This window comes from Hermetia illucens, chromosome 2 (assembly GCF_905115235.1).
Source record: "Hermetia illucens chromosome 2, iHerIll2.2.curated.20191125, whole genome shotgun sequence".
Classification (NCBI taxonomy): Eukaryota; Metazoa; Arthropoda; class Insecta; order Diptera; family Stratiomyidae; genus Hermetia; species Hermetia illucens.
Genome location: NC_051850.1, coordinates 126,529,365 through 126,749,355, shown reverse-complemented (window position 1 = coordinate 126,749,355; position 219,991 = coordinate 126,529,365). Strand labels below are relative to the sequence as shown.

General features: G+C 40.9%; 2 protein-coding genes across 9 annotated transcripts; both read right to left on the bottom strand.

The window, feature by feature from the left end:
- Nucleotides 1-14,813: 14,813 nt before the first annotated feature.
- Nucleotides 14,814-27,039, bottom strand: LOC119648373 (brachyurin-like). Its single transcript, XM_038050101.1, has 4 exons — nucleotides 26,626-27,039; nucleotides 19,392-19,558; nucleotides 15,379-15,474; nucleotides 14,814-15,321 (listed from the first exon to the last, which is right to left on the bottom strand). Exons 1-4 carry the CDS (start codon nucleotides 26,952-26,954, stop codon nucleotides 15,026-15,028), a joined length of 888 nt encoding a protein of 295 aa, XP_037906029.1. The 5' UTR covers nucleotides 26,955-27,039; the 3' UTR covers nucleotides 14,814-15,025.
- An 8,177-nt stretch (nucleotides 27,040-35,216) lies between these two features.
- Nucleotides 35,217-211,368, bottom strand: LOC119647424 (E3 ubiquitin-protein ligase Nedd-4). 8 transcript variants are annotated; one of them, XM_038048327.1, is made up of 22 exons: nucleotides 210,778-210,962; nucleotides 188,474-188,525; nucleotides 151,198-151,277; nucleotides 151,057-151,138; nucleotides 150,945-150,983; nucleotides 142,738-142,907; nucleotides 142,193-142,340; nucleotides 142,013-142,140; nucleotides 141,856-141,952; nucleotides 141,089-141,168; nucleotides 140,927-141,022; nucleotides 140,762-140,849; nucleotides 46,319-46,423; nucleotides 42,997-43,237; nucleotides 42,810-42,934; nucleotides 42,612-42,753; nucleotides 42,380-42,536; nucleotides 37,267-37,319; nucleotides 36,961-37,201; nucleotides 36,669-36,897; nucleotides 36,436-36,605; nucleotides 35,217-36,327 (listed from the first exon to the last, which is right to left on the bottom strand). In XM_038048327.1, the coding sequence occupies exons 1-22, from the start codon at nucleotides 210,810-210,812 to the stop codon at nucleotides 36,225-36,227; spliced, it is 2,661 nt and encodes an 886-aa protein (XP_037904255.1). In that variant the 5' UTR covers nucleotides 210,813-210,962; the 3' UTR covers nucleotides 35,217-36,224. The 8 variants fall into 8 exon arrangements, with proteins under 8 accessions (XP_037904255.1, XP_037904252.1, XP_037904251.1 ...); XM_038048324.1 differs by lacking the exon at nucleotides 188,474-188,525 and having other exon boundaries at nucleotides 142,747-142,907; nucleotides 210,778-211,368; XM_038048323.1 differs by lacking the exon at nucleotides 188,474-188,525 and having other exon boundaries at nucleotides 210,778-211,367.
- Nucleotides 211,369-219,991: the final 8,623 nt, after the last annotated feature.

Genomic DNA, 219,991 nt, shown 5'->3' with positions numbered 1-219,991 from the left:
GGTTCAGAATACAATCGATGAAAGATTATGGATAATCTGAGCCACCTAGAAGAGTATATACATATTCTACGCCTGAACTTCACACTTTGTATGTCAATTACAATCTTTTCACACACAGGTATCAATAAATTGAACTATTCAACTTTAGTAGCATACCAAACTCTTGTTAGAATGCAACTAACCCACATTGGGCGCTTTTCAGCACAAATTAATGCACGGTTGATAATTCAGTTTGGGGTATAATGTTTTACAATATTATGGTAAGCAGAGCGTTGATCCAAGAAAATATGTGCTTTCTCAATAATGGTACTCTATCTGCGAACTGGGAAAATCAAATGCAGCTGCTGACAACAGTACACCTTTTGCCGTAATGCTGGTCTCCATGCCTAACATCCAGGGCGGCTATGGCATGGCGCACCATACTGGTAGTAATCAAACAAGTGCACGACTAAAAAAAACGAACTACAACTAAACAAGCGGGACTCCGTACCGTACACAAACTAGCCAACCAGACGCAGACACATCTACCAAATTCTGAGGGCCAGGTGATTACACTCAAAGAGGGGGACGTCAAGGCAGGAATCAGGAAGCCCACCATTAGCTATGCTAGTGCGGTCAATGGTAATCGACTGGTCATACTGCCCAAAACGTTTCCCGAGTAAATACTCACCCATGAGGAGCAGGAAACTATCGAAGACCTTGTCGTTAGGCAGATGTGCACGGGATAGACAACAAAGCTTGTGTTCAATGCGATACGCTTTCGAATATATCATATCACATACTGGTGGACTGCCCGACGGAAGACACTTTGGAGTGGCTTAGGACTATGGTTCCTAAATTTCCAGGCTGGAAAAGAGCAGAACTGTCGACATATGTTGATGATCAACAGGAGCACACACGGTGAACATGTTCCTTCCTAAAGCCGCAGCAATAAAACGGAAGATCCCATAGGCCTCCTGATCGCTCAGAATTTCCGTACGCGACCATGGGGCTTCTTCAGAAGTAAGGTGGACGACAAGGGTAGACTCCTCCCGATCGGGATGGATATCCCAACCCTTGAGGGAATCAAACGTTGGATCAAATCAACTATAGATTTGGCAACATACCTATGCACGTGCACAGGGAAAAGCCGAGGAAGGACACTTCGGAAGAGATATCAGGTGGAAAAGGAATCTTGGAGGTCATTTAGGCGGGAAAGAATGGATCAAGCAAGAAAGTAGATGTGCTACTCAGTGAAGAACAGAAACTGGTTGACCTAGACCTGGATCTTCTAAGACTTCTAACACCAAACAACAGAGCAACCAATGGCCAGCATTAAGATTGCCCTGATAAACTTCCACCATGCGAAGGCTACATCTGTGGTAATTGCAAGGGCAAGTTGGAAGGATAACATTGGCAGATCCGCGGTATGCAATGGGGGAACATGCTGGTCATTTGGGACTACTCTTGCAAAAAGCCATGAGCTTACATCATTGTTAAGAGTAATTTGAAATCTATATGTCTTTTAGAGTTCCTGACCGGAGACCGGGGCGAGTACTCGTGAGGCTGTCGCGACATTAGGCTACTTACCAGGAAACGACATCCAGATCCCACCGAAATTATTCGCTTGACTGGTGAAGTATTTTGATGGGAGAGCGCTACCGCTTCTCTTCGGCTGCGATATCAACGCCCATCACAAAGTTTGGGGAAGCAGCGACACTAATCGAAGAGGTGACTATCTGCTTGAATTTATTATTAGCAATTAGGTAGAGATATAGTACATTTGGAACACCCAATATAACTCTAGGGAATATTCTAATGAACGAGCTGGTCAGAAATTGTAAAGTGTCGGATGAGCCCTCTATGTTGGATAACAGAATAATTAGATTAGACATTGAGAGCGACTACAAAATATAAAGAATAATACAAAATCCTAGGAGAACAGATTGGGATTCTCATGCAACGCACCTGAGCAACAACATGGCTCACCTTCAAAGGGTGGTGATATCAGGAGCGAACTGGAATTAGGAACAATGGTAGAATACCTCAACAAAGTCGCCAGCTCTCCGGCTAAAGCAATCAAGTGATGAAGTGATGTAGCCTGGTGGAATGTGAATCTAGCCAGAATGACAATGGAGGTACGAAAACTATTCAACCGGAAACTGACAGAGGTACAAAAATGCACTGACTGCGTATAGCAACGCAATCAGGGAAGCAAAATAGAACAGCTTCAGGAAATTCTGTGAAGGGATCGAACAATCCACAAAAGCAATCAGGCTATGCAAAGATGTAGCGAAAGATAGGACAATATCTTCTGTCTGTCTGATGAAGGAATATGGGAAATCTACCGCAAATGAGGTGGGCAGAGTACAGCTGATGGATGTATTACAGGATACCATAGAAGCAAAAGGAATAGCACCGTGTGTGTTTTTAGGTATCAATGGAGCATTCGATAATATATCGCACAAAGATAGATACAAGATGCAGTCATCTACAAGAGAGTGAGAAACACCCAGGCATTCTTGATGGGCAGAATACTAAAGAGTAGGAAAATACAAGTACAGATTCTATTGTCATAAATTCTACTCAAGGTTGTGTACAGGAACTCCTGACAGCATTTTTTTAATCTGTAGGGGCATATATGAGGATACTCCATGGGAAAGAATCTAAACTGGATTAAGGGTTACTAGTGCCTGGTGCAGGAAGACGGAGCTGCATTTCAATCCAGTCAAATGCACCATAGTACCATTCACTAGGAAGCGTGAGTTTGACCACATAAGAGCCATGAGGTAACATGGCATGGAGATGAAACGAGAAACAGAGGTCAAATATTTGAGAACTATACTAGACCAAAAATGACTCTGGAAGACGCTTATCGGAAACACTGCTCCGAAAGTTACAAGCATTCTGGTGACTTGCAGGTCCATAGAAGGATAAAAATGTGGTTGCACACCGAAGATATACCTTTGGTATACACTGCCATAGTCAGGCTAATGATTGCCTCTGGGGCGGTAAGAACTGAACTCCGCACCCATGCCAGGGAGTTACACAAACTCCAATGACTGACCTGCAAGTTTATCAGTGAAGCAGTAAGGATATACCCAACGGCATCCCCGGAGGTCCCTCTGGGATTAACCCTTCTCCATCTGTACATCCAGATGCAGGTAAGGAGGGCAATCTTCAGGCTGACCGGGAGTAACAGTGAAGCGGGGAGCTGCCTAAATCGAAGGAAGTTTGATATTCTGTCTAGGCGGTACTCCGAATTATTGATACCGAGGGATAACATGACAACGAAGTTGCATTTTGATAAGAAGTTTGAAACACTTTGGAGTAACAAAACAAATTGGGAGAGCGTGGTAGTAATATACGGTTTAAACCAGCAGCTGATCACTTGGTACACTGGCAGATACCTCACAGCAGAGGAAGCGGGTACCGCAGTCATTAATTAAAAAAATTAACTTTGAACTAATGAATAAACACACAAGCATATTCCAGGCGGAAATATACACCATAGGCTGATGTACCTCCTTTAATGTCCAAATGAGCCAGCATTGCTACTCAGACTGACTGGCAAGCCCCGATCAAAACACTTTGGCCCACCCAGATCCCTATAATCTATGAATTAGTGGCAGCACCCACTCTTCAGGGACCGCAGGGACTGCAAGGAAAATTTTCCCGGGAATCCATCAAGGTCGTCGGCTTTACATTGCTTGATGGATGGATTAAACGTATTTCCCGTTCCTCACTTCGTTTTGGCAGTACTCAGTCATGTTAGTTCAACCAAAAAACTTACTGCTTAACAGTTTCGCTTACTGAATTACCATGATGTTAATTTTTCTTTATTTACCAGCTCAGTAAGCACTCCAAGTTTCGAATAGGGAACGAACATTTGGAGGTTACAAATTGATGATCAAAGGAGGGAAAGCTGGGATTAACGCATCACCAATGCCTGAAGGAAGATGTAATGAAAAAAGTGGTGAGTGGCTTAAACGACGATGTCACAAGCATTAAGAAAGCTCAGAAAGAAGAACTCTTCCTAGAGCTCAAGAAGACGAGGGTGAAATCAACGCTGCTTTCTAGGGCTTTCATCAAAAGAAAACCAAGCAACCAATGCCTTGCCATGTTCGGGATGGTTTTACCCCTTTGAAAAAATGCAGCCACCATCACGCGGCTTAACTACTAGAATTCAAGATCGGCTACTTAACATATTCTATCGATCTATCAATAATAATGAGATCCACGCAAAAACCCCACCGGCCTTCGAACGCCTATGCAGGCTTATCGAACAGTCCTTTGGAACCACCAGAAAGGTATTCCGTGAGTTTGAGGAACAGGGCATGGTTCATCCATCGTCAAGCCAGTAGTCCGTTTGAGTATACCTCAAAGGCAGATGGCACGTGGCAAATTAATATTGCATAACCCGCTCCCGCTTATTGAAGCCTTGCTGTAAAAGGTTAGCCGGGTGGTTTTTTCTGTTTATTACAAAGATTGTTACCTAATGCCGATCTCAAAAAAAGACACCAAAGAGACGACGATTTCAACACCATTGTCACCCAGTCCGTTCATGCGGTGCCTCTTGGCCGACTTATGCGTGGCTTCAGACGACCACGATTGATGACTTTTTCAAATGCATTCTGCGCAGAAGCCAAATACAATACCTCGGCAACAATGTCTCTTTAGAGGGTGTCGCTCATCCGATACAATAAAAACAACAACGAGAAACTTATAGGAGCGAAGACTAGATTTCATTATGGAACTTTGAGAAAAACTTATTGAAAAATATGCAGTCTCACATGTAAGACCAATTGTTTAGATCCCCAGGCCGTTTGAGCTTGTTAGATTGCCCCATGCCACACCCCGATATAATTCGGCAGACTGAAAAACAAAATCCTGCGAAGCTCTCCTTTGAGAGAGGAGAATAAAAAACGAAGGGAATCCAGATATTGAATCAAAAGCTCTAAATATCACGCTCAAGCTGGAAGTTGTAAATAAGAGGATGTTGATATTAAATTTATTTTCTTTTATTTTTATCAGGAATACAATGGAGAGGATAACTTTACTTTTTAGAAAAACATAAGAGCATGTACCACGGAAGACTACAGAAGTATTTTCAAGGGTCTACCTATTCAGTTATAACATGTACTTATAACTGTCGTCAAAATTGTTCATTCCAATTTGCACTATTTGTTCAATGTAATAGTCGTAATGTACAACATAATCCAAACGACCGCTCCTGTGTCAATGTTGGCAGCTTCATTTTTCCTATCTAAAGGGTTTTAGTTTAAGATAGTCGCTTCTTACAAAATCCAATGTTCCAATTCTCCAAATTTCCAGGCCCGCTGAAAATGATAAAAAAGAGTCAATACTGCCGCTGGGAATGCCCCATCATGACATAGAACAGATTCCTAAACAAGCTGAACTATGTTCCTGTTCTCAGAAAGAAATAACCTCGTCTGCCCCTTAACTAGTTTCATGACCCTCGTATGAAAAATATAGTTAATATATTGATTGCTATTTGACGAATATCTTCGAGCGTTTAGTTTTTACTTTGTTTATGTAATCTGAGTATATCGTGGTAACTGATAAAATTAATTAAATCCATCCACTTTATCCCAATGCTGAAACCAGTAGCTAAACTATTGATAAGAGTAACAATAACAGCAGCGAGACCTCCTATAACGGTGATAGGGGCGGGCTTAGCTTCAGGATCAGGTCCAGGTTCGGGTTCAGGTGCAGGGGCCGCAGTTACTCCATATATGAAAATCACCAACGCAGTCAGTACTAGCGTAAATTTCATAGCGGAAACCTTGATAAGACTTATGTACAACTTTCCGTGTAAGCGCGCGGCTTAAATAGATAGAGATATTGAATAGTATAGCACGTGAGACCGTTTATCACCACGGTATGTCATTAGGAGGTTTTATTGTCAAGTTTGAACGTGCAAACCGTGATTTGCAGTTTGTATAATATTATACAGGGTGCGGCAGCATAACTCCCTTTTTTTAAATCTCAATAAAAACTATTGTATGCATCGGAAAATATTTATTTATTTAGGTAAGTAGGTACATGTCTAAAGTTTTTATTTACATTGTTTTGAAGAATAAATCTGTTAGGTGACGTCCTCCATTCTCCATACATTGCGTAAACCGATTTCTGGCGTTTGTCATGACTCTTATTAGCATAGCAGGTGTTATGTTGGCAATTTCTTCTTGGATGTTGGTCTTCAAATCTTGTAGGGTTCTTGGACAGGTCACATAAACACGGGATTTCAAGAAACCCCATAGAAAAAAATCACAAGGGGACAGATCGGGAGAGCGTGCCGGCCATTCCAAATCGCCTCTAATTGAGATAAGGCGCTCTGGAAAGTGTTCCCTCGAAACAGCCATCGATGCTCTTGAAGTGTGTGCTGTTGCACCGTCTTGTTGGAACCAAGTGTCACCCAAATGCAAATTTTCTAGCCGTGGGAAAAAAAAATTTTGTAGCATGTTTACATACCGGTCCGAATTCATTGTCACTGTAACCTCATTTTCCTCAAAAAACCAGGGACCAATAATTCCAGCTGAGGAAATTGCACACCACACTGTGACTTTGGGTGAATGCACAGGCTTTTGATGCAATTCTCCAGGGTTGGTGTCAGCCCAGTAGCGCATGTTTTGTTTGTTAACCGACCCACACAAATGAAAATGGGATTCATCGCTGAAAAAACAATAGCACCCTCGGGAACGACATCAAGAAGAAGCTCACACGCGTTCATCCGAGAATTGAAGTCACGTTCTGAAAGTTCCTGCACTATCGCCATCTTATAGGGATGAAAATGAAGATCATCACGAAGAATTCTTATCACAGAACGATCGGATAGTCCAAGGGCAGATGCGTGTTTGCGCGCAGAACGCCGTGGCGATCGCAACATTGACGCTCTCACTGCTTCAACGTTCTCAGGTGATCTAACGGGCGGAGGGACTCCAGTTCTTCCTTTTGTCGTACTTGCAGTTTGTCTGAATGTAGTGACCCATGTAACAATTGATTTGCGGTCTGGGACGAGCGGGGGCGATTCCGAAATGCACGCTGTGTTGCAGTAACCGAACATCCGCTTGAAAAGTAAACCTCAACGGCAAAGGCACGCTCCTCACTATTCCAACGCATGATGACGACTGAACCATGTCGGGACAAAACTTTACAGTATCCCCTCTTGAACGAGACCACTAGCGCTCCGCTATGACATAAGCTAACTGAGTGGCGCGCATTTTAAGAAAGGAAGTTATGCTGCCGCACCCTGTAGAATTGAAATGCTATTATGAGAAGAAGAGTGTCAACTGGTGTACGTCATTGAACAAAGCTATATGATGCGTAAACAAAACACTTTAATTCGATAAATGAAACAGAATTACTTGTTCGAACAATTTATCGACTACACGAATAACACAAGAACAAAACAAAAATGACCCAGTTGATTGCTTTCATCACCGCTCCACCAATTCATTCCGCTTCTTTTTCCCTTGACCTCCTGCAATGACATTTTCAATCCCAGTCGAAACAGGCAGAATAGAAGGAGAGAAAAAATTACTTTGAACGCTTTTTCCAAGAAAAACTTACTAAAATTACCGAGGCACTCAGTTAACTGACTCACTCTCTAAGGTAGCAATGAAGTTTCATTTTGATAGGAAATTTGAAACACGTTGGAAAAAGAGGGCAAATTTGAAAACGTGTCAGGGACTTATGGCTTAAACTAGCCACTGATTACCTGGTACACTAGTGGATCGCTCAGAGCAGAGGAAACGGGTCTATGTGTCATTGGTCCAAGAAAGACATATGTACATACTGCGAACTAATGAATAACCACTCCAGTATATTTCAGGCCGAAATATATGCCATTGGTAGGTGTGCCTACTTTGATGTACAGAAGAACTATAAGGAGTAGAATATTGTGACGGTTACCGCGAATCAGGCAACTATTGGGGCTCTTGTGTCCAACCAGGTGAACTCCAAACTTGTACGAGATTAACTTAATTTTAATAGACTTGGCCCGCATAATAGGATCTCGGTACCCTCGGTTTTATATTGGATTAGAAGAAAATGAGACAACAGATGAGCTGAAACTAAATACGCTTCGAGAAAAAACTGACTTTCCAGTTATAACTTTCGGAAGTGTGCTTGGTGGCCAACAATAAGACTGAAACCTCAAGATCTTGAAAAAACTCCAGTAACAATCTGTTGGATATTTTGAAATTGGGCGAGGCAAAAAGAAATTGATCTTTGGTAAACCTTCTGAGAACAATTGTAAAAGATAAGTGGATTGCCCAAACATACTTCGCATACTACGCATAAACCAGATGTCGCACTATTGTAGGGTGTACTGCCTTGCATAAACATTGCGTAATTTCCATTTACCTTGTTGATCTAAGTAGAGAAGATCATCGTTTAACATTTTTAAATAAGGCTGCTGGTTCTTGGTACCTTCAAGGGAGTGCAAGGATTCAGGACTTTTGCTTACTACCACTCCTCAAGCCATCACTGAAGGAGGCTGTTTACAGGTACTTAAACGCAGGAAGCGTGGTACTTTCGTCCTGATCGAATAGCGAATGTTTTGTAATTACTTTTAATCCAAGTCCTAGCTTTTCCCAATCAACTGCAGTGAATGTTTTTCATGGTCTCTAATGTATCTTCGCCTTTTTGTGGGACCATTTTACACCAGCTTCAGTACATCGACGCTTCAATGTACGAACGGACGAAAAGACCCCATCGGTCTCTGCGCTTTTCCAACAATTTTCGAACCACAATCCGGTTCATTCTCTGCGCGGTTTTGTGTTTGACCTTCCAGTTCGATCGGAGACTTAGTTGGTCGCTCTTTCCAACGTGGATATTTTTAGCATATATAGAAACTCTACTCATACTTGCTCCTTCTAATTGAGCATTTCTCGGTAATTATGCCGTGTACCACGGGTGACAGCGAAAATGGCTCTTTTTTCCTGCTGGAATATCAGTTTTTCTATTCATACTGTAAATTACAGGATTTTACTACAAAATGCACAGTTTTTAAGCTGCTTACTTTTAAGGCTATTAAAATATATTGATTTAATAATTGATTTTAATAATGTCAAACGTTTTGCACAAATTTCACAATAAAAATCATTTGTTTTACCAAGGTAGGATAATGCTTCAAACCAAGTCACGCAATGATACTCTTAAGGGAAATATAACGTTATATACTCGTAGTGTCAGCAGGGAGCACAGAAGTTGGCAAATAACAGAAAGTTGATTCTTATTAAAAAAGTATACATAAAACTATCGTAATACACTAAATTTCATTGTTGGTGGTGTTCATAATTCGCTAGCACTGCACTATACGTTGAGAATACCTGATATGCAATTCGATGTTATATTGACATTTTATCTCCTGGGGAGTTGTGATATGACGCGGAAGGGCTAACTTTGGCATACGATAGCTTTGTTAAAAATAGTAGTCCTATTAAAGTGTCTCTCATTACAAAATTTTACGGGTTGAACTTAAGGGGGTTACCAGTAAATTTTCAAAATATTCTATATTATATTTATTTGGGCAGAAATCGTAGCGGGGCGATTTTTTTCGGATTTTCCGGTTGGGTTGCGTTCTGAGAATAGGTTGTGAAAGAATTTACCATTTTACAGTTTCCGCTTTCCCCCTTATGCATTAAATTTCAAAGTTGGGATCTGAAAAGTACTAATCAAGACCTTTCATTTGATATCCCACATAATTATATTCGGTGAAAAAAATGAACACCCCCTTTGCATGCCCCCCTTAAAATTCACGTAACTCACTGTATGCATGGGCGTTCACAGTTCCTACCTTCCCTTCAAATTTGGTGTCGACCGGTGGTATAACTGTTCTGAGAAAAATGCGTGTAGCCGATAGATAGACAGTAAACCTATTTTAATAAGATTTTGTTTTACACAAAACGTTCAAAATTGATCCTGGGGATCCACGCTAACAACATCCAGAGGCAGAGCGTTACTTAAAGCGGGACAACGATAAAAGTGCAGTTTCCACTTGATTGGCAAGCCTATATACTGGCCGACTGATGTGACAAAATTACCTGGTGTCATTGATTTTTACGTAATTAAGAGAATCTATGAAACGCATATCAATGCTGTAAATAATGAAAACATAATGTCCGACTACTTCCCTCTGTGGGTCAGTGAAAAAAATGAGAGTAAGAATGGTTGGAGGGAATTTTGAGGCCTAGGTACCATGAAGGGGTAGATCCGTGATTTACTTCCAGATTTTTGGGCTGGGTATTCTGGTTCTGAGAATGCATCAATAAAAAAAACGATCAGTTTCCTCCACACTCCATCCTCTTGCATTAATTGACACAACTGATTGAGTTTTTAAAAGTACCCGTCGAGACCTTATATTTGATACCACATGACCACATTTGGTGAAAAAAAAGCTTTTAAACCAACACGAAAGAAGTGAGAAGGGGTAAAGTTACGATGCAGGGGCTCGGAAACATAGTGCCAGAGGGAAATGAGATTTATTCAACATCAAAGACGCAAAACTCTGGAAAGCACATTAAACGATAAGTAGTGATGGAGTGTTTGAAAAAGATGATCCGTATGACAACAAGGAACCATCTTTCATGCGGCTTGGAACAAAAATAGTTGAGCTGTCCGAGTTAGTTTATCAAGGACAAGCACAACGTGTACCAAGCTATCAGAAACATGGTGAGAGCCATTAGAGTACTCTGTGATAAGTCACACCAGTAGGAAGGAGCCGTCAAAATAATATCTCACGCAAGCCAGGTGACACCTAAGTGATGGTGATCCTCTAGGGAATCAGTAGGTGCCTCAGCAGAAAAAAAGCACAATAGTAGTTCCGATGCTAAAAGTATGGAAAGAAAAAAAACCTAAGGCAACCACAAATAGTGGACGAACCAAGGTCACTTACAAGAAGGCGAAGAAGAAATCGAAATTGCGAATTCGTTATCGCCAAGGAGGATAATCTGTCATACGTGCAGATACCAGAAAAGGGCTAAAAGATCTAGGCGAGAATGCCAGCAAAATCCGCAGGATCCAGAAAAGAAATCTTATGTTTGAGCGGAAAAAATCCAGCTTGGACAAAACTGATGGCTTTCGTCACCAATTTAAGAATTCACTTTGGGGAGAATGCCAGGATACGGTTCCAAAAATACGAGATCTATATACAGTGCAAGGATCTCTACGAAGAAGAGGAGAAATTTACACTGTGTTAAGGGAGCAGTTTAAGTTGGAAGAACTAGGTGAACCATTGTGAGTCTAAGAAAAGCCTATGGTAGTACTCAAAACATAATAATATGATTACGAAAAGTTCAAATCAGATGGGTTATTTGCCGTCTGAAAGAGCAAATTTGATTAAAAAGGTGCTTCAAGCGTCTCTTGTTTGAACCCTTCGAGAAGACATGCACCAATCCGATCGATGCAGAAATTTCGAGGAGAAAGGCCATATTGCCAAGGCATGTAATAGTGACCCAGCAAGCCTATTCTACGAAGAAAAGAAAAAACGGGGGCATATTACCTGGAGTATCAAATCATGACAGGATCACCCATTACTTGAGGGTAGTCTACCCACTGGTCGAAGATGGAGGCTGCATTGTAAGTGAACCATACAAGCAGCGTCTCGGGAGCGTATGGATCATCTACGTGTACAGCTGCTATGCCAAACCCAGCCTCACGTTGTCTAAGTTTAAAGACATCCTGGACAACTTTGCCCATGACGCAAGGGGACGAAGTTCGGTGATTTTAATGCGCGGTGCCTGAAATGAGGAAGCAGAGAGAATAGCGCAAAGGACCGAAGCCTATTAAGGCTTTTGCCCAGTTAGATATGGTTCTAGCCAGCGAAGGGAGGTAGGAGAGTCTGCTTCAATTGTAGACCTGACCTTCCACAGTCCTGCGCTAATGCATTGAATGACCAGGACCAGTGCGACGCGTCCACGTCTAAGAGATACACATTTCCCATAGGAAGACCCAACTGCTGGTGGAATAATGTAGTGGCCAGTCTGCCACAGAGCCACGAACGACCCAGAAGGCGGTAAGTAGGGTCGATCAGGTGCAAAAAAAAGGACGCATAAAAGCAAGCCCGCAACAATCTCAAGTTTGTCATCCAGCAGAGCAAAAGGAAATGTTATAAGGAGCTCTGCATTGAGGCGAATGTAATTCCGTGGAGAACCGGCTATAGAATTATGATGGGACGATTCAGGGGCCGGCCACCTATGGAGATCACATGTCCTACCCTCTTGTTGAAAATCATCCAGGAGTTATTCCCCCAGTACGAGAATCGCACTGATACCATCCAGAGGACTCTGGATGTGGCGGCAATTAACCACAGGCGAGCTGTTGAAAATATAAAACAGAATAGAATAGATACAAAACTCCGGGCACGGAGGGACTAGCGAATAGCTACGCAACTTGTTCGCCGAATTGTTCGAAGCGGTCATGGATATTTCCTACATTATGGAAACGGCAGAAGTTGCCTAAGGCTGGCAAACCACCAGATTAAGCATCCTCCCATAGACTCATATGTCTTTTAGATACTATGGGGAGAGTGCTTGAGCGGGTAATCTGTAATAGATTTAGATTTTTAGATTTGAGAATCAAGGAAACATCTTAGATCGAAAGTATAGGTTTTTTAATACCAGACCAACCATTAATGCCCTCAAATTGGTCACTGTCTTGACCGGAAAGGGTAGTAGCAACGAATATTGCGAGATTTAATGGCCCTACACCGAAGTCTCTAGCGACGATTGGTTTTCCCATTGTCTTTCCAACTATCCAATGAAACGAGATTAGATATTTGAAAGGACTTTACTCTGAGGCGCCCATAAACGTGGAAAATAATTCCAGGGTCGGTTTCCACCGTCTACTCTCATACTGCAAATATGTCAGCCATGACGACTTCTACAAATCTCTGGAAACGTCATCTATTCCCCCGGTAACTAAAGGCAAGCTGCTTGAAACCTACAATAGGGTGGAGGACAATAAAAATTTGGGTCTAAATGACATTCCCATAAGGTACTTAAGATGTGAAGCGACAACGGCTGAAGACTTCTTAAAGCCAAGATATTATTCTACACAGCTTCAGTTTTGGGGGTGCTAAATAAACTGAGTGTATATATAGAAGTACAGAACGAAAGGTGTTTTCCATCTTCCTGACGGCCCTAACTAAAGTAAGTTAGCTCTGACTCGTGATAAGGAACTTCTTCCACGGGGTATGGTTTGAGTGAAAAATCCGCTAGACTAACTTGTTTAAGCATTCTGAAGATCTCCACCTTGTTGAAAAATTCGTTACAATTATAAATCATATTATGGGATATTTAACGTTTTCCCTTGGAACGACCGAAATCATCATTGTAATTTACTTTCAATCATCAACATTCAACTCAACACTATCTTGGTGACAGTAACGATAATGATAAAAAGTTTGTGGATTTCTTCAGCTTCCGCCACCTTACATTGGGATCAGTAGTAAATTTAGGAGTTATCTTCTTCATGTGCGTAACAACAGGGGCGCCGACGACTCTTTGCTCAAGGGCAACTAAAGCCATATCCTGAAGGTGCACCAGAGTACCTGACATAGAACTCTAATCATTTCTGCTTCAAGCGAAACAAATCCCTTGATGGGTTGCTTGCTGCTTTTAAACCCACTAGCCTTCATAAATATGGGGCATGATGTGGTGAAAATATGTACTGGAAAAACTTCATTGTTTGCTTTAAGGAAAGCTTAGCTGGAGATAAATAGCATGGTGATGGCTTACTCATTCTTCTCTTATGCGAAAAAATACCCGAAAAGCAATTCCCATATATGGATTACAAATGCGGTAGACGGACCCATATGATCCACCTCACCGGAAAAAACGGGAGGACATTTTCATAGTTCATCTGATCATGGAAGAGGATTCTCGAGCAAAAAAGAATCAGCATTAGTTTCTTTACAAAGATTAGGGAAATTATCTCGACCCCGCGTAACACTCCATATCTGGAAACCCTTCGGTAAAGCTTGATGGTAAAAAGTCACTTACCTCCCACAATTTCTGATAATTTCTCCTATCTAGGGTCGAAAATCACAACCGATAATAGCTACGATGATCAAATCCGCGCACGGTTGCTGTCAGCCAACAGAGCCTATTTCAGCTTACAAAAACTGTTCCGCTCGAAACGTCTCACCATAGGGTCAAAGCTCTTACTGTACAAGACAATGATCTTACCAGTCCTCATGTATTCCTCGGAGACTTGGGTTCTTAGCAAGAAGAATTGCGAACTCTTGGCCGCGTTCGAGAGAAGAATCCTTCGAAGAATTTTTGGCCCCTACATGACAATGAACGATTCCGTAGCCTACATAACGACGAAATCTATGATCGATACCATGACCGTCCGGTTGTGGATAAAATCCGGATCAATAGTTTACGGTGGGCGGGTCACTTAATCCGTATGGATGAGGATGATCCATCCCGGAAAGTCTATCTATGTTAGAAAAAGAAGACGAGGCAGACCCTGCCTAAGATGGAGCGATGGACGAGCGAGGACACCAGACAGCTTTTAAAGATATCGAATTGGTGGACCTCGGCGCAAAACTGGGATGTCTCGAGTTCCTTATTAAGGCAGGCCAAGACCAGATACCGGTTGTTACGCCGTTGATGATGATGATGACTTACCTCCCATCATTACCGCTAATGTTTGACTCTCGATTAGTCAGGCATGAGCTCTGAAGACGATAACAGTCTCCGGACAATGTGCTGTATTAATCCTTAGCATTGTTCCAAGAATGAACTAAATTTAAAGTTACAAGCAGAATAATCAAGCCAAAATCAGTAGCAAACGACTCCAAATTTGTTGAGCAACTAACTTCTATATTCGTTAATAACAATATGAATATATTAGACCTAGACTAACAGCAGATTTACTGTGCCATAAACTTTAATGAAAGTAAATTTACAATACGTAGCATGAAATTCATTCCCATGTTTTTTTCGAATTTTTGATTTTATTATATATAAATGGGTAAATCGTGGGCATTAATTAAGTGGATAATTTCTAGGATTTAATAAACGCCAGTTTTTGCTGATATCCAGTCAATATATAAAGTTACGTCTGTAAATACAGCTAAACCTCCAAGTAAGCAACCTTCTCGTTGCCCGTATGAATATAGACCCAGAAGCTTTGGTAGCTCATTTTCATACACTAATAAAGGTTCCCCTGTATCACCTTGATAGTTGCTTTGGGCTTGCGTGCAAATGTTTTCCTTATGGATGTTAACGTCGGAAGCTTCCTGGCAAATTTGTTTACTGACAATTTGTAACTCAGCACGCTGAAGAAGTCCGAAAGTTGCTTCCACGGCTGGAAAATTGAAAAATAAATTTAAATTATCTACGAGAGCAAATGATTTAAACTTACAACTGGAACACTGACTCCACCCTGTAACAACAGCACTACCTCGAAGAGTTTCAACCCCTGTGATTTGAGATGGAAATCGAACGGGTTGAATTTTTTCTGGAAATAAAAGAAACAGTATAAATTTATAAATTTTTTGCAGTTATTATCCACCCAATTTAAAAACAAGCTGAAACTCGGAATTTTGGGGCAAAATCCTCAAGCTTCCCATCCACTGGAACAAAAGGGAATGGTTTGACGAGTTCTGCTTAGAGACGGACGTGGGTTAGGGTCTATAGATCGTGATAGGAGGGTTCAGAGGCTGCTTATCTCCGCAGATCACGTACGTTAGTCTCTCGTTGAAAAACAGAGGTTATTCTCCCATCAAGAGTGGGGTACCGAAAAATTACAGCGATCTCTGAATGTGACGGCAATTCCAGCAATGACCGTAGAGAGCTACTGAAGATCTGTGGTACAATAGGCGACAGTAAAGCCCCCGGCCAGGACGGAATGCCGAATAAGGCTCCTAACATTGCTGTGAAATCGAGGCCAGACATGTTCCTTGAGTTCCTCGAAGTGTTCATATCCGGGTGGATATTTCTTACAGCATGAAAGCGGCAAAAGTTGGTACTACTGCCTAAGGCTGGTGATTCCTCGAGTGTACCATTCTCTAACAGACTCATATCTCTTTTGGACACTATGGGAAAAAGGCTAGAGCGGGTTATATACAATAGATTGCTACCCGCTGTCGAGAGCCAAGAAGGAGGGGTTCCGTAGCGTCAGATCAACCATTGATGCCATCACATTAGTTACTGGCTTCGCCGAAGATGCAATTCATAAAAACATGAGTACTAGCAGATATTGCGTGGTGGTGACCCTGGGCATGAGAAATGCATTTAATTCGGCCAATTGTAACCTAATACGGAAATGCATGGCAAAAAATTGGTATTCCCGCCTAACTCGCCGCTGTTGTCGATAGTTATTCACAAGAAAGGTGGCTCTGGAGTACGTTGTCTCCACTGCTGTGGAACATAATGTACAACGATGTGATGTGATGTACGTCCCAGTACTGGAGAAAGCAACCGTGGTGGGTTATGCCGATGACATAGCGCTGTCCGTGGTTACAAAGCACCTCGATGATACTGAGTTATATTAATGCGAAGCAATCACGTTAAGAGTTGGCTCGAGAGGTCTTATAATAATAATAATCGTTGGCGCAATAATTCATATTGGATCAGGGCCTTGAAGTGTGTTAGAGCACTTCATTCGAGACCGTAACGGTACACTACAGTACACTGTAGGAGGCAATATGGTCAGCATTGCGCTCGCCCGAGATTATTGCCCTGATTTGACTCAGGTACTCATTCACAGCTGAGTCGACTGTTATCCAACGTCAAATCACGACACAAATCCCACTGCCGCCAGCGAGATTTGAACCGCGACCTTCCGTACGACAGCCATGTGCTCTAAAAACTCAGCTATCCGGACGGAGAGAGTTCTTGCAGAAGAAAAAACGGAAGTGTTCTTCATGACCAGGCGCCGTCAAAAAATTATGCCCGCATTCGAATTGGGGATTATATCATTACTTCCAAGCCGGCCATCCAGTACTTGGGAGCGATAATAGATGCAAAACTGAGTTATAGGCAACACGTTTAGTACGTTGGCGATAAAGCTCCGCTCCATCTATGGACCTGACAAGAATAATTCCGAACGTGGGTGGGCCACGGTATACTTCTAAGTTATTTATAACCAGGGTGATGAGCTCGATCTTGCTCTACGCAGTCCCAGTTTGAGAATAACTATTGCAGATCTCAGCTAACGCGCAGTCTACAAGAGGACAGCCCTAAGAGTGTGCTCTGCCTTTGGGACTGCCTTAAATGACACAGCGTTTATCACCTCGAAAATGATGCCGATTGACATATGGCGAACATATACAATGCGAAGCCTATCTCTTCTTTATCGTAAATGAAGAACGCCGAAAGGGAGTGATCTGTGCAAAAATGACAAAAGCGCTGGAAACGCTCGTGAAAGGGTCGATCAACACATAGGTTCATCGCTGCCATGGTTGGAGTGACAGAACGATGAGATTAATTATAATCTTACTCAGTTTCTCACGGGGCAAGGAGGATGTCGCCAGTACCTCTACAAGTTTAAAATTTTAAACATTTTCGTCATGATTTGTTCACATTTTTCGGTTGGGTGGTTTCTGAGAATGGGTCAGTTAAAGATCTCATCATTTTCCCTCCGCACTCCCCGCCTTTCAAATAAATATCAAATCTAAGACTTTTTTTTATTATTATTTCACATAATTAATTGTTGGAAACACCGCATAATTACACTCAGAACTAAGACTTTTTTCGAAAAGTACTAATCGAGACCTTTCACTTGATACCCAACGTCACTATATTTGGTGGGAAAAAAAATGTACACTTCCTTTTGCATGTATGACTACCCCCGATGTAGAAAGATGTAACCTATTGCATGTGTGGGCGTTCACAGTTCCCATTTTCACACCAAATTTCGTGTCAATCAACTTAGCCGTTTCTGAAAAAAGTGCGTGTGACACGCAGACAGACATTGATCTAATTTTAATAAGATTTTCTTTTACAAACAAAACCTTTAAAAAGTTGTTATTTGTTTTTGGACACAGTAGTACACGCAAGAAAAGACGCAAGGACTAGTTAATCTTTAGGAATTATGAGTCTGGTATTGGAGGACCAAATTGCAGTCGCCGGCACACTGTAGTTACAGGAAGACGAGATTGCCCTAGCTATTGAACCTCATATCCCTCCTCGGAGATGCTGAAGTCGAAGTCGACGTAAAATGGCGTCAGTTGCTGCATGTAAAGGGAACGGCAGATCACATACTCCTACTAATTTTCGTGACAATCGGTTCAGCCGTTTCCGAATAAATCGGCTGTGACAGACAAACAGGCAGACAGACGGACAGACAGACAGACAGACAGACAGACGGACAGACAGACATCGAATCGATTCTAATAAGGTTACCCTAAAATAGGAAACTACAACTTTGAGACCGTTGATAATTTCTCCTATCTAGAGTCGAAAATCACAACCTATAACAGCTACGATGATGAAATCTGCGTACAGTTGTTGTCAGCCAACAGAGCCTATTTCAGCTTACAAAAACTGTTGCGCTACAAACGTCTCACCATAGGATCAAAGTTCTTACTGCACAAAACAATGACTTGGGTTCTTGGCAAGAAAAATTGCGAATTCTTAGCCGCGTTCGAGAGAAGAATCCTCTGAAGAATTTTTGGCCACCAACATGAGGATGGACGATTCCGTAGCCTACATAACGACGAAATCTATGGGCGATACCATGACCGTGGGCGGGTCACTTAATTCATATGGATGAGGATGAGCCAGCCCTGCAAGCCTATAAGGGTCAATATCTATGGTAGAAAAAGAAGACGAGGCAGACTTTGCCTAAGATGGAGCGATGGCGTAGGTCAGGACGCCAGACAGCTTTTAGGGATATCGAATTGGTGGACCTCGTCACTAAACCGAAATGTCTGGAATTCCTTATTAAGGCAGGCCTAGACTGGATACCGGTTGTTGCGCCGTTGATGTTGTTGATGATGATGAAGAATCATTGAAGCTTGCCATAGTGAGCCCCTTATCAATGTTATCTATATACACCAAGAAGGAGTTCTTTTTCTAGGCAAACAAACATAAAAAACTGTGCGAACATCATTGGTTTCACGTATGTTGACGTAGAAAATGGTTTCTTAATCTTCGTAGAATCAGTGAATAAATTTACCTCCCTCTTTTTTCATATGAACTCTCTCTTATAAACTCATTATAATGAATAATATTGCTACTTAATGTAGACAACAAAGTACTTTTTTATCAATATTAGCGTCAAGAGCTGAGAAACTTGTTAGGAAATATTGCTCATAGATCGAAGTAAACAAGCTTATCAGTAATCGCACAATTGTTCAAAATAGTTCCATCTACCCCTAATTTATTGTCAATTACATAAATACCTCAGATAGATAAACGGAAAAAACTCACCTGTAAATTTAACGACAATGGGAAGTTTAATTAAAGCTATATCATTCAACATATCTTCTGAATTCCAATCTTCGTGAATAATAAAGTTTTCATTGGACACGAATGTGACAACCTCGGATTGGGATTGAATATTGCTTACTCCAAGAAAGATAGCTCCTTTATCCACTCTAAAAATAAAAACAAAACAGACATGTTACAGATAAACTGTCATTATGTCAATAATATAATAGTTACAGTTTTATCAGAAAAACTAATAACAAGGTTCGCATCTTTGTTTTTGATAAACTTAAATTTGGTGGGGTTCCTCGGAAACAGATTGTTTTTTAAATTGAAATGTTAAGTGTAACCCGAAAAATGTCCGTTTTTTTTGCAGGAAATTGGAAAATATAATCTTGGGATATCCCCTGCCATGTAGCGTTATCTTGGTGTTGTACTAGATATTAGCATTGCTTATACGATGAAAAGTTAGTTATCTACGAGTTGGAAGTTGGAAATATTCTGTGTTCTATGTGCATACCATATTAACTCAACGAATTAATAACGAAGTCACATGAAAGATAGAAGGAAACACCAGTCTTCGTTAATTCCTTCTAGAAAATGATGCACACAACCCATCAAATAACTTTTGGGCAGGACTGATCTGCTGAGTGGCTGATCTGCGACATCGACTGATGAGCAAACATATATAGATGAGTGGTTGGATCACGATGCCTTCAGAGGGAGCATTCCATATTACGGAGCGCATCGTGAAGACAAGCAATTGAACTATTGCCGATACGTTATACTTTCCCATCAGAAAGCGTAACTGCTGGTGAAACAGTGAACTACCTGAGCGGAACATAGGCAGTAGGATTTTCCACGAGATGAAGAAGCGTGTCTACACGGAAACTCCAAGAAACCTTAAGCTACGAGTTGTCTCAAAACGAACTAAGAGAGACTGCTTTAAATAAATGCAGAGACGGATGTAAACCACGGGGAAGCGCCTACAAGATTGTAATGGGGAGATTCAATGGTGAGGCTGCGCCGCAAGTTATATACTCTCCTACTTAAACTTATTTAAAATTTGTTTCCTTAAGAGGGCACCAGGGATGACGATCTGTAGATACCTTTAGTCGAAACTGTAATACTTCCGGCAGTAGATTCAAACAAGGCGGCTCACCAAACTGTCTCAAGTGTGAACGGTATTCCATTGATTCGAAGAAGAAAAATTGGATCTAGAAGAGAAGCACAGTAGCCCCGGAAAGTTTACAATAATCGGAAATATACTTCAACAGCGGGCTTGGAACCAAACGAATCTTATAAGGCAAAGCACCCACAAATTATATCCTCATTTCCACGGCAGATTTCCACCAAAAACTTGTCACGATATCAACAATACATAGTGGCAGCAACTTGACAGGCTTCCCCATTGCTGGGGGGTTCAGGAAAACATGGTCGACAAAAATCTAACAGCTGATAAGGAGCAAACAAAATCTGAGGCAGGAATGGCAGTAACTTTGATCCTTGAGACTAAAACAGGAGCCAGTAAAAGTTACCAAGAAGCAAAGAAATGCTCTGAAAGCAGAAACAGAAAGTAACTCCGAGCACTTCAGGAGCAGTCTCAGTCTCTATCACAGCAACTACTCTCTATGGAGGGCAACCAAAAAGGTGAAGCGACCTGTTCAGACTATCATTAAAACTTACTAATCAAAACAAGGCAAGTAGCGCTGCCCATAAAGAGCAGTGTTTGCCACTTATCTGCAAAGTGTTTTTTAACCAACGCCTTCTTTCAGTGAACCACTTTTACCCAGATTACCGCTTGCTAGGCCAGTAAGCGGGTTTTGCATAACAACGAAAGACATCCTCAATTGCGTACTGCAGAAAGTCCATCCAAGGTTTACCACCTACCACTATTAAGATTCTCACCCAGTTATTCAATTCAGCTCGGTTACTTCTCACAAAACCAGAAAACATCGTTGATTACAATGATCCCCAAGGCTGGCAAGGATTTAACGCAAGGAAGCGCATATCGACCAATCAGTTTCAGTCCGTAGTGTCAAAGCTTCCCGCCAATGTTCACCACATTCTTGAATTCTATCTAATTGGATGGAAGTTGAGAATTCGGCACAAAAGTTCTATCGCGCGTAACCACAATGCTGGTGTACCGCAAGCGAACGCAATAGGACCGATACACATCAGATATGCCAAATAGCAATAATATAGTCACATCTACATTTGCGGATGATATTTCGCTTCTGGTCACCCATGTCGAATCTCACTTAGCATCTTGCGTCCTATAGCGACATTTAAATTGAATCGAGGAATCGCTGATCACTTGAAAGATCAGCGTCATTGAATCGAGATGCACTCATGTATCATTCACGTTCCACCGGGAAACCTGCCCTCCGATCAACTTAAACAGAACCCAAGTTTCCCAGCCTAATAGTTCCAAAATGGCTTCACTCCAGGCAAATCAGCAAAAAACTGTTGGAATATGGGCATCAGTTGCACCATCTTTTCAACGTCTTTAAAGCCGCCTATGACAACATAGTCAAGGTAAAATTGACCCTAACCAATGTGAGAGGGCAAATAAAAGCTGCAGGATCACTCTGGGGATCGTTCGACATCAATAACGGTCTAAGACGAGGGCATGCCCTATCATGCGTCCGCTTTAAGCTGGCCCTGGAAAAAGTGATCCGTCATACTGAGGTAAATGCAAGGGCATCAATGAAGGCAAGACAAAATATATCGTGACAACGTCAGCACTGAAAATCAATCATCCAACAACATCAAACTGCACTGGTCAAACGGGAAGAATAAAGATAGGAGAATACACCTTTGAGACCGTTGATAATTTCTCCTATCTAGGGTCGAAAATTAAAACCGATAACAACTACGACGATGAAATCTGCGCACGGCTGTTGGCTGCCAACAGAGCCTATTTCAGCTTACAAAAACTGTTCCGCTCGAAACGTCTCACCATAGGGTCAAAGCTCTCACTGATCTCACCAGTCCTCATGTATTCCTCGGAGACTTAGATTCTTAGCAAGAAAAATTGCGAACTCTTGGCCGCGTTCAAGAGAAGAATCTTGCGAAAAATGATTTGCCCCCTACATGAGGATGGACGATTTCGTAGCCTACATAAGGACGAAATCTATTAGCGATACCATGACCGTCAGGCTGTGGTTAAAATCCGGCTCAATAGGTTACGGTGGGCCGGTCACTTAATCCGTATGGATGAGGATGATCCAGCCAGGCAAGTCTATAAAGGCAATATCTATGGTATGAAAAAAAAGACGAGGCAGACTCTCCTGAGGTGGAGCGATGCCGTAGGTCAGTACGCTAGACAGTTTTTAGGGATATCGAAGTGGTGGACCTTGGCTCAAAACCAGGGTGTCTGGATTTCCTTATTAAGGCAGGCCTAGACCGGATACTCGATTCCCCCGTCTAACGGAATATCCCGGATTCGTTTATGTATCGCAGAATTTCTTTAGTAAATATGATGGTACCCGCTGCAATTGTGGCACATCAGCACCAAAAATCTAATGTCTGATGCGTCCAAAAGCAGGGCACTCACGTAGAAAATGTTCCGTGGACTCCGCTTCCTCATTACAGTATGAACACATATCATCTTGCACAATTCCTATTCTGAACATATACCTAGCTGGTGAAATATGGCCAGTCAAAATCCACAATACTTCTGCAAGTCTTTCTGCTTTTTGACAGGATAATCTTTACAGTGTGTTTGTGCGGTTCTGACAAGACAAGTTCGGTGTGTTTAGCAGTATTAAAGCTCAGCCGCCTGTCATTATAGGAAGCTTGTTCCCAGTTTTTGATAACAGCATTAGCCAATGCTACTGACACGCCAATTGCTGGTTCCAGTCCGGACATGGGGGAAATTAAATCCTATTTTGCTAAAGCATCCAAGATTTAATCTCCCTCTATAGCACAATGACCTCATAAGCTTCAGAGTGTACTGGCAGATTTGTTAATTCCTAAAGCAATGGGTCGATCAACATACTCAACAGAAAAGCCGATAGGCCCCAGGAAAAGATCAACACATGCTTCAGCACGCAGCAGTCTCCTCACTAGTACCATAGCCTCCAGTACCACTACAAAAGTTTTTGGAAAGACGCACTGTCAATCCGCCACATACTCTTATTTCAGAGTTGGGTCTTCAATCGTTGAAACCAAGGAATACTGAGTAGATTCACAGGATTTTTCACACTGGTAAACATGTTGGTTTTCATTTAGTGAGCGCCACTTTAGCACCTTCTAGCTTTACCTCCCTCTCCAGAAATTTCACTGACAATAATTTTAAGTTGATGTTCCTATCATCTTTTCGAGGGTGTAAAGACTACCTTCACCTTTCTGCAAGGGGTAGGTAAGTAGCCCAAAGGATTAAGAAGTTCGCTCTAGGTGCCGCTCCTTTAGCAACGCTGGAGAGATGCCGTTCATCGCAGTTGCTTTGAGTTGCTCAAAATACAGAATAGCAGCTCTCACTTTTTCACTGGTAACCACTGCTACGTTGCAAGAGCAACATTCCACTTCAAACGCTTTCGTATTGAAAAATGTATAGAAACCGCCAACTAGCTCCCCCTCACTTCTGTCATATAAACTCCCGGGTTGTATACTTTCGAGGAGTGTTTTACTGACTGAGCAGTAAAAGTATTCGAGTCAGATTTTCCAATTGGGTTCCTTTCTCTAAGGGAGCCTTACTTCTCCTCAAAATATGGTTGCTGTTCACCTCTTGGTGGGGTATAGCACGCCAACAATACTAACACTCCATCATCCCCACTCGGCCGCACTCCTTCTCTACTGTTCTCCGCCAAGTGCTCTTGGGGTGACTCACTCATAGACCATCTTGTGAGAGTCGGTCCGACTGCATAGCGTAGCTACTAATGGAATTGTCGCCCCTCTTTAATGTGTTTTCCATCTACTGTCAGCTCTGCCTTCCGCTTACACCGCCCAAATTTGATTGACCGGTGTGCTGGCCAATTACTTCGTTCGAAATAGTGTCAGGCTAGAGTGCTCCTATAATACGTTGGAGACAAGTGTTCATGAATGCTGGGCGATTTAGGGTGGGAGTCGCTTTTCATGTACTACTCCCATATAGTAAACCAGAAGAAAAGACACGTGCCCACCAATGCACATCGGGAAAGTGCGATGACTCGTCAAACTGACAACCTCGGTTTTGTTGCCTTGCTTCTCCCTTCCATTTTTCCAAATTCAGAGCTCGAGGTATACGAACAAGAAAACGTCATCAGCGTAGTCGAGGTGTTTCAGACAAGATTTAATGGTACGTTGAACTCCTCCATCTCCTCCCCGCGTGCTCTTCCTTGTAATATTAAAGATAATTTCCTTTCTCCACTCTCAGGGAAGGATCTCGGATTCCCTGCAGAAATTGTAGCGATAAATAACTCTGCGGGAAGACCGTCGAGCTCGGCGACTCCCTTTGAAAGTATTGACGGCCAGGTGATTTCTTTTCTACTTGGAGGAACAGTCCTTATCCGCTTGTTAGAGCGTCTAGGCATTTGATCCTCAAGAGGCGGGACTTCACCGAATGTTATATGGTTAAGAACTGTAGTGAAGTGTTCTTTCCACCGCTTCAGTCATTGAATTTCGCCCAATCCATTTTCCTAGGATTGCGTCTTTACCTTGCGTCTTACGCCTGCAATAGTAGGACTAAATTCTAAGTAATGGTGGTCTGACAGCGAGACTTCCTCTAGCACCCGCCAGCCTTTAATCAACTCTACCATTTTTGAAATACGAATTCACTCTGAAGATGGAAAAAAGACCGACTACCATTCGGAGACCTGTTATTGAGAAGAAAACCAAAAACAGCACTCCTGGATATCTACAGGAAACCAAATAAATCATCGTCATCAGACCACTACCATCAGCACAAGGCATTTTTTCTACCACATGATCCACGGACTGTTAGCTCTTTCCATATCCTAGGAAGGGGTGGTGAAAGAGACCGAGCACCTTCTTTTTTGTCACCAGACTAAATGGATACACCGATCAGACCATCAGTATTTTGATCAACAAATGGATAAGGACCCTTCGAGAGCAAGAGCTTACCAAGCTGACTGCGGACAACGGCCCAAAAGGAAAATAATTTTAGGATGAAACCTCCCTCTCGCTGAAAAGAGATCTCAGGAAACGCAGTTTGGACGTTGTTTTCAGTAGCAGTAACAGACAACTATAAACTTAAAACACAAAACTGTTCTGGGATCAACTGAGGACCTAATTGATCAAATATCAAATCAGCGATATATGAAATTCCTTGCGCAAATTGAAATAAAGTATTCATCGGATGGGCAACAAGGAATGTGGAAACACGTTGTGAAGAGCACCTGAAGGAGGAGAAAGGAAAAAGGGGGTATCAAAGGTAACGGAACACGTCAGAAGAAGAATCAGGCCGTTTCTAAGCAGAGCTTGAGATTGTGAAATGCATAAGGGATGCAAGGAAGTTAGACGTGACCAAAGTTTGGAGATTTATAGACCTAATGACCCACTTCTTAACGGAGATCAACGCAGCAGATACTCCTGCTTTTTCAAATTAGTCAAGAGGCGGGCGGTGGAATGAGTAATCAGAGGGAAAAATGAATGAAGATTTAATTACCCTTCTCATACGCATGTGACAGGGAATATGAATGGAATAATTGTGGGATTTTTTATTCGAAACCAAGTACTGAGGAAAACGAAAAGTACTCACACAAATATGCATGTCTATAAGGGCAATATCTATGGTAGAAACAGAAGACGAGGCAGACCCTGCCTAAGATGGAGCCATAGCGTAGGTCAGAACGCCAGACAGCTTTTAGGGATATCAAACTGGTGGACCTCGGCGCAAAACCGGGATGCCTGCAGTTCCTTATTAAGGCAGGTCTATACCGGATACCGGTTGTTGCGCCGTTGATGATGATTGTTTTTACGCAATCGGCATCCTGTCGGAAGCCAACACGACGACTTTACACTATTCCCTGTGATTTGGTATACCGACTATTATAAAACCAACTTCAAGGAGTAATTTTTATAGAGGACGAAAATTTGGTTCACGGACCATTTTTTTTGGAAGAAGTACCAGTTTTTTAAAGTCCCCGGAAAGATGATAACCACAAACCATCGAACCGCAAAGAATTTATCAACAAAGCCGTTTCTGGAGAACTCCTAATGTTCGTACTAAATGATTAAGCCTCTTCTTTATCTACAGTCCTTTGGATACTATACTTTACAGTATTATACTTACCCATTCAAACAGTGAGCGGCAGTTACAACAAATTTATCCGAAATCAACACTCCACTACACCACTTTGTTTTGGATGATTTGGTCAAAGCTATTCCAACTTGATATGGTGTCTTCCCACTTTTTTGTTCTGATGTTGGCGGAGTGAATTTTAATTCAATACCAATTTCACGTAGATAATCATCTAAGTCACTTGGAACTAAATATCCTATCTTAACTTTTGACCAATCAATAGATCTTCCACCCACAATATCACCATCGATAGGTTTGAGAGGGTTCGCTTGCACCATGAGCACTGTACAAACTATCAGAAAAATAACTACCGCCGACATTTCAAATCAGTTAATTTAGGAGCTTAAATTTAAGTCAGATTCACATCAACAGACTAACGACAATAAAATCATCATTCAATCAAGAGTTTTATTTATACTAGAAATCTAGTTAAGCGCGTCAAAATGTATCAAGATAGAGCCAAAATTGATTTTCAATATCCGTCTGTGATTTCACTGATAAAAGCGTTACACAGCAAATAGGTTATTCCTATCTGCTTATAGCGGAGATAAGAAATTAGAATTAATTAGGAAGTGAACATAATTTCTTGTTAATAAACACATACATGTAAATGTTTCAAGAAAGAGTCTTTGTTTACCAAAGGTAACCATGCAATATATGCAAGACTTTGATTTCAAAAGACAATTGTTATTTTTTATCTAATCAGCATCCTTTTCCGCTTGCTTCGAACTTAAATGTACAAAATAAAATAAATTTATTCATCAAGAAAACGACCTAAATTCTGGAACGTCACATCCGTAACACCTCCAAAATTATCAATCTGATGGGAGCTAACAAGTAAACATCCTTATACTGTACTAAAAGTATTTGTTAAAAGGCAAATTCGCATATTTCGGTAACTACTTGTCGCCTTCTTCACTGCTTAACCTAAGTAGTTTTAGCTGTATCCTTCATTTTGGTTTATAATCGCCTTGAAGCAACCACAACTTTTTCCCAGTCCACGTATCTGCGTTAATATTGAGGTTTTGGGGAAAAGTAGGTTAATTCGTGATTACTAGTGTGGAGGAGAATTAGACCTGCCAAATGGTATCTAAGTTGCGGGACAAAAGTGCTGGGAAAATGGAGAAATCTTTCGAAAAACTTGAAAGGCAGGTATCTCCGTTAATATTGAGAATTTCGAGAAAACGATCACTAGTGTAGAGGAGAATTACATCTGTCAAATTGTATACAGATTGGGGTGGGCTACGTAGGTACTGGGAAGATGTTCGGAAAATGGAGGAATCTTTTAAAAAAAAATCGTATTTTCGTTATTATTAGGAATTTTGAGAAAAGGAGCTTAATTCGTGATCGCTAGTGTAGAAGGGAATTAGACCTGTCAAGGCTGGAGAGTCTAGGTGCTGGGAAAATTGAAAATTCATCTGAAAAATTCTAAACGCTCGTATCTCCGTTAGAGAATTTAGAGAAAAGGAGCTTACTTCGTGATCGCTAATGTAGAGGAGAATTAGAATGTTATATAGGTTTGTAGGTGATCTAGGTGCTGGCAAGATGGTTGGAAAATGGGGGAATCTTTTGAACAACTTTAAAGACTCATATCTCCGTTAGTATTGATAATTTCGAGAAATCGAGCTTAATTCGTGATCACTAGCGAGAACGAGAATTAGACCTATCAAATAGTATAATCAAATGTCAATAATTAGTTATAATGAAACAGCAAAAATTAAGATGCTGTTTGATAACCATAGAGATGCCAGCATTCCAAAATGCGCTAACAGCGATGATAAGTATCATCAGTGACAGCCTTAATGTGAAAATAGAACCCTAGTGCATACCGCCGATAAGCTCAGGTGGGAAAACAAGACAATGAAAGCAAACCTTCATCAGATATTTAAGATGATGCCAACCCCACTCAAACAGGACTTTTAGTTGAGAATCGAGGGAATGCTAAGTCCGCCATCCACTTGATGGCAGACTGAACCAGTTAGAAACAACATACTTCCACGATTGTGGTCCACGGATCCCTCATTGTTGAGGAAGCACCCAAGTTGTAAAAAGTATATGCCTTGCGGTTTCATCCAGGGCAGAGGCAACTCATCAGGTGTTGCTTCGTGAAACCCTAGACAAAACGGCGGAAAGGATTAACTGACGAGAAAATACTGGTGGAGATTTTAGGTGATGAGTCCGAAGAAGAATATGGCAGCGAGGGTAAAGATGTTCACTCGACGTGTCGGTAATCCGCAATAATATTGAGAGGCATATATCGGGCAGTGATGATGCTATTGTAGACGTCGAGTGACATATTGCAAAAATCGATTCATTTATTCTAATGATTTATTTGGATTGAAAAGGTTTAAACATTTTTGGATTTCAGAAAGTACTTCGCGAAAGGATTAGCCTAGCGATGATAAGGTAGAAGAAGAAGCTGGCCCGCCTCGTATTAGGCGCAGAGATACACGATCACGACAGCGCACATAGGGGTATTTTATTAATTTAGCCGGCTAAAACCGCTTTTAGTGTTAATTAGCTTTAATTATGTTGCCAAAAGTGATTTTAAGCCAGCTTTGTTTTACACAAAACCTTATTAAAATCGATTCTCTATCTCTCTACCTGTCTATCTGTCACACGCACTTTTCTCCGAAACAGCTAAACCGATCCGAACGAAATTTGGTAGACAAATGGAAACTACGAAATCCCGTGCGAGTGACACAAATTTTGGTGGAGTTTAAAGGGCTCCCCATACATATAAAGGGGGGATGTAAAAAAAATTTTCGCCGGATATAGTCGTGTAGGGTATCAAATGAAACGCCTCCATCAGTACTTTCCGAAACTGACATTAGTTTTGGGGTGAATTGCAAAGGGCGCGAGCAAGGAGTCAAAATGTGCGCACTCAAAGTGACACAGGACTCATTTTCGGAAACTATTCAAACCAAAAATCCGAAAAAAAATCAGGATAGTGCGCTTAGATGAGAGATGCCGTTAGTAGATCTTTATATAACAGTGTGCTGTTTCACTGGCATGAACAGAGCATTTTCCTGTGTTAACCTTATGTCTACTAGGCAATACTTCCAGGATTACTTCGAGGCGGTAGACGAAATTAAGCCCCCACTGTCAAATTCGGGGGGTATTCTATCCTTTTGTCCGTGGCCCGTCTATGTATATGATACATAACCGGATCACCGACAGAATCAATAATTAGACCATTCCTGTCAAGATACACGAACGCTTCGGGAGGAATGAAGCCTGTCGTGAGAGTTTTCTCGAAATACCCATCATTTAGGTAGAACGGCTGCGAAACCCAAGGGTTCTCACCATGCAAAGCAGATCGCAATATATGATTCCGAATCAATCTGACGATAACTGTGTCGATTCTTGGCACAGCAGCAGCTGCATGCATCACTTCATTAGTTGCATAGTGCTCATAGTTTGACGAAGCAGTCCTATTAAGCCCCGTGCAAGCACGCAGATATTTCCTTTCAAAGATCCTTATTTTCTCCATTTGGCTAGCACTCAAATTAAACCAGATAGCACATCCGTAGGTGAGCACCGGTCTAACCAAAGTAAGATATGAAATAATCTTAACCTTCCGGCTAAGATGTGGAGCAAAAAAGCGTCTTCGAAGAGACATGAATGCCCTGCGAGCGCTTTCTAGCGCGTGCTCGTTAAATTGGAGACGCTCGTCAAGACGCACACCTAGGTATCTAACGCACTTCTTATGAGGAATGCGCTCAGAACTATCCTCGTTCGCGACAATGTAGAAAACTCTCCAATTCCTTTTCAAGTTCCTACTGGCATACGCCAAGGAATTTCGAAACAGAATCGTTTCACATTTTTGCGCATTGATTTTCATCCGCCAACTGTTCGTGAAGAACTTAATATCATTGAACATCTTCTGAAGTCCAACTTACACCTCAGTTACCTTCTTCTGTGCCGTGTAGGCTATCAGATCGTCAGCAAAAGCAACCTACGACCTTTTAGGAGATTTAATAAAATCGAAAGAGTTTAGTAATTCGCCGGCAAATACCGCAAAAAGTGTCGACGCAGTCCAATTTCTGTAACCCATTCAGAACATGAAATTCTGTGTTAGTAGTAAGATTTTCGTCCGTAATGGCAAAGCACTTGCCATACAGCATACTACACATCATCGCTACATGTTGGCTGGGAAATTCATTCTTCAGGAGCCTGAAAATCAGTCCATCCAACCAGACGGTATCAAAGGCTTTCTCCATGTCTATAAGGCAAGCGCCTACGCACGCACCATTGTTAATCCGCCAGCAAATATCAGACGTTACCTTCGTTATTGCATGTATTGTCGAATGTCCAGATCGAAATCCGAATTGCGCGTTCGGCAATAATGCCTTCTTCTTGATATGCCCGTTCAAGGCTTTCAATACCAAAACCTCAAACACCTTGCTGATGTTAGGCAGCAAACTGATTGGGCGGTAGCTTTGAGGGCTGGATGAATCCTTCCCTCTCTTTAAAATCGGGAATACTCGGGCTTTCTTCCATTGTCCTGGAAAGAAGGAATTGTTCAATAAATTATTGAACAAAATGCATTAAATACGAATGGCAATGTCTGGTTAATGCCTGAGGACCACGTTGGGAATGCCATCCATACCAGATGATCTCTTATTGTTTACTCTTCTAAATATGGAAGTTAACTCTACACATGAGACAAAGTAATCAAGCAGATTATCGCTCGGTATGAGATGAGCCTGCAACGCAGGGCTAAACTGGAGAACTGTGGTGCCATTCAGGACATCTCGTTCTACAATTTCCGAAAGTCGCGTTGGCTCTAATTCCGTTCTGGGCCGATGCACCGATTCAAAGTGCTCCCCTATAAGTTCGAGCTTCAGAGCATCATCCATCACGATGCAATTGCCTTGTGCATCAGCAGTTACACTATTGGTGTCTATATCTGAGTCAATAAGGTGTTGTATCTCGCTGCCACCGATTTTAATTCTCGGCGCATTTACTCGTAACTTCTTCCGGAATAACGTATTTATCTTAGTAAACATGGAATCTGAATCGCTTGGTGAAATACCCTTTAACTTCTCCCACCATTGGGAGTTCACTTCATTTACGTAATGTTGACGGATAAGATCCCGCGCGATCTTTAGAAGTGATTTGAACTCAACCAATATGGGATGATGATAGTCCCCATATCTCCGATAGATTTTGTTGACGCAAAAGGGGGATGTACATTTTACCGAATGTAGTCATCTGTGGAATCAAATGAAACGTCTCGATTAGTAATTTTGGAAATTGATATTAATTTTGACATTTATTGCGAAGGGGAGGAGCGCGGCGGTCCAAAAAGGGTCAGTTAATTCACGGACCCGTTCTCAGAAACTAGAACTCAGAAACAGAATATCTGGAAAGAAATACCGATACCTGTTTGAATAAAGCTAATAATATTATTTTTTTGTGGATAAAATCCGGCTCAATAGGTTACGGTCGGCGGGTCACTTAATCCGTATGGATGAGGATGATCCAGCCCGGAAAGTCTATAAGGGCAATATCTATGGTAGAAAAAGTACACGAGGCAGACCTTGCCTAAGATGGAGCGATGGCGTAGGTCCGGACACCAGACAGCTTTTAGGGATATCGAATTGGTGGACCTCGGCGCAAAACCGGGATGTCTGGAGTTCCTTTTTAAGGCGGGCCTAGACCGGATACCGGTTGTTACGCCGTTGATGATGATGAATAATAATACATTACCATGTATATGTATAAGTATATTTTCTAAAATTGACTTAAATTTAACCTAGAATTGTCAACTTTTGCAGTAGTATAGGATATACTAGAGAGCATGATACTACCAAGTGTGGTGGGAATCGCACTATCATGATCTTCGAGTTTCCCCCTGATCAGTTCTGCCTTATTTTGAATTTAAAAGTTTTCTTTATAACGTCGTGAACAGTGAAGTGGCTTCGACCAACAAATTTTCCGACGTTTCGGACAGTTTTAAACTCTCCATGCAGCTTTATTATTATGTGACGTATTTCCTGAGTGGTTTGTTTTGATGTGGGGGCTATCGCATCCACATTATTTTCCTTTCGAAGAAAGCTTGAATATTGCTTTTAAATTTCAACTCATGCAAACTTGTACAAATAATTCCAAAAAAAAAATAAAGTTATATAGCCAAATTCTGCTAATTTGTCTGCATGTCCGATTATTCGCTTGAAGTGAATTTGTGCCTATTTCTTGTTGTTCTGATTTTTCATAATAATGTTGAATAAAAATGCATTGTGTCATATACATATATCTATTGAAAGGTAACTTTATTGTCTAAAATAAATTTTGAGAAAATCATTCAACACAAATAAAGAATACATGGAGCACTCTTTTCCGATTATGCTTTTGACCCACTGTATATTAAAGTGATTTATGTTCTGTCTTCATTTTCCCAAAAATAAGTGTCAAAAAAGCACTATATTTTCGAGCTCTAAAGGGACTTCGCCCTTAAGGCAAAGTCATCATATAATCAGCCCCATCATCAATATTGGAACTTAGTGAAGCAATTCAATCAACGTTAACAATTCAGTTAATATCGCTTAAGTCATCCCGTGTGTCGGGTTGGAGAAATCGATTTTTCTTTGCATGAATTGTATCTATATATAGTGGAGAATATGTGAGCAAAGGGATTTTCCGATATTCCGAGTCGTTCAGAAATTACAGTGTTAAACAGGTAAGGAGTTTGCAGCCGCGGCTAGAGTACTCGATGAGAAAGAGCATCGAATCTTTTTTTACCTGAGCCTTATAAATTCGAACACAGGTATAAATATAAAAAGATGGAAAACCAATCAATTGTCTAAACTTATTTTCTGTTTGGAATAAAAAGAATAATCCAGTCTAGAGTGAACAATGAAAGGCTTTCAAGCTATACTCAGTTATATTTTGTTGTAAGTATTGTGTTGTTTGTGTGTTCAGTGATTTTTTTAAATGAATCGTACAAAGGGAGATCACTTTAACGTTCAACGTCATGCTCCCACTAAAAAACGAGTATTTCATGGGAATCGATACTTATCAGAGAAGAAAAAGGACTTTGCATCAACATCAGTAAAGAAACTTTTAGTAAGCATGAACAACAGTAAGCAACAAGTTTTGTATATTGTATATTGGATTTTGCTGGAGTTTTCTCCTGCATTTCTGCAAATAATAAAATATACGTAGTAGTAAAAAGACATGTCGAGAAAAGAATGGGAACGCGGCTTAGAAATGCAAAATAGAATCACAAAGGCATTGGTGGAAAAGGGGCTGGAAAACTTACTGATAAGGTTATTAACGACCTCACTACATTTTTTGCGCTAGCTATTCGTCGACACGCAAATTCGATAGAAGGGATGAAGCAAAAAATTTGGGCAACTTTCTTCCATAAATGTTCTACAGACGAAAATCCTCAGCATCAAAATTGTCCAGCAGGCGAGGACAGTTGGTGCAAATGGCGTTCTGGGGCCAAGGTCGCAGAAATAGCCAATTTTCTGGCTGTAATTATTTTCAATGAAGGATCAATGGCATTCTCAAAATCCTAGTGACAATGGGATTTCAGGTTGGTCACATATGTCAGGTTTATGTCGCTCGCCGTAATGAAGCGCGAATTTGGCAGTCTGAACGACGATCGACTGACCCCGCTAAAAGAGCTAGAATTGAAACCAGAGAGCAACAATCGGCCGTACAAGACTTTTTTGAAGAAACGGAGGATGCTCTCTATGAACCAGGTATAACAGATTACTGTTGATAATCACACGTTTTTATCGAAACTGCATCTTGAAAACCGGCTGCCACCATAGCTCAAAATCTATCCAACCAAATTCTTTGAAATTTTCACAACTTCTTTAATACATATTTCTAAGGTCCGCAAACTAGAATAATTGCAATCGGACGGGTCGGTTTTTTTTATTCATAAAAAAAAGCCGTAAAAAACACCAAAATCCAAAAAATTAAGTTTAAAAGCCCATCAAAAATTTACCTTTTAATATTTTCTAATTATCCTAGTTTGCGGACCGTGGAATACCCACATTAAAATGCCGTTTAGTTTTTTTTCATCGGATGAACACAGCGCCCTCCAGCGTGGCAGCAGAAAAACACAATTTTTGGGAGGCGGGTGCATAAATTGACACGTATTCCGAAAACTAGCCACGATTATCAAGCTGAAAAATTTATCACATATACTTGAGGTATCAATAAACATATGGTGAAAAAATCACGTTTCTATCTTTATCCAAAGTAATTTTTCAAAAAAAGGCAAAAAAATGGCCTTCACACCGGATGACCCCCTTAATAGCATCATCTTCCACAAAATTTGTTAACAGACGTCTATCAATTCACTGTCGGCTGCTGAGCATTAGGTACCATGATCGGCATCATCATCATAAGATAGCTCCCACAGCGACAACCCTCAGAACACCGCCTTCTTAATCTCCCCGCTATACTAACCACCAAGACGAATGAACTTCCGGCCTCGGAGAACTGATACAGAAGGAATAAATCAAACGACATGTTACAAAAAGAATCAAACAGAATGAAGATACACACCTAAGAACTGAAGATTTATCTGCGGATCAGGGAACTACTGAAAACACTGGTTAAGAATGACAATAATTCTCTTTATTTATAATAATATAGGGCTATATTTACGATTTTTTTTTTGGAAAAATATATACTCTTTTCTCATCACTTCCTACTTTAATATACAATTTTCCTTACAATTTCAAAAATGAAAAGTTCATACCAGAAATAATGAAAAGAGTGGAACAATACAATCAGATATACATATGCTGGTCTCCTTCTTCTATATTAATAAGGTTTATGTTATAAAAACGTAATACAATTGATATATACCATAATTGAAATGAATAATAATAAAAATAGAGCAATCATACAATTACGTGTTCACTTAAAGGGGAATTCTCTAATTATAAATAAATAACAGTTTACAATTTCAGCCAATGTATATCTAATATTCGTGTAAGAAAACTAAATTCAAAATTTCCTAGCCAAAAACGTTTCCTTTTGTTCTTTTCCTAGCACATTTGATATCGCTCAAGTCTTCTGTGTTTTTATGTACATTGTACTGAAATAGTGAAATATGTGAAAGACCTAAAGTTAGTTTTTACATATAAATAGAAAATGGGGTTTTGCATTACGAACAACTGTGAATGCGTTCATAATTCTTGCTACTACTTTGAAATTATAACTTAGGGCATCCAAGGAGCTGTTATTAAATTCTTAAAAGTTGAATCCACTTGTTTTAATTATTATTAAAATTGTTTTAAAATGGCTTTAACTATTTAACATAGTGGAATGTAACAAACAACAAGGGCAGGGCCAATGCTCGCAAAAACGTTATCACTTGTGACTGATCGTACAGCAATCTTCTTTCTCTGGGGTCTCGGGGTTATAAAATTCCGTATATTGATAGGATTTGTCTGAGAAGTCGCGTTCGAATAGAAAATATATTTACTTCGCGTTAGTCGAAATACGTTATGATTTATATGATTCTCTCTATAAACACACTTCGCAGTAAGTACTTTCGAAGAAAAGCTGCAGATATCGATGGATGAATGGCTTTGATCATTCTTGGGGTACAGGTTTTAATCGACTCCGGCAAAGCCTTGACTACCTTCGATGGCTTTGATTAATTTATCCTTGAGTTGCATGTAGCTTTCATAGGGTGGCAAGTCTAATCTATTAAAGCTATAGAAAAAATGAGAAGAAATTCAAAATTACATCGAGGGAATATACAAAGGAAAGTGTTTTGAGCACACTAAAAATATATTTAAAAATGCAATAATTATTGCTTACCATGTATGAGCCCTCGGGTAGTTGTCAGGTGTTCCCCACTTCTCGATAGTGAACATTTGCGGTCCACTTGAGCCATATAACTCCTTGAAACCATTCATAGGCACCCTAGATGTGCCCGTTACAAACTGAAGCAAACGTGAGCGCATTTCATTCGAAAATGACAATACAGCCTAAGAAAAATAAAAATAGCATCACGAAATCTTCAAAAACAAACGTGCAAAATATTATCTCACCCGCCATAGCCATTGTATAACGATGTGATTTCTATGATAGTCCCCTTTGTATAGGGTGTTATCCCGCCAATCTTTCACATCAATGTTCTGAATGCCACACATAAGCAATTCCAATTCATTTGCGTCGAATATCTTTAGTAAGTTAAGAGGAATTATGGAACCAAATCCTTCTAGGAAGGCGGACATTTGGTCTTTAACCCGTGATACAAAACGCCATTCGATGACTAGTCTGTTAGGATAAGAAACGAATGATTAGCTTTTGCGAGGACTCTATAAGTCCAGAAATAATTACTTAATATATTCGTCTTTATTCTCGTTTGTTACTTCAATATTAGCACCATTCGGTTTCAGTTCTCTTTGGCTTGTATGACCAAAAGTCTCTTCGTCTACACAAAACGTTAACATTAGTTCACTTGGATCATTTTCACGAATCCACAAAAGTGAATTGTAGTATTCAGTATCAACAGCCTCCATGTCCTTTAAATCAATTGGCTTTTGCAACATCATTTTGTAGAATGGACGAATAAAGAAAGCTGAGGAATACACATTTCAATGGTGTAATTATAAACGTGTGAGGGAATGAACTAATTTAGCTTACCGTCTAGTAGTTTGCCGTGATAAACAGCCATGCCGGCTACGCGACCTATAAACCTGAAAAAGAAAATTTTTCCTATATATGGTTTTGCTATTTCGCTTAATATGAGAAATATTTGAAATATTTCCGCTCTATAAATTGGGGCCTAAAAATACAATCAAAGTCTGCCCTGCTTGTCATAATAGGCGTCTAAAAGCGGTAAATTTTGAAACTTTATTGCTATCGAAATGTCAACAACGCCTCGAATAGGGACTGATCTTTGGCTATGGAAAGCGGACATTGATTGGTTTCTGGAATGTGACAACAGTAGCGAGGGTTCTCAGAACACTCGCTTTCTCAAACTTGAGCGGGAATTCCAGCAATATAAGCTGAACATTCCCAGCCTGAACGAAGTGAGATGATGGGGCTCTTCACCTGGGGGCCAGTTTCTAACACACTTCTAACTGTGTGGCGGAACGAACAACTTACGTGTTAGCTAGGAATTTTTCGAGGAAAATTTACCCGTAAATAATTAAAGTTTTGAAGAAAGGTGCAGTTCTCATGCCTATATCCAATTAAGAACCTGCACCGCAATCAGAGTCCGCGCAAGCACAATCGATCGGTAAGCAACCGCGACAGCCAACGAACGTTTTCTTGGCGCTTCGTAATCGCGGATATCAGTATACCAGTCTTAAGCGAGGATTTCCTGTACCACTATGGTTTGCTAGTGGATATTCATAACAAGTCCCACAACTTCTCTTAGGTTATGAGGAAAAATCTCATCCTGCTCACCTACCACTCTTACCATTGTTTTTGAAGGCGTTGCTGACGTACGTATTCATATACTTCTTCAAAAATACCGAAACATCATCACCGGCCGTAGTCTCTGAGCTGGTTAAGCATGATGTTCAGCACCACATACATCAACACTACCGGCTCTCCATTTTTCTCTAAGGTGCGTCCATTATCACCGCAGAAGCTGCCAGTTGCGCGGAAAAAAATCGAAGAACTTCTTAAGCAGGATATTCTCTGACCTTCACGCAGTTGTTGGTCTTCGCCAGTTCACATCGTCCCTAAACCCAATGGCGAATGGAGACCTTGCAGCAACTACAGACATCTGAATCCGCAGACCATTCCAAACCGCTACCCCACACCACTCATCCACGACTTTGCGCGCTCTATCGCAAGCTGCCGTATTTTCTTGGCCTTGGACTTAGCCAAGGCATACCGTCAAATCCCTGTAGCTCCCGAAAACATTCCGAAAAGGGCAATATGCACACCTTTCGGACTCTTCAAGTTCACTACGATGACTTTTGAACTGCGCAACGCGGCGCAAACCTTTCGAAACTTCATCCACTCTGCGCTACGAAAGCTCAACTTCTGTTTAGTATATTTGGATAATGTTCTAGTCGCGTCTTCCTCTGAGTCCGAGCATTTAGAGCACCTCGAGTGCATTTTTCAACGTCGCTTTGAGGCCGGTCTAGTTATTAACATTGAGAAATGCAAATTTCTATAATCGCAGGTGAGATTCTTCGACCACCTGATTATCCCTGAAGGCATCCAACTGGACACAGTCAAGGTGTAAGCGATTTCGAGCTTCCCGTTTCCGAAAACTGTTAAGGATCTGAGAAGGTTCTTGGGCATGCTAAACTTCTATCGTCGTTTCTTGCCCAAGGTCGCCCACGATCAATCGATCCTTAACGCCTTCTTGTCTGCGCCGAAAACCAAAGACTCCCGTCTGATTGTGTGGTTTCCAGATGGATGGTACACTTCTGACATTCCTTCAGCAAGATGCACCTCTAGCCGTATTCGTCGATGCCTCAGACATTGTCTTAGGTGTTGCTCTTCACCAAAAAGTAAATCAAATCTGGCAGCTGTTGAACTTTTTCCCCAAACAGCTCAATCCTGCTCAACGAAACTACAGAATTTATGATCATGAGTACTCGCCACGTACCTTGCAATTAAATACTTCCCGTATTCTCTTGAAGGCAGGCCGTTCACATTATTCACGGACCATAACATATTCACTTTTGCTTTAAAACAAAAGCCCGACAAACCGTCCCCTCACCAACTTCAACACTTGAGCTTTATCAACCAGTTCACTTCTGACATTCAACACGTGTCTGGCAAAGATAACGTGGTTGCAGACGCTTTGTCACATGTTGCAGAGGTCAAGACCGCCGCCACCGTCGATTTTCCGGCAATCATCGAGACGCAGAAGGACGACACAATTCTTCAGAGCTTGAATAACCAACTCCACATATACACTCAAGGAGTTTCCTATCTTCGGCTCCACATCTAGTGTATACTGCAAGATCTCAGACAAGGGACCAAAGCCATATAGTTTGACCAATTTCCGAGAGGAAGTAATTCACGCCGTTCACGATCTAGCACACCCAGACATTCGGACAAGGAATCGGTTAGTCACCCCAAAATATTTCTGGCCGTCCATGAACAAGGACATTAATTTTTGATACATGTGAGGAAAGAGGTAGGAGGCTTCCCTCGGTCTACCAAGCGTTTCCACACGATTCACCTCGACATCATTGACCCTTTGCGAGACACGCACGGTTTCAGGTATTGCCTCACAATCATCGATAGATTCACGCGATGGCCTGAGGCAATACCTCTATCGAGAATGGATTCCACACTTTGGAGGGCCGGCAATTGTAACCACCGACCAGGGAATGCAGTTTGAGTCCTCCTTTTTCTCAGATTTGGGCAAACTCCTCGGCTTTAAGCGCCACCAGACAACCGGTTACCACCCGTGGTCCAATGGGATGTTCAAAAGGTGGTACAGGACACTGAAGGCCACTATAATGGCTCAAGACGAGGCCTCTTGGTCGCAGGTCCTACTAGTCGTTCTTTTTGGCCTTCGAACAGCCAATCGCAAAGAATTTGGTGGAAGTCCCGCGGAGTTGGTATACGGAAAGAATTTGAGACTCCCCAGCGACCTTGTTCTCGACATACTCAACCATACTGGTATGTTGCGCCTGCTCAAGGACGCAATGCCAAAACTGAAGTCGCCACGCTTAAACCGCGACTAACGTGCCCCCACCACAAAAACCTTGACTCGACTAAAGCCCGTTCTCCAGCAAGAAAACACGACCAGAGCGAGAGGCGCGCGACGTATCCGCTTTGACTTGCGACAGCGGATTGAGGGGGCCGTGCGTCTGGTTCCTCGCTGAAACCGCCCTTGCTGGGGGTGGAGTATTGTGGCGGAACGAGCAACTTAAGTGTCACACGCACTTAAGTGGGAACCAAGTTGGCCACGACATCGAAAAACAATTTTTGACAGCGAAAATTGTTTTTCGAGGTCAGTCCGCCGAGTAATATTAAGAATAATAAATATGTTCAATAATTTAATAATAAATTTAAATTTTATAATATATTTTATAAGTAATTTTAATTACCTATAATTTATTACATTCTTCTTTTTCTTCAGCCTTTGTACCGTTCACAAGCAGGGTCGGCTCGATGACTCAATACGACCATTATGTTTGTAAAGACATTGTATGCATTTTCTTGGTTGGCCTGTCGTGGGACCTGTCGCCAAGAGGGCTCAGGTAGGATTTAGCATAGTGGAATAACTCCAACTAAACTCTATTTATCTCATTTTTGTTTTACTGAGGATAGTACAGAGTACGTTGCTTCAAACCCTCCTCCATTACCTGGGCTTGAGACATTATAGTCCAAATTAAGAAGCATCACAATTGTACAATTCTACGCACCAACGGAGACTTCCATGTAGTGGAGAAGGATGCTCTCTACCAACAATTAAGGGCAGTTCAGAGGAGGCTTCCTAAAGGTGACATGGTGATCGTGATGATGGGTGATCTGAAAGCTATGGTGGGGCTCTGACAACTCCAAGCTCGAACATGTAATGGGGAAGCATGGTCTTGGCGACCATAACGATAACGGTGAGAGGTTTGTGGATTTCTCCAGTTTCCACCGCCTCGTCATTTGTGGCACATTGTTCGATCACAAAGGCTGCTATAAGGTCAACTGACCGACACCGTACGAGCAACCAGATTGACCACTTTGCGATCAGCACTATATTTAAGAATTGTCTCTTGGATGTGCGTAACAACAGAGGCGTTGACAACGGCCACAAAAGCTTTCACCATCTATAATCTTCGCTTAAGTGCACTTGCGTCCGCTACTTCTCTCAGGGTTGGAGAGCTGCGTCACCCCAAGATTAATAACGGATACTTGAATGATCCAACTGTCGATCAACAAAAGAGATACTACCTTGCTGATCGGACAGCATGAGCATTGGGCTATCATTAAAAATGCTCTTTTCTCGGGGGCCATGTAGATCGTCAGCCACGTATCGAATTGGCGTCAGAATACCTGATTGACTGCGGAGTCGTGAAGCGGATCAATCAACGGAAGGCGTTGAAAGCTTAATTGACCGCTGCGAGCGATGACGAACGTGATGCGCTCGAATTCTGATACCGCGCGAAATCTCGGGAAGTTCAATGAAGTGTGCGATGTGACAAAAGGGAATTGGCTACTACGATGGTCAGGAAAGAAGTGTATACCATATCACGAAAGTAGTTGTATGTGGTAACAAATTTTTCGATGGTCTTGTAAAGGACGTTGACGGTCGACTTCTCATCTATGATGACGAGCAACTGAAGAGGTGTAAAGGACACTTCACTACGATTCTTAACCCTATCACATCCGGTGACGTTCCGATCTTGTGGAAGAAATGGCTAGTCACCGGAACATGCGGATACAGACTTCCTCCAAGCAGAAGAGAACATTTCGATCACCAATGCACTGAAACGTAGTAAAGCCGTTGGACTTGATGGCCTCCCCGCAAAGTTATTTATCGCTGCACCTGCAGTTGTCTCTGCCGATGGTGGCACCGAACTGAATGACGCTTGACACATCTACAGCGCTAGATCCGCTATCGCTGCCTTATCCAAAATCTGGAATCTCAGGAAAGTGTGAAGGGAGCTGAAGGGCATTTCAGTTAACCGCAACCGATGGCGCGTAGCTGTGGTTATATTTTTCCTTACTTGATACTAGAGTGTAACAGGCGTACGAATCCTTCAACATCACGAATAAAGCAAATCAACCGTCTTAAGCAAAACAGGAATATATAAAATAAATACCAAATCAAACTTACTTGAAATAGCTAAGATGCTCTTCATTGCATAAGCCGCTGAACGGATTTATCTGTAGTGTATAATTATCCATCGCTGAATACTCAAATAGACCATAGTATGGATTGAACATTTCTTTGGAGAGAAGGAAAAACCATTCTCTGGCAAGGCCACCATAATCTGTAAGAATCAAATTAAGTGGAAACAGCCATTAATAGCAATCCGCAATATTGAATAACATTTGAAAATATTTACCTAAACCAGTTTCACCCTCGAACTCTATCCACAACTTTGTCTTCAACAAATCAGTTTTCGTGACTGAATTTATTATTCTATAAGAATCTTCAAGAATAGATACTCGTCGAACCTTAATTTCGAATTTATTAGGTACATTTGTCTGAAAATATCGGAACATAAGTTAATCAAGTCTGTTAGAAGTGCAGTGTCACCTACTGGCTTTCTAAGCTGACTCTTAAAATATTCGTATTTTTGTTTATAGTCTCTAGAATAAGGTACTGCTTGACCGGCAATATTAGGATTTGATAATCTAGGATCTTCCCATTGAGTTGTTCTAGTATCTAAAATTTTATAACTTTAGTAAATTCTCTAAAAAAATATATGCATTTCTGGTAAAACATACTATGGTCTATGTAAAAAACTCTGCCATCTGTATGAACACGTTCTTCCCATCCTTCAGGCAAGGGTCCCAAATCATCTTCTACTCCACGTTTTATTTGATTTGGCATTGGACTGGCGCGTCCCGTACGTGGATCTACCCATGAAGTTTTCCGTTCGTTATGGTCTATGAAGAAAGTTCGGCCATTTGGTGCTACCTGCATTGACCAGCCAGGCGGTAAACCAACTTCTGGATTGCTTCCGGACTGAATTTAGACAAAAACGAATAGAAATTATTAGTATTTTCAATTATTTATAAAATTAGAAATGTTTATTCAATAATAACGTGATATAGATTAAGTATCTTTTGAATCGTTGAAATTAAATGCAAAGTATTTTACTATGGTACTGGTTACTCATGGAGAAACACCGTGAGAAGCATCGTCCTCTTTACATTGCCTTTCTGGATCTAGAGAAAGCGTTTGACCGTGTACTACACAAACTCATCTGGTATGCTTTACGACAACACTTCGTGCCAGACGAACTCGTGCGCTGGGTTCAATTGCTCTAACACGATCCGAACAGTAAAGTTCGAAGTATGGCGGGTGTATCAAAACCGCTTCGTTCTCTGTTGGTGTTCATCAAGGAAGCACCCTCTCACCACTCCTCTTTGTTCTTGTTATGGACACCGTCACACGAGATATCCAACATCCAGCGCCGTACACACTGCAGATGATGTTTTCCTAGCATCTGATAGCAAAAATGATCTCGAGCAACTTGTTCAAAAATGAAATGATCGTCTCATGCAACAGATTGAACTTAAACAAAACTGAATTTTTAATGACCGATCCCCATGAAACAGGCACAATCACTGTCAGCGGCAGTGATCTGCCCAGAACTGAGCGATTTAAATACCTCAAATCAACGCTATCAGCCAATGGAGAACTGCGTTATGAAATTGCTTCACGCATTAACGCAACCTGGATGAAGTGGCTTTCCACAACTGGTGTTCTTTGTGATCGACGTATCAACGAAAGTCTCAAATCTAAAATTTACCGCAATGTCGTCCGTCCAGTCGCTCTCTATGGTTCTGAATGTGGCCAACTATAAAAGACAATGAACGGCGTCTTGCGGTAATGGAGACGAAGATGCTACGTTGGACTAGTGACGTCACACGTTTAGATCACATCCGAAATGAGGATATTCGCGATCGTTATGGGGTTGCATCAATCGTGGAAAAGTTGCGAGAGAGGCGTCTTCGATGGTATGGTCACGCAATTCGTGCAAACGAGAATTCTCTTACCAAGATTGGTCTGGACATTGAAGTCGATGGTAAACGACCAAAAGGCAGACCTAAACAACGATGGCTTGATACGCTAGATGGGGATTTGAAAGCCTCGAGATTGCACCCAGATCAGGCATTCGATAGAGCCAAATTGCGAAACCGATCACGACGAGGCGACCCCGCTTGTGAATGAGACAAAGGCTGAAGAAAAAGAAGAAAACAGAAATACAAATAATTCTCAAATGTGGAGCCACTTTCAGTCATGTTATTCCGAGGACAGAGGTGACACAACGTCTGATAAGTTGTCTCTGTACTGGACAAAATTGCATGTTATTATTTGGGTGCTTAGCCCAAAACGACAGGTCCATATACCAAAAAAAGTGGTACTCGATTCTCAAAATTGCTATAGGAATACAATCTAAAAACGAATAATTTTCAGTAATGATTGGTAAAATCTGTATGGATAATAAAACGGTTTTCACGAGAACCCATCAATAAATCGCCCTGTAAGTTTATTTCATTCGAACAAGGAAGATGTTAGAATTCACCTAAAGAATCGAAAATAAGCGATCTCTTTTAACCGATTTAAAGCGATTAACGTCCAACTACGAGTTCGTTGAAAATAAGTCTTTCGACTTCATTGCTCCGAATTCGGATTGGTCATAGATGGTTGTGTTTGGCGTTGTGCTATCCCACTTCTGTAGGCTCAACACTTGAACAGTGTTAGGGAAAAAGAGATTTTGCGGATAAACTATTCTCCACAAAGGAGTATGTTAAACATGAGACATACTTTTTTTATATTTCACAAATTTGAAATAAATAGGGTCTTTTTTCAACATTCTGTCGATACCAGTGCTTTTGCTTATAACATAACCTTTCAATAATAAAACAAGTCGGAATACCGGAAGCTCGCGCTTCGGGTATAAAGGTTTTGTGTTCATCTTATGTAAGAGACGCACATTTCTCTGTCCGTATATAGCCACAAATCCAACATAATCCTTCATATTTTTCCAAACTACGAGACATACGTACATATTAGAGCCATAGATATCACGCTCACCCTAAACAAACAAACTGCCTAATACCTGCTGTACACATATATGCACGTATCTAAATTTATCGTACCCATATTTCCGATTTACGTCTTATATCTATCTGAATTAGGCACTAGCCGCAAAGTTCATTAGCACGCATACATTATATACCTACATATACACATGTGTGGTTGACAAATAACTAAAAAACTAAAACAAAATAATTGTCTGCGACCCAATTCATAAGAATTCATTTCGTTGTGGTATTGACGAATTGATATGTGATGATGACGTCATGCGGGTTGTAGAGTGCATGAAATTCACAAAAAATTGTAAAGTTTCACCCCCAATAACTTTGTTAATAATAGTTGGATTTTCTTCAAACTTGTCCAAACTGTGCATTATATTCTTCGTTACACTCATGCCAAATTTTGTATTTCTGGGATGAACATAAGGAGGGGTGCCGGGTAAATTTCTAAAATGTGGAAATATACTATTATTAACTTTATTTGTGCAGATATCGGAACCGGATATATTTTGAGGCCTAGATTTCGTAGAGATGCACCACTGTGATTTTTCCCAGATTTTTCGGTTGGATAGGTTCTGAGAACGAGACCTGTTACACTTTTTGTGGGTCATATTTTCAACCCTTACTCCCCTATGTTTCACCTAATATCAAATATTGAACCAGATTCGAAAAGTACTAATTGAGACCTTTCATTTGATACCCTACTTGGCTATATTCTGTGAAAAAAAAAATTGCACCCTCCATTCACATGTACGGAGAGCCCCCCCTTAAACTTAACGCAAGATGGCGCCACTTACTGCATGTAAAGGGATCACCAGATTACATACTCTCACCAATTTTCGTGACAATCGGTCTAGCCGTTTCCGAATAAATCGGGTGTGACAGACAGACAGACAGACAGACAGACAGACAGACAGACAGACAGACAGACAGACGGACAGACAGACACCGTCACCATTCTAATAAGGTTTTGTTTCACACAAAACCTTAAAAATATTACCTGTCCAACAGCCGCATTATCCTCTATGGAATTACGCCGAGTTGAAGGGGATGAAGCATCAGATCTACTGCGGTTACCACTATCTGCCTGGTCCGTATCTTCAGTCTGCAGGAAATTAGAAAGTATTACTATCGAATTTCACATTCCAAACTTTTCTTTCTATTATATAAAAAAAAGTACTACATCTAGATCTAAATATATTAAGCTTCGTGTGTGATAATTGAGAATATGAGCTGATGCGTTACAAGGCCAGTGATCTATCTTATCCAACAACAAAAATATAATCGTCAACAACATTTAGGACACATGAAAATAAAATATGAAACATCTAGTGTGCTCCTAACTAACATTTTTAGTATGCCCAACCCATATTTTCTGTTGCTTGTGGAGAGACAATATATTTCTTACACAAATGGATACTGACGCAAACAGAGAAATAACAATTTTCTATGGAAGATAACATTTATTTGATAACTATACAAAAGCAATAAAATCCTTGCATCCAGAATACAATATACTTCTATTTATGAAATACTTTGATAAAATGGAGATATTTATATTCCACGTGTTTCATCCTAAAAGTGACATAAGTAATTGCTGAAGTTGCTTCAACAGCGCAACTAGGAGGTCCTGTAGATTGCCGGGACCACCTGAATCGCCGCTATCGCCATCAGAACCACCGCCGCCTCCACCGCCACCCCCTCCACTACCACCGTCACCACCACCACCGCCAGAACTGCTACTACTGGAGCTACTGCTAGAAGTCGAACCACCAAGCATACCAGGTAGGAATAGACTAACTGACGATTTGACGGAGCTTCCCATACTAGTCTCCGCCAAATAACATAGCGAAATAATTATGAACAAAGGGACAATCTTCATTGTGCTTTCTTGCTCGAAGCCTTAAGGAAAATATTTGGTTGTTTGGAATATTTTCAATTTAAATAGTAAAGAAAGTCGTCTAGTCAATTACGAAATGGTATTTTGAGGCAGTGATATAACAGTGGCACGATAAATCGTGAAAGGTGGATATTATAAGCTTTTACATGCATTATCGTGACAAAATTTGTGGATAATTGCTTTTAACAACCAGATATAAATGTTTTGCAGAATGTTGACCTTCCCGGATTACATAATACATCAATAAACAAGTTGAAACGATCACAATTGAACCCAATAAAACAACTTTTTTAAATTGCTGGAAACAAAAACAAGTGAGAAACAAAAAGTTTGCGTTCCAAGTATGAAAGTTTTTACGCTTTTTAAGGTTTTATGTAAACACAAAACCTTATTAAAATCGGTAGACTGTCTGTTTGTCTGTCCGTCACACGCATTTTTCTCGGAGAGTGTTGTAGCGGTTGTAGGTTGTACCAAATTTGGTAGAAAGGTGGGAACTGTGAACGCTCGCGCATATAGTGAGTTACATCCTTTTACGTTGAAGTTAAGGGGGCGTCCCCATACATGCAAAAGGGGAGTGTAAATTTTCTTTTCACCAAATATAGCCATGTGGTTATCAAATAAAAGGTCTCGTTTAGTACTTTTCGAAGCTGGTCTTAGTTTTGACATTTGTTGGAAAGGTGGGGAGTGAGGGAAGTTGAAAGTGATCATTTCTTTAACGATCCCATTCTCAGAAACTACTTAACCGAAAAATCTGAAAAAAGTCGAGAGGCTGCCACTGTATGGTGCCTAAGCGCCGAAATACCTTCCATACCGATACCTGTTCAAATAAAGTTAATAATAGTACATTACTATAATTTTTAGTAATTGACAGGAAAATACCCTTAAGTTCCTCCTAGAATCACGAAATTGCAGCAATGCAGGCTATAGCATAGAGCATGATACTACCAAATTTGATGAAAATCGCACTATTAATAACAACTTTATAATAGGTCAAAAACTGGCGCTTCTGTGCAAATTCAAGACTTTGAATGTCAATATCACTTGAAAGTGGATATTTTTACATAATATATGCAACATTATGTGCTACATACTAATGGGACGAATACACACTCAAATCTCTTTATAAAAGAAAAATATACAAAACGTTTCATGCCTGAAGCGCCTAGCTTCCGATTTCCCCTTGTTTTTATGTAAAAATATTTTGGTGCACGATGATTCAATGAGATGCTGACATTTTTCTAAGAGGCATACTGATATTTTATATCCTAGAGGCAGTAATATCAAAGTCAAAGCAGGCCTTCGACCTATTATAACTTTGTTAATATTAGTAGGATTTCCACCAACTTTCCAGTATGTTATAACCTGCAGTAATTTTAGAAAATATACAGACATTCTATTATTAACTTTATTTCTTCAGATATCAAGATGCAGAGTAGTTTGAGGCCTACATATCATACACAGATGTTTTCTTGGTACCTCATAACGAAGCTAGTCCCAAGTAACTTGCCCAAAAATGGACTGGATAAAACAGAGTCTTAACGATCAACCTCAATGAAAGAGGCACTATCACACGCCAGGGACAACAAACTTGCCACAACTAAACAATTTAAGTATCTCAATATAGACTAACGATGAACTACACTATGAAATTGCGTCACGCAACAACGCAACTTGTATAAAGTGGTGGTTTGTTTGTGATCGACGCATTAACGAACGTTTCAAATTCAAACTTTACCCCAGTGCAAAACGCCCTGTTATTCTCTAAGGTTCCGAGTGCTGACCAACTATCAAAGGCAACAAACAGCACCTCGGGATAATGAAAACGATGATGTTGCGTGGGATTAGTCGGGTAACATACTATGATCACATTCAAAATGAGAACATCCACAATCGGTATGGCGCCTTAGATGGTATAGTCGTGTAATTCACGATAGTTAGAGCTCATTAGGTTAAATTCGTCCAAACATTGAGGTCAATGGAAACAACCAAAAGGCTGACCGAAGCAACAATGGCTTAATATGCTATATGGTGAATTGAAACCCTCTCAACTCCATAAGGGCCAGACCTATGATCGAGAAAAGTGGGAACAGAAATTCTGACCAGCTGAGTCCACCACCACCAATTATCATATACATTTCACAAAAATATTTTTTCTAATTTTCTGGCGCGGTAGTTTTTGAGAATGGGAACCTAAAATGAGCGAGCGCTTTTTATCTTCCTATTCCCCCTGCCCCCTCCGCAACTGTTATCGAAATTAAAATCTGCTTCGGAGCGTTCGTATTGAGCCCTTTTATAGTTTCCCCTTTGAAGGCATCGTAGAACGATGTCCTTTACTATGTGCGTTTGAGTTCACAAGCTTTAATCATTTCACCAAATTTTCTATTTATATTTCTGAGAAAAGTGAGTGCATTAGACAGACGGATAGACAGTAGGAGCGACAACCAGGCGACAGAAAAACAGAGGAGCAGGCAGACAAACAGACATTAAACCAATTTTAATAAGGTTTTGTTTGTAAAACAAGACCTTAAAAAAGTAGATCCAAAGAAACTGTTTAAACGCAAAACCAACAGCCGTTGACAAGCTTATTGTTCCAATATAAGGCTGATATCACAGCGTTACAAGAGAAGCGCTGGAGGGAGACCGATTTTCTAGAGAAGAGCTAACACACCATTTATTATAGTGGCCGGAGTTAATATCACGAACTTCGTCGAGTGGAGCTGCACGCAGACTGAAAAAGAAAGGATAGGAGAACCACTGCCTGTAAGCGTGGAAGTTTTACCAATAAGTCAGCAGGATGCAGTTATCCTGTAGAGACAAGAAAATCTGCTGGTTTTGACGCTCTCGAGAAGGCAACTTCTACTTAAAGGATAAAGAGTGTACAAACAACCGAAAAAGTTTGAAAACGACGACACCCGACAAATCGCAAGAAATCACTAGATTCGCTCAGCACCAAAACCCAATTGTTTCCCCCAAAGGCGATGCTGTACATCTGGCGGAATCGACGAGGGTGGTGGAGAAGTAAGAGCTGCTGAATCCCAGTCAGAAAATCAGCAGTAACTCGTCAACTTGACTCATGTGCTAATTGAAAAAAGGCCAGAATGAGCGCGAAGGCAAAGCGAAGTCATTTCACCATACGCCTGAATCGAAGCGATTGAGCGAATAATCTCTACTTAGAGATGCGTCAGAAACCAAAACGGATCAGAAGACATTTTTGCCAACGTGATTTAGGATTTGAAGAGCACTTTTCGGCTGAATTCCTCAGCAATCGTCGAGCAATGAACTAACTCCGAGTGTTACTCTCAACGGCTGGACATAATAAAAGTTACATACCTAAACAAGTCGGAAATCGGAAGCTCGAAAATTCAGGTTGATGTTCTTTAGTGTAAGATTATTTGGGTACACAATGGATCCGATATTTAATTCGATGTGGTACTGACATTTTATCTATTAGAGAGCAGTAATTTGACGGGAAAGAGACAACTTTGACCTACTATAAGTTTGTTAATAGTAGCAGGATTTCCACCAAACTCCAGTATGATGTTTCATACTGAAACCTATATTACTGCAAAATTTTACGAATCTAGGGTGAACCTAAGGGGGATTCACAGCAAATGTCCAAAAAATAATATACTATTATTAACTTCATTTAAGCAGATATTGCAATAGAGAGTATTTTTAGACAAGATACCCTGTGCATGGACCACCATATTTTTTTTCAAATTTTTCGGTTGAGTAGTTTCTGAGAACGACTTAAAGTAATTGACTCCTTTCTGACTCCTCACTCCTCCCCGCTGCATCCAATATCAAAGTTAATATTTGTGTCGAAATGTACTAATAGATACCTTTCATTTGATACCCCACATGCCTAATTCGGTGAAAACAAAACGTTCACCCAGCTTTTACTTGTAAGGGATCCCCCCCTTAAGTTGCATGTGGAAGAATAATATAAATCACCACATGGGCGAGGGCTCGTGTAACCGTTTTTGAGAGAAGTGCGTATGACAGACAGACAGACAGACGAACAGACTGACAGACAATGAACCGACCACCAAATTGGCATTAGAAGTATTTGTTTACATTTCATTTTTCTGAGGTGGGATGGCCTCTTATGCTATTATACTATCATTACGATCAACTGAATGTACTTTCATACATTAGATAGCTATGTATTTAGAAGCACAATTTTCGTAATAATATGTTTTCCATGGACGGGTGAAAATCACTAGCTGATCATGCGAGAGGGCGCCGATCAGCTGACTGGTTGGCAAGAGCAGCTGCGATCAACAGTTCATCTACTTCCAGTGTTTTTCTATTGATTTTAATTTTATCAGTAAAGTTCTGAGTCTAGTTTGAACGATGAATCGATACCGGTAAAAATAATTACGAAGATAGTGCTAAAAACTACTGACACAATTTGGTTGTTTGACTATTCCTCCATTTATGGTTTAGAAGTTATTCTGGATTCCAGAGCTAGATAGATCGTGCGAAGGTAGGTTTCGTTAAAAAAAACTTTCAGAGTTGAGGACGGCATGTAGACAAACTGGCCGACCATCCAACTTCAGGAGGTTTATACCACTGCTGGGGGAAATACTGTGAAATCCGGTTCGACTTGGGAGCATTGATCAAATTGAGGTAAAAGCGAAAAATCTACCGCTGACACAATTAAAAACATCGGGGAATTACTACGAGCCGCAACTTCTCTCTTCGGAACCTTAATTAATTATCTCGAAGAAACATCTGCTTTCTTCACCAGAAACAACTTTAGGGGGGGACGTGGTTAATTCAACGCAAATTGCAGACATTTTTAAGGACAGTAGCAAACATTTTTAAGGACAATAACAATGTAAGGTTTCAAAGAAAATCTGGAAGGGTTTCAAGTGTTGATTTCAACAATTATAAATAACCATATCTAAGATTTTGTATTTTCTTTATTATTCTTACTTATCAAGTACTGGTTCGTCCAATAGCCTGTTACACGTATTTCGATATTTTCTATATATTTTTATTTACTATTTTCGACCCAGTACCCCACCCAATAAATCCTGCAGTTGCCGCAGAACTGCCACTAAGAGATCTTGCAGATTTCCTGGACCTCCACCACCAGAACCACCATCATCGCCATCACCACCTCCTCCTCCACCGCCGCCGCCTCCACCACCTCCTCCGCCACCACCGCCAAGTTTACCAGGTAGCAAACTTCCCAAATGGCCGGCTGATCGCTTATAACGTTCTGCGTTCGTACCGTAGAAACAGCATATCGATAAGATGACAAGTAGTATGACAAATTTCATTATATTTCCTGACTGACTGAAAAATTCGAAACGACTATTGCAACCTTCAAAGTATCCCTTATTTAAATACTGAGCCACTTAGGTCTCAAGGTAATTGATTTTAATGGCTTATGTTTATAATGTAATCACGTTGGATTGTGCAACTGCATATTTGCAATGAAAGCTTTTTCGTGTCAATAATTTTTGTTATTGCTCAAGTTGTTTATTTGCAACGAAGCAGATCTAACACTGTATAGTATATCACTTACTTCCTTAAGGCACTGAACAAGCGAAACGCCCTTATTGAATAAGAAAGAGGGAATAGGTTGCTACCTGACGACATGGAGAAATCTTGGATATAAAGCAGACGGTTTAGGTCAGCTGCTATTTACTAAAAAAAATCGTTGTGGAGCGGGATGTTCTAAGGTACTCGAATTGTTAGCGTGAGATATACCGAGGCCTGCCATTCATATCTCTTGCAATTCTGCTCATAACTTTCGAGTTTCACGCACTTTTGATCAAGGTCGGCATTGCACCCCTGAGCTCGATATCTCAAGCTGTCATTTTTCTCTTGTGTCTCTCATAGTTACATTATGCGCTTCTGCACATGAGCCCCGAAAAGCACAACTTTATCGTCAAAATACACGTCCAGGCTGGAATTGTCCAATGGAAAGCGCGGTCGTAAACGCAGGAGATCGACATAATCGTGTATCGCACTTCTCAGCGTACAATAGACTCCCCGCCTTATTTTCACTAATGACGGAAATAACTTCTATATTGCAATCTAACAAAACTCTCAAAGAAATTCTTTGAAAAAAACTGTAACTTTGAAATTATCACCATTTTGAATTTCCACCAAATTCAAACAAACTGAAAAGTCTGCGCCATTTTGTGTGACGTAACCCGGCAACTGGCAATTACTCATAAAAATAAAAAACTGTCAAAATTAATTTCCCACGTGAAATGCTAAGGTGGACGATGAAATATTGTTTGGTACCTTGGGGCACAAATAACTCCACAAAAACCCCCCAGAAAGTTGTTTGCTGTTCTGAAAGGAGATTTTCGGATGAAGTGGATCGCGATCGTCCAAATCCAATTTCTTTGGAGTCAAGTTTAAATTGTGAGGATCATTTCAATGTGAGTTAAGATTTTTTAAACTTTAACTCCAATCTCAATTGATAATATACGACTGCGTTAGAATTTTGTGTCACTATTATTCATGAGGATGGACGATTCCGTAGCCTACATAACGACGAAATCTATGAGCGATACCAAGATCGTCCGGTTGTGGATAAAATCCGGCTCAATAGGTTAGGGTGGGCGGGTCACGTAATCCGTATGGATGAGGATGATTCAGCCCGGAAAGTCTATAAGGGAAATATCTATGGTAGAAAAAGAAGACGAGGCAGACCCTGTCTAAGATGGAGCGATGGGGTAGGTCAGGACGCCTGACAGCTTTTATGGATATCGAATTGGTGGACCTCGGCGCAAAACCGGGATGTCTGGAGTTCCTTATTAAGGCAGGCCTAGACCGGATACCGGTTGTTGCGCCGTTGATGATGATTATTCAAATTCAAATCACAAGAGAAGAGACACCGCATAGTGCAAATCCATTTTTTTTTGTGGCCTGTAAATCTTTCAGAAACGTACGTTTTATTGCCGTTCAGGTAAAAATGTCAGAATTTGGTATATAGTTTGCTACCATTACTGCCGAAACGTAAAGTAACTTGAAGGATTGGCCATTCAGGCATCAATTCCCCACGTTCCTGGTAAAAACTAATTGATTTATTGAAAACTAACAAGTAAAAAACGCGAAATAGGATGCCTTAACGTAGATAAGATTCAAATTGCTCGCTCGATGACGTTTCTTTCTTATCAAGTTTAAAACTATTATAATTAACAAATGAACGTTCCGAATTGGTTTTTCTAATGGATATGGTAATTTGGCAGATGAAACTAATATTTCGGCGTAAAAAACATATAGTCATTTTCTAATGCGGCGAGTCTATTGGATATTGTCAATAGTCTATCGACCCACTTTTGCGCTTCGAAGTGAGGAGTCTATAACGTGGTGTAAGTGTGAATAATACTACAGTGTTCCAATGACTCTTTGAAAGTGACAAAGTTAAACTGGACCTTCAAAACATCTACTCCCACTGGCCTACACGGTGCTGTGCGTGTTCAGCTTCACATCCGTTTGGCGAAACTCTGATTGAATAATAAGCCACTTGAGTAAGCTTTCTGACATATAAGATATAAAACGATTCTCCTTGCATCAGGACTGCCCCTATGCCAGGTTGAATGGTATCACAGTCGATGGCGAAAACCAACGAATCAGGGCTGTGCAAAATTGGCCTCGAGAGGGATCACTATCTAATAATCATTTGCCTTTGCATCCATGTTGCGACCGCCACTTCTCGTAGAATTGAACAGCTATGATTCTCCAAGGTTAACACCGACCGCCTAAATGACCCAGGTGTCGCTCGACTGTGGGAAAACTATTTTGTTAATCGGACAGAAAATATCCTTAAAAAAAACCCACTGAGGGTAGCCGTCAAAAGTGCTCTTCTCTCGTATGCTGCTCAAGTCATCGATCACATCCCGAAGATCACAAGATCTGGCTTAGTGCGAGATCATAAAAGGGGATCGATGAACGAAAGGAATTGGAAACTCCATTGATCACTGCGAGCGACGAGCGTGACGCGCTAGAACTTCGATGCAGTACGAAATCCCGGGAAGTCCAATGTATGTGCTCAGTAATAATAGGAAATTTCTTAGTACGCTGGTCGGGGAAGCGAAAGCTCCTGAAAATAACAATGATCACATCAGGAAAGAACTTACATGTGATTGTAAATCTTTCGATGGTCCTGTGGGAGACGCTATCGGTCGACAATGACGAACAGCTAAAGACTTGGAGGAAACACTTCACCACGGTTCTTACTGTATCACATTCAGGGAAGGACATTCCGAAGAAACTAATAGCTATCACGTACTAAACCGAAGTAAAATATCAGAGGCTTTTGAGGTCCAAGGTCCGTTTTGTTCGGAGGAAGTGAGCGGCTTATACGTTCATGACATCTGTGTACTCTCGCACAGAGTGTACCTTGGCCAAATGGCACTGTATTTATAAAGAAAAGATAGAGATTGCTTTGACCTGGGGTCTGTTCAGGTGATTGCTCCATGTTCGCAATCTAGCTTTATTCCTAGAAAATTGACATCTAATGATAGTGCAATGATAGTACAGTTCACAGTGGGTGATTGAATGTTTTTTTCCTCAGATTTATGAAGGAAACTGCGACCATTGACCATATTCAATTCTTTTCTACGTACAGTGTAATGTCCGATATTTACTGGCAGTTTCCTATGGTAACCTTCTCCTATTCAGCCCATTCATTCAAAGGAGACAAAAAAGATAACTTGTGGTGATTTGATAACATGAAATGAATGAAATCTATTTATTTCAATTTGAAATATTTTTTCTAAAACAAATATAACGTTTTTATATTTATTACTTATTACAGTAAGCTTAGGAAATATTTCATTTCGTTCCTTTCTTTCTACAAACTTTTTTACAATATTTTGATACGCACTTAATACGTTTCAACCCTTCAATTCCCTTCATGCTAGCACTGGAATTAAAAAAAGGACCAGCTTCGATAATTCCAATACCAAGGTCTCTCACAACTATAAGAAGTGTAGAAATAGGTCTAAATTGCGGCTCAGGTAGACGTTCCCCGGTTCAGGGACAGGTTCAAGCCCAAGCTCTGGTGCAAATATTGCACTTACTTCGCATAGGCAAACAGTTAAAAATAGTAGTACCAGTGCGAATTTCATGACGAAAACTTTCATGAAACTTATTGGAAAACTCCAATGTTGGAACTTAAATAGGTAGAAACATTATCAGACAGATAACGGCGTTGTTTAATATCGTCACGTTATATCATAAATAAGTTGTTAATGACTTGATTACTACTTGATCATAACTTTATTGTAATTGCGTGTGCAACCAAATAGTCCAACTCCAAAAATAGTCCAAAAACAAAACTACAAGTAAAAAGACAAACAAGTCAGAAACCGGAAACCGGATACTTCAGATATGAAAGGTTTTGTGTATTTCTTGTATAAAAACATTTGAATGGATATTTGCCCCCACTAGTAACTAGCACGAAATATATGCGTATATAATGTGAGAATATCTACTTTCGCGTGATACTAACATTGAAAGTCCTGAATTTGCACAGAAGCGATATTTTGGGCCTATTATAACTTTGTTAGTAATAGTTCTATTTCCACCAAACTTGGTAGGAGTATGATCTTATCCTAGATATGTATAGCCTACATTACTGCAAAATTGCCTGATTCCAGGATGAACATAATGGAGGTTTTGTATTCAATTACTAAAAACTATAATAATATACTATTATTAACTTTATTTCAACAGATATCGGCCTGAAGAGTGTTTAAAAGCCTAGGCACCATATAATGGCAGCCTCTTGTTTTTTTTTCAGATTTCTCGGTTGGGTAGTTTCTAAGAATGAGTCCCTGCACTCCCCAAAACTAAATCTAACTCCTCAAAACTAAAATCGAATTCAGAAAACCTTAACCGAGACCATTCATTTCATACCCTACATGATTATATTTGGTGAAAAAAATGTTTACAAATGGGAACTATTTTATCGAAAAGCACCAAATCTAGACAACAAATTCAACACCGAACTAAGCAAGATGTGCAGTGACTCACAAGATGGATCACATTCGTATTGGTTACGCTTTTTATCTTAATTTTACTTCAATGTATGCAAATCTACAAATAGCATTTCATATTTTTGTTGCTTAGTGGTTGAACTTTCATTATCAATATATGCCTGAGTTAAGCCAGACTTAACGGTCTAATAATTTTGAATTGTGTAACTGACAGCTGTATTCGCTTTGTGAAACGCGTCAAATTAAAAATACGCCTACGGGGTGGAATTTTCTTTTTTGAAATAACCACAGAAATCACAAGACAAGTAGTAATTTTCGGCTTATTCATGATCCAACATGTCGCTTTTTTCATGGAAAAAAATCATGTTTTTCAATGGTTTTTCGAAAATTACTGGAAAACCATTCATTTCAGGTCGAAATGATAGAGCCCGTAATATACAGTAGTGGTCAAAACTTTGGAAACTTCTTTGTAAAGAGAATCAAATGTTTGTAAAATTTTTATTTTTTGATGTATTTTAAAATCTTTTTTTTTTCGTATTGAAGCTTTCTGTATATTTTTTCACATGGATATTATTGCTGTGAATTCGAATTTTTAAAAAACAAAAAAAAATCCACAAAAATTGAAATCGTAAAATTTTTAACTCGCCAAAACTTTGGAAACTTTTTAACGTTGGATATTACAGTTTTTAAAAGATGCCTCCTACTGAAAGATTTTCAAATCAGATAAAGGAAATGACAAAGGCAAATGGTAATACTTTATAAGAAGTCAAGAGTGCTTTTTGGTGTCACAAAACCTGCGCTATGGAGAGTCCATAAAAAAAAAACGGAAGGAAAGAAGTACGGTAGATCGTTCAAAAGGAGGTGGATGCCTAACTAACTTAACGAAATCAATGCGCAGATCCTTGGATAATGTTGCGCGAGACAATCTGCATAAAAATAGTACACATGTTTGATAAAAACTGATGAATTTTACAGTGTTCAAATATTGACACCAGCCGCTCAACGTCTTTTGCGGTTGTGAAACAATTGATTTTTACTAATATGGCCTAATTATAATAACTTTTAGTAAAAATGTACTAATAGGATAAAGGCCATCAAAAAATCCTTGGATTTCAAAAAAACGTGAAAGATAGATAAAAAATTTGCGGAAACTTATAAATATTGATCAGTTGCTGATTAGGGTCGCGTTTTGTGGAGCAACGAAAGCAAGCTTAATCTGTTTGGTACTGATTGAATTAGATATGTTCGCCATCCAGGTGGAGCCTGCAACGATCCCAAGTACCAATTACCCATTAAGAAGCATAGGAATGGAAGCATAATGAACTGGAGTTGATATCAGTTTTGTGTGAAATTTTCAGCACTAACAACATTTATCATAGGGTGCCTTTCTTGTGATGGTGTTGGTCCATTATTTCAAGTTGAATTAGTTATGAGCTCGCCATTGTATTGTGACGTTTTGGGAAAGCACATGTTTACTCGTTGAAGCATGCGATTTATGTGCAGTCAGTTGTATTTTATGACAAGGTATAACTCTCGCAATAACTGTTCTTTGAAATGTTCAGTTCATTTTAGAAGTTCGTGGGTTGTGCAGCCCAAACCTAAACGATCAAGGTATAGAACGCTAACTTTAGCAGAGAAGGCAGCTGCGATTCGCCCGGTCGGCGGAGGGAAAAGTAAGTCTGATGTAGTTAAAACCTTTGGAGTTGCTGCCAATAGAAAAGTAGACCATGTACTTTTCTTAAAAATAAGGAATCAATATTGCGTAATGGAGATAACGATAAAGATTTACAAATCCTGACGTTGATGAATGTGTCCTAAAGTGGTTTAAACAGTCGTCAATAAGTAGGCCCTTGCTGCTAACGAAAGTAGAATTGCTTCGAAATTAGGTAAAAGTGATTTCAAAACTAGTACGGGTTCGCGTGAAAGTTTTGAGAGCAGAAACCAACAAAGTATATGCAGTAGGAAAACGAAATTGTCGGTATTGATGAAGGACATAAATCCCAAAAACATTTTTGATCTGGGTGAAACCAGATTATTCTACAAACGTACATCCAACAAAACTTTTGCTTTTATAGGAGAGGATTGTAGTAGTGGTAAACGCAGTAAGGAGATCCATAGAACGCATATAGAACGCTCTAACCGTTGAAATTTTCACGAAATAGCTTTTGAAGTTGAACAATTTAGAAAGAAGGAACGAAATATACTGCTCTTTATCGACAACTGTACAACTCACAATTCCATCCCTGAAATGAAAAATGTAAAAGTCGAATTTTCCCCCGCAAACATAACGTCCAATGTCCAACTAATGCATCAAGGGATCATTACAAACTAATTGAAGGGGGTAACTTTGTGGAAGATTCATCATCATCACCAACGGCGCAACAACCGGTATCCGGTCTAGGCCTGCCTTAGTAAGAAACTCCAGACATCCCGGTTAGCGCCGAGGTCCACCAATTCGATATCCTTAAAAGCTGTGTGGCGTCCTGACCTACGCCATCACTCCATCTTAGGCAAAGTCTGCCTCCTCTTCTTTTTCTACCATAGATATTGCCCTTATCCACTTGCCGGATTAAGTGACCCGCCCACCGTAGCCTATTGAGCCGGATTTTATCCACAACCGGATGGTATCGCTCATAGATTTCCAGCCCAACTCTCTTGCCATACTAAAAGAGCAGGTTATTATAATTGTACAACATAAATAAACGTAGTAGTGAATAAAAACTGTTGACCTTAATTTCAAATGTCCTTTTTTTATTGTGCACTTCTTTGCGAGGTTTCCCGCCTTTTACTTATTATAGTATGATCGGTAGCCAACTGGATTTAAATTTCATCCTAACAGTGAACCCACTACGGCAGGGGGAAGTTGCGGTTCTGGATTAGGTCCGGCATACGTTTCTAGTAGGGGTAACGCTTCAGGAAGAGGTGCCGGTTTAGGTACAGGTTCGGGCTCGGGTCCCGGTACTGCACTTACTGCATATAGGCAAATGATAGAACAAATTAGTACAGTAGCATTTATAATAAAGTATTACGTCATTAGTTACATTATCTATTACAAGTTTATATTTATAATATGGGAACTCATCATGTTTTCTTTAAGTACCTTCTCCTGACTTCGGTAATTTGAATTTTAGACAATTCGAATTTTGGTTAATTTGGAATTTTTCTCTGGTCCCGTCCACTTCGGATTAACCAAGTTCGATTGTAGATCTTCTAAACAACACACCTACCCGTACTTGCCTCGTGCGTCGACACAGCACTCCAGTCGCGACAGTGTCGGGCCAGACTACACCGATAGCATGGAGGAGAAAGGTGTTAACGATGGATTGGGGGTTTCAAGTAGCAGTTGCAGTTGCTTTTACTATGCTGCTACCTGCCTCTTAATACACATAGGACGAAGGACCCATCAGATTGTGAACTTAGGTTTTGCTGGTGTTAATTTTCACTTCGACTCTACTTTTCTACAGCCATTTCCAGCCATTTAATCAAGGTCGATAATCCGGTGAAAGGTCAAAATGAGATTATCAGCATCCACTGAAACCCTGCACGTGACCGTGCAATGCTGCCGTGTCAGACGATCATCAACATCAATAAAAAATAATATTGGCGAGACAATGCAACCTTGTCCTCTCTATCGCTGTTAAAGGCAACTAACAGCGACAAGCAGGGAATTACCTTGAGTGAGTTCGGAGCGGAGTCACTACCTATACAGGGCGTGTATGGTGGGGGAGAAGCTACAGCTTCTGAGCACTCAGGCCGTGTTGGCCCATTGTACTCACCTACAGGGCAATATAATACTATTAGTCTGGGTGGAGTTCACCCCGTCCACTTCCTGAGACGCGGCTATTCAGACTATAATGACCCTTCCCTCCTTCTCTCTCAAACGGACTTGGAACCATCTATGGCGGAATTATATTCCGAACAAATCCACCTAATTCAACCATGAGTAAGCGTCATTTCAAATTCGGAAGAAGAAAATGTATGGATTAGGATTAAAAGAGCTGGTATTTTAGGATCGACTGCAAAAGTAGAATCCCGGAAACAGTATTTTCAAATGAACCAAAACTTACAATCTAACTTTTGGGAAAGATAAGACCACAAAATATATACAACCTTTGATGCAAGTTACACCGTTTTTGGTGATTGAGTGTGCGTGCAAGTTAAATCAGCGAGCGTGAGATCGGCATACTATTACCAGATTCACTTGAGCAATTCTCTTGGATTTAGGTAATCTAAGCAGCTTATTATAATTATACAATAAAAATAAACCCAGTAGTGAATAAAAGCTGTTGACTTCAATTTGAAATGTCCTTATTATTAATGTGCTAAGATGTTGAAAAATGTTAATACAATTCGTTATTGCGTACTGACAATTAGTAGACCTAAAAATTAATCCAGTTCTTTTCGAAGTTTCCACAATTTTCAATCAATTTTCATCCAACCAATGAAGCTAATAAGAGAGGGTTAAGTTGCGCTTCTGGATTAGGTCCGGAAAACGTTTCAAATAGAGGTGCAGCTTTAGGAAGAGGTGCCGGTTCAGGTGCTGGTGCAGGCTCGGGTGCCGGTAATGCACTTACTGCATATAGGCAAACGATCGAACAAATTAGTACTAGAGCGAATTTCATATTGAAAACTTTGATGTGACTTATAACAAAGCTTCAATGTTCGAACTTATATAGGTCGAAACATTGTAGGAAAGATAATAAAATAAAATGGAACTGGTAAATATTGTCATATTTTATAGGTAGAAACATTGTTGGGAAGATAATAAAATAGAATGGTACTGTACACGTTTCATTGGTACCAATTGGTACCTAAAACCAAAGCCATTGTGGTAGAACGCGCCTCAGCCAGAATTGGAAATGTGCCTTTTTCAAAAAATAGGTTGCAAGTGAAACTAACACAGTAAAATTACACTCTAATAACAAAGCCTTGCTGGACATTTTTTTTTTTTAATAATAAAAGGGAGAGGAGAAGAAACTCATTAAATTGTACAATATAATAAACTGCAGAAGATTATTTAAAATTCAAACAAATTCGTTAGTGACCACATTTTTTTCACTGAATATAGCCGTGTGTGGCGTCTCTATTAGCACTTTTCCAAGTGAAAGTTAGTATTGATATTGGTTGCAAAATAGGGGAAGTGCGGGGGTCAACTACTTTAAGAATTCGTTCTCAGGAACTATCCACCCGAAAAATCTGAAAAAAATTACAATGGTCCATGTACATGATATCTAGGCCCGAAAATACTCTCCGTTATATCTGCTTAAACAAAGTTAGTAATAGTAATTAAAATTCACTGGGAACTGGGTTTTCCTTAGATCCGTGCAGTAATAAAGTATGAAGCATTATACTAAAGTTTAGTTGAAATCCTGTTATTAGTAACAAAATTACAGTGAGTCGAAATTATCTCTTTTACGTCAAATCACTACTCTCTTAGAGATAACATGTCAGTACCGCATCGAATTGAATATCGGGTGTCGTCAACGCATATAGACTACTTGCTATATATGAATGGAACCATCGCACATACGTTGATTTGCCCGATTTAGGCGACCAAAATTATTTTAGAATGTATTTTGATTTATGTGAAATTAATATTAGTCTTTGTAAAAATTGACTGTTTCTAGCAAAAAAACAGAATCACACCTTAAAATTAAATTAAAACAAGTCGGGAAACCGGTGGTCACTTCAAGGTCTCAAATGTTTTGTTTGCTTCTTCTGTGAGTATATTTGAGTGAAGAACTATCCCATTTGTACGTAGCCCGTTATGTATATGCATTTAACATGTCTGACTACCCACTTTAGTGTGGTAATGATATTCAGCGGCAGTAAATTTACACGGTAAAGTCAACTTTGAGCTAATGTAACTTTGTTACCAAGAGTATGATTTTGATCAAACTTGGTGATAATATGCTCCATATTATATTTTATACTACTACCAACTTTTATAACTCTGGGATAAACTTAAGGGGCGTTTTACTCGATTCCCCCAAAAATTTGGTAATATACTATTATTAATTTGAACGGATATCGATATGGAGAGTATTTTGAGGCCTGGGCACCATATAGAGGCAGCTTTATGATTTTTTTCAGATTTTTCCGTTGAGTAGTTTCTGAGAATGGATCCGTTAAAGAAATCGTCACTTTCCACCGGCCTCGGAAAGTACTAATCGAGACCTTTCATTTATACCCCACATGACTATATTCAGTGAAAAAAAATTTTACATCCCCCTTCTACATTTATGGGGACCCCCCCCCCTAAATATCAACGTAGAAGGATATCGGTCACTACATGTCGGGGTGTCCACAGTTCCCACCTTTGCACCAAATTTCGTGTCAATCGGTATAGCCGTTCCTGAGAAAAGTGCTTGTGACAGACAGACAGACAGACATACAGACGGACAGACAGACAGACAGACATTGAACTGATTTTAATAAGGTTTTGTTTTGCAAACAAAACCTTAAAAATGATTACAATTTTAAGGAAAAATATATACACGTACAAAATTTGACGGAGCTTTATTATTTCGGTTTTTGGGTCAGCTGATAGTAACATTTTGATTGTTTCAAGGCAAAATGATCTTAAGTTGATTCTTTTCGTTCTTTGGTTCATCTTCAAGTATCTGAACTTCATCATAGTGCATTATATATATAAAGAATGCGCGTAGTTTTTGCGGTATAAACGAAAATGCTTATTTCTAGCTTCTGCTGCTTCTTTTGATAATTGTCCAATGGACAATAAGATACTTTCAATAATTGTAGTGATGGTGATTTGAGATAAGATTTCCAGTAAAACATTCAATTTCTATGCTAAATTAAAATTAAGTTTTATTATGTCGATAGCTAATTGAGGATTTTCCAGGAATGTTCGGTTAATATTACCATCATTGATGTTATCAAAGTTTTAGCCATGTCGACTAGCATTTCAGTTTCTTTTCGAAATCTTTCCTGGATATGTATTTTTGTAAGGACTTCTATTTTCGTTTTTTTTCCATCCATTCTATTTTCTCCGTACTTTTTACTAATAACTTATGCGCCAAATGTAAAACGCTTTCAAAAATTATAATCCTAGCGTGAAATTCAGATAGTCTAAATTGAATAGGCGTAACACTTATATTTACTTTTTGTTAAGGTTTTTAGACACTGGTCCGCATATATAACAACGGGTTGTTGATTTCGTGGCGATTGCAACATTGGGGGGATATCGGCATGCAGCTGGGTTTGGAAAAATGTCTCTTAAAAACAATTGTTCCGGGAAAACACACCGACAACGAAGAATACAGTCAAAATAACATCCGAATTGAGGGTATGGATTCGGACGACGTCTACAAATACCTTGGCATATTGCAAGCAACAGCACCTGCTGTGGCAATAATTAAATCTAAGTTGCTGGGGGAATTTGAACGGCGTCTGGATCTTGTCCTTAAAACTGAATTGTGCGGGAAAAATAAAATCATGGCAATCAATCCCTTCGCTATTCCCGTCCTTCTATACACTTTCGGTGTGATACAGTGGAGTAATACTAATTTAGAATCTGTCAATAGACGGGTAAGGGTAGTTCTTGCAAACAACAACATGCACAATACAGCTGCCGAAAAATTGAGGATCACTATCCCACGTCATCAGGGAGGAAGGGGGGTACTTGATTTAAAAACGTTGCACTACAATCAAGTGCATTCTCTTCGTGAGTTTGTTTATGAGAAACAATCCTCTAGCCAAATATACCAGGCTACCGTCATGGCAGATAACAAATTATCTCCTTTGAACTTGAGAAACAGAGAATGGGATCCCATGTCGAATGTTACTTCAGTCCAACAGAAGATCGGCATATGGAAAGAGAAACCCATTCACGGAGGTCATATAAAAAATTTGTCATTGTCAGGCATTGACATCGAAGCCTCCAACAAATGGTTGACTAATGGTGTACTTTTCTATGAGACCGAAGCATTCCTAACTTCAATTCAGGATGCTTTGCTCCCAACAAAAAATTATAATCGGTACATCCTTCACGACTCCTCAATCACCAACTCCAGTTGTAGGTTATGCAACTGTGAAGAGGAGACCATCCAGCACATAACACCCTCGTGCAGGATGTTGAGCAGTACCGAGTGCACCAATTGTCATAACTCCGTCTGCAAGATTCTCCATCAAAACCTTGCGTTGAAGTATAACTTAGTGGCAACCTACCATCCTTACTATAAGTATACTTCGCAGATAATCTTGGAAAATGATCGGGTCAAACTACTGTGGGATCACACTATCGCCACCGACCACAGTGTTAATCAGAACAGACTCGATCTAGTTCTGCTTCTGAAGGAAGAACGAGCGTGCTTTATAATCGATGTAGCTGTACCGTTGGACCGGAACACTGTTGAAAAACAGCACAAAAAAATCCGGAACTACGGCCCCTTGGCAGACGATATGAAGCAGACCTGGAGACTACAAAAGATCGAAGTAGTCCCAGTAGTAATTTCAGCAACGGGATTAGTCCCGCAGAACTTACATAAAGCGCTGAAAACGCTCGATCTTAGGGCTGGACTATACATGGAGATGCAGAAAGCGGTTATCCTTGCAACCTGTGCTATAGTCCGAAGAGTCCTGTCCGGTAACAATCTGACCTAATGGGTTTCAGTCTTGATCCGCACTGTCTTCGATATAAGATCCATGTTTCTGTAGTGTAGAACCTCCGCGTCATTGGCTGAAGTGTTTGCGACAATCGGGATGTAGTAATACATTTTCGCATGGTCGCACACACTTTGCGTTAGAACGCATCATCGCTGTGATGCGGGCCTTTGGATGTTGCCTTCAGGCCATCCTTAGGTTGGTCGCCCCTCGGTCCGGTTGGGCGGGAAGAGGGTCCGTGGGCTTTTTTAACTATATGCATAGTCATGCGGTAATAGCTAATGTTTGTTTAGTTAGGATGAGCACAGGTTTTATTTCGTTGATATGCATGCACATATGTGTATCTTGGAGTTTAACGGAAATTTTGTATTCTTAGCTATGTACGAATGGAAAATTGTGCATAGAGCGTTCCTCACATAAGATGCACACAAAACCTTTATACCCGAAGCGCCCAGCTTCCGGTATCCGACTTGTTGAAGTTTTATGAATAGTATTAAAAACGTTAAACATTATTTAAATATATTAGGAAATATTGATTGTTGCCTAAATTATCAAAATCTATCCCAATCATTTTAAAATATCAGGTAGATAACTCAAAATTTCACTTTGTTTTAATGTTCATACTAAGAGGGTTGACAACAAAACATCAATTTTGATGGATGTTGTATTATTGTTACTGAGCCTTGGCCTTTACCTCAGTAATTTTTATAGCATTTCTACGGACACTTTCTGAAATTTGACTCTTGGCCATTTATACCGCCGCTAAGTCTTTCAAATCAACCTATGTGCATTGTATACCCAAATACTCTTACACAAAGGATCACCAAAACCTGAAACGCCCAACTTCTGATTTCCGACTTGTTTAATTTGTTGTGGGTTTGTTGGCGTTGGAGGGCAAAAGTCAAAGCAATCTGATAAGTATTGGCAGATCAAAAACTCGGTTTTCAAATAATTCGGGCAAAATTTATTTACTTTCACATATAATGTTGTCCTTTTTATAAGTATAATTTTGCATCTAATTCCCTTTTATAAGTAATCTTACAAATTTTCTGCATTTCTGTCAAAACCATCATTTTCATTACAAATTCACTTATTTCATCAATTGATCTGCCAATAAGTCAAATTGATGCAACTGGTAAACGAATGCGCCCCCCCCCTCTCTCAAGTACGTAAACATAACAGAAAATGTCGCCATTTTCTACATGTAAGGGAATTCACACAAACGGGTTTGGGATCATTCAGAGCGATGTTATATTCCAGAGAAAACCCACCTAATTCAGCTCTAAGCCGATTTAAAAGTTGAATGAGCGATAAGTCCGCATCCTTTCTTTTGAAATCGAAGCGGACTAATTACGGAAAATCCTAGGCTAAAGCTAGATTATTGTGAGGGATATGGATGTGGACTTAGGATCCCTCATATTCCTAACAATAATTACAACCTAATTTTCGGGAAAATTAAGACTTCACAATACACACGAGTTTTGATGCTAGGTACACCGTTTCTCGTAATTGAATGTGGGTGCAAATAAAATCGGTGAACGTGAGATCTATATACTATCACCAAATTCACTTGAGCAATTCTCTTAGAATACTGAAAGGGCAGCTTATTATAATGATCCAATATAAAGAAACCCAGAAGTGAATAAAAACTGTGAACTTCAATTTGAAATATCCTTTTAAAAAAAACCATTCGATATTAGGTGATAATGATTAGTAACCCTAGAAATTAATCCACGTCTTTTCTAGGTTTCCTGCATTTTCTTTATTACAGTATGATCGGTAACCGACTGGATTCAATTTTCATCCTGCCAGTGAAACCAATACGACAGGGTTAACTTGCGGTTCTGGATTAGGTCCGGAAAACGTTTCAAGTAGAGGTGCCGCTTCAGCAAGGGGTGCCGGTTCAGGTACTGGTACAGGCTCGGGTGCCGGTACTGCATTCACTGCATATAAACAAATCATCGAGCAAATTAGTATTAGAGCGAATTTCATATTGAAAATGTTGATGCGACTTATCACTAACCTTCAACGCTCCAACTTAAATAGGTAGTAAAATTGTGGGAAGATAATAAAATAGAATAGAACTGTTTAATGTTGTCACGGCTTATCATAAACAAAGAGGTTACAGCTCAACTGGTAACAAACCGAAGGTCTTTTATGGTAGTAGCACGCGCCCCAGGTTTGATTGGAAATAAATAATAAGTTGCAAGTGAACCTAACACAAATTGAAGAAATATGACAAGCATAGAATGATATCAACGTTACCGTTTAGTATAGATTTGAAATTTTACCTTAGAATGGAAAAAACGTTCTAATAAAATTGCACTCTAATAGTGGCCTATCTATTTTGAGGAACAAATCTGTAATTTTGTTCATCTTTGGAGATTGCTAGCCCATAGCTGTTTGGAGTTAAAACAGTCTTCATTTTAAATAAGTATTTAATATGAAATAACGGTCGAAAAGTCGAGGGCATTTCTTTACGAAAAATCTCCCTGTGCAATTGTCTTCAAACTATCTTAATTCTCGCGATCAAGTAAATTTAATGATTTCCTTCCATTTGTATTGGAACTATAATGGTGTATATTTCGCTTTATAACCCTTCTCAATTGAGCAGTATTACGAGCTGTTTACAGGCCAAGACAGTGACTTAGCCCCTGATAAATGCACCAAGAGACATAATTCATCGTACGACATTTGAAAACGTTATAAACTGCATTTATTTGAATAAACTCAGAATAAAAAGAAGTACAAATAGAGAAAAATAACAAATAGACAGCTCAAGTAAACATTATATTCATTTACAGTTCCTTACTGTTTTTGCAAAAATTAAGGCGGTCATCCCGTGTGTCGGATCCAAGGAATCGATTTTTTTTTTTGACATCAATTGTATCTAGATATAGTGTAGAATATATGGGCGAAGTGAGTCGTTCGGAAATTATAGTGTTAAACACGTGATACGTCACATGTCAGATTTATGTCGATCGCCGTAATAAAGGTCGTATTTATCAATCCGAATGACGTTCAAATGACTTCGCTAAAAGGACAAGAATTGAAACCAAGGCTGTACATGTGTTTCTTGAAGAAACCTAAGCTGTATGGGTTAGGTATAGCAGATTAATAGTCAGTAAATTTTTTATGGCTAAAAATCGGATTCTACTTTTTAAATGCGTTTTTCTCAAAACTGCATCGGCTGTCACCATAGCCCAAAATCTATCCAACCAAATTCTTTGAAATTTTTATGACTTTCAGAACATATTTCTACGGTCCACAAACTTGGATAATTGCGATTCATTCAGTAGTTTTTTTTTATTCATTGAAAAAGCCGTGAAAAAACACCAAAATTCACAAAAAAAAAAAGTTTAGCACGGTTCCAAAAATTTAGCTTTTAATATTTTTTAATAATCCTAGTTTGCGAACTGTAGTTAAGTCTGCACGTTAAAGTGTCGTTTACTTTTTTTCTTTAAGATGATCGTAGCGCTCTCTATCGTGGCAGCAGAAAAACACCTTTTTTCGAGATGGGTGTATAAATTGCTCTGTATTTCAATAACGAACTATGCGATCGGGCTGGAAAAATTACTATGAATACTCAAGATATTAATAAATCTATAGCTGAGCTCTTACTGTACAAGACTATGATCTTGCCAGTCCTCATGTATTCCTCGGAAACTTGGGTTCTTAGCAAAAAAAATTGCAAACTCTTGGCCGCGTTCGAGAGAAGAATCCTCCGAAGAATTTTTGGCCCCCTACATGAGGATGGACGATTCCGTAGCCTACACAATGACGAAATCTATGAGCGATACCATGACCGACAGGTTGTGAATAAAATCCGGTTCAATAGATTACGGTTGGCGGGTCACGTAATCCGTATGGATGAGGATGATCCAGCCCGGAAAGTCTATAAGGGCAATATCTATGGTAGGAAAAGAAGACGAGGCAGACCCTGCCTAAGATGGAGCGATGGCGTGGGCCAGGACACAAGACAGCTTTTAGGGATATCGAATTGGTGGACCTCGGCGCAAAACCGGGATGTCTGGAGTTCCTTATTAAGGCAGGCCTAGACCGGATACCGGTTGTTGCGCCGTTGATGATGATGATGATGAAAAGTTTGCATTTGTATCTACATTCAATTCTTCACAAAAAATTTCTAAAAAAGCCCAAAAAACGGCCTTCACACAGGATGACCCCCTTAATAAAATAATAAAAAAAACATAATTCTAAACGACAAAAGTGATCGTACGATTATTATTATTCGGAGATATTTATCTATTAGTTAAATATCAACACTTGGTTGGCCCTCCTTTGGCTTCCAGGACTGCTCGCATTCGCGATGTCATAGATGACACAAGTTTCTGCATAATACTACTATTCCATTCATCCTGTGGGGCCTTCTTTAGAGAACTGTTTGAAGGAATATGGTGTTTGTGTAACTACTTTTCGTGGTAATCTCACGAATGCTCGTTTGGAGCTATATCTCGACTCTGCTTTGGCGAACGCAGCTGCTTTGGAGTATTATACAGTAGCCACTCACATACCATACGAGCTGTATGGGGTCATTTTCCTACTATAAAATAAAATCCGGACTCAAGCTCTCACTGATTTTATTGACAGATTCCTGTAAATTGTTTTCCAAAATATTGAGGAATACATGCTGGTCCATTTTGCCATTAATAAAAAGATTACTGACCCCTGACCAATTCAATACCCCCAAACAAGCACAGGAAGTAACTCCGCCGTGTTTCACGGTGCTCTGTAAATTGTTTGTCTCTTATGCAGTACCCTTTTTCCGCCAAAGTTTTTGTGGGCCGTCGTGACCAATTATCTTGTACTGACTTTCATCTGTAAACACCAACTTGTTTCCAGAATGATATATTCTCGTCTTTGTGCAGAAAAGCAGCTAACGTCTACATTACGCTTTTGTAATAGTTCTTCTCTTAGTTTTACACTACTTGTTCTCGGGTTTTTGCGTATTTCACTATCACTCTTTTTCCTTTGTTTAAATTTCATATTTGAAGTAATTTGTTTATGAAAACTGCATCAAAATATCCATGTAAGAAAATATCCACGTTATTCTCATCAATTTCGATCAATGGTACGATGCAAAATCATCCTGAAAATCCCCTTTAGTAAGAGAGTTATAATACGTCAATATTGTCACTTTTGTGCAAATTTATTGCATTCCAAGACTTTGAATATCAATATCATACTAAAGTGAATGGTTTGACAAACTAAATGCATAAACATTACGAACTGCATACAAACAGGACAACAGGAGGGTTGTCCCGATACATGCACCCAGTGAACCCCTATTAATAATAATAATCGTTGGCGCAACAATCCATATTGGATCAGGGCCTTGAAGTGTGTTAGAGCACTTCATTCAAGACCGTAACGGTACACTAGGAGGCAATGTGGTCAGCATTGCGCTCGCCCGAGATTATTACCCTGGTTTGACTCAGGTACTCATTCACAGCTGAGTCGACTGGTATCCGACGTCAAATCACGATGCAAATTCCACTGCCACCAGTGAGATTTGAACCGCGACCTTCCGTATGACAGCCTAGTGCTCTAACCACTGAGCTATCCGGACACTACCTGACCTATTGGTCAGTGTTTAAACTTCCAGTATCGACATATTCCTGACGGACGGGTGAATGACAACTGTGTTCGCTTTGTAAAAACGTGTCAAATTAAAAATATTACATAAATATAAAGATAAAATGTACAAAGTTATTCAAAATTAAATGTAAGTAGATGCGGAGAAGAGCTTATGACCTTAACTCACAACTCAGTCATTCCTCCTCTCTCAAACGGGCTTGGGAACCAATAGCAGAGTAATATTCAGGACAAAACCCACATAATTTAGCCCGAAGCCCGTTTAGGAATAGAAGGAGTCATGGGCAAGCATCTTCTTGAAGTCGGGACCAGACCAATTGAAGAAAATCTATCTGCTAGTTCCACCTATCTTTCCGTTTCAAGTTCTGCGGAAGAAAATGATGAATCAAAAGAGCTGGTATTTCAATTCTACTGGAACAATGCTTGTTGAAAGTAGATTTAATGTGGAAAGTCCCCTTAACCGTATTTTCAAATGGGCGCAAACACAAACAGCCTAATTTTCGGGAGAAATAAGACCACCAAAATACAGGCGTTGATGCTAGGTGCATCGTTTTTGGTGATTAAGGGTGGACCAATATACAGATGGAATTACAGCCGAATTGGTTAAATATGCAGGCGACCAGTTACACCAAGTGGTTCATCAACTTGTGCCCAAGGTATGGGACAGCGAATCAATGCCTGACGATTGGCAACGAGGCATTATCTGTCTCATACATAAAAAGGGAGATATCACACAGTGCAGCAATTATAGAGGTATCATGTTGCTGAGTACCGCTATCTTGTTAGGCCGGATAGCCCCATGCGCCCAGAACATCATTGGCGCATTCCAAAGAGGCTTTACTCCGGGCAAATCAGCAACAGATCAGATTTTCTTTCTACGGCAAGCGATGCGTTGAAATATGGACAACAGTTGCACCATCTATTCATCGACTTTAAAGCCGCCTATGATAGCATAGCCAGGGTAAAACTGTACACAGCCATGAGGGAATTCGGTATCCCGACGAAATTAATAAGACTGACAAGGCTGACCCTGACCAACGTGCGAGGCCAGATAAAAGCAGCAGGATCACTTTCAAAACCATTCGACATCAAGAACGGTCTACGACAAGGGGATGCCCTATCATGCGTCCTCTTTTACCTGGCCCTCGAGAAAATGATCCGGGATGCTGAGGTAAATGCAAGAGGTACGATCCTCTTTAAGTCCACCCAACTACTGGTCTATGCTGACGATATCGACATCATGGGAAGAACGACCCGAGAGGTACAAACTACCTTCATCCGGATCGAGCAGGCGGCGCGAGATCTTTGACTGTACATCAATGAAGGCAAGACAAAATATATTGTGGCAACGTCAGCACCGAAGACCAACCAACCAACCAACAACATCAAACCGCACTGGTCAAACACAAACACGAACAAGAATAAGGATAGGAGAATACAACTTTGAGACCGTTGATAATTTCTCCTATTTAGGGTCGAAAATCACAACCGATAACAGCTACGATGAGGAAATCCGCGCACGGTTGTTGTCAGCCAACACAGCCTATTTCAGCTTACGAAAACTGTTCCGCTCCAAACGTCTCATCATAGGGTCAAAGCTCTTACTGTACAAGACAATGATCCTGCCAGCCCTCATGTATTCCTCGGAGACTTGGGTTCTTAGCAAGAAGAAAGAAGAAAAAAACTCTTGGCCGCGTTCGAGAGAAGAATCCTCCGAACAATTTTTGGCCCCCCTACGGTTGTGTAGCCTACATAACAACGAAATCTATGAGCGATACCATGACCGTCCGATTGGGGATAAAATCCGGCTCAATAGGTTACGGTGGGCAGATCACTTAATCCGTAAGGAAGAGGATGATCCCGCCCGGAAAGTCTATAAGGGCAATATCTATGGTAGAAAAAGAAAACGAAGCAGACCCTGCCTAAGATGGAGCGATGGCGTAGACCAGGACGCCAGACAGCTTTTGGGGATATCGAATTGGTGGACCTCGGCGCAAAACCGGGATGTCTGGAGTTCCTCATTAAGGCAGGCCTAGGACGGATACCGGTTGTTGCGCCGTTGATGATGATGATGAATATACTATCAGCAAATTTACTTAATCAGTTCTCTTAGAATACTAAAAGAGCAGGTTATTATAATTGTACAACATAAATAAACGTAGTAGTAAATAAAAACTGTTGACCTCAACTTGAAATGTCCTGTTTTTATTGTGCATATTTGATTAAAAGCTTCTTTGCTAGGTTTTCTGCATTTTCCTAATTACAGTACGATCAGTAGCCAACTGGATTCAAATTTCATCCTAACAGTGAACCCACTACGGCAGGGGGAAGTTGCGGTTCTGGATTAGGTCCGGCATACGTTTCTAGTAGGGGTAACGCTTCAGGGAGAGGTGCCGGTTCAGGTACAGGTTCGGGCTCGGGTCCCGGTACTGCACTCACTGCATATAGACAAACGATCGAACAAATTAGTACTAGAGCGAATTTCATCTTGAAAACTTTGATGCGACTTATAACAAACCTTCAATGCTCCAACTTATATAGGCAGAAACATTGTAACAAAGATAATAAAAAAGAACGGAACTGTGTAAATTGTCACGTTTTACCATAAAATATAAGTTACTAACGGCGCAAATGGTAACTAAACAAACGTCTGACATAGTAGTGGCACACACCCCAGGTTGAATTGGAAATATGCCTTTTTAGAAAATAAATTGCTAGTAAAACTAACACAAGCCACAGAGATACGCACGTTTCCGTTTAGCATAGATTTGTACTTTTACCCTAAAATGGAAAAGCAATTTTAAAGGTTGCAATAAAACTGTACTTTAATGATTAATCCCCACCTGAGTTGCAAATACAGAGGTACACGCGACCAAGCACGTGTCATCAGTTGCCAACGTTTCCATTTATGTTTGCCTTCCCTAACCTATTTTTCCTGTTTTGAGAAGTAAAAAAAAAATCGTAATCCTTCCCTCCAAATACTTTCCCTACCTTTGGAGCCATGGGGCATTGCAACATTGGCGTTCTGTTGCAAAAATTAAACAGTCAGCTACTACTCATAGAAATAAAAATCAGGACAGCGCTTTAAACACTTTCATTGGAACCCCAGGGACACAGTATTCAATATGGTTGAGAGTCGCTCAACAACACCAGAGCGGCTCTTCGTTCTTGGATGTTTTGGCGATTATGCCGTCAACCACCAGAGAGGAAGACCTAGGCACCGCTTTGTAACTAAACGAATTGTGATAGTGAAAAATAATCGAATTGCCCTTCCAACTAAGCAACAAATTTTCTACGAAGTTTCACTTGCGCTCCGTGTGGAATCTTCAACAAACCGGACTAACCAAACGGACAACTGGAATACTCTATCCTTAAGGCACACTAGGAATCCAATAATCAGAAGAAGCTTCATAACTGAGGTTTTAACCGCATTCCACGTCGCATCCACAGAATATGCCGAGATTCTCCCAGACGCTGGACCTTGGGATTTACTTCGGTAGCTAACAACATCATTGTCGAAGTTGACAGAATTTTCAGTGATCGTTTGAGTAACGAGATTACTGCGACATCTATGATCTATGTTGCAACTGCCACGGTTATTCGTTTTCACAATCAACATCTTGGAGCGAATAACAGAAGTATGCGCAAGAGGACTTGACCGTTCTGGGTGTTTCGACTCAACAAAAAAATTGAAAAGTTGATAAAGAAGATTGGTCGCGTCACGCAAGCACCTCTTGCGAATCCATTACCAAAAAGGCACAAATGCTTTACGGACATCATTGGAAACTATCATCCCTCTAGTAATATGCCAATCGCAGAAATCTTCGGGGTGCTGAAACGGAACTCGCGCATCCGTAGGTATCAAAAGAGCTTTCAACGGAGGACAGACAACACCTTAATCTTCCAAAGCCAAAGAAGATTTTATAAAAATGTCACTAACTCAGGTCGGGAAAGTGACTTCCATCTGGATCAGCTAAAAGACTTCTGAAGAAATGTTTGGAACCTATCCACTCTTTGCAAATTAGTAAATTAGAAGTAGCATGGCTCCCACATCTTATACGTTCATACGAGATCCTCCTCGAAATGATGATGCCTGCCATGACTAAAGTTGATATTGGAATAGTCCTTGAAAAGGTAAGTAATTGGAAGGCACCAGGAATTGACAAGATTCACAGTTATTGGCTAAAGCGGTTTAAGAGCATTCACAGAATATTGGCAAATCATTCTAATCAGATAATTGCCAATCCGAAAGTAGTTCCACCATTTTTCACCAGGGGGATAACTAATCGCGTCCCCAAGGAACAAGATGCCTCCAGCCTTTCAAAACATTGACCAATTACTTGTCTTCTTACCATTTACAAGGTTTTCATTTCAGTTCTCTGCGCGAACATATCAACACATTTTGATGCGCAAAAGGCTCCTGAGGCTGTAAAAAACAGCTTATAATCGATACGGTAACTATAAAGTAGACAACCCATCAAAAACGAAATATCTCGACAGCTTATATCGATTATAAATCAATTTTTGACTCGATATCACATTCCTGGTTACTACAAGTGTAACGCGTGTACAAAATCAACCCGAATGTCCTTCTTCTCTGAAGAATTGGAGCACGATGCTATCGGATACCAATCAGGATCAGAGGATTTCACGCTCCTAGGCGACTCGCTAAGCTCGCTGTAGTTTTTGGTTTTGGCTGTTGTTTGGCTTTGAATCCGTTATCCAATCTTTTGAATGAAAGCAAATACAGGTTCTAAGTTAAACAGGGTACACTGTCGAAATGTACATTGACCCATTTAACGTATATTGACAACATTCTGGCCATTTTATGCTCGTCTATAACAGAGGATTTTCACTGCAATTCGACGCACTTAAGATACTTTGCTTCTGCGATACTATGTTATTTCCAGCATATTTACTCATAATATCAGTGCCTACTTTGGCCGCGATTTGTCGTGTGGTTAGTGTACAGTTAGATGCTAATGGAATAAATTTCCGTTCGAACCGGTGACTTACAATCCTAGGTATTTCTTTTAACCTTTTCTTGCGGTAATTTTCAGGTTCTCGAACAAAGTTTCGGACCACACATCTGCTCCACAACACAATTAGAGCAATTTCCCTTATAACGGTGGCCTGATACGCTGGATGGTGATTTGAAAGCCTCGCGGCTGTTTCCAGGTCAAGCCTTTGACAGAAAAAACTGGCGGAACCGATCAAGGCGAGCCGACCTCGCTTCCCAACGGGACAAAGAGCGGTACGTTCTTAAGAGTTGGAAAGGACAGATGTCAGAAATAGTTCGACCAGATTTCAATGGAAGAATTTACTGATCCACCACTTCCGCATCGTCCACATTTGGGATAGTTCCAAATGTCAACGGGGCAGAAATTAAAAAGACAAACATTCAAAAAAACGGAAAAACCAATGTGGTAAATTGTCGAAATTTTCTTAATTAACACAAAATTCGAAAAACTTAAAAATTAAACCATTTCTCTTCAAGGTTTCTAACATTTTTCTATAACATGACCGTAGGCACACAATTAGATCCAGTTTCATCCTAACAGTGAAGTTAATAAGAAACCCAAAGCTTTGACAATTGTTACAAGAAGAGTTCCAAGAGATCCAAGCAATTGGGGTTCTGGATTAGGTCCAGCGAACGCTTCAGGTAGAGGTGCCGCTTCAGGAAGAGGTGCCGGTTCAGGCACAGGTACAGGTTCGGGTGCCGGTAATGCACTTACTGCATATAGGCAAACGATCGAACAAATTAGTACTACTGTGAATTTCATATCGAAAACTGTACTGCGACTTACCACTAACCGTCAATGCTCCAACTTAAATAGGTAAAAAAATTGTAGGAAAGATAATAAAATAGAATGCAATTGTTTGATATCGTCACGTTTTGTAATAAATAAATATTAACGGCTTAACTGGCACCTAATCAAGAGTTTAATGTTGCATATTGAAGAAGTATGACTCGAATGGAACGGTATTAACATTATGTTTACCATGAATTTGTATTTTTACCCTAAAATTCACCCCTTGGTGGGGCACCTTAGTTTTGTTGGTGTTTATCTTCAGTCCAACTCTACCTACCTCACTTTTCAAATCCAGAGCCATTTCGCCAAAGTCCGCGACTCCGATATCATCAGTGTAGTCGAAGTGTTTGGAAAAAACTGTTAGAGTCAATCGAACTCCTCCACGTCTTCTGGACAAGAAGATCATCGATAACAAAAAGAAATAATATCGATGATAACATGCAACCTGGCGGACTCCGTAAATTCCACCTAGATTTTACCTCGATTTTTCGCCACCATATAGCTAGTAGTTTCTTCCGAACCCCCTCCTGCGTAGAGCACTTCAGAGACACTTTCTCTTCACTGTCGCAAGCTTTCTCGAAATCCATCAAATGTAGATGAAGCGAAGATTTTAACTTCGCTCACTGTTCCAAAATGACCCGCAAGCTGTTAATGTGGTTAATGCAAGAGGATTCCGAACAGAAACCAGCCACCTCCCACTCAATCAAATTTGTGAGATGTCGTTTGATGCATTCCAAGATTATTTTAACTATTATATTTGCTATAGCAGGTAGAACGCAGATACCTCTCCAATTGTCACACTCAAGACGGGTGCCCTTCTTTGGAATCTTAACGATCATCGCCTTCTTCCACTCTCCGGAAAAGGCCGCGGATTGCCAGGGTTTCCATGTAGTGGAAGTAGTATATCTACAGAAACAGCAATGAATAACTCTGCGGAGAGACCGTCAAGCCGAGATAATCTCTCTTCTAATCGAAAGAGCAGTGTGCGTCCGCATGTTACGTTGGACTGAAGTTACTGCGGTCGATACAGCCTTCAATCCCACCCGTTCTTCAATCCGGTACCACAATTCCGCGGTCAGCCAGATATTCTGATGCCCTTCGAGTCGATGTCAACGCCCTCCTTTTACGCATATCCAGAAGACAACTCCTAAATTTAAATCTGATTGCTCGTAGGGTGTCGGTCGGTTGAAACCCAACTGACCTTATGGCAAATTACGTGCTCGAACAATGTGCCGCCAACTATAAGGCAGAAGTTATAGAAATCCACAAACCTTAGACCATTATCGTTCCAACAAATGAAACAAAGGAAAGCAACAGGGTCTAATGACATTGTAGCTGAGCAGAAGCAGATTATCTTTTTATAACTACATACTTAAATGCAGGAATGAATGAAAATTGTTGATCTTATTTTGAAATGTGCTTTTTATTAACGTGCTAACGTGCTAATTTTTAAATTAATTTGAAATTAGGTAAGCTTAAGAACTAATCCTTTTCTTTTCAAGGTTTCTAGCATTTGCCTTATAATATCATGGTAGCCACCCAACTAGATTCCATTTCATCCTAATAGCGAACCCAATAACCAACCCAAAGCTTTGATAACTGTTACAAGCAGAGTTCCAAGAGATCCAAGAAGCAATTGGGGTTCTGGATTAGGTCCAGCTTCCGGTTCAGGTAGAGCTGCCGCTTCAGGAAGAGGTTCAGGCACTGGTACAGGTTCGGGTGCCGGTAATGCACTTACTGCATATAGGCAAACGATCGAACAAATTAGTACTAGAGCGAATTTCATATTGAAAACTTTGATGCGACTTACCACTAACCTTCAATGCTCCAACTTAAATATATAGGAAAGTTGTAGGAAAGATAATAAAATAGAATGCAGTTGTTTAATATCGTCACGTTTTATCATAAATAAATATAAACGACTTAACTGCCACCAACATCAAGAGTTTAATGTTGTATATTACATTCAACAAAAAAGTTGCAAGTGAAACAAAGAGAAGTATGCCTCTCATGGAACGAGGATGACGTACTCGTCGGTCATCTTGAGACAATGGGATCCACAGCAATGGAATTGTCACCCTTCCTTAATATATCTATCACAACGCCGCCTTCCACCAAGATCTTTGTTCGAAATAACATCAGCCCAGCGTACTTCGAGGATACAACGCACACATGTGTATACGAAGGCTTCGAGCTTTTGAGTAACAGTAGAAGTCAATTTCCATGTGGTACTCCCATGTAGTAATACGGAAAAAAACATTAGCACGGAACAGTCTCAACTTGAGATAACTGCTTTTCCAAATTTTAGTCAAAGCAACGAAAGCCGATCAAGCGTTGTTAATGTGTCGGGCAACATCCAGTTCGGTGGCACCGTCGGTAAAAAACAAACTTCCTAGATATATAAATCAACATCTTTGATGCTCTGCCGAATAATCCAAACAGAGAGAGTGCAGTCTCAGGCTGAAAACCTTAGTTTTGTTGGTGTTTATCTTCAGTTCAACTCTATCTGTCTCACTTTCCAAATCCAGAGCTATTTCGCCAAGGTCAACAACTACGTTAGAGATCAAACAGATGTCACCAGCGTAGTCGAGATATTTGGAAAAAGCTGTCGTGGTCCATTGTCTCCTCCTCGCCCTCTAGACAAACCAGCACGAAGATCATCACCGATAACAAGAAGAAGTAATACCCACGACAAGGTGCAACCCAAACGGACTCCGCTTTGGACCTTATATTTCACTGACATTATGCGCACCACATAGCTGTTCATCCCTCCGGAATGCCCTAAGGTTATTTGCGACAGCAGGTACCCCTCCAATTGTCACACTCAAGACGGGTGCCCTTCTTTGGAATTTTAACGATCATCCCCTTCTTCCACTCTCTGGAAAAGGTCCCGGATTCCCAGAGTTTCCATGAAGTGGAAGAAACAGATTTACAGAACCTACATTTGTAGCAGTGATTAGAGGAGCAGTCTCCGTCCGCATGTAATGTTGACTATCAATTTCATACACAAGAAGCGGAACTTCGACGGTTGTGACACGATTAAGAGCCGTGATGAAGTGTTCCTTACACCTTTTCAGCTGCTCGATGAGAATTTGACCGTTAACCCCCGTCACAATACCATCGAAAGATTTGCGACCACATTCAGGTTCATTGGTGATACGGTATACACTTCTGAAATCATTGCGATCGGCGGCATATTCTGCTTCCCTGGCCAGCGCAATAATAAATTCCCTTTTGTCACGGCGCAACCTACATGGAAATTCCCGGGGCTTCGCACGGTATCGGAGCTCGAGCGCATCATGTCCGCCATCGCTCGCTGCGGTCAATAAAGCCTTCAAACCCTTCCATTCATCGATCCGGATCCGCAATTTAGTAATCGCGATCCGATTTAGTAATAACCGACCATCAGATGAAAACCAACCAACCAACAACAACATCAAATGCGCACTGGTCAAACAGGAAGAATAAGGATAGGAAAATACAACTTTGAGACCGTTGATAATTTCTCCTATCTGGGGTCGAAAATCACAACCAATAACAGCTATGATGAGGAAATCCGCGAACGGTTGTTGTCAGCCAACGCTTCAGCTTACAAAAACTATTCCGCTCGAAACGTCTCACCAAGCGTCAAAGCTCTTACTGCACAAGACAATGATCTTGCCAGTGCTCATATATTCCTCGGAGACGGGTTCTTAGCAAGAAGAATTGGGAACTCTTGGCCGCGTTCGAGAGAAGAATCCTCCGAAAATTTTTTGGCATCCTCCATGAGGATAGACGATTCCGTAGCCTACATAACAACGAAATCTATGAGCGATACCATAACCGTCAGGTTGTGGATAAAATCCGGCTCAATAGGTTACGGTGGGCGGGTCACTTAATCCGTATGGATAAGGATGATCCAGCGCGGAAAATCTATAAGGGCAATATCTATGGTAGAAAAAGAAGACGAGGCAAAACCCGCCTAAGATGGAGCGATGGCGTAGGTCAAGACGCCAGACAGATTTTAGGGATTTCGAATTGGTGGACTTCGGCGCAAAACTGGGATGTCTGGAGTTCCTTATTAAGGCAGGCCTAGAACGGATACCGATTGTTGCGCCGTTGATGATGATGATCAAATGATGACCACTTTCGAGATCGATGTCACCTTGCCTCTTTTGCTACGCACATCCAAAAGACAACTCCTAAATCTACTGTTGATCATGAAGTGGTCGATCTGATGGCTCGTATATTGTCGGTCAGTTGAAACTCAACTGGCCTTATGGTAAACTATGTGCTCGAACAATGTGCCATCAATGAAAGGCAGTGGAAGCTACATTATAGCTGAGCAGAAGCAGATTGTCTTTTTATAGCTACATAATTAAATGCAGGAGTGAATGAAAATTGTTGATCTTATTTTGAAGTGTGCTTTTTATTAACGTGTTAATTTGTTGAATATTTTTAAATTAATTCGAAACTCGGTAAGTTTAAGAACTAATCCTTTTCTTTTCAAGATATCTAGCATTTTCCTTATAATATCATGGTAGGGACCCAACTGGATTCCATTTCATCCTAATAGCGAACCCAATAACCAACCCAAAGCTTTGATAACTGTTACAAGGAGAGTTCCAAGAGATCCAAGAAGCAATTGGGGTTCTGCATTAGGTCCGGCTTCCGGTTCAGGTAGAGCTGCTGCTTCAGGAAGAGGGTCAGGTACTGGTACAGGCTCGGGTGCCGGTAATGCACTTACTGCATATAGGCAAACGATCGAACAAATTAGTACTAGAGCGAATTTCATATTGAAAACTTTGATGCGACTTGTAGCAAACCTTGAATGCTCCAACTTAAATAGGTAGGAAAATTGAATGAAAGATAATAAAATAGAATGTAGCTGTTAAAAATCGTCACGTTATATCATAAAACTTACTAACGGGTTAATTGGTACCTAACTAAGGGTTTATTATGGTATGGTTTGATAGTTTCCAATAAACTTGCTCCCCGATGGATAATTCTCTGTTTTTGTCAACGGGAAAGATGAGCCTAAAGCAAATTGAGTGATGAAATAGAAGACCCGAGCGCGATTCAATTCTGTAGTTTCATTGATCTTTGAAGATCGATATTTCTAAGCTATTTTTAGTTAAATCAGCATAGTATCAAAAGTAGACATCGCTGGTCCTCTTTCATATGTGTGGGGAACCCCCCTTAAACTCAACAGAAAACGGTGCCAAAATGGAGGCGAAAAATGATGGGTTGAAAGGAAGTCGGTAACCGACTAAGGCGATTTCAACACTCACCGCAGATATCCAACAAGGACAGAAGATACTCTAAGAGCAAAGAATTAGCCCATTCAGGAGAAACTCCTCAATTCTTCGATGACGGCAAAGATGACGAAAATGAGAGGAAAGCACATTAAATGCTATGAGCGAAGGAATAATCCGGTCAAGGATCATAGAGAGAAGAACCTTGACAGGGTGGATCTACCCTTCATGCAGTTTTGAGTAAAAATAGCTGAGCCGTCCAAGTTTATCAAGGATGAATACAACATGCACCAAACTATCAAAAACATGATGAGAGCCATTAATTAGGGTCCTCTATACTAGGTCACAGAAGACCCTACTGCCACTTAACCGTAATGTCGTCCGCCCAGCCACAAAACAAAAAAGTGCGGCAAAAAATGATGATCCTCTAGAGGATCAGCAGGCTCCTAAAAGAAACAAGTCGGGAAACCGGAAATTGAATGCTCCAGGAATGAACGGTTTTGTATATTTCTTATATAGAAATATTTGAGTGGATATTTGTCCCATTTGTACCTAGCAAGTAATGTATATGCATATATTATTTTGGAATACTCACTTTAGCGTGAAAGTGACATTCAAAGTCTTACAATTTTACACCGAAGTGTCAATAATAGTCTGATTTCTGGCTTATACTCTATCCTATATTGCCCAAAATTTTATGATTCTAAGATGAATTTAAGGGGGTTTTACTGTTAATTACTAGAAATTATAGTAATATATTATTAACTTCATTGGAATAGTTTCCGATACGAAGGGTATTTCGGAACCTAGGCACCGTATAGTAGCAGCTACGTGATTTTTTTCCAGTTTTCCGATTTGGTAAGTTCTGAAAATGGGTCTGTGAAAAAAATGACCACTTGGAATTAGATGTCAGAATTGAGGCCAGCATTGGAAAGTACTAATTGAAACCTTTCAATTGATACCCCACATGACTAAATTTCGCGAAAAAAAATCTACAGCTCCTTTCAGCATATGTCGAAACCCCCCTTAAGTTCCACATAGAATGATATAGGTCACTACATGCTAGGGCGATTGCCATCTTCACTAAATTTGGTGTCAATCGGTACAACCGTTTCTAAGAAAAGTACGTGAAACAAACAGACAGACAAACCGGTTTTAATAAGGTTTTGTTTTGCATATTAGCAATTCCGAAGTACGGAAGTAAAAATACGTCAGGAAGGAAGGCTATACCCCAAGTGCTAGCGTCGGCAACCGAGGCGAAATCTAAGGGAAATGTAAATGGTAGATAGACCAAGGTCGGTAACGAAAAGGCGCAAAAGCGCAAATTCGCTCAAAGGCGATTGTTATGTCCAGCTAGAACAATCTGTCGTACACGGCGATATTGAAAAAGATTAAAGCTGGCCTAAACGATCTAAGTCGAAATGTCAGCAAGAGTCGAACTATCGACGGTTGAGCTGAAAAAATACAGCTTGGGCAAAACTAGCGGCGAAAAGATGAGATCCATATACAATCCAAGACCTCGACGAAGTAACATCCAGAGAAATTTGCACTGCGTTAAAAGAACAATTAAAGTTGAAGAAAAGCCTAGCCTAAGGTAGTACCCAAACGGCCACAATTCTATTACCAGTGGAGGCGAAGCAGAAATTGTTGTCGACCGGAAAAGTTCGAATCCGATGGAGTGAACGCAGATTCCATTAAAGAGATGCTTCAAGTACCTCGTGTTTGGACACTTCGCGATGGCATACACAAGCGGCACTAGTCAGACCGATCGGTACAGAAGGTGTGAAGAGGAGTGCAATAGGGATCGGAAATACATTGTACAAAGGGAAGAATAGATATGATAACCGACATACTATCGGAAGTGTAAATGCCTGTAAATTAGGAAGACTTTGACTGCAATGAAAAAATGAAACTTATACAAATAAACATCAATTATTGCACGGCTGAGGGTCTACTTGAGCAGAAAACCCAAAGATTTTAGATGTAAATTGCTATAAGCGAATCAGAGGGCAGTAGGTTGGATCGATCAGGTGCAAAAGGAGCATGCATATAAGGAAGCCCGCAAAAACCTCAAAGTGGCTTTCCAGCGGTACAAAAGGTAATGTTTTAAGGAGCTCTTTTCTGAGGCAAATGTAAATCCACGAGGGAGCGCCTATAGAATTATGCTGGGACGATTCAGAAGTCAGGCATTACGTTCTCTATCCTCATCATACAGAGGGTTTTCAGCCACATGAGGGAGATTGACACCTTTCGAAAATCCTTGAATGTGGCGGCAATTCCAGCAATAACTAGTTGGATATTTGCAGCAGAATAGGTGGCAATATAGCTCTAGACCTTTAAGAAATACCAAATAAAGCCCTGAAGCTCGCCATGAAATCGAGATCAGACGTGTTAAATTCTTCGAAGCGTACATCTCCTGGGGAATATTTCATAAAGAATAGAAGCGGCAGAAATTGGTTCTGCTGCGTAAGGCAAATCTCTAGGTGAGCCATCCTCCTATAGATCCATATGTCTTCCAGATGTTATGCCAAGAACATACCAAGATGTATTCATACGAAGCAATCAGTACAGTTAAGGTGCAGAAGTGGTCCTCATAATCAAGTATACTAATGATCGTTGGCGCAACAATCCAATTGGATCAGTGCCTTGAATTGTGTTAGAGCACTTCATTCAAGGTCGTAACGGTACACTATAGTACACTATAGGAGGCAATGTTATCAGCGTTACGCTCGCCCGAGATTATTACCCTGATTTGATTTAGGTACTGATTCACAGCTGAGTCAACTGGTATCCGACGTCAAATCACGATACAAACCCACTGCCACCAGTGAGATTTGAACGGTGACCTTCCGTACGACAACCTTGTGCTCCAACCACTCAGCTATCCGGACATCATCAAGTGCTATAAGAGAAATCACGATCGAATTAGAATTAAGAATGATATCATCACTTTCACTGCTTCAAAATGATGATAGATGCACACCTCAATCCTAATCAACACATAGAGAATGCTTACGAAAAAGGATGCTGCCGAATGTAGAAAGGTCGCAGCATTTGAAGGCTGCTTATAACCAGGATGATGAATTTCATCTTGTTTTATCCAGTCCCAGTTTGTGTATAACGCACATAAACAAAATTCGATTTACAGAAGAACAGCCCTAAGGGTATAGTCGGCTTCAGGAACACCTCATATGATGCGGCGTTCGCCATCTCGGGAATGTTACCGACTGACATCTTGCCAGACGACCCGGCAAACATATGTATATAACGTCAAGTCCATCTCTCCTATATCGCAGATCTATAAGTAGGTGGTAACAATGAAGGGATCACTCAAAAAGGGATCAGGTTGGCTCCTAGCATCGGAGAGTGGCTGGAGAGAAATCACGGTGAAATCAACTTTAACTTCACCCATGGACGATGGAAGAAAGGAGGAACTTAGGAGATACTCTAGATGAAATGCTATCACCAGAAATTTTTGTCCGGAAAATGGTAGCATTCCAGGAGGATGGGATGCGACTAAGTCTACGATCGCAACGATCTAGGGTAAACTTCGAAAAGTGGAAGAGACCAGAACGACTCATAGAAGAAATGAGACCTAGCCACAATAAACTAACTCCGCCACATGATGTGATGCAAAATAGGCAGCATGGAAGCAGCGTTATAGCTATAAAATAATACAAAAGTGAAAGAAAACTCTTCGCTTCAATTTGAAATGCGCTTTTTATTAATGTGCAACATTGTTGAAAATTTTTAAATCACTTCAATTTTCCTTTTATTTTTATTACTAGGCGGTAACGATCGGTATCTAGTTCCAACTGGATTCCCTTTCAGCCTAATAGCGAACCCAATAACCAACCCAAAGCTTTGATAACTGTTACAAGGAGAGTTCCGAGAGATCCAAGAAGCAATTGGGGTTCTGGATTAGGTTCGGCAACCGGTTCAGGTAGAGCTGCCGCTTCAGGAAGAGGTGCCGGTTCAGGCACAGGTGCAGGTTCGGGTGCCGGTAATGCACTTACTGCATATAGGCAAATAATCGAAAAAATGAGTACTAGTGAGAACTTCATATTGAAAACTGCAATGCGACTTATAACAAACCTTCAATGCTCCAACTTAAATAGGTAAAAAAAATTGTAGGAAAAATAATAAAATAGAATGCAGTTGTTTGATATCGTCACGTTTTATCATAAACACGTAAGTTACTAACGGCTTAGTTTATACCTGACCAAAGGTTTATTATAGTGCCACGCGCACCAGGATCAATTGAAAAGATGCCCTTTAAAAAAAAAACAAAAAGTTGCAATTGAAACTAACCGATTACCTTAGGTAACGGAAGAAAAAGAATTATGCCTCGCATCGTTCTTATGTCTTAAAATGAAAAAACAGTATGAAGTTGGCAGTATGAACAGTATGAAAATGGAATCTGAACCACTGTAAGGCATCGCAGCATCTCAGGGCATAAGTATCACCACACCTGGCAGTTCCCTATAAAATGCAAATCCATTAGATTCCGAGAAAGGAAATCTACGGTCTGGTACGGTCGTCTGACTTGGTGCCTAGGTGGAGCTGGAAATGAAATGAGGAAGTCGCAAACAAACTTGCCACGGAAACAGACGGAATGGCTAACAGTAACACTAAGTGCTCTGGGGCTCGGAAAACAGAGAGGACCCCATCGGACGGATTGGCGAGAATTTTAAGGAAATAATAAACGACGAGATACAAGTATCCTCCGAAGTGAAAGCTACGTTCCCCAGCATCCCTGCAGAAGAGGTTCTGTGCTATCTGGAAGAACTGACGAGAGAAAGTTCGCCTGAGTGCATGAGAGAAACTCATTTGACTTTCAGAAGGAGATTCTACCGGACAACATCAGGAGCCGCAATAGAGAACCCCTATTGACATTCAAAGTCCTAAATTTGCACAGAAACGACAAATATGTCCTGTTATAACTTTGTTAGTAATAGTGCAATTTCCTTCATACTTGGTAGGATCGTGCTCTATACTGTAGCCTACATTGGATTGGATGAGCTTAAAGCGATGTACAGTCAATTACTTAAAAGTAATAGTAATAAACTATTATTAACTTTATTTGAAGAGATATCAGCATTTCGGAGCTTAGGCACCATATAGTGGCAGTCTCTTGATTCTTTTCAGATTTTTCGGTTGGGTAGTTTCTGAGAATAGGTCCGTTAACAAATTATCACACACTCGAACCCCCGCACTCCCCAACTTTACATTACCAATAAATGTCAAAAATACGACTTCGGAAAGCACTAATCAAAACCTTTTATTTGATATCCCACATGAATATATTTGGTGAAAAAGAAGTATAGCACCCTTTTGCATATTTGGGGACCCTCCCTTAAATTCAACATAGAAAGATGTAATTCATTGTATGCGTGAGCGTCCACAGTTCCCACTTTTCCACCAAATTCGGCGTCAATCGCTACAGCCGTCTCCGTCTGCGTGTGACAGACAGATAAGATTTTATTTTACACAAAACCACCGTCACCACCGCGAAAATGAACGACTATAAAACAAAAACAGTAGAACATCTGATGAGCAGCAGGTTTGTCCCAAATTAAAAAAACAAGTTGGAATACGAAAGCTGGACGTTCAGGTATACATCTTGTGGGAGAAAATTCCTGTGCACGTTTTGTCATTCCTAAATAGTTAAAAATTCAAAATATCACTTTATATGACGCCATACACGGCTTAGATAGCGATAAATTCGCGTGAAATACACAATTTTGACTTTATATAACTTCGTTAATAATAGTTGAATTTCGTCCAAACTTCCCGCAATTGTGTATTATATTATTTCTTGTAATGGTACGATGTACTTGCAGAATGAACTTAAAGAAATTCACGCGAAATTTCTAAATTAATAAAAGATAACTTCCGATGAGGCTTCGTGACAAGAGCCACTTCAGATGAGTCCCATTGTAGACTCCTTCTCGAGAATTTCGAGGAGAAAAGTTCTTAAAAAATTATTAAAAGATATCAGATTGTCTCCTCAAAGCCAGATTAAATAATGGACGAAGAATAATGCCAAAGTTATAATAAAGCCGGGGAATAACTGAAAGAATGTCTAACTGCAAAGATGAACCAGGTAACGAAAACAGACTACCGATTTTCGCATGTTTTGATGGAATGTGCGTTCTCTGTACAGATCGAATCCTGCCCAGCAATCAGCCCTGTCCCAGCATAAGGCTTAACAGCGTTGCAAGAGATGAGTTGGACAAGGTCCGGTTTCCTGGGGAAAAGCTAGTACATCATATATTATAGTGGCCGTCCAGTAAACCATTTGTCCGGAGGAGGTTTCCTAGGCAGCCAAAAAACTAAACCCACTTTTATCGGCTTTGAAAACATAAGCGAAAAACTATGCACTCTTCCCTTGCGAGACATATTTCAAAATAAAAACCTCAGTAATGTTCACCCTCCTACAGACGAGATTGCAGAGTTAGAGAAGGATACCTTTTATGAGACAGTAGAACGAACCTTCGAAGCTTACCTGGATGTGCTATGAAAATGATACAATAGGTTTGTGAACTCAAAAAGGAGCAACCTGACCGGGAGCGAGAGTTTTACCAACAAGTCAGCAGGATGAAACCTTATACATCTCGATGCTTATCCTGCCAAGATGAAGAGAGAAATCTATGTCCGATCAAACGGTCGGACATATTGAAGCGATGGCTTGAATATTTTGATGACCTACTCAACAACCTAAATATCGGAGAGTTGGAGGTCCCGCCAAGTAAAGACGGACAAATACTGCCACCACCAACCTTAGCAGAAACAGTCCTTGCAATTCAAACTGACAGTATACATGACAGAATTCGATATCCCGACTAATCCCGCCACACAGCTTTTAGGCATATCGAATTAGTGGACCTCACCGAAAAACGTGGATGTCTGGAGTTCTTTATTAAGGCAGGCCTAGATCGGATATCCATTGTCGCGCCGTAGATGATTATGATATTCAGAGTGAAATTATGCGGTGTTTCCAACGATTAATTAAATGAAGTAATAAAAACTTGTTGTTTCTTTTTCGTTGGTGTGGGTATTTATTCTTGCAAATACCCTTCATCAGTGCTAACAAGTTGAACTTGTTAGCACTGATGAAGGGAACAAGTGGTTCCCAAAATATCGGTATTTGCAAGAATAAATACCCACACCAACGAAAAAGAAACAACAAGTTTTTATTACTTCATTTGATTATGATATGTTTCCAGGATTTCGAAAATTCCTTCGTCGTCTGTCCGTACTGCGTGGCCTACTCACTAGAGCTTCGAAATTTCAATGAAGGTAGTGACTTTTGGTTTTTCATATAAAAAGACACAGATCCCTATCGTATTGATTTCAACACCAAGATCAATTTGAGTCTGTTCTGTGCTAATGTTCTCTCTAAATTGTTCTATGAAAGTAGCACACGGAAAATGACCACCAAAGTCACTTGGAAGCTCCAAACCTTGTCCATGTGGTATCATCTGACACGTTGGTCTGATCCAATTTCTAATCAAGAACTTCACCGTAGCACAGGCCTCCTTTGATACCTCCATACGAACTTAATAAGGACCCAGAAACTTTTGTAACTTCTATGAGAAGCATTCCGACAATTTCAGAAAGCATTTCAAAGTTTATTTTAGGTCCGACGACTAGTTCAAATAGAGATGATGGTTTAAGTAGATGGGCCGGTTCAGATACAGGAGGAGCGTTATATCTCTAAAATAATGCAAGAATGAAAGAAAGCTATCCACCTCAGTTTGTAATGCGCTTTTTATTAATGTGCAAAATTATTGAAAATTTTTAAATCAGTTCAATTTTTCTTTTATTTTTATTACTAGGCGGTAACGATCGATAAATTTAAGAATTAATTAAATTCTTTTCTAGCTCCGACTGGACTCCCTTTCATCCTAGTAGCGAACCCAATAACCAGCCCAAAGCTTTGATAACTGTTACAAGAAAAATTCCGAGAGATCCAAGCAATTGGGGTTCAGGATCGGCATTCGGTTCAGGTAGAGGTTCTGGTTCCGGTATAGGAGCAGGTTCAGGTGCAGGATCAGGTACAGGCACTGCACTTACTGCACATAGGCAAACAACTAAAAGAAATTGTACTAGTGCGATTTTCATAATGGAAGCTTTGTTGGGACTTATCAACAAATCCTAAATGCTCGAACTTAAATAAGTACAAAAATTTAGGGGTAGATAATAAAACACCTTGGTGGGGCTTTTTAATATCGTCACGTTCCATCGCATTCGAACCTTATTTTATTTTGGAATATCGAATTCGTGACGAATAATAAAATTGTGTTATATTTATGTTATTAGATATAGAGTTCAGTTGCCTCGAAGCTAAATTATTGCCTTGAACTAGAAATATGGGATAGTCGAAAACATCAATCACCATCCATTTACACTCCACCTACAAACTACCATCAACTCGATCAAATGGAATAAAGCCGCAAGTATTAGCGATGTCCCACAGAACTTTTCCATGCAACCCCTGCAGTCTCTAGAGGAAAGGGTTTCTAACAATCAAGTTCTGCAAATTCATCTATCAAACGATTTGGTGGAACAACAAAACGATTCATATTTCTGATGATGATATGACATTGGGATCAAGCAGTTTTCACTTCCTAGATACCGACAATGTTCAACCGATTGGGATGATTTTCTCCAATAACCATGGCTGCAAAACCAATAATGCAGGAAATTTGGACAACTAGGATTGGTTGATTCAAACAAATAGAGCGAAATCCTGCGACACTTCCAAAAAGGAGTTCTGCGACGAGAAGAGATTGTCGTCAGTAAAGTATGTCCGCCTCGTTGATTTTCTTCAGGCAATGAAGTCTGGGCTGTTATATGCTAATACAAAGGCAACAGAAACTTAAGTTGATCCTTCCGCGTGTTCAACCACGTAGAGCACTATTACTTGCTCAAGTACTGCAGTTCTGTGACAAAAGTGCCAGAAATTGCAAACGCCCAGTTCAAAGGATTCAGAAACTTAGGAGTCGAATATAGCCGACAGAATATCCAGGCTTCATAAACTGGTTGCAACGACGAACCCAACTAAATTAATGCCGAACAGTCTCTAGTGGGGTACATCAAAAGACAGTGGGCTCTACACAAGATTGAAATTCCGGAAAAGCTAATTGCCATTATCAGAGCGACATATGATGGCGCGCGTGCTGCACCGAGAAAGGATTTTAAGGTGCAAAGCAAAATCTGTCAGGGTTACATTTTGCCACTGATATTATTTGGTCTTGTTATCGGTGGCATTTTTCAGGCTGCCTTGTCCGGAGGACGTAGAGTGCTTCAATGGACAATGATATCTTTTCTCAAACACCTCGACTACGAAGATGACATCTATTTGCTCTCTTCGAGTCTTGGACCTTGGATGGAGAGGCAGGTAGTATCAGACTGACAATAAAAACCAATAAATCTAAGATATCAGCCTAAATGGTCATCGCACTCTTCCTATCCGCATTCATGGGCAAATGATCGAAGCGTGGACCATTTTATGTACCTAGTAAGCGCCGTTCCTACCAAAAATGTCACCAACCTTAATGTCGCTTGAAGTATTGACAGTGCTAAATCTGCCTTCGCTGCCTTGACCAAAAGCTGGATATACTGTTATCTCAAGATTATGTGCTAATGCTCTTTCTGTGTTTCCATATGGGAGTAGCACAAACTAACCACCAAACCTTCGTCAACACTTATCTGCCAGTCACTCATGGACGTTGACACTGATAGGTCATACATTAAGAAAGGGTCACAATTCCAAGTAGGTTGCCCCTGGAACACCTAGCGCAGAATTCTGGGAAAGAAGTCCGAAGTCCTAGAAGGAACTGAAGCACATTTCAGCAAACCGTGAATGATGCTGCGTAAGCTTATCCCTATAAAGAGATAAACGGCAACCAAATATATTTGTTGGGACAGACCACAACGGTTAGAAAACAATAATAGTTGGCCATCTGAAAACATTCAACGGAACGTAAGCCATAACCCTAAATCGATTCTCCGGCCTCTCAGGGCAATCCGGGCTAGTTGAATCTGCGCTTTGCCACGAATTAAATGAAGGTAATCAACATTCCTTTCCTCGCCCATTCAATCCGTTCATCCCCATCATCGTAGCAATAACTTATAAAGAAACCTGAAACTTTAGTAACTTCTAAGAGCATTCTGACAACTACAAAAAGCATTTCGGGTTCATATCAGATGCGAAACATCTATTCAAAGGAATAATAAAATAAAAGCTATTGATCTCAATATGAATTCAATTTATCTTTATTTTTATTACTACACGATAACGGTCAATAAATTTAAAATTTAATCCATTTCTTTTCTAGCATTTTCCTTATAACGTGAATGTAGGCACCCAACTAGATTCCTTTTCATCCTAACAGCGAAGTCAATAGCCAGCCCAAAGCTTTGATAACTGTTACAAGGAGAACTCCAAGAGATCCAAGTAATTGGGGTTCTGGATTAGGTCCGGCCACTGGTTCAGGTAGAGGTTCTGGTTCCGGTACAGGAGCAGGTTCAGGTGCAGGAATAGGATCAGGTGCAGGTAATGCACTTACTGTATATAGGCAAGCAACCAAGAAGAATAGTACTAGAGCGAATTTCATAGTGAAAACTTTGTTGGGACTTATCAACAAAGCCTGAATGTTCGACCTTAAATATGTAGAAAAATTTAGGAGTAGATAATAAAGACTTTGGTGGGGCTTTTTAATATCGTCACGTTTTATCGCATTCCAACGATATTTTCACCTTACAACGTCTAGTTCGTGACAGATAGTAAAATGTTGCATTATTGTAGTTAGATTATGAGTTCAGTGCATTGCCTTGAACTATCATAGAAATTTGTGAGAAGCCAACCTCGGAAACATTCGTAATCCATGCAAGTCTAAGCAGAAGGAGAAGGGAATTATCGTTTAGATTCCGAAGAAGAACTGCAATCTTAAATGTGACAATTGGATGGCGAAAATCATCCTGCACTGCATTAAGGACTTGATTTGTAGAGAGCAAGTAAAATTCTGCTCTGGATCGTCCTGTAAATCATAGGGGTAGCGTGTCGTTGACGAGCCTTGATCCACATATTATAACAAACATATATACACTTCCCGATACATGCATAGAAGCAGTATATTTTTGGATGATTTCTTCAAAGGTATGCAGCATAAAAGGAAATAATCGAGAGAAATAATGAGAATTACAAATACCTTTCAAAAGTCAGGTTACAGATAATGTGGCCCTTGCTTAAATTTTTAAGGATCCTATCATAGCGAGGTGTTTATTTGAACTGCGATATTTGAAGATAACCAATACCCATTATAAACTTTTCGGCGACAACCTTTAAGCAATATAAGGGTTTTAGAGAAACATTCCAAAGTTCTTAACAAATTTATTTTTGGTAAATTAGAAAGAAAAGGATATTATGACAACTAATTAAGAATTACAGACGATATTTAACCAATTGTAGAACAAGATTGGTCTGGCAAGTAATGGACAGTTTAAAATGCAGTTATCAACTATAAGCCATATCTCGTAAAGGGAAAATTGACGACATTTTTGTTACCGCCATCCTCGGCAGTTCCTCGATGAGCGTAGTCGTCGTCCCGCTATCTGGGGTGGCATCTACTCGCACTACTGAACAGTCAGATGGTGAAAGTTCATCACCTGTGCCAAGTCCAGAAGGGTTTGACCCTCTTATAACAAGACTCGATCGCTTTTGGGCCAGAACCGTGCAAATGCTTTTAGAATTGCGGAAAAAAGGAAGGAACCCTTTGGAACGTCCTTTAGAGTTGCCTCTTTGTATCTACAGTCAGGCTCCGGACACTAAGTAAACAATTCTTTGGGGGCCTCAAAGAAACCTCTGCTTACAGGGTGGCGAGCTCAACTGAACTGCCCTTTCTGTAGCAAACATGTTCTTCAGAATTGTTGCATTCAAACGGCGCACCACAGCGCTAATTGGCTTCCCCGGAACGGCCTTCCTCATTACTAATGACAAAGGAATTACGGAAAAACGGACTTTTTACTTCAAAGAATTCATCAATTCAACACTTGACTCGAAAATGTCGGAGCCAATAGCAATGTTCGACGACTACGATGAACCTCCATTCGAACCTTTATTTTTGGAACAAATCAAAGGTGTCATGATGTATTATATAAAAAACACAAATGATGAGTATTTTCTCCTAAGGCGATATTAACTTGAAACACTCACTTCGAACATCACCTTAACCTGGTTGGATAGCCTGTAGTAGTTCACTACTACAATAAGTGTGTCCCAAAACATGAAGATGGAATTTAATGATTTATACTTTTTACAGTCGCAGACTTCGAATCCCCTCGCCACTGTCAGTATCTACTGGTGATGTGGACGCAACTGATCTAGTGCCAGATCCATGCTGACCGGAAACCGTGCACCTGAAAAGGTTTATAGCCGGCGGCAGAGAGAGACAATATGGAAAAGGCGAAAGTCATTGGAACTGAGAATATTGCCGTTGTTGTTGCTGTTCAACGAAATTGGATGCAAAGAAGGTGAACTTCAGTGGAAGGTGGGATCAGGCTGGTAATCCCGTTGTGATTCATACTGGTAGCATCATATCTTTCGCACTGCGGCGCTTTTATTATCATATATTATTTGGCATATTATAAACGATAACGATAAATGAGGTACGATCCTTTTTTAAGTCCACCCAACTACTGGTCTATGCTGACGATATCGACATCATGGGAAGAACCATCCGAGACGTACGAACTGCCTTCATCCAGGTCAAGCAAGCGGCGCGAGATCTTGGGCTGCACATCAATGAAGGCAAGACAAAGTATATGGTGACAACGTCAGCACCGAAAACCAACCAACCAACAACATCAAACCGCACTGGTCAAACAGGAAGAATAAGGATAGGAGAATACAACTTTGACACCGTTGATAATTTCTCCTATCTGGGGTCGAAAATCACAACCGATAACAGCTATGATGATCAAACCCGCGCACGGTTCTTGCAAGCCAACAGAGTCTATTTCAGTTTAGAAAAACTGTTCCGCTCGCAACGCCTCACCATAGGATCAAAGCTCTTACTGTACAAGACTATGATCTTGCCAGTCCTCATGTATTCCTCGGAGACTTTGGTTCCTAGCAAGAAGAATTGCGAACTCTTGGCAACGTTCGAGAGAAGAATCCTCCGAACAATTTTTGGCCCCCTACATGAGGATAGACGATTCCGTAGCCTACACAATGACGAAATCTATGAGCGATACCATGATCGTCCGGTTGTGGATAAAATCCGGCTGAATACGTTACGGTGGGCGGGTCATTTAATCAGTATGGATGAGAATGATCCCACCCGGAAAGTCTATAAGGACAATATCTATAGTAGAAAAAGAAGACGAAGCAGACGCTGCCTAAGATGGAAATCGGAGGACTGCCCTTAAATCTTTCTAATACAAAACCATGGGTTCGGTTTAGCAAAATTTGGGGTGTTGGTTCAATAAAGGAACTGGAATGAAAGGATCAAAGATTCGCAAAATCGAGAGTCTGTCACCCTGATATCAAATTTGTTAGAAGCAACCATGCTACCGTAATTGAGTATCCAGGACCCAGCTGCAGTCATAGTTGCCTCTATGTACCTACCCTATGATTCTCTCTAGTAAAGCAGAATCAAGTGGTCTTGAACTCTTCTGAGATTATGATGCGAACGCTAAATGTATTTGCTGGAAAAGTAGGAAGTGGAGTCTTAGAGCAGAGAGGAAAACATGAAGTAAATTGTTAATTTGTATTTCAAAAATAGCAAAGGTTATATAAGGGTTCACTGTCAAACCAATGGTACACACAATTTGTTTTGAATATTATGGGCGAGCAGACAGTAGTAGCCAGCCAAAATCCAAGGAAAACTCTCAGAAAATCAATCAAACGAATTCTGAATAGCGCTTGAATGAATTAATTAATGACCGGTTAAATTAAAGGAACTCCTAGAGAGCATAGGGTAGGTGGTAGTTCAGTTGAGTGGATCTATGTTTTGCTAATGTCAAAATTGCCGTGTACGGAAGCAGATGTTGACAGCTACATGACAACAAGGCACACGAAAGACGAAGGAAGTGTGCCATGGACACTTCTACGGAATGCCCAGGACCACGTTCAAGTATACGGTTTGGAGAAGTATAAAACGCACCGTTTATTTGATTGATCGTTAAGGGGGTCATCCCGTGTGTCGGATCCGTGGAATCAATTTTTTTGTTTGCCATCAATTGCATCTGGATATAGCGTAGAATATATGGGTAAAGTGATTTTTCGATATTCGGAGTCGTTTGGAAATTATAGTGTTGAACACGTGATAAGTCACATGCCAGATTTATGTCGATCGCCGTAATAAATCTTGTATTTACCGGTCCGAATGACGTTCGAATGACGTCGCTAAAAGGACAAGAATTGAAGCTAAGGCTATACATGTATTTCTTCAAGAAACCTAAGGTTTGTAGATTAGGTGTAGCAGATTAATAGTCAGCTAAAGTTTTATGACTAAAAATCGCATTCTATTTTTTAAATGCGTTTTTCTCGAAACCGCATGTTGAAAATCGGCTACCACCATAGCCCAAAATCTACCCAACAAAATTCTTTGAAATTTTCAGGACTTATTCAGAACATATTTTTACGGCCCGCAAACTAGGATAATTGCGATTTATTCGGTAGTTTTTTTTTTATTATGATAATTGAAAAAGCCGTCAAAAAACACCAAAATTCGCAAAAAAAAATTTAACACCGCACCAAAAATTTAGCTTTTAATATTTTTTAATAATCCTAATTTGCGGACTGTAGTGAAGTCTCTACATTAAAATGCCTTTTACTTTTTTTTTCTTTAAGATGATCACAGCGCCCTCTAGTGTGGCAGCAGAAAACACCTTTTTTGGAGATGGATGTATAAATTACTTTGTATTTCAATAACGAACTTTGCGATCGGGCTGGAAAAGTTACTATGCATGCTCAAGACATTAGTAAATCTACGGTGAAAAATTCGTATTTGTATCTTTATCTAGTTTTTCACAAACAATTTTTAAAAAAAGCCAAAAAAAACGGCCTTTACACGGGATGACCCCCTTAATGCCTCAAGCATGAGCTTTCAGAAAACTAAATATAGCCACGATCGTATTATTTACAAAATGAAAGAAATGAAAAAGTCTGAATGAAACTTCAACTTTCATAAGAAATCAATTAACTGGGAATTACTTTGATTAAAAAGCTTCATTGGAACATGAAGCGACTTCTCACTGCCCATGGGCTATGCATGTGAACCTTTGTCTTCACGTGAAGGTTTAGGCTTCATATGATAATGTAGATATATCTAGGCATTACTAGTGCCACCAGCGTAGCTCTGGATGCACTACCCAAATTACCACCTTTACCATACATTCAGAGTACTACAACGAGACCAGATTAAAAACTAATTCGCTTAGATCAGCAGACGCAGGGATCTCACAGCGTTGAAATGCCTTCTCATGCATCTATTTAGTAGGAGATATATAGTTAGCCTTCTGAATTGAATAGCATAGACACCTGATCTGACCTATACCTAAATTCAAATGAAAATAAATCTTTTCTCATCGATACCAAAATGATTCAAATAAAACTGTAATCCATCTTAAGTTCGAACAAGGATGTGTCAAAGCACACGATTTCATTCGAATCTTCTATCATGTTATCAATGACACTTCAAGTAAGCAGCAAATCATAAGATTAATTTTATACCCACTGACCCCTAATCCCAGCTAAAGGCAGTCTAGATTCAGAAGGTCTTCCTTGCACTTCTCAGCATGTGTAGTTAGCAAATGCTAATTAAGTAATAGCATTCCAGTGGCTTCAATTGTTTTAAAATTGGAAATATTGAAAAGCCGTCGAACAGCAGGCAGTGAATAAGAAGAAAAGAAAATTATTTATATGAAAAATTCCTAATCTCACGTTAGTGGTAGATAAAAAAGACGAAGCAGACCCTGCCTGAAATGGAACGATGGCGTAGGCCAGGACGCCAGGCAGCTTTTAGGGATATCGAATTGATAGACCTCGGCGCAAAACCGGGATGCCTGGAGTTTCTTACTAAGGCAGGCCTAGAGCGGATAGCGCTTGTTGCGCCGTTGATGATGATGAATCTCAGATTAAACTCAATAAGATGGGTCACCAACTCGACTATAGTAGTTGAACCACATAATCTAAGCGTCCGTAAAAACTTCCTTTGATTTTCTACTTGCCTACAAATAACGGCAACCTGCATAAACTTTCATAACTTTCAAGTGTCCATATCTAATAAAATTCTTATGCCATGAATACTTTTCACGAATTAGACTTGAAATATGAAAAGTAAACGTTTTTACGACATAACGTGATAATATTAAACAGTACAATCGAAAAAGTTCTACCGAGTCTACCTCCAGTTTCTCCATTTATTCAGTTCGCGAACGTCCAGAGAAGTTGAGCGTCATATCAACATTTTCATGATGAAATTTTCTCTCGTACTAATATTTTTGACCATGTGTGTATACGGAATTAGTGCTGCACCTATCCTTATACCTACAATACGAACTTCTATTATTTCTACACTCCTTGCCGATCTCGGAATTCAAATTACAAAACTTGTCAATACTTCGATTTTGCTGGTGAATGCGATACAAGGATGAAATAGACGAAAAACTTCAATTGATCCACCACGGCATGTTATTAAGCTTCGGTCAACCAGATAACGACATTAAAATTCATCCATTATTGTTGTGTTAATAAATATATCATAATTGATGCAATGCCTTCATTATTTCACATTGCTAAAAAGAAAGCTGAAAAGTGTTGTTATGGAACAAAAAAATTAGAAAAACTAAATGGAACTCACACTAACACCGCGGGGTTCTTTGTTAATTTCAACTTGTGTAAAGAGCGTTCACTTCTACCAATTGCGAAAGTTTTGTTGCAAAGAGAAATCATATAGCAGAGATTCGATAGAACTTGGGGGCATGGATGGGTCTTAAAGTCACCCATTGTCTCTAGTCACACAAGCTTGCCTGAAATATTGGATACTGTTTTAACAGGTTACGCTGTAGACTGGACGGTTCCCGTGACATTTTGGTTAAACTAAGATAAGCCTTTTAAATGGTTTGGATAACTTCGCGGTAGATTTGACGATGTGAGCCCCACGGGTTCTGCGATGCAACGGGGTCTGCATACGCCACAGGTGTCAACACCAAGGTTACCCGACTAGATGACACTAAAGCCCACGGTGTCATTCCTCTGTGCTTCAACCCGGTAAAACATTAAAACACAAAGTTCTCATTTCCAAGACTAAAGCTTAACTGTGTAATGTTGTTGGTCGTAGTAATAATCATGGTAAGGTCCACTCTACAACTAGACAAAATACCTTGTCTCCTCAACTACCGTAACTTCATTTCTCTCCCCAATTCCAACTTTGATGGTATCAAATTCGACCTTCGGCGGATTCTATTTAGAAATAGATACTCTCTATAGTCCTCTCATTTCATTGAAGAAATTTGCAACCTTTACAGGTGAATCCACTAACGAATTTGAACCCTATGTTCCGATTCCCTTCACAAACGGAACGTTTAGGAGAATCAAACAAATTTTCCCCCGCCTGAACAAAATAACCCAACAAACCTCCAACCAGGCTAACTTTCTTCAAATTTTGACCCCAATAACTGCAGGCGTATCTTCATCCTTTCTTCCTCTGGCAAAACCTTCGAGCGGAGCATTAAGCCTATTATCAACAAGCACTATGGGCTAGCATTCTAGTTGGGTGGAAATCCCAAATCAACATCCGACAACCCCTTTCAACCTTTCAACCATATGCCCAGCAGGCATCCTCCTAGGTTCAGTCCTTTCCAAAACGAATCTTGGTCCTAATCCCATTCAAATTTTACAATACGCGAATGGCCTGATCCTATACACATCCACTAAAAACATTTTTCCCGGCGAAATTCGTCTCAACTCTTATTTGGACGAGCTATACCGGTACATTACCTGTAGGAAATTATCCCTCAATGCCTAATAGTGTAAAACAATTGTGTTTCGTAGCAACATGAAGATCGCAGGTCCTGATCCTATTGGATTGTTGCGCTAATGATTATTATTATATTATTCTTAGTATTAATCCGTAGCTCCGAATCCCCAACCCTCCCCTGTATATATCCCATTCCACACTGTCCCCAATATAATAGATTCGACCCGTTGAAACGCCAATTAAGTTTCCAAAACTCATTCGAATGGTGGCATATTTTACCCGATTTTCCTGGCAATAGAAGGGACCGATTACCGTTTCCGAGTAGACATATTAAAATACGATGAGGCGCCTAAAAACTGCCAACTAGCGAGAAAATTGAGGGAATTACACCCATCCATTAATCAACCAGCTCGTAGAAGATCATAACCAACCGATTCCACTATCTGAAGGTCATTACGTTACCCATTTGATTATTCGAGAAGGACACACAAATTTTCTCCATGGAAGCACCACAACAGTCCGTAATCTCATGAAAGTCACCTACTGGATTATAAGTGAAAAGGATAATAGTGAATGCTCCATTGATATATCCGGTAATGTATACGGCGCATTGTACACAACAGTTGATTTGTGGTCTGACCACAGTCGGGTCGACCGACCTTTCTTGCATTGCAAACACGGATGTCTGCATATTCATTCGTATGGTGACCAAACCACCAGACTTAGAGCTTTTAAGAGACTTTCAACAAGGAGAAGATTCAGCGACAAAGAAAGTCGCAACGATATAAGTAATAGTAATCTGACATTCAATTCCTGTCGCTACACTGCATTTTGGTGGCCTATTGAAGGCGGTCGTGAAATCAGCAAAACGTTATTTAAAATGCGTTTTCGACGAAACACGAATAGTACCGACATTTGAAAAATTTACTACAGTATATTATTATGCCAGGGTGGCATCTTAAGCCTGTGTCCCTTGCCGGCTTAACTACCAAGACCCTCAAGAAGGTGAAAATGATTGGCGAAAAAGGCAAAAAGAAGAGCGACGAACAGCTTGCTGTATGGTACCAGCAGCCCAACAATTAGTTCAATCATCTACAATGGAAAGAGGCACGAGGTGACTCTTGAGGATATTGTATTAATCTAAGTCAGCGACAAGTGCACTATCCAAGTAAATGGCAGGTACCTTCCCTGAACTATCTCGTTAACATGAAGGGTGGTAGAAGCATTTACCGGTATATTCAGCCTATCAAATTTAAGTCAACGATACCCCCTGATGACCACCATCATAAGTCCAGCATTATAATTAGTTTGGCCCTGAGTGCAATAGTCATCCTGCTGGCTATTCTGATAATTGATACGAGATTATTATCGGCACGAAAGCTTGCAGTGCAGGGGATGCTTTAGAGGTAGTGAAGAGAAGAAATTTCCACCTGTGTAACTGCGAAAACCTGGGAAGAAGCTCTAATTATCCTTCGTTTTGCATGCCAGTAATCACACATCCTACCCTAGAAAAGTTTACCTAATACATAGGTTTCCTTGATTGCATTCCAAAATGGGGCGATCAGCTACTCCAATATATATATAAAACATAGTAGAGTACAAAACTATGCATCAAGGAGAAGAACAATAACGTAACGGATTGAATCAAGGAGAGCTGTGACAATCGCTATTTACACCAATATAAATTGGGGACATTTAGCTGCGATAAGGACTATTTTTTTATACATGCACAATTATACAAAAATTAAATATAAAAATAAATATATCAAATAAATTTGAAGCATTTATTAGACGTTCATAATTTAACGATACTCAGTACAACGAAGGAATCACTAATATCGACTTAACTCCCCAACTTTCTTCATCCCAGTATTGTAATTAATAATCCGGCCAAAGACTTTATAATCACTATAAGAATATTGCGAAGGCCGTTGAGAAGCCCAAGGAGTGGTTCAGGTTCGGGTGCAGGGCCAGCATCGGCTTCTGGTTCAGGTAGAGCAAAAGGCTCAGGTTCAGGTCCAGGTGCAGGATCTGCACTTATTCCATATAAGCAAACGACCAAAAATAATAGCACTAGTGAGAATTTCATGTTGAAAACTTCGAGATACTTTGCCATATTACTTCAAACTTAGCGGCTTAAATAGGTGGAAACATTATAAAGTAAGCAATAAAATTAATTAGTGGAAAGGGGTTGATATTGTCACGCTACCTCGTAATGAAATTTTATTTTTCAATTTTAATCATCTAGTTCGTGACAAGAAAATACGATATTGAAACATAAAAATGTTAAGTTCTCCATTTGGTGAACTTTAGATTGTTGATCGTAGATATTTATGCTAAGAAAATGTTAGCAAATATTCTCCTATACCATTATAAACTTCCGTCCAGGTCAAAGTCTGATGAATTCCAGGCGGGATTTTATTTACCGAATTCAATTTGAGAAACTTTAAGCCTCGCCTTATCAAACTTGCATCAAAACTTGTGCATCAAAATCTATCCTCAATTCATCCCGTGAATTTTTGAAAGTCCATTTAAAGTAAGATACCACCATTTTCAAATAAGAGCAGTTCGGAACATCTCATAACCTGGAAACCTATTCATGGCAGGACTGCAAAATTCCGGTCCGAAATGAGGAATATCCCATATATCCAATGTAAAGGATACGATCCAAGAGAGACTTCCAAACGTAACATTGCGACCGTGATAAGACATCTGAATATCGTGGTTGACTCTAATAGCATCTTGCTCCGACATACTAAGGGGAATGGTGTGAGGTTCGTAGTTTATTGCAACCACCGCCACGGATTATTCGAATACACAGTCTGCCATAGCACATTTAATCAAATCGAACGGAATAATCACAATTCGCCGGAGAATATTGACGAAAATTGGGCTACCATCAAAAGTCCTCTTACGAACGGGCGCCATAAGATCTAGCTGTCTGCCGACATTTGAAAGCAGTTCGACGAGGGTAGCGGACTGAAGGCTCGTATTTCCGCTTCGAGCGAGGGCAAAAGTGATGCTGTTATATTCCGGTATAATGACTTCAGGAAATGCAACGTTGAGTACACCTCAACTAACTCGTGATGGCACTGATCATAGCTGTATTCCCGCTGCCGCACGGTTTTGCTACCATACACTACATCACAAAAAAACTTGCAGTTGAAAGGAAAACTCTTGGTGATCCTGTGAGGGACGTTAACGGCCGAAACCTAGTTCAAGATGACGAGCAGGTCAGGTAAGAGGTGGAGGAACATTTCATTGTGGATGATATAGCAAGCCACCGCAAAGTGAGGATACAGATTATCCTTCCAAAAAGAAGTGAAATTATTTTTATGGTTTATTCACTGAAGCGCGATAGTTCCTTGTAACGCCTGAAGTCTATGCAAAACTGTTCCTTCTATTTATTCGTAAATCCGGGGAATCCGAGATCCTTGCCAGTGAATTGAAGAAGTGATGATTGTCAAGACTACATTAAAGGGCTTAATTGACAGAGATCAGGTTGCTTTCTGCTCTCCCCATGCCGAAGAATTGAATCCACTATTCCAGAGTGAACAAAAACATGGCTCAGGACAGTAGAGGAATGTAAGCTTTCCGAGGAAGCCCAGATAAGAGAAGCACATTTCGGCAAACCGAGAACGGTGGGGTGTAAGGATGTTTATGTCTTGTTTAGGGGATATTTTTTGTTCATTTGCCTTTCTGTGAATTGTCATTAAAATAAAATAAACAAGTCGGAATACCGGAAGCTCGCGCTTCGGGTATAAAGGTTTTGTGTTCATCTTATGTAAGAGACGCACATTTTTCTCTCCGTATATAGCTACAAATCCAACATAATCCTTCATATTTTTCCAAACTACGAGACATACGTACATATTAGAGCCATAGATATCACGCTCACCCTAAACAAACAAACTGCCTATTACCTACTGTACACATATATGCACGTATCTAAACTTATCGTACCCATATTTCCGATTTACGTCTTATATCTAACTGAATTAGGCACTGCCCGCAAAGTTCATTAGCACGCATATACTATATACCTACATGCACACATGTCTGGTTGACAAATAACTAAAAAACTAAAACAAAATAATTGTCTGCGACCCAAATCATAAGAACTCATTTCGTTGTGATATTGACGAATTGATATGTGATGATGACGTCATGCGGGTTGTAGAGTGAACGAAATTCACAAAAAATTGTAAAGTTTCACCCCCTATAACTTTGTTAATAATAGTTGGATTTTCTTCAAACTGACCAAACTGTGCATTATATTCTTCATTACACGCATGCCAAATTTTGTACTTCTGGGATGAACATAAGAGGGGATGCCGGGTAAATTTCTAAAATGTGGAAATATACTATTATTAACTTTATTTGTGCAGATATCGGAACCGGATATATTTTGAGGCCTAGATTTCGTAGAGATGCACCACTGTGATTTTTTTCAGATTTTTCGGTTGGATAAGTTCTGAGAACGAGACCTGTTACACTTTTTGTGGGTCATATTTTGAACCCTCACTCCCCTATGTTTCATCTAATATCAAATATTGAACCAGGTTCGAAAAGTACTAATTGAGACCTTTCATTTGAAACCCTACATGGCTACATTCTGCGAAAAAAAAATTTGCACCCTCCATTCACATGTATGGAGAGCCCCCCTTAAACTTAACACAAGATGGCGCCACTTACTGCATGTAAAGGGATCACCAGATTACATACCCTCACCAATTTTCGTGACAATCGGTCCAGCCGTTTCCGAATAAATTGGGTGTGACAGACAGGCAGACAGACAGACAGACAGACAGACGGACAGACAGACAGACAGACGGACAGACGGACAGACGGACAGATGGACAGACAGACACCGTCTCGATTCTAATAAGGTTTTGTTTCACACAAAACCTTAAAAAGAATTAAATAAATTCAAACAATATTATAAACATTTTTTGTTGGTCACTCCTGGCCTTTAGAACGGCAGGTATTATTTGCGTTATACTCGCACATTCCTCCGGAAGTCGGGTGTTCCATCCTTGAATTAAAACGTTTTTAAGCACTTTTTCATAGGTAATCCTAAGTGTCCCCTACTTTGTGCTTTAGAATACATCAAAGATAATCGGGGAGAATCCAGGTCAGTCTAGCAAGGCAAGCTATTGTCTTCAAACCAACGCATTGCTGTCGCTTGCTCGAATTTAATCTCATCCAAGACAACGGTACCGAATATACGCGTGAATGGAGACATCACATTTTCAACACATTTATATATTATTCTGTGTTCATTCATTCAGTGTTCATCAACTTCACTTGCACCCATACATTTCCAGAGCACAATATTGTTTAGTTTGTGCCTAACAGCAGACACTACGCTATTCGGATGATATTCTTCAACGATATGGCGTGCCACAAAGGTTACATCCGGAATATCCCGGATTCGTTTATGTATCGAAGGATTTCCGTTAATGGATATGATGATACCCGCTGCAGTTGTAACACATCCGCCCCCAAAATCTTATGTGTGATGCGATCATAGGAGGGGTACTCACATAGAAAATGTTCCTTGGATTCCGCTTCCTCATTACAGGATGGACACGTATCATCTTGGAGAATTCCTATTCTAAACAGTCCAGCTACTTCTACAAGTCTTCCTGCTTTCGGCAGGATAAATTTTGCAGTATGTTTGTTTGGTTCTGACAGGAAAAGTTTGGTGTGTTTAGCAGCACTAAAGGTCCGCAGCTTGTCATGGTTGGAAGCCTGTTCCCAGTTCTTGACAGTAGCATTAGCTAATGCTACTGACATGAGCGAAATTGAACCCTCTTGTGCTGTAGCACCACAATGATTGACCGGGTACCCAGAGTAGTTCCACCGTATTGAATCTAGAAACAGAGTTCAATCGATTTCGACATTCGATGCAAAATTTTTGAAATGATCAAAACACTGCTCAACGCCCTCAATTCAGTTTTACTATAGCTACGGATTGTAACGCGCCTACCCTTCAGCTGCTCGTCAATCATCCAAGTTTCCGCCCTTAGGATCGCATACACTTCAGCCTGAAAGACCGTTGTATATCGTCCCATGGAATAGCCCATCTTTCGTTTTTATTCGAGAGGTAGACTCCTGCCCAAGAACCCTATTCTGTTTTTGAGCCACCGGTGTAGAAGACATCAGTATATCCTGACACGCATTCTTCTGGTTCATCCCAGTTTTTTCTTCGTTTCAAGATAACTTCATATCTTCTACCAAACACATGTATGGAGAATTAGTCCATGAGCTGCTCTCATCGCAGTGCTCTGAATAAACAAATCCATAGGGCTGTGACCTTTCGTTCAAATGATCATTTGAAAAAAAAAAATTACAAAAGTATGATTACCATAAAACTATCACGTCAAATATAGCACGTCAATTTCCCCTACGCACTATCATTAATGGTTTTCGAATATTCCTAAAAACTTGCACTCTTCCACTGTTTTTTCACATGTGGCTTTAGAGTATTCTACTTGTGAACCACTCTGAGTCAGTGGATTCTAATGCATCAATGGCTCAGAATAAAGTTCCTCCTTTTCTTAGCATATGACCTACACACTGCCACTTTCGCCTCTGTGTCAATACTTCCACGAGTATCTCGCCCATATGCCGACGAAGTTCTTCATTTCATATTGGCATAATAATTCATCAGTGACGAATTTGTCACCATAATTCAAAATAAAGGAAGGCATTACAGGACACGTTTTCGCGGTCGAACGGTACGACATAGCGACAAACCAACGTGAAAAGTTGCTGTGAAAATATTTATGCGATGAGAAGAAGTTTTCATCTGTGTTAGTGCAGGAATTTGGGAAGTCGAAGCAATTTTCTTCTGTTTTACAGGGTAGAGATCAGAAAACAAACGATCACCTGATGCACATGTTTTCATGACTGCTTTCCGAAATCCGGCAATCAGTCGTACCCAGATTTATACGGAATGAAGAATTGAACTATACGTAAAGCGGCAAATATCAAGGGCCTAAAGGAAATGTTTACGTTAAAACCATAATTTAAGGCTTTTAGTCAGGAAAACTTTGAATAACGCTGATTAAGGTATTTGTTCACAATTCGAAATTTTTACTTTCCTCTATTTCGTATTCAAAAAAAATTGTTTGGGGATTGAGGAGTCCTAAGTCCGCACCCATTTGATGTCGGACCGGACCGAATGGAGAGCAACCTACCTTCACTCTTTTTGGTCCACAGAATCCTCGTTTTTGGGTTTATCATCCAAGGTTTAAAAATTAAAAGGGGACGAAGACGGCTTAAGGTTTTGTACCAGGGCAGAAGCAACTTATCAGACGCTGCCTCACCTCAGCCCCCTAAACAACAATTTTTTTGTAGCTCCGGTCAAGCCTTGGTCTCCTTACGAATTATAAGGAGCGTATAACACCTGCGAACCGCTTTGCACACGCTGCTCCCAGAGCAGAGGTGAGGCAGCGTCTGATGAGTTGCCTCATCCCTAGTACGAAACCGTAAGCCGTTTTCGCGTCCTTTTAATCTCATATCAGTTTAATGATTTGTTGTTCAAACATAAAATTCAAAAAAAAATAGAATTCATCCCAGGAAAGGTACACTTAGCGTGCTATACAAAATATCTCATTTGCGTTGGAATTCGCAAAGCTACGAGCGCAGCTCAACTTAAACGTCAGCTCAAAGGAAGAAAGAATAAATATATTAATTTCTATGCATTTATTAGACAATAATAATCCACAAACAATCTAAAATCTTCCATTTGTTTTTTTTTTTCGTTTAGTTAACCATCCTCAGTTCATCGTGGAAATTGCTACACTAGACCCAAGATTGAAATTAATACTCCAGCCACAGCCTTAATAATCAGAATAAGAAGATCGCGGAGTCCATTAATAATCCCAAGGAGTGGTTCAGGTGCAGGTCCAGCTAGAGCTTCTGGTTCGGGTAGAGGCTCCGGTTCAGGTGCAGGCGCTGCACTTATTCCGTATAGAGAAACGACCAAAAATAGTAGTACTAGTGAGGATTTCATATTGGAAACTTCGATGTTATTTGTGATATTTGCTCCACCATTCGCGGTTTAAATAGGTGGAGACATAGGGTAAGCAATAAAATTAATTAGTAGAGAGGGATTGATATTGTCACGAAATATCGTAAAGAGATTTTATTTTTCAATTTTAGTTCGTGACAAATATGCTATTGAAGCATGGGAATACTAATAATTAGTACATACAGTGTATTAATCCCAAGAGTGTGTTAAGTATTGACAGTTGTTCTTTAACCTAGGAAACTATAATATTAAATACAAATTCAGGCGAAGCAGGATTTCAATTGCCGAATTGAATTTGCCAAATTTTTAGTGTCTCCAAAACCGAACACATGGTCTTGCTTGCATCAACTCTTTATTCGTCAATGCATCATCACAGGATAATAGCCCAAAAATAAATCCATTTCGAATAATGCCACTCATTTTTTGATTGAGAGAAAATGTTCACTTGTATCTACTCAATCAGGAGTACGGATCTAACTGGACCCAAATCTAGGCTATGGATTAATTGGAAAATTGGTAGAATTTTGCACACCCATTTTTCGTGTATGCCTCGCTGGAAGCGTGGAGGTGTGTTTTCTAGTGCTCTACGTGGTCTGTGCAAGTGCGTGTGCTCGCGAAACATCACATCGACAAAAGCGCAGAAGTTTGATGTGCAGAACAATTGTGCTCGAAGAAAAGGAAACCACGGTTCATCCATCAGGACCCAGCGGTGATTGATGGTAAGGACTTGGATGAGATCGCCAAAAAAAGCGGAAATCTTTAATTCAGGTTACATATGATACCTGAACCCAAACTAATAAGACTGAGTAATGCATATGGTAATATTCAGAAGGCCCCACTAGCCCTTCCGATCGTTACGCAAAGCCTCACACTAGATAAATTATATTGATGGTGGAAAGACTAATTTCCGAAGCAATTTGCCTTAGAAAACTACAAGAGGTTTGGACATATGGAAACCTCAATACACAAATATTCGAGGAAGTATTATTTCAAACTACGACTTCGCTACATGGAAACTTTTGGTAATGTTTGAAAATAGCAATAATGAACTAAACATTTTGATATCAATCGTTATTTAAAAAAAACCATGCATCCTCTCTCAAATGACACTTTCATCTAATAATGTTCTAAAATGACGTAAACTCACAAAGAAGATACAGTTGTGAATTTCAATAATTTTGATAATAATAAGACGAGCTGCATCAAACTTTTTAAAATTATTACTCACAAAACATTTCATATTTCTTTTTTTTACGATACTGAGATGAACCTGAAACGTGATTTCCAAGTGAATTTTCTAAAATCTGCTAAAGTAATATTATATTTTCCATTATACAATTTAGTGGAATAGCTTCGGGCAACACTAGATGCGACATGGACATGGGTGGAATTGTTTTTAGGACTTAGCCTCTATTATTTGTAGCGTAACTCAGTTGAGCAAATTGATTTCTTTTCTCATTGTTTCCTTCAATTCTTCTAGATTGCGGGACTTGTTTCAGTAGAAACCATGAAACCGAACCCGACGGCCGAAGGACCATGAAACACCATCAAATTTAGATACAAAATGATGGAGAAGACCCCAAAGAAAACCCATTGACGTTTTGGTGGTAATAAAATACTATAGCTGATATAATTCACATTACTCTCTCTTTCTCTTTTTCTCAATGGTAATTTACTGTTTCAGGAATAAATTATTTCGTGTAATTAATAAATCTTTTTTTCAGTGAGGCAAACACAACTACCGGGCCTAATGCAAAGCAGACACCAAAAACGTCGCCCAATAGGTATACGGCACATACTCTAAGCCTGCCATCGTCGAATGTGAAAATGGAAGCCTTGTGTGTCATAAAATTTGCTATATATGTGATCCAATACGCTGCCCAGGAGATCTCACGTCGCTTTTACTGCAAGCAACACTCCAACAGTCAACAAATACGAATCCTGGAACAACGAATATTGTAGAATCTGCCGAGCCTGCACTAAAATGTTTTTCCAAGGCAAAACATCTGTAAGGGAAGAATCCTTCCAATCGAAGGGGCATTTCCTAGTGAAAATTATTTCAGTTTTGCCAAAGTTCAATAATTGCTGTTTCTCCTTTACCCCGGCAGCGCACAACGATCACCCTCGGCCTCAGGTCACAACGACCATTCTCGTGGAAATTCGATATCACGGATGCCAAACAGTCAATAATCGGCGTCGATCTGCTGCAACATTTTGATCTCTTAGTGTTTCTGGGATAAAAGAAATTAATCAATGGAGATAAGAACTTATCCTTCATTGAGAAATTCTACGGGACTACATTTTTGGTATAATGACTTCCAAATCGAGTGATCAGGACCATCATCTACTCAAGAAATTCGTAGATATGATTCTGCCCGACACGACAGAGAGTCATCACTCATAGCGTCTAAGATCATTTTCTGACGAGAGAACGATTAAACGCCGAAAGAACAAGAGGGCGAACGCCTAAAAAATCCGTGAAAAGCTGAAACCGGGTTTGATTACATGAATCAGAAAGGAATATGCCAACCCTTGAGTGGCCCATGGGCAAGCTCATTACATTTTGTGCAGAAGAAGGCCAAATAATGCCATCATGCAGAGATTATCTACGTCTTAAAGTCTGACAAAGCTCCCACAAACTGACTGCATGTCAAATATTCTCAACGATCAATTTAATCAAAAAGCAAGCAACCTACAGCGCTGTCAAATTGTTTCGTTACATAATTGAAGGACATTCGTTAGTTATAGAAACGGATCACAAACCAAGAACGTTTGCCTTTAACTTGAGAACCGATAAAGCGAGTTCGAGACAATTACGACAATTAAATTACACCGGACAATTGTCAACGAATATTGTTAACATCGCTGGCGACGAAAATGTAACATCAGAGGCATTATCACGTGTTAGTACCCTTACGATGCCAACTGCGATAACTTCGGAAGAACTGGTATTAGCACAGACAAACAACGATGAACTTCAGCAACTACTTCGCTCCGAGATACCACTGATCCTGAAGAAGAGTTGACAACAGCGATACCATATGGTATTGTAACGTATCGATATTCAAAATACGACCCTTAGTTAATGTTTCCTATTCATTCCTTAGTGGGCTATAGGGCATACACACAGCCACCCTGTGCTTCAGTTTCACTAGCATCACACTTAACGCTATCCAGCAGCGAACGAATACGACCTTCACATCTCAAAAATTTCCTGGAAGAGAATTTTTGACATCAAACAAAAAGGCTGATATCTTGCAAACATATTTGGTCCGGCATGTCCAAAGACATTCTTGAGTAGACTAGTACCTATTTTCCGCACCAACGGAGTGTTGCAGGCCATGCAAAATTTTGACACAGCCAAACCAGACAGACATACCAGATTGGTTGGATCGTTGACACAATCAAAGAGTTTCCCGCGTGTTTTAACAATGACTGATAGATTTACCAGATGGCCAGATGGTATTGACGCAACAGCTACAAATGTTGTTTATGAAACTTCACTTCGAATGAATTGAGGATTATTTCTTCTGAAATTTCAGAAACATATGAAAAGTGTTAGTGCAGCACACACAATCATGCCCAGAAGGTTCTGAGAAAGAATCCTTTTCCACTTTTTAGGCACACGCTTTGAGCCGTTACTCTCCTATGTTCTCCCAATATCAGAAATAAGAGCAGTTTTGAAAAGATCTAATGGAACCTTTCCATTCGATATCCCATATTCTGAAAAAAATGTGCACCTCTCTTTCGCATGGTTGGAGAACCCCCTAAAATCAATGGAAAATGATGCCATTTGCTATATGTAAATGGATTCACACACTACAGCCTATTCACCAGATTTCCTGGCAATAAGTTTAGCAGTTCCTGAGTAAATTGGGTAAAACAGCCAGACAGACAGAACAGGAGGAATTGAAGTCATTGCGGGAGAAACTATCCTTAAACGCAAGCCGCTAAAATCCCAAAATAATAACCGGTGACTTCACTGCATAGGCAGAAAAATGAAGTAGCATGATGTGACTAAATGTGGTACTTGCGAACTCTGGAGCAGTCAACACTTTCCGGAGAGGAGAATTACAACCGGTAGTATGCTAGTTAAAGACACATGAGTCTATCATCTTCCAAATCTGGCAAGCGAGAAGCGCACTAGAAAAAGTTTCACAGATCGTGGATAAATTGCAGCGGACATGCGGAATAGAGCTCTCCGAAGACGAAATCCAAATTTCTGATTCAAAAATCGAGGAATCCCGATAAAACTGGTTCAAAATTAGTAGGGGCTTCCAACTTAGATCTGAATCAGAGGAGAAATAAAATAAAATTGCAAGTAGTGTGTACCGAAGCTGACTCTCGCCCATGCGGAGACACACAGAGCTAGGTGAAGTCATCACTAACAGACAACCTCTCCCCACCGATTACTTGTCCTAAGTTGCTGCAGCATATAATGAATACTCTCTTCCAGGAAGATGTGATTCAGACAAGATTTCCGGCAGTGCATGTAAATCCCACTGAAGTTCCTGTGGTGGTAGGTGAAACGGTTCTAAGGATAGCAAAGACACTGTTTGGAATTGAATTGAAATTGACCCCAGAGTGAGGTGAAATTCCAAATCTTGCAGCCACAACAATAGACTACTCTCTACTGTAGAAAAGGAAGGAGGCCGTGCTGACAATTCAGACATCGTGAGGCGAAATTAACTGTTGGCGAAATCAATATAGTGACTGGCCTAGCTCAGGCCAGAATCGAAGAAAGCAAATGCTGTATAGTAATAACCTTAGATGTAAAAAATGTGTTCAACTCTACAAAATGAGAAAAATCGTCGAGGCCCTAGTCAGATTACAGGTGGACCAAAACAAAGCCGTCGTCAACTGTACTAGAAAATAAGATAAACTGCAGTAAACTGGGAATGGCGTATCGGATAAGTGTACTCCGAACATGCTGTGGTTATCGAACAACACCTAGAAAAGCAGCATGCATATTGGCAGGATGCTCCCTATAGAAATCCTGGCGTACGATAAAACGTATGCAATCGGGGAATTTAGCCCATTTCGACGCCAGCGGACACGATGGGAATCTATCACAGAATGATAAAAGATGGCAAGAATCACAAACTGATCGTTGGACATACCGCATAATTCCGGGTATTCCATGGATTTAACGAAACCATAGGGAATCAAACTGTGAAGAAACGCAATACTTAAAAGGACATGGAAGTTATCGTGCAAGCGGGCCCAAGATGCGTTAATAGGGAGCATGTTGGATTTGATTGCCCTGATCGCAGATTGGCGCTTAATATTTGAAAATATTGTGTTCATGCTGGTGTCGACAGAGATTTGGAGTCCAATTGCAAATGTGTTAAAAGCTATTCATGAACAGCTTAGACTGGACGGTTTCCGAAGAAGAAAAAAGGGGAAAACTACAACGAGCCGCAGTTAAGAACTGATCCATCCCCGGGACGCAATGCGGAAATGGAGAGTGGAAGATTTTAATAAGTAAGAGTATCACATAACTGGATGGCAGGAGCCAGCGGTAGATTTCAAACCTGACCACTTTCCAATGATGAAGAAAAAAGGCAACAGATAAATATTGAACCGATTTGAAAAAGATAACCTTAAAAGCAAACAAAAAAAACTGATACCATTCACATTATACTCACTCTTTTCCCATGATGCTTTGTTGTTTCAACAACTAAATGCTTAATGTTGTTAATAAATGACTTTTATACAAGACTACTTTTATTTCTAGTGTTTTCCACATATCGACAATTTTCTTTGTATTTCCATTATTTTATTATTTATTATTATCTTTATTTGTTGAAAGATTTTATGTAGAGACACTTTCATGATTTTTTTCATATTTTTTAGTTGTGTAAATGACTTCTGCCTTACTTTAAATCTGTTCTTTTTAACGCGTCAATCCCCTACTTTGCAACCTATGTCAAATCTGAAATCTGTTTCGTAGAGTACTAGTCCAAATGAGAGGTTATTTTATTGTATTCGAACAAAAAAAATGTGCAATTCATTATCGCTAATGTGGGGAGCCAGCAACATTCTTGAAGAATATTAAGCGGTTATAATGACAATATCGACAAAAAGCGTCCCCTTATCTATACATTTTGATACAACTAAAGTTTAAATGATTTCTGATATTTCAAGGAAGCAAAGAAATCAAGATTTTCAAAAAATTCTTACATAGTTTCCATATTTTGTGTATCCTGAACCTTTGAGGAAATTACTAAAAAATCTTTTCACCTCGCAAATGATAGTGATATAGAATGGTTTGAATTGTGCGAAGACCGAATTGATTAGGGGTTTTCATCTTGTTTACGTTGTTGTCGGTTTGCCTACAATGGACCATTAATGAAAAAGACGAGAAGGAAAAGGTCAATAGAAACGTATAAATGAAGTTTTATCAATCCAAACTTCAATCAACTTTTTCTTGTTCTCATCATCCCAAAAAGTTGAAAATGGATGTCTTGAAACATACACATCGAATTGTTACAATCTTAAGATTTATTACAACAATGTAATTAACAGTACATGAAATTGTCTATTTGTTTTCTTTGTTTATTCATATAAACTATTTACGAAGAATTCACTAATTTTGACTGAACTCTTCCGCCTTCTTCATCCCACAACTGTAATTATTAATGAAGCCAAAGCCTTGATAACTGCTATAAGAAGATTGGTGATAGTGTTAATCAAACCAAGAAGCGGTTCAGGTGTAGGTGCAGGCTCAGGCACGGGTGATGGTTCGGCTGCAGGTCCAGCACTTATTTCGTATAGGGAAATGGCCAAAAACAATAGTACTAATGCGAATTTCATGTTGAAAACTTTAATGTCAATTATAATATTACTTGGACACTCGCGGCTTAAATAGATGGGAAAGTTATAAAATAGTAGCTGGTGGGGCTTTTTATGTGGCCTTATCTTGCACGGGACCTCAACTTAAATGTTTAGTTCGTGACAAACAATTGCAATATAGAGGCACACGAATGCTGTTTTTAATTTATTGCAATCAAAAGACTATAGACTGAGCCCACCGTAACTTAGATTGGAAAAATATAAAAGTTTGTGGCATCTTATACTTAATCTGACAAATTTTCTAAACAGGAAAGGACTCCTATTCCAATTCATCTACAGACTATTCCTCAAAAATTCAGTTCCACCAAATGAGGTATACTTCACTCCTTCAATAAATGCTTTATTCCCCAATAGTTTATTAATCCAATCCAGTTGAAATGCAAAAAGAATATGTAAATATATGAGTGATTAATACGATTCTAAAGTATAGTACCTTTGATATCCAAAGTGACAAGGTATTATTTATTGTAATATATTCTGATTTAGTAAAAACAACCAAATCGGAACTAGTAGATTAATATCTGAAGGGGTTAGGATTGTTTTTGAACGGTTGGCTGAGTTGGTTATGCATCAGCCTCTGCCACCCGTTCGAATCCCGATTCGTCATGGTTGTTTGTGTTCATCTCCCTACTACCTTGCTACTGCAGGCTTATCAGTTGCATAGCATTAGGTATAATGGTAAAGGAACTTACTGTGAGTTCAACTACACCCGAACATCATTGAAAATGAAGAGGGTATGCATTAACTGGTCAAGGTTCTAATTTCACAATGGAGCTACCAGAACCGACTTATGACCTCATGTCACTCATGCGACATTTTGAACTCGTACTAGCAAGCGAACAACTCTGTCAGGAAATCAGATAAAATGCCATTCCTACTATTCCTGAAACAAGTCGGAATACCGGAAGTTCGCGCTTCGGGTATAAAGGTTTTGTGTTCATCTTATCTAAGAAATTTCAACGCACATTTTTCTATCTGTATATAGTTACAAATCCAACATACTCCTTCATATTTTTTCAAACTACGAGACATACGTCCATATTACAGCCGTAGATATTACGCTCACCCTAAACAAACAAACTGCCTATTTCCGAATACTTTACACATATATGCACGCATATCAATTGATCATACCCATCTTTCCGATTTACTTCTTATATCTATCTGAATTAGGTACTACCCGCAAAGTTCATTAGCACGCATATACTATATACCTATATACACACATATCTTGTTGGAGTAATTGATATTCATATACAAATGACTAAAAACTAAAACAAAATAATTCTTTCCGCCCCCATCCATAAGAACTCATTTCGTTGTGGTATTGACGAATTGACATGTGATGATGACGTCATGCAGTCCAACCTGCAGTCAGTGCACGAAATTCACAAAAAATTGTAAAGTTTCACCCCCTATAACTTTGTTAATAATAGTCGGATTTTCTTCAAACTTGACCAAATTGTGCACCATGTTCTTCGTTACACCTATGCTAAATTTTGTACTTCTGCAATGAACATAAGGGGGGTGCCGGGTAAATTTCTAAAATATGGAAATATACTATTATTAACTTTATTTGTGAAGATATCGGAACCGGATATATTTTGAGGCCTAGATTTCATAGAGGTGCACTACTACGATTTTTTTCGGATTTTTCGGTTGGATAGGTTCTGAGAACGAGACCTGTTACACTTTTTGGGGGTCACATTTTGAGCCCTCACTCCCCTATGTTTCACCCAATATCAAATATTGAACGAGTTTCGAAAAGTACTAATTGAGACCTTTCATTTGGTACCCCACATGGCTACATTCTGTGAAAAAAAAATTTGCAGCCTCCTTTCACCTGTATGGGGAGCCCCCCTTAAACTTAACACAAAATGGCGCCAGTTGCTGCATGTAAAGGGAACGGCAGATCACATACTCTTACCAATTTTCGTCATAATCGGTCCAGCCGTTTCCGAATAAATCGGGTGTGACAGACAGACAGACAGACAGACAGACAGACAGACAGACAGACAGATGCGAATTCGCCCGGAGGCAATTGTAATCTCCAGCAAAGGACATCTATCGTATGCGGAGATACTAAAGAAGGTGAAATCTGACCCCGACCTAAAAGACCTAGGCGGAAATGTCAGCAAAATCCGGAGGACCCAGAAAGGGGATCTCATGTTTGAACTGAAAAAATCCAGCGTGGGGAAAACTGACGGCTTTCGTAACCAAGTTTTAAACTCACTTGGGGAAAATGTCGCGGTTCGTTCCCAAACACATGAGATCTATATCCAGTGCAAGGATCTCGATGAGGTAACATCCAGAGAAGAGATCTGCACTGCCTTGAAGGAACAATTCAAGTTGGAGGAATTTGGGGAAGCATCTATCGTGAGCCTAAGAAAAGCTTATGGCGGTACTCAAACGGCCACACTGCGACTGCCAGTAGAGTCAGCGCAGAAGTTGTTGGCCGTGGGGAAGGTTCGGATTGGATGGGTTGTTTGCCGACTAAGGGAACAGATCTCTTTAAAAAGGTGCTTCAAATGCCTAATGTTTGGACACTTCGCGAAGGCATGCACTACCGGCATCGATCGGTCCGATCGATGTCGACGGTGTGGGGAAAAAGGACATATTGCCAAGGAGTGCAATAGAGACCCCAAATGCATTCTGTGCGAAGAAAAGGAGGGAAGGGATAACCGGCATATTGCCGGAAGTGGTAAATGCCCAGAATTTAGGAAGGCGTTAACTGCAGTGAAAAAATGAGGTTAATACAAATAAACCTTAATCATTGCAGGGTCGCACAAGATTTGCTTGCGCAGACCACTTACGAATCCGCGATGGAGGTTGCTATCATTAGTGAACCGTACAGAAATCTTGACGGTGGTGTATGGGTCACAGATGCGAGTGGTGGAGCGGCGATATGGGCGTGCGGTCGTCAAGCCATACAATATAGTATGCGTCAGGCGGCTAGTGGCTTTGTGTGGGCGAAAATAAGCGGTATATTCGTATACAGCTGCTACGCTCCACCGAGCCTCACACTTCCTGAGTTTGAAGAATTGTTAGATGATCTTGTTCATGACGCAAGGGGACGAGGTCCAAAGGTGATAGCCGGTGACTTTAATGCGTGGGCTATCGAGTGGGGCAGCAAAGAGACTAACGCAAGGGGGCGGTGCTTATTAGAAGCATTTGCCCAGTTAGATGTAGTTCTGGCCAACGAAGGCAATTTAAACACTTATCGGAAAGGGGGAACTGGTTCAATTGTAGATCTGACTTTTGTCAGCCCTGCGCTGGCACGTGGCATGTCCTGGCAAGTTAGCGAGGACTTCACGTACAGCGACCACCAGGCGATCACCTTTGAACTAAGGACCGAACCACAAGGCAGGAGACCCGCACCCCGTAAGCCGAAATCCAGAGGAACACCAGGATGGTCTGCAAAAGCGATGGATGAGCCAACATTCATGGAAGTGTGGCTAGACCTGCCTAGCAAAGCCGGCACGTCCACGGATAGAGCTCTCCATGTTACACAAAGCGTCTCCAAGGCATGTGACGCGTCGATGCCTAGGAGATGCTCATTCTACACTAGAAGACCCAATTATTGGTGGAATAGTGAACTTGCCAGTCTTCGATCGATTTGCCACAGAGCCAGACGAACGGCTCAGAGGGCAATAGGTAGGATCGATCAAAGGCAAAAGGAGTATGCCTATAGGGAAGCCCGCAAGAACCTCAAGCTCGCCATCCAGCGGAGTAAGAGGGAATGTTTCAAGGAGCTCTGTTTAGAAGCGGACATAAATCCGTGGGGTAGCGCCTATAAAATCGTGACAGGGCGATTCAGAGGCCGATCATCACCGCAGATCACCTGCCCTATGCTCTTGTTGAAAATAATCCAGGGGTTATTTCCCCAGCAAGAGCGGGGTACTAACACTTTCCAGCGTCCCCTGAATGTGACGCCGTTTCCACCAGTCACCAGGGAAGAGCTGCTGGAGATCTGCAGTCGAATAGGCGACAGCAAAGCCCCGGGTCTGGACGGCATACCGAATAAGGCGCTCAAACTTGCCGTCAAATGTAGACCGGATATGTTCGCGGAGCTGTTCGAAGCGTGCATGTCCGAGGGTATCTTTCCAGCGACGTGGAAGCGGCAGAAGCTGGTGTTGCTGCCTAAGGCTGGCAAACCGCCAGGGGAACCGTCCTCCTATAGACCCATATGTCTTCTAGACACTATGGGGAAAATGTTGGAGCGGGTTATTTATAATAGACTACTCCCAGTCGTCGAGAGCCAAGGCGGCCTTTCAGATAGGCAGTATGGGTTCCGCAAAGCCAGATCAACCATTGATGCCATCAAAATGGTTACTGGCTTGGCCGAAAATGCAATTCACGGAAGGGGTTCTACCAGCAAATATTGTGTGGTGGTCACCCTGGATGTGAGGAATGCTTTTAACTCGGCCAATTGGAACCTTATACGAAAGTCTCTGGCGACGATTGGTGTTCCCACCTACCTTGCCACTATCATAGATAGCTATTTGCACGAGCGAACATTGTGGTATAATACCGATGATGGACCCAAGGAGTACATTGTCTCCGCGGGTGTCCCACAGGGCTCTGTACTTGGCCCACTACTGTGGAACATCATGTACAATGATGTGCTTAACCTTCCGGTTCCGGAGGAGGCCACGGTGGTGGGTTACGCCGATGACATAGCACTGGTTGTGGTCGCAAAGCATCTCGAGGATGCTGAGTTGTACTCAAGCGAAGCAATCAGTGCTGTTAAGGCTTGGCTGGAAAGTGCTGGACTGGCACTCGCGGAGGAAAAGACGGAAGCGGTCCTCATCACTAAGCGCCGCAAAAGAAATTACGCCTGCGTCAGAATCGGGGATCGTATCATCACTTCCAAGCCGGCCATCAAATACTTGGGGGTGATGATAGACGGGAAACTCAATTTTAAGCAGCACATAGAGCATACTTGTAAAAAAGCATCCACCACGAGTATGGCTCTCGCAAGGATGATGCCGAACGTCGGAGGACCGCGGCATACTTGCAGGCTGCTCATAGCCAAGGTGGTGAGTTCTATCATGCTGTATGCAGTCCCAGTTTGGGGAAACGCGCTGCAGGTTTTAGGAAATGCATATAAACTGAGTAGGGTTTACAGAAGAACAGCCTTAAGGGTGTGTTCTGCCTTCAGGACCGTCTCAGACGATGCAGCGTTCATCATCTCGGGAATGATGCCAATTGACATCCTGGCAACCGAAATGATGAACATTTATAACACCAGGTCCATCTCTCCCTTATCGCAGGTGAAAAAAGCCGAAAGAGAGAGATCCATAAGCAGGTGGCAACAGCGATGGAACCAGTCAGAAAAAGGTCGTTGGACTTACAGGTTGATCCCTTCCATCAGGGAGTGGCTGGAGAGAAAGCATGGGGAGATCAATTATAATCTCACCCAGTTTCTCACCGGCCATGGAGGATACCGTCAATACCTGTACAGGTTTAAATTGGACACCTCGCCTAATTGTCCAAACTGCGACGGGGTCCCGGAGGACCCAGCGCACGTATTCTTCCAATGTCCTAGGTTCGTGGAAGAAAGGAGGAACCTAGAGGAAACTCTAGGTGAAGTGCTATCACCGGAAAATTTTGTCCGGAGAATGGTAGCTTCCCAGGAAGACTGGGATGCGATCAATTTCATGATCGCAGTGATCCAGGAGAAACTGCGAAAAGCAGAAGAAGTGAGGAAGGCGCGGTTACGGACCCCGCGGGAAGACGGAAGGAGACCTAGCTAAAGTAAGCTAACTCCGCCCCGTGATGTAATACCTAAAGGTGGTTCCACGGGGTAGGGGGGGAGTCGGGGGTGGTTTTAGTGGGTAAAAATCCCACACGCTGGTGTGTCCAGACCAGTGTCTTTTGAAGATTTCCACCTCCTCAAAAAAAAAAAAAAAAAAAAAAAAAAAAAAAAAAAAAAAAAAAGACAGACAGACAGACAGACAGACAGACAGACAGACAGACATCGAATCGATTCTAATAAGGTTTTGTTTCACACAAAACCTTAAAAAGAATCAGCCATGAGGACTTATTGGTCAAATGACGCATTACTGAAATAAAAAAAAAATGCTGACATCAGGGAAAGAGATAATTAAAGTTACTTCACTATAATAAATCTGAACTTCCTCTTTTGGTGATAGGTACCGTAACAGGTCGACCGAGAAAACACAATCAAAGTGGTTATAAAAAGATAATCATACCATTTAAGAAGATTCGGAAAAACACTAGGAAACAGTATGTGTCGAAAAGGAAGGGCGTCAAGACGTAAGTGATTCAGTCCAATATGGGTTCAATATGGATCACATTACTGATAAGACAGAAGACCTCGCAAGAGCTCTTTGGAAAAGCTGCAATATCGCGTCCTAAGTTCTACGCTGCAAATGGCTACAAACTTGTGTACTTAGCAGCAATCAGTACAATAAGGATACACGCTCTGATACACCTAATGAGAGTAGTGAGTATGTTGTCGACTTTGCAGACACTCACAGGCATGTACTCGTCAATACATAGCTTGCTTTACTATCTTATCTACCCATATTTTATAGTGAGAACAATATCATCAAATCGACAATATCATCATAAGATGCCGACATTTTCTCACCGTCACTGACTGCAAAGAATTTCCCTACGAGACTATCGTACCTGAACATCGGCCGTTCATTGCTGTCTTGCAAATCAAGACACCGTTGGAACACCATAAGGAATGCAGTGGCCCGCCGTGAAGAACCATAGAAGCAAGTTAAAAATGATCCCCAAAGCAGCCCTCAGGGTCACTACGCCTGGCAAGCGGTTCATCAACTGAGATACTTGAATTTGGAATGACGATGTCCAAATGTAGGTTCGTGAAAAGAAAAGGTTCTATCATAGTTAAGTTATATAATAATAATAATCATTGTCCCGGCAATCCAATTGGATTAGTGTCTGGATGTGTGTTAAAGCATTTCATTCAGGACCGCAACGGTACACTTCGGCATTATAGAACCCTGTAGGAGGCAATGTTGCCAGCATTGCGCTCACAGCGGCGTCGACGAAAGCACAAAGATTTCTATGATAAACTAGACTCTCGGGACGGCAAGCTCAGCAGATTGTGCGAATTATCGTCTAATTCGATTGTTATCTCATATCATGAACATTTTTGGAAGCATTCTTGACAGCCGTATTCGCGGCTTTGTTCAAATTTGTGTAAAGAAAGCCATTGTGAATACCATCGCTTTTTCTAGATTGAATTCCTGGATCTAGATAAAGAGTTTTGATTGTGTCCTATACAAATTCAGCCGGTTATCTCTCTCACCACTCCTCTTTGTTGTTGTCTTAGACAGTGCCATGTGGGATATCCCACGTCCACCACCCTATACACTGCTCTATGCAGATAATAAGTTCCTAGTATTGCACAACAAAGCACTGCCGGTAGAATGCGGGGGAGCTTAAAAATCCAGTCTAAAAGAGATAAAACCGGCAAACAGCCGTTAATTTGTAGGACTATATACATTTGAAAATTCTCAAAAAATGCAGATTGAAAAATAGATTGATTGATTCTTCCTTTGTTTGGAGAGGTATTGAAGTAGCTTGAGTTTTGAGTTTCCTGGATAATTTCCTGCAAATTTTTCTGCTTTACAGAATCAAAGAGCCTAAGAAAAATACTTAAGGTGGTAGCAGTATCTACTGGCCTTAAGGCCAAATGGCATTGCGACTAAAAATAAATGCTCCTATAGGGGAGTAGCGCATGGGAAATGATCGCCTCTATAACTTTAGAACCTCAAATTCTCGTATAATCGTGTATGTCATGTATTATCTGCGAATTTATTATTAATTTATTATTAAGGAACGAACTAGAAACGAAAATAACAGTATGTGACCCCCACATTAAAAAAGATTGTCAATTCTATCGCTGTTCTAACCATGCAGTGTAGCACCGAAGCGAACAATAAAAAACTATGCATTTCGCAGAACGCTTGAAAAAGAAGAATAAGAAATATCCACGATATGAGAGAACTGAAAAATTAACCCCTTACCAAATATATGATAGTAATGGTAATTTAGTTAATAAAAGAAGAAAGTGAAAAATCCATTCGGTTCTACAGAAACTGTAAGGCAGTGAGACCAACCCTTAAGGATGAATCCAAGTACAAATAATAAAACAGGCTATTATATATTATTTACATTTATTACAACACTATAAGGATTAATTGGCTATGCCAAATAATTCAATTGCTTCGTCCATTCCTGCAACCGACAAATGTTGCAAAGACCGAAAATTCGATCAAACTGCACCATTTTCTTTTTATCCCAATACCGTAATCACTAGTGTCGATAAGGCCTTGACAACTGCTTTAAGAAGATTGGTGAGACTGCCAATAAGTCCTGTGGCTACGGGTTCAGGTACTGGTTCAGCTGCTGGTTCGGGAGCAGCTTCAGGTGCAGGAGCCGCACTTATTGCGTATAGACAAATAAGCAAAAATGTTAGTACCAAGGCCAATTTCATGATGAAAGCGTTGATGCGACTAAGAACATTCCTTGAATACTCGCGGTATAAATAGGTAGTGGAATTATTAGGTAGGGCTATTTTATTTGGTCACGGTACGCCTATTTCGTGACAAACATTTATGAGATAATGGCACTGATATTTTATTAGAAATGTATATCGAAGACCGCTAACGAATATCTATAAAGTTTTGCGTCACTAGTCTTAAGCTTTCTTTGGAAGAGTCGTTCTTAAGGGGGTCATCCTGTGTGAAGGTCGTTTTTTTCGCCGTTTTTAGAAATTTTTTGTGACGAGCTGGATAGAGGTACAAAAACGAATTTTTCACCATATATTTACTAATGTCTTGAGCATGTGATAGCATAGTTCATTATTGCAATATGGTATCCCGTCTAAGCCTGCCTTAGTAAGGAACTCCAGACATCCCGGTTTTGCACCGAGGTCGACTAATTCGATATCTCTAAAAGCTGTCTGGCGTCCTGGCCTACGCCATCGCTCCATCTTAGGCAGAGTCTGCCTCGTCTTCTTTTTCTACCATAGATATTGCCCTTATAGACTTTCCGGGTGGGATCATCCTCATCCATACGGATTAAGTGACCCGCCCACCGTAACCTATTGAGCCGGAGTTTATCCACAACCGGACGGTCACGGCATCGCTCATAGATTTCATCCTCATGTAGGGAGCCAAAAATTCTTCGGAGGATTCTTCTCTCGAACGCGGCCAAGAGTTCGCAATAGAGAGACTACTACTTCAGAAAAAGACAGATCTGGACATGGCACAGCCATTCACGAAAAAGTCCTCATCAAAGATTTCATTATGCGACACGTCAAAAGTTTATTTTTGGCAAGAAATCGCTCACAAACCTAGTTAGGCTTCTTATTAAAGTAAAACGGGGAATTCAAACTAAACAGCACTGAAATCTATTAATCGTATGGTATAACCGAGACAGTACCTAGGAATTCCGCAAAGTACCCATGCCCGATTTGGTGATTTGAAGGATACTCTGCTGTCCGAAGTGTGAAGCTGATACTGACACGGCATCTCTGGGAGGAAAATAAAATAAGCGCACTGAATGTGTTGGTTATCTCTTGATTGGTATATATTACTCTTTCTAAGAGATCAGTTTTCAGTTTGAATCGCGCGGGTAAGACAGACATCACGATTTTTTTTCTTTAAGTTGACAAGGTTGTGACAAACACTTTTCGTTTTTTGCTTGGTTTTGTACGACACTAAAAGTACATTCGACAATTTTTGCAATGTTTAATTATATTGAGTAAAGAAGAAGAGTACAGAAACGGTCAGGAAGACACAGAAAGCCTTCGGAGACCATGCTTTGTCGGAAAGGAATATTAGAATGCATTATTATTATAATTAAAGGTCACGGAAGTATTGAAAATGAAGAGCGTCCCAGACGACCATCAACCTCTACCGATGAACAACACGTCAAGACAATCGAAAATCTTGTGCATGTCAATTATCGAATGACTGTTAAAGACCTTGCCGATGGCATTTTGAAAACATCTGTCAATACCATTTTGAAAGATATTTTAGGCCATTCACGTCACGTGCCAAAACAAACATTTCACCGTGGAACGGATGAACCTGCCTCGCGATGTTGTAGGCAGGGATATCGTTAACATTGCGGCACGTCGTCATCGCCAAATCGATTGTATACACGATATGAACCGTAAGGCAATACTCGAAAATTCTGATAATGGCATGCATTGGGAACCGCAAGTTTTAATTGATCGCAACATTCCACAAAAGCCCGTTTTTTGACAAGACGGTCGCTTCATGCTTATTATAACACCATTGAACGAATGTACGCGGGGAAGAAGATGAACTATGGCCCACTGGTAGTTGTATTTCCCATACTAGTCTCGGATATAGGTGATGTACCTAGATTTCTCCCGGCTTGCCAAGAACCAACCACCGCCACGAAAGCCCCTCTCTATCTTTAAGTAGGTAGGATCTTACGATCCTAAATGCTCGGCCCTTAGCGCTAGGGTTAGATAAAACTCGCCATCTACCGAAACTGTGGAAACTCGGATACGGGCATTTCCAGATTGAGGACACAAGTGAAACAGAATATCATCTCCACCCTACTCGAAACACAAATTCGCCCTTAACAAATTAAAAACAATAAAACAGGTTTTACTTAATATCTATTTATTATATGGCAATGAAAATCAGTAAGAACCGATCATTCTCTTTATTTCATCCCACTACTGAAATCAATAATGAGGATAAGGCCTTTATAAGTGCGTTAAAAAGATTGGTGAGACTGCCAACAAGTCCAAAGACAGGAGTAGGTTCAGGTTCAGCTACTGGTTCAGGATCAGCCTCAGGCACAGGAGCTGCACTTATTGTGTATAGGGAAATAAGCAAAATTGTTAGCACCAGTGTGAATTTCATGATGAGAACTATGATATGACTTCTAGCATTCCGAAAACACCTGCGGTTTAAATAGGTAATGGAATCACTAAGTGTAGCTGGTTAATATAGGTCACGTTAGGCAATAAGGAAGTTTCATATCATTTTAAACTACTATTTCGTGACAAGTATTGCATTTGTGGAATTATGGCATTTAACTCTATTAAGAATGAAATTCAAAGCTCGTTACTGAAAATCTGCAATTTCTCTGCGATTAATACTTCTTCAAGAAAAACTGTTGGAATATGGACAATAGTTGCACCATCTATTCATCGACTTTAAAGCCGCCTATGATAGCATAGACAGGGTAAAACTGTACACGGCCATGAAAGAATTCGGTATCCCGAGGAAATTAATAAGACTGACTAGGCTGACCCTGACTAATGTGCGAGGCCACATAAAAGCAGCAGGATCACTCTCAAGACCATTCGACATCAACAACGGTCTACGACAAGGGGATGTCCTATCATGCGTCCTCTTTAACCTAGCCCTAGAGAAAGTGATCCGTGATGCTGAGGTAAATGCAAGAGATACGGTCCTCTTTAAGTCCACCCAACTACTGGCATATACTGACGATATCGACATCATGGGAAGAACCATCCGAGACGTACAAACTGCCTTCATCCAGATCGAGCAGGCGGCGCGAGATCTTGGGCTGCACATCAATGAAGGCAAGACAAAATATATGGTGGCAACGTCAGCACCGAAGACCAATCAACCAACAACATCAAACCGCACTGGTCAAACACGAAGAAGGATAAGGATAATTGATAATTTCTCCTATCTAGGGTCGAAAATTACAATCGATAATAGCTATGACGATGAAATCCGCGCACGATTGTTGTCAGCCAACAGAGCCTATTTCAGCTTACAAAAACTGTTCCGCTCGGAACGTCTCATCATAGGGTCAAAGCTCTTACTCTACAAGACAATGATCTTGCCAGTCCTCATGTATTCCTCGGAGACTTGGGTTCTTAGCAAGAAGAATTGCGAACTCTTGGCAGCGTTCGAGAGAAGAATCCTCCGAACAATTTTTGGCCCCCTACATGAGGATGGGCGATTCCGTAGCCTACATAACGACGAAATCTATGAGCGATACCATGATCGTCCGGTTGTGGATAAAATCCGGCTCAATAGGTTACGGTGGGCGGGTCACTTAATCGGTATGGATGAGGATGATCCCACCCAGAAAGTCTATAAGGGCAATATCTATGGTAGAAAAAGAAGACGAGGTAGACCCTGCCTTAGATGGAGCCATGGCGTAGGTCAGGACGCAATGATGAAGAATTTTCACCTCATGTCACTAGAGCTATTCTCGTTTTGTTCTCGGATTATATTATAGTTACCCCAAGCAGCAGACAGGGATCGAAATGGAACTTGGCATAGCATCAAGATTGCTCCAATTTACAACAGTGATAAGATAGTACCTTTAAAACTGATCGGTTTATATTGATTGCGACACTTGGATCCGTAGATATCGAGGGCTAAATATCATTGATCGGTGGTGTTAAGGTGTAGCCACTTCGTGGTTCAGCTTAGAAAAGAAGTAACTGCTAATTCAGAAGTTGGAGACATCATTGGGTGAACTTTAACCAATTACAATTGATTTGGAATCTTATTCAGCCAAATCTAGTGACTGCATTGGAAAAAATTCTGTAATCTCAATCAGTATTAGACCAAGAAAAAATCCTGCCTTAATACTGAGAAACTATCTGCGAAGATTTATTATAAGAGCTAGGATTTAGAATTCCGAGTTCTCAGGTAACCGAATTGGAAGGGCGAGATTCTCAAGCATCTGCACATCTGTCAAATTCTTCGTCGAATGCAAGAAATTTCGACCTTGGATAAGTCCTCAGACCTTACACAAATGGCATTGAAAACGGATAAATTGGCCAATTGAATAAAGTAGACATTAACGAAACGGCAAATGGTATATTAAAAAAGCTATTCACGCAGAACGAGCGAATCTGTTTTTATCACAAGGAATTTAAAGCGGAAGCTCAAAAGTGCGTCATTTGGACCCTTGAAGCCATCGAGAAACGCAAGCAGCACAAATTTTAGCTCGATGTTAAAGCTAATCATACAGCATCGAGAGTTTATCCAAGCGAATGTTTTTGATTGACATGGGCCCTAAAGTTTTTGTCATATCTCGCTCAATTCTGGTGGACGTAGGAGAAAACACACAACATTACGGGTTTAGGGACGCGGAGAATGGTGTTAGGAGAATTTAAAAGTTTAGCGATAAATAACAAATTTCAATGCAGAGTTAATGAGCATAAAGACCTTAGTAGAACCAACAACCGTATCCAAAAGAATCTTATTATGCAACACCACTGATCCGTAGACCTCCTGTTCCTTAATTTTGTTAATGGAACATTCAAGTAGAAAATACATCAAAATTGTTTCTTTCATTCTAGATCTGCCAATTGAATCCAATAAAACCCACCTTTTAAAAATGCATCTAAACACGAATAATAAATCAAATTGTTGCCTTATGAATATTTATTACGTCGCCATAAAAATCGATCAATTATTCAAGATTGCTGACGAACTTCACCAGAATCCAACGTCTAATTTATCCCACTACGGTAACAATTACTGTGGACAAGGCTTTGACAATTGCGATAAGAAGATTACTGAGGCTGCCAAGAAGTCCAAAAATGGGAGTAGGTTCAGGTGCAGATACGGGTACTGGATCAGCTGCAGGTACCGGGCCAGCTGCAGGTCCAGGAGCTGCACTTATTGCATATAGAGAAACAAGCAAAAGTGTTAGCACTAGTGTGAATTTCATGATGAAAACTTTAATGCGATTTGTGACATTCCTTAAACATCCGCTGTTTAAATAGGCAATGGAATTTCTAAATGGGGCCATTTAATATGGTCACGGCATGCCGTACGAGAATTTCATTTGACTCTGAACGTCCAATTCGTGACACACACTTACATTTATTAGAAAGCCTCCTGCACATTCAATTAATCCATTCAATGGATTCAATGATTTGACAAAAAATTAATTCCCTGAAATGGTTGTTAGGGGAATTTTGAAGGCTACGACCAAAATAATGGCAGTGTGGGAAAAGCAATCCATTCTTCGAAAAAACTCATATAGTCCCTTTCGGGAATAGTCTAAGGATCTGAATCAGATGAAATATTCGCCGTTGCAAAGTTTGCGTTTGGCTTTTAAACATCTTCAACTTCTGGGGTATTTTGCACTTGGTATTGAATGTTGATGGTTATCCGCTCATGACTTTTCTTTCTTTACCCGTCATCATATGGAGTCAGTATAGGGTGTTTTCTCCTCGATCAAAACGCCTACCATGTACCTTCAATAACCATGAACTTTGCCTGTTGGCCAATGCAACCAGACACACTTGTGTACGCTTTTCCTTAAACAGCGTCAGAAAATATGCCGCATAAAAGCAATAGATTCTGCTAAAACACCCATTTATCTACTCAAGCTCATAACAATATCTCCTATTAGGAAAATTCTGCGAGCGAATCCTCGAAAACGGATTCTCTCTCAACGATAATCAACTGACTCGAATCTAACTTTTGTCACTCAAGAACTAGAAGCCAAATCAGAGGGCGAATCAACCCCTGAAGGCGTTCATCTTCTGTACCTAGGAGACATTACTACCACCGAAACCTTCGCTTTGCGTCTGAAACTACCCTTCGAATAAGAAGCGAGAAAACCAGAGAAGCAAGTACGAGCTTAAACGATCAGGGGTGATGCTAAAAAGAAATACTTGAATCTCAAGGAGTACGCTAACTCAAACCAAGAACCAATATCCTTGCACGTTTCACCTACAACGGTAAACGTATTGAAACCGTTGATCAAATGTTTCCTGCAATCGACATATATTTTTGACGCTGCCTTTCCGAGACGTTTATCAGTGCAAACCTAGCCGCACTGATCCTTGGAGCAAACTTCATTTCCCATTTTAAAATCCTCAGGCAATCAGATTCCCGTCCATCGCAATATCATTTCTAGAAGCCTGCCTACAATTTCTTCAATCGATAGATCTTCTTACCGATATTACACATCCATCGTAGCTTTCCAAAGTCAAAAAACGTGGTGTGTACGATCACATTCTCGCATAACCGGGGTCTAAAGCAATCAAAACAGTTGAAATATAACCAAGGCTTACATTGACAACGACTTTCACCAGCTTTCAAGCAGTCCTTTTCCCGATGCACTACACTGAACTCCAAATAACAACGAAGAACTTCCACCATGCGGGGATTACCGAGCTTTCGGAGGCAGGGTTCCATAACTATATTTGACGGTTATACGATTTGACAGTTACGAGGCTGTGCAATGTTTTCCAATATACAATTGCGTCGAACATTTCACCAAAGTCCAACCGCACCAGTAGACTTTCCAAAAACCACAAGCCTTTTAGACTTACAATTTCAAAATGTTTGAAATTCGCAACAATGTCCAAATTTCCCAACACATGCTTGCGAGGACTCGACTTCGTTTTCAAAAATCGACGACACACTGATTTTCTCAGGAAGAATATGAGTAGGGTCTGGTAACTTTACTCCAACGTTTACACGGCAAAGTCCATCTTTGGAGCTCATGAAATCAACTATTAGAAGAATTGTCAGTCGAAAAAGAATCGAACCACTTGCGGAATACCAGCGCTAATCTTTGACAGTTTCTCGACACGATCCTTGTTCAAGCAAATAACCAATTCCCTGGACCCGGAAACGAAGAAAGAGCTCAAGATCAAGCTGAAACCTCTTCGTAATGCCAAATCGTCCTTGAAGCTTGCTAAATCGATACCAAATGATTCTAATGTGTCAGTCTACTGCGATGTCTCGACAGATGCGCATCGTCACCACATTCCTTATCGACTAATACATATTCCATATCATCCACCGTATATCGACCCTGGCGGAAGAGCTATGATCTCTACCAAATAAATCTGCCCACACATAGGAGGACATGGAGGGACGGAATTGCCAGCGTTGTCAACACACCAAAATTTCTCGGCACTGCACACCTCTAACAGGAACATGTGATGTTCCAAATCCCCATTTCAAGCACATTCAATCGACATATTCGGATCGCTTCCTAAATCGCGCGGATATACTTATCTGCTTATCTACAATTGACCATTTCACCCACTGGCCTCAAGTCAATCTTCATGATGATGATCTGGCTGCTAAACCGTGAAATCTTCATCACCATAAAAATGTTGGTAACTGTGTTTACGTCAATTGTATTGAAAGGAGTAGGTGAAATGATCAACGTAAGTAAGCAAATAAGCATATCTCATATTTCGAAAGCTAAATCTTCCAGTCTCTCCAGTCCAAACGACATAATCGAGCGTCGTTGGCAGCATTTACTCAAATCTTCTCTCACGACGAAACGAACGATTGGATCGCAAAACTTCTCATCGTTCTCCTCGGAATACAAATTATTTTGAAAGTTGCCAGTTACTTCAGCAAATATATTTTTGGAGAATTTTTCTTCGACGCCATCAAATTAAGTCCTTTTCTCGACAAAAACCGAAAGAAAATGCATGCGAATCAGGCTACTCCTACAGCTCATCAAAAGTTTCCACGAGAGTACCCACGTTTTCGTCAGTATGGAAAGGGTTAAAGTGCCTTTCCAGCCTACATAGAAGAGGCCTTATTCCGTCATCGCTTGTTCTAACAACGAAGATTATCTACTCGGCACCAATCAGAAGTAGGAGTCGTAGAATCTAAGTCACCTAATACCTGCAACCAATGACTAGCAAATCTACAACCTTCAACATCAGTAAAAGAGTCTTAAAAACTAATAGAGACCTCTGATTAGAGGAACTTAAAAAAAAATCTTTACAGTTTTGTAGTGATAGACTCTGCTATCCTCCGCTATTAAATTGCCTTGAAACTGAAGGCAAATAGAGCCGAGACTAAGATGATCTAACGAGCAGAATGTGGAAAGCGTGCTTGTATACACAGGTAGCGGCATTGTTTCCGTTGATTTCAACACCGAACTCCATATCATTCGTTGAGAGATAAATTTCTAAAATAATCGTCATTTTTCTTTAAGGCTTAAGTACCAGCTACATGATTATATCGCCCCGGACCTCTTAATTTAGGGTTGATTCTCTCTTTTAATATGAAAGTTTTCAAAAACATTCTTAGCACTTTCTAATAAAAATACGAAATCAAGTTTTAGGTATTTATTACGACATCATAATGATCGGCAAACTATAACGGGCCATTTACTTCCTTCCTTAATACAGCATTTCTCAAATTCTCACTCACTCGACCATTTTATACTTCATCCCACTACTGCAGTCAATAATGTGGATAAAGCTTTGACAAGTGCTACCAGAAGATTGCTGAGACTACCAAGAAGTCCAAAGACGGGGGTAGGTTCAGGTCCAGCTGCTGGTTCAGGTACAGGTTCAGGAACAGGTTCTGGCCCAGGAGCTGCACTTATCACGTATAGAGAAATGAGCAAAAATGTTAGCACTAGTGTGAACTTCATGGTGAGACCTTTAATGCGACTCAGAACATACCTTGAATACTCACGGTTTAAATAGTCGAACTGAGGTATTTAATATGATCATGGTATGACGTAGGGAAATTCCACTTTGAACGTCTAGTTCGTGACAGACATGTGTAGAATTATAGCACTAAAACTTTATTAAAAATGCAATGTTGGGTCATTGAGTAAAGAGCTCGGACCTGCAAAAATCACATGCCTCTAATATTATTGACCAATTTTAATTCGATGAATAAAAGGAGTAAAACAAACGATCCCAACAATCTCCTTCAAGTTTCATGAAAGAAATTTAAAGATCTATTTATAGAAAGTGCAAACAACCGATTAAAAACTTATTTTTTATAGGTGCTATATGAAAGGATGAAAACTGAAAGAAGGTCACTTACCGAGGAGGAGCATGAGAAACCCTTTCAGAGAACTTCGTCCACTGGGTGTACTGGGTGCTATAATAACATCCATCCTACAAGAAGCACTGCACAATGTTAACTGTGCTTTGAATTAATCCAAAAAAGCGAAAGTAAGGTAATCGGTCCTATCTTTTTCGGTCAGCACTAAGAAGATGGTGACTGAACAGTCTAATTTCAGTTTAATATATTAGAGCACTTCATTTCTAGACCGTAATGATAATCTAGGAGGCAATGTGTTCAAAATTGCACTCGCCAATGATTATTAGTCCGATTTGAAGCAGATACTCATTGGCAGCTATATCAGCTGATGCCCAGCAAGCAACCTACGATATAGATTCTTCTGCCATCAGTGATATTTGTAGCGCAATCTTCTGTTGCACTATCCGAGCACCATCGTTCAAGCTATAAATGCTATATTTCACTCATCTCTGCAGTCGATACCATGACACTAATTGATCTTGTTATTCAAACAACGGTTATCCTTCCACCCCTCCGAAGAGCTAACTTTACTCAATCCAACACGCCTAAATTACCGTACACCACAGTGGAAGATACCAGGAACGCCAAGATAAGTTGCCCTACCTTCATAAACTAATGCAAATGCTTTAACTCCGCCCCTAGATATGGCCATTTCTAAAGAACCAATAGACCTTGTTGTATAAAATTTTCAAAATTGTCGACATATCTAATAACAAGTATCCTTACAGAAAATCAGATTTGCTTGGCAAAAAACTATTTTCCTCCAAGATAACTTCATATCATTTTATTAACTTGTCTAATTCTGTCCAAATAACCCTGAAAAACTTCATTCATTTTGGTCCATTAATTTCTTACAAATGACCACAAATAGGAGTTAAAACATTTGCAGAAATGTAGCACTAAAAATATACAGCATTCAGCCAACAAACACGTGATCAACGGGCCGAGGCACAGTCAGAGACCAACAAATTTATTTTGTTTTGTTTTAGCATTTCACGCCCTACAAGCAGTGATATTTCAATATTTTCACCACATGAATTGTGCATGTCCTCTAAAACTTGCAATAAAAATCGTTAGACCTTGATCAAGGTTGTTCCGATAAAGTTACGTTATACCTTAGCACTTTATCACTACCAGACTCTCGTGACAATGAGCTTGCATATTGCAGTTTGGTTAGCTTCGAGGTGCACGGGAAAATGACTTTCACTTTAACTTAACAGAGGAACTTAGGGGTTTTATATGCAGCACATGTTTGACATTCCATAATAAAAATACTTAATAGTAGTACCACAAACCTAAATGTTAGCTATTAACCCAAAGACCTACTAAATATGGAATTGGAACAGTTTATATAGTTCAATAGTTCGATTGCGAATGTGATACGCAGTGACAGGGTAGTTATGGATTTGCATCCTTAGTTCATTTTCAACAAAAATTCGGCAAGTGTTCCAAGCATCGTTTGAATAACGAATATCTCACTTTTGTGCGCGATTTTGTTAGTGGAGTGAAGTTACTCATACAAGAGTGTACTAATGTGAAAATTTGTTCTTTTTTTTTTGCTAGGGTCACTGAGCAAATTTCAAAATAATTTTAAAAAAATATTTTACTTGTGTTGGTGTTTGTACTCTTTATTTACGGCCAAGAAGACTATACACAGGAGGTGAAACTTGTCAAAAACAATAGAACAAAAAATTAATCATCCGGTTTCAGACCGACTCAAGATCGCAGTGCGTTCTGCGGAAACGTTAAGGGGGTCATCCCGTGTGTCAGATCTGCGGAATCGATTTTTTTTTTGCATCAATATAGTATTCGTTCGGAAGTTAAACACGTGATAAGTCACATGCCAGATTTATGTCGATCGCCGTAATAAAGCTGGTATTTATCGGTTCGAATGACGTCGCTAAATGGACAAGAATTGAAGTCAAGGCCGTACATGTGTTTCTTCAAGAAACCTAAGTTTTATGGACTAGGTATAGCAGATTAATGGTCAGTTAAGGTTTTGTGGCTAAAAATCGCGTTCTACTTTTTAAATGGGTTTTTCTCGAAACCATCATCATCATCAACGGCGCAACAACCGGTATCCGGTCTAGGCCTGCCTTAATAAGGAACTCCAGACATCCCGGTTTTGCGCCGAGGTCCACCAATTCGATATCCCTAAAAGCTGTCTGGCGTCCTGGCCCACGCCATCGCTCCATCTTAGGCACCGAACCGCATGTTGAAAATCGGCTGCCACCGTAGCCCAAAATCTATCCAACGGAATTCTTTGAAATTTTCACGACTTATTCAGAACATATTGCTACGGTCCGCAAATTAGGATAATTGCAATTCATTCAGTAGTTTTTTTTATTCATTGAAGAAACCGTGAAAAAACCCCAAAATTCACAAAAAAAAAGTTTAAAGCGGCACGAAAAATTTAGTTTTTAATAATCCTAGTTTGCGGACAGTAGTTAAGGAGAAAAACATCCTTTTTTTGGAGATGGGTCTATAAATTGCTCTGTATTTCAATAATGAACTATGCCATCGATCTGGAAAAATTACTATGTACGCTCAAGATATCAATAAATCTATGGTGAAAAATTCGTATTTGTATCTTTATCCAGTTCTTCACAAAAAAATTCTAAAAAAAGGCAAAAAAAGGCCTTCACACGGGATGACCCGCTTAATGTATTGTGTATCGTGTTTCTATGGCACTTCTGTGAGTGCGAATCTATGTAAATAAGCAACCAGCTATAGTGTCATTGCAATACTATTGGGGTCGCCGCCTCCTACGACTGGTTCTGGCATCAAGCTGGAACATTTCTATATCAAACGCGGCCAGATGCACTAAAACTATCACACAAATGTGAATCAATATCAATGATGATGCGCAGAACGCAACTGCGATCCTAACTTAAAGTCCTGCCCACCGGAGGTTATATTTTTTGTCCAGCAAAACTTCAAGGCTTGTCTAGGTAGTTTCACCTCATGATCTTCTTGTTCACGGCGTTAAGCTGAAGTGATAAAAGTGATATCCAATTATATAACTTTTTCCATTACAGGCACAAATTTTGGGCTTTGGGCTTCAACAAGAAAAATATTGAAAATTCCACCCTAATCCATGCAATGCGGATGGCTCAACAGTTGAACCAAATCGGGGGTCTAGTAAGGGACGGGAAATTTCGCAAAAAAAAATCCACTCCTCCATGATGTTTTCAGACTTCAGTCCCGCGTTAAATGACTTCACGCCAAGGTATGTATAAATAATCGGCATCACTATTGGAATGCCACAACGATTACCGAAAAGTCGACTACGGCTGGGATGTTGATCTCAGAGACCCGAGACAAAGCACCAACGACTAAGTTATCTTTACCGGACACATGCTGAACGTCCGATGTAAATTAGCTGATGTAGGCTAAGTGCCGAAATTGGCGAGGGGAGCCTTTATCGGGCTTCTGCCTTAAGGCAAAAGTTAGAGGCTTATGACCTGGGAACAGGGTTTAAGGGAGAAACGAAAGTACTTGATGGTCAGATACGCGGCTAGTAATTTGCGATCATGGGCGCTGAACGGAAAAGCCGGATTCAACTGGTTTGAGAAGAAACCCAACGATTACCAGCTTTGGGTCAGCATTTGGTGAAGAGCAGAGCCTACTGCGATGTCGGAGGCATCGAGAACGCGACTAGGAATTATACCCTGTTAAGGGAATGCTAGAAGTGTAGCCTGTACCAGCTGTTACTTAGTGGTTCCTGAGACCACACAATCTGCCGCGATTCTTTGGTCTTAAGGCCAGACAGGAAAGCGTTAACTAATGCCTGCTGGTGAGCGAGTGGATAGGAGGCGACGTTAGAAGTTTACCATACATAACAACCTTCTAAGGTCTTTTTTCCATTTTTAACAGCGAAAACCTCGTGATCGCTTGCACCTTGTCTGAGCACGGTTGTATGCAGTCAGGTGTGATGGAATGGCTTAGAAATTTCACCTACTGCTGGAGAAATTTGCACTTTTCAACATTAAGGATTAGGCTATTGTCAAGAAGACGTTGAAAAATGCACACACTGCACCAAATGCTCGGACTCGAAGATGGCAAATGCGGTCAGAATGTCATCCAAGTAGATGAAATAAAAGTCTAAGTTTCGTAGTATCGCGTTAATGAATCTCTTGAAGGTTTGCACGGGATTGCACGGGCCGAAATTCATCCATGTGAACTCGAAGAATCCGAAAATTGTACAAATTGCTGTTTTCGGAATATCTTCGGAAGCTACAGGGATTTGATGATAAGCCATGGCGAAATCTAAGGTCGAGAAAACACGACAGATTGCTAAATAATGCCCAGTCTTGGGTGGATGGAATGAAATGCCGGTCCGAAATCGTCTGAGCATTCTGGCGTCTATAATCTCCACACGGTCGCCATTCGCCGTTGGGTTTTGGGACCAGATGGAGTATAAATGAACAACTATGGTTGCAAGGTCTGCATATACTCTGCTTAAGTAGCTGTCCAAACCCTTTCCGCACAACGGCGAGCATCTGAGGCAGTCAAGGACCCACCTTCCATTGGAATTTGGGAGCCAGTAATACTGATGTGCTGCTGAACATCATGCTTAATTGGCTCAAAGGGACTTCGCTCGGTAGTGACGTTACGGTATTTTTGCAGAAGTACACGAATACGTTGGGTCGACAACGTTTTCAAAAAAGATAGAAAAGAGTGCTGATTGAGCAAGTTGAAATTTTCCCTGGCGTCCTAAGTAAGGTTGTGGGGTCTATCAGGGACCTATGCTGCATATGCACCAGCAGCCCATAGTGATACAAGAAGTCTGCGCCTTATATAAGAATACTGATGTCAGCCAAAATCAGGCGCTACGAAAAAGATCCTACGCAAGCCAAGGCTCAAGTCTACTTGCCTGTTGCCGTAAGTTGTGATGGACGTGGAGTTTTCTGCCGCTAATTTCAGCTGCTGAGGAAAAAGCTTATTGGGTCTGGAGACAATTGCGTCTACTAAGGGGATCAAACACTGTAAGGCGACGTATTGCAGCACTTAGCGAACTCAGTTTTTTCAGTTCGCGAGAAAGGTGCATGGGCTGGTACATTTAGTGACTTCTTCTTCTTCTTCTTTACGATCATACCAACACACGCCTGAGCTCCATGCAGACCGACACGTGGCTACCTTAACTCCTATTTCTTAAGACGGACCTCGAACGTGTTCGCGGTCTCTCGAACGCAAAGCATTCATCATCGCCGTCAGTGCGGCCACAAACTCAAAGATGCACTTAACACATTCAGAAACAACAAAGGGCCGAGTGTGGATACAATAACTGTGGAGCTACTAAGAACAAGGAAGTATGAGGATGCCGTCCAAGTTTTATAAGCATGATAAAACTATGCCAGATGCTTGGCGCAAAAGTGCCATTTATAAAAAAGAAGACAGCTTCTGCAGCAAAAACTGTAAGACAGATACTGGAGAAATGTCGGAAATATAACGTGGATGTTGTCGTTACCTTCAAACGAGTAAACGAGGTGACAGGCTAGCCCAAATTCTATTCAACAAAGTTTTGAAGTATATAATTACACAGATACCAGTTGATGTAAATAATAAACTACTGTACAAACCATTTCAGATAATGGCCTATAAGGATGATATAAATATCTTGAGACGATCGAAGGAGAGCGCGGAAGAAACGCTGGTAAAACTTGACGGTGAAGGTATTTGGCTCAAAATGTAAAAGAGAACACTAAAATCATGACACAAACTAAAAGAAAAACGTCCCTCATTCAAAATCCAGAAACTAAACACATACAACTTCCAAGCAAGCCATGTTGTGTACTTAGGCGCAATTCTAGCAAATGACAAAGAAATAGACGAAATCTACAAGAGAATCAACAACAAAGAACCAGATGCCGCCATTAATATTAAAGCTCCAATAGGTAGGTCATTTAGCCCATATGGACAGCAAAGCAACTTCTAAGCGCCTGCTGAAAGGCAAGGAAAACCCCGAAAAGAAACACAAATTACACACTGCTCGAATTCTAAAATTGGAACGCGCGATCGTTCGACGGAGAGAATGGGGACGAAGCTTTCGGCAAGCCAAGGAAGGACTTTGAAGTGTAGAACCATTGAAGGAAAAAAATTATAACAATGAACATCTAATATCAAAAAGCTTATCAAATACACTAACATTTATTTTCCTATAATCTGAAGAAACGCTTGCTACTTAACATGTTCGCTATATATTATTGTAACTAACGTTAATAATCTGCCTGATCTACAGAATTTTTAGCATGGAATATTGCTGAAGATATATCTTGAATTTTCTTTTGTATCATTTGTGGAAAATTGATCAAATTCTTAGTCTCGAAATTACCAAAGAATGACTATTACGGATCTCATTCTTGTCAACAAACATAGCACGTGAGCAGTCCCTTCTTACATGTGTAGACATCCTGTCAAACTGAACAGAAAATCATGTCACCAACTTCGCACTTTCATCAAATTTTCATAGAATACAATTTTCAAAGAAATTGTATTGAATCGCTTTTGATAAGTTATTCTTTTATTTTTTTTTTTTTAATTTTAAAACATCTGCGCAAACCCCAAATACGAAAATTGTCATGGAAATGCTGCAAAATTGTTTTAAAATGTGCAAAACACAGCCCCATGTCCCTTTTTACTTGTTTCGATCAATGCGAGCGTAATTACAACTTAGCATTAAAACATATCACTATGATCGCCCCATTCAACTCCCACAGAAAGAGGAGAATGCGAACAATTAAGGAGGAACATCAATCTAAGCTTCTCTTGAGTCGAAGCGGGTCCTTCAATCCCGAGTGTAAGGCCTTGCCCCCATGAAGCTTCTGGTAATTGCTGATTACTAACAGTAACAGCAGCAACATTTCACGGGGCAAACAACGCTGATCCGACGAATTTTCCATGCAACCATACCGCATTTGGTAGAAAAGTAAAGAGGTTTGCAGCCAACATATTCAAATTTGAGATTTACCGAATTGGAACAGTACATATTTTTGAGTCGTTTGTGTTTATATGTAAGCGTTGCTTATAAAAAGTTTCTATCACTAAATATACTTACCGTCGGTCTTGGGTTGTTTATATTTATTTTTTGTCAATAATTTACTTAATTTATATAGCGCATAATCAAATAGGTTAGATTTTAGTACGAAACACAGTTTGCAAGCATTATGTTATCAATAATTAGCGATGTCTAACTGTTGCAGATACAAACACAATGAAAACTTGAAGAAGCTCCATTTATAAGATATGAAGTAAGGTTAAAGGAAAATTGCATATCTCATAACATGATCAGCCTCTTAACGATTAAGAAACTGCACATACTCCATTTGATTGTCAGTTAACACATGTAAAATACTTCAAGGACGCACATATCTCTCCCAACTTTTCATATATCAAAATTACCAAACTATATGAAATTTAATTGAAAAATTGGCCCCTCTTTGAAAATAGGTCAGTTATGAGATATTAAAGACTTATCATCAATTAGAAGTGAACACAGAATGCCACACGAAAGTGAATAACTCCCTCAACCGCTGACTTTTAAGAACAACACAAAAGAGTAAGGTAAATTTCGTACCTCATTAGGAGTCTGGTCCTCAATTGCGCGGCTGGTGTTTACGTGAGCATTTGTGGCGGAAGCCAAGCCCCTATTTCGCATAAAAGACCTGATTGTAGAGAATTTGACGAAAATAACTTAGCTCGGAGGGCACATTTCCATTGATTCCAAAAACAAAAAACAAACCTATTCAATTCTGCATGCAGATCCCTACGAAGATTTAGCCCTGATGAAAGTGAACCCGTGAAATTTCTTGGGACCGGTGGAGCAGGTCGGACAGGTCTAGTTTATATGCAAAGTATAAATGTATTAGATACGTTAGAACCTGTATTCATTTTAGATAGAAACCTTAGTACATCCCCATTGTTTGTATTCAAAGCTGTCATCGAAACAGAATGGTGTAAGTTTCCCGAAGTGAAGGAGTTGTCCTATTAGGAAAATGACAGTGTCATGAATTATTGTATGAAACTGTTGCTAGCATATTATTTTATGAATTACTTTATGACTCTATACTTTGACGACTTTCTATATATTAACACCGCAATTTCTAATTATATCGAATATTTTCTTGAGATCTCGACTGCGATGATTATATCAATATGTATTGACAAAAATAACTCCTTTGAGTGACCTGCCCAGTATAGGAATCGAGTAATAATTCTACTTATTCCAGCACCCCAATACATAATGTAAAATGACACCAAAATACAATGACTGAAAACAAATGACTCCGCAAAACCTAGCTTTTCAATTCGCCAATTCAACAGTGAACATCAACTACTTCGGTCTATTGTTAATTATTACAAAAATTATCTGAGGAGTGGCAAATCCATTTGCCTCATGCCCGCTATCATCACTTTCTTCAGCGGAATCACTTTCCGTCGATGATGAACATTCAAAAGAAGAAGTGGCGACGTAATGAGCTCGACGTATATCAATGGCATTGTTGACAATAGACCCATCGTCTGAACAAGGAGACGCGGCCCTCTAATTTATGTGTGCATGTGAGTTTAATAGAATTCGTTTCAAAATAAGAATTTTTCACAACATTTTTTTGTAAGCGGAAAACAGCATGCATGGATAAAAATTTTTCAAGGCCGTCTAAGCTAACTTACCTGGTTTGGTTGATTTTCTGAATCATCAGCACTAATATGAAACCTCCTGTGGAAATCTGTTGCAAGTATGTCAACATCAGATCGTCCTTGATCACTTCTGAAATTGTAAAGGAAACGATCATTTGTAAGTTTTATTCAAATGAAAGAAAGTGCTTACAATGTCGGTCGTTCCCATTGTGTTGTTCTAGCTATGTGATTCAAGAAGTAAGTTCTACCGTTAGCATCTTGCCGTTCTTCCCAGCCCGGAGGCAAAGGCTCTACTGCAGGATTTGATGCAAAAGAGTTCTATAAAAGAAAATCTATATGTAAGCTTTAAATTAACGAACATATCTCGTACCGTAGTACTCACTGCAACATTAGTTTGCGTTACACCATTCTCTACTACTTCCCATTCATTCTCATTGAGCGATGAAGCTGCCGAATCCGGAGTATCTTTAACAAATGCATGATAGATCTCTAATGTTCCCTTTATTCTCGACTTGGCACTAAAATTTCGGGGAAAATGCAAATTATTGAATAGTAAAGTTATTTGTAAAGTAAAAAAGTCAGTCCATCATGTGGAAAGCAAATTGCTAAAAAAAACTATGAAACAATTTTAAATATAATCTCCAATATTTTTGAAAGGAAAATTATCACTAAAAATTCCACATATGATGAACGTAATTTTGTATGAGTAACACTAATAATCTAACATAAAAATACATTCAAAAAATTAGCATAATCGAATATCAACCGTTGAGGCATACAGAGCGCCCGAAAATTCGAACCTATAACCTCATACATATTAACTTAAAAATAGCCAAACTGAAATGAAAAAAATCAAAACTGCAACACATCAGTAAATAATAGATAAAATAAATGAAATTCATATCATAGACATACCCAACTGACCTTCTGGGTCTCAAAGGATAACTTTTAGGCGATATTACACGGCCATCCTGCTCCTTCGGTAAATTCACAAGTGTCAATTCAACCATTCCAAGAAAATCATCACGTGTTAAACGATTTTCATCGAATACTTGAAAAACTAATTTGTGTTCAGTTGGTTTCACCTGTAAAAGAGACCAGCAAAATTTCGTGATTTTAGAATGAATTTTAGGAGGGTTTTACAGTCAATTACTAAAAATTATAGTAATATATATATAATGTAGTAACATACTATTATTAAGTTTATTTGAACAGACATCGGTATGGAGGGTATTCCGGAGCCTAGGCGACTGACTTTTCAGATTGTGTGACTTTTTCAGATTTTTAGTTTCTGAGAATGGGTCCGTGAAAGAAATTATCAATTTCGACCACCGCACTCCCCATCTTTCCAACAAATGTTAAAACTAGGACCGGTTTTGTAAAAGTACTAACCGGATTTGCTTTACACAAAACCTTAAAAAGGGCTTACTTAATAGCTGGAAAGGGTAAAAGAGCTGTGGAGAAGTAATTTCTTCATATATGGGACTTTAATATTTCACTGAAATGTCAATTATTCTTCTATTATTTGCATGGTTTCAGATGCAGTAAATTCGCGCGAAAGTGTTAAGTTTGAACTGCTATAACTTTGACACTAATGGCCGCGTATGTGGGACATTGTCCTCTAAGCTGGTGCTCCTAGGATAACTTAAGGGGGTTTCTAAAAGTTTGTAATATATTATTAGTAAGTTTATATGAGCAGATATCGGTAGTTTCAGAAAATGAGTTCTGTCTCACTTTAAGAGACTCCTTACTCGCGTACTCTACAATTCACATCAAAACTAGTATAAGATTCGGAAAGTAACATACTAATCGAGAATATACCCCACATGACTATAATCGATGAAAAAAATTTACATCCCCCCTTTGCATGTAGCCCCCTTTAAATTCCATGTAAATTTATGCCACCCACTGTATGTGTGGTATTTCATAATTCCCATATGTCCACCAAATTTGATTCGGATCGGTTTAGCCGTTTTGGAGAAAAGTGCGTGTGACAGACAGACAGACAATGAATCGATTTTAATAAGATTTTGTTTTACACAAAACCTAAAAACATAAAATTCAAAAACTTCACAGTAAATATATATGTGTGCAGAAACCATCTTTATGTCTTTTTGGCTTTTTTTATGAAATTTTTTCAACGCAAAATATAGTTCAATGGGAAGTATAATCTCTTTTGTTAGAAATCCCTTTTCCTAGCCTATATGGCATTGAATTACTAATTACTAATTTTAGGAGATTGTCATCAATTTTCCGTCATTCATCCTGCAGAGCGACTTTTAAATCCTTAATGGAAACTGACCTCCATTTTTGAAAATTGATGCCAATAGTACACTCCATCAATTTTTGATTAGATTTAAGTCTAGACTTTTGGCTGATTACTCCAGTACGAGTATATTTTTGAATTTCGAAGAATCGATGATGACTTTCGCTTTATAAATTACAGCATGACAGCGGCCACCCAAATTAGACTTTTTTATCACTAAATACAACTTGATGGAATTCCTGCCTCTAAAATTGATGTCTTTCGGCAAATCGCAATCAGGCTCTTTTATGAATTAATTTGAACATAGGCCTCGCTATCCGCGAAACATATTGAACGATTCGATCTTCATACAATATTTGGCAAATCCTATTCCTGGTCATATTAAATTTCAATGCTGCCTTTATTTCCACAAAACTCCTTTTCTTATTCACTGATAAACGTCGAATACCCCAATGGAGCCGGTTATCAATCGGCGACGGCACTCTATTACACCATAATAATCTAGATCTAACAGAAAGTTGCTTAGTACCATCTATCAGATTTCCGCTATCTTGCTAGGCCGGATAGCCCCATACGCCCAGAACATCATTGGCCCACACCAAAGAAGCTTCCCTCCAGGCAAATCAGATTTTCTTTCTGCGGCAAGTGATGGATAAACTGTTGGAATATGCAGGTCAGTTGCACCATAATTTCATCGACTTTAAAGCCGCATATGATATCATAGCCAGGGTAAAACTGTACACGGCCATGAGAGAATTCGGTATCCAGACGAAATTAATAAGACTGACTAGGCTGACCCTGACCAATGAGCAAGGCCAGATAAAAGCAGCAGGAGCATTCGACCAACGGTCTACGACAAGGGGATGCCCTATCATGCGTCCTCTTTAACCTGGCCCTAGAGAAAGTGAACCGTGATGCTGAGGTAAATGCAAGGGGTACGATCCTCTTTAAGTCCACCCAACTACTGGCCGATGCTGACGATATCGACATCATGGCAAGAACCACCTGAAACGCACAAACTGCTTTCATCCAGATCGAGCAGGCTGCGCGAGATCCTGGGCTGTACATTAATGAAGGCAAGACAAAGTATATGGAGCCAACGTCAACACCGAAAACCATTCAACCAACAACATTAAACCGCACTGCTCAAACGGGAAAAATAAAGATAGGAGAATACAACTTTGAGACCGTTGATAATTTCTTCTAAGATCGAAAATCACAACCGATAACAGCTACGATGATGAAATCCGCGCACGGTTGTTGTCAGCCAACAGAGCCTATTTCAGTTTACAAAAACTGTTGCGCTCGCAACGCCTCACCATAGGATCAAAGCTCTTACTGTACAAGACTATGATCTTGCCAGTCCTCATGTATTTCTCGGAGACTTGGGTTCTTAGCAGGAAGAATTGCGAACTCTTAGCCGCGTTCGAGAGAAGAATCCTCCGAACAATTTTTGGCCCCCTACATGAGGATGGACGATTCCGAAGCCTACATAACGACGAAATCTATGAGCGATACCATGACCGACAGGTTGTGAATAAAATCCAGCTCAATAGGTTACGGTGGGCGGGTCACGTAATCCGTATGGATGAGGATGATCCAGCCCGGAAAGTCTATAAGGGCAATATTTATGGTAGAAAAAGAAGACGAGGCAGACCCTGCCTAAGATGGAGCGATAGCGTAGGCCAGGATGCGAGACAGCTTTTAGGGATATCGAATTGGTGGACCTCGGCGCAAAACGCCTAGACCGGATACCGGTTGTTGCGCCGTTGATGATGAATAGAAAGTTCGCAGCGGCATTTTGATGAAATTAAATCTTGCTGTCATTTCAATAATTTTCTCACCTTCCTCTCTTAATCCTGTGATCCATCCACGTTTCTCTTCTGATAAGTGCACAGCACGTGGCATTTTTATCAAAAAATGAAATTTATATGAAAGCCCAGCTTCAAACCCAGCCGAAAAACTATTTACTGCCTTGTTCGCGGAGCAGTCACAGAGAACGAGGCCGAGATTAAATAGCTGATGCCTCAACCACTTCGGCCATCATACCGACGGATAAGAGTTTTGTTGTCACTAATAGCAAGATGAGCTACCAATAAGAACTGATGCGCACTATACTGTCCAGTACCCCAGGACATAGCATCCGAATCAGCAGATCAATTTTGTAGTTGTAGTTTAATTTGTAGATTCTGTAGTTGATGAAAGATTCAAACAGTTGGTATTTTACTCGAAACTCTTGGACGAGCCTATATCTGTCAACTTCATCAAACGTGCAAACTTTGGGGCATTTAGCTCATTAGCTAACACACCAACAGAAAATACTGGAACCACTGTTAAAGACAAACGCAGGCAAGCCTCGTTCCTCCTCTTTCATATGAAGAAGGATATCTCGATTTGAAACGAAATTTTTAGAATCACGTTTTCATTTTTCAAGTTCTGAATAGCAAAAAACATCCACAGAAATGGATAGCAACTCCCCGAATAACGCAGACTAAGACTATACTATGGTGAAACATCAAGGAACCTCTTCATCGAAGAATAACGGAATGGCGGGGGCGATTCTAGCTTGGCCACGGTGTCTCGAAGCAAGCGCAAAATCCCAGTGGTGGAAAGGGCTGACCTAGTATCGAACACAAGGTCGCCAACCAGTCTCAAATTCTTCCCGTATACTAGCTCGGCGGAGCTGGCGACAAACTCTTCACGATGGACTGTACGTAGACCGAGTAGTACAAAAACCAGGACTTGCGACCACGAAGAGTCATCGTGTGCCATTATAGTGGGCTCCAGCATACCAGCATCCCATTGGATTGCGGGTGGTACACCTAGTATCTAGGTACCTAGGAATTTACCTAACTCAGAGAACAAGGTACATTCGAACTGCATCCAAAGCGTGAGATTCATTTCCGACAAAAAACCTCGCGCACGATTGTACGGAAATGTCGGCCAAAGGTATTGCCTCAAGCCACCGCGTGCACCGATCGATGATTGTGAGGCAATACTAGAAGTCATGCGAGTGTCGCAAGGGGGCAATCAGGCGGGAATGAGTTTACTTCTTTCTGGACGTACTTGGTGAGTTTACAATTCTGGCAGGCAATGCACTGTCTGGGCCAGGTGTTAGCATCCTTATTCATTAAAGGCCAGAAATATTTGCTAGTGACAAGCCGGCGATCGCCGAAAAATCGATCGTTGCAGGGATTATCATCTCTGAAATACGTGACAAAACGTCAGCAAGTACATTGTCCTCGCCGGACACGTGCTGGATGCCCGAAGTAAACTAGCTCATGAAGTTCAGATGTTAAAGTTGCCGAGGGGATGCTTTGTCGGGCTTCTGCTTAAAAGCGAAGATAAGAGGCTTGTGGTCTGTGTCTAAGAAGTATCGAAAGTACGCGGCTAATAGCTCACGATCGTAGGTGCTGTAGTTCCATTAAGCTGTATTCAATTTCTTGGAAAAGAAGCCAATCGACTGCCCTATTTGGTTTATCCTGTGGTGAAGGTCAACATCTACTACAATGCGGAAGCATCGACGAATACGGCTAGGGGTGCATCTGGTTGACGGATACAAGGGTCGTTTGAAAAGCCCATGCAAAGTCATCTGTCATCTGTCTGACACTACTGGTGCGTATCGAGGTCATGTTTAGTTAGTAGTACATCTTGGAAGAACACATACGTAGTTTCTGTCAGATCGGTCTATTTCTTTGTGTTTGGCATTCGTTTGAATCGTGGAAGTCGAGCGATTTTAAAAAAAATGGACGAAAAAGTTTGGTGATAAAACATTACTTTATAAAAAGCAACACGCCTCAGGAGACTAAAGAGAAGCTAGATAAACAGTTTATAAATGTTTCGAAATTTTTGGATTGGTCATATGAGCACAAGTGACGTTGAACGTTCTGGACGCCCTGTTGAGGTTACTATTCAAAAAATCATTGATACAATCCATGATATGGTGATGGATGACAGAAAATTGAAGGTGAATGAGATTGCTAGTGATCCGAATCCGAAGACAGTTCCTTCGGCCGGAAAGATTATAGCGACAGTTTTTTAAAATTCGCAAGGAATAATCCTCATCGACTATCTGGAAAAGGGTACAACTATTACATTATTAAAGCTAGCTGCAAGAAAAACGCCTACGATTGGCCTTTTCCATCACGCCAACGCACTAGCTCACGCCTCAGCAGCTGTAGTCGCAAAATTAATGGAAATTAATGAAACTCGTTTCACACCCCCTATTCTCCAGACTTGGTTCCCTTGGACTACTATTTGTCCCCCAATTTAAAGAAATGGCTGGCGGGGAAAAGATTTTATTCAAACAAGGAGCCGATTGCAGAAACGAATGGCTATTTTTCAGTCTCGTATATAAGCCTAAAGGAGACTATATCGAAAAAGGAGAGTATGTCGAGAAATAAAAAATGTTTACCCCAGCCAATTAACAAGTTTTCATTTTTGCACGGCCTTTTCAAATGGCCCTCGTAGCGTCGGCCAACTATCGTTTGGCTAACTCAAATGCCTGGACCGCGCAAGCACCCGTGAGCTTTTGGTCTTGGGCCCATATAAATAGGCGTTGAGGATGGCTTTATGTTATGCGGTTTTGGACAAGAAACAACGATAGAAGTTTAACATGCCCAAAAACCTTTGCAGATCCGGGACTGTTTTAGGTTGTGAGAAGTCTGTGATGGCCGGAACCTTATCTGGATCCAAGTGGATTTCCTCAGTGGTCCAAAAACTTCACCTGCTATTGAAGTAACTTGCATTTTTCAACGTTAAGTTTAAGACAGACCTTAAGGAGACGTTAAAAAATGCATTCGAGATGTTCCAAATGCTCAGCCTCAGAGGAAGAAACGACCAAAAAATCATCGAAGCACACGAAGCGAAAATTAAAATTTCGCAGGATAGAGTGGATGAACCTTTGAAAAGTTTACGCCTCATTGCATAGACCAAAAGGCATCCATGTGAACTCGAAGAGTCCGAAGGATGTGCATATTGCCGTTTTCAGAATGTCTTCTGGAGCTACAGAGATTTGAGGGTACGCCTTGGCTAAATCCAAGGTAGTGAAAACACGACAGTTAGCGAGGTTGTGCGCAGTCTTGGATATGTAGTATAGGGTAGCGGTCTGGAATGGTCTTAGACGCCTGTAATCGTCACACGGTCTCCATTCGCCGTTTAGCTTTGAAACCATGTGGAGTGGAGCAGATCAGCAGCTATTTGATGGTCTGCAAATACTCTGCTTTAGAAGCATGGCAAACACTTTCTTAGCAACAGCGAGCTTCTGGGGCTGGTAATGGACGCACATTCGAGAAGATATGGGAGCCAGTAGTACGGATGGGTTGCTGTATATCATGCTTAGCTGGCTGCGAGAGACTACTTTCTGTAGTTATGTTGTCGTATTTTTGAAGAAGCGCGCGGATGAGAGTGTTGGTTTTTTTCTTCAAAAATGATAGGCGGTTGAGCAGGTAGCAAGTTGAGACCTGAGTGAGGGCGCGGGGTCTATAAGAAACTGTTCTGCAGATCTACCAGCAATCCATAGTCGCCTAGGATGTCTGCGCCTAATATGGGACTGCTGATGTCCGTTATGTCAAAACGCCATTTAAAAAGTTTCGCCGATGTTAGATGATTAAGCAGCGCAAAGCTGCGTTTTGGACAGCCGCCGCCGAAGCTCCCAAAGAGTTAGTTTTTTGGTGCTGTGAACGTGCACGGGCTGGTACACCTCTTTGCCTTGTCAGCGAAGATGCGATGATACCAGCAAACAGCAGAATTGCTTGAGGTCCCCGAGGAGCGACTATTCGACCGCTCATTTCGATTGGCGGGCCGCGAACAGATTCGGGACGTACCTCCCGAATACAAAGCTCCCACTTTCCCCGCTAGCATAGAGACGGTAGCCACGAGGGTAGCCACTGTCTGATGAAGCTCGTCAATTTAGATCGTGGCCTCCCGCGACACTACACTAACCACATATTTGCTAATACTTCCAAAGACCCGGAGTCCGCACAGGCCAAGATGGTTTAGGTACTTTCCGGGAATCACATAGTGACTTCAGAAGCTCCTTGTCCCCACCCAACTGCTTCTTCTCGCGCAGCAGTTGGCTCGGGGGGCGGACGCCTAAGATGAGCTCCGTGAGCTAGTGACTCAGCTTTGGTGACTCACTTACCCACAATCGCTTGATGAGGGTGCCCTTTAATTTTGACTAAGAGCACTCTTCGAGTACGTCTGCGACGAGCCCAATCGAGTCCTCGTCCAGGCCGACGAGCGCGTGAGTATATCATGTGACATCAGTAGTGATGACCGCGAGCGCGAACTACGCCTCCAATTGGCGTGGTGTTCCAGATAACTTGGATATTTCATCATTATATTCCAGTATTTCCAATGACGAACCAGCTATGCGGAGTACGCTGTACTTTGCATAGAACACTCAAAAGAATATACACTGTAGCGCCTCCTAATGAATTTATTAATAATAATAATCGTTAGCGCAACAATCCATATTGGATCAGGGCCTTGAAGTGTGTTAGAGCAATTCATTCAAGGCCGTAACGGTACACTGCACGATTACAGTGCCCTATAGGAAGCAATGTGGTTAGCATTGCGCTCGGCCGAGATTATTACGCTGATTTTACTCAGGTACTCATTCACAGCTGAGTCGACTGGTATCCGACGTCAAATCACGATACAAATTCCACTATCACCAGTTAGATTTGAGCCGCGACTTTTCGAACGACAGCCTTGTTCTCAAACCACTGAGCTATCCGGACCCGTTGAATTTATTAGAAACATAGTTAAACGCTAGTAACTTTGGCAAACCCTCTTATAAATAATTCAAACTTATATTAACATTACAACCATGAAATTGTACAATTTTACTCACCATAAAAAGGAACTCCTCATTCCAAACAGGATTTAGTGTCTATTCATTCGACGTATTCATTAAAGGAAATATGATTAATTATAAGACCTTTCTAAATGTAACTATCGATTACCTTCTTTTTTGTTTTGGTTAGTACTGAATCAATATTTATATCGCCATTTATTGTATTCAAATCAATGCGTACATAAGGATCACTGAAAATTTATTTAATTACAATTTTGTTGACAACTTTTTAAACAAAGAGAAATTTTACCTTGCTCCAAAAATGTCCTTTTTTGCTAAACTTTTCCCAGCAAGGACTTTTATTCGTATCTGACTTACGCCTTCGTCATTCTGGAAAAAAGGTAAAACAACAACATTAGTGTTTCATGCCTGAAATTGCGGTTGCATGTATGTATCTTTGAATTTGAAAAATTAACGATTGCTTCGAGGAGAGGAATAGATGCATAACAACAGAGTTTTACTGTAAATGTGTAGACTTTCGTGGACAATAGTATAAATATGCAACCAAGTCATGAAATATGCGAACGCTATCGATTGCTTTGAGTTTCTGTTTCTGACAAATCAATGAGGGGAAAAGAGTTAAGACGAACAATTTAAATAATTAGTGCGCCCTTGCAAAGAAAGATTCAATGAATAACTAGGCCATAAAAAAAAGTCTTTCACCCGTGCCCATTACTCCTTGTTTAATGAAGTAGACCTCCTGCATATAAAACGAAGTCGGCAAATTTTCTTCGTTCATTCAGGAACACTTGATTGCTATCGGGTCCCAAAAGAATTAATTACTCCTGTCATACGGATTATGCAAAAGAATAATCACATCTACTATCAATATATAACAGTATCTTCGTAATTGTGAAATTCAATAAAATACTGTGGTTTATGACAGTTTGCTAAAGTTGAGTCACTGATAAACGGCGTTAGCGGTAATATTCGAAGATTAGCTTTAGCCATAGACTAAGACTAAGGTTTCAAACAAGCTCGGCTTATTGATTGCAATCGCATGTTGTTCATTGTACTAAATGATTCCATATAATTTTTGTAAGATATTTTCTACGTCGCTTTTTATATTTGTATCAAAGAATTGGAAAGAATTGGTGTCATGCACCTTTGACTAATGAATATGATAATGAACACAAATATGAAAGATATACTGCTTTTGAATAGTGGATAAACAGGAAAAAAATACACAAATGGAATTTGAATAAGAAATATAGATGCAAGCGGAATATAGATACCTTGATAATATATATTGTAACTATGATAAAAATTTGGAAAAATAGAACTTTTCTATATAAAATTGGAAAAAAATCCAAATAAAAACAATCACGTAATTCTGCATGTGTTCATTTGTTCACTTAGCGCTCGATAAACTCTGCATATTTTAGATCTGTTATCAAATTGCATTGCAGTTACTGCAAGAGAATGGTAAAGATTAAAAAAGACATTTCAATCTTTCTGTCGGCTTTGAACCTGCATCCTTTTCTGGTTCGTTTGATACAAAGAATCTCAACTAATTCATTTTTATCAAGGCAACTGCTGTGGCTCCAAGAAGATTCCTATTGACTTAAACTGTTATCTTCTTCGTACTGAAAAAATTTTTGGGATGCGAGCGCTGACCTAGAATCTCAAATGAAAACGAAAAACACGAAATTAATGACGTCTACAAAATATGATTCGTTCTAATTTCAGATGCTTTTTAATTTTATTAGATTTTGCGTTGGTAGTTAATTACTTTCCGCGAAAATATTTATATGTAAAACGATTTTGTATTTAATGGGCCTGAAAAAGTATGGTAACGATGTTGGTCAGTGTTGCTTAATTGATTAAATACAGTGAAATGGACTCCAATGTTGATTTTTAGCCGAATTATTATATAGCGAGCAGTAATTACAATCAATGCAAAGCTTCTTCAAGGTCAATATTTATAAATTGTAGATATAAAATTCGTGTGACTATTCTTTTGCCATTTTTCAAATATTTTTTATGAAATGATCATCAATTAATGCCAGAGACGGTTCCAAGTCCGTTTGGACGCGGAAGAGGGAAGAATCATCATTGTGTGAATGACCGTGTAACACCTAAGCGTCTCAGGGAATAGGTAAAGTGAACTCCATCCGGACTAATCAGAATTTAATCAGAGCATTCCTTGTTTGTCAAACGGGTACAAAGTCTCGGAATCGGGCTAATTTTTCGGCTACAAACTTTTTCCTTCGTCAACGGTTTATGATTGGATGCTGGATTGTACGAACGCATATTGACGACGACACTACTACGTTGTGCTATTGTACTCTAGCAAGCGCGCCGGAAGAAAGCGTGAATCCGATATCGGTTATTGCATTCGCTAGACGCCCCCACATGTCCTGAGAACCGATATCAGACAGAATATTAACTACGAGATTTCGGTCCAAAATGCGAACCCCTCAATAGTGCAGAACTAAGCACCAATCAAGAACTCCTAATGAAGGGAGAATGAGGCTTTCTATTATCAACTCAATGCAGACCAAGACCTCTAAAGGTGGCATTGCATGTGAGCTCTGGTAACATCTTGTTCAGATTGGTAATGCGGAAACATGGTGAGACGTTTGCGACTTTCTGCAACTTCCACTGTTTCATCATTGGTGGGATACTCTTTGAAGACAAATTCTGCCATGAGGCAGTTGCGGTTCAATTGACCGGCAACGTATTATTCAGTAGTTGTCTTCTACATGTGCAAGCCATGAGTGGTTCTGACATCGGCGTCGAACGAAATCATCACTTAATGGATTATCCGTATCTTCTTCCAGTAGTAGGAAGCCTCGACTCCCGGAGTTCAATACGGTCCGCCTTCGGAACCCAGCTCTCGTTCAGTAATAGGAGAACTCTCTTGCTGACCAGAGAATATTAATGAGCATTGAGCCGCAATCGGAAGCGGTCTTTTCTCTGGCGAAAGTTATTACGCTCATGAGGGAGGCAGAAGCTGCCACAAATATTGTAATCATTTTGCTACCGCGTAGCGCATCACGAAAGAACTTGCAGTTGATCGCAAGTTTTTTTGATTGCTCTCTGTTGTCGACCCCTTATCCACGATGACGACCAACCGTGTAACAGCTGGCGAACCGTCTCGAGGATGAAATCCAACGAAGAATACCGAGAGCCGCTCCAAACAAAAATTAAATCATCTCGCCAACTCAAACGAAGCAAGGCCGATAGGCTTGGTGTTCCTCCATTCAGAACTCTCTATATCGATCTTTGCCACTGGGAGAAGGGATCCGTTTTGAATGTGACAATTAAAGAGAGATATTTTCATGATGTATGTCGTCGCATAGATTATCATATTATCTATGCGGACATAGCACTTTCCATATTTTCTGGACATAGCACCTCCCCACGGTCAAGGGTAGAGCGTAGGTCCCGAATCCGTTTGGCGTCCGCCAACTGAAAGGGACGACCGAGTAATCGCGCGTTGAGGACCTCAGCGGATCCTGAAGTTTGCTAGTACCATCGCATCTTCGCTGGCAAGACAAAAAGTGTACCAGCTCGTCCATATTAACTGCTGCCTCATTTGCGCGTTCCTTCAAAAACACAGCAACACAACTACCGAAAGAAGTCTATTGCAGCCAGCTAAGCATGATATACAGCACCACAGGCTACTCTATCTTTTCGAAGATGTGTCCAGTATCACCCCAGAAGCTCGCTGTTACTAAGAAAAAATTTGACATACCTTTAAAATAGAGTATTTGCAGACCATCACATAGCTGCTGGTCTTCTCCACTACACATGGTTCTAAACCCCAACGGCGGATGGAGACCATGTGGGGATTACAGATGTCTGAATGCTCAGATCATTCCAGACCGCTACCCGATTTCTACGTCTAACTGAATATCCGGAATTTGTTTGTGTATCGCAAAATTTCCGTTTCTATATTCCTGAACGTGATCGAAGGACTGCTCAACGCCCTCAATGCAACTGGATTATCCCTACAGATTTCAGTGCGCCTGCTCTTCACGTTCAGTAATCACTCAGATTGCTGCCCTTAAGACCGCATACCCTTCAGCCTGAAAGACCATTGCACATTGTTCCAAGGAAAACGCCCACGTCTCGTTTTTATTCAAGAGGTAGACTCCTGCTTCAGAATGCTATCCCGTTTTTGAAGTGTAGAAAACGCATGTATATTCTAACACCCATTCTCCTGATTCGTCCCAGTTTTTGCTACGTTTCAAAATAACTTAATATCTTCCACCCCTCCCCTCCAACGCCCTGTGCCCCTCACCTTTTAAGGATGCTGCACAGCCTGGAAATCTCTGTTTCTCCTGCCAGGTTCTTACAGTATGCTCTAAATAAATCTTGTTTCGAACGTTTTACGAGACTCTAATGTTCACGCTGTGTCTTCCAGAAGTTTAATCAGTCTTTATTCTTATTGCTTTTACAAGCACGATTGAGAAGTCGTCTGGTTGATTTCCTGAGTCTTTGCAGTTTTCGGTTCCACCATGGAGCCAGGAGGTAGTCGCTTTATACCTTTACGTAATCTTGTTACCCTATTTTTTGGCATCAGACTCCTCTACGAGTACAATTGTATTTGTTTTAACTGTATTTTGTTTGTAATTAAGAGTGAGAAAAGTCTTCAAATCCCAAAGGCAATATTTTAAACAATTTTTTTTAAACGCATTTTTCAAAATGATTTTTTTCACCTTTGCGGGAATTCTAGCTCAAAAAGTAAGGAAGGAAAAGAAGTAAGGAATTACTGAAAAAAATGGTGAAAATTGAAATATTTTTTTAACAGCTGCGAAATATTTACTTTTAATTATTTTCATCTGCACATTCTTAGAAAATAAGTTTGTAATGTAAAATTAAAACTTTTTTGGAGTCACTGCACGTCCCGTAGTTGGAGAACGCTAGTTACGACCTTCAGCGAACTAATGCCACGAAAATTTGATATTTTTGACTAAAAATATTTTTAAAAAACCCTCAGAAGTTGTTAAAAATATAACTAATATAATGTCCAAATTTGATTGAATTCTACTAAAAAAAAATTGAAAAAGCTACGTGATAATAAGCCTTCTAATGTAATTAATTCTTTAGGGGTTGTGGGCCCTTTTTATGCCATTGCATAAATTTGTCTTTACAGTTAGGTTCATAATTTTATCGTTGTTCGTTGTTGTTTCTGATTCGGAGTGAGCTTTTTTGATAGACACTTTGTGCAGACCTCAGACATGCTAAAATAGTCTCACTAGTTGTAAGTAATACTTCAATCATTGCTGCAAGCTAGCTTTCTTTACACGGGCACCTTGAAATATTAAGTTCTTAACTTCTTCAATATTTTTTGCTATAGCAATGCCCACGGGACGCTCCGGTCTGGGGTCATCTTCCAACTCTGTCTTGCTTGCAAGATTTGTACCACTTGTCAACCGTCGTCCCTGAGCAAAAGTCGAATTCCTTGCTTAATGTGTGTTATTGTTCTCTGAGTTGCCACTTTTAGATGAAGTGCTGATTAAAGTAGAATCCGTATTGCGGGGTATAACTCGGACTTGAATCGAATGCCTATCATGAAAAGAAGATGTTAACTCCATTTTATCGACACTCAATTGATTGTAGTTTCATTTCTGATTAAAACTCCAGTACTTTAAAGACAAAGAGAATGTTTCCTTAGCTTGTATTCTTTAGCATGATAATGTATGGCCTTTGGTTAGTCAGGCTACTCACTTCAATGTGATACTAATATTCTACGATGGCTTACGTCGCAGCAAGTTTACACGGAATAAAAACTTTGTTAATAATATGATGACTTGCACCAAACTTCTAGTATCTTTGAAGTCTCTATCTTGGTTTCCCTCATTGCTATCTGTTACAATTGATGTCGAAAATAAGACTTTCATTTGATACCCCACACAGTTATATTCTGTTTAAGCGGCAGGTACGAACAAAATGTACACCTCCTTATTATAGACTCAATATTATATTGTTTTCAATTTTACACTGATAAGTTTTGTAATGTTTGTGTAATATAGTTCATTTTAAGTAAAACTGTTAAAAGGAAAAGCTTTCCAGTTTAACTATAGATTTTATTTATTTAAAGATAGCAGACACGTGTTTCGGACACATGTGTCCTTTTTCAGTGCTGAAGAAGGACACATGTTGTTTCCGGAACACGTGTCTACTATCTTTAAATAGATAAAATCTGTAGTTAAACTGGAAAACTTCTCCTTTTAATAGTTTTAATTTACACTGATGTTTCACAGGTACTTACAACACAAAAATACTACATATGATCAGGGTTACATAAATTAGTTTACCAACATGAGTCACATAAATCACTCTACAGTGACTCCTTTATATGTTCAAATAAATGAAGTTCAAGGACAAATTTCCATTAACATACACTCTGCTGTAGGAAACTTTCTCCTTAATATATATCCGCCCATCCCTTGCGACCACAGCAAGAGGATTCGATGATCATTTTACCCAGTCATTCATAACTTACTAGCACTTACCACCTGTAATACCTCATATATGGCATCAGTCAAGGTTATAACGGAGAATTATGAATTATCTACTTGACAACATGCGTTCTGACTCGAAAAATAGAAAGTTTAGACTGGCTACATCATTTCATAAGTAATTATGAGAAAATAGAAAGTGTGTTCTGTAAAAAATCAATTCCCCCATATATTATTCATGATAATTGACCGAACTATTCTACTTATAAAAGTTGGATGTTAGACAGCCCTTGAATTTATCCACAAAACGGTAGTTAAGTTGGAGATATACATAATAGAACATTGTTTTCTGATTAGTTCAATTTACTAAAAAAGTGTTGAGGTGAGTTCTGCTATAATGGCTTTCATCAGAAGTTGTCTAATGAACTTTTCCATATCGGTGTAACTCAATAAACGAATACATTATGTACGAAAAAAATATGTAAACACTATATGCGATAAATTGTTCATTTGACACTACATTATCAATCAATCATTTGCGTCTAGACGATCATAGGGAATTACCGGCGAAAATTTATATAATAGTGAAAAGCAAATGCAGTTTCTACATCAACCGCGCAAAAATCACTATTATATCAATTGACCGCACGACTAATTTTTTCGCCCCCTACACGGTATACGATGCGGCTCAATAAAAAGATCTGTTATATGCCCATCGCAGCTGACATATTGCCTATTGTGGGTGACCTCTACGATCATGAGGGTGAGCGTAACATGCCTCAGTAAAAAAGATCCTTTAGGGAGCTGAAACTACGGTAATCGAGAACCTCAACCCAAGGTATGACTACCGTGCCAAGGGGTGACCAGTTTCAACTAGCTTAGTGTGAAGAAGAAGGCGCTCTGCCGAGATCGGTTTTCTTTCCCTGATAAAACAAAGGTCATGGCAACAAACTATGAAAAATCTTAAGACATAAAACAACAACACAAAATAAATTTCGATCGTGACGATCCAACCCTGAGTGAGGGGGTAAACCCTGAGTTCATCTCCATTCAATTGACGGCCAACCCAAACGGAGGAACCTTCAGTCAGCACCCCTGACCCTGACCTCCAATCGACGTCACTTGCTGAAACCAAAGCGTTACCCACGGATAAGCCGCCTTCTGGCAAAACCATGCCTCCGGACAAACCACAACTTCTGGGTTGTGCCAAATTTAGGAGAAAAGGATCGTCCGGGGCATCAGCGACTAGCGGCAGCAGCTTTCTGACCATCCGAACTCCTCAGCCCAAAGGGCTAGCAACGGCTAAGTCTGCCTTGCGGCCAAAGCTATTGAAACCGATGGATGGGTCTTGTAGGACTTGGCTCTTGTCAAGTACCAGTAGCAGCTGGTACAAACAATCAAGTCTTTAGGAATACATCTCGACTTCAAGCTAACATGGAAGCACCATATCAAGAAACATCAGAGATCATAAAAAGTTTGATCTGGTAATGCAGAACCGCGATGGGTAAGACCTGGCCCCCACTCGAAACTATCCTAAATTTACCCCTCATTAATTTAGAGGTGAAACGAAAAGTAGCTAGCGGCACATATAGGTGTGATACAATTGACGCGTGGAAGGATAGTAAATCAAACGATCCTGCGTCCATCTGAAAATTCCTTGGAAAACATCACGTGGCTTTTATACCCGCCGATCATATGGTTTCGAAATAATAATAATTCGAAATTTGAAAGGACATAATCTGTATCACCAAGAAAGAAAAATGCTCGATAAATGGCCACGAGCCTTTTGGGATTACAAACCTAATAATCTTCACCGACGGGTCAGTCATGGAAGGCGGATCAGGTGCAGGAATGTTTTCGGAAAATCCAATCACGGATCAATCTCTCGAAAAAATGACGGCCATATTCAAAGCGGAGATACACCTATGCAATTTTAAAGGCAGCAAAAGAATGTTTGTGATAAAAATGGCAGGGTCGCACCCTCATCAGCACTAAATAGCAACAAATATCAAGCCAGGTGGTATGCAGCTGCCACTTATTCCTGCTGAAAATTGGCTGACTGAATGAAACATTCCTGATATAGGTGCCAGGGCACTCGAACATCGCTGGTAATGAAGAAGTTGACAGGCTGGCTCGCCAAGGGTCTGGATCCACAATGTTAGCATCCACTGCCACTCTAAAGGGTAAAATTGAACACCTGCCGGCCGGCAAAAATCTTGAGTGGAATATGAAAACCCTAATAGGGCCTTCAACGGGACACTGCTCGTTACAATAGCCAATATGAGGAAGAAGAGGAGACGGCCCTGCACTTCATAGGCAGCTGCCTGGACTCCTCAGATCTTAGAAAAAGATACCTCGATAAATTCAATGAAGAATCTGCGCACTTTCTGCCTTTGGAGGATCTTGTCAGATTCACAAAATAGTGCCAACGGTGCATCAGGGAGACTATTGAAAAGACGGTTTTAGGAGATGGTATAATGGGCCTAACAAAGGGCCTGAGTGCTTGAAGCTGTGGCTCCCTCAACTTAACTAAATAAATTGAACTTAAATTGCCTAATAGACAGCGGTACCTCCTCGAATATTATCTTCCGCATTGCCTCCCGGAACATATGTGTTGTAGGCACTTTTGAAGCACCCTTTTTGGAACTCGACAGTTACTTTCACTCCCTAATCCTGCGCTGTTCCGGCATGCCGGTTCTACAACGACCTACAGCTTGGTTCCTTTGACTACATCTCTTTTCTTAGTTTTAAGCATAGATTTTATTTTAGGTAAGGTAGGTGAATGCATTTGCCATCGGACTAGCAAACAAGCACCTCCCCAACGTTAGAGAACTAACGAGGGACCAGCACTCCTATCTTAGGGAGCACAACCGCCTTTCCAAAGCACACAGTCAGGAGATCGGCTCTTCCCAAACCTCCATTCCCACTTAGAAGCTGGTTAAGAAAATAGTTAGTCTCATCATACTTTTGATTCAACCACGCACATTGCCAAAACCAATAATTTAGTGTACGTTGCCGTTTTCCACAAGAAACCACCGCCCTTGCGCTTGTATATGGCTTTACGCTCCACTGCAAGAAGGGCTACGGGAATCACTTTTGCGATTATCATCACGGCCGATTCAGGGACAGTGCAATAAGTAGACGCCACCCGCAAGGTCCCAATCTTGGTACTTGCGCAAGACGTTCACGATATACCTCGCGTCGAAAAGCAGAACAGACCGCGTTGCACTCATTAGAAGACGTCGTCTGTTAGAGGCAGTGCGCCCAATGTTTACCATTAGTCGGCTTACGGCCGAAACTCCAGGTGCAGCCTTGACCGCTAATGTGATTTGCTCGAAAAAGCTCATCTTGAAATTGAGCGTCAATCCAAGGTACTTAGCCGTTGGTCTTGACTCGATTATCCACTCGTTGATCGATATGAGTCGCAAGTTCGGAATTCTCGTTTTAGTCAGAATGACCACCTAGGTTTTTTCTAGCGCTATGTTGGAACCATGAGCAGTCGCCTATCCGCGATTTAATAATGCGTCCGGCGACAAGTACCTCAACATAATCTGCATAACCGACCAGGCACGACTCTTCTGGCATGTCGCTTTTCAAAGGCCGGGCTCCAGAATGGATTCCTGCGCTACCCCTCGACGTGACCTCCATCCTCCTCTGACCCTCTAGCGTCTCACAGAGCAAGTTAATCCCTCAATATTCGTAAAAGATAATACGTAAAATGAATTATCTGGTGTGATTGGAATATCTTTTCATCTTACTTAATTAAAGGCATTTCTGACATCAAGTGTTACGGAGAGCACCACCCGTTGAACTCGGCGGCTGTAAGCCTCTGTTCGAGAAACCGACTTGCATGAGAGCATCCGTCATGGATTTTTCTGCTTTTAAACATAACTGTCTTGGGGATAGACCTTCGGCAGCACGTACCGCTGCACCATGTCTACTTGTGATGAGCTTTTCGAGCACTTTCCCGGTTGTGTCAAGCATACAAAGTGGTTACCTTTCATAGAGGGGACTGTCTCTTCCAGCTCTCTCATAGAGAAAAGTAGGCAATCCTCCGTACCTTCCGCACTGCTGTCATCAACCGTACGGTATGTGCAAAGAGTAGTGCCCATACAATACGGCCCACTTGTTCGACCTTAAGTGAACTGGGTTTCCACACAGCCACGATTTTTCGGGTTACCAATTTATAAACGAGTCCCTACGGGTCCCCATTCAGTTCATCAACTAGGTCCTGCCAACTGCGAGTTTTGCTCCTGCGTTCCAGAGTATCATTTGGCTGATCTGTACTCTGTCGCTTTACTATACGCCCCCTCTTGGTCGTCAATTCCCTTAGGAGCTCAGCAACTTCGCAATCCATCAATACATAGAAGGTTTACTACGCCTCATCATTATGAGGCTCATAACTGAACTTACAATAGTGTCATATCCCCGGAATGGTGGTCGCTGACCGAGACGTCCCCCAGAACTCGCCACCCGTCCACCAACGACGTCATTGATTCCGAAGCGAAGGTTACGTCAGGAAAGTTTTCTTTGGCTATGTGACAGAACGTTTGCGTGGATTCAGTGTTTCAGACTAACAAGCATCAAACCTGCGTCAAAATTCCGACACCGTCACGCTGAACAATGTTACCTCTAAACACCGAATCCAAGCAAATGCTTGTCCGCGGCTTTGGGCAAAAACTCTAAGGCGAATGCCTTTCTGAACCCAGATGGCAGCGATATCTGATAAGTCGGGGTGACATGCTCAACAAAAACTGCGCCAGCAACTCATGAGAGTCTTTCAAGTTCTGCTCTGAAGACTGGACACCGCCCCGAGCCCGCTCTCATCAGACGCGCCTTGCAGAGAACTCAACCCTCCTTTTCATTACAGATATTTACTTTATGACTTAGTTGGCTGCATATGTGGCATGATAGCCTCCTGTCAGGTCCCTAGCAGATTGTAGTCGTCTCTAACTTAGATTAAGCTACTTACTTATTCCGCGCTGATGACAAACGTAATTAAAAATATACATTGTTCCTTAAATTAAATAAATAGCAATGGCCCTGATCGCCCTGATTTAAAAGAGTAAAGATATATTAAATAGATCTTGACGCCATGAAACACTAGTACCAAATTACAACCGATGAATCAGAGAGTCGTTCATACTTTGTAATGTAACTATTGGCGCATTAGTTTCACAAGGAGGATTAATTCAACTGACGAAGACAAAAGCAAATTTAGTGTTTTTTTAGCCTTTTGAATGCAAACAGTTTCCTTCGCATTCAATGGAAGAAAATTCCGATAAAAAAGTCGCAAACTGTTTCGCTCATATCTGACGCTTGAAAAACCACAAGTCTGATAAATTTTATGCAAAAAAGGACGTGGCAATTGCTGAGTTGCTGAGACAAAATAGAACTTAAAGTAGAGTCCAGTGAGTAAATTCGAGTTGACCGCAATCTTATTAGCACTAAACAACTAACCGATAAGCAAATTTTGTCAAGTGTGTTACGGGCACAAACAAACGGCGACGGGGAGGATTTCATGGAATTTTATGAAATAATATATACGGATCTGTCGATTGTTAGTGTAATTCACAAAGTGACCCATATTTGCGAATTTTTCCCAACTACGAAATTCGCCAATCAACGCAACGAATTGAGTCACGCATAGATAAAACATATTAGGCTTCAAAAAGTAAACAATTCACAATTTTGAATCTTTCTTCGAAGAATACTTCCAGGATAATGTATGTATTTTGGTATGACTCACGAACTCCGAATATAACCAACCAAACCAACCGACCCCTTTAGGTTCATTATATACGAACTGTACAGTATTTATAATATGAAATACTTTAGATGCAAACAATAAATATCAAGAAAAAAAAAAAGGCCTGCGAAAATCTGGCAATCTTTTGTAACATTAAAAAACATAGGATATAAACTTCAATTTTAGATAAATTCTGAAGTACATCTGGGAAAACAGACTACATGTAGATACAAGATACAGATTTTATTTCGAAAGAACACGCTGATGTCGATTTCCATAATTGTAAACAAACATATATGTGTACTTGACATATGTGTCAACAAACATTACTTTCTTGTATCTAAATTGGCCAAAATCATTTTGGCAACGGCAAACTTATTTTAGAAACGACAAAATTGTCTACCGTAGGATTCGGCCAGTAACCAGACACAAATATGTGTATTTCAATTCACTGCTTTAATCAGAACACTAAACTGACGAGGGCGAAAAATAACAAACAGAAGTGCTAATTTTTTTGTTCATAAACTGCAACAAATATTCCAAATTCGTTCTGAGAAAGGTCCCCGGTAGCTATATTTATTCATAGAGCAGATGCTGGGATCTTGGTAAAAAATGCATTTAGCACGTGTGCAAACAAGTGGAAAGCTTTCTTAGCTTACTATATATTTCACCGGCGTAATACCAACGATAATTATTTTGAAAATGTCAATTAATTACGAGCAATATAAGCCACTACAGGTATGAGACCTAATCTTCTCCACAAATACCTTTTCGCATAACTATCAAGTTACCTAACAGATAATCCCTACTTTCTGCTAACCTGGACACATTAGGCTGAAAGTGTTAATTATATGGATATCAGTGAAAATATTCACTTGACTGTTAATTCGCGCATATTGTCACATATCATACGGCAATCAAAGTCCTTATTAGATTTGAACAATTGGAAAAGCAGAGCAATAAAAAATCAATCTAATCTGGTCATTTTCTCTGTTCAATTTCACCTGAATTCAATATTCGTTAGGAGCAGTTCGAAGGGTTACATTATTAGCGTTACATAGAGGCAGGGATCGATTTTTGCTCAAGGTCGAGCATAGAAAGTTGTACTCCACTATTAACCCGTAGTCTGGCATATTACCGTTGAGTAAATATTGACAGGGGGAAAAGCAGATGTAGATAAGCTAAGCACCAGCCATGTAATATTGATGCATTTCGAAGCGTCATTTACGACCAACTGAAAATAGAACATTTTATTGTATTATTGAGAACGATTCGGTGCGAAAATGTATCATTTGGTGGGTGGGGTTGGAAACGTATCTCATGTTACGTTCGGCTAAGTGTATTATAGTGTTTCTAGGGAAAGCAAAAAGCAAATATTCATTATCTTAGGACACCTTTATAATGCTCGATAAATCATTATTTAACAATGAACATTCTAATGACGGCAGAAGGGAATGTGATGTGGGCCAGCAACCCTTCCTGCCACAATCCTATTGGCACGCAATCTAAAAAAGGTCGTTATATTGACTTGGAATAGGAACAATACATTAAGTAAAGACAACCCACATAATTAAACTGAAATTAGATAAATTACCTATCATTGAAACTACCCAAATTGCCGAAATTAGATGACATGATCAAGAAAAATTAATTGAAAATATTAAAATATGTAACCATTTACAGAAACGAAACGAAGGCGATTAATTAGAATGGCGGTGAATGTTACTTGGCAGCTAAAATTTCCACCGCTACAATGTTGTAGAAGCTCTTACCAGATGGTCTTCATGTAGAATAAACCTTTCGCATCATAAATATGTGTTTATGCCACTGAAAAAATATTCTTTAGTTTTCTCCTGAAAATATATGACTTGCGGTTTCGTCCAGGGCAGAGGCCACTCATCAGACGCTGCCTCATCTCTGCCCTGGGAGCAGCATGACCAAAATCGCAAGTCATATTTTGCAACTTGAGTGCTTGCCCAAGAATGATGTTCCGTGGACCACAACCAAGAAAGTATCATCATTATCAACGGCGCAACAACCGGCATCCGATCTAGGCTTGCCTTAATAAGGAACTCCAGATATCCAGGCTTTGCGCCGAGGTCCACCAATTCGATATCCCTAAAAGCTGTCTGGCGTAATGAACTACGCTACCGCTCTATCTCAGACAGGGTCTGCCTCGTCTTCTTTTTCTACCATAGATGTTGCCCTTATAAGACTTTTCGGGTGGGATCATCCTCATCCATACAGATTAAGTGACCCACCGTAACCTATTGAGCCGGATTTTATCCACAACCTGATGGGAATCGTCCATCCTCATGTAGGGGGCCAAAAATTCTTCGGAGGATTCTTCTCTCGAAGAAGCGAATGGCGGACTTAGGAATCCGTCGATTCTTAAAAAAAATTCCTGGAAATAGTTTTCTACTTTCCTAGCGATTGTGGATTCCTAAGTCCGTATCCACTTGATGCCGGACCGGACCAAATGTAGAGCAACTTATTCCCACTCTTGATGGTCCACGGACTCCTCTTTTTGAGTTTAACAGCCATTTTTCCAAAATTAAAAGAGGGACCAAGGCTACGGTTTCTTACCAGGGCAGAAGCAACTCTCTGCAGATGCCGTAGCCATCTTCGTTTCTCTTTTAATTTTGGAAACTTGGGTGTTAAACCCAAAAAGAAGAGTCCATGGACCATCAAGAGTGGACCAAGTTGCTCTCCATTTGGTCCGGTCCGGTATCAAGTGAATGCGGACTTAGGACTCCCTAATCCCTAAGAAAGTTGTCTAGCTCCGGCCAAGCTTTAGCCTGAACTCTAGGCGGATTTACGTTGATTATAATTCGTACCCTTGTCGTATTTTGCGAATAATAAATGGGAGCGTATAACATCTGCGAGCCGCTTCGGTCGCGCTGCTCCCAGGGCAGAGGTGAGGCAACGTCTGAAGAGTTGCCTCTGCCCTGGTAAGAAACGGTAGCCGTCTTCCTCCCTCTTTTAGTTTTCTACTCTCGTCGGAAGCCAGACGCTTGAGGTATGAAAAGTTTTATGTAACTAAGTACATTTGAGTGCAGAACTATAGCATTTGTACGCAGCCCATAATGAAGGTGTATTTAGCATGTTAAACTACTCATACTGTTGTTGCAGTAAATTGACACGGAAAACTAACAAACTGTAACTTTATTAGTAACAAAACGATTCTGAACAAACTGCGGATATCATGATTCATACTATAGTCTATATTATTGCAAATTTTTGTAACACTAGGATAAACTTAAGCGGGATTCCTAGTCAATTTCCCCAAAAAAATAGTAATATACCATTATTAACTTAATTTGAGAAGGTATCGATATGGAGAATATTTTGAAGTCTGGACATCGTACAAAGGGAGCTTCATGATTTTTTCAGATTAAAGAAATCATCAATTTCGACTCTTCGCACTCCCCGCTTTAAAAACAAATTGTCAAAACTACGACTGACTTCGAAAAGTACTAATTACAATCTTTCGTTTGATAGCCCACATGACTAAACTCTCTTTACTCGACTCCCCCCCCCCCCCCTCCCTCAGTTATCTCCTGGCTTTCCTCCTATCTCTCACACCGTTCCTGCAAAGTTTCTTTTCATGGTTACTAATCTGGTTCTTTCTCTCCTTCCTCTGGTGTCCTCCAAGGCTCTATACTTGGCCCGCTACTCTTCCTGCTTTTTATCAATGACCTCGCCTACATCCCCATCTGCTCGCATTTGATTTACGCAGACGACCTTAAATTACTTGCGTCTGTTTCGTTTCCGCTGGACTGTGTTCTCTTACAGTCCAACCTCGGTAATTTTATCCGTTGGCGTTCGATCAACGAGCTAACACTGAGCAAATGCCACTAGATGTGCTATTCGCTTAAACCCTCCCCAACATCTTTTTCTTATTCTCTAAGTGGATAACCCCTTTCACTTCTGACCTCCTTCCAAGACGTAGGTGTGATATTCGTTCAATTCCCACATCGTTGACATCATGAAGAAAGCTTCCAAAAAATCTCGTTTTATCCTACGTTCCTTAATTCTCTTCAATTACCTTATCAGAAACATCCTTGAATAGTGCCATGTATTCTGTTCCCCCTTCCGCCATTCGTGACGGCCGCACTCTTGATGTTGTACAACGCAAATTCACCCGGGCCCTCTTTTATAAAAGGAACCTTCCACGGGTTGACTATCCGTCACGACTCCGCACGATCAATCTCCCTTCTCTACAGCAACGCCGTATCTTCTTCTATCTTTTAAAACTCTGCGATTGTCTGATGGATTTCTCTGCCAACTCGGATATTACCTTCCGCATCGCCTCTCGTAACACACGTAGTGCGAACATTTTTAATGTACCCTTCGCGGAGCTGGAAATTTACTACTCTCCGATCCCGAGGCTATGCCGGTCCTACAACGCCCTACAGATTGAGTCCTTTGACTCTGTCTCCTTCTCTAGTTTTAAGCGTAAAGTAAGCCATTTGCTTGCTCCTTTGAGGACAATATGTAATAAGGAATTTGTTTTCTGTGCATTGTCCTCATTAAAAAAATAAACATATACGATGGAAAAAAAATTGTACACCCCCATTTTGTATGCATGAGGACCTCCCTCAAACTCAATATAGAAGGATGCAACTTACTGAATGTGTGGGCGTTTACAGTTCCCACCTTCTCACCAAATTAGCCATTTCTGAGGAAAGTGCGTGTGACAGCCAGACAGACATAGATTGAACTGATTTTAATAAGGTTTTGTTTTACAAACAAAACAGGGAGAAAGTCACTTGGCACCAGATTGTAGTATGGGTGACCTACTTCTGCATTCTTCGGAATCCGAGTGGTGCGATCAGGCACATTGAGTGGCAGAAACAGCACTCCGTGTGCCAACTTGCCACGTCTCTTCTGTACAACTGCCTCACGTACCCGATCCAGTACGTTAGCGTAATGTTGGGAATTCTTGTGGTCCCCTAACCCATGTAAATACTCAATAAGTTTCCCTCGCTATTCCAGATAATGGTAGATATAATATTCGACGACTGCTTTTTGAATTTTTAGAATTTTTTTATTGGACTTTCTCGTTGTTTTATCCACTGCGTCGACTCATGCTTGAACTCTGGATCATACTGACGAACCTAAGTTTCATCAACGAGCACAACGCGCTTGCCAATTTCATCCAAGTTACTCTGACACAATTCCAATAATTTGTTACAGATCTCCAATCGGTATTGTCTGTTAAGCGATGTAAGCATTCGCGCTACCCAGTCACGCCTTTATTGAAGTGCAAACGTTTAGTTAAAATCTCTACAATTGGTTCTTTGCTAATCTGTGGTTCTGCTGCCATCTACCACAATTTAATCCGTTGTTCGGCCTGTACTAATTTTTCGACTTTTTGGACATTTTCTTCTGTTATTATCACCACTAGGCGGGGATCGTCTTCATCGGCCTTTTTTCCTTGTCGAAATAGGTGTTCAGAGGTGGCGGCGAGGAAGACGGCGGCAATCCTGTCGGCCATGTGGGCGAGGAGAACCTCCATAGTGGTGGCACCGGGAGACGCTGTACTCACTTCGGCTTGCCGGCCGTGATGCAGTAGGCGAATGCTCCAAAGGCCTAATCAGGGCGATTAGACCTGAGTCTGCACGGGGACTCATCTGAAGTGGCAAATTGGTCACGAAATCTCACCAGGGGTATACTGGTACCATGGGAATCGAGATAGCTCTTGGACTCTCATACTTCGGGTGAACTCCCGTTGTATGTGAGTACAGCTCGGGTTCCGTACTCCTTAGTTCGGTAGAGATTTAGGTAGGTCTTGCATCCACCAGTATGAATGCTAAGCCTTGCACTTGGTATAGACTGGTACCGTTGTTGCTTGCCTCAGCGGGGCTCTGATTGTGGTTACAAAATCAATCCTTGCCTTAAGAAGACCGTGGGATTAAGTCATCCAGAGAGGTGCTCACGTTAAACCCTCAAGGACTTAACTGTCGAAATAGCCGGCACCCTCAAACACCGATGACATGACTTCAAAAATTTATTTCGTCGAATTTTCTTTTTTAACAAGAAAGTTAATCAGGGGGCGGTGCTCCCAATTGCGAGAATTTGTAATTTCTCCAAAAGGGTGTTGTTGCTTGTTCCAGGGATAACTAGAACAAGTAGAAAAGGACTGCTATTTGTACGACCAATGTGTCACGCAATTCATGTTATCAGTAACGAGATGATGTCTCATCGCTAAGTATCTTATGTTGCAAACTTATCAGCCACCACGCGTTCATCCAAGTATAGAATAGGTATTTTTGAAAAAACAAGTAGGAAACCGGAAGCTCAGCGCTTCAGGTATGAAAAGTATTTCAGTTTTTTCAAATAATTAGGTCCGTGATGGTTTCATTTATATACAGCTCATAGTGTACATACGTTGAATACACCCGATATTCCATTTAATGAGGTGTCGACATTTTATGTCTTGGGGAAAAGTAATTTAATGCAAAAGAAGCAACCTTGGAATTTTGTTAATAATAGTAGAATTTCCACCAAACTTTGTAGCATGTTGTTTTATATTAAAACCTACATTACTGTAAAATCTTGCGCAACAAATTGAACTTAAGGGGGTTTTGCAATATATTTTCAAAATACAAAAATATGTTATTCTTAATTTTATCTGAGCAGATATCATAACAGAGAGTATTTTGAGACCTAGATACCATACGCATGCACCACTATATTTTTTTCAGATTGTTCGTTTGTGTGTTTCTAAAAATAGATGCTTAAATTATTGAACCTTTTCAGACCCCCGCACTCTTCGGCTTTGCCTCAAATGTCAAAACTAACATCTGCTTCGAAAAATATCAATTGAGACCTTTCGTTTGACATCCCGCATAGCTAAAAAAAAGTTTGCACCCCCTTTAAAAGTGATTGTCTACTCCCTAAAGTTCAACATGGAACGATATATTTAAAATTTTGTGTCAACAGGTGTAAGGAAAGCACATTAAATGTTTAGAATTAAGGAGCTCTTAAAAGGAGTAATCCGCTCAGGGTTGATAGAAAACAGAGTCCTGACTCGGACCAAGTACCCTCCATGCAGATTGGAGTAAAAATAGTTGAACTGTCCAAGTTAAAGAAGGACAACAACAGTGTGTACCAGCTATGGTGGGAAACATTAAGGTGCTCTATAATAGGTCGCAGAAAGTGGAAAGAGGTCGCAAAGAAAAGCCGACACCTGCCGTCCCAACAGTGTCACCGACGACCTAAAAGACACCTAACGGTAGTGTATTCAACCTGTCACCAAACAAAAAAGGGCTAAAAAAAGATGGGAATCCAGTAAAGAATCAACAAACGTTTGAGTGGAAAAAAACACACGAGCTGTTCGGATGAACGGAACTAAAAGTACGGAAAAACATGATAGACTAAGGTCGTTAACAAAAAAGCAAAGAAGAAACCAAAAGCGCAAATTCGTTCAGAATCAATTGTTATCTCCAGTCAGGGCAATTTGTCCTACGCGAACAGATGATCATGTCAATATGATCTGAAGGATCCAGAAAGGGGATCTAATATTTGATCTGAAAAAATCCAGTTTGGGCAAAATCGAAAGCTTTCGTAACCAAGTTAAGAAATCACTTGACGCGAATACCATAGTACGGGCCCAAAACATTAACATCGATGTACAGTGCAAGAATCTCGATAAAGCGACATCTAGAGGAGAAATTTGCACTGCCTTGTAAGAACAATTTAAGTTGGAGGAACTAGGAGAAGAATTCATTGTGAGAAAAGCCTATGGCAGTACCCAAACGGCAACAATGCAATTAACAGCAGCGCGGGCGGAAAAGTTCGTCGTCTGAGAGAGTAGATTTCATTAAAGGGGTGCCTCATGTTTGGGCACTGGGCGAAGACGCACTGGCGACGTTGGTCGGTCCGATCAACGTAGAGAGTATGAGAAGAAAGGCTATATTGCCAGGGAGTACAACAGGGACCCAAATGCCTACTATGCAAAAGGGATAACCGGCGTATTTCGGGAAGAGGTAAATGCTCGGAATTAAAAAGGCATTGATTGCAATGAGGAAATGAAATTTGTTTAAATAAACCTCAATCGTTGTAGAGTCGCCCAGAATCTGGTGTATATCTGTACATCTACTTCGCCCCAGCAAGTCTGACACTGTTTGAATTGGAGGTAATGCTCGACAATCTCTATTCGACGCGGCGGTGTTTGCTAGTGCCTTCAACACTTGGGCCTCGATTGAGATAGCAGAGAAGCAAATGCAAGAGGACCCAGTCTATTAAAAGTTTTGTGCAGTTAAATATTCTGTCCAACAAAGATAATGTAAACACCTTTCAGAAAGGGGAGTCTAGCCGGATTGTACGCCTGACTTTTGTTAGCCCAGCTAGAAGCCATGCAGGAATTATTCCCCCACCAAAAGGGTGGCAGCTTCCAATGACCTCTGAATTTGACGGCAATTTCGGAAGTCACCAGGGACGAGCTGCTTTTAAATGCTTTAAATTTGTTCGGTGAATTTTTCGGAACGTGCATGTCTGAGGGATATTTCCTAAATCATTGAAGAGGCAGAAGCTGATACTACTGGTAAACCTGCAGGTGAGCCGTACTCCTACAGCCCCATGTACCTTCTGGACCCTACAGAGAAAATATTAGAACGATTAAAGCAGAATAGATTCCTCCCCATTAGTGAGAGCCAGACTTTTGAGGTCGACAGCCTGGCTTCCGTAGAAGCAGATCAACCACTGATGCCGCCGAGGTCGATGATGGAAATCACGCAAAGTTTTCAGGTTTCAATTCCAGCAAAGGTAGTTACAACCCTGGACGTAAGAAATGCATTCAGATCAGGCGATTGGAACCTTTTACGGAAATCACTGACGAAAATTTATATTTCCCCAAATCTTGCTGCTATTTTCAATAGCTATGAAACCGATGACGAACCCCAGGATTTCATTCTCTACGGGTGTCCCACAGAGCTCCATACCGGGCCCAGTATTATCGAACACCATATACAACAGTGTAATTAATGTGTCGTCTCTGGAAGAACCACGATGATAGATTGCGCTGACGATATAGTTGTAGTCGAAAATGCTGAGTTACACTCACGTGAAGCAATCGGTACTTTTTTGCCAAATATAGTACTATAGTACTTTCCAACTTTTCAACTCAGTTCTGACATTTAATGCCTAAGGGGGAGGACTGAGAAGTGATCATTTCTTCCACGGACCCATTCTCAGTACCTACCCAACCAAAAAATCTGAAAGAAAATCACGAAGCTGCCACTATACGGTGCCTAGCCTCCATACTGATATCTTTTCAAATAAAGTTAATAATAGTATGTTACTTTAATTTTAGTAATTGACTGTAGACGCAGAACACAAATGACCTTTTGTTGGATTGGCCAGCTTACGAATAAAGTCATCTAAGTGTGGAATCATCACTCAGAAATATAGCAATTTTGAGACTCTTATAATGACAAAAGCCGGCTCACCAAAATATTCATCAAGACGTGTTACGCCACTAGTCCAACGCAGCATCTTCGTCCCCATAATCGTAAGAAATCGTTCATTTTTTTATAGTCGGCCGACACTCACAACCACAAAGGGCGACAGGGCAGACGGGGTTGAATTTTACATTTGAGACGTTCATTGATATTTCGATCGCAAGGAACAGCAGTTGTGGAACGCCATTTCGTCCAAGTTGTGCTAATGCGTGAAGCAATGTTATAGCGCAGCTCTCCATTGGGGGATAGCATTGAACCGAGACATCTAAATCGCTTAGTTCTGGGCTGGTCACTGACAGTGATAGTGCCTGTTTCATGAGGATCGGGCGCAAGACAAACCTTCCTAGATGCTCTGCCTATTATCGCAAAAAGAAAGACTGCGACTGCTAGCGGCAACCAAACAGACTGAGACCTTGGGATTTTTTTCTTCTGAAATTTTACCACGAAGCGGCTTATACATGGTTTTTTTGCAACTATTTGTTGGAAAGTCCCTTCTGCGTAGAGCATAACAGATGCAGTCCCTGTTGACGCTTTCCCCTAATCAATGTTTAGCAGGTAAAGCAGTGGTTTAAACAAAGCACGCTGTTCCAGTCCCAGTTCAATTTTCACCATCATGAATGGCGCAAGAACCGATATCCGGTCTAGACCTGCCTTAACCCGAAACATCCCCGTTTTGTCTATGATATCGCCTCATCTGAGGCAGGGTCTGCAACATCTTATTTTTATATTCTCGATACAGCCCTGCAGATGTTCTAGGCTAGATCATTCTCATGCATACCGATCAAACGAGCCGCCAACGGCAACACATTGAGCCGAATTTTATCCACAACTAAACCATCGTGACATCACTCGGTTTTGTGTAAAACTAAACTTAAAATCGGGTTATCGCCTGCCTGCCCGTCTGTCTGTCGTAATCATTTTTCTCGGAAAAGGTTGTAGCGATTGATACCAAATTTGGTGGAAAGGTGGAAAGTTCTTCGGAGGATTGTCTTCTGGACCGCGGCTAAGAGTACGTAATTTTGCTAAGAACCCAAGTCTTTCAGGAATACATGAGGATTAGCAAGATCATTGCCTTGAACAGTAGGAGCAATCTTAAGGGGAGACGTTTAGAGAACAATTGTAAGCTGCAATGGGCCCCGTCGAAAATTTTCAGTCAGATGAGAAACTAAAGATCTTTTTTAAGTGCTATGGTTGAGCATTTATCGCTCCGCTCAGACGAATAAAACATCTATGAACAGTTAAACGTTCTTCTTATAGACAACATGATAATGCACCCCACATTCACCTTTAGCTCTTGTTATATTACGAAACCTGAACTGCTAACTCCTTCTAAACTAATTCATATTGAAGGAAATGTAAAATCAATCCTTATTGGTGCCAAAAAGTCCCGATTAAATTGTCATGAAAATTTGTTTGATTAATAAGATACAAAGATAAACGATGAAACAGATAAGCAAAGCTTTGTTTGAACCGGAAGCCAGAATCTACATTTCGACATATTTTCCCCAGTGACTCACAATGACTCGAACCTGGAGCGTAAGCGCAAGTGGAGTAACTACGTTATAGACGGTGAAAACTTGATATTATCTTACTGCCATGCACTAAAAAGTATCTCAGAAGTCCCACAAGAACGGGAAGTAGCCTATAGAGGAAAGAGGCCCTCGTTTCCACCTACACTCCTCGACGCACTTTAATACGATTAACCGTTCTACGACGAATTATTTAGAGGTGCAAAGTCGTAAGTATGTATAGGCGATGAAAGATTGACCAGAAGGTCACCAAAACCTGGCACTAAACACCATTCCAGCGGGTATCCCGCTAAGCCAAATCTGTGTAACCTGCATACACCTTGCACTACTTCAAGGTAAACAAAAAAATGTTGAGATGCCAACTCGCATTGGTACGAGAATCCCACCACAAGTAGGTGACTGTGTGAAATGTCAAAATCGGGCCATCACACGTTGCTTGGCAAGCGGATCCTTCTGCTGCTAATTCAATAATCTGATTGGAGTGCTCGGTCGTAATGCAACCTGGAAGCAACCGTGTCGGCCCAATGCCACCAGGACAGTTACAGAAACCCGCAGGCACTCGGGAACACTCACATAATCCGCATCGGAGCCAGGAACAAATCCATAAACTGAAGTAGAACCTTCGCCGCCCTCAGCCATTGAATTCTCTTCTATTTCCTCGCTTTGTACACACTAATTTCACCAAATTGGGTAAATTCAATAAATGACTCAATATCACTATCGAATTATCAACAAAACACTGGTCGTCGATACATTGGGACCACTAGAACGCAAAAATCACGGGAAAATTCTTGGGAGCGAATTACGCGACGGACACGACCCTAGAACGAAGAATTTTCAGCTGCGACGGCGACAGACTGTCGGATTTCGTTTGGAATTTCGGGACGGCGAGGAGGAGCACAAAGCGCGGCCACGGCACGTTGGTTGCACTCTGCTTCCAACAAACAATTCTGAGGAACCGAAGAATGCGGGTTGACAGCGAGTACGTTCGCCCAAATCCGCGAATGCGCAGTGCAACCAAAACATCACCATCCGTCGTCTGTTCACAATGACTAGTAGTGGGTGCCAATAGGTTTGCGGCTTTGATAAAACCTGGCCGAGAGGAGCAGACGTCTGGGTGCTCAGGCTGACTCATAACAGTCTGTCGAGAAAAAAAAAACAATAGAAATTGATAAAGTGAAATACGTATTTCCCAAGTGTAACGATCAACCACGATAGTTTACTAGAACCTGATTAAATTATTTCAATCTTGGATGTACCTTTTAATAACGAGAATATCCTTGTCGTCCGAATAATCAGTAGCGGATAGAGAATGACTGAAGAATAATGCGTAAACAAATTGCAGAATCGAAAGCGAGCAGAAGGCATGTCAGCGTTTAGCGACGAATTATGAAAGTCAAGACTGTTGGAATATGTGCTACTCCTCAGAAAAAAATGTCGAATTTCCCCACAGCAACTGGAAATTTCGAATGGAAATATTCCTGGTAGATCTGGAATTCGATAAATATTTACGCACGGTATGTTTCCACATTATTAAAGTAGATTTCTGATCGCGAAGGACGCCGGAGGAGTGAGATTTTGTCCGACTGAATATAGAAGCATGGATGGAAATTGACGAGCACAGGGCTCTGATGATTGCTCCAAATGGAGCTTCGATACCGTGGCAAAGTACCAGGAATGCAGCGAGCTCTTTGAAACGGAAAATCCAGAAACTGCTGCAACTTCTTTTTCTTCAGCCTTTGTCCCGTTCACAGGCGGAATCGGCTCGTCTGATCGATTGCACCATTTTGTTCCATCAAAGGCCTGATCTGGATGTAGTCGCGAGGCTTTCAAATCCCCATCCACTGTATCAAGCCACTGCTGTTTCGGCTGGCCTTTTGGTCGCTTACCATCGATCACAATGTTCAGACCAACATTGGCGAGTGAATTCTCGTTGACGCAAATTGCATGACCATACTATCGAAGACGACTATCTCGAAATGCGCCCACTTGTGGATAAAAATGGCTATGGGAAGTATACCCAAAACGGAAACCCACAATTCGTTGGTATGTGAAAACTGGGTGCCTCCTAGACACATGCCCACGCACCAGCTGCTGACGCAACCTGGTACACTAACTAGTTGTATCGCATCACTTTGTTAGCGGACTTCCTGCCCGCACGTGTCAGTAGGACGCCCATGTACTTCTCCGTGTAGGCGAAACGGCGAACCGGGTAAGATTGTGACTGGTTGGTTGAGGTAAACGTTTCCTTCAGGTTTCGGAACGGGTGAACCGCGATTTAGTAGATGTGGCACGCCCTAAACTAGAGGAAACACCTGAGTTAGTCCAGCTAACTCAGTCGAGGCAATTGCCACGGTTGTGATGTGCGAGCCTGTGCCTAAATTTGGGACAAATATCAAAACAAAACTATGCATGAAAGAAACGAAACACCATTAGCATTAAATGACAAACGCGCACATTGATGCAACAAGTGATGAGGAGGTAATGAAACTGAATCCCTTTAAGCGAAGTTTTAATGCAACGCTCTCCACCCAGGTTAGTGAAGACGGATGGGTGAACATGTATTGATAGTCGCAAAGGCTATACCGGGCACAGCAAGGAAGAAGCGGTGCATGCCAACGACGAGTGAGGAAAATATCCTGCCCTAAGCACGCTCAACGAATTCAAGTGGTTGTTCGAAACCTTAAAGACACCTGCGACATGGCGAATACAGGACAGTTACAAACTCCTACGGTGACACTAATAAAATCCCAGAAGGTGGAAGCAAATGTTTGGACAACTGTGAAGGCAAGGAAACAGATAAAATGAAGCGAGCACCGTCCGAAAGCAGAGATGACCTCTATTACTCTGAGATTCTCCGGAAGGTCAAGGGAGATCAGACGCTAAACGGCCTGGGAGACAATGTCACACTGATCAAAAGAACGCAGAAGGGAGAACTGCTCCTGGAACTTCGCAAGACGCAGGACGAACTTGGTTGGTAGATCCAAGGATACGGTGAGGCAATTGATCCACAAAATAACTGTGGAGTGCAGCTATCTTGACGAAATCACGGCGGAAGACGACATATGGAGAGAATCGGTGCGACTATTTCCAGGCGGTAATATGGATGCAATAAAGAAATTGCGGAAAGCATACGGCGACACGCAAACGGCAATCATCAGTTGGCCAGCAGTTTGAGCAAAGAAGTTGCTCGAAGCTGGCCAAGTCAAAACCGAATGAGGTTTCTGTAGGATTCGAAAGAAAGTAACTTCTGCCATACGATATAAATGTCCGGAGTTCGGTTGTACAGCCAGAACTTGCACAAGGAAGCACGATAAGTCTAACTGATGCAGGTGATGTGGTGAAAAAGGACATTTGGCCCGAAATTGTGGGAAAGACGCTGAATGCATGTTATGTAAAGATGCAAGTTTTGATGATAGGAGCCACGCCATAGGAAGCGAAAAATGCCCGCTGTTTAGGAGCGAACCAAAAGCAAAGAGTAATTGAGGTTTATTCAGCAGCAATTATTAGCGAACCTTACAGAGGAAAGATAACGCGGTATGGGTGACCGAAAAAGTGGAAAGTTAGCAATTTGAAGGACAGGACCATACCCATTCGAAAAAAATAACCGCAACGCTTGGTAACGGATTCGTAAGTTAAAATTAACGGTGTTAAGTCTATAGTTGCTACGTTCCGCCAAGCGCAACAAGCGTGGAATATGGGCGAATGTTACATGAAATAGCGTTAGACGCAAGTCTACGATCTCCCATTGTCATCACGGGAGACTTCAACGCATGGTCTACCGAGTGAGGAAGGAAGGTTTCTAATAACAGGGGGCTGATGCTGTAAGCTTTTCCTTCGCTGGACATTGTTCTTGCTAATATCGAAAGTATCGACACCTTCCGAAAAGGGAGAATAAGTTCAGTGATAGATATTACTTTTGTAAGCAGTGCGTGGATCGGGGACATTACCTGGCGAGTTAGTAAACACTATACGCATAGCGACTATCAAGCTAGTGTAATGGAGAGCAGGAGAATGGGGCGTCCGAGAGACGTAAGATCATACCGGATGAAGTAGGAGAGTTCAAAAATGTTTGATGTGGAAATTATCGCTGAGATATTTAAGGATAGTTTCACACCAGCAGCGAGAGAAAAATTTTAGCAAATTGTCAGAAACGTGTTCGCAGCCTGTGATACATCTATGCCAAAGCGCAAAGATAACGCTCACAAATAATCGAAAACGTGAGAGAATGACGAAATATAATAAGGCGATTGCGTGCCATATGTCTCCAAGCAAGAAAAAATTACCAACGCACGAGGTAGAAAACTAGTCGGAGAGAGCTGCAGAAGGAAAGGAAGCAGGGCCCGAAGATCAAGTGCCTAGTTTTATTGCAAAGAATAGTGACCACTCTATTTCCACAACAAAGCAAATGCGCTAATGCGGTTGAAGGAGAGCATCTAGAAAAAGATATTCCAAGCATAACGCAGGATGAGTTTACCATTGACCACGAAAAAATGGAGGCTAAAATAACGCCCACGGCTGGACGGATACCGAACGTGGCTTTGAAGGCGGCGATAGAAGCAAGACCGGTGTGGTCCATTTCCACTTTGAATACCCGCTTGGAAGAGGGCATCTCAGCGACTCAGTGGAAAAGGCAATTGCTGGTTCTGCTACAAAAAATTGGTAAATCACCTGGCGACTCCCAATTGAAGAGGAAGCAGGAGGCATGTCTACAAAACAATACGGTGTTCGTGCTGGCCGGTCAATAGTGGATGCTATCAACGCAACTATCAATCTGGCAGAAAAATTAATAGCACGTATAAGGTGGCAAAGCGATACTAAAAAATATTTTACTTCACCCTCGATGTAAGCAGTGTTTCCAACCCCTTAAGCAAGCCGAATGTGCCCACGTATATTCAGCTAATTATCAGGGACTATTTCGTGTATAGAAAGCTCCTCTATGATACCGACGTAGGCCCAGTTAAATATTTAGTAACCGACGGATTGCCCCAAGGATCAGTGCGTGACCATGTGCTGTGCATCAAACTTCTGCGACAAGCTACCCTATTGACTATGCAGACGACATTGCAATTGTTGTAGTAGACAAACACCTAAAGAATGTTATCTGGGCATGCGAGACATCACTAGGCTGATCAAGAATTGGCTGATATCACATAGATTATAGTTGGCGGAACACAAAACTGAGACTAAGGATGTACTAGTCGGCAGCTTCAAATTGAGAAAAATTCTACAGTTTGAGCGTGTGATAAAAGTCTAAGCCTCAGTGTTATGCTGGATCATCGATTGACCTTCAAAGAACACTTAAGCTACACGGCCGAGGAACCAGGGAAAGTTGTAGCTGCATTAACTGGCATGATGCCCCCAAGACCCAAACCATCGTTCTGTCTGTTGCTAGCCAGAGTCTGTTCATCCATTTTGCTTTACGGAGCATCATTTTCGACAAAAGCCCTTAATGTTCAGGCGTATAGGAGAAAATTATCTTCAGTATATCGTCTGAGCACGTTAAAAGTCGCTATTGCATTCCAAATGCCAGACGAAACAATTTTCGTATTCGCGGGAATTGGTCCTGTTGATATTTTGGCTGAGGAGATGCGACGATTAAACAACTGAAAAGCACACAGTGACCATAATGCCGAAGATCGACGGCGGGAACGAATAACGCGCACAATCAACGTGTGGCAGGAATGTTGGAATAATTCCCACAAGAGGAGAGGTGGATGCATAGGTTAATTCCAAACATCCACCTTTGGATTATGCGCAGACATGGAGATGTCCACTACCACTTGGCTCAGTTTCTGACTGGGCATGGTGGATACCGTAGATATTAACATCGTTATGGACATGACGATTCTCGATTCTGTCCCGAATGTCTTAATGAATACGAGGACCCGGAGTCAAATTTACAAATGAGAGAGAACACCTTGAACTTCTCTTGACGAGACCCTTACGAGTGGAGACGATCATTCCGCAAATGCTCGAATTCCAAGAACTGTGAAATATAGTTAGTGGCACCATAAACTGTATTCTGGAGGAGATTCGTAGGTTGGGGTGCTTACGAAAAGCGGCAGGGAGGGAACAATTCTCACCGTAGTAGAAGGCCGGAAGTGGTTTAACCCACCTCACGATGTAATGTCTCTAGATAGTCCCGTGGGGCATAGCGGGTAAGGAGGGGTGGATTTTAGTAGGTTAAAATCCCACACTGCGACTTTCCATGTTTTTCACCTCTATAACAAAAGAAACAGACACAAAAAACCTTTAAAGTGGCAGTGAAGCTCTTATACAGAGCCTACGCCCCAAAAAAAACCACTAATGCAAATATCTAGACAAATTAAATGAATAGTATTACATTATTCCCCCCCCCCCCCCCCCCCTTCCTACCTACCTGACTGGCGCAAGAGCGTGGTTTGTCCTATACACAAACAAGTTGGAATACTGGAAGCTGGACACTTCGGGTATAAGGTTTTGTGTTCATTTTCTGTGAGAAATTTCCTATGCGTGTCTTAGATTACCATAAATTCACGTGAAATAGACAAATTTGACCTTCTATAACTTTGTTAATAATAGTTGGATTTTTTTTTCAAACTTCCCATCGTGTATTACATTATTACTGATGACGGTACCTAATTTTGTACTTCTATGATGAACTTAAGGGGGGTTTTTAGGTAAATTTCTAAAATACGGTAATATGCAACTTTATTTAAGCAGATATCGAAATGGCATGTATTTTCATGCCCCGGTTTTTGTTCAGATTTGTTCAGATTTTTCGGCTGGATAGGTTCTCAGAACAAAACCTGTTACACTTTTCGGGCACAAATTTTGAGCCCTATGTTTCACCCAGTAACAGAAATAAGATCAGTTTCGAAAACTACTAATTGAGCCCCACATGCCCATAATCTACCAAAAAAAATGACACCCCGCTTTCACATATATGTGGAATCCTCCCCCTTAAACTTAACACAAAATGACGCCACTTGCTATATGTAAAGGGATTCACAAAATTTCATGACAATAGCCTTAGCTGTTTCCGACCAAAAAAGGGGTCTTACAGACGAAAACATCGAATCAATTCTAATAGGGTTTTTTTTTGACAGAAAACCTTAAAAAAGAAACAAACTTACCTATGACAAGTACAGAAGCATTTCATTGCTGTGCATGTCCTACAAGATGCTGACGAAAATATTCCAAGCTAGGTTAAAGCCATATACAGACAAATTAATTGGTGAATACCAATGTGGCTCTCAAAAAAGACGATCCACGATGCCCTAAATTTTCACGGTGCATCAACTCTCGTCGTCGACTTTCTTCAAGCGTATGATAGCATAAAACGAGAAACACAATATCGTATCATGCGCAGGTTCCGCTTGCCTTAAAGACTAGTATGAATGACGGAACTGACGATAGCTGAAACTGGATTCTATGTAAAGGTGCTTGGCAAGCTAACGCAATGCTTCGAAACGAATACGAATTAAAGCAAGGAAATACACTCGCCCCATCCTTTTTAACCTACCCCTTGAATATGTTATCCGCAAAGTGGAATTAGGTCCCACGGGAACATTGCTCTAAAAATTTTCGCAAATAGTGGAATTCACTGACGACATAAACATTATGGCGTTCAATTCCAGTCACCAAGGAAGTATTCCTACAACTGAATGGAGCAGGGCAAGAAGTCGACCTAAGAATTAATGACAAGGAAACAAAATTCATGGCCCAATCAAGAAGAGAGGCGCCAATACGACAAAACCTGACAATGGGCGACTTTAATTTGGAGAACGTGAACAACTTTGTGTGCCTAGGAGAAGATGGTAATGAAAAAGACGAAGTTCACGGACGAATAATGATGGCCAACAAATCATACTACTCAGTCCTACGGATAATGAAAAGTAAAAGGGTGCACAGGAAATATAAGCTCCGAATTTACAAACCATAATACGACCTGTGCTACTGTACGGCTGTGAAGTGTGGACTCTAACGCAGGCGTTAGTGAAATTCAATGTCACATTCGAACGTAAAGTCCTACGTCGAATACTTGAACCGGTAAAAGATGGAGCTGACTGGCGAATTACGAGTAGATACAACCATGAGCTCAGTAGCATCGGTGGTGGTAAAACTACGAAAATTTCAATGGGCCGGTCACGTAGAACGGATGGATGACAAGCGAATACCTACAAGGATATTCAAAGGCATACTCGAAGGACACAGCCCAGTGGGAAAACCACGCAAATGGTGGGAGGACTTAGTGGACGAGGCCAGTAAAAACTACTGGATTTTTCCAACGAGTGCACGCGATCGAAGGATCAAGATGGCTTGAGGAAGTCTATGCCGCACTTTTTCATTTCACCTATTTCCTAATTCATTTTAAACTGGTTTTTAATCCTCTCTTCTATGAGTCCGATTTTCCAATTGTCCGACCTCTCATATAATTCTGTTGCTTATTATTAATCACTAACTATAAAAAGATAAATGATTAGCACATTCTAAATTACTTAATTGCACAACTTGGATTACATTACAACAATTTCTCTATCAAACTGTAAACTGCAAAATCATCTGATAAAATATTATCCAGTTTGAGCCGAACAGCTGACTATCATAAATTTTCAGTATTTTCAGGGCAAAAGCGGAAATGGCTGATTATGAACTTGTAACGAAACATTCAGAAGATTACCTACGAAATCGAGATAACTTTCTGATTATTCTGGCGTCCATACTAAATCATAGTTACAAATAGTTGGTTTCTTCCATTTACTCCGCCAATCCCATGAATTTGGTTCGTCTTTGCATAAACAACTTGCACTTATAATCCACGCCATTATCATTTTCGTGAAAAGAATAGATTTACAAACAAGTGTAAGGTCAATAATTACACTCGAAAGCATGCGTAGTTTCTGAATTCAATAATTCAAACATTTTATTGGTGTTCGCTGGTTTTTATCTTTCCACAAGTTTAATTTATATAGATAAGGCCTATTCAATGAAGCCGATAAACATGTGTACATATCGTGACGGTAGTTACCTCACCCCCACACATCTCGTAAGGAATCGATAACATGTTCTTGAAGTTGCATGAAATCGCATGAATATTCTGGAATATTACTACGAAATTGCACCTTACAACACATTTTTTTAAGGTAGACATTCCACATATCTTCCCGAGCTTCTGTGCCATTGTTACTTGGCAACTACATGGCCAAAGGGCGTGACACCAAATTCAAATTCATCAAATCATTAACTCAAATGGGGCACAGCAAATTGAACTGCCCCGTCAATACGCCGCCTGACCTTTGGAGGAAGAAACCTTATCATCTTTGAATGGTAGCAACGTCAATGTTCAGATCTAGATATCGCACCAACACACCGAATATACATATTAAGTGAAACAATTAGCCGAAAAGTGAAAAATGAATTAAGTTTGTACTGAATGAATGCATATTTACGCAAGCACGCGCCAATTTGCTGGAATTTTCAGTTGGCGCTTACCGTGTTAACATTTCAGCAAGATTTTTATTAGCTGATCAAACTATAGATTGGTAGGCACCTAAAAACCTCTGATATTTACACATCAAGTACCTATGCTGCAGGCTTGACCGTGATCAATTTTCATTGATCAAGACATCAAGCATTAAAAGCTACTCCATGCACAAATAACCTGCAGCCGATAAATAGAACGAACTCGGTAATACATAATAGATAAAAAAGCGATAAATCCCCAAAAATATATTGAAGCAGGAAGACCATCACGCCTGTAATTGGATAGTAAGTGGGCTTTAAGCAAGAAAAGCTTCCAAGATAAGATTTTGCGTTCACAACATCTCAAAGTACAAGAGCGACTGCCGGATCGGCAATCGACCGAATATGCCTCTAAGAGATCCCCTGTTTGAAGGACACCTACTACTATTATGCTTCAGGCTAAGATTGGATACTTGCGCAAGTCCTCTCCCGACCTTTCCAGGGTGGAGAGTGGAAGCTGCCTTCAGACGGTCAAGAGTTTGCAGGGTCGGGCTGAGAGTAGATTTATCCATCCGACGAAGAACAGTTTGCCTGCTGTCCATGTTTTAGGAGCAGTTCTATCTGGCGGAGGATGGGCCTTAACAACAGCCCGCAAGAGGACTCCAGACATTTTTTTGGGTTTATTCGCCTTACACAGATTCTCAATCGAAAAATAAACATTTGACGATAGAAGAAGAGATGTTAATGCCAGCCATAGCTGGAATGTAGCCAAAAGACAATAGCTATCGAGGGTAATACAATCAATGCCAGTCGTGGCACCTCTGAGCTGGAACCAACAGCAGGGACCTCCGGGAGCGAGACGGCTGACGAACAAGTGGTTTCCAGCATACTCCTACCTCGAACGAGATTGAAGTCGGGGATCACCTAAAGAACAAGCATTGACAAAAATTCCGCCTGCTGGAATCGTACTCGAGAGCCAGTATCAAAAGGCCATCTATATTCTAAACAAAATTGCGAAGAATAAGGAAGCCGGTACTGTCGATGAAAGCGACGAAAAATATCTCGCTAGATGCCGGGCTGTTGTCGAGGAATATAACAGCAAATGCTTAGAAAACCTAAAGTAGTTCCACGTATTGAATCTAGAAACAAAGTTTAATCGGTTTCTACATTCCTGAACGATTTTCGAAATGATCAAGGGAATACGCAACGTCCTCAGTGCAACCTAGCTATCGCTGCAGATTGCGACGCACCTGCCATTCAACCGCTCGTCAATCATACAGGATAACATATACTTCAGCTTGAACAATCGTTACATATTGTCCTAAAGGAAAAACCCACTTCTCGTTTTTATTCGAGAGATAGGCTCCGGCTGGAAATCCTCTTCTGTTTTAGAGCCATCGGAAGACTCCCCTATATCCCACCACGCATTCCTCAGAAACTTCCCAGCCTTCTATACGTTAATGTCATATCTGCTACCAAACAGATGTATGGGGACCCAAAAATCGGAAGGCATTGTAAGAACTGGATCCAGTTCAGCCAGTATCTCTTCCAAAGCTCTGTGCTCTGAGCTGCTCTTATTGCAATGCCTCGAATAAATATATCCGAGAGCTGGAAACTGAGTAATGCATTTAAAGTTGCACCGCATGTTGTGCTAATGGCACCGGTAATACCCAGGCACACAGTTCTTTGCAATGCCGCTAGTTTACGATGAAAAGTCTTTTATTTTACCTTAACCCACCACACTACGAATATATAAACGAACATACAGTACGTTTCAACTTTACCTCTACATTTTTGTTCGAAAGAAGCTTTTTAGACTAGAGCGACTCCCGGATATTTCACTTCTTCGGAGATTTGAAGAGTTGTACTCCTCATCTCTGGGAGGCAAAGTCCACCCAGTTTCCTCCTTTTTGTAAATAATACCAACATGGTTTTATCTGGATTTACTGTTGTATGTTTCTACACACCGTTCCGAGATCTCCATCAACAGCACGTCATCAGCATAAAGTCGTTGCTTCGCTGTAGGCAGCGATCGACATCCCCTTAAGCACATAGCAGAACGTAGATCCACTGAATTAAAGTGTCATCGATACCATGATGCTCTGGCGACATCACAAAGTTTTCGGAAAGACGTACAGTCAAACGCACCTTCAAGGTCCACGAATACTCCATCGCGTACCCACCATTCAAAGTTGCACCCTCTATGACGAGCAGACTCACAGGACTTTCCACGTTGGTAAGCATATTGGTTTTCATTTAGTGGATGCGACCTTAGCGCCTTCCCACGAATATGACACTCAACTCTCCAAATCTTTCAGCAAGAATAAGTTAAGCTGATTTGCCTAAAGTTCTTTGGATTTGCCAGGCTTCAGTATGAAGACTACCTTAACCTTCTGCCAAGAGGTAGACATGTAGTCCAAAGCTAGAAAAATATTTCTTAGCAGTCGCTCTAAGTGTTCTTTACCCTCCCTTAACATTGCCGAATAAATGCCATTCAAGCCATGTGCCTTGAAATGCTCAACGGACAGTATGACTGGTGTGCCTTCTTCATTGGTAATAACCGCTCTCACAGTGCTCCAATCCACCTTGGAATACTTTCGTGTTGGAGGGATTGCAGGAGCCGCCAATTCTCCCCCTTCCATTGCAATCACCACTTCTTCGGATTGATTCCAGACTGGAGTCCGCGAAGGCACTATCACACTTTAACCAACTTCTTCATTCTTATTGGTGTAGTTAGTTGATTTCCAGAGTTTTTGCAGTTCGCGGCCCAATTAAGCGAGGGTTTTACCGGTTTTGCCCCAGGAAATAGGATAAACCTCTTCAAAGCACTCTAAAAGTGTACTCGATTAGGAATTTGTGTTCCAATTAGGAAAGCTTCCAAGAATATTCCGTCTTGATTTCGAAATCGACTTTGGACATTTGGAAGCGAATCCAAAGTTATAAAGGTTCACAAAGGTGTTTTCGGTACCAAATTCTCTCTTGGAGTTGCTTCAACTTTCGGATACTTTATTTTTCGAAATTATACACTGCACACAAAAAGAGTTTAAGGTTTTCAGCGCATTGAAAAGGGACGAAAAACCGTAGCTATGAAGTTAGGAATTCAAAGAGAGGCAGCAGCGTGGAAAATGAGCTTAAGAAGTGCATAATCCCCGTACAAATTTCAGCGGCAGCCGCTATCTGCTGTGAAACAGGTTGGGAAAATTCAGCTCAAATGTAGTTCATTGTTGAAACAAAATTTAATGTATTATTGGTTTATTTTAAAAAATAATAGTAAAACGAAAACGCCACAAGAGACGACACACAAGTCTTTTCCTCGGCTTTCCAGTCCCTCGTTCGACTTGAGTGTTGCTTGCCGCTGCAGGTTGCGTCGCTCCCAAAAAATAAAATGTCCGCAGACAAAACCGAGGCAGAGCGGATGTCACCGTTTTGGCATAGGAATCAAAGGAATGAAAGACAAATTATAAAATCCTTCAGCTCTAAGCGTTCATTGATTAGTGAGTTATCGCGTGATACATCAAACCAGATAGCCCAGCTGCAGCAGGCGATGGCAGAGTTAAAAGCCACCGTTTCTAAATAAAACGATCGACAGTCTCCCAACGCAAGCTGAGGATAAAAATAATCGTTAGCGTAATAATCCACAGTGGATCAGGGCCTTAAACTATGTCAGAGCCCTTCATTTAAAACCATAGCGATACACTACAGTACACTGTAGGAGACAATGTGATCAGAGAGACTACTACCCTGCTTTGACTGGTATCCGACATCCAATCACGATAACAATTCCCTCTGCCACCATTAAGATTTGAACGACGACTTTCCGCTACGACAGCCCAGCGCTCTAACCACTTGAGCCATCCGGACACGGCTGAATATGACGCAGATAAATCTACAGCACTCGAAGTGCTCCTCAGTTAACCTTTGGTCTTCCCCGGGAAGAGATATATCGTTTGATCAGAGACCCTTCTTGCAACACAATTGGATACCTACTAGAACCCCAGGGTTGCCTAGAGAAAGTTTGATCCAATCATCAAACACAAAATCTCCTGCTAGCATTGGCACGGCAAAGGAACTGCACGTCGACGCTATGCAGTGGCCATTTGAAATCGCCTCATGCCTTGAAAAAACATTGATCTGTCCAAACTCAGGAAGCTGGTCAGGAAGATCTTCTACATTTACCAAGGGCGCAAATACGCCGAGGGATACGAAGACAACTTCAGCTGCAGGACTACTAGCAAGCGACCCTAGCTGGATTACTGTTAAAAAAACATCGAAAGCATCAGCAACCAGCAGCGATTCTTGTATGATTGCCAGCTTTCACTAGGCCCAAGCTGCGGACACTAGGCAAATAATTCTTTGGCGACCGTTAAGGGATCTCTGCTTGTAGAGTGGGATAGCTGGTATCCTTCGTATCTATCGCTGCAGACTGACTGAAAATCTAAGTCGACTGGATTCTGCTTCCTTTACCCTTCCCACAGCAGTTTTGGGGTCAAGAATTTATTGCATCAAAACCGCGCACCTACCTACCTTGGTCACATACCCCGACTTCGAATCCCACTTTTTCATTGACATTTGGATTTGTCATAAAGAAATGGACGGAAAACATAAAAGCAAAAAATATTAGTTTCCCAAAAACAATGGGTGCATCCATGGTTAGAGACCGATCAGAACATGGCCCTGGAACCCCTCTACCAGCTATTCTAACAACAATTTTCAATTTAAAAATATACGAAACATATATACAAGCTACTTTCAAAAAACATATATGTATGTACATTTCATTCAATCATTTTGATATGTGCAATAAGGTATGCAGTAAATGATTTTATATAGTCAAAAATAGGGGCATAGTCGGATTCGTCTAGCAAATGTAACACCAATTTATACATCTCATCTACACGTTGGAGGGGGTGTTTGTACTCACACTTTGAACAGGATTCATTTTGATTTTAGGTTGACAGTTAGATTTCAAATTCCTAAAATTAAATAGAAAAATTAAATATAGAATAAACTAATCTTTAAGAAGAGTAGTCCTTCTATTTAATTAGCTATCAAAATAAATATGAATATTTCTTATATTTTTACACGCTTAGCAATAAAAAACTCAAAGTGGTAAGCAAATTCTTTTATAGATTGACTGAAGCAAAAATAATAAAGAACAAGCGGGTTACATTCTATCAGCCGCCGAATTGCAATAGTAGAAGTTTGAAGAGGGGAGGGGTGGGAAGAAGGCGATTGCCCTCTAACCCGGAATTTTCTCTGGAGCCAGAAGCAGAAACCTTAGCAATAGCAGATACATATTCCAGCAATAGAGAGGGGCCCCTATTCACTTCGCTGATTTTCTCTCTACAGTTCAGTTCACCTATGAATACTTCGCGAAGGCATGTCCCAAGACCAAAACATGTATGAGGTAGCTTTGTGTTACCTAGGGTAACGTGTACGTGTAAGGCTACTAGGCTCCTCTATCCTTATTTTAAAAGAATTGGAGAACATGCTTTGGCAGCTGGTTTTCCATCGTCCATGATTGCTGACGTCAAACAATTTTAGATTTTGAACTAATCTCTAGATGTGACCGCATTTCCTGCGGCCACCAAAGACTATCTGCTAGAGACCTACAATAGAACAGGCGACAACAAAGCTCCGGGTCTAGACAGGGTACCGAATAAAACCCATATATATGGTCGCTGAGCTGTCCGAGCAGTGCATGTCCGAGAGGAAATTGCCCACATTACGGAAGCGGCAGAGGCAGGTGCTGCTGCCAATATCTGATAAACCCCCAGCTGAGCCATCCTCCTATAGAGCCATATGCCTTTAAGACGCTATGAGAGTACTGTTAAAGAGGGTAATCTACAACACATTCTTTCCTTTTGTTGAAAGCCAAGGTGCCCTTCCAGATCGGCAGTATGGGTTCCGGAAAGTCAGATCAACGACTGAAGCCATCAAATTAGGTACTAGTTTACCCGAGAATACGATTCATGGAGGATAAAAACAGCAAACATTGCGTGTTGGTAACCCCGAACGTAAAAAATGCATTTAATTCAGCCAATTGCAACCTTATCCGGAAGTTCATGGCGACAATTGGCATTCCCACCTATCTCGCTGCTATTGTCGAAGCCTACTTGTAAGAACGAAAACCCTGATATGACACTGAGGATGAACCCAAAAGAATACCTTATGTCCATGAGTATCCTGCAAGGATACACAACACAGCCGGTTGCTGTAAAATATCAGGTACAATGACATACGTAATTTTCCGATCCCGGAGGAAGCCACGGTCGTCGGTTACGCTGACTATACAGCACTGATCTCAAGGATACTAAGTTATACTCATGTAAAACAATCGGTATTGTTAAGGCGTGGCAAGAGAATTCTGGACTAACGCTGGTGAAGAAAAAAATGCAAATGGTCCTCATTACCAAGCACCGTAAGAGAAATTACGATCATATCAGAATTCTAGTCCAAGACTATCAAGTACTTGGGAGTGATGATAGACATCAGACTCAGTTTTAAATAACACATGCAGTATGCTCGCGACAAAGCATCCACGGCGAACGTGGCTCTGGCAATGATGATGCCAAGAGTACGAGGGCCGCCGTATAATTGTAGGCTGCTTATATCTAGGGTAGTGAGTTCCATTTTACTCTATGAAGCCCCAGATAGGGGCGTAGCATATATCATGGAGCGCTATTTGCGTAACTCCACCATGTTATGTAAATATCATGTTGGTCCAAATCCCAAGTAAAGGAGGCGGATTTGAGGCAACGTATTTAATACAATCCTCAATAAAAAAACAAGCGATCTGCGAAAGTAAAAAAAATAGAGGTAGACTCAGCTTAGAATAATCACACTCTTTCGTCAAAGCGGTCTCCTAGTTCATTTTACCTGGTCCTCCAGGTTGGGAGCGCCAAACCGACATCCACCAAAAAACCAAACATCATGTGCAGAAACAGGATGAACAACCTGAGACAGGATTAATACCACGGAGCTATTAAGAGAGCTATCTTGCTAATCGGACAGCAGATACCTTGAATAACCTCCTGAGAATATTGGTAAGCATTGGGTAACCATTAAAAATGTTATTTTCTCGGGTGCTACGTCCCGAAGGGGCGCCACAAGATCTGGCTGACTGCGGAATCCTGGAAAAGGATCGATGAATGGAAAGGATGGAAGGCTCTATAGATCGCCGCGCCGCAGATGCGAACGATATAAACATCATGGCACGATCTTTCACATTAGCAAAAGAGATTTTTTCAACCCCGTCAACGAATTAACGAAAAGAAGACGCAAATTATAATGCAAACGAGAAAAATGACGTTGAGCAGACAAAATATAACGATTGATGAACGCAACTTAGAAAATGTAGACGTCTTTATATACTTAGGTGTACAAGTACAACTGACGAAAAATGGAACTGAACTTGACAAAATAAAACGGCGAATTCAGCTCACAAAATAGAGCCTTGTACTTGGTCCTACCAATTTTTAAAATCGGCTGCACACAGAAAAGCAAAGCTGCGGATGTGAAACATAGACCATAATACAAACTTCCCAAAAACTCATCAATAACTTCGAGAGGGAGGGAGGGTCCTGAGGACAATAATAGGAACTAAACGAGAGGACGACCAATGGTGAATCAGATAGAGTTGTAAATATTTCACTATCCTTAAGTCTCCAAATTAATAAAACTTCAGAAGTTACCACGCGCTGGTCATGTTCAGCATATGGACGACACTCGAATACCTAAAGTTATTCGAAGGGAAGACAGAAGGAAGTTGAATGATAAGAAAACCCCGAAATGCTCAGAGAGGCTGCTCTGAGGAGCGAAGCAAACAGATCAAAGTAATGTCTGTCAAAACGGAGTTTACCATCAAAGATTTCACCTTAATCCGTATAAGTTAAGGTGGTCCAGCCCAAAAACCTATAAAGGCAATATCTATGGTGGAAAAAGAGGACCTAAGAGACCCTGCGCACATGAAGCGACGGCGTAGGCCAGGACACCAGACAACTTTTAGAAATATCAATTGATGGACCCCAAACCAGGGTGCCTTGAATTCCTTAATAAGGCAAACCTAGTCTTAGATTTAAGAGAGTAGCATTTGCCGACATTCATCACAACTTATTTACAGAGCACCAGCGAACCAGGGTGTCTAAGTTCTACTGTGGAAACAGTTATTGAGGAAGCTGTAGAGAGAAGAACTTAAACTCACCAGACTAAAGCAAGAAGGAAAAAGAACGGAATGTGCAACCATCAAAAGAAAATCTGCAGAGACGGTTAGAAAGGTAAAGGGCGAGTCATGTAATGAATGATAAAGGAATATTAAAGTGAAACTACTTTAGACAGAACAGTTTCCGGAGCGGAAAATACAATTGGGGAAGGAGTTGTTTTCTTTTAGTTGATAATCTTATGACCCCCTCCCCTCTACAATCCAGTGGTACGGATCACCAGGAATACTGTGTATGATTCGAAAGGGGGTCGTGAATTACGAATTACGGATTGCGATTACGGTCGAAGTGTCGGAGTTTCCGTTAAAAGGGGCTTAGGAAGTCCCAGTTTTTTAGCAAACCAGGCCGAATATAGAAATCTCAGTATCCAAGTGGACATCTACGTGAAACAAGCACAACATTTGGTGACAGTGGTGGAACTGTGTAAACCAGAATGGTTGAATTCGAGGATTTATGTGTGGAGCAGCTGAAACATAAGCTGGCGTTGCTGGGGCTCTCTATAATAAGAAGCAAAGTAGAATCACAAAAAAGACTTCAGGAAGCTTTGGCATCGCGAGGTGAACGTTGAGGAATTTGAATTCCAGCATGGTCCAACATCGGATATCAAGGGTATCGAGGAAGTTATTATAACTTTCGGGATAAATGACAGACAGTTATGGCAGTTTTACTACAGGCTTTATTCAATATGTAGAAGAATTTCATGGAAAAGATAACATAACGGCAAGAGAAGGCGGAAGCACCACAAGACGAAAGACAGGCGAATCTTATAGAGGAATCTAGAAAGCAACAAGGGGAAAATGAAAGGTAAGCAAAACTTATAGAAGAAATGGCAAAACGACCTGAAAACGCTATAACATCTATTAAGGAAGATATAAAACACCACTTAGGAGAGTTTAAGAGTTTAACCAAAGGAAAACATTCAAGAAGTAGCAGAACAGCAAACAGAGAGTATAAAATGTCTGGGAAAATCTCTTAAGAAAGGTACGAAAAGGCAAGAGGTAGCTGTAGAGCAGCAGGAAGTGACACAGCATGCGAAAGAAAATGAGATTTTTAAGTCGATGGGAGAGATGATCCAACAAGTTGAAAAATGGTAGAAGAAAGCTACCAAGCTGCATAAGAGTACCACTTAGGATATTCGAAAATCATAAGAAGTAATCAATCAGGGCGACTAAAGAACAGAAACGAAACTACCGAAAAGCAGTAGACAATGCAGAAGAGGTCATAGGTGAAGGCAGGAGGAAGCCATTCGAGAAGATACGAAACAGCAGGAAGAATTTCTAAGCAGGGTTAGCATAGCTGGCACGACAGTGCAAAAGTCGGAGCTGACAAAAGGTAATAAGCCGGCAGGCGGAAAGTGAGAAGTGCCGTGAAGCGAGTGCTATGAACTTAAGACCTATAAGAACAGAGGTAGCAACAGACACACGCTGGACGGCAAGCAATCTAGCAACAGTTTACAACTCGCTTAGTGACTTGAACCCAATGGTTGGCCAAATTGTCCTACAAATGTTGTTGTGTTACCAGCAAGGGCATGTGGACGACTCATTTTGGGGCCCCATGAAGAAGTAAGCAGCGAGAATTTAGATGTCACTGAAAATTTAACGAACATAACGGTAGTTCTATTATAAATTTGGAGAAGTTATGTGAACAACATGGCTTTGCAAAAAAGCTGAACGTACGAGGAGGAGTGTGCTGATAGGTGAGATTAGAACTACATTTGAATGGGATTTTTTGGTTGAAGAAAAGCCGTCATCGGTGAGCAATTAGGAGAAATTACACCCTCAAACTAATAGGAGACAAGCAGGATTTGATATAAGAACCAGTACTGTTAGCTTCGTCGAGAATAAACGAGTGTGGCGCAGCACGAATGTTGCGAATACGAGCATACAGATGGCGCACGCCACTCATCCACGACTTTGCTCATCACTTCGCGAATTGCCGCATCTTTTCAACCATGGACTTAGCCAAGGCTTATCATCAAATTCCTGTAGCTCCAGAAGACATACCAAAAACGGCAATATGCACACCCTTTGGACTCTTCGAGTTCACCCGGATGACTTTCGGATTGTGCAATGCGGCGCAAACCTTTCAAAGGTTCTGTTTCGTATACTTGGATGATGTTTTGGTCGCTTCTTCCACTAAGTCTGAGCACTTAGCCCATCTCGAGTGCATTTTTCAACGTCTCCTTGAGGCCGGTTTAGTCCTAAACGTTCCTTCAAAAACAGGTGAGATTCCTCGGCCACTCCAATTCCCCTGAAGGAATATAGCCCGACCCAGACAAGGTGCAAGCGATTACAAGCTTCCCGCGTCCGAAGACAGTAAAGGAATTGAGGAGGCTCTTGGGCATGCTATACTTCTACCATCGTTTCCTGCCCAAGGCCGCCCAACACCAGTCCGTTTTGAACGCGTACTTGTCTGGCCCCAAAACTAAAACCCAAAAATGGTGATTAGTATTCAAAAGTACTAAACGAGCTTTGCTCCGGGGGGAGAAACACGAAAGTGGCAATCGGAATTAGAAGCACCATGTTGGAAAATGAGAAACTTAATCTTGACGTTTACTAAATTAGTCGAAGTGAATGTAAGCCGAACGAACTTGAAATTGGAGCACCTGGAGAAGCGAGCCCACCAGGCAGACAGTGGGGATTCAGGTTCGGGACGAACAAGTTTAGGCGGTGGGCAGTGTGACGATCAATCACTTTGGGAAAAGTATGTGTGACGTCAATTTAAATCGTAGTGATGACAATTAACGAGGACACCAAAATTGTACAAAAGTAGGGCGAATATTTAGTTAAGGTGAATGATAACAGGTGACTCTAATGTCAATAAGGAAATCCTCTAAAAAGGGCAAAGTAATTTTCAAGCAAAGTGTTCGCATACCTTTCTTTTCAGCCTGGTTGTTGTGCATAATGTTGCATAATTAAAAGTGAAATAAACATTTCAGTTAAAGTTATAGAACTACGCAATCCAGTGATGTGGATCCACGGGAATAATGTGGTTAATTCGAACACGGGTTGCAAATTACATGTGTGGATTCCGAATTGGGGTTTCAAATAAAGGAAGCTTAGGAAGTCCTAGGTTTTTACGAAAACCAATTCGGGCACGGAAGTCTCGGTATGCAAGTAGACATCTACGTAAAGCAAGTATTAAGAGTGCAACTATATTCCCACTGTTAACCAATAGATGCCTTCAACGCCTGCTGGCCGATTTTGACATATCTAAAACGTCATGAACCAAGCTGAGATATATGGCAAATAAACCGCTTTAACACGTTAGTGATTTCATTGTGGCGTCATATAATTTTTTTTGTGTGAAAATGTCTGATTTTGTGTTAATTTTCTTATTTCATTCAAAGAAAACGGCGGCTGAAGCGCATCGAGAGTTACAAAAATTTACGTAAGTGCTGCTTTAGATAAAACAACGTGCCGTGATTGGTTCCATCGTGTTAAAAACGGTGATTCTAGTTTTGATAACTGTCCACGTGAAGAAACGCCAAAAACCTGCGAAGGCCCGAAATTGGAGGAATTGCTCGATGAGGATCCGTGCCAAATGCAGGAGCAGCTTGCTTCGTCAATTTCCAGGCAATTTTAATCGTTGGAAATGATTCAAAAACAGTAGCCGAAAAGAAAGAGTTTTCTTCATCACATCGTGACAGGCGATCCAAAGAAAAGAAAGCCATGGGAACTGCTGGGTCATGATTCTATGTCATCGATTCAACCGAATATACACGCTGCGAAATGCTGTGTGTTTGTTGTGTTACCACTGGGAAGAGGCCGCTTAGGCAACTGAGCCGAGGACTGTGCGAAAAGCGGCCGCAATACGAGCAGAAATCGTTAAAAGCTTCGATGGCACATGATCTGCCTAATCAACAATCCTGTTTAGATACCGTCAATCAATTAAAATGTTGGACAGTTACGATAATACACTTTGAAGTCAAATATCTCGAAAGGCCGATGATATTTTTTAATAAATTCTTGAATTTCTTTCTTTTTACAGTTATGATTATGTTATTAGTGTTATTTTCAACAGAAATATAGTTATAAAACCGTTTTGCACAGCAAAAAAACTTGGACACTTCAAATTTGATAAAAAGAATATAAATTTATGTCAACAATTGAGTAAATTAGTATTTGGTGTGGTGACCATTAGCTTTTAAAACTGCGAAAAGTCTTCTTTTCGTCGACCCTACAAGTTTTTCGGTGACTTCCGCAGGAATAGAGCTCAAAACATCCTTTATGTGATATTCTAAATCCTTTTTGTTCCTTATCTCCTTTTTTCAGACCTCCTTTTCGGCGTATGCACCTAAGTGCTCTATCGGATTGAAGGCCGGGCTCGACGTGGATGAGGAAAAATATTTTTGATATAGTAAAGCAGTCATTCCTTAACGACCTTGGATGTGTGTTTTTGGTCGTTGTCATGAACATGATGTCTGATGGCAACCCCAACTGGTATGTGCTGGCAACCCCAACTGGTATGCACTGCTTTAGTATATTAAGCCCACTTTAGTGAGGTTTTCCTGGATTATAAATAGGGACCATGCCAGATGCCAGAACACTCCACACCATGATGCTGCCACCGTCGTGTTTAACTGCTGGTACAGTGTTATCGTCTTCTAAGGCAGAGCCTACTCTTCTCCATACCGATTACGGGCCATCGGAATCGAACATGTTAAATTTCGACTCGTCACAAAAAAAACTGTTTTCCAAAACTCTTCTGGCTTATAAACGAACTCCTGAGTATATTCAATTCGTTTTTTAATATTCTTTTGGGAACGGGGCGGCTTCTTCCTCGGAGTATAGGACCTGTATTCCTTCCTATGGAGAAAATTTTACGGTTCGATGATGAACTGTCACTATACTGCAGTTGTCTTCGAATTGTTCCTTATGTCCCGCAACATTGGTCTTTATGTTTATTCTGGCTGAATTTTCGCAGGTCGGCCTCTACCTGTTTTCCGATAAACGGATCCACTTTCTTTAAAATGTTTGATGACGTAATAAACGGTGGACTTTGGCTTTTCTATTACTCCAGCTATTTCCCGCACACTATATTTAATGATGAGCTCTTTTAAGTCACGGAACAACTGCTTATTTTCAAGGAAGGAACTAATCGTCGCAACGATGAACAATACTTTGAATGATTTAAGGGGGCCATCCCGTGTTTCGGATCCGCGGAATCGAATCTTTTTTTGGGCAAACTGATTTTTCGATAATCGGAGTCGTTAGGAAATTATAGTATTAAACACGTAATAAGTCACATGCCTGATTTATGTCGATTGCGGTAAAAAAGCGAGTATTTATCGGTCCGAATAGAATTCGAATGACTTCGGTAAAAGGACAAGAATTAAAGCCAAAACTGTACTTGTGTTTCTCGAAGAAACCTAAGGTTTATCAACTACAGTCTGTTACATAAGAGCGTGGTCACTGTTACACGTAGATAAAAAATCAGAGCGTCCTGTTTCTTTTTCTATGACATAGAGGGCACCTCAGTCCTTCATGCTTTTTGTAAAAAGTCAGCTCTCTGTCAAATTTAGTCTTCAATTGAGTGGTTTTTCGAAATGAGTGCTGTTTACGCATCTCGCTTTGAGACAATTTTTCTATGTTTGCATGAAAAAGGACCCAAATTAACGCAAACTGCTGCTGCGAAATATATGGGAAAGTCGAAGCAGTTTGTTAGCAAGTGGATAAATCGCTATAAACAGGTCGGTAACGTTGATGATTTACCTGATCGCCGAAGTGCAAGCAAAGTTTCAAAAAAAGACGAAAAAAAGATTCTCGCATTGTTCTCGAAAGATCCAACTTTGACTTTACGTGGAGCTGCTGTGAAATTGAAACCAAAAGGTGTTGACATATCTTACGGAACGATTCGCAGGCACTTGCTTGCCAATAAACTGAAATATCGCAGTACTTTGGAAAAACCAATGTTGAGTGCAAAACACATTGAAAAACGAGTGGAATGGGCGAAGGAAAACTTGGACCGCGATTGGAGCAACGTAATTTTTTCTGATGAATCCTCCTTCTGGGCATTTCCGGGCATCAAACACGCCTGGACAACCTCCACCGATAGGATGCTTCAACGGACTGTTAAACACCCCTTCAAGGTCCATGTTTGGGGGTGCTTCTCAAACAAAGGTTTCGGTACTTTGTTCTTATTTACCGAGAATTTAAAGCCTCGAGATTGCACCCAGATCAGGCATTCGATAGAGCCAAATGGCGAAGCCGATCACGACGAGCCGACCCCGCTTGTGAACGGGACAAAGGCTGAAGAAAAAGAAGATTTACCGAGAATTTAAATGCCGAAAAAATGAATAAAATGTATCAAAAGGCTTTGTTACGATCTGCTAAGCAATGGTATATCAAGAAATATGAAAGCTGGATCCTTCAAGAGGACAACGATCCGAAACATCGGAGTCGAGCGTGTAGCGAGTGGAAGGTACAAAATGGAGTTGTCACTTTAGATTGGCCATCTCAGTCACCGGATGCAAATCCCATACAAAATGTGTGGGCTCTGATGAAAATGCAGCTTCGCAGACGCAAGCCATGTAATTTTGATCAACTTTCTCGACAAATTCGGGAAATTTGGAGGTGTTTTCCGGTAGAATATGCAGAAAAACTAGTATGCCCCGATGATGCCAGGCCATAATTGACAATGCAGGAGATTGGACTTGCTACTGAGGTATTTGCATTGAGTATTGACGACCAAATTATCAATAAATTTGCGAATTTTCGAAAAATCAATTGTTGTTATTATTTAACAGTGACTACGCTCTTATGTAACAGACTGTAGGTATAGCGGATTAATGTTCAGTTAAGATTTTATGGCTAAAAATCACTTTCTACTTTTTAAATGCGTTTTCTCGAAACTGCATATTGAAAACCTTCTGCCACCATAGCCCAAAATCTATTCAACGAAATTCTTTGAAATTATCACGACTTTTTCAGAACATATTTCTACTGTCCGCAAGCAAAACGGATAATTACCATTGTCGTCAAACAAACGAATAATTGCCATTCATTCGGTAGTTTTTTTTATTCACTAAAGAAGCGTTGAAAAAACATCGAAAGTCACAAAAAAAAAAGTTTGACACGGCACCAAAAATTTGGCTTTTAATATTTTTTAATAATCCTAGTTTGCGGACTGTAGTTGAGTCCGCACGTTAAAATGCCGTTTACTTTTTTCTTTAAGATGGTCGCAGCGCCCTCTAGCGTGGCAGTAGAAAAACACCTTTTTTTGGAGATGCGCGTACAAATTGCTCTGTATTTCAATAATGAACTATGCTATGGGCATGCTCAAGGTATTATTAAATATATGGTTAAAAACTCGTATTTGCATCTTTATCCAGTTCCTCACAAAAAAATTCTAAACAAGTCGGGGAACCGGAAGCTAGACGCTTCAGGTATGAAAGGTTTTGTGTATTTCTTTTATAAAGAGATTTGGGTGTGCATTTGTTCCATTAGCATGCAGCACGTAAAATATGCATATATTATGTGAAAATAGCCACTTTGAAGTGATATTGACATTCATAGTCTTGAATTTGCAGAGGAGCGCAGATTTGACCTAGTACAACTTTGTTAGTAATAGTGCGATTTTCACCAAATTTGGCAGAATCATGATCTATACTATAGCCTACATTGCTGCAAAATTTTGTGATTCTAGGGTGAACTTAAGGGGGGTTTTCCTGTCAATTACTAAAAATTATAGTAATATACTATTATTAACTTTATTTGAACAGGTATCGATATGGAGGGTATTTCGGAGCCTAGGCACCATATAGTGGCAGCCTCCTGATTTTTTCCAGATTGTTCGGTTGGGTAGTTCCTGAGAATGGGTTCGTTAAAAAAATGACCACTTTCAACCCCCCGCACCCCCCACCTTTTCAGCAAAAGTCAAAACTAATACCGACTTCGAAAAGTACTAACCGAGACCTTTAATTTGAGACCCCACATGACTATATTTGATGAAAAAAAAAATTTACACCCCCCTTTTGCATGTATGGGGACCCCCCCTTAAAATCGTCGTAAGAGGATGTAACTCACTATATGCGTGAGCGTTCATAGTTCCCACCTTTCTACCAAATTTGGTGTCAATCGCTATAACCGTCTCCGAGAAAAATGCGTGTGACGGACAGACAGGCGGACAGACAGACAGTAAACCGATTTTAATAAGGTTTTGTTTTACAAACAAAACCATAAAAAGCGAAAAAAAGGCTCTTCACACGGGATGACCCCCATAAATGTTTCTATTTTTTCACAATAAATTTGGATTTTTATACAAAAAGACAGCGAGAAATTAGTAGCGCACCTAATACGTAAGACTGTATTACCTGACCATACTTGGATAATACAGAAAACGAAAGTAGCATAATTCAAAATTCTTCAATTTCTTTTTTTTTTGTACAATGGATCGCATATCTATCATGTTCTAACTATGTATAAAGGTACAGGACGAAAACATTCATTTCCCATCCATTACATGAAACGCGCCTAGACCAATCAAAGCAAGCATTTCTCATGCATATACAACTAAGGTTCATACTTCGCAAATTGCTCTTACTTTACGAAGCATTCCACTTAACATTGAGATTTAACGTCCCAAAGTCGTGTCTATACGCATTGCCACACACCGAGAGTATCAATTTAATCTAATTAAATTGGAATTGGACGTAGGCTGAGATTTTTCAGTCAAATCATATCAATCGTATGACGTCAAGCTGGAAGAACTACTTCTCAGTTTTTCGGATCCTCATCGTTTACATTTCAATTGTAAATCAAACGCCAATAGAAAGCGAAATAAGACAACAAAAATCGAATAAGGTCTATCTCTTTGGGCTTGGACCATTTCTGCTTAAAATAGATACGTAATTGCGGAATTTGTCAGTATTTTTTTTAAATTCAATTTAAATGAACAGTTGCAGATTCCATGAGTAAAATTTTAAATCCCCGGCCTGGTAAGGGTTATCATATAATCTAATTCTGTGGCGATAGAATCCACACTGACCTACATAAAAGCTCTCTTGCTCTTGACTCATTATTTATAAACAAACCCAAACCCGTAATAAGCCTCAATCCCATAACAACCGCTAATCACGTTTTCGACACCTCTCTCATATGCTAATTATATTCGGTGGAAGCTAGTGCTATTTACATATTTATGCCACCAATCCAACTTGCCAGCTACTATCCGCACCGAAAACATGCACTACGAATCGCGTTTTCCTGAGTGCGGAACTGCGGTAGATTTTCTCAGCCCAAGCTTCCAACATTTCAGCGGATTCACATTCCAATAAAATCAATCACTAATCACCTCCAATAACCTCTCGCCTGAGCGCTCTACTTTGATTAAGCCAATTTTTTCGCTCAGAAGACAATTTGTAAACAATTAGTTAAACAAATTCACTGTGCGGTACGGATACCCCGCACGCTAGCATGCGGCCCCTGCTAAATTGGGAAAGTTCAAGTTAATAACTGCGCACTTCTTCCGCAGCGGATTTCTTATCAGTGAAATGTTTTCTTTCGAATTATCGCTTTGTACAGGTAAATGGGGTCAACTGACGTGCAATTTTTTCATACCTAAATGAGGTGTGAACATTCATTAGACACGGTAAATAGTGCAGAGGGTCAATTGCAGGCAATAATCTCTATCTCCGAAATGTTTTCAACCATTTTATTCGCAGTTTAATTGTAAAATGTTGACTATAGAAAGATACATTTACCACTGACACGCTCAGGAGCTTGAGGCAAACAGTTAATGCGAAGGCCAGTTGTTTCTAGCTCCGCAAATACTGAAAACTATGTAAAATATGAGTGAATACGTTTTCCCCCGTTTCTTATGATATCATCACTTATTTTAGATATGATACGTAGGATTTTTTCAAAGATTACTCTTACTTTTCGGAAACACATGTAAAAATTGTAAATATTACATGAGGCCCTTGAAAAAAACCTAATCTTTGAAATGGGAAAGGGGAGGTATACTCGTATGTTATTTGCGGTTTCATTTCAAAATCCAGGCATATTCAATGCTGTTGTAAGGATTTAGGAGCGCTCCTTGGCAATCTTCAAGCCAAATTAGCAATAAACGTTTTGTTAGGCCTCAAGCTACCGTTCAAACACTCTAAACTTAACCCTGAATTTCGACATTCAAATCCCCGTCAAACTGTATCGCATACGTCCATGAAGTCTGTGTAGATCTCATTTCTAAACATTCATTTTTGTTTACACAAGCCAGTTTGCACAGATGAATCTATCTCACCTGATAATAATTTTGAAAGAACTGCGAGTACATTCAAACCCATTTCACCGTTAAGCTGCGGGGGTATAGCGCGAACGTACTGAAGACTAGCACATAATCCAAATTGTGATAGATAATAATCATGGGATTGTTTAGATATTACATATTCAACTTAAGATGTACCTATAATGACCAAGGTTATTGATTAAATTCAAATTTGATTGTTTAAAATGAATCAGTTATAAAAAATACTTATTTAAATGTACAATTTTTATTAATTGATGGAAGGAGCGACAAATTAATTTGAGCAGATATCGGTATGGAGGGTATTTCGGAAAGTAGGTACCATATAGTGGCAGCCTCTTGTTTTTTTTTCAGATTTTTCGGTTGGGTAGTTTCCGAGAAGAGAACCCCTGCACGCCCCACCTTTCCAACAAATGTCAAAATTAAGACCGGCTTTGGAAAGTACTAATCGAGACCTTTTATTTCTATATTTGGTGAAAAAGATTTACAACCCCTGAGTTCGAGCAATTCGTGTACTGTACAGTATGCCAAGGACGAAAAAAATACACGAAGAAATCAAGCGTCACCCACGCAACACAGGTGACACCCCCTCTAAACCCAAAGGGCGGTAAGCTTGAGAAGAGGAGTAGAAAGAACACGGACGATTTTTTCGGATCATCGCAGTACGCGATCAGCAAAAAGGCTTCTCACCGGCAAAGGGGAAAGCAAATAAAGTTAGCAAAATCGTGGAAACTGCGGCGTCGGCTCCAATCGGCTCCATTCGACCCAAGGGAGGTAAAGCTCCAAAAAGGAACCAAGGAAGCATAGCCACCAAGGTTGGCGGAAAGAAAAATGCGACACATAAAAGAAGATTACGGCCCGAATTAATTATCATCTTCAGAAAAGATGAAATGACTTATGTCGATAGCCGCAGGAAAGTCAAATCCGATCCTGCACTGCTGGAGTTTGGGGAAAACGTCAGCCGAATCAGAACAGAAGAAGTCTCCAGGCAAAACGATTGAAAATTTCCTCGGCAATGTAGGGAAGTCTTTAGAATAAAAAGCACAAGTACGGGCCAGAAAGCAGGACATTGTTATACAATGTAAGGATATTGATGAAATCATGACCAAGGAGGATATCCACGACGCCTTAGAAAAGCAATTGGTTTGCAAGATTCCGCAATCAGAGGACTGATTAAGGCATAGAGAGGTACGCAAACGGCAACTATAAGCTTACCAACTGAAGCAGCGTTCAAACTGCTGGCGGCTGCTAAGTTAAAAGCAGGTTGGGCAGATTGCCGACTCAGGAAACAGGTGTCCCTCAAGCGCTGCTTTAATTGCCTGGAATGTGGCCCATAAGGCGGCGAAATGTACTGGTGACTATGGCAAGTCAAAAAGTGATGGAGATTCCAGAAGTTGCATTCGTCAGGGCAAAAATAGCTAGTATCTACATATACAGTTGCTATGCTCCTGCAAGTACGACGATAGTAGAATTTGAAAAAAATGCTAGGTATGCTAGTCTCGGATGCAAGGAGTAGAAACGCCAAGACCATAGCGGATGATTTCAACGCGTGGACCGTGGATTCGGGCAGTCGGACTACGAACCAGGGGCCGTATCCTGCTCAAGGCTTTCGCAGAGCTAGACTTGGTGCTTGCAAATACGGGAAATGGTTCCACTTTTCGTGGGACAGGGTCGGGCTCAATAGTCGACCTGACATATGTGCATACGACATTGGCGAGGAGAATGGCATGATTTGTCAGTGAGCATTATGCTCTTAGCGACCACCAAGCAATTTTCCTCCAGATCGAATATGGACCATGCGGCGATGTGCGTTCCCGCGAAGCTGCAAACCAGGGCTGGTCTGTCAAAAAGTTTAAACAGGATGCATTCATAGAGACGCTATTGAGAGGCCACAATACCGGTAGTGCGGCTACAGAAAATGTAGAGCAAAAGATGTTACGCATAACGAGAGCATGCGACGCTGCTATGCCGAGGCGGCGGGTCCTCGCAAAAAGGCGCTCAAACTATTGGTTGAATGAATGGATCGCGGAGTTGCGGGATGCATCTTTTCGAGCTAGAAGGATCTGCCAACGGTCTAGAGGAAGACCGGACTTCGACGAGAAACGACAAGTATATGTGAACCGTTGAGAGGCTTAAGCAGGCTAGCGAGCGAGAATGTTTCAAGGAACTTTGTGCAGACACAGACCAAAGCCCCTGGGGAACAGCTTACAGGGTGGTTATGAAAAATATGGGAAGGCGAGCACCACAACTAACCTGCCCGCATCTTCTTCTCGATATCATGATGGCGCCCTTCCTCGCGGATAAATAATAATAATCGTTGCCGCAACAATCCATATTGGATCAGCGCCTTGACTTGATTCAAGACCGTTACGGTACACTACAGTATACTGTAGGAGGCAATGTGGTCAGCATTGCGTTCGCCCGAGATTATTACCCTGATTTGACTCAGGTACTCCTTCACAGCTGAGTCGACTGGTATCTGACATACAGCCGCGATAACAAATCTCCCTGCCGCCAGTGAGATTTGAACCGCTGCCTTCTGCTACGACAGCCCAGTGCTCTAACCACTTGCACCATCCCGAATAAAGGGGAACGCAAAGAACACAAACAAGCATTGGAGGTCTACACCATACTTGCGGTAACTGAGGAGCAACTTGCACAAATTTGCCGGAGAATTGGTGATAACAAAGCACCCGGTCTGGATGCTGTTCTCAATAAAGCTCCTAAACTCGATATTAAGACCAGGCCCGACTGGGTTATCAGCGTATTTGAAACACGCATGGTGGAAGGAGTTTTCCCTGATCGGTAGAAGAGGCAAAAGCCAGTTTTGCTCCCGAAGCCGAATAAGCACTCAAGACATCCATCATCATACCACCCGATTTGCCTCATCGACACGATAGGAAAGGTGCTCCAAAGGCGCATATACAATAGACTGCTCCCTATCATTGAATATAAGGATCGACTATTAGAGCGACAATTTGGGTTTCGACAAGCCCACTCAACGATCGACGCCGTAGACGTTGTTTTGAAGCTGGCTCGAGACGCGATGTCATCTAATAAATGCCGTGGTGACGTTGGGCATCAAAAATGCGTTTAATTCCGCTAGCTGGGAGTGGATAAAAAGTTCACTAAGCTCCCGGAAAGTTACCTCTCGGAGAGGACACTTTGGTACGATACGGATGAAGGATCCAAGCAGTACACTGTCACCGCAGGAGTAACACAGGACTCAGTGTTGGGTCCTCTTCTGTGGAGCGTGATGTACAATGGGGTCCTTGTCCTTCTCGTGCCAAAGGAGGCCACGATAAGCGGGTTCGCAGATGATTTAGCTGTGGTTGTCGTCGCGAAACAATCTGAAGACGTTGAAGTGAACGCTAACGAAACCATTAGCGCCATAAAAGCGGTGCTGGATATGGCTCAGCAGCTGGTTCAGCGTTCCGAAACAAAAGACGAAGGCGGTCTTGATTATCAACCGTAGGAGGAGGAATACGGTTCATATTTGTGTTGGTGGTCACATCATCACTTCGAAACCGGTTATCAAATACCTGGGGATAACGATTGACGCTAAAATCAACTTCAAGGGACACCTGCACTATGCCTCTGAGAAATAGACAAATACCAGCGTATCATTAGCGCGGATGATGCCTAACATTGGATGGCCAAGATACAGTCGCAGATTACTTGTGGCCGGAGTGGTTCGCTCGCGTATACGCGGCACCAGTTTGAGAGGAAGCCCTAGCGTGTGAAAGTAATCGGAGGAGGGTAAATACGATTTACCGCTTAGTGGCGTGCAACGCCTTCAGAATAATATCAGGCGACGCAGCGTGTGTTATTTCGGGAATGATTCCAATAGACATTCTGGCAAGTGAGACATGCTGCCTGTACGAGAAAAGGAAAATGAATCCACCTGGAAAGGATGCAGAATACCGAAAGGCGGCAAGGCGAGAGTCGCTGGAGCAACGGCAGCAACGATGGGATGACTCGCAGGGGGATCATTGTACCCATACTTTGATTCCCCGCATTCAGGAGTGGATCCAGCGACACTATCATCTGACTTAATTCCTTTCAGGACATGGTGATTGCAGGAAGTATCTGCACCAATTCAGGCTGGATGATTGCCCCTTTTGTCCTGAATGTGCTTGCACACCTGAGGACCCGGAGCATGTTATGTTCCACTGTCCACAATTTTACTCAAAGAGGAAGGGCCACAGAACATCGTCGGGGAAATGCTGAAGTCGGAGGGAAACTGCTGTACGGCGAACTCAGCAATCAAAAGTGTACAGGAGCAATTGGAAAAACGGAGCGCGCGAAGAGGACGCGAAGAACGGAGGGTTTTATCGCTTGAGGCGCAGTCCACCCGGGAAGTAATGCTCTGCGGGGAAGGAAGGAGAAAGTGGTAGTAGTTTTAGCGGGTGAAAATCCCACACACTGCTACAACCTGGCGCGGTAGTGTCTTTGTAAGATTTCCACCTTCATCCATAAAAAAAGACAGACAGACATACAGACGGACAGACAGTAAACCGATTTTAATAAGGTTTGGTTTTACACAAAACGTTGAAATGGAACACCAATTTTTTTTACTTTGAAAGAAGCAAGAGCGTGTCATGCAATGACACGCTCTCGCTTCTTTTTACCAATAGTATTGAAATCCTTGTCAATATACCTTCTTCACTCTCATTATTAGTTTTTAAGTCCAATCACATACTTGCCATGGCTTATGCGTTATTCATAACTAAATTTGTAAGTCTATATTTCTACTCATTTTTGTATTTTTCTACTAGATAATCAACTCTATAAAGTTTTCCAGACCTGTCGATGCTTTCCAATAAACCCACTTCGCCATATTCATTTGAATAGAGTCTGTTGAGGGTCTTGATTGTGGGAGCTGTTTGCGAATCAATGGATTCTGGTAGTTTCACAGTCAGTGTGGGGAAGAAGCTAGCAAAAACCCTGCCTTTTCTTCTAGAGATTTCTTGATACTCTAACTGCCAATCCTCGTTGATCCTGTTTTGAAGATGCCATAATATATCATTCTCAGCAAGTGTGGTTATTAGATGGGACCCACTATAGATGACCCCTTTCGCCGCATGGTGCGTCATTCCATTTAGATGGATTCCACTTTTTGAAGCAACCCATATGATTTTTATCTCTTGGATGTTCGAATTCTCAATTTCGCTGATGATCTTCCATATGACTGGATGGTTGGACTTTTGGTTTTTGAGCAGTGTGCAGGCTTTTTGAGAGTCTATTGTAATGACTACTTTCCCCTAAGCTATATTTTTGGCCAGCAGTGTAGCCTGCTTGATACCCATGAGTTCAACCGAGAGGGCCGTCATCACTCATTCTATAGCCTACCTTTCTACGGGGAGATGATGAGACTACAGCAAAACTCGTGGCTTCTTTTGTTGTTGCTACATCGGTGGCATAAAGCATGAAACTATTTCTGCCGGACTAGTTTAATTTGTTTTGCACTTTTACCATTCATTCATGTTTGGTTTCCCCAGCTGTCTTATTTGGCCCATTCCAGACTTCCAGCCTTCTTATTGAGCAATGACACTCGTGAAATACCATGAGGGTCAAAAACTTCCCTGAAACATTTATAAACTTTCGAGAGGCCATTGTTGGCAGACGAGTTTTCTGTCACTAGTTTATAAGAGGATGGTGAAGTTCTTTTAAGCCTAATCAACTCTTTGGCTGCTAAGAAGTTTTTTCTAAATTTGTGTGGTGGCTCATTACCAAGGGCATGGGCAACCTGGAAAGGTGCTGATTTGGTTACCGTTTGAACTGAGTGGCAACTATAGAATCTACTTTATTGTCTAGATATTTGGATGATCCAACAGTAGAAGTGGCAGCGTAATCGAAAACCGGTCCACCACTGCTTGAAATAGTTTAACCGCTTTTTGGGTTTGAGGCACCAGGAGAAGCCTATGGAGAAGTTGACAATTCTTGACGCTCTTATTGCCTTTCCGATCATATTGATAATGTGATGTTTAATTGACAGAGGTTATTATCCTTCTATTATTTTTTTTACTTTGACTAAGCCTGGTTTGATTGACCAAAATATGACATGGTGCGATTCTGTTTTTTTTTTTAAAGTGATTACGCTGGACTTGTCCAGATTAACCGGTAAGCTAAGCGCACCACATTCGTTAAGGAAAATGTTGACTTGGTCCTGCAGAAGTTTGTTGACATATTGATTATCTTTATGTGCTGCTAGTAACAGAAAATCATCAGCATATTTGTAGATATGGACTAATTCATGTATTTTGTTATGGAGAGTGAATTGAAATTGAAAAGTTTGCTCCATTTTTAACTGTAGCAGACCATTCATCCAGCATCAGGAGCAACATCAAAAAATCTCAACACCTAAATGTAGATGTCAGCTGGGATTTTATTCATTCTCATATTATTGGCCAAGGTTCTGAGGTCAACTCTCTCATAGGCCTTATTGATGGCCAATGTAACAGCCTTCACTATTTTCCCTTGACACTTAGCAATGGACACTTGAATCAGAAACTAATTTATGGACGATCTACCTACCAATGTTTCTTTTTGGCTTTCTTAATTTCTTTCCCCCAGTTTTCTAAGGCATTCCATGTTCTGAGGAAGTTCCTGAAGTTAGACACCTGTCTGAAGGCCCTTAAGGCACTCATTTTTTCTGAAAGGCATGGTTTTAGGTCCGCATCCCACCAAGCCTTGGGTTTAGTGCCTCTCTAGGTCTTAAATGTTGCAAATTTGATTTTCTCTTGAATAATGTGGGCGGAGCCTTCAACGATGTCCTGTGGTTACATATTTCCAATTATATTTTTTAGTGTGTTTCTGGCAATTTTGAAACCTGTTTGGACTTTAACTGATTTGCTTTGTAGGAGAATTGACTTGTGATGACTGTTCGAGGTTTTCCAGTGTCAGGAGAGCACCTGAGAGTTGGTAAGGGAGATACCCAGGATTGAGGACCACAAACTCCCTGTTAGGGTTGTTACTGCAAAGGTTTTATCACCGTTATTGAATGCTCGAAGATCACAATTACAAAGCATATACAACCTTCGCAATTTGCCTAACTGTTAGTTGAGCTCACCTGAAATCCTTACCACAAATGGTGACAATGGTTCAAGTTTGCACTTCTTTTCGTAGATGGTAAAAATGTTAAAATATATTATACTGAAGTGGTACTAGGATTCAATCCTATAACATTTCTTGTAGTTGAAAGTACGTCAACTCCATAGTGAATACGCACATTCCAGAAACCAATCACCGTCCGCCATAAGGTAAGACACTATACGAAGTGTTGTTGAAGTTCCAGTAGCAGTCAAGATTCAGGTTGCTAGCCCACAAATTCCAGATAGAAGACGCACCAAAGCCACTTAGCCCCGAAGAGATGTTATTACCCTTTCTCATTTCAGAAATATAGCCCTGATGAAAAGGCAATATTAAGGCCACCTCATGCGCATGGGGCGAGCCAAGTTTGCTAATATCTAGCATTGACAATTAAATTCCGTAGCCTTTTAAACAAGTCGAAGTGGGACGCCGATACTTTTCTGAGACCTAGTATAATTAGGCCGCGATCTTTACACCGGAAAAGTTACGATGACCATCCCTCCAGAGTTAAGATACAGGCAATTCCTTCCACTTTATCTACTATTTCGGACTAACTATCGTCAGTGCCATTATTCTCGAATGGCACACACCATTTCAAATGTGAAACCACCAAATGCGAACACATCATTAAGATTTGCCATCGTAACCACTCGCAACCAGAAACAACAGATTCGCTGAATTGATTCCAGTTTTTTTCTTTTACAATTATGCATAGTTACTTCCCTAACGATAAAAAATCACTTTATGATCTCAACCGGCTGTCGGGACTTCCCTAATTATATTGACCGAATTTCGGAGACACTAATTGTCTGCAGCATATTTTAAGCTTTCATTCAAATCGCTACTTCTGCTCATCTCCCCACAACTAGAAGCCAATCTTCAAGCACTTAGCGCTAATAAGCAACACTCCAAGCCTTGTTTTGTTACGCCGCTCTATGCGCTCCTTAGAATCTAAACCCGAAAATAGCGGTTACACGCTCTCGTTTATTAAACGGGCAATTAGCAGGCAAATACAAGCGCGTGGCGACCTAACACCTGTTGCGGCGATGCAGAGATGACTTAATAATGGGCAGCCCGGCCCCGCGTCCAATCGCGACTTTCAGAGAACAAAGCGATGTTTGTATGGAGTGGAAAATTCACTTGGCAAGATGCTATCTTATCGCACTTTTATTGCATCGCCCCAACAGCGCTTGCAAGCGATATTAGCTGTGGGGGAAGAACGTCCTACGTGCATGAGCTTTTTCGCGGAGGGATGACTAGGCAGCCGGCCAGGTGCTATTCTTCAGGCCTTCCACCGACTTGTTTACACATTGTCCAACGAGACACTTAACAGAATCGAATACCCAGAGTCCGGAAGCCTCCAATCTGGGCCATTATCTCCGCCAACAACAGAAAGGAAAAACTCGCGAATAATCACAACACCTTTTTCGTCGAACGCTTATCAGAAGATAAAGCTCGTCGTGGTCTTATCAGCAAAAATGGAAGTGTGAGCACCTGATGTCAGCCCAAAATTAGCCACCCAACGGGGGATTTTTCCCATTGAAAACTTGTTTTTCCCATGCACCTGGGAGTAGTGGGATTCCCACGAGCCCTTAAATGTCTGTAAACAAAGCTCGAGCATAACAAATAGGGCGCAAGCGGGGCAAAAACAGGTGAACATTCGACTTACGGATCGCGACTCGAACAGAGAGAGTCGGGGCGCATGGACGCCGTAGCTGGTGTTCCTCGGCTGGCTGGATGGCTGGATCGACTGCGACCTGCGACGGGGCGGTGGCCTTGGGGTTGCGGCAGCTGACCCTGTCGTTGCCGTCGTCGCGGCGGAAGAACTCAAAACCGAACGGCTCATCATAGCACGAGTTTGACCGTGACCTCCGGCTGTCGATTGTCTTGCGCGAAGTCTTGACTTGTTTTTCTGGTCTGGTGCACGTTCCTTCCCCGGCACGTCGACACTCTTCACATAATTCCAGCCGGAATTTCTCACTACCTTGCGCGACGGCGAACTAATTCACTTACACTTCCGGTGCAGCTTCACTGATATTCTTCACAGTCACTGCGGCGGCTTGACGGTCGGACAGTGGAAATTTTCGTGCTCCCAACGTGGGTATTTGCTAGAATACGACCCGATAAGAAATCCATGAAACACAAAGACCGAAACGGATGCAAGTGCAGGCTGAACGCACGGTCCTACTGTCGCCCGTACATCCCACGAACAAATATGCACAATATACTCTTTGACAGTTCAACCCGACGGCGATGTGTCATTGAGCTGAGAAGACGTCTGGCAAAAGACTCGACTACGTGGTGAGCACACTGCAAAAAGTTGTTGGAGAAAACTTGTGAGGAGTAATTAACCTCCAAGCACTAACGCATTTTATTCTCAAATGCCAATATTCAAATAAATGTGAACGTCGAAAAGCAAATTATTTTAGGGGTTTTGTGCATAAGGGAAACTTATTGGAATTCATTTACTTTCTGGGGATTATCTTTCTATGTAGAAAAAAATCTTAAGAAATTTCTACCCTAATTGGAAGTCGTTATTCGTTATGTAATTGTCTACAGTGTCCCCGGTTTTGCGACATAGGGGATATTTCATTCCTCTCTGTCGATACCAATCTGACAAGAAAATAATAATAATAATCATTCGCCCAATAATCCATATTGGATCAGCAGAGGTGGGCAAAATCATAATCATTATTATGATTGCGATTATAATCTGCAATGAACGTGAATTCGTGATTACACGATTGTACTCATAATCACGGGCCATGATTATGATTGCAAATATATAATCATGGAATCATGAAATCGTAATCACAGTAGTCATAACCATGGAATCATATGAAATCACCGCAATTACCATTAATATGGATGCTTTTTGTGCTCTCTGCTGGTGCTAATTGGTTTGCAAATATTTTAATTACCAATTTAATGGATTACATACAATGGGTGGAGTAAGTAACAACAACGTCTCACCATAGGGTCAAAGCTTTTACTGTACAAGACAATGATCTTGCCAGTCCTCATGTATTCCTCGGAGACTTGGGTTCTTAGCAAGAAAAATTACGAACTCTTGGCCGCGTTCGAGAGAAGAATCCTCCGAAGAATTTTTGCCCCCCTACATGAGGATGGACGATTCCGAAGCCTACATAACGACGAAATCTATGAACGATACCATGACCGTCAGGTTGTGGATAAAATCCGGCTCAATAGGTTACGGTGGGCGGGTCACTTAATCCGTATGGATGAGGATGATCCAGCCCGGAAAGTCTATAAGGGCAATATCTATGGTAGAAAAAGAAGACGAGGTAGACCCTGCCTAACATGGAGCGATGGCGTAGATCAGGACGCCAAACAGCTATTAGGGATATCGAATTGGTGGACCTCGGCGCAAAACCTGGATGTCTGGAGTTCCTTATTAAGGCAGGCCGAGACCGGATACCGATTGGTGCGCCGTTTATGATGATGACATACAATGGGCGGAGTAAGTAACAATTTGTTTAGTTGTTGATTAAATTTATGGGCGCACCCCTTCGAGAGTTATGTAAATTGAAATTGGAACATTTTTTAAAGCTTTGTGCTAATATAAAATAAAGCCGTTTTAAAAGCAACTGAATTTCAGTTTGTCTGTCTTCAATGAGTAATGTATTGGAAACGACTGAAACTGAAAGCATCTATAAAGGCACGATTTTGAGTTTATTTGAAAGAACGATTCCGGAAAAGGTAGCTTTGCTGGGATACTTTTATTTTTTAAGGTTGTGTGTGAATCCCTCTACATATAGCAAATGGCGCCATTTTGTGTTGAGTTTGAGGGCGCCACTAACGTATGCAAGAGACCACTTCTCTACAATTTGTACCATTTTTTTCACGCAGTACTTTTCAGTGTTAGTACTTTTCTGGTATTGAGTGAAACATAGCAGCGTGAGCGATCTATACAAATGTGTTTTACCCGTCCATCCTCCCTAAGACAAAAAAATCAGGTAGCATCGTTATATCATGCAAAATGTGTAGATCCGTATAGGATCTTATAAAAATGTCCTAATTATTACTTGAGTATAATTATAGTGATCATGACAACGAGATTCCACAATTGCGGCGGTGGTTGCAATATAAACATATATTTATACGCATTTCAAATCACCATTTCAGCTTGCTGTGAATACGCTCGTAGATACATGTGTATGTGCCTATAAAGAGCGAACAACCCCTCACGGCCGGGGAAGTGCTTGAGAAGCTCATGAGAAGTAGACTCGCTGAAGCGACCCGCGCCGCCGGGGACTTACCCCCAACTCAGTGCGGGTTCAGAATAGGGAGATCCACAGTAGATACTGTTATGGAGGTCGTAGATGCGGTTAATCGATATGTATACAGCCGCTGATCTAGGCGAATAGTGCTCCTCATAACACTTGATGTCAGAAATACCTTCAATTGCGTAAGATGGACAGATATGCTAGGCACATTACAAAACTCATTTCGCGTCCTGAGCTACCTCTTGCGAATATTGAGGGATTATCTGAAAGATCGCTCCCTGCTCTATGAGACGCTAGAAGGCAAAAGGAGGATGGAAATCACGTCGGGAGTAGCACAGGGATCCATCCTAGGGCCGGACCTCTGGAACGCTTTCTATGATAGTCTGCTGAGACTCGATATGCCTGAAGAGTCGCGCCTGGTCGGTTATGCAGACGACGTTGCGGCACTTGTTGCCGGACGCACTGTTGAACAGGCGCAAAGCAGACTTGGCATATTGATGCGACGGGTAAGTGGATGGATGATGGCTCACGGTTTCAGCCTTGCGCTGGAAAAACTGAAGTAGTTGTCGTGACCAGAAAGAGAATCCGGAACCTGCGTCCCATATCGATCGGCGAGTACTATAGAGACTATAGACTATAGAATTAAAACCAGCGGTTAAATACCTTTTTCGAGCAAATCAAAGCAGCAGCGGACAGGGGTGCAGCTGGAGTCGCGGCCTTGAGTCGGCTCTAGGAGACGTCTCCCTATGGGAGCAACATAGTCGGTTCTGCTCAATGGCGCGGAGGTATGGGCTGATGCGCTTGGCAAGGAGGTGCATCGTAAGCGCCTTGCTCAAGTGCAGAGGTGGGGAGCATTACGAGTGGCGTATGCCTATCGCACCGTCTCCGAACCGGCTGTGATGGTGATCGAGGGAGTGATTCCCGTTGCCCTTCTTGCCAAGGAGCGCAAAGCTACCTACCGCCGTAAAGACGAGAGCTTAAGAAAGGAGGTTACCCGTGAAGAACATCAACGCACCCTTACCGAGTGGCAACTTTCTTGGCAAAATGAGCCAAGGGTCAGATGGACTACGCAACATCGATAGTTTACATCCGTGGTTGAACAGAACGCACGGTAAGATTGATTACTTCCTTACCCAATTTCTAAGCGGGCATGGAGGTTTTCAGTCTTACTTGCACAGGATTGGGAAGGCATGATCTCCTGATTGTGTGTTCTGCTATGGAGTGACCGACGCTGAACACAACTTTTTCTCTTGCGAGAGGTAGTACGGTTTTCGTCAGTAGCTTTATGCAACCACAGGGGAGCTCTCTCCAGGCAACATTGTCAGAGAGATGCTGAAGAGCGCTGGTGGCTGGAATCGTATTGCGCATTATATTCAGGCTTTTCTTATTGCGAAGAAAATTGAACTCAACTGGCGGGGGGATTGGACGGTAAGGGGTTCCCTGGACTCACAACTCCCTTTCTCCCCTCCCCTCCCGTTGTTGAAAGGAATGCCCTGACTTAAAGGCTCCCAAAGCCGGGAGAGCGAGAGGGCTAGCTCGCAGTAATGTGTCAAATGGTTCCGGGCTAGTTCTCTGATGACAGGGAGGTGTTTAGTTGGTAGTCCAACAGCGCACTCTTGCGGGAGTCCAACACTCTGTGCGTAAACGCATTCACCTACCCTACTCCCAAAAAAACCCCGCACGGTACGGATATGGATGACCCGATGGGGATTGGCTATCGATTGCTTTCAATTTGTGGGCATATACAAAATACATACATATTTACGAGCGTGCCCATAGCAAGACGAAATCGCGAATTCAAATGCGCAGAAATATACCAAATTTTCAATTCAGAAACATATGTACATTTATATAGTGCATTTTTTCATGAAGTACGGTTTAGATGGAAAAATTTGTCTGGCATAGATACACCCAGACAGATATTTGTCTATCACAGGGATTTGTCTGAAACGAATATTTATTTGAAACTGACATTCGTCTGAAGCAAAACAGAGGCAATAACTCAAGCCGGAAATAATTTAATAATAGTGTTCTTAATACGCATATCCTGCCAATACACCAGGCAATATTCTGTCTTGCTGTTCATTCTGAGTGGGCGTTAGCCCCAAATCTACCAAATTAGATCATCCTAAAAATTTAAGTAATGTTCAAAAAATCCCAAAAGAGCAAATTTTTCATCTGCAATGGTTGTAATTACTTTCATTTATTTCTACTGTTGAGAATAACGAAATCCAAATAATATTTGCAAGTTACAAGAATATTATGCAGAATACTGGTCACCCCACGTCAATGACGCCCTGCTACTTATGTCACGAGGCAGGTTCATCCGCTTCACGGTAGAATTTGGATAATGCATTCAGAATTTTGACATAGCAGTCCGTATTCGCCGCTGGACCTTTTCCAGATCGGTTTTCGTCCACAGAAATATTTCAAATGCATAAGCCAGCGAAGGGATGACAAATACATTCAGTGCGCTTCTGAGATTTCAGCACCAGCTTCACACATCGCAGGAATTCGGACAACAAAGCGTCCTTCAGATCACCAACTCGAGTATGGGTTCCTTGCAAAATTGCTAGGTATTTGTAGCTTGGATGTGGAGGTCACTACCTTCATGTGAATCCACTAACAATGTAGTATGCCATCCATCCATGACTGTCGCGAAAAACTTTATTAGTTTCGGATCCATGCGATACAGATCTAGGACATCGATTAGCGAAGTATGCAGCACGTGGTCAAAAGCCTTAGCATAATCAATATAGCAACTAAAGAAATTTCTTTGGCCTCTTATTACTTCTCCTAAAACTACGAGGCGATAGTGAGTTACTCTTTGCAACGCCTTAACCCAACTCGTAAGCCTTTCTGCTCCTCGGACCCTCCTCTTACACTAATAATGGACATTATGAATTTTTATCTTATCATATCTTTATCTTTATCGGTCTTGAGGAAGAGTGTAAATTCCCCCAGGCAACTGATGACCTGATTTATAGTATACTATGTGCCAACCGACTGTGTATACTGGTAAATTTTTTACACCAGAAATTCTGCACCCGATCCAGACCAGGACCCCTCCAGTTCTTCGAGTTGCTTATGTCTCGTTGAACCTCGCAAAATCCATGCCAGCCGTAGTGGTATGGCCGGTGCCTTCAGCAGTGATCTATTCCACATGATCAACATGCTGGGCGGGTAACCCCCAAAGTCCACCCCGATATCGTTTCGCTTCCGTCATCCAAAGCTGTACTGTCTGGACGCTCTGTTAGTATCCGTTGAGTGATCTGAAAAAATTCCGCTCGTTGCTCCCGTACGTTGCATTCCGAACACGTCTGGAGTGACTTTCGCCATACCGTCGTAACCGACTGCATGTAACAGAAAGTTTCTGCTTTAGTGTGTCCAGAACTTCAACTACGGGTGTCTCACTGGAGACAGCATAATTCCTGGGAACCTTTTATTTTTGAATTTTACCTTCTGTTGGCATTGCAAGTGCTGATTTGAATAAGCCTAGCATTATTCTGCCTTAGTGAGTCACACCGACGTTCCAGAGGAATTTTCCATGATGGATCTCTTCAGTCACTTAAACCAATAACGCGAAAGTGAATATTCTGACCGTGCAATGTGATATTGATAACTGCACCACAATACAGAAGTGGTTGTAGTTGCAGGGGCGACATATCAGCATACAGCCGAGATGCAATCTCATCATTGATTTGAGATAGGATTCTCGCAGTTGCTGGAGTTGCATAGAGCCTGGGAATACCTGTTCTATGCGAAGGATCCATTTTCGAGAATTCTATACACGCTCTTTGGAATTCGTCCTGAACCTCAGCGGAAACTTCAGCTGGACGGTAATAGTTTTCTCAGTGAATACTCTGTAAGATTACAAAGTTTCTGCCCTTTCCTCATCTACCCCCTGTGGTGCTGTGGTGTTATACAGCCATTCAGACTGAAGCCATCTATCCCCCCTACTTTCACAAGCGGGCTTGGGATCGGCTACTGCGGTCTTTTTGTTTTGATATATTATCTTTATCTTTAAATTCATTCTTAGGTTCTTTTGTTTTCTTTTATTTTATCTATCGCATATATATTTTCTTTCGTATCTTTACTTCTTTCTGTGTCTGGCGTAGTAATATTTCTTTTTTTGTTTTGATTTTCGTTAAAATAAATGGAAATGTATTCAAAATAGCTTTTTTAATTTGGGGACTTCCTTTCACCCTTCACATCTCTAGTCCCTCGAAACTCTCTATTTTAACAGGGGTGTCCTCCAATAGAATGACCTGAGGATGCCAAGGCAGGGACTCTCTAAGGTCGCACATCACCTTACATCGGAGACAGGAGGAATACCGCTCATAGATGTCATCCGTCATGGATCCCCCCTTTTGATCGCAGAACTCGAATTCGGAGTTTTAGGGCTCCACGCCTGAATATACAATTTAGCTCGCGTGATGATATTTCGATAGGTTCATGCGAAATCTCGTGTTCATTTGGAACCTCCAATATTCTGTCCTTCAATAGTGCGATGGCGCTTCAGGATCTTGCACTTTTATTGCTGTCAATCTTCAATTCAAGCTTTCTTGCAGATCCAAAACCACTTAATCAGACCCAGAATAAAATAAGGAAAAAAAACGGGTGGCTATCTACCTAACCAGGGCATTTGTGGAATGGTAGAGAACCCGAGATTATTTAGATACACGATGGTTCCGTTTGTACGTAACTCATAGAGTATATGCGATCAGAACAACTGACATTTAATTCAATAGGAAGCTGACGTTTTATCTCTAATGTGGAGCAATAATTTGAAGGAAACTTTCATCTACCATAACTCAGTTAAAAATATTACGATTTCGACCAAATTTTTTGGTATGGTGCTCCATATTAAAACCTAAACTGAATTTTATGGTTCTAGGATGAAACTAAAGGGGATTCGCATTAAATTTCCAAAATATAATAATAATGCAGTTATTAACTCCACTTGAGCGAATGTCGTGTAAGAGTGTATTTCAAGGCCGCCTCAGAGTTTTTCAGATTTTTCGGTTCCGTAGTTTCTGAAAATGAGTCCTTGAAATAACTGACTCCTGTCTAACCCCCGGGGAGTACGGAGGTTACAACCAATGTTAAAATTAAAATTAGCTCCAATAAGTACTAATCGAGGCCTTCAATATGATACCCAGCACGCCTATATTCGGTGAAAAGAAATTTTCACCACAGAGCAGTGTAATTCACTGCATGTTTTGGGGTTCGCAGTTGCAACCTTTTTATCAAACTTTGTGTAAATAGGCGTAACTGTTCCTATGAAAAGCACGTGTGATGGACAAACACATCTGTGCTGAGTTGCTGGATCTTCTATCAGGCGCCTCCCTTCGTGCGAATGAGGAAATGCTCGGTGGATGCTTATCAACATGCACTTGTACGCATTTGGAGTTGTATGTGCATGGATATGTTTATGCGTAGTTCGGGTTGGTGAAAGGAAGTCGACGGGTGGACAAAAATCTCTATGGAAAGACCCCCAGAACAATAAATTAATATGAACACAAACTTACGGTGAAGGGGCTCGGTACCCCAGTGCCGGAGACTTTTGGGAGGGGGCAAGCAGCCTACAGTCGTCGATATCCCTCGACTGCCTCGCGTCAGTCGTGGCCATCCGAAAGAACGTCCCAAGCGTTCTAAAATGTGCAGAAACCTGAATGAGAGTCGTTCTGGAATATACTTGCAGATGGACGGGTTAACAAGAGAGTTCTGCAAAAACGGTTTCTCATGCTCCTAGAAAATCATCAGGGTCCAAAAAAACAGAGAAGAAAGAAAGAAAATTTCGGTAGGCGGAAAAATAGTGCGCAAAGCACTAATGTCGCCAATAGAATTGATGTATAAAAAGTACGCAACTGTCGGACTAAGGCCAAATAGAAGAACAAGAAGATGAAGATGAAAAGGGTGTTATCCCTTGGAGGTCTTTGTACAGTTAGACATCATATTGGTTAATGATCATCAGGTGAAGAGACTCTGGTTTGATTGTGAACCTGGCTTACTAGCTCGCAATTTGTCCTGTAACTTCAACAAACGCTATACCCGCTATAAGGTCAGTCTGCGAAAGCAATTGACCAGCAACCATATATAGATGTGTGGTTGAACCAGGATACTACACCAGATGGACTTCTCGAGGGACCCTTTCATTTAATGCACATGCAACGCATCGATGTCGAGCCGGTTAACTTTCCCCAGTAGAAGGTCTAACTGCTGATGTAACGTAGCTTCGCTGATCTTCGCGCGGCGTTTCTTCAGGCCAGGTAAGCCCCTCAGAGAAGAATAGGTAGCTCTGATCAGGAGGTGAAGCAGCGTGTCTACAAGGAATCTCGAAAAAACATTAAACTAGCTATACAGGGAAGCAAGCGAAACTCCTTCAAATAACTCTGCACAGAGGCGGATATAAACCGATGGGTGTTAATGTGGAGATTCAAAGTTCAGACAACTCCACAAATTATGCGTCTCGATCTAATGCGAAAAATTGCTCGGGGCTTGTTTCCACAGGTGGGTCGGTAACAGCCTCCAGAGACCTTAGTATGTGGCTGTACTACCTCCAGTAACGACGAATGAAGTACTGGGTATTTGAAGTAGGCTGACAGACAAAAAAGCACCAGGCCTCGACTGTAT

Bases quoted from the DNA above. Each gene is read 5' to 3' on its own strand.
- LOC119648373 (XM_038050101.1), bottom strand. From the start codon at position 26,954: ATGTCGGCGGTAGTTATTTTTCTGATAGTTTGTACAGTGCTCATGGTG. The intron at 19,559-26,625 runs GTAAGTATAATA...TTTTATTTTTAG, and splicing joins GCCGCTCACTGTTTGAATGG to AGTGGATAAAGGAGCTATCT. The intron at 15,322-15,378 runs GTAAGTTTAAAT...TCAATTTTCCAG, and splicing joins GTGGAGTCAGTGTTCCAGTT to CCGTGGAAGCAACTTTCGGA.
- LOC119647424 (XM_038048323.1), bottom strand. From the start codon at position 210,957: ATGATGAGCCGTTCGGTTTTGAGTTCTTCCGCCGCGACGACGGCAACG. The intron at 142,141-142,192 runs GTACGAGATATG...TTTCTTTTATAG, and splicing joins ATGTTGCAGTGAGTACTACG to AACTCTTTTGCATCAAATCC. The intron at 42,754-42,809 runs GTAGGTGACACT...CGATATTTTCAG, and splicing joins AGAGTCAGCTTAGAAAGCCA to ACAAATGTACCTAATAAATT.